General features: G+C 32.7%; 13 protein-coding genes, 1 long non-coding RNA gene and 1 other non-coding gene across 33 annotated transcripts; 8 read left to right on the forward strand and 7 right to left on the reverse strand.

The window, feature by feature from the left end:
• Positions 1–4,815: 4,815 nt before the first annotated feature.
• Positions 4,816–15,535, forward strand: LOC131847868 (vacuolar protein sorting-associated protein 16 homolog). The gene is made up of 15 exons (XM_059197557.1): positions 4,816–5,069; positions 5,670–5,859; positions 6,878–7,024; positions 7,429–7,555; positions 7,869–8,002; positions 8,387–8,562; positions 8,923–9,169; positions 9,503–9,759; positions 10,352–10,490; positions 10,742–10,876; positions 11,381–11,542; positions 12,005–12,224; positions 12,469–12,646; positions 12,976–13,176; positions 13,505–15,535. Exons 1-15 carry the CDS (start codon positions 5,020–5,022, stop codon positions 13,647–13,649), a joined length of 2,508 nt encoding a protein of 835 aa, XP_059053540.1. The 5' UTR covers positions 4,816–5,019; the 3' UTR covers positions 13,650–15,535.
• Positions 11,190–11,308, forward strand: LOC131847987 (5S ribosomal RNA). The gene has a single exon (XR_009357742.1). It is a non-coding gene; the product is annotated as a 5S ribosomal RNA (ribosomal RNA).
• Positions 15,536–19,010: 3,475 nt separating the features above from the next.
• Positions 19,011–22,890, reverse strand: LOC131847869 (juxtaposed with another zinc finger protein 1). The gene is made up of 5 exons (XM_059197558.1): positions 22,755–22,890; positions 22,269–22,457; positions 21,826–21,934; positions 21,262–21,408; positions 19,011–19,929 (listed from the first exon to the last, which is right to left on the reverse strand). The coding sequence occupies exons 1-5, from the start codon at positions 22,852–22,854 to the stop codon at positions 19,479–19,481; spliced, it is 996 nt and encodes a 331-aa protein (XP_059053541.1). The 5' UTR covers positions 22,855–22,890; the 3' UTR covers positions 19,011–19,478.
• A 209-nt stretch (positions 22,891–23,099) lies between these two features.
• On the forward strand, positions 23,100–25,967 carry LOC131847843 (ATP synthase lipid-binding protein, mitochondrial). 3 transcript variants are annotated; one of them, XM_059197511.1, is made up of 4 exons: positions 23,100–23,210; positions 23,686–23,765; positions 24,222–24,408; positions 25,339–25,967. In XM_059197511.1, exons 2-4 carry the CDS (start codon positions 23,718–23,720, stop codon positions 25,500–25,502), a joined length of 399 nt encoding a protein of 132 aa, XP_059053494.1. In that variant the 5' UTR covers positions 23,100–23,210; positions 23,686–23,717; the 3' UTR covers positions 25,503–25,967. The 3 variants fall into 3 exon arrangements, with proteins under 3 accessions (XP_059053494.1, XP_059053495.1, XP_059053496.1); XM_059197512.1 differs by lacking the exon at positions 23,100–23,210 and adding an exon at positions 23,217–23,315; XM_059197513.1 differs by lacking the exon at positions 23,100–23,210 and adding an exon at positions 23,422–23,446.
• A 1,936-nt stretch (positions 25,968–27,903) lies between these two features.
• On the reverse strand, positions 27,904–42,571 carry LOC131847874 (double-strand-break repair protein rad21 homolog). 4 transcript variants are annotated; one of them, XM_059197562.1, is made up of 21 exons: positions 42,488–42,571; positions 41,912–42,212; positions 41,687–41,802; positions 41,363–41,546; positions 40,526–40,721; positions 40,057–40,184; positions 39,349–39,455; positions 38,740–38,842; positions 38,124–38,298; positions 37,288–37,508; positions 36,591–36,698; positions 36,017–36,107; positions 35,015–35,074; positions 33,421–33,543; positions 32,898–33,011; positions 32,440–32,571; positions 31,682–31,864; positions 30,796–30,935; positions 30,266–30,358; positions 29,791–29,955; positions 27,904–29,299 (listed from the first exon to the last, which is right to left on the reverse strand). In XM_059197562.1, the coding sequence occupies exons 2-21, from the start codon at positions 42,167–42,169 to the stop codon at positions 29,174–29,176; spliced, it is 2,823 nt and encodes a 940-aa protein (XP_059053545.1). In that variant the 5' UTR covers positions 42,170–42,212; positions 42,488–42,571; the 3' UTR covers positions 27,904–29,173. The 4 variants fall into 4 exon arrangements, with proteins under 4 accessions (XP_059053545.1, XP_059053546.1, XP_059053547.1 ...); XM_059197563.1 differs by lacking the exon at positions 42,488–42,571 and adding an exon at positions 42,337–42,481; XM_059197564.1 differs by lacking the exon at positions 42,488–42,571 and adding an exon at positions 42,298–42,314.
• A 406-nt stretch (positions 42,572–42,977) lies between these two features.
• On the forward strand, positions 42,978–44,939 carry LOC131847824 (large ribosomal subunit protein eL15). The gene is made up of 5 exons (XM_059197483.1): positions 42,978–43,068; positions 43,286–43,478; positions 43,566–43,702; positions 44,340–44,450; positions 44,644–44,939. The coding sequence occupies exons 2-5, from the start codon at positions 43,307–43,309 to the stop codon at positions 44,836–44,838; spliced, it is 615 nt and encodes a 204-aa protein (XP_059053466.1). The 5' UTR covers positions 42,978–43,068; positions 43,286–43,306; the 3' UTR covers positions 44,839–44,939.
• Positions 44,940–48,778: 3,839 nt separating this feature from the next.
• LOC131847823 (transmembrane and ubiquitin-like domain-containing protein 1) lies at positions 48,779–55,236 on the reverse strand. Of its 5 annotated transcripts, none has more exons than XM_059197481.1 (9): positions 55,141–55,236; positions 54,492–54,680; positions 53,445–53,507; positions 52,909–53,055; positions 52,081–52,242; positions 51,382–51,640; positions 50,528–50,684; positions 50,256–50,401; positions 48,779–49,434 (listed from the first exon to the last, which is right to left on the reverse strand). In XM_059197481.1, exons 2-9 carry the CDS (start codon positions 54,664–54,666, stop codon positions 49,251–49,253), a joined length of 1,293 nt encoding a protein of 430 aa, XP_059053464.1. In that variant the 5' UTR covers positions 54,667–54,680; positions 55,141–55,236; the 3' UTR covers positions 48,779–49,250. The 5 variants fall into 5 exon arrangements, with proteins under 5 accessions (XP_059053464.1, XP_059053462.1, XP_059053465.1 ...); XM_059197479.1 differs by having other exon boundaries at positions 54,987–55,236; XM_059197482.1 differs by having other exon boundaries at positions 52,081–52,239; positions 54,979–55,236.
• A 2,433-nt stretch (positions 55,237–57,669) lies between these two features.
• On the forward strand, positions 57,670–69,370 carry LOC131847890 (uncharacterized). Of its 2 annotated transcripts, none has more exons than XM_059197582.1 (6): positions 57,670–58,193; positions 64,997–65,075; positions 66,421–66,690; positions 66,814–66,934; positions 67,299–67,954; positions 68,142–69,370. In XM_059197582.1, exons 3-6 carry the CDS (start codon positions 66,511–66,513, stop codon positions 68,748–68,750), a joined length of 1,566 nt encoding a protein of 521 aa, XP_059053565.1. In that variant the 5' UTR covers positions 57,670–58,193; positions 64,997–65,075; positions 66,421–66,510; the 3' UTR covers positions 68,751–69,370. The 2 variants fall into 2 exon arrangements, with proteins under 2 accessions (XP_059053565.1, XP_059053564.1); XM_059197581.1 differs by lacking the exon at positions 57,670–58,193 and adding an exon at positions 62,533–62,736.
• Positions 69,371–75,471: 6,101 nt separating this feature from the next.
• On the reverse strand, positions 75,472–79,075 carry LOC131847875 (uncharacterized). Its single transcript, XR_009357737.1, has 3 exons — positions 78,591–79,075; positions 77,709–77,873; positions 75,472–75,857 (listed from the first exon to the last, which is right to left on the reverse strand). It is a non-coding gene; the product is annotated as an uncharacterized LOC131847875 (long non-coding RNA).
• Positions 79,076–82,419: 3,344 nt separating this feature from the next.
• LOC131847923 (eukaryotic translation initiation factor 4B) lies at positions 82,420–93,586 on the reverse strand. The gene is made up of 15 exons (XM_059197642.1): positions 93,510–93,586; positions 92,937–93,047; positions 91,944–92,137; positions 91,107–91,214; positions 90,101–90,189; positions 89,478–89,614; positions 87,742–87,859; positions 87,139–87,228; positions 86,399–86,466; positions 85,625–85,814; positions 84,812–84,896; positions 84,575–84,614; positions 83,835–84,331; positions 82,510–83,109; positions 82,420–82,473 (listed from the first exon to the last, which is right to left on the reverse strand). The coding sequence occupies exons 1-14, from the start codon at positions 93,520–93,522 to the stop codon at positions 83,047–83,049; spliced, it is 1,803 nt and encodes a 600-aa protein (XP_059053625.1). The 5' UTR covers positions 93,523–93,586; the 3' UTR covers positions 82,420–82,473; positions 82,510–83,046.
• Positions 93,587–95,918: 2,332 nt separating this feature from the next.
• On the forward strand, positions 95,919–143,066 carry LOC131847921 (tyrosine-protein kinase Fer). Of its 4 annotated transcripts, XM_059197636.1 has the most exons (14): positions 95,919–96,508; positions 99,113–99,303; positions 129,898–129,994; positions 130,943–131,144; positions 132,009–132,146; positions 133,017–133,274; positions 135,214–135,424; positions 136,032–136,214; positions 137,713–137,913; positions 139,157–139,333; positions 139,802–140,015; positions 140,515–140,790; positions 142,004–142,126; positions 142,420–143,066. In XM_059197636.1, exons 1-14 carry the CDS (start codon positions 96,313–96,315, stop codon positions 142,554–142,556), a joined length of 2,604 nt encoding a protein of 867 aa, XP_059053619.1. In that variant the 5' UTR covers positions 95,919–96,312; the 3' UTR covers positions 142,557–143,066. The 4 variants fall into 4 exon arrangements, with proteins under 4 accessions (XP_059053619.1, XP_059053620.1, XP_059053621.1 ...); XM_059197637.1 differs by lacking the exon at positions 136,032–136,214 and having other exon boundaries at positions 95,924–96,508; XM_059197638.1 differs by lacking the exons at positions 95,919–96,508; positions 99,113–99,303; positions 129,898–129,994; ... (3 more) ...; positions 135,214–135,424; positions 136,032–136,214 and adding an exon at positions 136,227–136,373.
• LOC131847922 (uncharacterized) lies at positions 109,432–111,020 on the forward strand. The gene is made up of 2 exons (XM_059197641.1): positions 109,432–109,688; positions 110,130–111,020. Exons 1-2 carry the CDS (start codon positions 109,505–109,507, stop codon positions 110,660–110,662), a joined length of 717 nt encoding a protein of 238 aa, XP_059053624.1. The 5' UTR covers positions 109,432–109,504; the 3' UTR covers positions 110,663–111,020.
• A 1,935-nt stretch (positions 143,067–145,001) lies between the features above and the next one.
• LOC131847889 (translation initiation factor eIF-2B subunit alpha) lies at positions 145,002–148,520 on the reverse strand. Its single transcript, XM_059197580.1, has 7 exons — positions 148,409–148,520; positions 148,193–148,294; positions 147,210–147,349; positions 146,955–147,071; positions 146,382–146,494; positions 145,713–145,857; positions 145,002–145,319 (listed from the first exon to the last, which is right to left on the reverse strand). Exons 1-7 carry the CDS (start codon positions 148,419–148,421, stop codon positions 145,038–145,040), a joined length of 912 nt encoding a protein of 303 aa, XP_059053563.1. The 5' UTR covers positions 148,422–148,520; the 3' UTR covers positions 145,002–145,037.
• A 2,101-nt stretch (positions 148,521–150,621) lies between these two features.
• LOC131847936 (NADP-dependent malic enzyme-like) lies at positions 150,622–196,895 on the forward strand. Of its 2 annotated transcripts, none has more exons than XM_059197664.1 (12): positions 150,622–150,794; positions 168,298–168,511; positions 187,898–188,056; positions 189,396–189,577; positions 191,136–191,296; positions 192,207–192,411; positions 193,218–193,344; positions 193,897–194,122; positions 194,447–194,589; positions 195,084–195,257; positions 195,711–195,834; positions 196,580–196,895. In XM_059197664.1, the coding sequence occupies exons 1-12, from the start codon at positions 150,748–150,750 to the stop codon at positions 196,714–196,716; spliced, it is 1,899 nt and encodes a 632-aa protein (XP_059053647.1). In that variant the 5' UTR covers positions 150,622–150,747; the 3' UTR covers positions 196,717–196,895. The 2 variants fall into 2 exon arrangements, with proteins under 2 accessions (XP_059053647.1, XP_059053646.1); XM_059197663.1 differs by lacking the exon at positions 150,622–150,794 and adding an exon at positions 160,603–160,688.
• A 2,748-nt stretch (positions 196,896–199,643) lies between these two features.
• Positions 199,644–232,328, reverse strand: LOC131847850 (dual specificity protein kinase CLK2). Of its 5 annotated transcripts, XM_059197525.1 has the most exons (13): positions 232,248–232,328; positions 229,904–231,035; positions 220,383–220,509; positions 209,737–209,818; positions 209,210–209,276; positions 208,196–208,309; positions 207,752–207,842; positions 206,915–207,094; positions 205,569–205,698; positions 204,199–204,343; positions 203,739–203,844; positions 203,145–203,292; positions 199,644–199,918 (listed from the first exon to the last, which is right to left on the reverse strand). In XM_059197525.1, exons 2-13 carry the CDS (start codon positions 230,938–230,940, stop codon positions 199,812–199,814), a joined length of 2,334 nt encoding a protein of 777 aa, XP_059053508.1. In that variant the 5' UTR covers positions 230,941–231,035; positions 232,248–232,328; the 3' UTR covers positions 199,644–199,811. The 5 variants fall into 5 exon arrangements, with proteins under 5 accessions (XP_059053508.1, XP_059053504.1, XP_059053507.1 ...); XM_059197523.1 differs by lacking the exons at positions 220,383–220,509; positions 229,904–231,035; positions 232,248–232,328 and adding exons at positions 202,826–202,856; positions 218,027–220,224 and having other exon boundaries at positions 199,825–199,918; XM_059197521.1 differs by lacking the exons at positions 220,383–220,509; positions 229,904–231,035; positions 232,248–232,328 and adding an exon at positions 218,027–220,224.
• Positions 232,329–232,864: the final 536 nt, after the last annotated feature.

Here is a 232,864-nt window from a genome sequence, read left to right on the forward strand (position 1 = left end):
TCTAACATCGTATTTTGACCAATTTGTATAAGTAAATCTCGTACAAACATGTACGACATTAATGAATTTTGCTTGCCGCCTAACTCGTTACAAGGTTTAAAGCATTAATCAATCTGATGTAAGTTGTTATTATATGACAAAAGAATACAATGTTTTTGACTTCAATAGTACCTAATCTAAAACTTGAACACTTGTTTATCTATGTTACATTTACGTTACCAGGCAAATGCTGTTTAGTTGCTCCTGAATTGGTCAGGTCTATCATCGGCTTATTGTGAGTATGCTTCTACTTAACAAATGGTACCAGTACGCAAAACAAATTGATGAGGTCACAAATTTTACAATTCTTAAATAATCTGCGCTTTTGCTCCCTGCAAACTAAACGTCCCTTTAATACTATAAATTTACTAACGTTACAAATATTACCTATTAGGGGCCAGCCTTCTCGAGGGATAAAAGTGCTGTGTTATAATTGTTATATTCAGCACTCAATTAGATGAAATTAAAGCATGAAAAACAAGAGAAATCCATTACAACAATATTGCCTATTCTATCATTATTAAGATAAACACAGAATAGAAACAAAAATATCAAACAGTGAGTCAGTAACTTATACATAATCATAAAATTTAATCTAAAGGTGTTCTTCATCATTTTAAAATTTCTGATTCTCGTTATACTTAAATGAGAAAGAACTATGTAGACCTTCCAAAATCATGGTCACCGAAATTTATACGACTATTTTTAATACTCTTATTCTAAATTCTGTTGTCTCCTTTTCATCTATAATATTCTATACAAAATAGTAGTCACATTTTACAAAGCATTAATTGCCTATGACATACTTGATTTAAATATATGCGAAGATCTCGTTATAAAAATTACGATAGCTACTACATATGTCGTCTGAAAAGTTAGAACTTATTAACAAGCTGCGGAAAGTTCCAAAGAATCCATATCCTCGACCCTTTACGGATTACTTCCACGCAAAACTCTCAAAAGGCTCCTATAATTTCGTTTTATATCCGTACCACTTATTTTCTTTTTGAGAATGATTCATTTCTTGTCTTGTTAGAATAAATCTACTTGTAGGGATTGATCTACTCTAGTCGCTACGACTGATTTATTTTCTTTCTTAATTGTATGCTTGATATATCTGTGACAACCTGTATATAAAGATATAATATATGCCAATATCGAGCTAATATCTAGAGATTCATTATTGTCTCTTTTTTGGTACTTTGTTGATTTATTCCCATCATTCAAAGGAAATTTTAACCTTTTATAATATAATAGGTCACTAGCCTACCCGTACAAATACGCCTTTGTCATTATTATTCCAACAACAATTTTTCATTGCAGCTCCGCTCCTATTAGTCATAGCGTGATATTATACACCTACAGTATCATCTATACAATAATAAACAATTTTAGAAATTAGAAGCGTAGTACCGATATTTACCCCAAACTTCCAAACTACAAACTTTACCTCTTCATAACATTAGCATACATCGTCAAAAGAGCAGCAGTATTTATTAACCATTCTTTTTGGCTCTGCATTCTGAATATAATGGTAGAATACAAAAATAGTACTTAGAAGTTCTTAAAATTAAATTTATTTAAATAATGACAATAATACTAAGAGATATCTAAAAAAAATTTCACCGCAACAAATCTGTTAAATTTTCTATGTATAGTAGATAATTATTTCTCATATTAAAATAAAATTTCGTCAACAATTAATTAGCATAGCTAATAATAACTATATAATGTTATATGACCTTATAAAAAAGACTGTTGTAAAAGATAACGAACATTGGGTACTTCCTACTTTAGAAAAGTAAATAAGTAGCTAGGCTGTCAACGACTTCGAACTTTTTATTTTTTAAAACTAATTTCAGAATTTGCTATCTGGGGCACAGGTAAAAGCGAAGAGTCAGTAGACATATTTATATATATATATTCTGCTTTAGTTGGCTCGTCAATCAAAGTAACTTCAAAGCGTCTGCTTACATAGGAGTTAGAAAGTTCGCTCCCATATTGTTGGGTGATTCTCGTGAGCAACGGTATCCGTGTAACATGATGGATTCGTTGCCACAAGTGCCTCTGACACCTTTTTTATTTAATATAATAATAGTCTCGCAGTAGCTGTGGTATATAATTCTTTCTTAGAATACTGTCATGAGAGATTGCCAAGTCAACTGCATATTCAGTTTCTCTTTCACTCGATTTGAAGGTTATGTTAGCCCGAATAGGTATAGGTAATATATACCTACCTACTCGGACTTGTTGACATTCACCTAAACTGGTGGTTGAGAATTATTATTATTAAGTTAGTATTTGGAATTACCGAAAGACAATAATTCAAAGGGTAAGATTCTAAATAATTTTCGATTGTTAGCTTTATATGCAGATAGATACAGTGGTGTACAGTGACTCCCAATTAAATGAAGCGACGACACGATGTCAATAGTCATATCGCAGAGATTCAATGTATAGGTACATACCTTATGTATTCAACGTATACGTCGCGTCGACGTCACGTACGACGTATAAAAAATATTACCAACGTTTAAGTTATTGTCTACAAAATAAACTACCTTGATACGTGATAATTTTAAAAATAAATTGTTAATAAAAAAGACAGAGCGGCGTAGGCTAGTGATACGCTACTTCGACTTACACTGGAACGTTGTATTACTTTTGTTGATAATAAAATATTCTATATCTTTTATATTTCTGACTGACTCTACGGTGATGGAAACACCGTGAACAACAAAACTAATAGGAGAGACGGCTACAGATTCTGGCCTCTGCCACGTTGGATTCAAATACACCAAACTATGTTATTCTATATTTAAGTTAAGACATATTATTACATTAGACATATAAGTATTGCGTTGCACTGATAACGATAGTCGATAATTCTTCTAACTACCCTATCTGTGATAACAGTCATGACAGTTTATTATTATTATAAAGTAATGACGTGCAAATTCCTTTTAAACATCTACAGGTATTTACTTATGTACCTACTACAGACACCATTGCTGTTCTATTTCTATTTTTCATTTCATTTAGAATCATGTTTTTGCTTTTTCATCCATCTCTGTTAGTTTCACAATCCACTCGGTATTCAATCTTTAACTCAATTAGTATTTCAGTGATTTAATGTAACATTCATGTTGAGTTACCACCGAGGTAAACCGCCATTTGCCATGATGGGCTAACTGACCTGACTTCATACTCATTTTATCATCCTCCACTGGTGCTCCGCCAGCGTAAACCGTTAACGCAGATAAGTGCATCATTCCATTATCATCCATAAGAAAAAAATTACCTACTTATATACTACATACACAATTGGTTTTCATTCCTATTATTCATCACTCCTTAACTCATTCATTTCATTTAAAATCATGTCTTACTCTTCTATTCATCTATTAGTTTTACAGTCCTTTCGGTGTTCAATATTTTATTCGTATTCAATGTCAGGTACTTAAAGTCTCTATAACACAATAAAACTGTTTAATTGATCTTGGTTCTAACATAGAAGGACACTTGTTTACTATGGTCATTGAATATTTACACTACGAGCATAAGCAATTAATGGAAATAATATGGCTACGCTTTCGTGGTTTACAATCTCTCTTGCGTGCCTCTTTGATAGCATACCTTAAACAGAGACAATATAAGGTAGTATAGATGCAAATTCCCTACACTACTTATTATTCTGCAGACAGGAGACAGTTGTGAGAAAATTGTATACTGTATGTACCCATAGCTACGTCTATAATTATTTAGACGAGAAGTGATGCATATTTTTTAGTAAGATAATATTAATCTTTATTTTACTAAAATAAAGAACAAGCTGACGACCCGCCTGATAAAAATAATGCTTTTAGAAGACGGTTGGTGCTGGCTGCTGTTACGTTATATTACACTAGATGACAAATATATCTAAATAACTTTTTACTGGAACATAATAGTTAAAGTACCTATTATGTTCATCACTTGAAAAAACCACAGGAGTAATGTATGTCAATACATCATCTCTGAGGTTTTTTCAAAACATTATTACATGTCCATACTAAATATTAATTAAAAAATATGTCTTCTGTTTCTTGTCTTCATTTATTAAATAAACAACTGAACGCATTGTAAGAAATAGATTTTTATTAAATAAACCTTTAAATATACCTTCTATGCCAAAAAAAGCATACGTGGTCCCTAATAACAGCTACCTACTCATCAATAAATTGTTATTGTAAGAGGTTATAAATGTTCTATTAATATATTGTTCCAAAAATGTATAATTATTTAAGTTTGTGTCCCGAAGAAAAAACTACAATATAAGGACCAGTCTTATCAGTGATTGCACCAAGTTTGATTGCTTCTGATTAGAAGAGCAAGTACTTGCTTACGTTGAATAAATGAAAAAAATATGTTATTATTTATTTATAATCGATATATTATTGTTATTATTTTCGTTAACTAATATTTTTTTCCTAATTATTCTATTATGTTATTACATATATATATATATATATATATATATATATATATATATATATTACTCCTTCGAAGCTGAATATATTATTATATTCAGCTTCGAAGGACTAAAAATGTTTTATTTAAGATGTTTACAGCGTTGTAACTAAACGTAAATTATGTCAGTCAACGTCAAACACATTGTTTGACAAACAAAATGTTTGACAGATCGAATGGTTTGACATACGTATTGACAGTATCTTATTATCAACAACGATTTTTTATGTATTGTTTTGCATATGTGTGTTTATTGTTTTCTTTGTAATTTTTCCAAAAAAATCTTATATTATTATTATCTATTTAAAATACAACTATTTAATATAGAAATGTTTCTGCTGTGACAAGAATTTTATGTTAGAATGAAATCACATAATTTAAATGTTATTGAATTCTGAAATATTTTGAGGATAATAGATACAAATTTATGAAAATATCGTCCATTTAGCTGTACATTAATATATCATCAATATGTCGGCGTTAGTAACGGCAGATTGGTTTCAACTAGATTCCTACTACAGGTAATTATTTTAATTAATTAGCATTACATGTACTTTCTAAGAATTATGTTTAAGGTTACAACATACTATTCCTGTCCACAGAGTTAGAAAACTAGTTGTACTTACTTCTCTATTTTTACTAATATAAACTAGTTATATAAAATTTAAATTGATTTAAAAACAATTAATTTTATAGAAGTAGTTGAATAAGTGAGGCACATTTCTAATTTATTTCTTTTGCCAGACTGCAGTCTTACAAACTGTTAAAGAATGAAATTATGGGTTATGCATGCATGACTTGTAAGTCCACTGGATTGTCAATGCATACTCCTTCCACAGACATCTATTACAATGTCCATGGTACTTTTCATATATAAACACAACAGTTGTCACTTATCATTCATATTAATAATAATTAGGTAGACTATACAACTACAAGTGACAATAATTTGAAATTGTATATTATATTCTGTAGCTTGAAACAATAACTCTGGCCTTCTGGTCTTGTAAATCATAGTATACCGAATGTGATAGAAATTTATTAAATTCTTAAATATAATTAATTATTTAATATAAGTAACATTTAAAATTTTCACATTTTCAATATCTCTTGTTTCACAGGAAATTTGACCTGTACAATATGGTGTGGGCCATGGATGAAGGCCTGGAGAATATGCTTGTGTGCGGGGCACCATATGGTGGTCCAATTGCTATGGTACGGGATCGCAAGCAGTTTGTCCGTATTGTGACAACATCAAAACCAGTGATAACAATTTACAACTGTGTTGGCAATATTATATCTAAGATTTTGGTAGGTATTTGTAATGTTTCCCATGAAAATTACCAATTTTGACTCAGATATAAGATGAATATAAGTTTCCATCAGGGTAAATAAATACATATTGTTATATATTCCAATTATTACACATAACTTTTGCTTCATTCACTTTCCTAACTATAACAATATCAAGAGACTAACAATAGGAGATGCTAGGAGTCAAGAATGCAAGAAAAGAGCAACATTAGTGTTGTGCATTACACATATTTAAAAAAAAGAAAGGTTATAAGTTTAGTGTATTTGTATTTGTGTGTCTGACTAAGGCATTAGTTCCTAAATGAATGGACTGAGTATAATGCAGTAGTTTTTTAAATGAGATGGCCACAATTTATTTTAGAGTTTCATATACATATACTTCATTTTTTTTTATTGTATAATTATGTTTATGTTGTTCTATTACTTTCTATAGAAAAATATTTTATGTCTTATATTGATTTAATTTTTTTCTCTAATATTTATTTTTTACATCCAACTAAACTTGCTGCATCTATTCTAATGGATCATAATGAAATAATGCATTCTCTTATGCTAATGATTTACATTGAAATTTTAAATAGAATGAGGTCAGGTCAATTAGCCCATCATGACTGATGATTCACTAGGAGTTTATCATGATGATTTCCAAGGGGAAGCACATAGAAGTCAACCTAACACTATGTTAGCGGCGGGAAGACGATTGTTAGTAATGTGGACTGATGATCTCATTTGCTAGCAATGTACCATGTCAGCTTGACCGCCATGTGGTTCCCCTGGAAACCATTGTGATACATTTCCGGTGAATTTATCACAATGGGCTAACTGACCTGACTTCATGTTCATCCTATCATCCTCCACTGGTGCCTCGCCAGCGTAAACTGTTAGCGCAGGTGGGTGCATCATTCCATTAGCATCCACTGAAAAAACACTATGTTAGCAATGGGATAATGTGTCGCATTACATTCACAAGAGTAATAATAATGTAATAATAACTATGATTTCAATAATTTTTCAGTGGAATAGTGGAGTTTTAGTACACATGGGGTGGTCTGATAGTGAACAGCTATTGTGCGTACAGGAAAGTGGAGATGTCCTCATTTATGATATGTTTGGGGCTTACCAGAAATCTTTCAATCTGGGACAAGATGTCAGAGATACAAAGGTATTTTTATGAAATTTTCTATTTATTATATCAAAAATATTTATTTTATACTGGACTAACTTTCTTAAATGCACACTAAAATGTTAGTCATTCATTACTTTATAGATGTGCTGTCCCTTGACAATATGATAACTATATGTTCTGCATATATTTCATGAAGCTTTATCTCATGTGCTACAACATTGTGAAAATTTGTTTCCATATTATTATTCCATATTAGACTAGTGGCTTGGCCAGCAGCGAAAGTTGGTTATTTAGCCGACTCTAGAAATTTAATTCGAAATTTAAATTTAAAACTACTTGACTACTCTACTCAAATTTAAATTCTTTGTCAATCATATAATTATGAATAGAATACAAGTACTATTTATAGGGCGTTAAAAATATATCACGATTAATTTCAGGTTGCTAAAGCTCAACTATTTTCTAACCCACATGGCATAGGGTTAGCTGTTATCACAACTACAAACAGTATGTTTGTTGTCAGCAATGTGAATGAACCTAAAGTGCGAAGTGTTCCAGATATACCAAGTAGGTACCATGTCTGTACTTCGGAAATAAAGAATTTGATTTATATTTTTTTAATCTGAGCAATTATTTTAGTAGAAACATTTTTATGCACTTTGAAGAAAAAAAACATTTTGACAGCCATGCAAATCCTTGAAATCTTTGTGTTATAAAATGTAACTAATAATAACTAAACTAACTAAAGTAGTTGATGTATAATACATTGCAATGTCTAATGATATATTTTTTTTAATTATAAATATAGATTGATCGTTCAACAATGATAACAAAAATATTCTTTATGAATATTGTTTCTTCTAAAAGTATTTTTTTTCAGGAGCTAATGAACCAATTATATCTTGGTGCGTTCTAAGCTCTTGGTTGAGATCACCGGCTGTCCTTGCTTTCCTTGTGTGCAGGGACAGAGAAATATTCAAATGTCAACTTGGAGAAACCAGAGCTGTGCTTATGGTATTACATTCTTTAATATGCAATCCACACAATGGCTGACAATTTTCCATAATTTGTGTCTGATACAGATATCAGAGACAAATTATGGAAAATTATCAGCCCTATTTAATACAATGTGGTGAATAGTTATATATTAATATGGTTATTTCCATTGCATGAATAAAACAAATTGCTATCACATTGTCCAACTATAGTGAAATAGCACGATTATGAATAGTTTTTATTTTAATTAAATATAGGTATTAAACTTACAGCATTAAAATATAGGAATAAGTCACTTTATATTTCTGTGTTGTATTCACCTCCATTTTTTAACAATTAATCTAATAAACCCATCTGGCATTATAGGATGTTTGCTTCATTACAATATTGCAATTTTTACAGCGTCCAGAAATATCAAATGCATACACACAGATACTGTCCATAGTACCATCGCAGAACGGTCGGCATGTGGCTCTCTTCACAGATTCAGGCTTCCTTTGGATCGGCTCCTCTGACTTCAGAACGAAATACTGCGAGATTGATACTGAATATATCAAACAACCCAAGGAATTAGTTTGGTATGATTTTTTCTATATTTCTTATTTTGATACATCTCACTAAAGGCACTAAGGCATAATATCTTAATCAGAATTCACTTGCCACTTACCACCTGATAGGCCATCAGCTTAAAAACCCATTTAAGAACAAAATCTGACGCTGGCGGGGCAGCAGTGGAGGATAATAATATGAAAATAAGGTCAGATCAGTTACCCCATCGTGACAAATTCATTATGGTTTCCAGAGGGAAACATGACATGGTACATTGGTACCAATGGAGTTATCAGTTCCAATTACTAACAATCCCCTTTTCCCCTGTACCAGTATATTAAGTTCGCAGTACATTAGCATATGTGAACTAATTTCATTAATATTAATAGGTGCGGTTCCCAAGCCCTTGTAGCGCATTGGGATGACACCATGTGCATATACGGTTTCAACGGTAACTTTGTAACGTACCCTTACGACGGTCCATTCCACATTATACTGGAAATGGACTGCGTGAGGGTGATCTCCGAGATGACGCACGAGCTCATACAAAAAGTACCAGTAGAAGTCGAGAAGATATTTAGCATTAATAGCACCGCACCAGGATCGTACTTGGTCGAAGCGTCCAAACAGTTTCAGGTAATTCTAAATTACTATTTATCGACAGTCGACACTAATATTATAAAGATTGTAATATATCTCCACTTACTCCCAAACCAAGCAGAATTTGTATTATGGGTACTAGAGTCAGGTCAGGCAGTTAGCCCATCATGGCAAATTCATCAGGAATTTAACACGATGGTTTCCAGGAGGAACAGTGAGAAGGTCAACCTGACCTGGTTCTTAATCCACATTACTAGCAATCCCTGTCCCCCCCATAGGCTACGGTTACCACTTACCATTTAGTGATCCATTAACTATACAAATAACAAGATAAATAAGTATCTAATAATTTTAATATGAACATTCTAGAAACGCAGTCACAGAGCTGATGAATACATCCGACTGGTGAAGTCCGATCTCCCTAATGCAGTACAGAATTGCATCGACGCAGCGGCGTACGAGTTCAATCCAGACATACAAAAGATGCTCATCAGAGCGGCCCAGTTTGGAAAAGGTTTTATTGTGGACCCAGTGCTGACAGATCATTATGTAAAGACCTGCAGATGGTTAAGGGTGTTGAATGCCGTCAGGGACATGAAGGTGGCCATCCCACTGACTTATAGACAGTATCCTTTGACAATACATATAATAATAATATGCTCTTCTTCTAATCTACTGCAGTATACTACTTCTCATCATTCTTATTTAAGTCTGCCGCCAATCTTTGGATTGCACTTTATGTTGGTCTCGAAAAATGTTAAACCAAAATTCTCTATGAAAAATCCTTGCGTTTCTAAGCGTTCACTTAGTACTATTTACATAATTATTTATTTTACATCCATATATTAGTGTATATATACATTTTTGGATAAGATATTGCAAAAAAATATTATTACAAACAATTGCTGTGAGACGCTATTTATTAATTAATTTATATTATTTTGTTTAATCCCGTTAGCTTGTTTGGGACTGGACGATCAGACAATCTTGTCGCCGAATAGTCAATACTGAACATTTCAGGATATCAAAAATTTGTCAAATATATAAAGCGGTTGACCTGACCGTGGTGAAGTATTTAAGGTAAGGATTATTTCGTTAAAGGCTCAGGCGTCGCTGTAGTCAATAGGACATATGCCTCATATACTACTAACAATGTATGATGTCAGATGTGAGATATAAAAAGGTTTTGTAAATGATTTTCTGAGCTAATGGTATCAGAGCCGAACACCTGCGGGAGCGCGTGCTATTGGACCGCCTCATCTGGCGACGTCTACATTGCCTCGCCGGACACGTCGCTTCCTACCTGCAGCTACACGACGGGCGGACTAGGGTGCTATCTCACTGGGCCTGTTATAAGGTAAACCTACAAGATTACTAATAAAATGGAAAACCTATATATAATCATACTTTTTTTTTAATCTGCCGCTCATTCGGAAAGCTGTCTCATCACAAGAATAACATTTTGGTGTGAGTGTTGGATATTTAAACTAGAACATCTAAGTGTATTTACTACCTACACGAACAACGCGAACCAGGTTTGTCCTTAGATTCTCTTGTGTACCCAACAGAAACCTTGAGGCGTTAAACTTTTTTTTTCGACAATTTCAGGTGACGCAGCCTCATACGGACAACGAGAGTGCAGCGCGCGAAATTGGTGACAAACTGCGTAATGTACCCGGTATATCCTACTCCACCATCGCAATGAAGGCCGCGGAGAAGGGACGGAAATCTCTAGCAATTAAAGTAAATATTGATAGCATAATAAGAAACAATATAACATTCGTCACAAGGAAAAAAAAATTAAAATCCTGAAAAATAGGACTCTTAAAAAAAGTACCTACCCATAGATTTTGTGACGTAATATTCCATTTTTAATATACGAAATTTAATTATGTCTGAAATCTGCTAGAATACCCTGAAACTATTTGGTATATTTTAGTTTCAAGTATCAATTTCCTGTTTCTTTATATATACTTTATGTTCTAATATTATATTAACAGTGACCTGTCGTATAGCTTATAAGTTAAATAAGATGAACGTTTTTAGATTTTACTTCGCCAACGTCCATACCACGTTGAAAACACCGGTTCTCGTCCGATCACCGAAGTTAAGCAACATCGGGCGCGGTCAGTACTTGGATGGGTGACCGCCTGGGAACACCGCGTGCCGTTGGCTTTTTGCCCGCCAATCTTTTATTTTGCTAGTGATTATAATATTGTATTATATTTTAATTATATTTATTTTCAGATTCTGGAATATGAAACATACAGCAAACTTCAAGTGCCACTCCTACTGACATTAGGTGAAGGACCGCGGGCTCTGCAGAAAGCTACAGCCAGCGGAGATACGGACTTAATATATATTGTTTTACTGCATCTAAAAGAAAAAATGGAGAAGCATGAATTCGAGGTTAGAATTTTTGTAATCTCTAATTATGTACTTTGTAAATTGCCAGTATAAATTCTGGTAAATTATAATTTGAAAATGAATAATTAAGTTAAACCCATGTGTGATGTAACATTAGTTAAAAGTTATATTCTCCTGATTTCAAAAATTAGCATGATGAAACATCTATACTTTGCATAATGAATAAATAAATAAATAATAAGCCTGGACAATTCACACAGCGCCATCTAGTCCCACGGTAAGCAGAACTTGTGTTATGGGTACTGAACCATTAATACAAATATTTGCACCGTGCGACCATCGAACCTTAAACCGCTAGACTACCGAGGCCGTCTATAATAATAATATGTAGTCTTATAGAATTTCTTCGCCAATTAAACTCATAAAACTTATAGAAAATCAAATTCAATATAATTATATTATTCAATGTGCAGTGTATTGAGGTAATAATACTTTTTTTCGTAGTTGACAATCCGCAACTTCCCTCTGGCGCATGCGCTATACATTAAATACTGTGCGAGTCACAACCGTGAGGCTTTACGCAAGGTTTACGTACAAGAGGATGATTTCGCCGGCCAAGCCGCCACTCACATTCGCGACGCAGTCGAACAAACCAACCCGGGCAGCGCGGAGGCCTCACTTATATCCGCGAGAGAGTGTTACAAAAAGGGCAAGAATGATTTAGGTACGTTTTCGTTTTTCATTTATTATACACTAGCCATTCGCCCAGGCTTCTCACGGGTGTACATGTATTATATATATAAACCGTCCTCTTGAATCACTCTATCTATTTAAAAAACGCTTCAAAATCCGTTGCCTAGTTTTTTTTATATTTAATAGATCTTATTACGAATCCATTGAATCAGTAATAAAATTTGGTGAATAATCGAATCAGCCTTTATAGTTCAAAAGGTATATTGGCATTACAGGTGCATCGATATGTGAGGATGCTCGTAAACTTTGCAAGCAGCAATCTAGTCTTCAAGAGACCTACGGCACGAGCTTTGTTGGGCTATCGGTACATGATACTGTCAAGAAATTGCTTGAACAGGGTGAAGTGAAGCTAGCTGATAAACTACGCTCTGAATATAAAATGCCGGACAAGAGGTGATGATTATTTTAGTTAATATTTAATCTTTGTTTATTGCAAAAACGAAAAATTCAATTTTTGTATTGTGAAAATGCTAGACCGATTTTAAACATTTACGTTATTAGTGAGTAAACTTAGTCCGTATTCTAAGCATGCATGCGACACGATAGGTTTAGTATTTAATTAATATAAACAAACTATGTAAAAAATCAATTCAGATTTATTATTATTTTTTCCAAGAGATGATGGTAGGATCGCCCTCAGTAAATAAATCTATACAACTTTCACTTTGAATGTTTGTAAATTTCTAGAGGACATAATATTAAAGAATTTATCTATATGACAGATACTGGTGGCTGAGAATACTCACATTGGCAGAACTGAATGACTGGGATGAATTGGAACGATTTTCGAAATCAAAGAAGTCCCCAATCGGCTACGAACCTTTCGTCGATGCCTGTCTCAAGTACATGAAGAATGATGAAGCACTAAAGTATTTGCCGAAATGCCGAGATGATATCAAAGTGAAATACTATGTGAAAGCAGAGTAAGTTGATTTTATAAAAAATGCATTAATTTTTGTTTATAGCTGTATTAATATCATGTCTTGATTTCTTTTGGAATCTTAAGCAAGAAAACATTTACATTAAATTCGGTATGAAATGTGTGGCAAAATCTTACTAATGTTATAAATGTGGAGTATGTGAGTGTGGGATGTTTGTTACTCTTTCACGCAGAAACGACTGAATGGATTTTAATCAAAATTTGCAATAATATAGCTCATACATCAGAACAACACATAGGCTATAAATTCCTCGCGGATGAAACCGCAAGTACTGCTAGTAACAAAAATAAATTACTAATTATAATTTCAGGTTCTATGAAGAAGCAGCGCAAGTAGCCTTCGAACAAAAGGACAGAAGCGCCTTAATCTTCGTTCAGAGCAAATGTCCATTACGAGAATCGATTAGACACGAAAAGATATCGAGTTTATTAGAACAATTAGCGACTAGAAAGTAATGATTCATATAATTACGTATAATGAACCTTATAATCGTTTATTAATGCAAGAAACGTAAGCATATAACATGTATTCATGAGAGTGCTGTTGTATATAATGTATATTATATCTCTTATAATGGTTAAGTTGAGATTCGAGTCTAATACCAAGCTTTATTGTGATTATGTAATAAATTTGGTTGTTAAGATACCCAAAGATACAGCACTTATATGCCTAAAGGTAACTTTAGTTAGCTCCTCACAAATTATACCGCTTGTTAATAACAAGCGGTATAATTCTTGAACTTCACGGGTCAAAATCTACCACCACCACCAGATTTCACTACGTGATAAAATACCAGATACCTGTTTATATTTTTCAGCTATAAAATTTCAATTGTAAGAAATAGGCTGTACTTTAAATTTTGTATATTTATTTATAATTTTTATTGAGGGTTTTGGGCTATTGTCAGGTGTTCAAGACCTGTAACAATGCATTGTGCTCACCCTTTTTCCAAATTTGCTACCTAAACCTGTCAGGGACAAGAAGGATATTTTTAGGAATTATGGTGATCTTGTATAACTTTATTTATACTTTATAAATTATTCATTGATTTGACAAACTTATTAGAAATTCGCAATTCATTTATATAGACTACAATAATGGAATATTTAACATATGTAACTTATATACCTATCTAGTTATAAAGACAATATATTTATATTATGAGAAATAAAATACAAAACTTGCTGTTGTATTATATTTTATTATTGACACAGAAATTGATTACATGATATCGACATTTAAAGAATTCGAATACATTATTGTTCAAATATAATTATCGTAGATTATGTATGTCATATTGCCTTTATTCTTGAAAGATTCATATGTCGAAAAATTGTGTATACCTAAGTAGCATTTAGTGCTTATGTCAAGTTACAATTGTATTTTCATATAAAAAGTAACTATTCGAATTCTTTACTGAAGAGTATACATACTTTTAAGTTAACAATAATAAAATAAAAATTCTGCGTTTATTACATACAAAAAATTTTGAAATGTGAAAAACAAATTTAATATTTTAGCAATTTAGAGATTTAAGAAAGTCAATTACACTTAAAACTCAATTGCGGCAGGATTTCACAATTATAATCTGTTAAAAAAAAAAGAGAGAATGAAAAGTTAAAGAAATCTGAATTAATATAAACTAATGTCGACCTATTTCTTTAAATACATCGGGCAAGATGAAATAATAGGATTCTTTTTCTTTTGTGGTGTTCCTATTTCAAATAAATTAAACATTTACACTGGTGGAATATATCCCACAATTCAGACTTTAAATATTTTTATTATTAACAACCCAAATGGTTCGTCGAGATGTTCTCACAATGGATCGCTATTAACAATGAGATGAAAATAAAATAAGACCGTATAACATAGCCAAGTATACAGGCCTTGCAATACCAACTCTACATTTTAATCACAACCAATTCAAACAAGTTCAATACAAAAATAAATCAATTTTAAAATTTGTTGTTTAAGTAACTTGCAAATTTGACAAGTGCTCGACACATTATTAGATCAGAATTACAACCCTTATCCGTTGACATAAGAGTTAGTTTTATTGATTCGTGACAATCGTTTATAACTGTTTTAATACATTCATATCAGCTTAATATGCTGATTTACAAGAAACAACGTTTGAACGTTTGTTAATATAGTAATCTTAAAATGACTATATTATTATTCATCACATATAATGCTGCATTACATTGTATTACAAAAAGGAGAGGATTTTTTTGAGTAATGGGATTTACTGGGCCCAGTGCTAACATTTGTATCGTGACGACCTCTACGTGGTTAATTCTTTGTGAAGCCAGTATTGGCTAACAGGTTCTCCATCATCCCCTGCCCCACCATTGCATACAATTAGCGCAGGCGGGTGTACCATTCCATATTAATTCATTTAAAACAAAAAATGTTATTACATACGCACATCCTAAGACAATTTTAACTTCCCTATTCTAAATCCGTCTTATTGCTTGATTTATATTGGTCATTGAGCGAGTATTTATACCTCAGTTCAGTCAAGTGCCATTGCTCAGTCTTTTATTGTATATTTTGACGAGAATCAAGTCAACAATGAAGTGAATTAAATAAATAAAGCACTATTGACTGAAAGAATAGCAAACGCTATCGTTGATAAAAAAATATATAATATATTCTATTCAGAATACGGTACTCTCCACTGTAATGAAAACGCTCTTAGCTGAAATGATTAACATAAATCAAGCAAATCATCCTATCACCATCAAATATCAACTTCGATTAAAAGTTCTCCAAACATTTTATATCATCCTACACAACATTGAAAATTGGTCAGTTACATTAATTGACTATAACCACAAATTTCAAATGAATAATGAGTTAATATTACAATCACAAAATACTATAATTGTCACCCATAAAATTAAGAAAAATCATTATCACGGGATTTCTTTTAATTTACAATGAAACATACATAGAAGCATTTGTGACAAGTATTTTACATTACAAAGAAAGTTTACCACAAACCCGATAACCTGATCATCAATATTTTTCAATTGATTTTATGTGTTGACAAAACAAAGTGTTAGTTTGAATACACTCATGAACATTTATTAAATACAGAATATTTTAAATTTATTTTTGAAGAAAAAGAAGTAGTTTAAACAAATGTCCAGCCATTTTCTACATTACACGTAGAATTAAAGTTAAGCAACAACATTTATGAGCACACAGTGTCTTTATAAATTAAATAAATTAAAATAACAACATTTCATATTTCCAACTATCAGTCTTAATAAAACAATGACTACTTGACATATCCAAAATGAAATACTACGAAATAAATACAAAACCAGCTGCTCAATCAAGAACAATAACAAATTATAATAAACCCAAATAATTCTACTCTTTATGGCATTTACATATAAAAACATATTCGTTTAATTTATAAATGGATGATACATTAATTTCAATTATGTGCCATAAAAAGATAGAACTCATATAAAAACAAAAAAAAACAATCAACAAAATCATAACTTTTAATAAAAAAAAATTACGCATATTATTAAATTCAAAATAACATGCTTATCTTGTACAAGATATATACTAACACAACACAATGTGAAACTGCTCTTTAACCGAAATTATTCACACGTGCCCCAGAATTTTTGTGGCGTCTGGGATTATAGAATAAATAGAGTTTATGTTCGGTTACATTTCGTTCATAGCGCAGTTTTTTACGCACATATATGCCTGCACAGCCAACATAATTTAAATTGCGGCACAGATATTTCAAATCTATGGCATTAAACATTTTCCCCAAGAACAAACTTATACCGCATTAATTACTTATAAATAATCTCTTTTACAGAGGTAGCATTTTAGTACAACACCCAAAGTAGGGTACTGTTTTGTACTGTACATACTCTGGTAGCTGAAAATGTAAACTATTATATAGTACAAAATATATTAGCGATAATATAAATACCTGGCAAACCATTATGCGAGTTGAGCGAAAATTACACCTATAACATTCATCTCAAGACCCATGAGGTATGAGTAGTATAATAACCAATGGTAGGAATACAACTAAGCACCCACCAAAGTAATCTGTACTTTCCTGAACTGTTACACATTATAATCATATTCAAGCATTAGATTACTAAGCAGCTAAAACAATATTGTAATGAAAAAATATGTGAAGAAACTATAACTCCTAGTAGAGACAGAGAGCCTCTTAAATTGCATCCAATACAAACTGATATACTTTCGTTCGTATAGTATTTACCAAAACATTTTCATAGAGATGATCAGAATTATTATTAGCATCTATAACATTTTTTTCGCAAGATTGTATCGCTAACTCTTAAAATGTGCCCATGTCCGTTTTATATAACTAATTATACAATTTTAGAAGGTATAAACCAGTCATTATCACATGTAATGTCATTTCTCTTTGGTAGACGTTATACATACATTTTAATCCAAATATCACACTTTACCCGTTAAGCACCTTATCCGTTTATCAACTATAATTTCTCCTTTGGAACCGATATTCTACACACTAGTTTACTTATATTGCCTCACGCACATTCTTAGCTCAAAATTCCTTGTTTGCTTAGCAACCTCATCACATTTTTTTCTTCAATTATTTTCCGTAATTTTAAAATAGACAATGAAATAAAAATGACGTCTGATATATTCCATTCAAAGGAGATACACTTAATAAATAAGTGTATTGTGAAAGTGACACAAATATATATTACATTCATTAGAATACGATTTTCTAATAATAATAAAAAGCTCATTCGTATTAGAATTCTAAGATTCATTATTATTCAAGTTCCATTAGCGTTTTGATGTATATTATATATATAGAGAGAGATACAGTAAAATGAAATTATATTTTAAATAATGATAACTCTTTTATCACTGTTTATCCAATGGTATAGAGTAAATGGTATTGTTCTATTATCATTGAAGTTACTTGGTGAGTATTATTTATACATACAAGACAAACGGGAGCTCAGATCTGTGATCCTATATAATTAGTAAACATCAAATACGCTTTCTCGAAGTCACACCGGTTCTAGTATTATTTCTATAATTGTTTAGAAACAAACAGATACATGTAGTGATGCCGGGAACTGTATGAATCGAATATTTAACGTATTAAATATATGTTCAAAGAATCGATAGATCAGTTTGACTAAAATCTTAGACGAGAAATTTTAAAACAAAGGCACCCTTACATAATGTGCACTCAGTACAATGTGCAAATATAGTTCACATTAAAACCACACATCAAGTCTTACAACTACATTACATTAAACAAGTGTACGCTTACAAGCTTTTTTTTTTACTTTTTCTACATATTATATCACATTTATGAGTACGATATACCTAGTTTTAAAACATACTTACAGCAAATGCAATTTTTTTTTTATTTTTTTTTATCGTATTAATTATAAAAATCTAACATCTTTTAGACGTTCAATTAGAATAAATAATTTTGACATGTGAAGCTACTGCGTGACATATAAATTAAGTACACACACATTGAATTAATGGCACAAAGAGATAAATGATTACATTATCATTATACATATATGCTAATACCCTATACAATGGGTATAATCAACAGACTTCAATACCTATTTCAATATTTATATAGGTCAAAATCTTTGATGAAAATCACAACACAATGTCGTGACGTGGAAATAGGGAAGACGTTAATTGTATTACATAAAATTCAGACTTAGCGCAGCACAAAACAAGTTATGTCTTTTGGTGTAGATATATTGTAAACAATAAATCAAGTTAACAAAAAAAAAAAAAAAAGAAAACTCAAAAATTGACCAACACTGACTGATTCGAAAAAAAATATGGAGCCTTGAAAACGAATAAAATTGCACCATTTATACATAATAGCCTTTTTCTGAACATCCATTTTTAAATAAAAAAACATTCATAAATACAAATTAGTATAAAAATCTTCAAAATAAAATAACAACAATCAAACAAAAATTTCCAACACATCGATCCTCGTTAGATGAAGGTGCGATATACAATATCTTGTGCATCTAAAATATTAATCATTATTACGAATACACTCACGCAAGCAGTGGACACCTTCATATAATGAGTAGTAACAAAACATGACTAATAAATACAATGAAATAAATTAAAACCGCTTTTTTACATAGGAACTGCAATATAACTACACTAATGAGTTTAAATTCGTTACGTAAGTGCTCAGCCCCTGCAGTGCCAGTTACTTTTTATGGCGATCACGAAGAAAATTAATCAGACATATCATCGCCTTTATTAGGCGTAGGCGGCTTAGAAGGTCGTGCTTTTTGAAGATTTACCTTTGGCGAGCCGGGCTTCTTATTGTCGACTTGGCTGGATCCGGGTGCTGGATTTGACGTGGAGGGTCCCGGCTGACGGGCCTGGACTATGTTGAGGCTAGCGAGACTGTGCTTCGGAATAGTGAAGGACGGCAGGTGTTTAGTCCTGATGGAGTCGTATATGCGAACCAGTTTCTTTCCATCGAGCGTCCCAAGGCTGCCTAGAGTGGCGAAGGAGTGAGCGGGCGACGCTGTGACCACGATACCAGCCACTTGCGGCTGCGGCTGCGGCGGCGGCGGCGGAGGACTGCCCTGCGTCATATGATACGATATCGAATGTCCCCTAAGGCCTTGAGATGTTTTGTAACTTTTGCCGCATTGACATTTGTAAGCCTTTTTGATCCTGAAATATAAAAAAAAACATAAGTGCACCAACTAACACATTATTAATTTAATATTAGTTTGGAAATCCAAGAAATTAGATATGCCAGAATTTACTTTTAAAATTATTTATATCATTTTACTGCCACGTACAGAATACAGAATCAGCCAAGTAAAATGAATAGGACCCGACTTATGCTCTGCTTTTACAAGAACAACAAGTTATATTATTTTACATATTGCGTGAATAAACTCCCATACTGCATAACATAACAAAGCAGAGGGACGACGACAAATTAATACCACATCTATTCATATCGAATACAAAGACCCCACCGAAGCTATCTGTATATTTAATCTCAAAACATATTGAACAGATTTCATACAGTCATTTCTGAAGAAGAATTATAATCAATTAAGCCGTGCATGGCTGTATGCATGTGCAGCCAGGGGCTCAGAATAGGTCAGCAGTCTAAAATATTATTTAACTAACAAACTATTCCCGCGATCTTACCCCGATTATTTTTTTTATTAAAAACGGCTACACTCTGTAGCAACCTATATTTGTATGTTATTTTTTTTGTCGACCGTCGAATATGAACTTTCTTACGGATATTAAGTATCGTATTTACTAATTAGAATTTATTGTTAGGTTTGGTTAGGTATCTTATAGGTCAAGGCCAGGGTGGGGCAAGCGTTCTACCCTGCCCCACCGTGGTAGGTGAGGCCGCTCGTATATTATATTATATAACATAGCTACGCAGCACACTATATTTTCCAAATATCTACTAATATTATATATTATACAGTACACTATTATGGTTAGTATGAACTAAGTACAACGACTGATAAATATTTCAAACGCCGACATGGCGGCGATACCCATTTTTTCCAGAAATATTCTTGCGCTGTCAATCGTTTCTTGGGTCCAGTAATAAACTTTTTATTGTACTGGTCAGCATTCTGTAGCATTGGAAATTTTCTAAATGGGAAAATGTAATTACTGCTATAAATTTCAAAAGTAGTTTAGGTAGTTATGTCATTATTTTTATTTATTTACTTTATTTCATTTAGGCGTTGAAAGTTACATTAAACGAGTCCTTTTCTTTTTAAATTTTACGAACCCAAATGACTATTTTTTATTTTTATAAACTGGCTAAGACACAAATGTCTGTAACCATATAAAGCTCACAGGTACACTTCCCCACCCCGACCCTTACAAGTACATTAGAAGATTTTGGATGGGGTCACCACCTGATATATCAAGCTGTGCATTTTTAAGTATTTTACAATCAAAGAATAAAAATAATGTCCATCCCTAATCCATCTACATAAAATACTATAAAATACTCACTTGCCATCTTTCTTATGCCCATTCTTTGAGTGGTATTTAATACCATTCACATTTTTATATCTCTTGTTGCAGCCCGGTACTGGGCACGCAAATGGCTTTTCCTGAGCGGCAGGACCCAATGCCCCAGACGAAGCGTTCGCGTTCATTCTATAAAATTAATAAATAATAATAAACTATTCGAAAATAATCCTCACACAATTAAATGTAGCCAGTGTGTCATTGTGTTTGTCCAAGATAAATTCCAAAAATCATTAACCGATTTTTATAAAATTTGGCTAAGTGTACAGGTATGTAACTTGTCTTTATTGAATTTATTTATCGAAATAATGACATCTCAATCAATGCGACAGCGACAGATGGAGTTGGTCTACACTAATATTTTTCAAATTCTTTTAGTGTTGAATATTTTATTGAATATTTTAGTGTTGACCATTTATCAAAGAAGAATATATAGGCTACATAACTGCACTCTACGAATAGTAGACAGAAATGTAATTAAAAATTATGCCAAAAACTGGGCAAAGTTTTAACTTGTAATTTTAGCAAGTATAGTAATACACATACTTGATACCATATCTAAGAATGTAATCAGAGCTGTATTCTTCAACCGTAGTCCACGAGTCATTGCTATCCTCCGACTCTGAAATCATCTCATCTTCATCTATCTCGCTGCCTGAAATAATTATTAAAACAAATAAATTAATTAAGTAGATAAAAATGTTATAGCAGTGCCTACAAAGATGAATATTATTCATATAAACTGTACTTTTAGTAACACTCAGCTAATGTCTCTGTAATTTTGTATTAACCTTCGTTGTGTGTCAGTGCCCATTGATCTTGGACGGCCTCTGTGTTCTAACAGTAAGAGAGCCGAACTCACATAAACTAGGACAGCCCTAAGAAGATTTATATAAGGAGTATTTCTCCTTGCTCTGCCTATTAAAACATGTATTTTTCATAACATGAAAAACGATACGATAAAATATGATTGAATTCTAAAAAAATACCTGTGGGAGTGCTGCTACGAACCGATGGTGTGGTCGGTGCTGAAGGATGTCGTCGGCGAACATCCGACGCAGGAGGCATATTATTAATCTCTCTTTTAGAGCTATGCGTGTAAAATCGTAAAACATAACTCAAAGGAACACATGCTGGCTGCGACGCTTCTTTTTGTTCTATTACTTCTGGATCATAATCTACAAATTATGAAATTATTTTCCAAAATCAGCTGTTTCAGCATTATTTGTTCAATTAAAGATTTGTGTACTCAATCAGATTTTATTATAGATATTAATATTCAATTAAATGTGCTAAAAAATATTTCCATACGTATAATTTCCCGCAAAATTAATCAAATTTTGAACAAAAATATACTTCAATGTTGACAACATTTACACACTGATAAGAGGTACTAAATGGGAGGTTCCTAGATTATATTACAAATGCAAAATAACCATAACAGACTAATATTGAATACTATATTTAATATTTACCAATATGAACGTCTTCGATATGCTCAATTAACTGCGGTAATCTCGGAAATATTATGCCACAGGCATTAAATTTACAGATGTTTATCATGAAGACGGCCATGTCGTCTAAAGGTAGTGCACTAGTCAATCACAAGACTGTACTCCATACTACAAAAGACAGGTATCAATGTATAGTTTAAAAGGTTTTATTTAGTAATATGAAATAAAATTTCTGTCTTTAAATAGTTAGAGAATTTTCCCATAATTTGTTTCTCTAAAATTTAAGAGGTAACATTTTACAATTAAAAAGTATTTATTACATCTGTCATCCGCGCAGTCTAATCGATAGTTGGCTACACCGAACGGAACTCTCCGTGATATCAACCAATAGAAATTTCTTATTTGTGTTCTGTTTCACTTCACTACTCTGAAATTGAACATTCCAAAGGCCGGTCTCCTCCCTCTCGGTGTTCTTTGGTAAGTGCGGCATAAATTCGATTATAAAACTAATCGTGAAAAAGTGTTAAAATTACAAACCATCGCGGAATCTAAAGTGATTTAATCGTTATAAAATATTTTCTAGTGAGTGATAGTGTAATTATTTATTTGTGAATACATAAATTGTCATAGAGGGAAATAGTTCAATCTTCAGTCAGTTCAATCATCTGCCGAATCGGCCATTTTCCGTCGTCGCTTATTTATATTGTTACGTGGTAATATAGTCTTAAATCAAGGCCTAATTGATATACAGGGAGACTTTCTATCCTCTACAACAGTTTTTAGTCTTTTATCGACTAATCTCAGTCATTGTTACGTAGTCCAAAAATTACGTAACGATCTGCAGTTCGTCGGTCAAACTGTCAAGTCCTCGGTTATCAATACCCAGTATTAGTTGAGCGACGATCCTGTGTGCACTAACTGATTTACTGACCTGTGATACGGTTTCTTTCAGTTGTCGCTCGCCGCACCCAAACTAACACAAAAATGCTGTCTGCCGCCAGATTGATCGTCGCCCCTGCAGCCAGGTCTGCTGTAAGTATTCTACGAAATATTTCTTGGTTTCTTATTTAAAATTTTCAGTACAAAACCCTAGGTACCAGAGAAATAGTATGGCCCTTTTAGGGCATATTTGCTGTCAGTGACATTTTAAGTATTAGTCTGACCTTGTTTATTCTGTACAATAGGTTTCATACCGGCTTATATTTAAAATTAATTAATTACATAGGCAGTGAAGACCAGAATTCTAGTAAAACATTTTTCCCAACCTTCAACTTACATATTATATAATAACCTAATCATGTACTAATGATAATCATTATAGATTACTATATAGTAACAGATTATAGGATAATCAATTGTACTGATTTACACTTAGTTTCGGATATAAAATTACAATACTTATATAATTATTGATTTTTCACTTTAACCTACATAGTGAATACCTACATAGCTAGGTACTTGTAAATTATATATTGCTTTGATTTGCAGGTTCTGAGCAACACTGCTCTATTGAGGCCACTTGCTGCAGTCCCCTCACAGACACAGATTGTGCCAGTGGCACCTGCCCAGTTATCAGCGGTGCGCACCTTCCAGACCACATCGGTCACAAAGGACATTGACTCTGCTGCCAAATTCATTGGTGCTGGTGCAGCGACAGTAGGAGTAGCTGGCTCTGGTAAGCATTTTGTGTTATTTTTTTAACATTGTGTTAATGTCTTGTCCACTAACTATATTTTATATGCACATTCTTAAGTTTTAACATGACACTAAACTGCTTTGTAAATTAATCTGAGATTTACAGTCATGTTATGTAGAATAATACTTTTTTTTTATAACATAATTCTATACAGCAATAAATCAATGTTATGCAATCAGATGATATTGATAGCACTGCAGTAAGGATTTCTCATCACTTCTATACATTACAATGCAGTTCAGTGATATAGAGATACAGAAAGTTATTATATATATTCAAAATTTATTAAATGTTAAAAATTCACAAAGTTTAAATGTTAATATAAGCTAGTTGTAATATATATTCTTCTCTTCTGTATCTCAAAGCCATTTCCAAAGGAAACTTCACGTTTTGTGTGCTGCTGAGACTGCTTTCTAACAAATGCTTGTGTCACCTACAGGTATTGGTATTGGTGTGGTGTTTGGATGTTTGATCATTGGCTATGCACGCAACCCTTCACTAAAACAACAGATCTTCTCATATGCCATCTTGGGATTTGCACTATCTGAAGCCATGGGCCTGTTCTGTCTAATGATTGCATTTCTAATGTTATTTGCTTTTTAAACAATCCTTTTATACTGAGATTTTATGTACAGTGTATATTACTTTTTGTGGATGCCTCATCTTTTTTTTTATGTTGCATGTTTTAATTTGCAATGATATTTACTTCTAACATTTTTACTCCATCAAGATCATAACTAGGTGAGCTAGCTTTTTATGTAATTTTCGTAGTTAGAGATAAATATTTTATTTTGTTGCCATCCTAACCTGCACATTATCTTAATACTATAATTACTTGTAATTACATAATGACATTATAATAAATTTTATATTTGTTATTTGTATTAAAATATTCAATTCCTATTACAGGTGCTGGTATTGGAACGGTGTTCGGTTCCCTGATCATCGGTTATGCCAGGAACCCCTCCCTCAAGCAGCAGCTGTTCTCATACGCCATCTTAGGTTTCGCCTTGTCTGAGGCTATGGGTCTCTTCTGTCTTATGATGTCCTTCTTGCTCTTGTTTGCTTTCTAAGCTATTTACTTATAAGAACACTACTGCCATCCCACATAACGAGGTTTCAGTGTATACTATCTGGAGTGGACGGCCATGGAATCGAATGTGTGGAAACCTCACCCTCATAGTGATGCAAGGACTGATGTGTAAAATGTGTTACACTTTACCAGTGCGTCATCTGGAATGCAATTTATTTAATTATGTAGTATAAACGATATCTGAAAATAAAATGTTGTACGTAAACATTAAACAAAAGCTACAGTTATTTCTATTCCTAATTATTGTAGACTGTTACTATGAATCATGTTATCATAGTCACACAAAATATTAAGAGTCGGTGATGATATCTTAAAGCCAGTGACCAGTTGTATTTGCGTGTGTATTGTCACCGACTTTTATATGGTGTATGCGTTTACCTGTTTGAGAATGTCGGCACATGTAATGTACATTTTTAGGGCGATTAAATGATACAAACCAATTTCAGTGAGCATTTATTGTATCACCCAATATTATCTCATGACCAGCAGTAAATTTTAAAGACACCCTAAAGAACAACCCAATTTATATTAATAAATTCTTTTCCTTATCACATTTTATTGAAAATGGCTGTATACATTTTATAATTTGTATGTATGATCTCTAAGAGACTAGATCTAGGAGGGAGGATTGTATTTAAAATTCCTAATACAAAGATACATTTATGTAGGTATTGAGCTATAGGGTGAGCCATATGCAGCGTGCTTCTAACACTGGAATAAAAACATTACAAGTAGTAGAGACATTTCTAAACAACAATAAGTGACTTGCAAATAATATAAAACTTAACCTTACATACATAGGTAAACCGTTAGTCGTAATGATACTATACACGCCATAACAAATGCACTGCAGTTCACTGAACTAAAAACGGATCAATAGTCGAATGTGCACCATTCGACTATTGATATAGAATGCTATACTTTATGAGTATGTGGTTTAATGTCCAGGACTAGAGATAAAATGGATTTGGATGATTATTAGACCAATTTTTTTCCGTTTAGTATCAAGCATTTAATTATTTTGAATCTCGTACGCAAAGTAGTATAACATCAAAGTCCTCGATCTATAAGCGCAACTCAATCGGGAATGATTCTTATCGTACAGTATATTTTTTAACGTTGCTTTGATTGATAACGAGACAGATTCATTAGTTTACTTCGGTTTAACCTTGTAGCGTGTCGACAGCATTAACCGCGGAGGTTTTTGAGACTAGTGGCAAATGAATTGACAGATCATCTGCTGATAAGTAGCAACCATAGTATACCTACAAGAACAGTTTCACGGACATCGCGTCATTACATGCCCTTAGTACCAGTAATGTATTTGCATTCCCTAGAGTTAAAAAACTGCATTTCCTATAGTTACAATGCCATACCTCGAAGATGAATTAATACAAAGTCTACTCTGGAAAACTGAAATCAAGTCCACTGTAGAACATAACTTATGTCCTCTTGAACTCTTCGAGCTAATTGGAAAAGTACAGCCCTCAAAAAAATCTGTTTACCCATAATTTGCTGATTAGGTTTCCATAATTGTGTAATTGGTTACACAACTTATCTAACCGAAGGGAAAAAGGTCGTAGTCCATCCTGTGAACGCAATTTATACGACTTTACACGCTGTCTTCATTCACAGTAACATTATTTTATTGCATGCATCACAACAGAAGTATCAAACTAAGTTCTATTTAAAGAATTAAAGTGGGTCGTCCTCTTTCCGTGCGTTCTTGTGATAGAAGGACACTACTAAGTCCCTGAAATCTCCAGGCCATAGTTTTGAATTTGAAAGAAATATGTCTATAGATTCTATTGTAATATTATAAATGCGAAAGTTTGTGAGTAGGTATAGATGTTACGCAAAAACTACTTAACGGATTTTGATGAAATTTTACAGTAATAGAACTACACAGAATAACATATAGGCTATAAATTTCACGCAGGTAGAAACCGCGAGCATATCTAGTTATGAATAATTGTAATATAATTAATCGAAGTTCACGAAAACAGAATAGTAAACAAACTTAGTTTAGCACTTAGTGGACGGCGAGTTTGTAATTAAAACAAATTATATTATCAACAAATTTATTGCAAATGTTTTTAATGAAAGCATCTAAGAGAATACCTCAGTTAAAAATAAACATAAATTCTTCTTTATCTGGAGGTAAACTCTTAAATTTTGTTTGACAAAATATTTATGGTGTTAATTTACCAAAAAAATCCAGGCATTCTTAATGCATTGTTTATCGTTTTTAAAAGATTCGACTTCAATATAGATCAAAATGAATAAATTCCAATAATCCATCGGTTTGTACTCACTTTGCAAATTAAATAGCTCACCATCAAGTTCTCAAAGAAATGTAAAAATTAGAACCATTTACTCGCTTCAATGCGCCATGTATAAAAATCTAGTAAATATTTTTGCTGTTTTTATAATTTTGAATTTCTTATTTGGTGTCTAATTATCACTAAGTTTTCACAGAAATGGAAATACGAATACAATATGTCTTCAATATTATATTCAGCTATTCACATTTGAGTGTGATAATAAAAATACATTGTATATTTCTCATTACCATGATTGGATATTTTTACAAACAAAAAAGTTTTAAACATTATCTCTATTTGTGAGTGTATTTGCACTTTGTTAACAATAGTTTCTTAATTCTACATAAGTGCCATAAAGCACCAATTAAAATTGACGAAACACATGACGTTGGTCCTGCTAACGGCATACTTCCTGTATCAGTTAGCAGGGCTTGTTTTCACATAACTATAGTATTTTGTTTGTTGTTAATAAATGTTCATCTCAATTACTTGTTACATGTCAATAATTTTGTGTAATGTCATAATTTATAAACATTAAAATAAATGTACCAAGGCACGATAAAATAAGATTGAATGTCTACACTTCCTTGAGAAGAAATACACTTTATAAATATGTATAAGTCATAACATAATTTTATTCTACACATCATGAGTACCAAAAAACATGCTTACATAATTCTGTTTCAAAAGTAGGTCAACAATATAGTAATACTTATTTCACTCTATTACTGAAAACTTTAAAACAATGAAAAACTTATGATAACATCTTTACAATAATAATATTTACTCTATCTTGAAATATGGGATCTTTAAACCATGCTCTATTGACTTTGAGGTGTAGTAGGGCACAATAAATATGGTACATAACATGGAAAACTGTGCATATTTAATCTTACTTAGCCTACAGCAAACGAAAATAAGGCATTTCCCCACTATTCACATCAATAGAACATAACATCTGAATCACAACTGCACATTCACTCTTGATTCGAGTACAATAAAACGGGGCGAAACTATTACAGTACAATACAATCTGTTTTATGAGATCAACACTCGTAACATTATTTGGTCCAAAATTTAAAAGTAAGAATTAATGTTTCAATGAACTCGAGTCAAAAGGACGACTTACACATTATTTTTGGCTCATCCTAGTTCCGTAAGTCCATAACATTACAACTAGACACCACATACTCACATAAACTAATATTGATATTTCTCTCTGTTTGCACTTTGTGAGCATGGCGATCTCACTATCGCTAAGCTCACAAGGCACTAGTTATATTATATTACAAATAATATAAATAACTTTCTGTCCTTACACACCTACTTAAATAGCTTCAGTTTCAAACTGGTTGCCCTTGGTAATTATAATAGGTCCATAAGTTTCATGCTGTTCGAGTTTCAACACTTGATGTTTTTTGAGCACAAGTAAACTGTAGAACTTTTGTGCAACCTGAAAATAAAAGAGAATTATAGTAACAGACACACAATAGGCAGAAGTTATCTTCTATAATGTATAAAAAAGAAGAAATCTAGTAACCAATGAAACTGGTAACAATCTGACAGTCTATCTAAAAATGTACCATAACATCAAAGTCAAACTACTAATACAGACAAAATTTTATGAAATGTTAAATATGAATTACAAAATATGCAATAAAATTATCAAAATCATTTCAGCATCACAGATCGTTTTTTCAAATTTGCGGCCAAAAGAGTAACACTTATGTGTGTGTTAATAATTAATTAATAGTCAAACATATATATAAATCTTTTCAAAGGATCCCCTGAATTGTAAAAAACGCCTAAAAATATATAAACATCAATTGTTTGTAATTTTTGTCTTTCTGGCTCCAAATTTAATAACGACCCACACGCGCAAAAATTATACGGCGAATTAATAATTAATATATGTGAAAAAAGACAATATTCTTGAATATTAACCTGCTTCCTATTATTGTGCCTGGGCGCTAAATCTGCGAAGGAGAGCTGCATGTCGACAGCTAGTTTAGGTCGCATCACGGCGAAGAGTTGTGCCGCGCGTCTGTTCAGTACTCGCTCCTCGAACTGCTCGTCTGTTTCGCCCGCCTCACGCTCGCCCTCATCCGCCTGAAGAGCGAATATTGTTAAGATCGATCGTATGTAGTCAACTATGATCCCGATCGGTAGGATATATTCTTAACATACATTTTCTACGAGCTCATAGACATGTGACACAATGCACTGTATATGTATTTAGGGTTTATAGAGTTACTTATTGAAAATGGTTATAGAACGCCAACTTTGTGGCGTATGTAAAGGAATCACATGTAAACAGAAGTACATACTTATCATGTATATTGTTCACCTTAACTGAATTCCATTGTAAATAAACAAACAAAATTAAAGTAATCATTATAATGAAATAGTTGCTACTTACATTCTCTGGTGTAAGTGGAAGGTCGTAATCGTGAGGTGGACTGTGATGACCTTGTTGATCGTCGTAACCTAAATTTGTCATTTGCATTCCAGTCTGAAAATATAATAATTGCGGCTCGTTACATTTTTTAATCTCATACCAATGTTAATGGATTTTTCTAGAAAAGTCCTAAGTTTATGTACACAGAACTTTTCCTGAATAATAAAACCTATCTTAATTATATTGATGTATAAGTTAGGGTTTTATATTTCAAGGTTTACAATTATTTTGTAAGTTATTCAAATAAATTAGTGTAAGGGACACAGAGGAGTATATTACGATGCAATGTTCATCTATTATTATTTCCTAATTATGTAATATATTTTCACTGACAGCGCTTGAGAACTGACTCATTGGACCAGCCTCATGAACTGAAACCATTTAAAAATAGCCAATAGGTTGGACTATTGTTTAAAAACAGATTGTCAATTAGCAAGATTAAAAGAAAAAAAAACGTAATATTGACCAGAAATATAATTGTGTGATAATACCTGATAGTCGGCGTGCTCGTCGAGAGGTATGAGGGGCTCCATGGGCACCTGCGAGCGCTGTAGTTGCTCGCCAGCGCCCAGTTGGGGCATCATCGGCAACTGCTCCATACTGTGCTGCAGCAACGCCCCATGCTGTACACCTATTGAATAATATTTTTTATATAATTGGAGTAACAAACAAACTACGTCCCACCTGATAAGCGGTAACCGTTTCCTATATACATAAATAGTATTATCCTCGGTTACGATTGAACTTATAAAAAAGGTAAACAAATACATATTTTATCGTTAAAAATATCACTGGAAAATATGGAAATATTAACACATTTATCCAACTGTTGAGGGTTTTTTATCACCACTATTAGTAAGAGTATATATTTGTTTTCAATTTGTAAATATCTTACTAATATTACAAACGTGAAAATTTGTGGTTATGAATGGAGGGATGGAAGTTTTTTACCCTATCACGTAAAAACTACAAAACGGATTCTTATGAAACTATAGTAATATAGATTATAATCAAAATAACACATAGGCTATAAATTCCACGCGTGTGAGACCGCGGACACTAGTTATTTGTAATACAACAAGATATCCTTTGAAAATTGTGAGAAAAATAGATGAAAACAATTATTTTTTAAATCCACTTGTCTATGATCGCGTATGGATGTAACGGTAAAAAAATATTTATGCATTCAAATTTGCCTAATTTGACGGTACTAGGCTATTTGAAATCTCACAATATAACTTTGAAAGGATGAGATTTCGTGTAGATGAAAACACAGGATAACAGTAAGTATGATATAAATTCGTCTAACCATTTAATATTACTACTAAAAGAACAGCGTGTCTCTTGTATTAGGCGCATCAAATAAAATGTACAAACCCGATGGAGTCATATCACCATGCTGCAATCCACCTGGAGTCATTCCACCATGGTGTAGACCCGCCGGGGTCATACCGCCGTGCTGTAGGCCCACCGGGGTCATACCTCCGTGTTGTAGACCCGCAGGCGTCATACCTCCGTGTTGTAGACCACCTGGCGTCATACCACCATGGTCCAGACCACCTGCAAATATGATTTCAAATGTAATTTTTGAGCATGTACAATATTTTATTTGTTTCACAAAGATGGAAGTGTGTAGGGGCATTTATATCGAAGCTGAGATTATTAATTAATAATGGAACACCAAGCACAAAGGTCCACTGCAAAGTAATTTACTTTGCAGGGGACCTAATTTAACAATCGTAATTGTTTTTACTAAGATCCAGGCAGCCATTTAGCCGTGAACATACAATAAATAGACAGACATGCCTTTGCTATTATAATAGTATAGTTATATACTTCGCTTACTTTCATACTAGGTGACGCTGTGCGTATTGTCTTGGGTTTATTAATTACAACTTGAAACTTTCTTACGTGATGTGAAGGTCTTATCCGATTTTTGTAACGGACATCAGATGGTGTAAATTCGCTATTCATTGTTCGAGATAAAAGTAGACTGCATTCTATCCATCCAATGTCAAATTTCGTAATGATGAAGTTAATACGTGAAAGCAAGAAATTATTCGCATTTATGGTATGTCAAGTATGATTATTTTTATAACACTTCTTTGTTTATATAGAAAGATATTAAAACTTACCTGGTGTCATACCACCATGATGCAGGGCGCCGGGTGTGAGACCGCCATGTTGTAGGCCGCCCGGCGTCATGCTGTCCAGACCTAACGCGGGCGTCATGCCACCCATGCCGGTTAAGTCGCCAGGGGTCATACCTGTCACATATAGTAGTTACAATTTATATTGGGTTAAGTAACGAGATGTTTGACGATTTCATGTTTAAATAGTCACTACAGTCATATAAAAAAATTTTTCAATAATTGGTAAAATGGCAAGGGTTCCATTTCCTTTAAATTTCACTACCATATCACAAATACATATTTGATATTTATATATATATATATATATATCGGACATACAAATGCAAGATTAGGCAATAAAAAAAACTAACTTCAGCCTAAAAACCTAATGATTAGACCCTATCCAAATATATACAGAATCACATGAACAGCACTAATAGTCAGTTGATAACAATATTTACCTCCGTGGTGTAATCCGGCTGGCGTCATACCGCTACCTGCCAACCCTAAATCTATTGGTTGACCATCGCCATGTTGGAGGCCAGCTGGAGTCATTCCTCCATGACTCAACCCACCTGAAAACATGCACAATAAGATTTATCATACTACGAAATTCATTCATTCAATTTTACGTTGGCGATACTTTCAATAAGGTCTTGACAAAAATCTTAAACGAATATCTTATACAAACTAACACGACAAATATGAGAGGAACAGCAATGAGAATTGTTGCAAAACCGTTTAATGCAATAATTGATATACATACGAAGCTGCTTAGGTCAGCTAATTTTCAAATACAAGAGGTGTGATTTGTTGAATACTATTATTTTCTAAGATTTTAAGTCAGTTTAATATTTTATATATCATCCATTACAAAAAATCCAATGTTTCTGAAATAGATTAGAATAAGCCGATGCAGTACCTAGCCACACAATGGGTATTATTATTTTTTTCAATTTAAAACACTATAAATATTGTACATACCTGGCGTCATAGCACCATGTTGCAGGCCTCCAGGTGTGAGCCCTCCTTGAAGTAAACTACCAGGAGTTAACGATCCCAGAACACCGGGCGTCAGTGGTGGACCCAGCGAGCTTAACATACCACCTGCAAAATGTTTCATACTTTAAATATGTATCATGGAAAATTATAACTAAAAAAATATTTTATGCTACACAAAAGATTAAATTTTAAATACAAATTAGATCAAAGATCTTAAACTAATATAACATCAATTTTGAAAATGGAAGTAAACAAGAATTCCCTTTTCAGATTGAGGTTCGAAATGGAAACCTAAGAAGGAACTTTAGAAGAATTTTACTGGATTATTAGATCTTATTGTATGTCTTTATTAAGATTATTATGTCTTTATTATTTTTTTAGTCTTATGAATAATCATGCATTTTTAATAATAAGCACAAGAGTGGTATAGAGAGGATAGATTCCATCAGTCGTGATTGAAAATTAGTTAATATACCAAATATAAATCACCCAGTGTGTGAAGAAACATTACATGCGGCGCATAATAAAGCTAAATTTACATATTTTTTTATTTTATGGTAATATTTTTAGCATCATGCCGATGTAGTGTGTAATATGTACATGTGCAGTTTGTGATAACCATAAAATGGAGACTATTTAAGTTTTAGATGCTATAAATTCCTTACGTAGGTATATTAAATTTACTTTCGAAACATAAAGCAACTTTATTTCAAGTAAATAGCAACCATTGGTAAACCTTGTAAAATAGAAATTTAATTTCTTTGTTTTTCGAATGGTCTAACGTGGATTGAACACAAAATAGTGATTACAAAATGAGATTAAGTTCCGAAAATAAATCTCAAAAGCTGCCTTTGCACGTACGCTCTTTCACGCAATAATGTGTATATAAATGGAGACATATAGAACGAGATAGACTACGCATGCCACGAGCATGCGTAATCCTGCGATCCTTTATCGTGAATGCTCTGGCTCCTTTTAGTAATAATTATCATTGCAAAATGGAGATCTGAATATGGGCCGTTCAAGTATTACGTAAGCACTATAGGGGGGCGGGGGGTCTTTTCTTTGCTTATTTTGGATGACATGGGGGTGGGGGAGTCTGTATGATGATTACGTCATCGGTCGTAATTTAATTTTTTACACGAATGGCAACCCTCACATTGTCTTTGCTAAAAAAAACAATACATTAATTTAGAAATGTTTACGTAAGCATGGGGGGAGGGGTAAGAGCTTTGCTTACTTTTGCTGACAACGGGGGATGGGGGGTAAATAATTGTGATAAATCTGCTTACGTAATACTTGAACAGCCCCATACAGACCAAAGACATAATTATAGAAGTAAATCTTAAACGTATCTGAAAAATAAAAAATAAATACATAACAACAACAAATACATAGATACTATCACGTGCGAAAGAGTGATCACAAAAAATTGTAAAATGCAATCCCTTACAATTGCGCACGCTGTCTTTCCCGCATTAAATAGCGCGCGCTCCTGATAGCGCGTGAAAGAACGTGTCATATAAAGTCAGCTAATGTGTAGCAATAAAAGAGAAAATTGAAAGTGAATGATTACTTAGTATCGAGGGATGTGATGCAGGATCTGCGGCGGCCGCCTCCGCTTCTCGCTCCGCTTCTACACGTCACCATTGTCGGGTTAGTTAGTGCATTCATTACGTTATGTGTACAACGTACTATGCGATCGAAATATGAACGTACATACATATGTCACTTCATTATTTAATATTTAAAAACTTGGTTAAAAAATATTTTTATTGATTCTAGTATTTAACAGCTTTAACTAGCAAAGTTTTAACTGTAAAATATAGTATAGAATTTTATTGAAACAAGTCAATTATTCTGAATACTTTACTTTATTTCATATTTTGATCGCATTGTACACCAAGTAATAAAGGTCATAGTGAAAAATTGGTTAATGTGATAATTTGTTATAAAAGCATAGTAGTAGGAAACAGTCTTTAGTAAATAGTTAATATAGTTCATTCCAGGAGACAATAATTTTGTATTTATTGTAGGTAAGAGAAAAGAAAGTGTCAATTGTCCTTGATTATAAATTTACAATGCTCAAACTTATTAAAATATGCTAGTATTTTTGACTATATTTGATGGTGGACTCGTGGTAGATTGTTTGGTGGGTATTCTCTATTTTATGTATTTACAAAATAAACGTATTTTATGTGGGCTATTATTAGTATTGCATAGCTATTTATATATTATAATAAAACTTAATTTGTGTAGATGTATCGAATCAGTGACTCACAGTCGCTTAACTATGCTTATTATTTATATATTATTTATGCTTATATACATGATCGTACATATGAAAATCACTCCATACTTTGTGCTGGTTCCTTTAAATAATTATTTTTTCAAATACATTGGGAAACAGAAGTTAAGGTAGTCAAGAAGTGTTAACCGAGTTGATATATAATTATAAAGATGTTTAAAGGCTATTCACAGCATCATTTTAGTTGTGGTATTATATATCTATAATAATTGTATAAATTTTTAATTTTAATTATCAAATTAGGGGTACCTAAATTAATTATACACTCACCAACTGAGGGTTCATACTCCTGAGGTATTGGTGTAGGTGGTTCCATTTCTGGAACTGATGCTGGCGCTGGTGTTTCTGGTGGTAGAATTGTCTGTAGGCAAATTAGGGACATTTAGTCAAAAGGACTTTTATAAGTAATCATTGACAAAAAGTAAAACGGCGGAAAGCCAACAGTGGGCATCACAATTTTATAGTTGAGTTTATTTAAAATCAAGTTAGTTGAAAAACGTCATATAATATACGTACGTATTTAACACACTCGTGTCTATTACGCCCTCGCCATCGGTTCGGGCGGCCGCTTCGTATGTTATAACTATCATAACGGACTTATAACCTTATTTACCATAATAGAATTATTTGATTTCTCGACACGTAACTATAAGAAATATCCTTTCTGGTGTATTATTTTAAGCTTTTAAATTTAATTCAAAAGTTTCAGCAAATATTTACAAACAAAACTTTCAGAAGATCAGATCAATATGATATATGATGAGTGAGAGTGAGAGAAATAGGGTAAGCAGTGAAAGTGACTACAGAAAGGATATATTGATTCTCAATAGAGAATATTACACACCTCGTCATGTCGCCGTTTCCGCGTCTGCCGACGAGCCACCTCTGGTTCAGGGGAGCGAGCTTCCGTTTCTTCAGCTTCGGTTCGGAGCGTCATGTTTCGCTGGTACTTCTGCAATCGAACATATATATGCTCACTCACCACACTATATACATTTATAAACGAGATGTAAACCTCGGGATTATTTTGATAAATTATAGCGGAAAATATTTATCTAATCATTTAGAGTATGATACTTTTTGTAGAAAATTTCAAGAAATACCTTTACAAACTTTTACAACTACTGAAATGTGCTGCCCATTACAGGCGGAACTAGAAACGTTACTCATTCTTAAGTAATTAAAACTCTAATTAAAGTAATGCGGAGTTATGTTAAAATTTAGCGAATATTATAAATTAAATAATTTATGGAGACTTAAAAAACTCACTCCCATTACAAAAATCTGTATCTACAAAACACACACAAACCCTTGAGAGCGTCTGTCTAGTAGATTACTACCGTGACTATTTTTATTCGACTCTTCAATAATAAATCAAATTAATCTAAGAGATGGCGGTAGATTCACCCTATGTCATGTTGGATATAGCAAAGTAAATGTGTGCATGCTATCGCGTTTACCATGTCAATAACAACTGTTACTAATAATGCAACAGTCTACCGTATCTGAAATAATAGTCTAAAATGCATTTTGTTAGTTACCTTAAACAGAACCCGGGACGGTATTGGCCTGGCTGGTAATGTGAACAGTTTCTCCACTCCGCCCGTCTCTTTCCAATGCATCAGTCGCCGCGTAGGCGGCGCTAAATCTAGTGTAGTCACGATATCCGATGTGTTACTTAATTGATTCTTCATTTCTTCTCCAGATATGTTCTTCACTTCGTCAACTATGAGTTTACGTTTACGTTTCGCCTTTGTTATACCTGAACAATAATTGATTGTTGTAAGTACACATTTTTAAACGACTACTATTACAAAGAAGTATATGATTTGTATAGCTGATATAAGAATGAAGAAAATTTAATATACTTTGCAAAGATAAGAAAAAAAGGTAGCAGAGTTTTTTCTACACCAAGTATAAAATATTGTGATATTTTTTTATATATAAAGTTATTTTTTCTTAAACATTATTTTATATTTGTATATTATCTGTTTTAAATTTAATTTTTTTAAATTTTAATTCGTGTGGGGCCAACTGAAAATCAGTGCTGGAAATATGTTTACGATAAGGCACTATAAGAGATTGCTTTGAGCAATAAGGGCACTTTTTATTAGTATATATTTCTATATTAAGTCATTTTTTTTTGTAAATATTGTTTTTTTTATGCACAATTATTATTATTACTATGTTTCCAGCGTATTCTGGGTAAACATGAAAATATATGGCACCTCAAGATTAGAAAAGCCAGCACCGCGTAACGGGAAGAGGCGAGGTTGAAGAAAAAGATGTTTTTGGTCATGATTATTGTGTCGACAATTCTATTCTAGAATAAAAAGGAATGAACGCAGAAAATAGTGAATACGACGACGATGAATACCCTTGAGCACGGTGGCGTCAACCGGCGCGAGTGCGAAGGACTCCTCCTCGTTCTGCAGCAGCGTGGTGTTGTCCAGAGGCGCGTGGTCTATTTCCGCTTCCGGCGGCGCGGTCTCCGTCGCCGCAGTCGCAGCTTCCGCCGCGGACACGCCCTCTTCCGGTGTGGGGTCCACATCCTTTACACGTCAACACTCTCATTGCAACGATTCTTAATAATGGGATGGATTGGTTAAGAGTATATAGTCAGCAATATTATATCCTCTTTTTTTTCTAACTATTCTAAGGCTGTATCTGGCAGTTACAGTTTTTTTTCTACAGACATAATGACAGCTAAGTTTCTTATTTTATTGCCTCATAACCGTTTACAATTCAAATTCTTGATCAAGGATCACTTCAATTTTATGAATAAAAGAAATTTTAATTTAATAACAGCATCCTTTTAAGAAAAGCATTACCAGTGCCATACCTATATAATCTATGAAAAAGTAGAACCTTTGGGCACAGGCTTTATACTTTATTAATTAACAGTAGTACGATGTCGAACCTGAGAGTATCGTTAGGTCCTTCTAGCTTGCTTGAGAACAATATCCGATTTATATAAATAATAGTAATGTTACCATAGGCCTGACTGAGGGTGGTCGCGGCAGTGCCGGCGGCGGCATCAGGTCGGCTGCTTCTTCCGCGTGAGCCGCCGTCTCGTGCGGTGGGGACCCACCCCAGCTGTATACAATTAAAATATATTTACTACTATATATAGTTGATTTAATAGTTAGGATGTCTCAACTGTAGCTGTCACGCCGCTAAAAATACCATGAGAATAATGAAAGCAGTGAATGCCTGAATTTCCATATAACTTAAATTCATCTGTTATATTATAATTATTTTAATTATCTGTGTGAATACAAACTGACAAAAGAAATTTTGCAAAAATACTTTTAAAAAATTAATGCTGAGATAAATACCTAAGAGTTTTGATACCTTTCCGTACCAGGACACGATCCAGGTAGATTGGCACCCACGGCTTGGCCACAAGCAAAGGTAAGAAGTTTGTAAATACGGGATGGATGTTTATTATTCTTTCATGCAAAAACTACTGAGCAGATTTTGATGAAACTTTACAATAATATAGCTTTTACATCAGAATAGCATATAGGCTATAAATTTCACGCGGGTGAAACCGCAGGAACAGTTAGTAAACAACATAGTGTGTATGGCCATAACCGTACCTGTGCTGCGGCGAGTGTCCGGCGTCGTAGTGGTCGCCCATGTCGTCGTCCGAGTCGGGCGCGTCCGCCGCCGCCACCGCAGCCTCGCCCGCCGCCTCGATCTCCGCCTGCAAAAACATACAACCTTCTATATAATACTGTCCTATTCGAACGGGGATCGAAAGTATCTTACTTTCGAAACTAAACTTCGAAACGAAAGTAAAGTCGAATCCGTCAAGTGGGCCTTTAGCCATTCCATAAGTCCTTCTGCGGGTTTCGAGTGCCATCTGCACTCGTCCGGGGAAGCTGTAAAGGTATCGACAGCATTACAGTCCAAAAAAAAAGAAACCTAAAGCAACATTATGTCAGGTAAATTGCATTCGTAACTACATTCCCTTGTCAAATAGAAATTTCATTTAATTCTTTTTTCTATGGACTACGTAAATTAAACACAAAATAGTGGTCACAACTGGTGTTTAAGTACCGAAATAAAACTTCAAAAGCTGCCTTTGCACACGTAAGTTCTTAGACGCGGTAATCGGCTTTCACGTGGGAAAGAATGTATATGTTAAATGTAGACAAGGAGAGCGAGAAAAACCGCGCGCGCGCATCAGTTTGCGCATTCCCGCCTTCTTCAATCGTGAATGCTTTAGCAGCTTCTAATAATGAATTAATATTGCAAAATGGAAGTGTTCTGATAATGTTCTATATTGTGTATACTGTGTTTACCTGCAGCGACTGTGGCTGAGCTGAAGTAGCTAGGCCGGGCAGGCCAGCCAGCGATGAACCCGCGCCACCTGGACCTCCGCTAGCCGTAACCTCGCCGAAGAGGTCTCCCTCGAAAAGCCCACCAGCATCTATATAACAATATGGACAGATACATAAATATGTGATGAAATATAATCCTTGTAAAAATTATTGCTTATAGGATGCGCAGAAATACTAGAATATGTATTAGATCTATAAGACATATTTAAATTCAGTAAAATAAATAAATCCTCAATATTTCTATCTATATACATAATTTATTGTTTTATGACATGCTTACGGAAGTTAAATAAAAATCTAATTAATGTTTTGATCACTCAATCCCAGTACAAATAATCTAACTTTAAATATTTGTATTCTTGTATACTTGTTGACCATTTTGAACTATGTTAATAATATTATGAAAATCTATTTCTTATCCAGCACTTACGTCCAAAATCTCCCACATCACCAATGGTTCCCCCAAATCCATCATCCATGGGTCCATGTGGCGCTGCTTCCATCCTACGTTCATGAGCTGGAGTAGCCAATGAGGGCACTCCATTTGCACTTGTACTTGGCACACCTGGTTCTTTACCAGCCAATTGCATGGACAGGGATGAGCCATCAGCAAATAAAATGTTACTCTAAAATCAAATTTACTGACCATTGAATCCACATTCAAAGAATATTTTTATTATGAACATCTGATGTAAAATGCTGGACAAATTGTTAACAATGAACTACCAAAAACGAGAAAGTTAATAAAATAAATTTTAAATTTATTTCTAAATGAGATTTATTGGAATTTAAGTCACTTGGTTATTATGAATACTGTAATAGACATGGTATATCTTCATATGGGTGTTCTAATGGGTACAAGTAAGATTTTAACCTTTCTGTTTTATAATAACAAAATGGAATACATTATTACAAAATTAAAAGAAATTGACATAAACAATTGATCAATTACTAGCTGACATGACATACCCTGTCCTGTCTTAACTATAAATATTGACTTTGAGCACCATACACAGGCAAACAAACATAAGAAAATTAAACTATCATATTGAGATTTATGTTCCAAGCAACCTTCATTTATTTTTACTAAACTTCTCTAAAAAAAGAATTTGCAAAATCGGTCCAGTTGAGGGATTAATTTTTTTATATACATATATATAGAATTATTTGTCAATTAAATTGTGTCTAAATATTACATTGTTTTTCTCTTTGTATATTAGTCTTTTTACACCTACTTGTGTTTTCTAAAAGATAAATATTGATTTACCTGTTCCAAACCTCCTTCAGTACCAATGGCTTCTCTCATAATATCAGGGTTATCAGTATCAAATCCCATATCACCAAACCCATCATCATGGGTGACCAGATTCAATGAGCCATAATCCTCTCGCATAGTAATCTCCTCAGCCCTTGACTGATTCAGGGAAAATTGAGCTTCAATATCCACTTCACTGTAATTATCATATAAAAAACAAATTAAAATGTCTATATATCAATATGATATTGACATCAAATCACAATTGAGTATTGTGATTCATGCCATTTGTTTAATTAATTACATTTACAAAAAGTATTTAGAAAAATAACTTACTTCAATTCGGGCATAGCTGTATCAAAGTCATGAAAAACCTCTGGAAGAGTGATAGCATTCATGGCTGCTTCTCTATGCTCTTCTGGCAGATCCACCATGCCCGGTCGGAACGCCAACTAAAATACAAAAATGTAATTGAAATACCAAAATACATTGCACCATGTACTTAATGTAAATAATGTAATATTCACATTTCAATGAGTAAATACAAGACAATATTGTTACCTTGATTTTGACAAATGCTTCATTGCAATCTTGTAAGAGATACTTGGCTTTTCTAGAGTAGATCCTGACAACACCCAGTAGCAGATGGCCAGAGGTCCGAAGAGCCATTTTCACTTTTGGCTTCAGGATACCATCAACAGACTTCTCTATATTGGTTTCAAACACATGTGCCTTCGTTAACTTCTTATCCCAATGTGCCGCCAACCAAATCTTGGCCAAGGGGCCTTTCTTGGCCAGCACAAAATGTGCGTAAAACATGTTAATCTACTAAAACCTGACCTGCAGTTACATCAATCTGGTTCTGAAAAAAAGAGTACAATATGTCTACATCACAACATTTTGTTCTCGTATGGAAAGTAAAATAAGTTCATCTTCAAAATTATTACAGAAAACCACGAAAGCATACAACAGAAATTGTTTATTACGGTTATAAACTGTAACGACTGAGCGTAGTTTGGCGCCCAATCTGTAAAAACTAAGTTAACCAAGTTGTAGGTCTATATCATATCTATAATTTAGAGCCATTTGATGGGCTTTCTAACAGGATATATTTTTACTATATTTGTTAAACTTTACCAATTCACTATATCAAAAACTATAAATTACACCTTTCACAAACAACGTAAACATGACAACAGTTACGCTTTCAAGATGGCGGCGCTGTGGTTTACTTTTTTTTTTATTTTCATAATCAGTATACTAAAACCAAAGCAAACATTACATAAAGCCAAAAAATGCACGATATACCAAGAGGTACATTTTAGAATTAAAATCTATCATTACTTCAACTTCATTTTTCACAAAGCTATGACATGATTCTTATGCAAAATGTAAATCTAGCCTAATGTAAAAAAATAATAATATATAAAGTTGTTATAAAGTAAAATTAAGATTATAGACATAAATATTATGTATTCACATATCTTATATATTTTAAAGCATAGCACCTTTCTAATTCCTAAATAAATAATTTACATGCTGGATCGCTAAGAAGAAGAAGAAATCTATGTTCTTGTTCTAGGCTCGCTCGCTTCTCTAATCATGCAGTCAGTCAGTCAGTCGGTCTGTCAAGTTAGAAACATTATTCACGGAGTCTGACAGACATACTAACAATTATAAGAGTTCTTTTTCTTTTCCGGTTAACCTGTGAGCTACACGTATGTTGAATTTGTATCTTTAATTTTATCGATAATCGTTGAAAATATTAAGTAATGTTACATTTAATTTGTTAAAATATTAGTTAAAGTTTATTCTTTAAGTGTTATTTTTATATTTCAGAATTTCTATAATGTTTTGTGTATTGGGTCAAACGCATTATTTGTGGCCAGACCGATGATGTGACTTCTGATCAATTTCCATTGATTTTGTTACTAGGTCTGCCACAGGCTCTGCAAGATGGGCGCTTACAGATATATACAGGAATTGTACAGAAAAAAATTGAGCGATGTTATGCGTTTTTTGTTGCGTGTCAGAGTATGGCAGTACCGCCAGTTAACCCGCATGCATCGTGCTCCTAGGCCCACTAGGCCTGATAAAGCGAGACGACTGGGATACCGTGCTAAACAAGGTAGTCAATTAAGAATTCTGTTTAAGAAATATATTAGCACATAATTGGTAACCAAAACTAAATTACTGAAACACGTGTTACTTTCAGGATATGTTATCTTCAGAATCCGCGTACGCCGTGGCGGCCGCAAGCGCCCAGTCGCAAAGGGTGCCACTTACGGCAAGCCAAAAAGTCATGGTGTTAATCAGCTGAAACCCACTCGTAATTTGCAGTCTATTGCCGAAGTTAGTATATGAATATTTAAACTGTTTTGGAACACCTAAATAAGCCAAATCATAAACTGTTCTTTATATACATAGAAGATATATATTTATTACATTAAAAGTAGTATCTTAAGTAAGAATTTTGAAATTACAATGCCGGTTGGTATGGTAATTTCAAAATTTTGATTGTATAAAATAATAATATAAAACAGCTTGGTAAGACACAAATATCTGTAATGTTATATCTTAAATTTAGTTAACTATGTTACATTCTTTAATATTGACTAATTTTTAACAGTATTTTATAATTGATTTTCATATATTGTAAACCTCATGTGGTATTTTTTGTAATTGTTGCCTTTCAACAATTACAAAAATAGCATGTGAGATTTTTTAAATACAAAATCTATGTGAGTGTAGTTGTTACAATATGAAGAAAGTACAGCTTACTATTAATTCACAAAGCAGGACATATATTTTTACACAACCAATAAAATGAAACAAGTTAAATAGTAACATAGCTTATTTTTTATCAAATTATATGTTCTATGTAGTAAATATTACTGTAATATGCTAAGAAATTTATTTTGTTAATTGAGTGAGAAACTCAATATATATTTTATGTTTGTTGTTTATTAACAACATTTAACCTACACAGGAACGTGTTGGTCGTCGTTGCGGTGGTCTACGTGTCCTTAACTCATACTGGGTTGCACAGGACTCTTCATACAAATACTTTGAAGTCATATTGGTTGACCCCTCACATAAGGTAAGAAATGAGAATATCTAAAGAAATATATTATTTATAAACTTATAACATGATGAACTATTTATGTCATGCACCAATCTGAAAGGTTTTTGCTGAATACTCACCTACCATTTTAACTGATCACCTAATTTTTTTTAAATATTGTATATTTTAATATGTATAGTATGCTATAAGATATATTTCTGTTTATTAGGCTATAAGACGTGACCCCAAGATCAACTGGATAGTGAATGCTGTCCACAAACATCGTGAGATGCGTGGTCTCACATCGGCCGGCCGCAGCTCCCGTGGTTTGGGCAAAGGACATCGTTTCTCACAGACCAAGGGCGGTTCTCGCCGCGCTGCTTGGATTCGTCGCAACACACTTCAACTCCGTCGCAAGCGATAAATATAGACGTCTGGATGTCATTGACTTTCTGTTTGTTTTTATATATTTATATTATCAGATAGAAAGCCAGTGGTTTTCAATAAAAATTACTCTAAAATGAACTATATTTCTTTCCCTTCACATTTTTTGAGTACATTATTCTGGTAAGTTGAAATGACAGTATCAATTTAAAATATTTCCTTTTGTGTTTTGAAAGTGTACTATAGATCTTTTAATGTTATAGGTATGCAACTCTTGTAATCCTGTTATCTGCAAAAAGGTAAATATAAAACAGTTCTTTAACCTAATACTAGGGATGAATTGAGAGTTTGTTATATGTAAACATATGATAGTTTGACTTATTTTTGAATGAATTTGGTCTTATATCTTTTATTACAAATATAGCTATACAAACTTTATTGCATATCAATACAAGTTTTAAATAAATTAAAGGACAAGTGACATAATACCTATCACTCAATCAGAAAGCTGCCTCATCAGAAAAACAGTGAGCAAAACAATTTTAGAAGTATAGTGCTAGACAACAGTAAACTTATAATGATGATATAATGCTTTATGATATGCGCAACCATGATTACCACGCATTTAAAACTTCCTTGGATGGCTGAAAACAATTTTTAAAAAGTTAAGTGTTACATGTTTTCTAATTCTTAACTAATTTATTTTCTTTTTAATTGGTTTGTAGGTGACATGCAAACAATGGCTGAAGCAGTTACAAATAGGTAAGTTGATTTTATTAAATTCATCAATAACCAAATTCATTTTTTACTTGTTAAGTTTGTTGGTGAATTAACGAGATAACGAATTTGGTAGATTGAAGTCTCGTCTAGGTGAGGTTACTGTTGTTTTAATTTTCAGTATACCTCAATCCGGCGATATACACTATTTAATAATTTATAATTAAATATTTGAACGTTCACGATGAATAGTGCAACATAATGTTTATCACCGGGGTATATTTAAAGCAAGTTCATATAATTAATTTATTTTTGTATCGTGGCAAGCTTCTTTTATATCGAAAATATATATTTTATCTCAAAAAATAATCAAAGTAGTGGGTAAAAAATAGTCAGTGATATATAAAACAGTCGAAATTATAAATGACGTACTAACATAACATTTTCTTTTACAGGTACTGATTCTACATATTGGTTTTTCATGTATAAGAGCATTGTATACATATTTTATTTAATAAATTATATATTTTTACTTTGTATTATTATTATAAATCCAAATGTAACCCTATTTGACAGAGTTAAACTGGAATAGATTCTCAAATTAAATAAATAACACTGGACAACTAACACAGCGCCATCACTAGATGGCACGATAAGCAGAGCCTTGTATTGTATACTAGACAACTGATACACATTTTTTTTTTGTAACTCCATACAATAGACGTATACATAGAAAATACCGACACCGATACAATCTTACTCATGAATACAAAGGTTTGCACCGTGCGAGGGATCGAACCCGCTACCATCGGAAATAAAGCGATGTGCTAAACCGCTCGACCACCGAGGCCGAGGCAAATTGATTGCATATATTTGTGGCACCCCAAATCTCCGTTTATTAAAAAGCTTTATATCAGTAAATTGACTTGCCATCTTAGTACGACCTTAAAACTTGAGAACAAAGTACATTATTAGTATAAATTTTATATACCATGATGCCTACTCAATTGAGATTCGCGAAAGACAGGCATTGTCACGCGGGTTATCAAGTAAAGGCACTAAGAAAAATCATACTGAATATTCATATTTTATTTTGATAATTTTATACTAAACCTTAAAAAGTAAATAACAATAAAATGAACGAGTAAAACAATTAGGTACATAAAATAATGTGTACAATTTTGATATTAATATATGTAAGTACTCGAATTCAATGAAACGATGGTGTACACTGCATAAATAAATTTCAATATAATTGAGTATATTAAAGAGCAACAAAAGTGTTAAGATGGAGTACATATCTGCATGACCTTAAATAAAACGTATAAATGCGTCAGTTGGGAAATTGTAGTTTGTATATATAGTAAATAGGTCTAAAATATCGACCATGAAATTGCTTTTTATTATGTTAAATTTCGATTTATTCATTAGGGGCCAAGAGATCTAAATGTGATAAAAAATAAAGTAAAATATATTTTTTATTTCTTCATTATGAACTCTGGGTATAATGGCATAATTCTATACTGATTTACGATATTTAAATTGTGCTCCGTTTTGACACTCGTTGATCTGATAAAATAAATATATTAAACAAATAAATTACAATTACTACTTACATCTATATAAATACAAAACATTACACCTATAATATTTACATTATTTTTTTTAGAGAATCATCATCACACATCAGGTCTTTCACCGTTTTTGGGATCGGCACATTCACTTCAGTGAATATTGATTATTTTACTGATATAAACTGTTTTTGTATGTCATGAGGTTAGAGAATATAATTTCCAGTTTCACACTGTATAATTATTGAGGTAACTTTAAAAACTACATTATTACAGCTGTAAAAAAGTAATAAATTACATTTCAAATATGACAGTCCCTATTCTGTAATACCGTTCTTAACATTAATGATTAGTGGCATTCAGTGCTGCCCGATTAGAGGTTTCTCCAAATTTGAGTGGTATGTGTGGGTGGAATTTAGATGAATCTGCTTTTGACAGGTTAATGTAAATAATAACAATAAGAACTGTTACAGAACTAGAGGCCTAAAATAAGTCGTCAGGATACAGGGGTATTTTGGACAAAATATCAGATATCTGGCAACACTGACAGCATTGGATTTGTCTTATATGTACTGTGAAATGTTATCTAGAGTTACAATTAGTGGAGATGAGTGAATCACATAAATTCCAATGGGCCACATCCACATTCCACAGGGCTAATGTATTCTATGTTATTAAGTTTTAAACTGATAGTATTGTACTGCAAATCGAAGCCCAACAATCAACAATACTTCTGTATACACACTGATGGACAAATGTACAATTTTATTAAATACAAAAAATATAATGTAGTTGACGGCTATTAATAACTTTTGTATTATCATTATAATATACAATGTAATAATTTAGACACTAAAAAGCTCTAGCACCGTTACTAAGTTTCAAGACTAAAGGGTTTCAACCAGGAGGGTGACTTGACGCAACCAATCGGAATTGTTCGACATAATGCCGGATACGGCTTACTTTTTACCGTCGCACCGCTAGCTATCGAGAGGGAATTCATCCCCACACGCTAGAACCTAAGTCTCGGACAGTGCGGTTTCAAACGAACTTCCTCCTGCGGATACTTAGATTGTGGAATGAAATACCTGCCGAGGTTTTCTCACGAGACTAATGCATGTGGTTTTTCAAGAAGGGTATATTAAGGTTTCTTATAGGTCGCCAACTAGCACGTAACACCTCTGGTGTTTCAGGCATCCATAGACTATGTTAACCTTTTACCATTAGATGGGCTGTATGCTTGATTGCCACCATAGTAGTATAAATAAAAATCTCGTCAAATACAAAACATATAGTTACTTTACTGCAACTCGATGTCATAAAAAATAAATATGAAAAAAAGACCAGTTGCCTTTTTAAATGTTTAAAAATAGGATCAGTACTTCTGTCAATAGCGTTACAAATTCGACTTCCAAGTTAGTACATAGGTAATAAGAACCAACTTCACAAGTAGCTGATAATTTTTTGAAGTGTTACGTTCACAAATGTTTCATTATTCACTAGCTGACCCCCGCAAATTCGTCTGCATCACACTAGTTATTATATTTCGCCATATGTACAAAATATCTTTTAAATTAATAGCCTATATCTTATTCTGATATATCAGCTAAATATCAGCTATATTACTGTAAAGTTTCATTCAAATTCGTTCCGTAGTTTTTGCGTGAATGAGTAATAAACATCCATACATACCCACAAACTGTTTCGTTTATAGTATTAGTAGGATTTATGGAGAGTATAATATATTTTTACTATCAATAATTAATAATCGGTAGTACTGGTCTATTTTAACATAGGCTACATTATATAGGTTACTATATTTTAATGTTTGTGTATAGAGTGGGTATTACATTTTTAAATATTATGGATTAATGCTAAATTAATTTATCCATTTTTGAAGCTATTGATATTTTATGCTTATAAATAGTTACAATAATGCAGTGAGGTCTCTCGTTTCTATCTGTATTTATCAATTCTAAATGCATATGTAATCCAATACCCCTGATAATATGATACCCTTCTAAAATATGTAACTAAGACTTTGTCTACAAACTGCCAAGTCAAAATAGACATTGTCATCACTGTAATCGATAGCAATATGCGATACAATTAAGGAAAGTACGATACATTTCATTCACAAATGAGAGAGCGAGATGTAAACCGTTCAATTGTTGGGCACTGGTTGCGCTGGTTGAGCTGGTTGCACTGGTTGCGTGGGTTGCGCGGGCCGTCGATCAAAGTGGAATGTGTCAGAGAGATAGAGGCCGAAGATTGCGACGCTGTAGAATACGGTGAGGCCGAATAACGCCACGCTGGCGCTTGCAGTGAACATGTTGGAGTACTCGCATCTGTATGGTCACAATAACTTTTTAATTATGAAACTGGGATGGCAAACAATTTTTTTATTATGATAATGGAATAATAGGATGTTGCACACGCCTACACTGACGGTTGACGCTGGCGGGGCACCAGTGGAAAAGTATAAGATGAGCATGAGATCAGTTCAGTTAGCCCAACGTGACAAATTCACCTAGAATTTATCACGATGATTTCCAGGGGTATCGCATTGAGGTCAATCTACATGGTACATTGCTTGCAATAAGAACATCAGTCCACATTACTAACAATCCCCTTTCCCCTCAATGGCAAACTATTTGTCTCACATCACATGTATCACAGATATCACTTTGCCATTCCATTCCCCTAGTTTTCCCATATGTGGCCATTGCCTAAGACTAAGGCCTTATACTTCCATATCTTGTAATTTCACTGCTATATGCACCTTTTCACCGAAACATCTTAAATCAAGCTGCCTGGTTGCTGAAGCAGGTGTAACAGATTATACCTACGCAGTTCATTTTGTGCATAATCTAGATTAGTAAAAAAATATTGAACTGTAGCAAGCATTATTATTATGTCGATTTTGTTTTTTGTTGTAGACTCTCATAACACCTTGATGACTTTTAGATTGAGAAACAATGACCAAAGTGATAATAGACTAAATTAATAAAAAAATATGTCCTATTGTGAATATGTTGATTATGTTCCTGAATGAGAAGAATAAAAAATATATGACTATTCAGTGCTTAAATTAAGTTTATTTGTATTAATTAAAATCTCTAAGATATTTAAAATATTTTGGTAATTTATACAATATAAACATAAATACCTGAAAAACCAGACGACTGTTAAGGCGACGGAAACAAGTGTCATAAGAATATTCTCCAAGTCCCACGGACGCTCGGCTTGCACTCCCTCCCTTATCAGTTCATGCATGGCGTTCACTGTCGTTTCCTCGGGGATGCCGTTGCGTTGCTGTACATGTATAGTACTTATGTTATAATATCTATATTTGTTAAGTCTTTCTCTGATAAACTAAACTGATTTACGAGTATTGGAAAATTGTCCTGAGATATGAGATATAATTGTTCCAATTTTTACCTGATTGTTAGCTCGTTTGGGATGAACCAGGCAATGTACGACAGCACGATCGTGGAGGCCGCAGGCGCGTAGGGTTGCCGCGTCGTCCACTAACACTCGTCCGTTGAATATCAAACGAACTCGACTCTCTGCCGACAGTTCTGTTGCAAAATGACGCCTGTAAAATGAAAATATTACATGTGATTTTTTTATTGAGGCACGTGCTCTAGAGTTCTAGATCTGTTGCACTGCAACCTACATAAATCTATTGTGCTCAGCCTTTTTGAAATTTCGCTACCTAGATCAATTAGAGACAAGAATTCAAGGATTTTCTTAGGAGCGATAGTTTTTAACTCCTCAGGGTAGAATGTCTACTTTGCAAAGGAGATATTTCGTTTGTATCAATAACCTAACATTTTTTTATACTACAACGTTGGTAAATGAACATGCGGCCCATCTGATGGTGACCGATTACCTTAGACTATGGGCGCCTGAAACACCTGTCATGGTTTGACCTAGCTATCATGTGCGCATTGCAGACCCTTAAAAAACTTGAAATATCTTCTTGAAAAATCCCATGCTGTCTCTAGAAATTCCAATTTCGGCATTCAAAATTTAAACATAATCTAAGTGTATAATATACATGCTAGTAAAATATAAATATTATATGTGCATAATACAATTTGTTATATTTTTTTTATCCTATCTAATGTTATAAATTCGAAACTTTCAAATTACAGACCTTGGTCCTAAGAAATGGCATTCCAGAGAAGTACCATAATTGTCACATGACTACGATTTCCGTGGTTTAATTAGGCTGTGAAGTGTTTACCTACAACATGCATAACAGAGGATCCCAGATTATGTACACATACCTTTTAAAATCCTTCAGCAGTTCATCTAGATTTCCTTCAACTTCCTTTAATGTGTCATTTAAGTACTTTAACTTAATAAGTATTTTTTTTCTATTAGTGATTTCAGTAGATACTGCGCCAGACGTACTCCCATTATCTATATTTGTATTACTATTCTCAGTGGACTCGGTTGGTTCTGATGCGGCTGACGCCGCACCGCCACAGTTATTGTTTTCTTGTATCACAGATCTTGCGTTAGAAGGTGATGTAGCATTAGATTCTGCAAAACATATTAAAATATTATTATTATTGGTTAATAAATTCACTTCAAGAATCAACGAGTTGAAACGTTGAACGTTTGAAAATTAAAGAATGTTTAAAACATAAAATTTTAAAGTATTTTCTTATTTACGAATTTTGTTTCACCCTAAATATATCAACACACAGCATTATCTAGTCCCAAGTTAAGCAGAGATTGTGATATATGTACTAGACAATAATCAGGTATTTGTCTAGTACCCATAACGCAACTACTATTGTACTGGACATGGTTGATCTGACTGTAATATATTTTGTCAGCTAGGAGTGGTGTCAATGAAGAATCCATTACTAACATTTCATCCCTTTGATGCTTAAATTGTCTATGTTAAGCGAATGTTAGTAGACCATCTAAAGATACTAACACTACATGTTTGGAGAAGTATACACAAAATACTTTACCACTAGGTCTATTGAAGAAATCTGTGTCGGCAGTTTCGTCTGCCTCCATTGCACTGACGATGCTATCCATTTCCCTAATTTGTGCGTTGCTGTCGGGCTCGTCTTGTGTATCACTCTCATCACTGGTCGTGTCTGTTACACTATGGGCGGCGCTGATTGCTGCTAAATGTAGAAATATGTTATTTACGTAAACTTACTAGACTTACAACAAACATCTCAAAATTTCATTAGAATATGTAGCGTAAGTCGATATCAAGCTACAACCGGGTAACAGGCTAAGTAATAAAACAGAAAAGTAAAAAAATCTATCAGTCAATATAAAAATCAGATATAGTACATTTAAAATCATTAGGAGTTTCCAAATATATTGCCTACATAAATTGACAAGGAAATACATTTTTAATGTTTGTAGTAGTTTGTACTATTACCGTAGTACAGAAAACTTCGTAATTTTCGAGATCGTTTAATAATATATCTGTGTCATATACTAAAATTATAAGAGAGAAAGATTTTTTTTATAAGAAACGTAGATTCCACATGACTGATATTTTGAGAAGTATTTTCACTGTTTCAAAATTTACTTAGATTGGTTACATATTAGTCGTCATGGCTTCTCATGGGTATTTAAAAAATTTACATAAAACTTTGACGAATACTTATACTTAAAAAAATATTTTGTAGTTTTTGACATTGTTATGAACATACAAACAGACTCAGTGAAGGATTTTATCTTATAATGGGTATAGATATAGAAATTGTCAGTCATGTTCACCCACGCGTAATAGGAGTGGGCTACTAGATAAATAGAAGTAAGTACTGTATACTTACAATCAATCCTCCTATAAAAATGCAGGCGATTATTGTCCAACATAGCCATGTCGGCGTCTACGATACTATCCATTTCTTGTAATGGAATGACACGGGAATTATCTCTATGATTATTTTCCTCATTGTTTTCAGATGAATTAGATGAAGCTGAATAGAAACCAATTACAAATAAGCATTTGTGACTCTAACCTCGTTATTCATTCAAATTAAAAGCTACAAATCTATTTTAACGATGACTGTGTTTTGGTCATTTTCTGATAAGTAGAGTCTTGTTCCGGTTTTAAAAAATAAGATGTCTGACCAATAATAATAATATAACCTGTAATTTCACAGCTACATTTCAAATTAATCCTTTAAGCTATAAACAGTATTCAAAGTCAACTATTACTACCACTATACTGCAGGAAGAGGATATTTAGAAAGACAACTTTGTACTAAGTCCATTTTTGTCACAAAATTTGTTGATACATAACCATTTCAAATAATACTACTAACATGACATTCATAACTACATATTAAGACAATATGACACTCACCAACTTGCTCTGCAGATGTTGCTTGACTAGAACTACTTGTTTGTGTATGTGATACATTTGTTCCTGAAAAGAATATTATTATTAAAAATATTTAGAAACATCTCTACATAAAAAAAAAGGCAAATGAATAAACTTATATATTCTTCTGTAATTCATAAATGCAATATGTTCTCTATGCAAAGTTTCTCTGTCATGTAACTTGCTATTAAAACAACAAAACATTATTTATTTTAATTATATCTGCTATATGATGTGATGGATATAGTGATACAGATTAAAAATTAATTAGTAGTTAACTCTAATGTAGTAACTCTTACAGAGTTAGCTCATTTATATAATATAATAATTATGAATACAAATTTGCTTGTTACCCCTTTATGCTATAAGAGATCAGAGAGCAAACTTTAATTTAGCTCCACAAACACTAAGAAATTCAACACTTATCTATAGTATATATTACATTCTTATCAATTACAACATGTAGCAAAGTATTACAATTTATATTACAGTTTTTATATAATATACAGTACTGAATAATTTTCAAAAACATTCCAAATACAGAAGAATATCATTTAGACCAGTGTTTCCCAGCCTTTTATGCCATGTCTCACATTAGCCTTTCTAAAATTCTTATGCCCCATGCTGCTTTAGGGCACCTTACGTTAGGAAACACTGATATAGACTGTATTTTGTATGTCCGTATCCCCATAATCATACAGACTTAGATTTTTTTTGTTATTAGAATGACAAACAAACTTATGGTGCACTTACTTGTAAGTGGTAACTGTTGCATAAATACATAAACAACAGGTGACACCCATGGTGCTACTCAACTAAGATATCAAGCCTTTTATCTATAAAAATTTCAGTTTCCTTCAACCAAAACATAGCTTATTGATAGCTAGGTTAGACAGAGGTACACATGTACCCTTTTACACTGTGTATATATGGTGTTGATAGTATAATAAATATAAAAAGGGAGCACCATTTTAAATTGTGTAAAATAAAAAACAAATATTAGACAAAAATGAAAAGCAGTATCTTTACTTGTCCTGATGCTGACTGTCACAGGATGATGTGCTCGGGAGCGCATCACAAGAACAGTATGGTAGCGGTCTGGGTGTGCATTAGTTGACCACCATGCTAATACACCCACAATGATTACGAGCACAACCACAACAAACTGCACCACCTCATCGCCCACACCTTCTATCAGCGTCATCGTGCGTCACAAACCTATTAACATATACAACACGAGTCAATAAAATGTGTAGTATTCTACAAACATAGCATTAAGGACAATAGTACTGTAATAAAGTATGTAAATTGCTTATTGTTTTTTAGATTTAACAAAGGATAAAGTATTCAGTTTGTCCTTCGTTAATAAAATAATTGCATTTATCACCTGAAATAATAAGCGTAACTAAAGTCTAATAATAATAACTAGACATCTAAAATGAATTCTGATAGTCTGATATCCTACGATTTCAAGGTCGCATAGTAAATATATAAGTCAATACCAATTAAAATGCACCTTATCACCTTATCCAAGTGTAAAAAAACAGAACGACGAGCAATAACAATTCACAAAAAATACACTCGCATATCACCCAATTGTTAAAGGATTTGAATTGATTTAGACGAATTCTTGATTACACGAATGATATGTACATGATCAGTAGTACAAAATAAACACCTTTTCACAACAATAAAAACACTTTTTTGGCTTGAAACAAATTATAAGTTGTATTGAATAATAAAATGTCGAAAATTAAAAACAGCTTATAGAGATTTTATAATGTAAATGCAAAAGAAAATTAAAAGGCAGAAATGACATATGGATGACAGATTTGACAATCAAAATATAGTCCACAGATACAAAATATAAAAACAGAATAATAATTGCTGTTGCCTAATTTTAAACCTTACACATTCGAATCCTTTTAATTTTGTAAAAAAAGAATTTAGTAAGTAAAATAAAATAATGTAATGTAAAATACATTACATTTTTTATTTTACTAAAAACTTTATATATATATATATATATACATATACTAGCTGTCCCGGCAAACGTTGTTTTGCCATATAAATTAATAACGCTATAAAAAAATAGGGGTTGATGATAGAAAGGTGAAAATTTAGGATTGTATGTATTTTTGTATGTTGTATCATAAAAAAATAGAAACTAAAAATTTTGTCTAAAAAAAAAAAAATTAGGGTTGGACTACCCTTACATTTAGGGGGATGAAAAATAGATGTTGGCCGATTCTCAGACCTACTCAATACGCTCACAAAATTTCATGAGAATTGGTCAAGTCGTTTCGGAGGAGTATGGGAACGAAAACTGTGTCACGAGGATTTTATATATAAGATATAGATAAAGACTACGAAAACAAAGAAATATGACACAAGAATGATTCCAAATGAAGGTAAATAAAGTACCTACTACATCATTTGATTCTTCCTTATCCCATTTATTTGGGGTCGGCGTAATATGTTTATTTCCTCCATTCATCCTTGTTCGCAATCATCTCGTTATTTACTCCCTTTCTTACCATATCAGCTTTTACGCAGTCCAACCATCTTTTTCGGCCTTGCTCTACCCTTATAAATAAGCATCCACATACATATGTAACATCTTTATTAAAATATTATACTCATTCCTGCACGTTACATGCCCATACCACGATAAACGATTACTCTTCAACTTCTCCAATTCCAATCTAAGACGATCTGGATGAGCTTGAGGTCAGGTCCATTAGCATCGTCTCGAAGAATTTATCACGATGGTTTCCAGGGGAACCGTATTGAGGACAATCAGACATGGATACATATTTATATACATTGTTGATATATGATACATTGTTAGCAATAAGATAACAATCCACATTACTAACAATTCCCTTTCCTCCCGATGGTAAACTATTAGCCTCACGTTCACATCACACGCATCACAGATATCACATCATTTGATGCCCGTAGTTAACCCGTATGTCGGGGGGAAGGGGATTGTTAGTAATGTGGATTGATAACCCCATTGTTAGCAATGTATTGTTCGACCTCCACGTGGTTCCCCATGGAAACCATCGTGTTTAATTCCTGGTGAATTAGTCACGATGGGCTAACTGACCTGACCTCATGCTCATCTTATCATCCTCCACTGGTGCCCCGCCAGCGTAAACCGTTAGCGCAGGCGGGTGCACCATTCCACTATCATATCACAAAAAAAAAAAAAAAACCCGTATGTCGCCATTGTTATACTTACGTATCTTGTAATTTCACTGCTATATGTCACCCTTTAAACAAAACAGAAATTAAGCTGCCTATGCCTGGTAGGTTCTACTACAGAACAAAAATTATTATTGTTATAATATTTTTTCACATACCTATATATACCTACTAGTATAGGTAGCGATCAGTTACATTTTTGTTGTATGTTAAGATAATATAAATAAAAATCACCCAGATGCATATTTATGAAGAAAAACTTTTTTATTGAGCGCAAATCGAATCATATTCTAACATAATTTCATTAAGATCGTGAAAATTTTAATGTTGAACATAAATTGTTGTAACTTAGAGTTACAAACTTTGATATGGATGGACTATAATTGTAAATACTATATATATATTTATTTATAATAGGTATAAATATATATTTTTGCCGACTATAGATCTCATCTCGCTTCATGACTGCGATTATTGCATCATCCGAAAACGTCAATTTCAAAATGTTTCCCAAAAAAATTAAATTAACTATAGCCTATCCTTACCTACGAAAATATTATAAAGTATTAAATACTAAGATGAATAAATAAAAACGACAATATAAATTACTGTTATAGAGAATAAAATTGTTAAATTGTTTGGTATGACGTCAACAACATCTTAACAAGAAAGAGGTTTCGTTTTACCCAGAATATTACCACATGGACTGAAATTTTCAGATTATTATTCTTAACAAATGTAATATAATATTAATATAGCTTAACACTTGTTTACGATAATCCAATACAAGTTTATATTTAAAGAAAATGTGTTTTATACATTCAAATTTAATTTAAATTAAAATATTATAATATAACAAGTTTTATAAGCGTGAAACGGAACACGTGACGTCATAGAAATAAAAAAGATATTATAGATTCTGCCAATAGGAACGCCGGAAATTCTTAAGTGACCTTCATACGTAATCCCCATCATTCATTCATTCAATTCACTTTTTATCAGTTCCTCCAGAAAATTAGTCGTGTCTATTGTGTTGAAATTTAAAAAATTTTGTGTTACAAGTTCAAGAAAATAATTATCATTCATTGGTGAAAATTTAGTCCAGATAGTGTGACGTATTGATTAATTTAAAATAATAAATTCGGTACCTCTCTTACTTAAATTTAAATACTATTGTAATACACTATATACTTATAATTAAGTATATTAAGTTAATTCAGTGGCAGGATTGTTGACTATCTACATTCTGTTTATTACTTGGTCTTATTAGTTAAGACCTTTTTGGTGTTTCATTGCATTACAAAGTAAATTACCCGACGAACAAGAGAAGAGAGAAAGAGTAGTGCCTATCATGAGCTACGCGTGCACCAAAAAATCAAACAATCTGTCTTACTCGGATTATAACATCTCTATTTGTAATTTGGCGCATGATCACGTAGTTTTGCATCGCCATAATTATTGTATGCGAAAGGACAAGATTAAGATGTGTAACATGGTTACTTTTAGAAGACAAGTCAAGATGTAAGTATAACATTTATTTATTTAATTAGTACACTTAATTGAAAATGTACTTAATGACTATTAATTAATTCCAACTAAGTACATATTACACATAAATGGTTATTTCAATATTACAGACAATCTATTTATATGTATAGATGGTAAGGTGACAAAGAACTTTATGATTTTTATTACTTAAAAAAAACTACCTTGAGTGAAACTTTTGGATACAGGGTCAATATAATAATCATAATTAGTATTTTCTCTTATGTAATAACATAATTAGTATTTTCAAGTGCTTGTTTTGTCCTGTATGTAACTATGTTTGTAAATTGCCAGTTTTGATGATTTGTGCGCCTATTACTTGTGCCTAGCAATATGCACACATGCAGATTAGATAATATTATTACAAACAGGTACAAACATCAACTTTATACATTTGCTGGAAGATTTTATTATTCATTTTATTTATTTCATTTCTTTGTAACAATTATATGATATCAATTGGTAACAATCAGACAGACATACATATTTCGCATTTATAATACAGTAACGCCTATATCCGGGACTTCGTCTGCATAAATTTTGGTCTCCTATTTTAACCCCTTCGCATTATTTCTACCGTGATCGTGATACATTCTACTTCTTCTACACAAATGTTGATCCCCTATTTCACCTCCTTCGCATTATTTCGTGATACATTCTATCTTTTACTCCAAATTTTAATTAAAATTCATTCAGCCGTTTTGTATTAAAGAAGTAATAGACAGCCACTATTTTGGATATATAAGATTAGTATATACTACCTACATTAAAAAGTGTCCATTTGTGAATGTTGTTAGTTGATGTGGCAACTTTGAATACTACTACTTGATCATTGGACGTAAGGTCCGAAATGGCAGAGTAAAAGTCTGACATATTCTAAAACTTCGAGAATGTAATATCCTCCTATCCTGTTTACACATGTTTGTTTGCGTATCTTTTCTGTTTATTCTAATAATCCTTTACATTGAGAATTGTATTATCCACAAACTGTCCTCCATGTTTTTACTATCGTAGATACGCCATAATTAATTAATTAGATTAGAATAACTGTTCTAAATAAATTCTAACTAAATTCTACTATTTTAAATGTTAATGTCAAAGTTCCCTTTTACGACGGATTTTTACATACTGTCTGTAATTGATTCTACAAAGTTGTTAGATGTTACAACTATGAATAAATATTTATGCTCCATTTTTATTATTCATTTTACCATATGAATGTAGATTTAATTAAAGATCAGTAAATTTATTATAAAATTGAAGGTCACGAATTCAACTACTGGTAATCAGTTTTTTGTCCCAAAAGATAAACAAAGTGTTAATTATTTGTAATTTATCGAATTGAAAACTCGAAAATTAGTACCCTATGTAACAATTCGATATCTCATGACATTATTGTAGCACTGTTAGCGGTAATTCCTTTATTGTATTAGAGATTTCATACGAACATGTCTCAATCATGTGCTTTGCAAAATAAAACATGCTATGGTTTAAAGCGAGTAAATCTATCAAATAAAAAGTTGTCTATCTTTATGGGAAATACATATAAAGTGTGAAACAGTGAAAATGTTTTCACAATTTGGTTTATCAGATTCCGTAGCTTTTATGCATACCAGCCACTTTCAAAGACTTAACCACATCCTTTATGCTTGTAGTAGCGTATTCACTTATCGTCGACTTTCGTAATGTTTCATCAGCCTTTCATTGGAAATTCTTTCCACGTGGCCAAACTTTATATAACATATTTAAAATATTCAGATTTGAGTCAAAAGAGGCTATTTCTCTAAGAATATTTTACCTGAAATCTAAAGAATAAGTAAGTGTTTTAAAATATTGGTCCGTAAAAACCAAGAATCAGATATCGTTTGTGGAGAAAAATATTGTGTAATAATTGATTACTTGTCCAAGGATATGAAAGTTATATAAAATATACCATATTACAGAAAATTACTTCCTTTTATATCTATAAAGGACCTATCAATGTAGTAATATATATATAATAAATATCTGCGATATGAATTTTTATCATACTCACAATGATATGGCAGATTATCGAATGATGGCGTCATGTCGCAGTGTATAGGGGCTCGGAGCGGGTGACTAGTGACGTGTCATTATTATCTTTGCTACTTTGCACAGTTCGATGTGTTTGCCCTATTACAACTGACACTACAGCGATGAAAACATCATTTTAATGTAATATTTGAAACGTATGCAATTTATGCAACCTTAAAAACAACTCTAAGAGAAGCGATCTTATTTACACATTTTCCTTTAAGAGTTGTGAATACAATAATTAAAATATTACGGAATAATTTCCATGTACACGCTTTGCAGGGTAATGTCGAAGAATACATGCTTAATTAATCAGTCTTTACATAATATGAAAATTACATATTCATGAAAAAAATATATTCATAATTTTAAACTGTTAAATGAATGTATCTATCTATATATTCGAAAATTGAATTAATTTCGAATACAATTTATTCAAGGAAGTCTTCGTTTTGATGCGTTTATTTCGTCACCACTACTCAGTTAGTTCCTGAAGACGTTCCTTTCTTTAATGTTGCCTTAATGGCATTCGATCAAAAGCATTTTAATAGTTGATCGAACGCAAAGAAGAATGAACATTAGCACATTCATTGAAAAGGATATAAATAGATGTCTCATCTGCATTTATCTCTAGCTCTACATGAGCCATTAAAGCAATAACTAACTCGCTAAATAATATATCGATTCCAACAACAGCGTATGAATCTACGTCGAAAGCTTAGAGGATTGATTTATTAATAAAATTGGAAGTTACCAATAGTTTTTAAAAATCAAGGCTAATAATCTTAAAGTGACGTTTTAATAATTCTATTCTGTAAACGTGTTCAAAATAGCTATGCCTCTTACAGATTCTAAAAAAAAACTTCTTTTCAAATTATCAAATATATATAAAAAAATAAAAGATATCTCAGGAGCGGTTGTAGTAAGAACCTCATCAGCACTACGAACATCACAAAATACAATTGTGAAACCCCGTCATGACAATTTAAGTAGCACATCTGATCCTTTATATTTAAAAAACAGACTGTAAAGCAAGTTGTTTAATAGCACAAATATACAAGAGAGAGCAATTAATAACTGGTTTAATTAAATTTGTATAAAGTTACTTCGGTAAAATGCCTCGACTTATATGTAAGAAAAAAACTGTTTATTTTCAGCATCATATATAAAGCCTAGTATTATTTGACTTGAAATTAGCTAACTTGATGTTATTCAATCTAATTTCATAACCTAAGAAGTTGATATTTAGGTAACTGCTTAAATTAAGTCTTAAATACATAAATTTATTAAATGGAACTGTTTTTATAACTGAATATGTTGCTATACTGTAAATATAATATTATTTATTTGTATACTGTAATTTTAAACAAATTAATTAAATATATTATACTATTAAGGTTATCGAACTCTGTGAATAATAGTTCAATGTCAGTTATTCACTGTGGTGAATGAATCATCGAGTAGGTAAGTATATACCTAAATCACATTTACGACGAAAAGAAATTGGTACCTACCTACACAAACCGTATGCTTTGAACAAGTCTGAACATGTTTAGACATCTCCGTACACGTATGGAAATAAGTAGAGTAGGTATACATATGCCTAACCTACATTGTTTGCTCGCTATTTAACGTTATTAATAGATGAGTATCATTATTTACTAGCGTAGGTAACCCGTTGTTGCGAATAGCAGATACATGTATACCGTCTATTTTGTCTTTCGAAGTTAGGTGAGCCAGGCAGTTACTACATTTCAAAAGTACTTACACAGAGACCTAAGAGTATATACTTATTAATTGCTTTAGGGAGAAATAATAGATATTGTTCTTAGCATTATATTGGCAGTTCTAGCCATATGGAAATACAGGAGAGAAAGTAATATGTAATCAACAGTGACCTACAGTATGAATCATCAACAAGGAGGAAAACAAGATTCTTGTTCGCTTGAGTACCTACCTAGCGTGAATCCCCCGACCACAAATATGTTAATATTCCTTATGTCCATTCGCTCGGTCTTGAATTTACAGTACCAGACGAGGTATATCTATGTACATAACATTATAATACGTAGGAATAACATCCGATGGAACAACACCTACGGTCTCGTGACTATCGGAACGAAACACAGCCTATTGGCGCCCAAAGTTGACGTCATATTCAACAGCCAATAGCGATGAAGTGAATATATTTTTAGAACGTAAATGTTGAAAGGTGGGGGAATGAGGAAAACGCAAGGGCCACTTCTCCACGAAATTGCACAATATTTTCTGAGTTGGTACAGTTCGCGCGCGTGCCGCGTTTAAATAATTTTCTAGACTTTTCACGTCTCAAGCTATTGAACGTTGACTTCAGCGAATTACAAGAGCGACCGCATACCTATAGTTTTATTTTTTTATTTTTTCTGGATAAAGTGGTCACGGATCAGTCAACAACTGGGCTGTTACAATATTTGTTCGTAACAAGGTGAGATTTAATAATAATATATATTTATGTATTCAAAAAGAAAGATTGACAATGAAATTTATCTTCCTGTGTGCTGGAAAGCAGGATAGCTTTATGCGCACACAGGGCCTTATACATATATTATAAGTAAGAAATATAAGTACATAGGCAAATCCACTTAAGTATTTTGAAGTGTTAAATATACTTATATTATTTAATTTAGTATGAAATTTTTCTAAGGGTTACCCCTTTTATTGTTGTATTACTAGTTTCAAGAGGGTTTAGTACATCAACGCATGCTGTTTGTCTAACACGTTGGCATAAGTCTCTTTTCTGTAATATTGGGTATATTATTACGCAATTTCATATTAAAGGATATTCTTTATTATCACTATGTGAAAGTCGGCTTCAGTATACGTCTGTTATAATTCTTATAAATGAATTAATGACGCATTTCAATGCGAAGTTATTTATCATTTGCGTATTTCCCATTTTTTTGTAGGTACCAGAAATAATGATTTACTAAATACTCATATCATATACGTATAAGGGTCGGACTATGTACTATTTACTACCTACCTACGTATGGTACGCAGGTACCTATTACGTTTTTGTAACATTTACGTCCTAATAGGATATAATTAAATTATAACAATTGATACACTATCCTGGGCATACTATGAACTATAGTGTCTTCGCCCTAATGTACTATTTCATAATCAGTGCGTAGCGTAGTGCGTGCATAAATTCAATAGGTGTGCCCGCCACTTCTTACGCGTGGAATAGTGACCTTGTCCAATTAAGGAAAAAAATCTAACCCAAAAAGTTTAGTCGTCTAGCTCTCTTCCACACAGCCTTGCTTTAAGAGTCGTTGAAAGGGCAGATCGTTTTAACAAACCTTTTTTCGCTATTACTGTACGCTTTAAACAGTAACGTATGTACTTTCTCAGGGTCTATAGTATCTGTGTACCAAATTTCATTGAAATTGGTTCAGTTATTTTGAAAGCGAGACAGACAGATAGACAGATGGAGTTACTTTCGATTTTATAATATGTATTAGTAATGATTAAATATTTGTAAGTACCTACCACACTAAGATGCATACGAAATAAAGAAAAGTCAATTTAATTTCAATATGACGTCATATCTCATTGATTCTTGTCTTTTTTTGATGGATGGCTATTTGTATTGATTTTCAATTATGATATGATCATGACTCATAGGTCCTACGACGGACGAAAATCAATATGAGTGACGTGCCACGAAGTAGCATTTGGTCCAAAATACTATCTAGTAATCTTTAATCTATTTAAATACCAATATGATAAAAAAATTAAAACGAAATCGTCTTTACTAATTTCTGTTTCCGGTACAGATTGAAAACCCTAATAATATACTTATTAATAATTAATGCAACAATTACTTATTTTCAAGATTATACCTATAGTATTATAGCTACATATAAAATATTTATGTCCCGAGATATTTTATTTGTAATTTATAATGACGTGATATTATGTGAAGCACATATTACTCATTGAACAATGATGTAATGGTAGTATAGAGGTTACTGACACGATTTTTTTATTTTATTTTGAGTATAACTAATGCTAATACATATGAATATAAAGCGTCATATCATACCTATATTGCACAATAATATTTTTTATCACAACAATAATCGGTAAGGAAGATTATAATTTATAACAATTCGAGTAGGTTCATAATCTACCTTTGTGTTTGCCGACCGTTGGGATTTCCCCTTGCACTTAAACACACTGTGTATTACCAGTAGTGACGTCATTTCATACATCGGCTGAATATTTCTAGATTATTCTAACGTAGGTACATTTGTTATTTTAGTGAATGATCCCTTTATTTTTTTTTTATAAAAAAAAAATCCGCAAACCGTCCGCGTGGAATTTAAGAAAAAAGTTAATTAAGTTTACTTTATTTTTTATGAAATAAAAGTAGTCTAAGTTACTACTTATTACATCAGCTAGCTGCCAATAAAAGTCCTGTCAAAATCGGTCGAGCCATTTCAGAGATGGCTAATCTCTGAAATAAAATGGAACAGACAGACAGACGGACGAAATTTATTTATATTCGTATGCATGTAGTAAAAAACGGTTATTTCAATATTACAAACAGACATTACAATTTTATTTATATGTATAGATGAAAAGATATAGATCTATGTGAAATTCAAAATGTACATACAATGATTATTTAATACCAGTTACTAGGCTTTCTTACTTACCTGCCTATTCTTTTGTTTCAGGCCTACAACAGGGACAATTTTTTGGCTTGGCGCTTAAAGAGTTAAGATTTCAAAAGGAGCTCGCGAAGAGTTCGAAAAAGTAAGTAACCGCGTTCACTCATTTTCTTTTCGAAATAGCTTTCTGTTCACAGGACTGCAAGTGAGAAGATGAACGAGAATTATACGAAGATTTTAATGGAATAACTTAGTACTTAGCCGTTATTCTCTATATCAAAATAGTTTTCAGGCACAATCTTTATGTGTTCTATTGAAAGAACTTTGCTAACTGCTGAATGAAATTAAAAATCAGTAATAGGTACTCATTTTTAAACAGTCAGTTGAAATGAGTATTAACACCTAATGAACTCCAGATAAGGGTCGAATCGATTTTGCCCGTATACCAGTGATTGCCAAATTTAACGAAATTGACTTATAAAAATTAGAAATTACGTTTATACTATAGTAATAATTTTAATTAAAGTATTAAGTACTCAATAAATAAGTTATACTTAGTTAATTTACATTTTTGCAAATAAAGTGGCTTACAATTTAAGTAATATAACATTTAAAGGATTAATTTGTGTAATTATTATTATTAAATAAATTCAAGTTTATCACTTGTAAAGTTGACGGTGGTATAAACTTATAACTGACTTGCTATGCTAAATTTAACATAATTTTAGTTATGGAATCATTTGCAACAGGAGCATTAAATATACATGTTTTAAATAAGAATACTAATAATAAAATTAAATACTAACATTGTACATTTTAAAATAAGCAGAATTTCTTTATGATACTAGGAACTTACACTACAAAGGTGCTACAATCTTCAACGTGGTGACAAAAAAGCAATAATAAAAAATATGGAACCATATTGAGATCTAAAGAAGTTCATAAAGAGCAATTATATGTTGTATTTTCTTCTCTTTATTTGACATATTTATTATTATATGTATGCCATTCATTCATTCTATCACATAATATGTACTATTACATGTATCTAAATCAAACGTCAGCCATATAAATGGCAATGAGCACATATCCGAGCCAGATTGAAGTCGCTGTGGTCGAAAACGGTCGACACGACACAGAAATGTGCATATGAATTTTATAATGATTTGTGTTTATAAAATAATTCAGAATGGAAGAAAATGTAATAACAATATCATCAAAATATCATACTAAATATATATTATATTTATCACTACTTGCACCACGACATTTCTATTCCGCATTTCTGATATATATATTATTTAAAACATCGCTATCATCCACCATACGGGAAATATATAGAAAGGGAATTATTTTCCTTTCTATATATATTCCCATTCCTTTATTCAATGTATGCCTAGCAATGTCCTTGTCCACAATTTCGATCAATCCTTTGCTCTCGCCTCATATAATCTGCACAATATGTTACGTCGTATCATTTCTTTTTGTAGTTCTATACAAAATGGTTGCTCAAAAGATCACCTGTCCGAGTCGGAGCGACGATATCGGAAATCAAAACAACAATACAAACACCAAAAGATATGGTTTTTTCGCAAACGAGTCACAAGACTCCAAGTGTTTTGAAAGTAGTAGAAATAGATCGTTTAAAAGCAAACAAAGGTGCAGCTCAGCACGTGAACGGCTTGACGGGAACAACTGCCGAAGCAAATCCAGGAGGAGCAACGCCGTCATCGCCTGTGACTATAACCACCTTTTCAGAGGTAAGAGAAGATGCCGCTGCTGTGAGTAATAAATATAATTCAGTATTATTAATATTAAGCTTACTTTTAGTTTATCGGATTTAAATAGAAACTAAGATTAATATAAATTAACTCTATTTTCAGGAGTATTTGAAACCGGAGCCGTTATTCGAGAGCACAATGTTTCGGGAATCGGACTACGAGTTCTTCCAAGATCTGGCCTCGTCCTTCGATCCCGTCAAGGACGAACTAGCACAGACCACTGGTAAGATAAAATTTAAATATACGCCTATTTGTAATTGTAAAGCTAATGATAAGATAAACTCCGTAGATAGGTACATGATTTTCTTTACGTATTCCGCAAATTTAGAGTGAATGTATGTAGATAAAGAAATAGATAAATTTAAAAATGATAACATCTTATTCAAAAATTCAAACATGTTAAGACTTGTTCATTAATTTTAACTGATATGAAATACTTAGAATTTTCGCGCTTCATATAAATATGATTTATCAACACTACAAACAGAAACACGACAGACGATATTGGCAGTAGACGCTGTCGAAACTTTAATTACGATAAGTAGTGTTTCTTTCGAAATTATTTTTAAAATATCATCTCTTTACAGATAAGTCAACAAGAAAAACTGACACAAGGGCAAACACATTTGACACAATGAACACGCCATTCTCTCCCCAAAGTTGGGATGTTAATTCCCCTCTTGCTCAGGCAAGTTTCTACTGCAGTACTCCAAAAGAGTCACCTTCACCAAAAGCAGTAGATTCGTTTACTTTTGACGATGCCTTATTCGATTACAATAATGAAAATAAAATGCAATTTTCTGAGCAATTTTTAGATATAAGTAGCTTGCCAGTAGTAATAGGGGAAGAAACATCGGAGAAAATGGGAGAAAAAAGTTGGCCAGAGGTGGCATCTACTCATGACTGGCCCACTCCATACAATACACATTACAATAAATACACAAACACACAAAGTATGCCCTTTATCCATCAAGAAGACTCCCTCAACCAAGAAGATTTAAAATATATGGCGGTTATACCAAGAGAAGTAGAAAGAAATGATGTGGTCGTATCAGAATATTTGCTAAATGACGACCAGGGAAAAGGAGGGGTTTTAGAAGAAACGGGATCGAGAAATCTCCCTTTAGGCTTGTCTGTTGACATACCAACAGCGCTCACATCTACCGGACCTAATATCAGTACACCAGATGTTCTAAACTACGTGCAACAGTTGGAAGAGGAAAGTTGCCCACTAACAGAAACGGTGAGTACCTTCAATTTATATTTTTCAGTTCAATAATGATATATATTCAGATAGATCAAGTACTGCGTCTATAAAGATAATTATTTTCCAATTTGGTGTTCCTATAAAAACCTAAAGCTTTTTTACTTACATAAAAAAATTTCAAGTTTATAAAATAGTAATGTTAAATTTTAATATGTTGTTACAGAAATCACCCATGAAATGGTTTCTTGAAGAAGAAAGTGTTGTCTTTACTGACCCAGTCATAACCAGTACCAAGAGTTCTTCAGTTCCAGCGGATTACATGCCTATTACACCTAAGGATGAATCCCAAATTGATTCAGAGGAAGAACCTATTTCCACTTCAAATAGAAAGCGGCGGCATGACAGCGAAGATTCTGATGAAACATATATGCCTCACACAGAACATACTACTAGGAAGTACAAGAAAAGAAAATCAAATATTCCTATAAAAGATATGATTCTAGCCCTGGAAGGCTCGCAACACTTGACAAAACCACGAAAAAGAGGGCGTCCACCGAAAAGGAGAGAAAGCACTGTTTCTTCTGTTTGTAGTGTAGATGACAATACATCAACAATTTCTACACACGAAACAAAATACAGAGAATTAAGAGATAAAAATAATGAAGCATCTAAAAGATCTAGAATGAACAGAAAACTCAAGGAGCTGCAAATGGAACAGTTAGCAGATGACTTGGAAGAGAAAAATAAAAAGTTATCTGTAAAGGTTAAAGTTTTAGAAGAAATGACCGTTAAATTAAAGAATGCGTTAATGACAGCCATGACGCAAAAATGAAGATGAAATTTTATTTTTCATGGGTTTTATGATTTGTATATACGCATAGCGTACTTCATTACAGAGAAAATGTTGGGAGACATTAATAATGCTATGATGATAAAGATGCATGTGAAGTGGTATTATTTCTCAGTTTACAAAAGTTATCTTGGACTTGACAAAAGTGTAGGTGTTAACCTATATAATTTTACCTAGATGTGACTTTCAATGTAGATTAAGATTTAACTATGTTAAATTTAGGTACTTTAATTAAATCACAGTACAGTGCCAGTAAATGATTTGTATTTTAATATATTTTTTCAACTGTTTATTAATTATTAATCTCGATGCTATCATCTTTAATGATATAGTGACAATTAAATATAAAGTTAATATACTTATTGTAATCAATTTACATGGCTTGGGCAATAGTTGTTAAAATTTTATATTAAGTTTAAATATTGGCTCACAAGCCCTGTTTGTATCTAATTTGTAAAACACTATTGTGAAAAAAATGAAAAAATAATTACCTATTTTTAAGTAATTACACACATTTTGTTAATTTTATGAATGGCCAAAGAGCCTCTTTCTATTCTGATTATACATAGTTACAATAAATGATTTCTTTAATTTAAAAGCAATACTTTTGTTTAATTTCAATAATATATTACTAGAATTTAATATTCTCTGTACTACCCTTTATTTAATATACTATATTATGGAATCAGCACCAAAAAATTACTCATTCCGATTTCCATTTGATTCACTTCATATATATCATTAGTTAAATAGAAAAATTGCACTATTCAAAATCTACATTTTTTAGAAGACAAGCATTTAAAGTTTTTAAATTTATTTAAATTATTATTATTTCCTTGAAGGAAATAATAATAAGTTTTAACAAAAATTTACACAAGTATTATAATAACTTTTAAAGTATTTAGATAATGGCTAAGATGGCGTGGTGTGGTTAATTTAATTACTTATATAAAAGGAGGCAATTTTAGCTTCTAATTTTGAAAAATGTCATTTTTCTATTTAATCAACTATATATAGGCTACATGTATGAGTCTAGTAAAGAACTAGAAATTTAGGGTTATTAAACAATCATCATACATGAGTGAAATGGGAAAATATCATCTATTAGAGATAAATAAAATTATACACTTTCAATTTTATCATACAAGCTGATAGCACACTTTATAATAAATGTTGTATCCTTAAAATGTAAAATTATGTAAAATTGAAAATTAATTATATTGCCTCTCCTCTCCCTTCAATTAGAAGACATACAAAAACACATGCTTGTTTTGCACTTGAAATAGGTGATTCTGTATCACTAGCAAAAAGTTGTTTAAACTATATTTTAATAGTTGTTGTGTATATTAATACTGACAAATATAGACAACTTTATATAATTAAAAAACAAAGATCTTCAGTTAGAGGTTATTGAACAGTATTTATATTTAAAAAAAAGTGCAAAAAATAGAAAAATTCTTATCAAGAGCATTATATAAACAGCTGGTACTATTTTAATTACTTACCTAGACAGTAATTATTTTATTGTCTGGATTTCATAAAGCTGTCATAAATACATTGCCATAAGCATAAGCATCTTTAATAAGACTCGGCTGAAGTGCTAATAAAGGATACAAAATGTCAAGGTCAGCTTCATTATGAATTTACTGTTTTCTCTGTCCCAAGTTATTATAGTTTATGATAGTTGGTGGTGTCGGTATAAATACATTAAAGTTATTGGAGTTAAATTCTAGGTATTTGAACTTTATATGTATTTTGTATTGTGTGATGTATCCTAAAATTGCCAGTTACTAACTGACAATTTGCTGTCTGCAGAACTCTGCAGATCAGTGATTCATGATCAAAAACATGGCACGACATTATATTCAAATTAAGTAAGTACACTGTGATTATAACATGAATCACAAAATTTGAAATAATCACACTATGCAAATTTGGTATCAATTAATAAAGATCAAAGAAAAAAAGTCCATCTGGTTAAAAATTAATTAATTAATTAAGTTATTGAAATTTAACGTATAGCCACAGATAACATAATATTACATACAGATACCCCATCCCATACAAGAAAATGGTTCCTTCCTAACTCGGGCTATTCTTCGGGCTATTTTATTTCGCCACCGTAGCCGCTAGATGTCGCTAGATCTGAAGCAGTTCGGATTACTAGTGGGTGCTTAGTAACAAAGCATGAAAATAGATGGCAGTGAATTCAGTCTACATGACATCTGTTTTGCAAAGATATGTATATAATAGATATGTAGGTAACTGTATCGTGTACCTCATTAGGGACGATTCAAGATTCAATGTAAATGTGTAGGTATAATATCGTTAGCCGACACTCTGCAGATATGGCTTATGTGCCAATGTATATACCTATTGTGTTATGGTTTATTTTACATTCCATGCCTATTTTTTTTGATATGTTGTAACGCGTCTGCGCTATACGTATAGCCTGATTTTGATACGTTTATACTCGTACGTATCAAAATCGGGCTACCTATACGATTTTTTATTTCAATCGTTATATGTATGAGACTGATTTTAGCTACAATTAATTTACTGGTATATACCTCATGTATTCTACGATGTACCCCTCTTTTACCTAATGAGAATTCCGCTATATCTTATATATAAATTTTGTATCACAGTGTTAGTTGCCATATTTCTCCCACATTTTGATGAAATTTGATATGTATACTTCCCAGGTCTGAGGTAGGGTTGTTATCTATTTTTTATACCCCTAAGTCATAGGGGTGGCCTACCCGAAAAAATATTTTTTTGTATTATGGACAATTTTTTATTTATTTATAATGTTACATTGAAAATACATACACGCCTAAATTTTCACCCGTCTTTCACCAACCCCTATTTTTAATAGCGATATTCTTACAAATATTATAAATGCTAAAGTAACTCAGTCTGTCTGTTTGTCTCGCTTTCACGCCAAAACTACTGAACTGATTTAATTGAAATTTGGTAGACAGATAATGTAGACCCTGAGAAAGGCTACTTTTTAATGCGAAAAAGTATTGAAAGGGGAAATGAAAGGCTATATGAGGATATCGTAATTTTTAAAGTCAGATCTTGTAAGATTAAGTGAACAGGGTCGGTCTAGGTTTTTCATTATTAGAAATGTGTAACGGGGTAACACGTTATTTAGTGCGAAATTGTGTATATTACAATAAAATTTAACGAGAAAATATTATAATGATATCACTGGGACACTCATTGCCTTACTACTATATCGTCCGTTAGTCGCGAACTTTCTGGAAACACGAGAGGCGCTATCCTATTGGTCGGTCGGCGCGGTTACCGCGCGTAGATGAGTAGATGAAGTACTTAGACGAGTCTCACGGCGCCGCAGCATAAGTACTTACTATACATACGTAGTATACATATGGGTATTACAGATGTTTTTATTACTAGTAATATTACTCTGTTATCTAAGCAAGTAATGTGTGCTTATTTTGAACTTGATAACATTCTGAATTACTCGTATATCTTTCAATATCTTTAGCGGTATAAACCAGGTTATGTACTACTACTAGTATTGTTAGTGAGGGATAAAGTTGATGAACAAAAGTAAAACAATATTCGTATTAAAAATATATTCATCTAATATTTTTGGCATTATTTTTAAGTTTCTTCCAAATATAAGGGGTCTGACATGGGGTGTTATGTACCTACATTAAAAAATACTTTTTGAAATGTATGAAAGAAACGTATTGTATGAAATTTTTTAAATGTGTGAAATGTCTGCACCTACATTAAAAGATAATTTTTGAAATGTATGAAAGAAATGTATTGTATGAAATTTTTGAAATGTATGAAATGTAAGGACCTACATTAAAAGATAATTTTTGACATGTATGAAATGTATGAAAGAAATGTATGTACCTACATAAAAAGTTCATTTTTGAAATGTATGAAATGTATGAAAGAAATGTATGTACCTACATTAAAATATAATTTTTGAAATGTATGAGATGTATGAAAACAATGTATGTACCTACATAAAAAGTTCATTTTTGAAATGTATGAAATGTATGAAAGAAATGTATGTACCTACATTAAAAGATAATTTTTGACATGTATGAAATGTATGAAAGAAATGTATGTACCTACATTAAAAGATAATTTTTGACATGTATGAAATGTATGAAAGAAATGTATGTACCTACATTAAAATATAATTTTTGAAATGTATGAAAGTAATGTATGTACCTACATTAAAATATAATTTTTGAAATGTATGAGATGTATGAAAGAAATGTATGTACCTACATAAAAAGTTCATTTTTGAAATGTATGAAATATATGAAAGAAATGTATGTACATTAAAATATAATTTTTGAAATGTATGAGATGTATGAAAACAATGTATGTACCTACATAAAAAGTTCATTTTTGAAATGTATGAAATGTATGAAAGAAATGTATGTACATTAAAATATAATTTTTGAAATGTATGAGATGTATGAAAACAATGTATGTACCTACATAAAAAGTTCATTTTTGAAATGTATGAAATGTATGAAATAAATGTATGTACCTACATTAAAAGATATTTTTGACATGTATGAAATGTATGAAAGAAATGTATGTACCTACATTAAAAGATAATTTTTGACATGTATGAAATGTATGAAAGAAATGTTTGTACCTACATTAAAATATAATTTTTGAAATGTATGCACCGTACAATAACAATACACGTTAAACATCATACCACAGAGTCATACGCAAGTTAAAAACAAACTGCTATGATATTAATGAGAAAGGAAAATAAACTTTATGGTATTCGAGTTAGGGTCGATGTCTCTCTTTTTTTTTAAAACTATTTTAATCTTACCAGTTGCCAGTATTCGAAGACAGCTACGATTCGTACTCGATATTTTAAATTATTATGTAATCGATTTTTCAGTACAAATGTAAATAACCAACGACACTAATAATGTACTACTATATTCCGTTCTTTGAAACGGAATACTGCTATACTTAATACAAAATAATGAAAATTTACTGTTCACAACGACTCATTAAAAGCATCATCGAATAATGCGCTGTAATAAAATCCTGTTATCGATTATTAAAAAAAATCGATAATACATGTATTTATTTTTAATATGACAACACTTCATACATAAGTATTATTGGGGGACTTTTTGGCGGGAAGTCAAATTGAGCGGGTGTTTTAAATTTTCTCCTTTTTGATTTTTTTATTTTAATTGTAATTTTATTGTAAATATTGTATATCTTATTGTAAATACCTAAATAATAAATCAAGCAAAGAAAATGAGTGATAGTAGCGACGGGGGAAACCCCGTCGACCGTGGAAAAAGTCAACGCGGCAAAAAACGGAAGATGTCGCCGAATCATTTAATTATATCCGAGGACTATAAAATGTATACAAAACCCAATTACAAAAGACAGTTTCCTGAAAATCATAGTGTAGATTGTGTTGTCTATGTAGAATCTACAGAAAATGAAAAAAGTAGGGAATAAAAACCCCATTACTTTAACAAAGTTATTCACCGAAAATGTGAAAGGCATTGCAGGTGTACACAGAGTAAACGCCTATAAAATAGGTGTGACCTTTCGAAAGCCCGCACCAGCCAATAATTTTTTAAAAATGGACAATTTTTTAAACAAGTATAAATTCAAGGCTTTTGTACCAGCATATATCACAGAAAAAACTGGTATCATAAGATACGTACCGACAGACATGTCCAACGAAGATATTTATAAAAGTATTAGTTGTGATACCGAAGTGATATCCATCAAACGTTTTATGAAAAAAGTAGAGGGAAAACTATCTCCATTGGGCACTGTAGCCGTCACATTTGCAGCTACCACTTTACCACAATATGCCTACATACAATTATTTAGATATCCTGTACACACTTATATTCCACCATTAGTCCAATGTTACAAATGTCTGAAGTTTAACCATTCAGCTAAAGTATGCCGTAGCTCACAGATGTGCTCATCATGTGCTGGTCAACACTCATACAAAGAATGTGATGTAGAAGAAATCGTTTGTATCAATTAGTAGGTAACCACTTAGCAATTTCGAGAGATTGTCCCATTAAAAAGAAGAAAATTGAAGAAAAAAGAAGTAAATATGTCAATCACTCCTATGCCGCTGTTGTGAGTATGCCCTCAAGTAGTACAACCCCAAAAGTATATCCCACTTTAGAGAAATCTTCAAATGTATATAATTCACAATTTAAAAAAAATGTAAATAATAATAATACTGCATTCAATGCAGATCAAATTGTAAATAATGAAATTATAATTAATGCATTAGTTAAATCTCTTGTTGCTCTCGGTAACAACAAAGAGAAAATGTCAATAACTAATAAGACAATAAAAGAAATATTGTTGTCAAATTTAATTTAATGAATACATACTTAAATATAGCCCAGTTTAATATACAAAGCTTACAGAGTAAAAAAGCTCTGTTGCAAAAATACATGAATGAACAAAATATTGATATCTGTCTCATTAATGAGACATGGCTTAAAAGTAACAGTAAAATTCCTAAATTTACATCCTATAATTTCATATTCAAAAACTCAGTAAATACACACAATGGAGTGGGTATTTTAATAAAAGAAAATTTTCAATATAATATCATAACTACTACTTTTTATGAATCAGTTCAGAATATATGTATTGCAATAGAAACATCTATAGGCAAATTAAACATACTATGTGTGTATTGTCCTCCTAATGGAAGATTTGATACCAACAAACTGAAAAAAGTTCTACTTAGTGCTCCTAAGCCATGTCTCATTATGGGTGATTTTAATGCACATCATATTTTGTTTGGTTGTCATACAAACAATAGTAGAGGTAATAACATATACAATCTCATAGATGAACTTGACTTATGTGTGTTAAATGATGGTAGTCCAACCACCATTCAATCACCAAACAGGCAGGCATCAGCAATAGATATAACATTAGTTAGTCCCCGAATAGCTCCTCTCTGTGAGTGGAAAGTCCATGATGACCCGATGGGCAGCTATCACTATCCAACTCAGGTAAGTGTAAATGTGAGGCCATCAGTGTATGAGGTCCGACCTGTAGAAGAAAAATTTTTATATAATAAAGCAGACTGGTCGAAATATTTTTCTTTATCAGAAAGTATTTTTTCCCACTTAAATGTACATAATAATGTAAATAATGACACACCATTACAATTTTATAATAATTTTGTTAATATTTTATATGACATCAGAGACAAGACAGTACCAAAATCAAAGTTTAAACAAACTATACACACTTTAAGAAAACCAGTGCCTTGGTGGAACAAAACATGTGATGATGCTGTTCAACAGTCTAAGAGAGCCATTTTACAATATAGAGTTACCCCAACAATTGTTAACTTCATAAATTATAAAAAAGTTGATGCTAAAAAAAAAAGAATTCTAAAGGAACAAAGCATAGATTCCTGGCAAGAGTTGTGTAGTAGCTTCAATAGAATGACACCTATTTCAAAAATATGGAGTTCCATTAAAAAGTTTAAAAGGATAGGTACATCTTCCAACAAAAATTTTAATGATGACTGGGTACAAAGTTTCTTAGATATGTTGACAGCTCCATCACAATGCAATGATGCAAATTTAGTTGATATATTGAATCAATCTGATAAAAATGACAGTGACTCCTTTCTCAACAGACCCTTTACACTGGCCGAGCTTCATATTTCGCTTAAGAGTAGGAAAGATACAACACCAGGTTTGGACAATATTACATATAAATTAATAAAACAGCTACATCCAAATGCAATTAAAATACTATTAGATATATACAATAAACTTTGGGAGAATTTAATAATACCGGAATCCTGGAAAACCCAGTGTGTTATTCCAATTTTGAAACCAAATAAGGATATTAACTGTGCATCATCATATAGGCCCATTTCCTTGTCATCGTGTCTAGGCAAACTATTTGAAAACATGTTAAAATTACGTTTGGACTACTTTACTGAAACACAGAATAAGTTGCCAGATATTCAGTTTGGATTCAGAAAAGGCAAAAGTTGTTCTGAAAGCTTTGTAACTCTTATATCCCTATTAAAAAAAGCAAAATTAAGTCATTCCAATGTTGTGTGTGTATTTTTAGATGTTAAAGGTGCTTTCGATAATGTAAATATAGAATCCTTAATTCATGTGCTACATAATTTAAATTTCCCCTGCAAAATATTAAACTGGATTTTTAATTTTTTAAAAAACAGAACTGTTTATGTTAAGTATAATAATATCCTACATGGACCTAAATATGTTAACAGGGGAACAATGCAGGGAGCAACCCTGTCCCCTCTATTGTATGGCTTGTATACATCTGAAATCCTCAATTATGTGGATACTACAAAAGTTAACATACTACAGTTTGCAGATGATTTGCTTTTATACACTGAGAGTCAAAGTTTGCCTTTGGCTATAAATAATATAAATACTGCACTAAATCAATTACAAAAGTATTATTCAAATATTCTAAAACTAGAAATCAGTTCAGAAAAAAGCTCTGTGTTAGTATTTAGTAGAGATACATTCACACAAACTAATCTTAAAATTATGTATAATAACAAAATAATACCCATTGTCCATCAACACAAATTTTTAGGTATAGTTTTGGACAATAAATTAAAATTTGATAAACATATAGATTACATTTGTCAAAATGCAATGAGGAGCATAAATATTTTGAGATGTTTAGCAGGAACTTACTGGGGCTCTGATCCCAAAACACTCAATATACTGTATAAAAGCATAGTCAGAAGTCATTTTGATTATAGTAGTTTAGCCTATATGACTGCTAGTACCACGTTGTTGAGGAAATTAGATGTTATACAAAATATAGGGTTGAGAATCATTAGTGGAGCTATGCGTTCCACACCTATAAATAGTATGGAAGTTGAAAATTGTATACCTCCATTGTCTCTAAGACGTTTGCAACTGGCAGAAAGATTTTGTATAAAGGAATTATCTTCCAGTAATAGTATTGTGCTTAAAAATATTTTATATCCTGCACAGCTTTCTCAGTTAGTTGTAGGTTCCCCCATATCAGCATCTGTTATTATTTCAGGATCATTACCTGAAATTTCAATAATAATGACACATGTTAAAAATGCTACAGGTGGAATATATATAAATGACAAATGGCCAGTATACAAATGTCCATATGATTCACTAATCTGTTTCCTTGACACTACATTTCATTTAGATTTAATATATAACAAATATGACTTTGCAGAATTTTTAAATAAGAAATCAGAATTTTATGTTATTTATACCGATGGTTCTAAAAATTTAAATGATGTTAAAGCAGCTTATTATGATCCACAAAAGAAATATACTAAATGTATTAAACTCAAAAGTAATTGCAGCATCTTTACAGCCGAAAGTTATGCTATATTAAGTGCTTTGTTATATGTTAATAACCTTGTAAATAATGTAAATATACTAATAGTTACTGATTCGACGAGTGTATTGGAGACTTTATCCAGTGGCAATTGTACATATAAACAAAATTATATTATATATGAAATAAAAAATAGGTTAATAACTTTAAGTAAAAATAAGAATGTAGAATTTGTATGGGTACCCTCACACAGTGGCATACCTGGAAATGAGGTCGTAGACTTGGCAACTCGTCAACAATATGATGAAGATCAGACAGACATTTTGAAAGTGCCATTTACCGACTACTACCAATATTTTAAAAGTAACTTACGAAGAGTGTGGAAAGAGTACTGGAACATAAGCACAAAAAATAAAGGAAAATGGTATGCAGAATTATAGCCAGACTTACCAGTGACACCTTGGTACAGCAAATTCAAATATTACAATAGAAAATTTATCACTATCATCAATCGTCTACGTTTCGGCCATTGTTTAGTTCCATCCCATCTCAACAGAATTAAAATCACAAATGACAACAGATGCAACCACTGTTTCAAGATAAATGCTGACATAAACCATATTATATTTGAATGCCAAGTTTTCAACATACAACGGTTGATTCTTGTCAGTGACATTAGTGACATCGCAAAGGAACACTCACAAAGTATTCCCCGCCGCGTTCAAGATTTGCTATCTCACTTTGCATATTTTATTCCAATATATAACTACATTGTACATACTGTGGAAAAAATTTAATATTAATGAATTATTACTAAAATTGTACTGTCTAAGCTTATATAATAGTTTATTTCTTATGTTTTGTATTAAATTCATTATAAAAATGTATTCGACTGAAGGACTTGTATCCATGGTCATGAATAAAGCATTATTAAAAAAAAAAAAATTAAAAAGTATTATTGGAAATAGTATTACTTGCTTGTTCGGCTATTTTTAATTTACTTAAAAATTTTTTATATGTTTAATTTACAATAATAATATATTAAGTGCTTATTATTGGAAAATATAAAAAAGACATTTAATTAGGCCGATACAAATGACAACAATGCCATCTATGAAAGCATTTTGAAAACATTGAGCCCCGTATTAGCACTGATTAAAGTGTAATTAAGTACTGGAAAATAACAATGAGTAAATATATGAAAATTACTTTTCTAAACGCATTATTTCATTTTAACATGTATATATATTTTTTAAAAATGGATTAAACTATTTTGAAAACACAGTTTTGTTTTTTAAAACGTTTGCAAAACTATGAAGAATTCCATCGATACCAATCACGCCATCTATATGCAACTTTTAGCAATAATAATGGCTATTTCCTCATTGAGTGCCACTGGTATAGCTATATTTTTTGTTTTATTCATCCTCATATGAAAGGCAAAGAATCTAAGCCCATACAGCCATTGTCTTTCAAATCATTATTGTATTTTATTTTTAGTGCTTCAATGAAGTTTATTTGAATAAATGATTTTCTTTTCTAATCTTCGTTCACATTATCGTTACCCGTTGTTACGATATAGTGTATGTAATAAAATATTATATTTTTATTTTTCTAGTCGGTATTTTAAGTTGGATACAAATTTGGCATTATCGCTGCACGGTCTAAAGATCTTCTCCAGTTCCATCACTGAAAAGGAGGTGGATGAATATGGAAACAAAATATCTGGAATGCTTGTTTATTTAGATTCTTAAATAGGGTTGGGCCACTATCGGAAATTAATATCTATTATCCATTTCTACAGGTTACTTAGAAATAATGTTTTAACGTTTATTTAAAACGCATTAACTCAAAATTAATTAAGTATAGGTATTAATAGATAATAATAATAATCTCAGGACAATTCACACAGCGCCATCCAGACCCAAGTTAAGTTAGCTAAAGCTTGTGTTATGGGTACTAGATAACTGATACAAATACATAGATTTTTTTTTTCGTAAATACATACATATAAATAGATAACACCCAGATCGATACAAACAATCATACTCATGACTACAAATGTTTGTGCCGTGAACTGCCGTGCGAGGAATCGAACCCGCGACCATCGGACGTAAAGCGGTGTGCTAGACCGCTAGACCACCGAGATCGTCAAGTAATAGATGTAGAATTGTTGTATCAAAATAGTTTTAATTTCATTTAAACAAAGGCTGCCTTTTATATAAAACGAATAATCTTCATATTGTGTCGCATTTCATAAAACATATACCCACTTAATAAATATGTTTGTTAAACTTCGTATAAAACTGTAAAATAAATCGAAACAACAAAACGGTATCATTTTGACATTTATATCTGTCAATGTAGTCTCCGAGATTAAATACTTACTAAAAACTATAAAATAAAAATTGTACTGTAAAATAATTCATCATATTCATGAGCATCATGAGTATGATTGTTTATATTGGTCTGGGTGTTCTTTGTGTGTATATAAAAAGAAAATGTATATGTTTATCAGTGCTCTAGTAGTATCCATAACACAACCTCTGCTTAGTTTGAGACTAGCGTGGCGTTGTATGTTTGTCCTGAGATATTATTACGGTGGACGCCCGGTTATCCGACAAACGTTTTATAGGGCAGTGTCGGACCATAGAATTTGTCGGATTATAGAGTGCTGCCTAAGGGTATAGTCCGGAATTTTTTACAATAGAGTATCTTGTAATCCGATTCAAATTACAGATCCAGTGATAAGATTCTGTTATATATGTATGTACCATATATGCACTTTGAAGTATAAATTATACTTCATTATGTAGGTATGTCAACTACTAAAAGACTCGTTACTATTTAGGCGGTCTAAAATATCACATTTTTCTTTAATTGTCAGTGTTTTGTGCTTTCGCTTCTGAGCTGATATGTATACGTGTGAATAAACAATAAACAATGAAGACATGCTAAACTATACCGCTATCTTCATCACATGTAAGTAATCAAATTCAAACTAAGTAATCATAATCAAAACAATACCCTACGGGTCGAGTACAATAGTGGTGATGCGTACAAGTTCAAACTTGTTCAAGCATGTATTAGCGAAGATTGTCAAAAAAATATTCAATAATAAATAATAAACCAAGTCGGATTACAAGGGGGACCGGATTACCGCGGGTCCACTGTATTATATATACCATGAACAGATTTCACAGTATATTAGGCCCCAGAATTTAGTGTAAAGACATGAAAAGGTGAATTACATAAGCGATATGTAATTCAATTCAGATCATGGGATGGAGTGTATGACTTTGGCACACTAGTTTGAAGACAATCCAACTGTAGATTTTCCACTCAATTAACAATTGTAATAATTGACAGGAATTAATCCAGTCAATTAATTATGATGGTATAATTAAAACAAAGACTGTAAAAAGAGTTGTTTATTTATATTCAAAATGGGAACATTATTGTATCAACACAGAATTTTGATACAAAAATTTAACATGTTTGTCATTTTGATTTCAATCCAACAGTTAAAATAATGGTGTTTAGGTACTTTTAATTTTCATAAGAACTAAGTTTTAAATACAATTAAGGCAGACTCACTATAGCAATAATGCATACTTGCAAAATAAATGTGGCGCCTTACATCTTACCAATGATACATATGTTTCAGTGTAAAGATTAAATAATACAATTAACATTTCTAATAATAAATCTACATGAACTAAATATTTAAAATAGAAATTCTAAAATAAAGAAATAAGATTCGTATGGTAGTAAAGAATAATAGAATTATGAAATATTCACAAAATATTGGGCACCTGTACCAAAAAACAAACTGATTACTTTCAGCATTTGACGTACACAGTTTTTGTTTTGTTATTGTCCATACAACACTAGTATGTAACAAACTATAGAAAAATTTACACCAATCAGTACAATATGGTCACAAGTTATGAGCCCCAGCCTTTACTATAACTCCTTGTATGTTATGAAAAAAAAATTTTAAAGGTTTCACCACATTGTCAGCAGGTTAGTAGTTGAGCCTATGTAAACGTTTTGAAAACCAAAACACTGTTCTGGAATTGCACAATCTTCCCCTAATCATGTGGCAAAGCCCTATACAAAGGACAGTATTTATAAAAGTGAGATAGATAATATTTGTTTTAGGCAAACTCCATAAGAAGATAATTTATTTATTATCAGTACATATTAACACTATTATCACACATGAGTTAAAAAAATAGTTAAAATTTAAGGTTTAGCATTATTGTAATAAACAAATTATACTATATATATTAATCCAAATATTTTTCCATTCGGATAAAGTAAGAGTCGACTCTTACTTTATCCGAACGGAAAAATATTTGGAGACAAGACAAACATCTGGAGCTTACAGGAATAACCAGTTTGCATACGCGATAATGCGACTATATTTAAACTGTTATAATAAAAAAAGAGAGGATAATAACGATTCAATTATATATTTACTATGACAACAAATTCTCAGTACTATTTAAACTATGAATTAGTCTTCCACTGAGTAAATACATAAAAATAATATTCTGATGAAAAATTGAGCCTATTTATTACGACTAATGATTTTTCGAACGGTAAGTCATCTGTATATAAGCACTGCTAATCTATAATGTTGTTTAAAACAGTCCATATTTCTCTAAATGAAGCTACAATAAAGGCTGGGGCTAGCTTCGAAGCAGTGTGAGCATACAGAGACCGTAATATACACTTATATCCACACCACACTAATGACTAATTGAGTTCTATAACATAGCACAATTTAAGATCGTCACAGTGCTTTATCGAGTCTCGCTACACTTCTGACACTTGATACTCGTTAATTTACACTTTATACACGAGTCACGGTAATAGCGCACACAAAAGTTCGTACGTGTTAATCAGAGGCGCCATCGTCGGCGTCTTCAAGGCAGCTAAATTTATTTGAAGCTACGAAGTTCTGCAAAAACAAAGTAAATATAGGAAATTACAGTAGTTGTAGTATTGTTATAGTTGTTCCAAGCTCACTATTTTGTCATTAAATTGTCATGAAACTTACTATTATAAATATTTAGACTAGCTATTACCCGCGATAAGATCAGCTTAGATGTTAAAAAAATTGTTTTAAACTAAAATTAGCCTACGTTACTCTTTTTAACATTAGGTATTTTCGAGTGAAAGTTCCGTCAAAATAGGTTATGCCGTTTCAGAGATTAGTAAGATCAAACGTACAACTTTTTATTAAATGGTGAAGGGGCAAAACAAAGGTAGATTGATTGTACAAGTCTCCGTTTCACCTATTTCAGCTGCCCAATAGCTAGCTTTGTAAACAATTGTATCTTTTAATTTACCGCTCATTGGAAAAACTGTCTCATCACAAAGAGGAACGAGCGAGAAACTCGTGTGTTGCTCTTTTGAATATATGTTCTTTTTATATAAACAATTACAGTATAGATATACAAGTAAGAGGTACCTATACGAAAAGCAATTATTTATTAAACGTACAGAATAAGATACATGACATTTTAGTGCTCTAGAATGGCAACAAATGAGTTCTATTACGCATGTGACTTGATGACGATTACCGCTTACCATCAGGTGGGCCGTCAGTTTGTTTTCATACATAAAAAAATTAATGACACATTTTATAAATTACATACTACATTAAACGTAATGGAAACATACCGGTTTCTCCTGTTCTTTCAACTTAGGCAAGGGTTTTTCTTCTCTGTCGTCCCGATCCCGCGAGCGACTCTGTCTCGAACGCTCTCTCCCATTGCGCTCTTCTCGTGGCTTCTGGTCCCGTTCGCGGTTCTCCCGTTCCCATGACTGGGTGCGCCTATCGCCTGACGCATCTCTGGCATCCTTTTCAGGGGATTCGCGCCTCTCGCGGGAGTCCCTTCTATCATTTGAGCCCGGTCTGTCACGAGAGTCACGTCTGCCCCGAGAGTGTTGCCTGTCCCGCGAATCTCGCCTATCTCCTGAATTGTCACGCCTTTCATCCCTGTAATCACGTCTGTCCCGGTCGTCCCTGTTATCGCGCCGATCCCTATCATCCCTGTCGCGTCGGTCTCTATCATCTTTATAGTCGCGCCTGTCGTCTTTATCGCGATGATCTTTGTTCTCCTTTGAATAGTCGCGTCGGTCTCTGTTGTAGCTGCGAGAATCTTTACCGCGGTCATCTAAACAAGTCATACAAATCTAATTAATTAAATGCTTGTAATATATAATACTTGTATGTTAATATTAAAAGAATTTCCATGATTCTCATTTGTTTATTATATATAAATATTGTTCTGATTGGACACTTAGCAGGACTGCAATTTTATTAAAAATAAAATAATCTTAATCATAATAAAAAACTAACTATCTAGTGACATCGTCTTACTTTCAAGTAAAGCATTATGAAAAAAAAAATTAATTACCCCTTCTCGCTCCACCTCGTCGATCACCAGAGTCGTCATTCTGTGAAATAAGCCTTAATATAATATTTTTCTATTGTAATTTTTAGTCTAAACTAATATTATAAGGTTAGATTCTTTGTAACAGATAAAATTAAATAATACTGAAGATATTTTTAAAGTAATGTACATGTAAGTGTATATGTAATATTATCTTGTACATAAATATTTATAGTTTTTTAAAATAATAATTACACTTACCCTACGAACCCAACGATCTTTGTCTTCCGCGGCTCGTCTAGATTCCTCTTCCTGCTTAAGAAGACGTTCTTCTATTTCCCTCTCCCTAAAATCGTAATGAAAATATATTCTATAAGTGGGATAAATTAACATTAACATTACTAATAAATGTATATAACTTAATAGTAAAAAATGTTGGTATATAGCGACCGTAACGCACATGTTAAAATATGTTACGGTGTCTTGTTAACCCTCTTGATATAGCACATCAGAGATTACTCTATAACAATCAAGATATAATATCTTGGCTGTTATTGTATGTGCCATGATCATAACTTGTTATAACACTCTATGCAGTGAATTAATTAAATTATAATTACGGTTTAGGGTCGGCAATGCGCACGACACTTTTGTTTCAGGCATGTACAGGCTACGGTAATACCGTTTACCATCAGAAATCGCGACCATTATGGTATAAAACATATGCAATTAACCCAAAATCTGTTCATTTTACTTATTTGTTTCTTTACACACTCATATAGTTAAAATGGTTTATAACATATAAATAGTACTATGGGGAAGGGCAGTAATGTTTTAAGATCCAATTTCTAGCAATGTGTTACATTATTCTCTTAGACTCAAGTCCATGAGGTTTGTAATTGACATTATGTACTGTAATTGAAATTACGGTGTTTGTATAGTTTTTAGTAACACAATTGGGGCTATAGCCCCCGCACTACATCTCGTTTGCTATGCAACTGAGATATAGTTATATATTATATATATATTAAAGATCCGATAGTAAGTGATGAGCAGATGAGCTTGTAGACATACTTTGCAGCTGTGTCTACAGGCTTGGCAGCGCCGAAGACTTTCTCAGCAGGCACAGGCTTAGCGAGGCTTTTCTCCGCCGGTTTGTCCTCAACCGGAGCTCCATCAGCCGGCTTTGTGGGCGCCTCTACCTCGCGCGGGACGGTACGCGGAAGCAGATTCAGCTTAGGTCGCTCGCGTGGTTTCGCTGCTTCTACAATAATTAGCAGAAACATTTTTCATAACTGAAGATAATTCACACAATTTGGCCTCAAACTAGGCACAGCTTGTATTATGGGTACTAAAACAACTGATAGATATACTTAAATAAACTTTCTTTGTAAATACATACATAATAAACATAGAAAATACTTAGACCAAAACCAGACAAATAATTATGTCAAATGGTCGTATGGGATTAGTATAATGGATTCCATTACGACCATCGTAACAACAGTTCGTGGGTACGATTGTCTGATGATACAAACATTTGACATAATTATTGCCATTAGTATACCTGTCGTAATTGACCTCCAATCATAGAAGATTAAAATGAAAGGTTCTTTAGTTTCTATTTATTGTGTCCATTCATTCAACCATATAATAATTAGCTTGAGCTAAAATTTAATAAAATGGTATTGAATACTGCATGTATGTTATATATGGATCTTTTTTCAGTATACACACAAGTTAATATGGAGGATCTAGTCCATGTATGTATTTTTGTATGATTGAGCGGAGTGAATATGCGTAGAGTTATGTAAGATAATTTATTAGTATAATAAAAATATTCCATACCTTCTCTTGGTTGTGGATCACGGTCACGATCGCCGAAACCCCTTCCACCGAATCCTCTGCCCTCTCGACTGTTATAAAGAACATTAACATATCAATAACATTAGGAAAACTTGTGTTGTAAGGATACAATAGCATATTGACTTATGTAATGAGATGTATGCATGTTGTAAGAGGTTTTTTCCATAAGAACTTCTTTATGGATAAGCAATTAGTGGTGTTTAGTACAGCATATACTGTAGAGAGTGTAGACAATAAAATGGAAAGTTCATTTATTATCTCATTATCAAAACACTAAGAAAATAATGGTTGTATGTTATTGATAAGTTATTTTGAATTATATTTGTGATGTAGAAAATATATATTGGAAATATACTGTGCATTTTTGCAATTATTTTTTTTGCAAATTATTATATTTAGAGGTTTTTCTCATGTAGTTGGACTGGTAGTCATGAACGTAAAGAGAACCCTTTGTATAATATTTCATGTTCAAAAAAGTTTTCTATTAAGGTCTCCATATCAAAGCTGTAATAACATATGTAGACTTGTCGATTACAATCCCATTACATAACAGCACGGCACCGCCCATTTACGGTCATTTATATGAAAATATATAAAAAAGTCTATGCTAAATTTCACTTGTGCGTCCTGCGTCTACATATGTACAAGCTTAGGGTTAAGTAGATGAGATGGTAATTTAATAGTGACTGATTTTAGTGATATTAAAATTATTATGGACTTACCTGAATCCATCTCGCTCAGCAGTTCGGAATCCATCGCGACCACCGTAGCCGCTGCGTTCCCCGTCACGGCCAAATCCTCGATCCCTACCACTGTAGACAACATTTACAATTTAATGAAAATCCAAAACCACCACGCTTGTCCTTTAGGTCACTAGTACTACAAATTAAATCGAATGGATTTCTTGACTATAAATTGACACCAAAACCATTATCAATTTATATTTTTAACCGACTCTTTGATGATGAAAACAGCGATTATAAACCAAGAGACTTTGTAGAGCTTGTATATTGGATTTAAATATACCGTGCGAAATGTGTCCAGTCACGTGTTCACTAAGACGTGAACAGTTGAGAATTCCTTGGACATAGATAACTGATAGCTGTAGGTACTTTTTTTTTAAGAAACAATAATACAAATAAATATATGTACACTTATAATCTACAGGGATTGAACCGGCAATTACAGAATTCAAATTTATAATATTCTTGCAAAGGTAAGTACAAAGTAACAGACATTACAAAAAATATTTTACTTGTCCGGATATTTATATGCTGCAAGAATAGAACCGACAATGCGATGGTATTATATAACGCAATACTCACCGGTCTTCTCCAAAGCGATCGCGACCGAAGGAGTCCCGGCCGCCGTAAGGCGTCCGAGCCGGTTCCGGCGCCGGACGGTCACCATCACGCCATCCACCAGGTCGGTTGTCTGCACTCGCTACAATTTTTCAAACAATAAAATAATTGTGATCATAGTTTTTTGGAATAATTTTCTAGTTTCTATTTATCTGTACACTCCAAACTAAATATAATGTTTATTACAAGTGGGTTTACTTTTTTTTTATACTTTGACAGGATAATTACAACTTAATTAATCATGATGAATTTGGCATTTTGCGTATATATCGAATTAGCATAGCATTAATGTAGCAATTAGGATGAAATAAGACATATACTACTGCTAGGGCAGACACAGAAAGAATAAATTGTATTATATTTATGCACAAATTGTATTATAATTATGGATCGAACATAAAACACTTTCAAGTTTATTTCATATTTAAATAATAAGAAAAATAAAAACTGTGACTCTCAAAAGTGATTTTTTTTATATTTTAGGGTGCCAGTGATGATTAAAACAAGCGGTGCTTAGCTTGAGACTAGATGGCACAGTGTGAAATGTCTAGGGCTATTATTAAAAATAAATACACTTAGTCACTCAGAGAATGAATGTGATAGAGGGAGCAAACCATAGATTAGTCTGAATTGAGTTACGGCGTCCGCCGTATCACACATTGTACTGAAACAGCTGGTCACAGGGGGACTTTCAAAGGTACTAGCACTTGAATCTCATCCCATGGAGTCCTCGACTAAGCCACTAGCCCTGCTTTTCTGGTGCCCCTGCCATCGCTATCAGCAATGCCTCCTACTAGAAGGTAATTTTGTGACAAGTGACCTTTACTCAGACCTTCCCGAGATGTGATGAGTAACCGAGATACCAAATTTAGTACAAATGAATTAAAATATTTAAATAACAAAAAATATAAATAATATTATACTCGGACATCCTACATCCATTTGAGATATAAGTAATATTAAAAAGGTCAATTGACTGATTTATTACCAATTAACAATAGCATGATAAAATCGTATCTCTATGTACTCTGTATGTGCATCCCAAATGTGATATTACAGTTTGCTCCGTAACACAAACACCTATCATCATTGTGACATATGATATATGTACTTATTTATCAGTAGAAAGTATTATGAGTTTCACATAAAACAAATTACAACAATTTTAATAGGGCTGAAAATTTTAGACTGTTGTAGTTTACATAGGAAAATTTTTTGGAAAATCATTTGGATCTAAACTGTTACTGAAATAGAAGCCGAAATCCGATTTTGGCCAGAACGCCTAGTTTCAGACAAACACTATGTTTTAGTATAATATTCAAAATCAAACGAACGAATTTTAACCACGAAATAAAGATATTTGGTCCTGAGATGCATGTTGAGATGTAAAGGGTAGCTGCAGTGAACAGCATCACAATAGTTATATATAATAAAATATATGTACAATATGTAGTTTTTAAATAAAAGTAATGACAAGTTTAATGTTAAAATTTTAAATAATAGGTTTAATTTCTTTTTGCCACCATACAATAAACAAATTCGATTTTTTTAAATTTCCTTAGTATACTCAAAATACATCATGACGTTTCTATAATCATATTATAAAAAAATCGTCCAGTCTCTACTGTTACTGTCCTGTACATACTTTTGTGTGGAAAAAGAAAAAAATCATTAATTCAAATTTGAAAAAGAAAACTTACAGTCCCGGTCTCGGTCGCGCAGGGTGTCGCGGTCGCGCATGGTGTCGCGGGCGTCGTTGCGGCCCCGCGCCGGCGTCTCGGGCACCGCCCGCGGGCCCGAACGCCAATCGCCCATAGTGCGCTCCGGATCATACTCTCTGAGGGATATCACCGATGCTTTCAACAGACTTCATAAAATAATCTAGCAGCAATGGACTGAACTAAATTTAATCACACATGAAAACAGAACATACTCCTTCAATGACTTGAGCAATGCTTTCAACTGACTCTAAATAATCGATCTCTCAATAATTATGACCGTAGTGAATTTCACATATAATTTAATTCATATTATTTTTGTTTATGTCTGGGAATTTAATGAACGCGAATTTATATCATAGGTGATATTACATTTTATTAATGCAGTATAAGACAATATTATCATTATTATTATTATTTTTTAAACTTATGTAAACTTTGCACTATTTATTTTATGTGTATGTACGGGAATATAAAGAACTTACTATGTTCTCATAAATCGCTTTTGAATGACGTGGACTAATTCAATTACTTGAAGTTTATACAGATCTAATATTCTGGCAAGGGTAAGTACAAAGTAGTAGACATTACAAAAAATATTTTACCTGTCCCTATCGGATCTTCCCCCTCGACCCATGCGGCGGTCGTTGTCCTGCGTTGCCACGTCTATTCTTATCCGTCTGCCCCCTATTGTCTACAGAACAAAAGGAACTTGTATAAAAATATAAGTGATGCTTTGTAATAATTTTGGACCCTAATATTTAAGGAGAACTAAGAATGAATAATATGTAAGTTTTAGAATATGCATAAGGTGCAAATACAAAAAGAGTTTATAATTCTTTCGGCCATGTTTTGCAACTCCGCATAAATTTGTTTAACCTACAATTTATCAATATAATCAGTGTAAATTATAAGTATTCCTAACGTAAAAATACCATTTAATTTGACTGGATATTAATGTGCTATTTTTAAATATGGTCAATACTACAAACATACAGTAATTTTCCTCAAGGCAAATATTTGATCTACATACTGTTACGGATATTGGTTTATGGTCAATGCTCAGTATAAATAACACAATGTGTAGTCAGCTCAATTATTAAATCATAAAATTGTTACTTTTGTTCATCTTGCAATCAGTTAAAAACTACGGCTATGAAGATTGTGAATCTCAATAGAATTATTTCGTCTTAAGTTAGTAGTACTGATTAGATATCAGTTCTAATATCATTATACATTACAAAAATATATAATGAATGTTCAACAAACCCTAGGTTTATTTAACTAACAGCTAGTTCTATCATAAATCTATGACAGTATTTTAGTCTTTATTATTAAGAGATATTAAAAATTTACGTAATACTCTTCATGTTCATAATTTTGACCATTTTACTAATAAACAGAGTTATGTCAGATACTAACAATAACAAAGCTATCATTCTTAACAAACAAACAGATGCTGTCCTGTTTTCATACCATGTACAAAGATAAGTTTGTTTATTAAAATAATTTGACCAACTTGTATATAGCAATAAAATATATTGTTTCGTCATAGTGGTGATAATTTGATTACCTAAATTAGGTACATGATGAAGTTTATATAATACTTACTAGATCAGGCAGATTCATAGCATTGATAAGACTTTCTCTATCTTCAAAATCTACATATCCGTATCCTTTTAGGCGGTCCCCTTCTCTTGGCAATCTCAAGTTGATAATCTACAAACAAAAATAGTAATCATACTTTAATAGACATCATGGCCAATTTTATTGTTCTTGTTACAGTTTTTCTAAACAAATTAACCTTTGGACTCAATATCATAACTAATATTGAAAGTCACCATTAGTATACATTAATTGCTTTGTGTTTTCCAACTATCTTAACTATACAAAATATTTCTTAGAGTGATATGTTATCTGAATATGTACATAGATTAGTTGTACAGGTTAATTATAATGATGGTTTGTATTAGACACCAGGAGATATCATCAAATGATGACAGTCATGTAAATATTACAGTAACAATTATTATTTATTTACTCTAAATAATGATAAGGACAATAGAAGGACACTCCTTTGAATATGTATGCTAAAATAAACTGTTATTGTTCTGGTTTATTTATGTTTTAAAACACAGTGGCTCTGTCTTTTATATCTTGGAAATTGTGCTAGTGGCCAATAGATGTACACAATTTACAGTCTCTGAATAATGAGGTAGCTTTAATAAGCCTGCAAAGATACCAGACATATACAACATTTTAACAAAAGTTTTGTTGGTTATAATATTCCTGGGTGTACAGTCAGGATAGGACATGCTCAAAGCTAAAATGTGTTGATAAAAGTATCTGTAAATGTAGAAACTGAAACATTTACAGAGTTTAGTAGAAAGTGTACTCTGTAATAAATGGAATTTGTAAAAGTAAAAATAGTATAAGCAAAAAATTCACCTTAAGCTCTCCAAACAGCTCAGTGATGGCTGTCTCGTCAACATCATAAGGCAGGTTAGAGATGTGTGCAATGAAGGGCGGGCGGCGCGGTATGGACTCGTCGTCCACGGCCAGACCGCCGCGAGCCGCGCGGGACGCCGACGGCAGCACCACCGGCGGCCGCTGCCGCGACGAGAACCCATAGCTCTCTGTCGCTGTTCAAAATATACTTAATATTCTGCTGATATATTCACACCTTTCAGACATATGCTAATACTATAACATATTTGTATGATTAACAGTTATAAGAGATATGTGAATGTTGAATAATTACTAAATGAAATTGAACAGATATCTCTCTTAATTAAAGGACAATAAGATATTATTTGCTATACATAGTTATATTGTAAAATAGACAAATCAATATTTAGAAATTGAAGCCATATTAAGTTGCAATAAATTAATGGTTTAAGAAAATATTTACTGTAACGAATAATAATTGTATATTTACAAATGATTTCAAAATATTGCATGAAGGATACAGATATACATTTATTAAGCTTATAATGAAATAATAAAATAAAACATTGACTATAAAGACCCTCAGATATAATAGGGAGCTGGTCAATGAAAGACTAGTCTGAATTGAGTTGTGACCAAAGTCATCTCGTAGATTGTGCTAAAACTGCTGGTCACAGGAGTTTCCAACAATGTAATGCCTACACCTCATCCATGACCCACCGGTACTGGATTCCCAGGTTGAACATTACATTGTAGTTTCTGGTTCCCCCGCCCACCCTGTGAGGGTAGCATCCGGCTAGAATGTTTTGAAACACATGAGACCTTTACTCAGACCTTCCCGGGGCGGAAAGAGTGACAAACACTCGGCTAGTGCGCCCCAAGTACGAGATTAACATTGACCTGCCATTACCCTCACCTTCATCACTGGGTCTAAAGAAACCTTAATACAGATTTGATACAAAAATGTTTTTTTAATTGTTTATAGTCACTTACGTTCTTCATCTGCGGCGTCCGCCCAGTTGTTTATCGTGGGAATTGTTGTTGGTTCCGCTATAATGTCTGTGATGCTGGCTTTGATCCATTTTGACTTTTTTGATTTCTTGCCTGTAAGAGGGATGAGTAAATATGGATCAATATACGTTAAGTTTTAAATAATAATAACGTGGTGATGACGCATTTCAAGTGAACGACCTACACTGATTTTGGAAAGTGGTTATTCATGGACTCAATGAAAGAACAAATTACATTAGTGAACATCTGTTCAAGTAAATGTTTTTTAACATTCATGTCAGCATTAGAATTCAAATATATAGCTTTAAAATTGTGTACGAGTGAAAATAAAGAGTTGAAAAAGTTAAGAAATGTGGCCACGCGGTAAATCCAAACGTCCGCAAAGGTGAAACGATGACACGTTAGCAATATTAGATAATATTGCAGTGCTTTAAAAGCAACAGTTTAGTATGAATTAGATTCATGGCAATAAATTAAACTAAGAAAAATGAAAATAAACGATATAATATAGGGAAAATTGGGATTTTTTCACGTGACAAAATTAATAAAACTAACCTGCAGCGGCCATATTACAAGGCTGGGGCAAGTGTTGCCACTGACTGCTATTTGATTACCCCTCCAGTATCGACAATTACCCGTCAATACATTAATACCATACTCAATAATTTGAGTGCTATCTATTACGTAATACCGAGGTTATTGCTAATGCCGGCTTTAATCTTAATTACGGCATTTTATTATTTTTTCCGGTAAAGTACCGTATTATTACTAAATGTATTTTAAAAAATCAATATAAGCATTGAAGATAAAAATCAATAAGCAAACATTTATTAATGTTATTCTTAAATATTTAAAAAGTTTCACAAATTATTTTTTTTTCCTGATTAAATGACACTGAATAAATGAGGTTGAAAGAAAAGGACAAATAAATAAACAACTAAAGTAAGTTTATTAGAAACTTGACGTATTACAATAATTTAAAAAATGGATCACTTATTAAAAATTCCTTTCCTTGAAATATGTATTATTTTTTTTTACTGATGATGAAATAATAATGTTTTAAGTAAGTTTAAAGATGTCAGATATTATATATTATAAATATAATCATCTTAATACAATTATTTCATCAATAGACCTCATTGACAGTAAAGTGGATGAACAATATTTTTGATAATGTATTAAAAACATACAAACAGTTATTACATTTACATTACAGTAAATTATTAATATGTCAAAATTTACGAATATTATACTTCTATCTTTATTTTATATAAACAAACACTGTTGCAATTCATTTTTTAAATATGGCAACCTTGTGAAAGGGACACATAGATAAAATTGTAACTCTCTTTCCAAATGTTGAAATTACAAATATGGATGGATTCCATAGATGGTGAATATTTTATTGTTCAATAAAAATTAATACAATTCATGCATATTTTGGTCTCGATGTTTACGAGGAGGATAATGCACATTTTATAGACATAAACTTAACAAAATATATGCAAAAATAAAATTAACTTTACAATGTAACTAATAGACACCAAAATATTGAGAGTGACGTACTTCGTTTTGAATCAAACAAACGGTTTACTGAATTGTTACTCCTTGATGATAATAGCGTAGTTTCGGATTCAAAGCAAATTCTAATTGTCAATTTTGCATGAACTATATAGTTTATACTACTATAAAGCTTCATATACGAACCTTATAGATAAATAGATATACTATATTATATTGTTATTCACAGAAAGCGATATGATTAGCATGTATCAACTGCGACCAAAGATTAAAATAAATATACCAAAAACTGCGACTGTAAAAACGGTGTAATTATAATGGCCAAATTGTGACTTTTATTGTACATATTAAAGATATTTTGTTCAAATGTCACTTGCATCAGTGACAATGGCAAAGTATAACTTTATCTGCAACTATCTACTTTACTAATATATCCAGGCAGGGACTGAGTCTACTAAGGCCTAGGCAACCTAGATACGCACATAGGGTCCGTAATTTTTTAAATTACCAAACACAAAATATGTATAATGCACAGTTATGCATGACTGAAAAATAAATCCGGAATTAAAATATGGCCACTTTTGCCTTAGTCCGTCGCTGCATATGTCTATGTTGATCATTAATTCACACAATAAATTGGTTTTAGATGAAATCACGAATTTTATGCAGAGTTTAATTTCTTTGTAGGTATGTATTTAAACAAAGTAAGGAATGAAAATACATTGGCGGAAGATAGCTTTTAATATGTATGAAACAAGAAGTCATAAACGATAGTATCTACAAAGACGTAAGGGAACTGCTTTGTTTAGAATACAGGATGCTTTTTGTCTGAACAGATACGATGGAAGTATTGAAATGCCTTCCCGATTCTTAGCTTATCAGTATTAAGTGCAGTGCTCCAGTGTAACATGCACTAGTTTGAATTCTATGGAAACTATTTTCAAAATTCGATTTTAGAGGTAGACAAATTTGATAAAGAAAAAAAGGATAATTATTGTCTATGTGACATAAATCTGTTTATTAAGTAAAAAAATAAAATTATCAGAAATAAAAAAAAGAACAAGTCTATAAAATTACAAAATTGATTTAGGTACATATCCATAATGTACTTCACAAACTTCCCTGTTTTGTAATGTACTTAGGTAACCAACAATAGGCTTATAAGCAACATTTATCAGTAAAGTTAGGAATACTTGTTGTCGTACATGTCAGTGTCTGGTACGGAGCTTTTGCAGATTTATACCTTCACTTTCCTTATTTTTATATTCTTTAATTGCTAGATAGTCTCATTAACCTACCCTTTGAATTTCCAATTTGAACTTGATCATTCTACTGAGTAATTATTATACCTACTCTAATATAAGTTTTTATTTTAGTTAAGTTAACTGGTTATATTCTGAAATTTATATGTACGAAGCCTATACGAGTGTTATAGAGAATAGCTGGCAGGCAGAGCTGGTTAAACATCAAACGAACACGGTAGATGGCATTCAGGTCGCGTACCGTAACCGTACGGACGTCTGCACCGTTGTCTCGGGCGTGCTTGTATAGTTCGAACAAAGTTTTCTATCGAAATAGTTTTTTGTGACGCACCTTTTTACTGAGCGTTTACGTGCCCGTCTATATTCGCGGTTAGCCCTAAAAAAATAAAAGTTTAGTATTCGAACGAGTAGAAGTGGAGCTCCTTTCCATTGTGATCGTTGAGCTGTAGTTGCCAATAAATTGAATTTTATTGCTTGGTGACGTAAAGCACGGTGGTGGTGATAACGGAAAGTGATGTGAATTGTGTTGTGTTTACATTGCGATGCATGTGTAGTGTGGAAACGGGTTGTTTATTATGGGGTATGCATCGAGTGGCGCGGGGCGCGCAGCGCATGAAGCGCTACTGGCTCGCCAAGATGCTGAGCTGCGGCTCATGGAGGCAATGAAAAGGAGTCTCCAAGCTAAGATGAAGAGCGACAGGGAGTACGCTCTCGCTCTGTCAGCGGCTGCTGCACAGGGCCAGAAGATGGACAAATGTGAAGAACTAAATGGTAAGATTACATTAACATGAAAAAAATCCTTATTTCTAGAACACTGGATTGGTGCTACGGGATGGTGAGGAGGGCGATGGACAGGAGATTTGGGCTTGGTGCTGTCATTTTGTACACTCATTTAGAGATGTATGTATGTATGATGGGTAATATCAAAAGGGAGGTATTTATCAGACGACGAAAACGGAATATATGGGCTATTTACTCTCGTATGTATAATAGGCACCCACTAATATCGGAATAACTAATTTACGAAGAGAAACTAATGTAAATCCGTATATTTTGTAGGTAGGTCCTACCGTTGTGTACAACAGAACTATTTAAATTGATAGGTATTGATAATCTTTTATTTTTTGCTTCATTATGTCGTCATTATGCCTATTTCTCGTATTTAAATGTCAAACATGTCTTCAACTAGTCCGCTCCCCGCTCCATTCCATCGCCAGTCACCTAAAAAGCAAACCTGTAATATAAAGGCGGGTAAGTTTACAAAGTTTAGGCGCTAGGTATCTTTCTGAACGTTACGAATCGATATCAAAATTAAACAGACAATATGGGTACATATATTTACTTATATGTTATAGATAACATGACATAAAATAAAACAAATGAGGAAATATTTCTGTGTCAACAATATTGTGAACGTCATGCCTATCGATTTACCCTGCCTTAAAATTCTGTCGACGTTCGAATTTGGCTGAAAATATGTAATGCTTTGCGTATAATTTTAAAATGACCAAGTTTTTTTTTATTTAATTAGATAGCCATTATTACAATATACTTAAATTCTCGTCCTAATTCGTTAAAAGCTGTGCAGTCGTAAAAAGGTATAATACAGATAAAAATACAGCCTTCGCAATTATAGTCGTAGTGTAGGTCTACGATTAGTATGAATGTTTCAGTCATAGAAAGCATCGATTATAAACTAGATATTACTCGTATCTATCTATTTAAGATATGTTAAATTTGATAAAATGAGATGTGACTAACAATGATCGAAACAGAAAATTTTTAACTTGACCTATACATTCTGTATAGGTCAAGTTAAAAATTTTCTGTTTCTACAGATTATGTAAAAAGTCGTCTGCGTGGGTACTTCCGTCTCAACAATTTTTTTTATACCATGAAGATGGCATACATTCCTGATGTAAATGATTGTATCATCACGTTTGCTTTGTAAGATTTCGATTGAGGCGTGAGGTGTGACAGTAAAGTTACAGGATATTTTAGTCTTCCGGAATAGCGACCCATGAGCGATATCACGGGCGTCACATGATAACGTAATGTCCGTAGTGCTGTTCATTTATGTGGGTGACGATTCCCACTTACCATCACGTGACCCAGCTTGTTTGCTATTCCAATTAGATAAAAAGACACTTTAATATCTACATATGTTTATGTATTATACTACTAGCTGATCCCGCGACTTACTACTACTACTACTACTTACTACTTACGTATATATTTTTTTGTTGTAAACCTTACTATTGTAATAAAAAAACAAAATTGTGGTTATTTCTTACGGTCCTTTCGTTGTTTGAATTGAATACAATGATTCTTTCATATTAGGCTTTATTATTATACAATAATGTATTACAAACTTTTTTAAAAGAAACCTACCACAGAACTAGTGAATAGCGCACCCATATCAGTGAAACTATTTTTAAGATTAGCGTGCACAAATGCACAGACAAACAAACAAAATTCTAACAAATTATAAAATAAATAAACATGTGCTGTGTTAATTTCAAATATTAAAATACAAACCATGCTAAAAAAATAAATAGAAGCACTAGTTTTTTTGAAGAACAAATTGCAAATAGGTACTAATTTGTTTATTCTAATAAAATTGATTGCACAACGGCTGTTTGTAGCTATTATTTACCTATGTGATATTATGCATATAATTGGTTAAGAATCGCTCGTTATTTTTCCATATAATATGTAATATTTATTTTGTTTGAGACTTGTTTGTAAACTCGCCTATTTCTGTCATGCAGTTTGCTTTGTAAGCTATTTTAATTGAATTAAATTAGGGCGTGGAAACTTGAGACCATAGTCCTGATAATGATGATGATGAATGGCATCACATGCGTCATATATATATCGTGATGTGTGTCTGTATCTTTTATTTAAGTATTATTTAATTAAATTATTTAATTAATTATGATTCCCACCTTCCAAGTATTTATTTAAGTACATTGTTGTGATGTTTAAAGATAACTACTTTATAAGTTTTACTAATTTCATATTATATATTCATAAATATTCATACTAATTTCACCCCATTCGAAGTATAAATATTTGCGGGGCAGATTGCTGATTATTTTTCACGTTTGATGACGGAGCCGTGCTCACGCCTGCGCTGTAAGGTACTGGCAGGGCATCAGTTATAAATGATATAATGAACATGAAGTCAGTTGAACCATCGTGACGAATCCACTAAAAATTTAACACGATTTTTTTCTAGAGGAGATTGCGTGAATCTTGCCCTGACATGGTACATTGCTAGTAATGTATACACCATACCCTAATGCTTACAATCCCCTTTCCCCCCGGGTTCATTAGAACATAGCAAACTTATTTTTTCTTTTTTTTGTTCAGGATCAGTTATAGCTTCGGCGTGGCGCACAATGACCGAAGAGTGGGAAAACACCAGTCGGTTGATCAAGGCTAACGCAGAAACCCTGGACTCGCGCGCACTAGATCGCCTCACCGCATTAATGACAGAGCGACGGAAATCGCGAAAAACTTATCAAGAAGACCACACCAAAATCTCTTCACAGTTTACTCAGGTAAAACATAAGCTAGTGGCTGAGCTACTGATTATGTCATCTCATATTTATTAATCGCAATATAATTATTTTTGTTAAATACATAGTTCAATTGGAAGCCTATTTTAGTTCGTCTACGATGTTTACTAATTGGCGGTTACGACTTTTTCGATGTTGGACAACCTAAGATTTTGTTAGACCGTTAAAATTATTAAATTATAAAAAATGATGTAGTTCCGAAGATATATCTGTATACATATAGATACTGTAGACTAGCTAAGTTTATGTAGGTATGTGTAAACATTGTAACATTTTTGACAAAATTTACTTAATTTATTGTCAGAAGTTTTCCTACTTGGTTGGTTGATCTTCTATAATTTATTTCTAAAGCAAACTAAGAAGAGAACTTGATTATATGTAGGTATGTATCACGTAAAATGTTTAACATAAAAAAAACAATATGTTGCTACTTTGCGTGGTACCGTCGTTTATGCCACAAAACAAACTCATCTGTGTCGTCAAATACCTATATGCATATAAATTATGACTATATTTATAACCACACTTACTTAAAGGACTATATTATTTACCTACAGTAACAATATCACCATTGCCACCGTATTGGTATCACCATGTCGGATCACGTCCCGGTCTCGATAACGGTAATGAGTGAGTCATTACATAGTAAAACATATAGATCTTTAGAATGCATACAATTCATTTCAAAGATAGATAGGACACGTCGCACCTTATATTTCTTGTATTTTACAACAATGTAATCTTTTATTTTAATCTGAACATGTAATATTCTCTTATCTGTGATTTAAACTTATGAAAAATAGATTTTAACATTTGTATTAAATATATTGTTATAATAATAATAATAACTCTGGACAATTCACACAGTGCGATCTAGTCCCAAGCTAAGCAGAGCTTGTATTATGGGCACTAGACTATTTAAATAATTTTTGTTATTAAAAATATTCACTTAACATATATATTTATATATATATATATCGACCAAAACAAACAGTCATACTAAAAAATGCAAATGTTTGTACTATGCGAGATATCAAACAGGCAACAGTCGGAAGTAAAAAGGTCTGCTAAACCCCTTGATCACCGAGGACGAAAACAAAAATCTTATCCGTATAATATTAAAATAAGAAAGTATTCCCAAAAATTTATTAAAAATAATGGATTATTCAGCATAAATATGCTGAATGTACAAGTAAAAATAATGACGTATAAATACTGTTTTGTTAAATTGTCTCCAACAACAACAGTAACAACCATATCTATTTTATGTGGTCCCATTCCACAAATGGCTGTTGGTCAGTCACGTCATAGTAAAGGTCACGTTCACGTCACTAACAGGTTTTTTTAATACATTCATGTTTGTTGTTACTGATAAAAAATATATCTTATTTTGGAGCATGCATTTCTATTGCTTGTTTACGTTATTTCTCGAAAGCATTGTATAGACTGTAATGGAGATTGGAGTTTCACTAGAGATTTACTGCGATCCAAAATCAACGTAATGTGGTGTTAAATTTGCATTTTATTTACAAAAGTTTTGAATCGAAAGTCACAATTTTCACATACGATAAGCAGAATATATACAACATTTATTTCTGGTACATATAAGCCATATAACGATCATAGATTATCATCACCGGCTCCCTAATAATCAATCAAATAAGCATTTGCATTAATGTAAATCGTGACTGCATAAACAAGGTTTAATTGTTTGTACAAACTGCTGTTGAACCTAAAACCTGTATAACTGCATACTGCAGTACGATTTCCACTAGGTACGAATAGTGCGTTCGTAAAATTGGGCCAATTGCCAATTTTTTCCCGGAGATGTAAATAAAACAAGCAATATTGGCGCCGTTTAGCACACAAATAAACATATGTACGCATCTGTTAGAATTTCATCTGCGGATTAAATTTAGGTTCATGCTCTAGTATTTCTTATGATAATTTACATTATGTCCGTTAGTAGTATGTTTTCTGACATCCTCGTCTTGTTACGGGTGAACAAAGCTTTGATAAGTAATGAGTAATATTTTTAAAAGTTTGGCGGTTTCGTAGAGAGCTCGGCTTGAACGGCAGGAAGGACATTTGTATGCGAGGGAATGCACTTCGTCTAATGAATGGATGACATTAGACTCCACACTAACGACCTCCCGGAATGCGTGGGCTTATCCTAGTTGAATTACAATAGGCATGGATGGTTCATTGTCTACATAAATAATTTCAACATGACATACCAAAAGACAAAGCATTGAAAAGTTCGTTTAGACCAGACATTAATACTTATATACAGCTTGTGTAAACATGTCTAGTTTTTTTAAAAAGCTATCATTTTCGATGTACCCTAATCGGTTTGATAACTGCAACTTTACCGTAGTATCCATAAAGGGAAACCAATCGTTCAGATTGATCGGTAAACAAAGAACGACCTAAGATTACAGTCTACCGTTTGAAGTGTCTACCATTTAGGTAAGCTCTCGCTCTGTTGTAACAGTAGTTCTGTAGTATAGAAAAGGATGTAATATATAATTTCGTGATTTCTAACCGAGTCGCGTAAAGTGATGTTCTGCATTGGGATTGGTTGTAAGGCACCTGTCACCGTTCATTGGCCCTGGCAGCGAATGCGCCGCGACGCGTGCAACGGTGTAACCACAACTTTTAATTTATTATTTATAAAATATTTAAATAGGTATTCCCTTCTTTTGTACCCCTTTGTTTATTTTGGACGTGGTCCTTTGCATTTAAACATTGACAAACGCCAATTTATTTTCTACAACAAATAATAGTTATTTATTGTACAAGTGTTTTAAATCTATTTTCTTTAAAATGCGTATATACGAGTGTATGTGTAAAATTTATAAAAATATGTATAAAAATTACTTTTTATACTTTTTACAGAGCCTATGTTGTTAACGAAATGTAAGGTATATAAAATAAACATATTTTATATTTATAGGTATCACTAATAATAACACTATTTAGTCTCAATTGAATTTTTATTCTTGATCAGCAACGTCGAAACAAGTCTTAAATAAAATATTCAGTAAATAATGTGCATATGTTGTAGATAATTTCGTAATACCCAAGTAACCTACTGCGAAATCCGGAAAAACCTATTGGTTGTGTGCGTGAGTTACATCTCATTGACGTCGACGTACACTAGATAGGTATGTCCCAGATACGAAGCCAGAGGCGGATCAGAATTAGTTTGCGTTTGTTACCATCATAAAAACTGTACCGACCATTACAAACATACATACTCATGAGTACACATATTACTGCGGCCAGACGTAGAACTATCCTAGGGAGCAGAACCCACTTCTTTTCACACCCCGTTCTGAGCACAATAATGCCTTGAGTACATTATTCTAGTCCAAAGATTTAGTGCAGTATTGTACTGGATGAAATTGGCAATAATATTCTAGTGATTTAGAAGCCTTTGAAGGGTAAACAGTTTAGAGACAGCATTTTTAAAAATATGTTCAGTTAACATTGGATTGGCTGTGTGCACGTAGCTTTTTATATGTTTGTTTTTATTGTCTTTTATCAATATAAAAATATGTTATTTTTTTCCCAAAAGCTACCGCCTTTCTATATTTTTATGTATTAGCTTAATAATACAGTTTTTCCTCTAACAGCCTATTTACAAGATTTTAGGTGCTCTGATGATCTGGATTCTAAAATAGACCGCCAATCCAGGGTACGGACTCCGTAACTGTGGATAATATGAATGGTCATTTGTTTATATTACTGTGTGGACATTGTCTGTGATATCCTCAAGGTTTATTTTTGAACGCAGACATCAAAAATATCCTGGTGACTCAATTGTTACCAGGATACTGAAATACAAAATAAACGATGTAATATGAAGGATAATGCTTGTAACCCGCATTTGTTGAGAGAGGAAATTATCAGTCACGGAAATTACCAAAACTAAACCAGGTACCTAAAGATGGTATTCCATCATATGAAATATAATGTTACTAACAGTTTTAATGGTTATATTGAAGTGACAATAGATTGTTAATGGGATTAAGACGTAACAACTAACTAATAGATAAAAATAATAGTTTGGTTTATTATACAGCTGGATTGCGGAATTCTCGTAAAATAAAATAGGTACTTGAGTTTGTGCCAATGCTAATGTAACATGTCCACCGGGTCTCCTCGCAAGATTTTTTTGAACTAGGTCGACATTGTAAGAAAATATTGGAGTGAACTAGATTGATGAAATAAATTGACTCTGTTAGGCTCTAGTATCATGTAATTGTTCTCTTTAACTATGGTATTTTCCCTGGTAGATGATTTAGTCGAAAATTTTAATTGATACATGAATGTCTATGTGTCTTTTTATGTCTATGTCTTATTATTATGTTGTATACATATGCATCAAAATAATAATAATTTTAGACGGCCTCGGTGGTCTAGCGGTCTAGCACACCCTCTTACGTCTCATGGGCGCAGATACGAATACTCCCACGGTACAAATACTTATTTGTATTTATGAGTTTGTTTGTTTGGTTTGGGTGTTTTCTATGTATTTAGAAATTAATTTTATATTTATGTATTTTTATCAGTTGTTTAGGTACTCATAGCACAAGCTTGCTTAGTTAAGACTAAATGTCGGTCTGTGGTTGTTGTGCTGGTTACTATTATATTCATCTATATTGTTGACGGCTACATTATTTTCTAGTTTAAAAACTCAGCAATATATACAATAAAGAGACGGGGCGGGTATGATGATAATGAAGTAGTTTCAAGCTTTCGATTTTACATCTTCGGTTTGTCTGTGACATAGTTAGGATTGCAGACATGCAGAGTCATTGGAAAGAGCTGAACTGAATACAAGAACAGGCAGCGTTAATTATATATACTTTTTATGGATTTCTAAAGGAAAAATAACTTATGCAAGTGAAGACTGAATGTGGGTCCGTGACTGGAAGTAAGTGAAGATGTTATCCATACTAATGTTATGAATGCGAAAGTGTGTCTTTCTGTCTATCTGCGTGGCTCTTTGTTACTTTTTGACAACAATATATTTGAACGGATCTTAATGTAATTTGATACTATGATTGTGTGACGAGAACGTATATAGGTCTTTAGATCCTATCCTATCATTGTCTCAAAAAACAATCTAGAAGTATGAAACGTCACGGATAACAGCTAGTATCTTCTAAATGGCTTCTTTGTATAAAGGAGAAAGAGGAATATATGTGGACGAGTACTTATAAAGTTTCCTTCTAAATCATTATATAATATTCCATATAATATAATAATTGATCAATTGTGATATAATCGAATATTTTAAAATAAAAGAGAGAGTCGTTATAATATCGTTATTTATCTCTGGTGATGGACTACAAACTATTTATTCGTATAATCGAACATTTGCCCATGCCATGTTAATTCAAATATTTTCATCCAAATAAGACCATGTATATCAATTGTTGCATTCCCCACAATGTCGGGAGTTACCTATGCCTCCAATTACCCCATTTTATATTACAGTCGTGAGTATGTATTTTTATAAACGCGAAACTTTGTGAGTATGGATGTTTGTTACTCTTTCACGGAAAAACTACTTATCGGATTTTAATGAAACTTTATATTAATATAGCTTATACATCAGAATAACATATAGGCTATAAATTTCACGCAGATAAAGCCGCGGGCACAGCTAGTGTAAAATAAAAACGCAGAGAAGTCTCGTGAAAAGTGGAACAGTGAATAACCGATATGTGACCGGTTTGATTTCAATAGCAGTGAATACGATGTCCTATTGTTACATAAGAATCAAATGTTCATCATTAGTGGGCCGTCTGTGGGGAGAAAGTGAAATCAGCCGGCAATGAGTGAAAGTATACCCTGACAGTTATCTAATTTCGATGGCGCGCCAACAGGTCCGAGGTTATGATGGTCAAGAAGTCTGTTTTACATTGAATTAATTTATTAAAGTACAGTTCCCATCATTACAATAGAGAATTGGCTCCCGTTTAGTAAGTCTATATAAGTGGGATAGTTTTTTTTTTTTGAATGAATTCATGAACTACATGAGGTACAGAGGTGTATCTATTATAATTTGTAGCCTGTATATAGAAGATTACGCTTGTATTATCAGTCAATCTAAAAAAAGATACTACATTAGCTCTTACTCCCGACTCGTATGTTTTTTCAAATTTTAAAATGATAACCTCAGGTAATTAGTGTGATATCAGACAATGACATGCAAATATTGTTTAGTAACTTACTATTTGCACTTCAAAGACAAAGGACAAAGTGATCTGAGAATTGTATGTATACAGACCTACTCGTGTTCTTGGAATTTTCTTCCTGCCGGTGGATAATGATATCAATGTTTTGTTCGAAGTTATTATTCCAATATTCAGTAAACGAATGACGGGAAACATGCTTTATTCATCATACATAATAATTATGATTAATAATTTAATACTCACATACACCAGGTACATTATCACCTAGGTACACTTTGTAAAAAGTCGTCACTCAACCTTAATTTAATATTAGACTGACGTACCCAACTTCAGTCTGACATTTAAAAAGTTAATTGAAAATGGCATACGATCTTTGTCTTCGCTTCTTTTCCAATTACATAAAAAAAGCTAGTACCACGCCCTGGCTTCGCTCAATTGCACAGCTTCGAAATAATGCATTTGGATTTTTTCTGCAACCATTGTTTGTTTTTGTTGGAAGTAAATCTGTATATTTAATTTAGGAAATTCAATAATACTCTTCAAATCTGCCAACACATGTCTAGAATTTAGTTTTAGTTAAGAAATTTATTTGGCGAATATCCCAGATAAAAAACTAGCGATTACCTATTCAACTTCTCATCTAACTTTGGCATCAGTGAAACTAAAAATTTGGCCAGAATTCATTAATCACACTTTAGTAATTCAGTTTTAGGTATTCTACCTTTTATGCTAAATTTATTTGTTTTTGAGTATTTATTTCCATAATCACTAGTGACGGTGTTTTCGAGAATACTCATTTATATGTATGTTCATAACAATAACCAGGTATGGACTAGGGCCTAGGCAACCTAGGCACGTGGTTAGGTAAACGCAAAGTGTGTATTATGACTGAAAAATAGGTCCGGAATAACAATGTTTGCCTAGGGCCCCGCTTTAGCCTCAGTCCGCCACTAACAATAATATACCGATTACCAAACAATTAGTGATCATTCGCACTATACCATTATTTTTCACAATTACCAATGCATCTCTAAGTGATTGCGGGACAATAGCGCAGTGATTGATAATCATTATTGCTAATTTATATGCATAGCGTGCGGTACTGCTTCAACAATTATTATTTTATACATTTTTTCATATATTATACCTACATGCAAACACGCTACTTATTACAGATTAATTAATTTATCACTGCCTCAATTTAAATAAAATCAGTATATGATGTGCTACCAAATTATCTGTATTACCTGCTATTGTTAGATATGATTACGATAATAAAGGATCATAATGTCTTGTCTTTATAAAGGATATTTTTTAATGAAAAACATAAGGGATACGAATTTCCATCAGTATCATCCAAGCCCTTAATTTAGTAACAACTTGTATTAAAAATACATTTTATATGTTATTAGTATACTTAATTATTTATACATTATTAATTTTTAATGTTACTAAGGGATCATTGGTAATTCTATTCACCTATCTTTTATTGCCGATATTGATCGTGCTAGCTTATAAGAATAATTTATTATTTGCCATACTAAATACTAGCATTACGTTACACCAGGTGAATATTGTAAATTGGTATTCACTGGCAACATCGTATAAAACGTTGAATGAATGCTCTGGCAGGTTTACATAACGGAACCACTGATTTGCAGGGTCTGCTCTCTACTTCCCCTGCCAATTTGCAATTCTTATGATTTTGTTTTGCCTGCCTCGTCGATATCTCGTAAATTGTCCGCCTTTGTTGACGAAGCCGCCGCTTAATTTGATTGGGTCTGTAGGTACAATATAATGGATGTAAGAAGGGCTGTCAGTCAAGCATAAGCTATTGTTTATACTGCCTACAATTAGTTCTTACTGAACAGCTTTTGTGAGTTTCTACAACTGCGGAGCATCTGTATACAATATGTACACTAATATAAATGATATTATCACTACCTACAACTAGTTCATGCGGCGTTATCCGTACTGTATCAATTCTGGTATAAAGTATTCTATATATTCATCTATAATATTGTGTATGTATAAAATATCATACGAATTAATTAGGTAGTTTTTAAGTGAACGAGTAGCGGATTTCTATCTATCTTCATTGCTTTCTTTTAGGCGCAGTATATAATATCTTAAGATGTATTTCAAAGCCTACACAAATACTAATGACGTCGGCAATGTGTCAAAAGGTGTCTTGTGTTGACGTACAATTTAATATTATCGTATTGTATACAAAGTAGATAAGAATTATTTAAATTATTGCTAGCTTTATATAACTATTCTAATTTGGAATAAAAATAAAACAGAAACTGATTTCTTGATCAAAAATTAATTATCTCTAAGTGACAACAGTCCTTCTCAATACGGATCTGGTTACGATATGGATGACCTCCGGTCTATTGTGATTGTGATGGGCAACCCTAAAACAGGGCTTGTTCGTTCACACTCGAGACGCTCGCAATGAACCAGTGCGGCGGCGCCTGACCTGTTATTTGCGTCCAGCATCCCACTATTGGTAACTTTAGACGCCTCTTTTATCTCGCATGAAATTACCCTTTGCCGCCGCCTTTGGTTCCTTTTATCTGGTTGCCTACCGTCCACCTATAGTTAATTTAAAAGCGTTTTGTTAAACATTGCATGTTATAACGAGGTAGTGGTCCACGCTAGATAATAATTTAGCAAATAACGTTTAATTATTTCTTGGTATTACTAGTAAACGTCTTTAGAAAACCCTTTTGTATTATGAATGCCAAATATTAGGTATATTTTCAATTTGGAATATTCTGTTCTTTTTATAATTAAATATATTAAATTTACAGAAAAATCGATAATGACAGTGAATAGTAACTTTAAATAGCATATCCTTAGCTCTTAGGTAGGCCGGTAGTTTTAGTGCAATTCCAATTACATAAAAAATAATAGTAATATGGGTATAATTTAAAAAAAAATATATAATAGTTGCTAGCGTGCGAATCTCAGGCAAGTTGCTAGTCTTGTATATTTTGAAAAGCTAATACATTTCTACGTTGGATTGCCATACAGCAGTGTCACTGTAACTGATGTTATAATCTGTTCTAATTAGCTGATATAACGAAGTTCGGTGGAACTGGCGTCAGTCCGAGGCGACTTCTTGGAAATTAATGTCGCTCTGCTCCAAATAGTTCGTTGCACTACGTCCACAAACAGCACCGTCTCTGTCTGTAGGCACATGTTATTATTATCTTCAATGTAGAAACAAATAAACTTAAATATTTTCACCAAAATTTGAACTTGTCAAGTATTGCGTCCAAACATCGGAATTTGACATTCCTCTATCTCTCCCATCTGGGATTACAGGAGATAGTTAGGGAGAATATTATTTATATGTTGATATAAATAATATGAATGTTATTCCACTATTAATCATATGTCCTTTTCTATCATGTTCTTATGTAGTTTTTATTGTAATTGTTACACGTACCTTCTATAATTAGTCACTTATATTTATAGATATTATTAATTTTATTTTATACATTACATTAAATAAATTAAGTTTAATTTTGTACTTGCCAAGGCACAACAATCTATGCAGAGCTTGTGTTCTGGTTATTATATAACTGATACAAATACGTAGTAAATGCATTCAATGCATGCATACTGAACACATACTTATCGATTACTATTTCCTAGAAGGTGTTCGTTTATTTTTACTAATGCATTATTACAAATACGAGGTGTAGCATAGAATAATGCACACGAGTCCGTGACATAACTTACTATGTTTGGGGGATTATAAGTATTGGTTGAGCGTACAAAAAGACCCACTAAATAACTGAGGTTTACTGAGGACATTGACAGACCATACCGCACAAAGTCGTATTATCAATGCAGCAATATGGCGGACTTCAGTCCGCGTCATAGCCACACACAGCGCAGTCGCCGAGTACTTTTAGTCCGCGTTGAGCGCTCGATAGTGACGAACATACTTGCATACTATGACTTTTGAAATAGATGTCAACGTGCTAATAAATGAGGTTAGAAAGAGAAAGCCAATCTATGATACTTTTAGAAAAGAATATCATGATCGAATACTGAAAAAGAAATTGTGGGACGAAGTATGCCAAGTGGTTTATTCGTCCGATTGGGATTCACTGTCGGCTCAGGACAAAATTAAATATGGTGAGTTTTGATTTATCATTTAATTTCCTTATGTATGTATAGGCATGTTTATGTTATACTGTCTAAAAATATCAGTAGGAAAATAATAAGCAATATAAACTAGTGTTTCAATACGACCTCAGTTCGGTCCACGAGCGTGAATGAATGACGAGAACGTGACAAGAAGCGAGTGATGCGACGAGCGGAAGCGGGGAGCTTACATTGCACGCGTCTCATTAAATAAAAACAATTTATAATATTATTTCTCATAATTATTCAAGGTTGGGAATATTATTTTACACACATATTTTAATGTAAAAAGGTTTTAAGCAAGTTCTTTTTATCATTCAGGTACTTTTGAAAGTTACCAACCACAAATTGCAAGCTCTACTCAAATACTCCTCGTGATATGAAAATAACTTAGAAAGTATTCAATTGTCTCAAAGATTTCCTTTTTTTTAGGAAAAGAAGTACAAAAGAGGTGGGCCTCTCTCAGGCATTGTTTTAGAAGGGAAATTACTGCTCAGAAAAATGCCCCTTCCGGAAAATCAGGACCAAAGAAAAGAAAATATTTGTACTTTAATTCTCTTTTATTCTTGTTGCCGTTCTCAGAAAGAGTCAAGCCGGAAAAATATGAATCTGATGAAACTGATGAGGAGGCCTTAGAAAATATAGCTGATGTGAGCAAAAAAAAGTTAACTGCAGCCGAACCGAGCTCCTCAAAACAAAAACAAATAAGTAGTCTAACTAACGACACAGAAGCAGTCACTTTACTTAAAGAGGGAAGTCAAACGGTTCAGAATTTAAAAATGTACGATCACGAGCAAGATGGTGACGAATCATTTTTTCGTTCTCTTGTCCCGTCTATGAGAGAACTTACAGAAGATCAGAAATTATTATTGAGAATGGAAATACTAAAATTGATTTTAAATTTTAAGCAATCACTGAATAACAGCTCGAGCACATCTGATGATAATGATAAATCTAATACATGAATGTTGTATAAAGCTGTACCAACAGATATCCTTTACTCAAAATGGCATTTTATATTTATTTTGGTAATCAGCGATAACAAATCGTCTGAAACTATTAAGTGCACTCCTTATTTCGCAATTTCTCATAATAGAGCATCTAAATTGTTGCTGTAGAAACCCTCAGAAAATGATATCGTTAAATATTATGCATCTTACCAATTATTGTTAATTGCAATGATAACAAGAAATATTTACAGATTAAAAAAGCATTTTATTTACTTAGTTCTAGTTGTAGCGATCTTATTTTTTCTGAGCAAATGAATCTTAATAGAAGAATCTTGAATGACTCACCTAATTATACTGCACTTTATCCATACATAAAATAAGAAACTTATTTCTCAATCTTATGTATAGGTATGTACGTATGTACTAAGCTATTTTTTATATAGTATATATTTCATTAGTTGTGAAAAAAAGGCTCGGTAAAATACACTGCAAATAAAATGATCCTAAAAGACATTCATGAAGAAATACATTCTATCACTTGTGACTGGTTTTGTTGTGACATAGAAATATAATTCATATCTATAATATGACCAGTACAATACTGTTAGTATTGCATCGTTTGTTATAACTTATGCAATGAGATTTTATCGAAAATTTGTCTAAAGATTGATGGATCTGTTGAATGCTGTATCAGCATATTTGATCTGACATTACAAGTTGTAGTTAATTATATTAGTAGACAAATTGTGTAATTAGACGCTTGTGTTTGCTATGGCATTGGTCGGATCATATTCTAGTCGCGAGGCTATTGTTATTCTAGGCTAGGGTTTCACCATCTATTAAAATAAACCAGACAGAATTTAAGAAAGACTTTGACCTAACCTACCTCTTGTTTATTCCAGGATAAATTAAGAAACTTAACCAAAAGACCTAAATAATATTCCACTTCACATCTTGATAATTATGCTGGTTGTCCCTTTGCTACTAATAAAAAAAACTATATTACATTTGATTAGCAGGTTTTCGCAAGATATAATATTCAGTTAAATATAAAGTATTCAAGTTACCTTATTTAATACATAAAAAAATTAGGAAATAAGTTTATCCTTTAATTATATAAATTATATAATAAAAGGGGCCTAACAATTTAGAAATATACAGCAGTAGTGGATAAGTTTTATTATGTCATTCTAATATTAATTTGTATTCGTTGATGTGATCAAAGCATGGTTTGTTCAAATTCAGTTTAATAATTTATGAAATGACGCTATTTGAAATCGCAGATTACTTTATGATATAATGAATTGTTGTAATACACTTTACGAGTGATATAATAAAATAATAACAAAGTTGTGAATTTTAACGAGGATTCTTAAATAATATAATGTAATTGTAAAGTGGGTCAATGATGCCGTGGGAATTTGTAATAAGTAGACACTCGTGGCAGAGATATAAAAAGGTGCGTTTCAAAGGCTTTTATTACATTTCCTGGATAGATTTTAGTTTTGTGCATTGCAACCGACTCCAAAAAATAGAAATTTGTAATTTGATTGTTTGAATTCATGTTAACAATGTTTACTTTTGTGTAATATCATCGTAATAAGTTTAGTGCTGACAAAATCGCTTTTATTGTAAAATTAATAAAAAGAAAGTATTGTATAAAAAAACAGTTGTAATTCAACTGAGAACTTCCTCATTTTGGTCTATTAGTGCATGTTTTCTTAATAGAAGTGAATTTATTGTCATAAATTTCTTTTCATAAATATATGAACATCGAGTCAACCAGTTATATTATATTTATTTTACCGATTGTTCTATACAAATATTCTTATAGGTTGCTTATTTTATTAGTGATCATGCAAGCTTACTGCATGCCAGAAGAGACTCAATTTAAATGTCAAGTAAGAGGTCAATTGTCAATTTCCTCTAAGATTGCCATTGTCTAATTGCTTAGTTGAGAGAACCATTTAAACATGATTAATCGGGGCAGGGCGTCACGTTTAACACTCCATCCAATTCGGCAACGATTCGTTTATTGTTTACGCCGACAGTATAATCACAGGTATAAGATAAACTGGATGTAAAAACAGGTTTCCAGTTCGCAGTGATACTAATAATTCATCAATAGTATGTTCGTTATTTTTCTTTAGCTCTTTTACGTGTTGTTCACGTGTTTTACGTGATTTCCCGTAAAATTATCTTTTTGTTAATGTCTTTATTACCTTAAGGATACAATGTATCGTAAAAATATATAAATGCTAAACTTACCGTTGTTTTTAAGCACAAAATAGCATTGTCAGCATAGCAGAGAGGTTAATTGTTTAGGGTCTGATATTTAAAGATTTTCCTATAAAACTTAAATTGCTTTAACCTAATTTGTGAGAACAGATAGATGGGTATTTGTTACTCTTTTACAAAAAAACTACTAGACTGCTTCCAATGATATTCTAGAGGAATATAAAGAATATCTTAATTCACAATAATAGTTCCGCGTTTTAGAGCTGGTTATAAGTAGTGATATCGCTTTAAAAATGTTATGATATTTTTTACGAAATCTAATTAGGTATTCATAGGTAGATAAAGATGGTAGACAATCTTGCACCGTGTAACGACCAACACTTCGTTCAGGTACAAAACTCAATAAAAAAAATAGAACTGACAGCTAGAGTCCAACGTAATATATTAATGAAAAGATGGGATACAAAAAACTTGGGGATTTAAATTTTAAATGGCGGCGCGTTCAAGCAACTGTTACTGGAGTTTATTTTGTTTGAGTGCTCGGAAAAGAAAACAAAAGTTGAGGCGTTCTTTTCTCCTATTTGCCTCTGACCTCGGTTCTTATTGACAATGCCTGCCAGAATGAAATATGGCGCGCCGTTAACGAAAGAGAGATTAGGCGGTCGATATACTTCACGTCTATTGTAGAGCATCTCGTTTCGGCGGTGCGGCACTGTTTGTGTCTGTTTGCCGTTCAAAACGTGTTGGTTTTTGATCACCTGCTATGACGACGGTTGATCGTTTTCTCGGAATAACCTTATGTTGTTATATTAAATAATAGTTTCTAATCTCTAAAAATAAATTATTTACGTAAGCATATTTACTTTATAGTCGTGCTTGGTTCAACGTTTCTCATCGAATATAAATACCGGTCGACTCGTTAATTCGCAGTCAAATCAGTTGACGTAATAATTACTATATTTTTTGCTGTATTACCGATCTACTTTTTAGGGCAAAATGTAGAAAGTGGCTTTGTAAAATGGACGAAACCGTTTTAATGCATTAACATGCCTGTTCAAATTGAGAGTAATGCAGTTATTGCCCGAGATATAACTGTATCATTAGCCGCATAGCACGCGTGAGGTGGCGAACTGGCGATGCTGAGCGCGGAGGGGAGGTTGGGAGGTCTGGAGAGACGGTAATGGAGCGGCGCGTGTGGCGGAGGGCAGACACAATAGCCGCCGCCGCCGCCGTCGACGCGCCGAGCCTTCTCAGAACCGGTCCAGAGGGCAGCGCTCTGCCGAATTTCGCGCCGACCACCCATCGCCCCGCACCATCCCGGCCGATACTTATCGCGCCTGTATTTATGACTAAAAACGCTATTACACTCCTTAGGCGAGGAGTCGCAATATACCACTCGCTTGCAATTGCTTCCTTTATTGAATATTTTATATTTTCTAATATAGAGGTATAATGTTGCATTTAGTAGATGCCTACATTTAAAGAAATGTTTACTGAATCCTATATGTTTAAAGAATACAGTAACATTAGGTACGTAATTTTCTATTGGATAAGGAGGAGCATATACTGAAATTAATTGTGTCTATTTATGTCTTAATTGAACCATTAGCTTAGGAATTTGTATACTTTGTTTACTTGATTTATCTATAGCTACCATTTACTATTGTCGTCTCTTAGAATAAAACTGAGTTATGTGCGCAGTGCGCATGAGATTGATAAATTATTGTTCGAGTATTTTAGTCTATGACGCGGTAGACCGATAAATTAAAACAAGTGAGTGTCATTAGGCTGATCATAAACGAACTTGTCTGTAGCCTTGTCGCAACCACATTATAAAAAGATGACGCACCTACCAAAATATATTGGCAGAGAACGTTACATCGAATGCTGTCTATGTAAATATAAATATCAACGTCTTTAAATTTTATTGACATAATGTTATGTCATGATTAATTAGGAACCTACGCTTATAGTAGACTTTTCCCAAAATGCACGATATTTGGTTAATAACCGTTTTTGACAGAGTTATGTTAATTAAGTTAAATGTGAAATCTTGATTCAGTAAGTTCATTCTTGACTGTGATTATTGTGTGCGCGGCTCATTGAGTAAACTTGTGAAGCGCAGCCAAGTTTGCGCGAGCGCTGTTCCCTTTGCTTAGGACCTCGGGCAGTGTATGGGTGAATACGATATTTCTTTGTGTGTGTAGTCCACTTGTTTGTTGTGTAAGTTTAGAAGCTTGTCGTGTTATCTTCGACGCCGCGACACCGCCTGCGTCTGTCCTCGAACGTCGTCTTTAGCAGCTTTTTATTGTATAACAATATTGTTGGTACCGATCAATATGTATGAATTTTTGTCTCTTCTGGGATGAATTATCCTATGGAAGTTTCCTAAATTGTGAGTATATTTAATAAAGGTGCTCGCTTCCTTTTTTGTTTTATGCATTCAGTTTATGTAGATTCATTTCTTGTAGCACACTTGTAGTAAATATAGATGGCCTTATTAGCTTATTAATACCCAGCGTAAATTAGTAGAACAATGGAAACCTCTTTTATGTTTGAATTTCATAGTCAGTACTTGTTTCTAATTTCGAGTAATTTTAAAACAATATCTGTTTATAGTATATTTTGTATTGGTTATGGTGTTTCTTTATTTTGTATAGGTTTTTAGTTATTTCTCGTTATTGATATGTGTAAGTGAATAACGTAGTAAACTGACGAATATTGTTTCTAATATTTATGTTGTATGTATGTATACTATAATTATTGTTGTGAAGAATATTCGATAAAATTTGCTACTTATTTAAAATTCAATATACCTTCAATAATCTTAAGGGATAGCCAACTTTCAGAACAATATTTCGTTAAGGTTGTCTTTACGAAACTATACTAAAGTATTACGAATGCAAATATATTTTTATTATTGCCTGGATGCATGTTAATAAATACGATTTTTATTAAATGCACCGTTGGTACATCAACAACATACCTTTTTTTTTTTTTTGATAACGTAACCTAAACATAATTCTTATTACCAAATAAGTTTTTTGGTTATGTGATGTCTGTAAAATACATACACACATAAAGTGTACTGCATATCCACCCATAAAAATTATAAGTGCAACAAGTTGATATATTCCTCCTTCCAATCTTCATCAAAACGTTTTGATATTATTAACCAGTCACCAAAGACCTGTCGGTAGATCCAAATATCTTTAGTCATACGATTATGAACGTCATTTTCAATGGTTCTACTCAAGTTGGTAGTAGATAACATACGTGTACGATAGTTTGCTTAGCTGTACAAATAGCCCGTTTGGTAGCGACACAAGGGTTTCGAAGAACTTTCTCGTTAATAGTACGTCTACAAAATAATGTTTGTTTTGGCGATATGAAGTTTGATAATATTGTTTATTTAAAATATAATGAACAAGTTTTATAAATATCTCGTAGGTCTTGAATCCTAAACATTGGTTTACGATTGTCAGTTATTATAGGTATATGTTTTTTTTCTTCAGAGCGAGCCAAGTAACTAAATAATAACAGGAAAATATTTATTAATCCTTTTTACTCGTAACGATCATTACAACATTATTTACCATATAGTTGCGTTTTTATATTTCACAGTTTAGTATTCCTTGTTAGGTTCTAGAGTTTGACGAGGTCGAAAACTGTAGGTTAGGCAGTATGTTACAATATAACATAATTAATAAAAAAAATGGTACATTGTGCGCGGGATACTTCATTTAAAATCTGTGTAAATTGCGAATGATAATGTTATTTTGAAAAAATATTCATAGAATGTGGTATGAAAATATTTCTTCAATCTCATTACACATTACATTTATGATTACATTTCCTCCAATTTACATAGTATTTTTTTAAATTAGATATTATTCTACTATGATGTATAAGCTATATTATTGTAAAGTTTCGTCAAAATCTGTTCAGTAGTTTCTGCGTGAAAGAGTAACAAACTTCCATCCATACTCACAAACATTCGTGTTTATAATATTAGTAATAGATATTTAGGTAAAAAATATAAAAGTCGTCTATCCGTTGTCTAATTGGTACTAGCACAAACTACTTAGCTTGGTATCAGATGGCTCAGTGTGAATAGTCCTGGTGTATTATTATCATGCATATTAAAAAAACCAACGTACTAACTTACTTGTTATTTGTCTACGATATGAATGTATAACTACACATTATGTTAAAAATTATAAACAAAATTACAAGGACGATGACATGATGCGTGCCGGCACGTCTAATATTTACTTATACTATATTCTATATTCAAGTAAAACTACCTAATGTTACTAACATTAGGTAGTTTTACTTGAATTATTTTTGTAGTGTTTATAGTGAAGCGAATGATATACCTATCTGAAAATGACATACCTATTGTATGATTAGGTACATTGGAACACAAAAGTAAAATATTACAATATTTTATATGCATGTAATCACTATTGTCCACATATTAAACATTTATATCCTGTTTATTTAGTAATAACAGTTTTCCTTTTCAATTCTATTTATTCATTGTTGTTGTACCTATCTTAGATCGAGTTGTACACTCATTTAATTTATTGTCTATGTTTTGGCTGTGGTTTAACAATTAAATATATAGGAATTTTAGTATATAATGAAAAAATATTACACAGTAATTTAAATAATTCGTTAATAAAAAAAAAATTAATATTATTAAAAAAAATCTTGTCTCGTCTTTTTTGCTATATATTCTTACACTAAAAATTATTATTGTTATAAATACATAGAAGTTATTAATGTTGTTTTCATTTGCAAATTGGATTACAGCAAATGTGTAAACCTTACTCTGCTTTACATAGTGTGTAAGGTATGTGTTTATATTGAATGTATGTATAAGTAAATATTAGACGTGCCGGCACGCATCATGTCATCGTCCTTGTAATTTTGTTTATAATTTTTAACATAATGTGTAGTTATACATTCATATCGTAGACAAATAACAAGTAAGTTAGTACGTTGGTTTTTTTAATATGCATGATAATAATACACCAGGACTATTCACACTGAGCCATCTGATACCAAGCTAAGTAGTTTGTGCTAGTACCAATTAGACAACGGATAGACGACTTTTATATTTTTTACCTAAATATCTATTACTAATATTATAAACACGAAAGTTTGTGAGTATGGATGGAAGTTTGTTACTCTTTCACGCAGAAACTACTGAACAGATTTTGACGAAACTTTACAATAATATAGCTTATACATCATAGTAGAATTATAGCTAATTTAAAAAAATACTATGTAAATTGGAGGAAATGTAATCATAAATGTAATGTGTAATGCGGACGAAGTTGCGCGGGTCAGCTAGTAGTGCTAGTACATAATATATCTAGGTATATACATAATATACATAGAAAAAACCCAAACCCGTACAAACTATCATGCTTATGATATGAACTGTTTACGCCGTGCGAGGAAGCAAACCCGCGACCATTGGAAGTAAAACGGTGTGCTAAACCGATAGACCGCGAAGCCTGTCATGATAATGGAATGGATCACCAGCCTGTACTAATGCTATGTATATGCAGACGTGGTAAAGGAGAATGAGTTCCATTATTAACAATACCCTGGCCCTAAGTAGGAAACGTATTAGTTGGTAGCTCCTAGGATTTTCATAACGCTACATACATATGGTATGCTATATATGCTGTATATGGCAGAGCAGTATTTTTACGAAGTTATATCAGTGGCGACACCACAAACGCATTATCTTGTTTGCATATTCACGGCGGAAATATAATTTCAGTTTAGTATTATTTTTATCTGACAAATATAACTATTTGTTTTTAGATAAAATTCTACGTAAATTGTTCTCTATAACTGTAATCAAAACATAAATGAAATGCTAAATTTATTTCTTTCAAAAACATGTATACAAAAGAGCAGTACGCACGTTTCTTGCTTGATCTTCTTGTATTGAGTCTGCGTTCTGAATGAGTGGTAGAAACAAAAAATATGACTATTTTGAAGTGCTTGTTTTGCGTTTATTTGAATAAAGATTATTTCAATATAAATTAGACCAACTTCTAGCTAATATTGTATAACAGCATAATGTATTTTCTTAACTGCAAAATTAGAAATGGGTCAATCATTGTGTTTGTGAAGGCTGGCATAGTTTTTTAAATAGCAGCTCCACATTCCGCCTTTGTTGGCACGCTCAAGTTGTTTGTTTTGGTTTTAAAACACCAAAGCAAACAATCAATAACATTGTTTAGATTATACCTAACGATTTGTTGACACAGACTATCTGTACTACACATCTACTATAGATGTAAAGTACTTATCACTTCTACGTGTGTATCAGGATTATCTAGCTTTAAGTAGTTGATAGATTTTTTTAAACTAAAATGGCAATCGTTATATATACTTGAACAGCACCACGGACATAATGACATGTGACCTCTATGGTAGCCTGCGTTGTACAGACACCGCCTCAGGACAAGATAAAGCCTCCTGTACATTCACTCAGTATCTTATATCCTTCTAAGCTTAACATATTACAAAGCGAGCTCCTTAGCGAGAAACATACCTAGGTGACGCAGAAATACCCACGGAGACAAATTTGTCAAAAACTTTTCGATGTTTCATTTTCATATTAAAATATTCAAATAATATGTGTTGCGGGTAGCTATATGTATTTTTTTAAATATTTGTTACACAATCTGACCGGATCTGACCTTACATTAACACCACATAGATAATTTTTGAGCCTATCTCTCATTGCTGTAATGGTGGAATACAACTATAATTCCATACATGTGACTCTGAAATTTTCTTCAAGTAGAAACGGAAACTTGAATGCGTAAACACGCATCATGTTTGACGCAAGTCTATTATGTTTATTTTACTAAATGTTCGATTGATTCATTCATAATAAATTTAACCACGTTTGTTTAGAGGAAAAATCTCATGTTAGCTGTAGCGTAGGTAGATTTCCTATTTATTGATATATTAAAAAAAACGAGAAAAGAAAGACGTGTTGTGTGAAATGGAATAATACAATAAAAATGAGATTTCCTTTAGCGGATGGTATTAGAATACTTGGCTATTCATTTCATACCGTCTTAAGAGAAAGATAGTGCATCGCCGACTCTAATTGGCGCAACAGTTCAAAGTCGTGGGAAGCTGCTTGAGGCTACAGGGGTGTTGGAGCATTTAAATAAACTCTTGTTACTATGAACGCGTATTTATTAATGTCTTCATTGATGATTCTTTAGCCTTGTTTTTCTTAGAGTATACGTCATTTCAGCCGAACTGTATTCATTTATTACAAACCTCGCTGTATTTACATGACTCAATCAAATGCAGTTGTTTATTCATAAGAAGTGTACCTACTTATACATGCGGTTGGTTCTGTAAAATCTATGTGTTGAATGAACTATGTATAGATAGATGTGTATATTTACAAGAGAATAGTAAAACCTACCGACCTACTTAAATCTTTAATATTTGTTAAAAAAAACTAGGTGCTTAATCCATATACTTATATTACAGATACGAAAGTATGTCTGTCTAGTATAATACTACCTATTGCTAATTTTTAAAAGGTAACCTTTCCATCATAGAGTCTATATTTACGCCAAATTTCGTTAAAATTTGTTCTTCTGTTAAGGCAACAAAAACTTGCTTGTTCATTAAAATCCGTTTAGTAGTTTAAAAGATCTAAGCGAACAGACAGCGGAAGCTTCATTTTATACCATGTAAAGATGTATGAACTTTCTATGACAAAATAAAACATCCCCATATTATGTACCTATTTTGCTTACATTTATCAAAGAATGAATCATTATTTTTTCGACTAGATAAGACATTTGTTGTTTCAACATTCTGATTTACACTATTGCACCTCATTTGGCGATTATGTACGTTATCAACGTAAGTAAATAAGAACAATTCGTGCTTTTTTTCTTGGTTTCGACTACGTCAATCCTCGTCTTAATTTAATGCATACAACTGAGCAAACATAATTACAATAGTAACGTATTGACTGACAAACATCTGGCAGGTTACAAATACTTGCACTACTTTTGGAATCACTATACGCAACTATTTTACGTGTAATTTTTTTTTGTAATGGTTTTTGTTGTTTTTTAAACTTATCCTTTGAGAGTGTCCATTGCCCATACTATATGATATCGCGAGTCTAATTACTGGATTAAATAAAAAAAATAGTCAATACGTTTAATTTATGGATATCATTTAATAACTAGAATTATTATTGTTGAATTGTATTGTATAATATCAATTAAATCGTCAAAAAACGTTTTTTTGCAACCTTTTTTATATTATAACGGCGTAGCATCATTTTACATCTGTAAATTTTACTTAAGTGAAACTTACGTAATTATCTTACGATAAGTATGCATGCAAAAACTATGATAAATTATAAGTTTGTATATAACTTATGATAAGTTAAAAAAATAATGTAATTTTTTATTTTTATATACGTATACGGTATAAGTTATCATAATCTATGTACAAACGTATTCGTCTTTCGTTACTTAACATTAACGTTTATCGTTACTTGATTATTTCTGTGAGAAAAACCTACAGTAAAAATTACTTAAACAACTATATTTAATAGTGGCCTAAGATTAATCTACAATATATCTATTGTACTTAAGTTCTCTAAAAGTAAGGTTGGGTTAATATCATCGGTAAAGTAGTACCGGCTTGGAGAGGTAATGTGGACAGCAATCACTGCAGATTGTGTGGAGTGCAGACCGCCTTAGAGAAAGCCGGCCCAGCTAGCCCATGGCCACACCTTGCAACTGGCTTTTCTGTTCGTTTACAGATTTATGACCTTCATTTCTAGCGGGCGAAATGCTTTTTAGTACCAGCTGAAACATATCCATACGGATTTTTATTAATGGATTCCATGATATACCTGAAGATGATAAGATGAATATCAGGTCAGGTAATTAGCCCATAGTGACAAATTCACCGCGAATTTACCATGATTGTTTCCGGGGGGAGGTCCACCTGATATGGTAATTTGGGGCCAACAGTTTCCATTCCTATTAAGATTAAGATTACCATTGTGAAAGTGTCTGTCTATTTTTCTGGTTATTAACTTTTTGCAATTAAATGCCTGAACCCAAGTCAATGAAATTTGACTTGAGGTGGATTGTGTCAGGAGGCCATCGGTCAGAGAGGCGGTCAAAGTTGTTAACAAATTAATTTTCATTCAACCTTACCCTGTGACTGTTTATATATATATTCTATCTTTTCTATAAACAATACATAAAGCAAATTGCGTCAGTTTGTTTCTTGCTTCTTCGCTTGCTTCTAAACGACGCTACTGAGTTTTCACTATCATTTCATTTCTTCCAGAATGTTTAATAAAAGGTAAAAAATAGACGAACACACATTTGCATTTATGGTTTAATATTTTTCTTATCACTCGGGGGAAAGTAAGATTTATTTAATTCTAAATCTTTACCTTCGGTTCGGTCATTCAAACTCATATTCATTGATAAGTCAGTCACTCACATCCCTAGTTGAACAATGCATTTATGTATTGAATAACATTACGTATGATATAATAAAGTGTTCTATAATACACATATAAAATATAGTAACGTATGGCAGGTAGTAACTATGGAGGTTTCACGTGCGTAGAATGCAAAGTAGGCAGTGTAACGTCATCCGCTCCAGGCTGTTCCCTTCATTTGCTATGTGCAGGAAAACATGTTATGCTGCATTCGAAATTGCCCTACAGAAAGCTCCCATAGTGAGTCATAGTCGGCCAATTATAATGTTACTTGTGCGACGTGTTTCCAACTGTATTATCGACATTCCACTATATAGAGTCATTTTGTTTCCAGACCAAGAAAAAGTGAAGAGGGAGCACTAAAAGAGTAAAGTCATTTATATTATGTTAAGTTGAGTACACATAACACGTGACTATCTGTGACGAACAAATATTTAATGAGGAGACAAGTTAAAAATGTATTATTTATACAATAATAATTACAATAATAATATAATCTATTTTAATACAGCTATAAAAGGAAGGGTAATTTTTAATAAATCAATAAACTCTTCTAACAATATATCAATAACTAGCTGTTACCTGCGACTGCTCTACTTTTTTGAGGTAAAAAATTGGCATATACCTACTTGTCCTCGTGATACAATTTATCTTCATGCCAAATATCTGTATTATCCGTTAATTTAGTCGTGAACACGTAATAATCTGAACACACACTTTTGTATTTATAATATTAGCATAGATTTGTGCATTTTGTTTCGTTGCTTAAATTAAGTAAGCTACTAAGCGCAAAAGTGTACGTAAATGAGTAGGTGTAGTAGTGTAGTAGAGAGTATTTATATTTATTTGTTTAGAGTCTCTATTTGCGGTTTCACTTTTATTGTGCACAGTGTCCTCTCTAGACTTTTATGGCCTGACTTTTGCTTTTTGTGTAAATGTTTTTCCTGTACTTAATTTAATTCCTTAAACAGTTACATATATTTGTTATGAAACACGGTATAATTATATTAATATGCTGTATAATACGAATAGCATCGCTAAAATAACATCAATTATTTACCGCATCTGAAAGTAAAATTTCCACATAACCTATTTCTTCTATATATAGTTTCTTAAATACATGTACGAAAAACAAATAATTCGCAATATTTTGATTTATTCTTTAATCGGCATTGTTGATTTTTAAATTAGTGAGAAAGCAATGTTTCGTCAAATGTTAGAGGTTGTGTAATTGTTTCACATTGTTGGACATTGTTTTACTATACAATGTCCTTAAAAATGTTAATTATCTCCCCCACAAATGTTTAAATATTTATGATATTTTTATTATATTGTGCTGGAATCGAACTCGGGATCATAGAAACATATGAAGCGTTAAACAGCTGGACCACGATGTTGTTATGATCGTTCATAAACATCAATCACACGTACATAACCAACGGATGTCCTTTCTCATTAGATAGTCAATAATATAATACCACTTACGCCCTTCACTTAGAGCCTATACATATGACAAAATGTCATTACATTAAAAATTTGTTGTAAAGAGCATTGAATGCTTGTTTTTTCCGAGAAGTAAGCTTTCTCCAAGTAGCGGCAGTGTTCAAAGTACCTATGTATACATACTAGGTTAGTTAATGTCATTTCGACTTAGTATGTCGGTCAGGTTAACAACCTTCTGTCTGTCACAGTGATGTTTGCTATCATAAACGTATGTTTTGTTACAAAAGGATATCCGAGTATTGTGGCCTCATAGTTTACTACCATAACTTTACATTACATTATCATTATATTCATTATATTTTGTGCTTACTTACAAAACCTTGATATTTAAAAAAAAGGTTAAACCAATGAGGTCCACATCTCAATGGCTAGAACTCTATATATAAGCATGAAGCGGGTAAAAGAACCTTTTTTTAATTGTGAATTATTCGGTGATTAAAATGGTGATTGTAAACAAAATTAATTCCTCGTCTTTTACTATTTTATATTGAATATTATTTATTAACATTCTCAACATAATGTGGACATGTTAAATATTATGATTTGCACCATACATTATCCAATATTTAAAATATTTTCATTACTACAACGTCCACAGTTGATAGTCTCTGATCTTCAATAATATCACTAACTAACACTTTATTGTGCTTAGAAAAACAACTACAAACTTTACATAAATGTGTTAACAAAAGGCGGACTTATCGCTCAAAGCAATCTCCTACAGACAATCGGGTACATAACGTGACAAAACACACATATCAACACACCTGACACATACAGACCTCTATGTGGCATTGGTTGTGAAATATATATATATATAATTTATAAATATGAACGATTCTGACTTCATAGATTTATATTATTTGTTTAATTCCGCTACCATTAGCATGTGTAAGACCACAAATATTCAGTGCGTAAACCTGATCACAGTTACTGGAAGCGTTGCTATCTTAGATATTACGCCTTAAACACAAATCATAGTTTATAAGCCGGTATCCCCTATATTCTACTAAGAGGATCTTCTCTTCAGGTCCCTACAAACAAGTAGACAAAACGAATCCCAATGCTTCTAATTCTATTGCAGTCACTTTTCATCAAGAATATCTAAGAGAAATGCAGTCGTTAATCTCTTTACCATTATACGATTCACACGGTATTTAATTTAACTTCAGAGACAATAAACAATGTCTAGCGATGCATAATGACGATATTATGTTTTACCATAGCTTTGCTATGCATTTAATTGCAAATGAATATGGGTAAATGATGTGCTTCGGAATTTCCAAAACTTAATAATAAACATAATAAATAATATAGCTTCTATTTACATAATGATATTACAGACATGAGGATGTTTGTTATATTTTATTACAACTGCTACCATGAAGTAAATTTCAATAGTTCCTTGTTCTCACAGTGTATGGATCAATGGGTTTTGCTGACTACTTATAGCTGACAGTTATTTATCAGAAGGTGACGAATTCTCTTTACATAAAACCATGTCAAATATAAGTTTCTCAATATATTTTGTTGAAACAAATTAGAACCCAGTTGCACACTGATTATATTTAATTTGCTTCAATTGCAATGTGGACAGATAGATAATGTAATATATGTAATAATGATAACACAGATGACAAGTTGTTACACATGGTAATTATTCCACTTAAGGGCTTTTCATAAATTATATGTCACACAATGTCAGTAAATTTTAATAGTTTAAATTTCGTGTTTTAATACTAAAATTGAAATGTGGTATCATAAAATCTATGTCTTCCTAAATTTCATATTCATTGTTTATAGAATTTCTACCCCATGTCCTTAAAAATATATATTTTTTGCCAATTTATTATGTAAATATTTGAAGTAATAGACTATTAATAGTAATATCGATTTCATCTAAGTCGTTTTATCCAGATAACAAGTAATTAATTCTATGTTCAAAGTGTCAAAGTCCTACGTCGAGGTTGTTGACATAAGTATTTCAAGATTTCAATGTTAAGACACAACTAGATATTAAAATGTTTTAATAGAATTAATAACAATTTTTTAATTTTATATTTTTCTATATATTGTTTGATTTAAGTGACATAACATTATTGAAAGTGGACGAAATCGCTGTCGAATTTAGTAATTGGTCTGAACGATCACACTGAATGTTGTGGAATGTCACCTGGGAGCACTAAGGCCTAATTCTGTAAATACTTTTACATTGATTTATTACTATTAAAAAGTTAAAAATATCGAAAATTATTGTACTGCAATATTAACAGAATATTATCGAAAATATCAGAATAATCAACCATCTGTTCAATCTTGAGGAAAATCTCAAATATTCCTAAGCTAACAAAAGGAGTCAACTCCTATAGATAAGTTATCGTATTATTAATATTAATTAAGCTGCTTATATAACTTGAATTGCTCAAAAGTGGTAACGGCGACGAATAACAGTTAAGCAGTGGACCTTTTGCAGATCACAATACTAGTAACCCAATTGTAATTATGGATATATGTTTAAGTCCATATTTGTTTTTGAAGACCTCGTCAATTTATACAGTGTCTTCAGTTGATATTATATGTTTTTGTTATGAAGCGTGAAGTCATCCAATGCTTTATGTGCCAATTAAATGCTTGCTTACTAGTCAAGGAAGATCAGCATCTATTTTAGAACGTGTATTTGTAACAAATACCTCATGCTAATAATCTGAGGCAAATAAACATTTGTTGTCAAAAGTAATCCATTTTTTTATGGATGTTAGTAAGGTTAGTTAGCCTATCTTGGGAAATTTGTAGCAAATCACGATGGTTTCGAAAGGGAATGACATGGAGGTCAACCTGGCGATGTACATTGCTAGCGATGGGATTCCCAACAATCCCCTTCTCCATAGTAAGCCATATTGTTAATGTAAAACTATTTATGTTAGAGTCGGTGATTAGATCCACTATCTTAACTATATCTTAGAATAGTAATGCATGAATTGTGTCACGGGTATTACATGATAAAATTTTTGTACTCTTAGTGCTGTAGTCTCCAATAGGATAACCATAGCCTGCTGACCGCTTATCATCAGGTGTACCATTATCTTGTTTGTCGTTCCAGTTGCATTTTGTAGTTAAAAAAGTAAATAGAGATACAATAACGAGTATGTATGATATAATATCGACATCGTGATATTATTACTCTAGCGTGTAATTTGTGATTAGAATATTCGATCACCTTCGATTAGCTAAAACGATTTTATTGTGGTTAATATATTTTCATTTGGTGATTGCCAATTCTGTATATGAAGCATGACGTCGATGTTTGTGTGTATGGCTCTATCGGTCACGAAAAGAACCTACGAACAATAACTAGTTTTATAGGTAATTATTATTTTATTTCTTTACCTTAATACTGTATACACTACGTCTATCTATTCTATCTATTAATGTCTTTACAAATAATAGATAGCTTCAGATTTTGTTTTTAATATTATCAAAGTTCTATAGGCAGTGTGACAACTGTAATTTATTACCTACCTAAATATTATTTGAGTTTTAGTATATCATCTGCATTATAATGTCTTTACAAATAAAACCTAAAATAATATGCTACTTATATTTTATGTACTTTTAGTATTTTGTCATTTCTATAACTGTCTTTTTATGATTCGTGATTTGGTCTTATTATGATAATGGATGTCGACTAATACGATCATATCGTGGTGATAAGTATAATTTTAAAGAGATACCTCATGTCGCGACTGTCTCTCTTGTAATATAAACTATGCCCAACAAAACGGTACCTATTTGAACACAGGGCAAACAACACAAAAACAAATGAGTTTTATTTTTTACATTTAACGCCAGTTCTCAGAATTACCGTTACTATTCGTAATGCTTTGTCAACTTTCGTTCCTACTTATGTTACAGACAATGTTACTTTCCGCTTTTGTTCCCGACACGGACGCATATTGCAGGCGGTAATGCCAGATGAAGGGTTTTCCCCATTTTTGGGGTTTTTTGTCGAGAGCGAAAATTTCGGGTAATAAATGTTCAGGGGAACTAATTCGGGAGAAGTGGAGATTTGGGATAATTAACGGGGTAATAAAATTAACCAGAATTTCAAGGAGAATTTCACGTAAAACTTGAAGGGAAAGCAAGACGATTTTCTGGTAACACTGATTGCAGTTTGTTCAACGTGTAGGTAATTGCCAGAGTTAACCGCAGCCTCCGACTTACCTGACAGGTTTTTAGACAACCTACACAATACTATTGCAAATTCATTGCATCGAAACTTTCTCTTCTTCGCAATGAGAAGCAATTATTAATAAAAACTTTAGTTTAAAATAAAAGACCCGATTTCACTTTTTTAAATAAATAAATATTGAAACGGTACGAGTATGTTGATTTTACGTAGATACACATATGCCGTTATTTTAAGTAAATGTAGTTAGATTCTATTAGATCTATTAGATAAAATCCATCCTACACCTACAAACAACGTTTCTTACACAGAGGGTTGTTGCGCTAACGGGGATTGCATTCAGTATTCCTTAAATAGAGTCACAATGACTCAGAAAAAGGTATTGTAGTATAGTAACGTTATAAGTTAAACATAATATTTTTATCTTTGTTCCTTGGAAAACAATTACAGTTTTGTTCACTTTCCTAACTCGTCACCGAACAATAAAATAGGCAAATTGTTTTTTTATTTGGTGGGAACTCACGGACTTAATATTAGGGGTCAGTAGCTAATAACAATCTGTAATGACATTAAGAATGATGATTCACGTAATGATGATTGCATTGTATATGTATACGTATAAGTAGGTAGATGGTTATTTTAGTTTAGTTTTTAAATAATTCCAGAGTACGCATGGCTTATAAAAAAACATTTATTTCAATATTAATTATAGGTAAACAGACAGAAAGAGTGCGAGGATTTTATTTTTCTCATAGGAAATCTCTGATATCAGGATATTCGATATATCACTATATGATATATATGTATATAACTTACAATGTTAGAGCATCTGACTTCAGCTTCGGATTTGCCCATTCAAATATTTAAATAATATTCAAAATGAAAAATAATTTTCAAAGTCACTCGGCTTTGGAATACATAGACGGTCAGTAGGACAAGTCGTTTTTATTAATGTCTATAGAAGTCATTCTTATACGTCGAAGATTGATTATTATGTTAAATGAGTACACATATATTTGACACCTTATGACCTTATATTAACTGCTAACCATTACGAATAATTTCAAATATTTCCGGTGGCACTCGAGCGCTCTGTCGACGCATGTAGTTATGGGTACCTACATATGTATAATAGTGATTGCTTTAGTGCCCATTTAGATGCTTCGGCTACATTACTTTACGATGTGTAAGTTATATTGCTAAGTGGTTAAATATCTTGAGAATTATTTATTTTTTAAACTTTTAAAATTCTAGGTTTACGCGCGGTTCAGTTGATGTCATAGTCACAAATGAAAAGCATTTCTTAACTTCTACGCGGATGACGTCAAGCAGCCTAGTTAAGGATACGATTTAGTATACGTGGCACTTCTAATGAATTTGTTATAATTTTTATAACGAAATACAGAGGGAGACTGTACTATACTTTGTAATCGAGTTCTTAGAGCCTTCGGAATAGCAATTTTCCACGACATAATAACTGAACGGATGTTATCGAAAGACGTGAAGATAAATTCGATTCATGACGATGGGCCATCTTTGCTAACAGACTGATACTCTTTCGAATTAAGAGTATGATTTATTATTTAAGAATGTTACCTGTGACACAGTTCTTCAGATACCTAGTACAGGCATCAGTTCTCCACACATTTGTGCTCTATTAATAAATGTACATGCTCAAATGGCCCCGTAACACTGTCAATATTATAATTACTAAAAAGCTATGACATTGTAAGAAATGGCGCTTGCTGATTAATACATTTTTATTTTTGTCCACAGCTCTCCGAGGAGGTTCAGAGGAAACAGAGCGAATACCAGAAGTGTTTAGAATCCTACAAACAAATGAGGACGAAGTTTGAGGAGAACTACTTAAAATGTAAGCTATCAATTCAATGTAATGTATCAATTATTTTATTTAATTATGGTAAATTAAGTTTAATTATATGTACATTTTATTTGCTCATTTTTTTCCGTTTGTTGTTTATATTGTTTTTTTCTTTCTTTCTTTCTATCAATTATTTATATAACATGCAATGGCAAATAACCTGATTGAAAATGGTAAACTTCTCCATGTTCACGTTCCATTTACTGGAACTATTTTGGTATAAACTTCCAATATTTCATGATATTTTGAAGTGAACATGCAAATCGGATTTAGCCATCACGGGGCCTGCATCAAATTCTTCCAAGAGATATACCGATATCCAAACCATGGGCTGTTTGGATTTGGTTATTAACTATGAATTTGTAAAAACAAACAACAATTACAAATGACATATGTTTTACAAGAGTTAGATTATGTACAATAGAACCAATTTATATAAAAAAATATGTGTTATCATTTCTTTGTTGCATTATGTTCAGACAGTTTGAAGTGCGGGTCCCGTAGTATTTGCTACTCTTAATTTAATTATTTTAATAAATTAATCCGTTACTGTAATTAGTAATGTTATAACATTTAACAGAACGTTACGTAAATGTTTTACGAATTGTTCGATCACGACCAGTCACATAAGATCTACTTGGTGACAGAAACAATTGGGACAAGATATAACTTATGTAGACGACTGTAAACAAAGTGTTTGGAGAGTTATATTATATATAAGACCTCCTAGTCATTTTGCCATGATTGTATGGGTTTATTGCTCATTGTGTCATATGGAATGCTGCAGTCACTGTGGTCTGAGCAGTTTAGAAGCGCTGTGCATCCTCGCTCACAGGAGTCATAAAGATACAAGTACTTATTGGCGTACCTACTTCTAAAGAAGAAGACATTAATATAATTTTGTTTAAAATTCTAATATCCAAATTAATTTTATTCCAGGTCCTACAGGTCGTGGAGGTCGTAAGTTAGACGAGACTCGGGATAAATATGGTAAAGCATGTAGAAGACTGCATAGAGCACACAACGAATACGTCCTGTTGCTGGCAGAGGCTACAGAATGCGAGCGAGCATTAAGAACGGCCGCATTGCCGTCACTATTAGATCAACAACGAAGGCAGGGTGAAGCTACGGCGTCTTCTTGGTATGTGATTTTTCAGATCAAGCAAGCTTTCAGTATATTTCCATACTGTCTGATTAGTTATTTTAAACTGTAGCCAAAAGAAAGATAATACAGTTTCTTGACGTCATTGGTTCTCTTTAGTTATAAAAATAATATACTCTATCCCGGTCTAATTCTATAGTATCTCGGCATTGTATCAATTCTTATCGTTGCGTTGAACTTATTTTGTGGATATTCGAATCCATTTCCTACCTACGCACACTGGAGTATTGTAATGTTTCTTTCTTATTCATAAAATGGTTTATCGTATATTTTTAACTATTGTATTGTATTGTTGATGTAATTCGAATTGCAAACAAGGTGACTGCCCAACTGATGATGGTAAGTGGTAACCGTCATCTATATAGATGAACAGCAAATACGGACATCCCGTTATCATGTGACACCCGTGATATCACTCATGCGTTACCATTGCAGAGGACAAAGATGTCATGCATCTTATACTGTAATTTCTCTGTCTAATCTGCCTTTTGCAATCGAAATAGCTCAAAAAGCAAGCTGAGAGAAGAGGGTGACGTATACACGCAGACGGCTTTTTAATTCTACAGTATATCTCATACTACAAATTCTTTCAAAATAGTAATTTCATCGATTTGTCGATAGTTTTTATTTTTGTGAGTAAGGAGAATATCACGGTATGTCTTTCCTGGAAAATTTCTAAAAACCAAGTCTCTGTATTAGGATTTTGATCATATAAAAAATACTATAATAATACCTAATATATATATATTTATATATATTATTAATATATTTCATAAAAATACTCACTGTATTTTATATATATAGATACTGTATTTAAACTACAACCAAACATATTGTTCACAGGAAAAGCATTCTCTTGGAAGTGGTGCAGCGGTCAGACTTTAGTACAGATAAGTTCAGGGAAATACAAAGCAAAATAGAATCAACTATACAAAACCTGAGACCTCAGGATGAATATAAAGAATTTATAGAGAAATATAAGTAAGTTTGTAAATTTACATTATTGATCAATAATATATTATGTAATGTAAGAAAATGAAGTAAAAAGTTTCTTTTGTAAGTTTTGAATATTTTTTATAGGTTTAATATTTTCATTAACAATTATAATTTGAAATGAATTTACGATAATATAGTTAAGCATTCCTTTCTGCTTCAGGTTAGAATTAGAAAATATGAGTGGGTGATAACTATCTAACATCTAACTACAAATCACACAATATTATCTTTTCATTGATTACTAGTAAGCTTAGAATAGTCGTGAGTAGCTAATGCGTTATAATCAGATGATAACCTTGGTATTGAAACTGGGATATTGTGTGAACGAACATCTGGGCCACCAGAATACATAGTCACGATTTATTATAAATTTAGAAAATATCGGGCACTATATACTACGGTATTTATAAATGATTTACGTGTAGAAATGTGCTGAATCAGTACGCTTTGCAGTTGCAAGTTGATAGCACGGCAACGATCATATTTTCTTGTCATAGCTGAAAAATCGACTTTTTTGTCTAACGATTTCTAATGTACGATACTCTTAAATGTACTGTATTTTTGAAGTCGTTACATTATCCACTATTTTTGCAAATTGAGATCTGATTTTGATGATTCATGTAGCAAGATGAGCCCACGTGTTGGTATGTGCCAAAGTTCGCCTATATACATGAATAGCATAATAATTTCATCTCATTATATTACTCGCCTTCATGCATTGCACTGCAATTTCACTGCATTATCTTGAATTGACACATAACTTAGAAAACAAACTGTTTGGTCTAAAACAAACTATTTTGAAATACACAGTTGAGGTCGAGGTAGAACTAATTTGAAAATATTTTCTGTTTCTAGGTCACCACCGTCAACACCAATAGTATTTACATTTGACGAAAGTCTAGTCGAAGATACAAGCGGTAAACTTCAACCGAACCAGCTGACGGTAGACAATCTCACGGTGGAATGGCTCAAAGAGAAATTAACAGAACTGGAGGGGATACTGCAGGACAATAGGGAAAAGCAGACCGCATTGCAGGGGCCAGAGATTATAGGCAATGGTGTCTGCAAGAATAATAATACCGGACTTACTAATGGTGTCAATGGAATTGACAGGTGAATTTTATGTATCTTACGTAATACGCAAATATATAACCTATTAGTCCAATAAAAGGGCTCTTTATAAGAGAAGGATTTAGGCATGTACCATAAGTTTTTATGAATCATTCTGGTCACCTAACGTGGATTGGCTTGGTATTGGAATTTGTATCGATTTTCCCTTTTCTAGAACAGAAATGACCTTAGCAATGTAAATAGAAACCAATATATACAAACAATCCTGTAAAATCAACGTTTGCATCACCAAAAGCATCATTATTGGCGTGTTGCTGTGGCTTTTAATGGGAAAATTTTGAGTCATATTTACTTGCCCAGTAATTTTGTTATAGTTCTTACACTTTAAATTAAGATATAGCTATCTGCTATAGTCGGGTGTAGGTTTAAATGTGATGTACATGTAATAATAAAGTAGTGGAATATTTCGGGTGCAATGTGTATAGAGTTTACGCTGGGAAACAACAGTAGAGGAGATAGGAGGATAGTATTTACATGAAGTAACATCTCTTTAGCGAAGTTCGTGGTTATGATAGATTTCAGAAGTAACCGGATTGAGTGCGCCTTGTCTAATCGCGACCCCAGTGTTAAATATTTAAAATGGCTTATACAAATTGTACTATTTTATTGAACTATTCCATTTTAATACTAGAAGTGGATTAATATTTAAGTTAAGCCAGGTTACAAAAATTCATAGAAGTATAAAGAGAATGAGGTCGTAACTTTTGACATATATAATTTATTACTCGGTAGTCGGTGACGAGAATTTTACCTTAAGCATATTCATAAAGTAAAAAACATTTTTGTAAACGATAACTTTAAATGGGGCATAAATGAGCAGCTCGTCATTTTACAATTTTCCTCGTCTATTCGTCATATAAAAAAATAATAGGATTAACACGCGTCGTTTATATTGTAAACAAATTGACGTATAATTTTACACTTAGTCGACTCTTTCGTAACAGCTTGTTTCGTAACATCTAACATACTCCTTCCAAAGATTACTCTACAGACTATGTATTGAGCCAATTCCTTGATTGATTTTATATAAATTTAAATACTCGACGAGTGCATGACGCCCAAAAGTCACCGACGGTTTAATTTTTGGTTTGATATTGTTGTTGGGTTCACCTGAGAGTCAGCAAACAACGCGTGGGTAGAATTGAACTTACGACGAATTCAATTATGGTCGACATAGCAAAAACAGTTTTTATATCAATTTATACTTCTTACATCCTCTCCGGTTGTAGCCTGTGGTCGAGACCGTATGTTTTCTTTCTGATAAATACTTTAAATATACGTAATTAAAAATATTATTATATAATGTAGTAATTTACTCAATTAGGGTGATACAGTATCACCCTACTTCGACAGTTTTACTTGTTTTTTAATTTAATATGTAACGGCTATCCTCAACTCCTGACGCACTGCATCTTACATCACTCGCCTACGTCATTACTTCGTTTCGCTAAGTGTTTTTGCAGACTTTTCCATTTTGATCTTAATTATAATAATCATCCTCAAGAATTAGCCTCAAACGGAACAATGCTTTTTTCTACTTTCACTGGTTTAACAAGCAAACTTTTCCGCTTCATAGATGATGTTATGTATGTTCGTTCGTTCGTTACAGGAGATGTCAATCAAACAAATGTGCTGAGCTATGACTGCTTTATTTCTCATCACATTCTAATTAAGTACCTCCCATATTATAATAATCTCAGTACCCACAGATGAGGTCATTCTTACTAATATTTTAAATCTGCAAGTATATCTGCCTGATTGTTACCTTTTCACGGCTAACCAGCTGAAAGGATGTTAATAAAATTTGATATGAAGATCGCTTATATCAGGAAGATGGACATAGGTCATCTGTTATCTAAAAAAAGCAGACAAATCGCGGGTAACAGTTAGTTGACTATATATTTGTGTGTTTCCTCTTTAGGCATTCACCACCACCGCTCCCTGTAACAACTTTGGAACCCATAAAGTTGTTGGAACTCCGAGTAGCAGAGCGGAAATGTGCGAAACAAGCCGAGATGATACGGTCCGCATTAGCTGAGCTGGGTTGTGAAGAAGCACCCAGTGGTTGTCCGGACTTATCTGCGGAGACTGTAGGAGTTGATAGTCTCGACGGCAGCTCACCCGATCATCAGGTAATGACGATTTGTTATGTCTATTTATGCAATGGTTGAGGGTTTACGTGGTGTACTAAGGATATTTCAGTAAATTGATAAATCAATCGATAAACAGCATGCGGGAATTCTGCCCATTCAAGGTTGTAGGTAATGAAATTACTAGTTATCCAGTACACGGGGATTTTATGTGACACATTCTTTTTCAGTATTCTTTGAGATTTCTTTTAAAAACAAGTCATTACGCAGCAAGTTTCCATTCCCTATTTGTGTTCAATTAATTGTACCTTTATATTATGACAGAATTGTATGTTTAAAGTTTCAGACTCAAGATACTAGACTAGACTACTCAGAGTAAAGAATGTATACAACTCCATATTTGATGGTAACTTGTCGAACAGATCAATTCGACAAGTTTGATAAATTTTATATCATAATCATTATGACCTTGCATACATCCTATAGCTTGTTTGGGGTATACTCAGTTGGATTTCTTTTTCTCACATGCTTTCCTTTATTTGTATTTTCTGTAAATATTGTAGTACATAACGCGTGCATAAAATAGTGATATTTAGGTACATCTTACTGTGTAGATAGGAATTGTGTAAAAACGTAAATTAATTATCAGGACCGTGCCTCAATCGGATCTAGAGCGTCAGTGGACGCTTTGCGATTGCATCTACACTCAATTATTCCACCGAAGCCGTTCTTCAGATTGTTCACACGGCCATTCCGGCGTAAATCCGTACCCTCGAGTCCTGCGCTGCCTCCAAAAACCTATCGCAGCAGCAGCATGGGTCCCTCAGACACGGTAACAGTGCTCGCTCTTCGCAAAGGACGAATGACGCTCCTCAAGCGACGTTTGCGCAAGCGTGTCGATGTTTATGTCAATTGCCGTGTACAAAACAAGAGTGTTTTCCGAAAAAGAAGAAAAAACCGCAATGTAGTCAATAATTGTTCTAACAGTGTGGTGAGTGCCGCTAACTACAGTCGTTACGTCACGCATGGCATGGAATTCACGAGGTGCATGAAGCTTTTATCTCCTATAGCGTGGCACTGAAAAAAATACAGCACAATTTCGACGTGTTAGCGCTAAATTTAGCGTCACCGTCCATCGCACGAACTTCGTTTCAGATCAAGCTTTCGAATAAAATTAAAATAGCACCGGCTTCCTTTAAAACTCAGTTTCAAAATCAAGGTGAGGTCGCTTGTGACGTTCCAGAATATTTGTCAGGTCGCGCGTCGCTCGTAGATATGTGTTTCAGTCGAGAGTTTTACGTCACCATCATCCTGTTTCTCTCGTGTATATTTTACTTGAACATGATAAAAAGATAATAAAGTGATCTTTAGTGCGGATATTATAGTAATTTGCTAAGATATGGATCCGTTCTCTATGTACATAACACATTCGGAGTTGCCGCCGCCTGTTGTCGTCCCCAGACGGAAGAAGCGACTGAAGCAACTACAACTTGATCTAGAAAATGAATACGTATGTTTTTAATTGTGTGCGTGTGTGTTGATATTTAATTGTGTCGTTCGATATATTGTTTGTAATGATAATCTAGTTTGTGGTATAAAAGTTATGTTTAATTGTTTCTTTTTCTCGTTCATAATTTCTTTATTTACTTCTGTTTATGATTACTTAAAGTTTAATTACCTATGCAGTATCTGTATGCTGTATACATTGTTTCGTGTTTGTTTGCATGTATCACGTATGTTAGTTACTAAGATAATATTTATATTAATGTTTTTTTATTATACGCTGTATTATATGTAAGCACATAAATTCTGTCAACTGAGTAGATTATAATCTACAAAAAAGAAGGGTAGGTATAACGTGAAAATACGCTACTCCTAATACAATATAATAAAATATTTAACTTATCTTATTGTTAGTGTGACTAACAGTACGTGGTATGCCTACATGATTAATTGTAAAAGGTATACCAAGCCATAATCTAGGTTTAATAAACACACTCATGATACTGACTTACTTGATTGTTTCTTGTAAGTCAGTGGATTGCTGAACAAAAGTACGTTTCTTACTAAATTAATCACGGGACCGCTCAGTTTTATGAATTATTAAAATTATTTCTCTTGATATCTCTCTTGGTAAGTTTGTATATATTACAAACTTACAACAATACATTTGTCCCCCGAATTCAGTAAATTCTAAGTGATTACGAGTTGGATCAGATTTTGTATTCTATCAAGAAATCATTTTTTAATAGCTTTAGGTACTTTATGACAAGGAAATAATAAATTATTCCTATAATATTTATAATACTGACCATGTATTTTCCTTGTAGGTGAGTGTGAGCGAGACAGAGCGGTCTTTAGTAGAACAAGAGTGGTTTCACGGAGTGTTACCGAGGGAAGAGGTGGTACGGCTTCTACGGGCTGATGGCGACTACTTGGTCAGAGAGACGACGAGGAACCATGCACGGCAACTAGTGCTGTCCGTGTGTTGGGGTCAACATAAACATTTCATCGTGCAAACTACACCTGAGGTTAGTACACCGGAATTTACATTATAAAAGTGGTCACACTTTTATTCTATAATAATGTAAATTGGACTCCGTTTTCCGCAATCAGCCTCTCACCTGGGCCGTTATACGTGTACTTTTATTGTATAATAATAATAAAACCCAGGAAAATTCATACAGCGCCATCACATACCAAGCTTAGCAGAACTCGTTATGGGTACTGAACAACTGATATAAATATCTTTTTTTAAATACAAATACATACATACCTAATATACATAGAAAACACCCCCATCAATACAAACACTGTTAAAACACTGTTGTTTTACCATTCTACTGTTTATAGAATAGTAAAAGTAGAACTAGAACTTGTCCGTCATAATTATAATAAAATACATACATTTTTTTTGTCATTAATGGAGGCATAAAAAATATTGGTAGAAAAAATAATGTACAGAATAATTTACTTAAAAGAAACGGCAGGTCCCGGTGGATGCAGTTCTTTGACTTGAGATAACGCATCCCCGCAGCTGCATCATATTAAGGAATTTAATTTTTTTATTGTATAAATAACTATAAACAGTATGACTCCCACAGTTCTACCTATACACGAGGCGTCATAGAAGGAAAACGTCTGCGAACTAGCATCTTAAAAATAGGACTGTCATATATTTTTAGTTCATTAGAAAATAGATTTGTAAGAAATACGAATATAAGATATACCATTTATATTTCATACATAAATCCGTATAATTATTCATTTGAGCTTTCTTCCACGTTCAAACTTGTCATCTGGTTATAGGCAGTGTAAGGAAGCAGGTACATCATATATAATTTCAGTATAGCGGTTTTATAGCTATTAATATCCATACTTACTCATGTTATAAATTCGAAAGTATGGCTTACTATCTGTATGTTCGTTATTTTTTCACAACTAAACCGCTGAACGAATCTAAATGAAATTTGGTGTAAAAGATAGAAAACGTATGAAGTCGCGGGTAATAGCTAGTATAACATAAATTAAAATTTCTTTATAATAAAATTAATAATTGTGCGTGAATGCCAACAGTAGCCAACCTTAGCAGTATTTATTTATTTAACTTCAATGCACATAATACATATGGTACTTAGTACATTTGACGAACTTAACACTCTGCGGCATTGTCTACCATATTCATCCGCTATTATACTTCTATAACTGCCAATGCCCAATGTAATGCTTATTGCTTTCCATTTCTTTTTTTCTATATCAATCGTTTCTTTATAGGGTCACTATAGGTTCGAGGGCGCCGCGTTCCCATCAGTTGCCGAGTTGATAGCATGGCAGCGAACTAGTGGGGTGCCGGTTACAGCCCGTTCAGGGGCATTGCTCCGGAGAGCCGTGCCCAGGGAGAACTGGGAATTGAACAACGATGACGTTCAACTGTTGGATAAGATTGGACGGGTAATTGTTTTCTATACGTAGCAAAAGAATTCTCATTCCGGTGAAAAAAAATTAATACTTTATGAATTTGTGTACACTTGTAATATTTCTGTCAACACTTGAGACCCTTCCATTAGTTTACGTCTCCACTAACATAGATTTAAGTTCAGCGTAAAAGTTAGTCCATACTACGACACCGCGTCGAAACTACGCGTTACTGCAACAATAAGCCACGTGTGCTACATGTGCCTACTACCAAATAAACTTACTAATGTACAACAATTCGTACAATCATTTCACCGGTATACTAACTACCTAGATACTATAATATAACAATAAATTATGTAGCCACGCCTCATCACATCATAATAACGCTACAGTGGTGAGGATAACTATCGCGCTACAAGTTTTTTGGAACCAATTCATCTAACACATATTTGTTATGTTTAATTTCTTAAAATGTAAATTTGTCATACTTTAATGTTGCAGGGTAATTTCGGTGATGTGTATAAAGCACGATTGAAGACGACAAGTCAAGAAGTAGCTGTAAAAACATGTCGCATGGCACTGCCAGAAGAGCAGAAACGTACTTTTTTGCAAGAAGGTCGAATTCTGAAGCAGTATCAACATCCTAACATTGTACGGCTCATCGGAATCGCGGTACAGAAGCAGCCTATTATGATTGTTATGGAACTTGTGTCGGGTAAGCTATGTTATATCTATGTATTGACAATTAAAATAATAAACGGAAAACAGAGCAAAAAACTATTTGTAAGATAGATAAATTTCCCATATACTTAGATTATAATGAAACATGTAGTGTTATTTCTCATTCCGGCATTTCACTTCAGGCAATTTTTTCATATTTGGTTATAGATATTTGAGTCACTTATTGCATTATTGTATAATTGTTACCTACCTATACGATGTTGCTGTAATTATTTTTTTATATTTCTACAATACGATTATATAGCCTTAGAATGAGAAAAGTAAAAAAAAAAAAATTGTGCCTAAACTTGTAACTTGTATTTCTGTCAACACTCGGCACCCTTCCATTTGTTTACGTCTCCATACGGTGATAACAATCCCGATGCACTTTTAACCAGATTGAATTTCGCTACAACATTGTCAATATTAAAATAATTAATAATTTCTACAATTAAAAATCCTTTGTATGATTGTACTGACTGGTTTTCCCACAGGTGGTTCACTCCTCACGTTTCTAAGAACACGTACATCGTCAATGAGCTCGCGATCTCTTCTCGCAATGTGTCGGGATGCGGCTGCGGGGATGCGTTATCTCGAGTCAAAGAACTGCATCCACCGGGACCTAGCTGCCAGGAACTGTCTCGTGGGTGAAGAGAATATAGTCAAGATATCAGATTTCGGGATGTCAAGGGAAGAAGAAGAATATATTGTATCGGGGGGCATGAAGCAGATTCCTATTAAGTGGACAGCACCAGAGGCTTTGAATTTTGGTGAGTATTTTATTTTTACGTAAAATCTTTATTGTATAAGACGGCCACGGTGGTCTAGCGGTTTAGCACACTGCTTTATTTACTTTCGATTCATTAGGTTCGATTCCTCGCATAGTGCAAACATTTGTATTGGGTATGATTGTTTCGGTCTGGGTGTTATGTATGTTTTATTTATAAAAAAATGCAGAATTTCTACCCATAACACAAGTTCTATATAACTTGGGACTAGATGACCCTGGGTGAATTCTCCAGGTTTATTATTATCATAATTTAAAAAAGGAGACTATTAAAACTAAATTACTACTAAATTATTATTTATACTAATATATAAGTACTAATTATATTAATATTGGACTAAACTGATGGAATTTTAAATCTACCCATCGATTTTTTTCACAACGCACTAATATTTTCTATAGATGATATGTATGTATTTACGAAAAAAAAATTATATGTATTTATCAGCTGCTATAACACAAGCTTTAGGTAGCTTAGCTTCGGACTAGATGGCGCTGTGTGAATTATCCTGAGGTATAACCTCAGGACAATTCACACAGCGCCTATATATATCTATGTATAGATGTATAGACAATAATAATTATTGTCTATACATCTATACATATAAATAAAATTGAAGTGTCTATTTGTAACATTGAAATAACCGTTTTTTACTACATGCATATGAATATAAATACGGTACATACACCAAAAACATTTTTTACAATTTTTCTCTGTCTGTCTGTTTGTTCTGGCTAATCACTGAAATGGCTGCACCGATTTTGACGGGACTTTTTTGGCAAGTAGCTGATATAATAAGGAGTAACTTAGGCTACTTTTATTTTAGAAAAATAAAGTTAAATTCCACGCGGACGAAGTCGCGGGAACAGCTAGTTATTATATAAATGTGATGGTAACTAAATATGATTATGTAGTTTAGTTACCATCAGATTTAAGTAGAGTAATTAGATACATACTAGCTAATTAATTATTAATCGAGATTCAATTAATAAACATTACGTTATTTGACTGCCTACGAACAGAAATTAATTGGTAGCATTTATGTTTAAGTAGTTTTATGCTTAATGATTGACTCATTCAAAACAATCAAAGTCATGTGTTTTATTAATTAGTGTTATAACGGGCCCACTCATAATATTGTGTATATTAAAAAAATATTTATGACTGATTATACCATTGATTTACCTGTTTTCAGGTAAATACACTTCGCTATGTGACGTGTGGAGCTACGGAGTGTTGATGTGGGAGATATTCTCCAAGGGTGATACCCCGTATGCCGGCATGACAAACTCGCGCGCTAGAGAGAAAATAGATACAGGTAAGATAAAAAATTATCTCGTCATTTTTGTATTATTAGTAGTTAAAAACCGCATGCCTACCGGTGGGTCTGCGGTGGGTCCACAACGAAAATAAATTTACACGCAGAGATTAAGTTAAACAATACCAATCCACGTTAAACTATGAAAAACCATTTTGAACGATTTGAAAATCGATCTACATCGGTCTCGCAAAAGCGCTGTTGTATGAAAAGTATGAAGGATTAAAGATAATTTGTTAATATTGACACATTTGTCGTCATTGTAATACAATTCGTTTTTGTTATATTGCCAGGTTACCGTATGCCCGCGCCCGAATCATGTGCTGAAGATGTGTACGCATTAATGCTACGGTGCTGGGAGTACGAGCCCGAGAAACGGCCGCATTTCCACCAAATATATACAATTATAGACAACATATACAATAGATAACAGATTACTGGAATTGGTGCAAAAGTCACGACGGAAAGTAAATTATGAGGCATTCGTTATTCCTTCCACAAAGATTGATCTGATTTGACATCCTGAGCCTTGTAATCCCGAATTATCAATATAATGTATGTATGTAGCCATAACTGTCTATAAATCCTGCTGTATATAGATAGATATATCATATCATAGATATATTAGTATTTATAAAAGTCATAATTCTTTAGTATCATATTAAAATTATGCAAAATTTGTTCACAACAACGAAATCATTTATTACTGTCATTGTAGATACCACAACGATCCTACCCAATCATTCGTTAATTATTTGAAATTATTGGCTATTTAGTTCTCGTATTGTTACGTTTTGCACTGTGGGTGTTATTAACGTTAAATGAAAAGCCAAGTTAACCTAGTAACCTACCTATGTGAAGGGCCTATATATAACTCAATACGGCCCTGAGTGTGATATTGCTAATTTAGATTCAAACCTGAGACCAAATAACTCAAAATAAATTAGTGTACTAAATTTAATTCTAATCCTTACTCTCGTAATAGACTGATGATTTCTATTTTCGTCTTCCTATCTAATATTAATGTAACAATTTATATATTATAGACTATTCGACCTCACTGAATTATTCGATATCATACCCTTTATTTTATATTAGCAACACTATTTATGTAGAGATTTGGTTAAAGGTTTATTTTATGAACTGAATACACTGACCTATATGCGTTCACAAAGTCTACCGTTAATCGTTATCATAAAGAAGAATGATAACGATTAACGGTAGACTTTGTAAATCCTCTGCGTGGGATACCTCTGTCTCACCTATTTCAGCCGTCAAGTAGATTGCTTTGAGATATCTTTCGGTTGAAGGATGGGAACAATTAAAAGAAATGATGGGATATCATGATGGGATGGGAGGCAGGACATCTTATATCATCTACTATGGAATGGCAACAATTAAGTGGTGCCACGGGTGTCACATAACGACGTAATGTCCGAGGTGCTATTTATATATAAACGGTTACTAACTACTTACCAACAGGTAGACCACTAGCTTGTTTGTCATACCAATTACATAAAAATCGTGATACGTAGGTAAGCCACTCGTTTCATAAGTATTATTGGAATGCCTCACGTTGTTGTAGTGTTGATCTCTTTCGAATGGTACTTTTTAGCCGTAGATATGTGATTAGTTTATTCCGCTCTCATTGTATAACGAGGGAGTTAGTATCTTATATGATAGCTATAGTACAATTAGGTATAGTATAGTCTGCTGTCGATTTCATTTAACTGAATTAAGTATTGTAATTATTTTGTATTGTTTATTTAAGAACATATTATGATTTATGTATACTTTATTTACATTACTAGTGGATATATGTGAGATTTTATTTCTAATGTACTAAACAGAATAAGACATTTATAGTAATTGATACATAAATTTTATCATATACTTGTTATAAAATATCTATTTTAATGTTTGTGTTTAAATGTCCCTTTGTATTTCACTGTTCTGACTACAATAGTTGAATGTATTAATTAAAACGTTTGTGATAATATTAATTGTGCTTCCATGAACAGACCAACTGTGCTTCCATAGAATTAATAATGTTGTCTTTATTATTCTTGCCCGTAACCGAGCATGATATTGGAATGTGAGTTATATTAATTAATGTAACAAACACAAAGTGAGATGTGAATACTAAAGTTGATTCAGTGTTTATTAGATTATGTAATGTAATTTGAAATATTATGAATGTAAATATTTTTCTTAAACATATTAAAGTGCCAGATCATTTTGAATTATTAAATTTATGTGTATTAATTCTGTCTTATAAAATTATCCTTACCAAACGTTTTTTTTTTCTGGAGCTAGAATATCGGCAGTAGCTCTGGGATGCAGATGTTTTGTGTTTCTAATGGGAAGCCACTCTACATGACAGCATCACAGAACATTCGCTTATAGTCCTGGGACTGATCGCAAATGTACTCAGAAAAAAAAAACCAAACATTTTAAGGATTAAACGGATAAATAGGAACCGATGTCGTTTAAATCCTACACCATTATTGAATAATTCATTTATTTCATAATGAACATTCCTGGCGCTTTATACATATTTTATTTGTTTTTATCGTTTGATTATTATCAATAGAGGTGTCTACAAATATATTCGCCCACGCAGTAGCCGGCTGTAGTGAAATAATGAAATATCCCTAGCTCATAAAAGTGATGGTAAGGGGTAGTGTGGTCCAGATACGAGTATCGGCATCCAACATCCAGTAAAATGGTGGTATGTTTCACCTTGTTATTTGATATATCTCAAACTTCATTTAAAAGTTTCGATATTATAAGAAGAGGAACGAATAGGAAGAAAAATACACAATTCGATGACACGGTACAGGTAATAATTCTAGAATGTGTGTATATAAAAATAGTGTAACAGAATTATATATACAGTTTATTATATTAATTATAAATACAAATTAATAAGTTCATCACTAACTGCCGAGGGTGTGAGTATACCCAAATCGGTGAACAGCAGCGTGATGTAAGCCGGTGGCGTATAATCAACAAGTGGGTGTTCTTGTGAAAGGTTTTTACGAGCATTTATAACACTTGATAAATACTTAAACTCGATGGGCAAGTCCTGTTGATTCAGTGGGTATATCCTTGAAAATTTGAAGCTTTCCGCAAGAACATATACTGGTTTCTTTAATTCAAGCGCCGCCATTGCAAGTCCGTAAGTGCCAATCTGTAAGTTGCAGAAAATATTCAGTTATTATTTTGTACTTTAACTTGTAACTTTATAGGACAATTTTAAAAAAGTCGTCGAAATGGTTAGTCTTTAATATAAAAAAATATAACTTTAATGTAATACAAGGATTTGGGAAAGGGATTGTTAGTAATGTGAATTAATTACTCCATCGCTAGCAATATACCAAGTCAACTTCCACATGGTTTCCTTTTGGAAATTGGAATTTGCTACGATGGGCTAACTGACCCATCATCAGCTCATCTTATCATCTTCCACAGGTACCCTGCCAGCGGAAACCGTTAGCACTGGCGGTGCACCATTCCGTATTAATCCATTAAAAAAAATGTATTTAGAAAATCAGAAACTGTAAAACAAACAGTTTAGAGTCACCTTGTTAATAATTCCTCCACTCTCTGTGACACCCTCTGCTCCAACCATCACTATGTCCACTTGTTCCATAATATACCCCACTGAAGAGTCTAGGATCAGGGTCGCATCTACACCAGCTGATACCAGTTGCTTATGCATTACCTCTCTGAAACAGAGACCTAAAATGAACTAAAATGGACATGTTGATCACAAATATATAAGACTTAACAACTGTTTGCGTAGTTATTTTCCTTTTTGCAACATTTTACATAACGACTCCGCACTATTGGTAGTAGCATAAAGTTATATAGTTTATAGTCTTCCTCAATGAATGAGAGAAACACGAGTGAGATTTGACTGGGTAGGAAGAGAAACACGAGCAGTAGAAGTGAGTGTTGACGTATATCGGCAAGAGGCTCTTTAAGCCTACACTATGTCACAAATTCCTAGAACTGCTTGAAGTCTCTGTCTCTGGAACATGGATGTATATTCTCTGGATGGAGCCGGTTTTCGCATGGTGTATCCATGAAATGCTAAGAAGTTCATCACTCTCAATATTGCTTTGAGATCCATATATTTATTTGCGATATATATATTTATTGGAGTACAAATATAGATTATAAAATACTAGGTCTTAATACTATAACTCTTGTTACAAAATTATATTAATAGTATAGTAAAGTGACCTACCCACTATTCTCTGGACAGGCCATTGTAACAAATACTTGAAACCTTTTATTAGCCTTTGCTGCTTCCAACATTGCTTGTAAAACTACTCTGGACCGAGAATGAGTTAATATTTTCTACAAAAACAATATTTTAAAAGGTTATTACATTATCATACATGGAATAGATTATACATAGAATATCAACAATTTTAGGACATAATGAAAATCCTTGTTAAAATGGTTATAATGCTACTGTCTGCTTTATTCACTATTACGAACACAAGTCAAGAAAATTAAATATTATTCAAATAACTGAATTTCAAAGTACCAAGGGTTGAAATTGAACATTTTTACCATGCAAAGGCAAAAATGTGAATTTACTAAAACATACTGATATTTATAATCTATTTATTTTGGATTACATAGATTTTTGTAGGCAAAATTTTTGTTCTATAGTTTCATCATATCAGCAGGTAAATTGTGGAATAATATCTCAAATATTTGATATATACGTATAACACCACTAAAGGTGGACAAGCCAAAAGATATATTTTGGTGAAGATAAGAGTTAATATATACAAAATGTTATACATACACTTCCATCACTAATAAATGGCAATGCTTGTTGGGCGACCTTTCCTCTAGCTTCTAATAGTTGGTCTAAGAAAATGCGACCTCGCTGTAACATTATTTGTTCACATTCTTCAAAGGACTGAAAATCATAAATTAATATTTTAAGTAGTACCATATAATATATACACAATGTCTCATAGTGTTCACTTTACATAAATAGAGAATTTTTAACATGATTCTTCTACCATTACACATTAAAACAGTTGAAACCACTCACTTTGACATCAAGTTTGGCAAATGTGATGAACCTCATGAACAGCTCACAGCCTGAGGAGATGGCAGTGACAGGCTGATCACAATGTCGCATCGCTTCCACCGCCAGTTGTAGGTTCTTATCAAGTTCTCTCACTGTGGTTACTAAAATTAAACATTTTTAAACATAACATTATTACGAAATTTGAGTAAATAAAAAAACTTTATTATTTGGCATGTGTTCTTAATTTTGTACTATTACATATTTGGCAAGAATTAGAGTTTGGGGATACAATAAAATGAGGTAAATTAATGAGTTTTCTTTGACATATTGTTCTCAAGATTTTCTTGTGATTTTTTTGTGATACTGACTTTGTGGATAATAGTAAAAAGTTTAGAAGTGTTGTACTTAATAAATTATTGATGACTTACTGAAGTCATCAATAATATATTAAGTCTAACCATTAAACACACCACTTTTGTTTTATTTTCTTTATTGGGGGTTTGGGTTATTCTCAAGTGCTTGGACCTGTTGTACTGCAACCTACATAGGTTTATTGAGCTCACCCTTTTTCAGTGTTCGCTATCTAGCCCGGTCAGGGACAAGAATTGAAGGATATTCTTAGGAATGGTTTTTATCTCCTCAGAATAGAGTTAGGAGCACACAGCTTTACTACTCATGGTTGTGGGATCGCTTTCTTGCATGATACAAATATATGTATATGTATTCAGGAGCATGTATTTTACTGAGTATACTATGTATATATTTATAAAAAAAATATTTAACTATGTATATCAGTTATCTAGTACCCATAACAAGCTCTGCTTGGTGTGGGACTAGATGGAGCTGTGTGAAGTGTCTTGAGTCATTATAATTATTGTTTTTACTGTTTATAAAAGCAGAACTTTTTTGATCAGGTGAACGATTATGGTCAGACAACCTGAAAGAGTTTTATAGTTATATCAGTGATCATTCGATACACAATTGGACTTTGGTTGAATGCTCACCTTTATAATTTTCTATTACAGTTAAAAGTGTTTTAATAGCAGCCACTCCTGCTGATACATCTTCCTCTTCTTTTAATATTTTCAGAAAAATATCTGTTACTTCTAAAACAGAATTGATATAAATTAAATGGGACAGACGATCGAGTAGAATGATGCAATATAATTGCATATAAAAAAAATATATACAATGTATAATTGTATATATTTTTTATTTACCTTCTTTATTCATAGTTCTAATTTATAAAGTAATTCTAGTATACGTTTATGTACAAAAACACGAAAATATGTTTACGTATTAGACATAACCTCAAATGAAAATGTTTTTATTGTTCTGTCAAAATTGGTAATTTTTTTTTTCCATATTCGTCCATCTCCTTTTCAGTGATGGAACAGGCAAAGATCCTTAGACCGTACAGCCTAGTCTACGTTTATACTTCTTCATATTTGAACAAGTGATGAGGCCAAAGGCCAATTCTTATGTACGTTTATTCATTATGTTTTCATTCGTGTTCAAAATTTAAGTCTTATCTATAGTCCATATCCTTGTATCAATTATTTAAAGTTTTATCGATATAGAGGTAATGTATAAATATATAGGTATATATGTTTCAAAATTAGTTAGCATGTCTTGGATGTCGCGCGGGATTTTTTCCGGTTTCTTGTAAATGTTCAGTAAATTATCAATAAAGACCAAGCGTTGAATATTATAAGCGGTACATTCGAAAAATACGTGATAGGGTCTGACTGCTGTTATTTCACTCTTGACATGCACTTGAATCAATTATTTTCATTCGGCACAAATGATTATTGAATCTAGCGTGACCAAATCGAAGTCGTATAAGGAGTGTGTAAAATTTCCGGTTTTTATAAACTCTAGATTTAGTGAACCTGGTTCACTAAATAGGGTGAGGAATTAATATTTTTGTTAATGGAGTAAAACCAATTACCCTTGGTCTTTAGCGAAAGTTGCCACTGTTCAACCCATTTTTGACGAAAACTCTTGTAAACTATAGAAAGAATGTCGGAATAAGGTATGGCAACATCCTTGACAACGCCAATGTTATTCATTCTTGGTGATAGTTCTTGCCAGGAAATCTGCGTTTTCATTGCCGAAAACACCAATATGTGATGGTGTCCATAATAAAATAATATCATAACACTCCAATGAGAGCTCATATAATATTTGCTTAATACTATCTATGATATAATTGGTTTTATAATGTAGTTTGTTACTTTGAAGAGCAGTTAAAACACTCATACTGTCTGTGACAATTAACCATTTTTTGCAATTGTCAATGTCAATTTAAGAATAATAACTGTCAGTAAACTTCAACTTAATGTATGAGAGAGACAAAGAGCTTTAGCGCATACTGCCCAAGCCCATCATAAAGTCTCGCGGATACGGGTTCGATCCCACACAGAAGAAACACATTTTTTATGCAGGATTAAACTCGGGGACACCCTTGAAAGGCGAATCATTGTGTTTGACCACTCTTAGAAAACATTCCATTTTTTACATTTCCTCCTGAACTTTGCAGAGCTATCATATTTCTGCAAGGTATCCACTTTCACATACCTATATCACATCAATACACACACATTAGAGAGGAAACGATTATTAGTAACGAAGACAGGGTATTGGTATGATATACAAGTCAGGTTGACCTTTACGCCGTCCTCCCTGGAAACAATTTTGGTTAATATGTACCTGGTGAATTCATTACAATATGCTAACTGACCTGACTTTATACTCACTCTATCACCCTCCACTGGTGCCTCGCGAGCTCAAGCATGGGCACTCTTCCATCATCTACCACTAAAGTAGTGTTTGTACTAATCTAGGAGATTTAGCTGTGCGCCAAATTTCATTCTAATCTGTCAGTAGTATTTGAGCAAAAGTACAAAGTAAAAAAGTACTGATGGATACAAAGTAGGTACACCAACTTTCGTCAGTAGTATAGTATACGAGTATTACGATTATTATGAGTCCATACTCATACGTATATATGTACCTATTATTCCTTCTTCTATACATATTGAGGGTGGTAGGTAGATTGAAATACATAAGTTTTTTTAGAAAACTTTAGTGTGGAATAGGATGGAATAGAACAATATCTTATTTAATTTGTTCTACATATATTATGACAAATTATATTTTGAATAGCAAGTAGTATCATTTGCAAACAATAGGTATTAACTATATTAATATTTAAATGAACGTTTAGTTAATGTACCTATAGATCGTCCATTTTGTATAAAAATAAAGTTATACGTATAAATAATTGAAGTTACAGTAGTAGTAAATTAAACATTATCCAGGCATAAACTGATCTAGGCATAAACCAGGGAAGTGACGCAAAAAAGACGTGCCAGCGAGGGAAAGTCATGGCCAGCCAGCGGAGTCGACTCACCTGTATTGTAGGGCAAAGTCTCAACGGTAGTCGAATGGCTAACACGCGTCTGTTGTTGGTATTAACAACACGATTGTTTGTATGCGGGTACTCGGAAACTGCCGAAGAAAGTGTATCGAACAACCTAAGTGACCGTCACATAACATGGGAAACAGCGCATCTGTTAAATTGAACGATAAACGGCGGTGGCAGTAAGTCCTCTTTTATTATAGATGTTTATTTCGGCTAATGATTGTTCCAAAAAATAAATAGAAAGAAGTCAGGGTAACTTCAGGAACTATCTGCTGGTTCTAATATTTGCATGGGAGTTACATTGTATTTTTTGATATTGTTTCTTTGGAGTACCGATACCATTACAGAATTATGTTAAATAGAAAACATATGTTTGTATAAAATAATTCGTACAAAAATAGATTATCCATCATTATAGACATCTATTTTATATATATAGTTTGAATAACGTATTACCGGGTAAAAATATCAATATATTGTGTAAGAATATACTTACATAATTCCCTTACTACTTTTTATACATTCTTATTATTGATCGTTGATATTGTGTATAGTGTTTAAGTAAATGATCACTTCATATTAATATGAAGTGATCATTTACTTAAAAAGTACCTACGTATAGCTATTGCCGATAGTTTTACAGTATTTTGTTAGTACATATACGTAGGTACATTTATTATGTAGGTAGTTATATTATATGGGTAGTTTGTATTATGTACGTAGGTAAACTTGTTTGTTTATTTATAAATCTCTTTATCGCATCTCTTATAATATTATAAACAATAACACAATAGTTTTAAAAGTTCACGATATTTTTTTATAAAAATGAAGATAATAACTGTGTGGGACTGTGTATAGGGCGCTGGGGTCGGTGCAGCCAACGATGGTGGTAATTAAAGGTGCAATATGTAAAAGGATAGTATATTATAAAAATATATGTCGTAACAAACTATATGAAAGCAAGAGCAATACAAGGAATCGTAAAAAGGAATATATAACAAAACCATAGCAACCGATATAAATATAAATTCCTAAAAGTAAGGAATAATCGTACCAGCCAGCGGCCCAAATGTAAGGAGTCCTGTACAATAACCATCTACCTACCTTATCATCCATTAAATAAGCATACTTTTTATATTTCCAAAATTGGTAAACATTATTCTGACTTAATTATTATAATATTTGTAAACATAAAACATTGACTTTGAATGTTCGGAGATATTATTATTACCTATTAATGTTTGTATCTAATTACGATGTCATTCATTTGATGGTGATACCTCAATTAAATAATAGATCATTAATGTATAAAAAAGAAAGTACCTACATAGAATATATTAACCTACGAATTAGTTTTGATAATGATATAAACATCATATGATGGTATACTGATTACCTCGTCTTTGTGTGTTAAGCTAGTTATTCTTTATGACTGGGCGTTAGACTGATTATTTTTATTGTAAGTTTTCTATTGAACCAACATGCAAGATGCAATAGTACTCTAGTTTTCATTTATGGTGTTGCATATGCGATGGATTTATGTCACAGTATATTTTACAGTGTTAGTGACTCTGTTTATGTTTATTTCAATGTTTAACATTGGTAACAATCAGTTTTAAATATACATTAAATGTATTAAAATTAATCTAAAAAAAATCCAATTCAGTGAAATATTTATGACCAGTGCTCCAATTTAAACAAAATCCAAATCCGAAATAACTGTATCATTTGTGAATATTTTGAAACTGATGTACCTATAACAACATTATCTATGTAATCATATAATGCAACACATGAATGCACCAAGCAATATGTTCACACTATATATCTACCTAAGAAAGTAAAAACAAGCTAGTTAGAGCAAGACTTAGTAAAATAGATATGTAAATAATGGACTTTAGCTGTCGTAGTAACGATTATAATATTTGGAGATTATATTTTGTACCAAAACATAAATATATCAAGGTGCAAAGTGCAGAAATAATAAGGGTGACAGGAAGTTATCAGCGAGTAGATACTAGATATATAGGAGATCCCGTTTTGTTTTGTTTACATAAACTTTAACCAGAGACAGCATAGGACTAAGTTCATATGATAAATCTATACTAATACTAGGTGACCCGGCAAATGTAGTTTTATCATGTAAATTAAAATAAGTACTAATATCGCTATAAAAATAGGGTTGATAGCAGAAAGGTGAAAGTTTATGGTTGCATGCATATAATAAAAAAAATTGTCTAAAAATAAAAATAATAATTTGAGCTAGTGCTTATAATAGTTCATGCTCCTCATAGCCACCCTATGAGGGGCATAAGAGTGGTTTCCGTCCTATTTTCAGATCTATTAGAATACACACAAATTGTCTTAAGAATCTGTTTCGGAGGAGTTTTGTTTGAACAGTGTCATGAAATTTTAATTATTATTAAGGAGGGATTGATTGTTTGTTTGGAATAAGTAGTCTCCAAAATTACAGGACCGATTTGCAAATATATTTTATAAATATAATCCTTTATTATTCCTAATGGATACAGGGAAAGAATATTTTCAAAAACGTTAGGATACGAAAATTTCGTAATGTAACGCAAACGTCTGAAAAAATATCTTATTTCGCGTACGGTGCGGAATTTATTGACGATAGGGCAAAGTGATATACAATATTATTATAGAAGACATCAATATCTACGAAAAAGTTCCCGATAACATATGTTAACAAACTATTACAGTTGTCATAATAACAATAACATATAAGAATGTTAAAATGTGCAATAGTAATGCCTGTAAAATAAGGCCACATTATTCGTACCTCCGCATTTTTTTTTAATACTCCAATACAAACTCTTAGAGTATATGTATGTATATAATCCACGGGAATAATATGCAAATATGTATACTTTTAATAATAGTTTAAATTACCGTGAAGACAATTATATTATATTTATATTTAATTTCGTTTATCGTTTTTATATGCTCCGATGCGTCAATTCGCACCGTTTAGTGTAAAGTATATATGACCATTGTTTTAAATGATTTAGTGATAACAATCAAGATTAAAGTATATGTAGTCCAAGTGTACATGACTGATGTATTCTCTTAGTCTTCGACATCTTATCGATGAAATAGAAAGAATTAATAATTATTAATATAGCCATAGACAAGTTGATTGTAACTGGAGCGAGATTCCTATACCATTTTTATATTAGAAATTAAATATTTTATAAGAAAACCAATAAATAATTATAGGCATTTTTTTCCAACTACTCTAATGCTGTTGGCCTTATATGCCATTACAGCTTCACCGGACGATAGGGGGCGAGTGCAGACGACAAACTTGCGGAACTTATGGAACGGCTAAAGGCCAACTAATCCCTGACGGATACGACTTTAGTCTGAAGACATCGTTAGGGGGTTGAACCTTGGCTCAGGCCGTTATAATTTTGATCCCTGATTGAATTGAGCGGGGGATCGATCGGAGGGGTCTATATGTATCTATTAGTCAGAAAGAAGCTAACAATAAAAGTAAGAAATGACGTACAAAATAATATTTATAATAAGAATGAAAGGCAATCTGCCATCAACATCGATATTTATTTCTCGGTACCACCTTGTTGAAAAGGTTTCATTCTTACAGGCAAAATTGTTGACCTTAGTAATTAAAATACACCAGCGGATATATTTTTTCCATAATATATCTTGACTTAATAGACCGAGATTTCCTTGGCACAGTCTAATTTAATTCATTAATTCGCGAGGAGGTCAGCAGCAGTGTCTCAATGTAAGAATATATTTTTTTACCTGTCTCGGTCTGGTTACATTTTGTTTATTTACCCATGAAGCTATTAACATAGTCAAGTTGCATGAATGAGTGTGTAGTGCTTATTATGTATGAATTGATCTTGTGTTACGCAACTAGTACGCAGTATATGAACCCACCCCCATACCATCATCACAGTATTTAATTTACCAACATGTAACATTATATAAATATATTTAGTGCTTGTACTTGCGTGGGGAATATATAACGTTAATTAAATGAAAAAAACGTCATAAGATAGAAAGTTATGGCTGATATACCGATTAAAATACAATATATAAAAACCACAGACTATATTGGGCAGTACAGTAAATATGTGTTGTTAATAAATAATTCTAATTAGGGTCGAGATACGTAGATACGGCATTAATAATAGATAAAGTAAAATAATTATGTTCCTATGGAAGAAAAAACAGTATTTATTACGATTACTTATTCGAAAGAAGACAATGAACGTATTTTGTAAATTATACTATTTTCTTTTACATAAACCCTATAGTTCTTAACATACTTTAAACTAACTTCAAATAATAAGAATAGAATAGAATTTTTAAATTCAACCGTAATAGACTACTACTTAGGTACATAAATATTTTTATGATTTGAATGTTTTATGAATCAAGAGTTTAAAAATTAGAAACAGAATAACCAGTATCATAGTAAATCTGTCAACATCATGTAGGTATACTTAAAAAAATGTTGAAACTCTTTTTTATTGAGTGATTACAAAAACTCGACCAGATAAATATCGCTTTAAGCAAGATCAATTAACAGAGTAGGTACTGTAGTTAAATTAATGATCTGAATTTGTCATCGTTAGTAGCATTTGTGTGAAGTGAACTGTGACTACCTAGAACTTCCTTGTTTTGTAGTTATGATGTAGTCCATAATGTTGCCAGTCATTAACTTCGAGAATTCCGTTCGGAATCTGTAGGTCCATTATGTGTCTGCTTTTGTGGTTTAGTATAACTTTCGAACCATTCAGTTGATTGTACAAACTACAAAGGATTAACGAGCGTTTCACTCCTGTTGCTAACGATTAATTTATCCATTTGTCGATACTGACCTAGTTTTTGAAACAAACAAGTAAACTTACTTTAAAATTTATATAAATGTTAGGTTATTAGTTGCCATATATTTATATGCCATGCCATATATCTAATTTTCACCAGTCTATCGAGCGATATTAATTTTAATATCGCTCGATAGACTGGTGAAAATTAGAGTTGTATTTATTTTTTAATGCAAAATCATGAAATTTTATCCAATAAATACAAAATATATTTTTGGGATGCACTCTTATCACTTAGAGGTATGAAAAATAAATTACGTCCTATACTCAGACCTAATGAATATACATACAAAATTACATTAGGTTCGGTCAAGCCACTTCGGACTTTTGGGGTTTTATTACAATCGCTGTCTCACGAGGATTTTATGTATTAGAAAAGATAATTAATTTGTTAAATGGATGTTCGCGGATAATTTAAGAACAGTACATAATGCTTTGATTCTTTCTTGTGTTTATAATAAATTATGGATAACTATTTGTGAGAAGGGTGGGCAGGGTGAGAACACCATATGAATGAAGGCACGTCAGCTAGTTTATAAATTGTTGCAGCTATACATATATTATTTTCACTGTTATACGCCTAGATGTATGTTATATATATTATTATTTTCTATATACATAGATGTTTATGTTTATATAAATGAAGATATCCGCAGAATACCAGCGTTGTGGCACCTTGTTACGTAGCGGAGACCTATTCGATACCACAATTAATGTGGTAAAAATAATGAATAATTGTATTTAAAAATGCTTTTTATGTGTAGTAATGTTATTTATGCATGTAAGTAATTGCAGATAAACAGCGGAGGTGTATGAAAGGCTTGACATTTCGTCACGTAGTGTATGCAACTGTAACAATATGTCGCTGCTAGTTTCTACACGTTGAAATAGTCGCTCATAATCATAGTAATATAATGGGCATTAGTTATTGTGTCTAATGCAACTTTTTGTGTGACTTGCGAAACGGATTGAGGATAATAATGACGCACGTTTAATAATATTACGTAATTTATTTCTGCTGAATCTTGTTTTCGTGGGAGCCTTTGTGTTTATAAAATTATATGCTATTATATGTTTATCCGCGATTTAGGCCACATGACTGGGATATGTCAATATATAGGCTTCCTAGATTGCCTCGTGTTTAGCGAAATCAGGGCCGATTTTTTATCACGGGCCACACTAAGGCGTTGAGTCGATTTTCTTCTCCACCACTATACTATCAGGACAATACACACAGCGCCACCTAGACACAAGTCAAGCTAGCTAAAGCTTGTGTTATGGGTAGGGAAATACAAATACATAGATTTTTTTTCTCGTAAATATATGTTATACATAGAAAACGGAATCATACTCATGAATATAAAAGTTTGTGCCGTGCGAGGAATCGATCCCGCGATCATCGGAAGTAAGGCGGTGTACTAAATCACTAGACCACGGAGGCCGTCAAAACCATTGCTCCGATATTGCTCCCGATTTTAGTATACGACACTAGGGCGTATGACAGTTTTCTCTATTATTTATTTAAATTTTCAAGTTTATTTCAATAGGACATATCCAATAGATTGTATACTTGATGAACTTACAATACTATACAATAATAATTATTTTAATAGATTACTAATATATCCTTGCCTTTGGTATTGGCATATACTGAACACGTGCCTGTCATCTCGTGATCTCATTGAACTGGATACAATACAGGTGAATTTTAAAAATATATTACAACGGAATATTAAAAAGTGTGGACTTTGGTTGTGTTGTCTGTAACCAACACTAGTATAACTTCCAATCTTTAACCTTTTTAATTATAAACATACAACTACGCATTGATAATATTTGCAACCAGTGAAAACAATCGAAGTATGTAGGTATTCATAAAAATATATAGTTAGGTACAAATATTGATCTATAAAAAATAAAAGAATTTTATATAATCGTAAGCATATCAACCAATTTTTATTACGATGGTGGCATATAAGAATACAGCCCATCTGATGATAAATGGTTACCATACCTATCTGATGGTAAACAATAATCGTCGTCTCTATATATGAACAGCACCACGGAAATCATGTTATCATGTAATAATTAGGTATGCGTTGTCCTTCCAGAGGACTTAGATGCCATGTTTCTTATCCTGTAATTTGAGTAGTGTGATGCATTATCCAACAGTTTGTCGTCATTTTGACCGTAAACCGTAAAGTTTAGATTGGTAGCAAAATATCTTTTAATGACTTCAAAAAACTCCAATCATATTCATTTGATAATAATGATCATGATTATTAATTAATTATATAATCTATTGTTAATATCTTTTAAGTTGGGAATTATCTGCGACAAATTATATTGCCTTTGTAAATATTATTAACATGTTTCTTTCAACGAGTTAGATGCTGGCCATTGGAAACTGCTAACCACAGCTTATAAACATAGTATTATAGTATTATATATACATATAATAGTATTATACATAATAAGTATCTCTAGAGCAACTAAAGAGTAGAGTAGTAGAATGGCGCAACAATAGTGGCATCAGAGCTGGCAAAATACCATAAGTCCCGGAGACTTCAAAAGATTCTGATTCGAGAAGAATACTATATAACATTATACGATTAACCACTTTAAAAATAGAACGTAATTTTTTTAAGACTTTGCTACTATTCGCGAAGACTAAGGCGTCATGATTGCAAACAAGTTTTATTTGGGTTTCCCAAAAGGAATAAAAAAAATAGAATAACATAACGACAACACGGTTAGTCATTCAATACGGGAAGTAGATATAATTTTGCGGGTCATATGTAATGAGATAATGACCTTTATTGGTAATCACACTATTACGTGTGGTGAGACGAAGCGGTAGGTATTCGTGAGTACGCCGTGCGTTTCCGTGCCCTTGTCGTGATCTTGAATATAGATCGTGCGAGCTGACAGAGTGAACTGCAAGTGTCACGCGGTGCTGTGATTTAATCTTTAATGAAATGATATGAGGCACAGAAAGTAAGCAGACATTATGAAGGTCAGAAATATATACAATATGCATACAAGTGAATAGGTTTGGTATTATTACATTCTTTGCACAATGGACGCCGTTTCCTGTTAGTTTTGGATGTGAAAGATTTTTTCAAAAATTGTAACTGAATTATTATAAATTTTATATTAGAAAAGACACCCGTGATTCTAGAGCTAACACATAGATATACCACTTATAGATTCGTAAAAAAAGTAATAATATCACAGTGAAAATTTTGATAAGCTCTCCTGTAAAATTTACCGTTTTGCGTCATGGCCCTTTGGCATTTAATCAGCGATATATTTATTACATGTGTACATATTTGCTAATTAATAAAATTATTACGTATTTAATTTATATATGAATGTAAAAACTGTATGTATGTATATATTTTTTAAACTACGATGGTGGCAAACAAGCATACGGATACGTAGCATATGGATATTGGTGAAGACATCGCTTATTTTACTTATAAAAAACACAATCCAAAGATAACTGAATATTTACAGATCAATGATTATACAATTTTTACGTTAGCAAGGCCATCTCAAAGACAGCGGATGTCTTCGGTAATTACTAGAAATTGTTTTAACATTGACTAATTGTGTATATATTAAGTAGCACTCAGATTTCAATAAATTTGGAAATTTATTTTATGCACAGGTGAAGTAAAAACGTAGAGCTTTTTTGTTGAAAACGGTTAATAATGACAAAAAATGGTATTCAATTATCGAAATATATATATATATATAAAGTACAATTACAGTTGTTCTAGTTACTGGGTTCGCATCATCCTGAACAGCGGGTCATTTAATTTTGGCCTATCGGGTTAAAAATTACCAGGGTAGTTACCAGTCGTCTGCTGAAAAAGAAATGTCAGGACCTCAAAATCGGGTTACATTCGTATAGATCCTTATGTGTGGTAAAGATACATATAGTACACTCTCTGTCTGTTGTTGTTATTGTTCAAGATTAGATCGTAAGTTATACACGATATATAGACATTGTATATTCTACAGTTTTGACACGTGATTTTCATGCGAGTGCCATGTTGTTAAAGGTTTTGATAACTGCGCCTAATACGTGTAATATACTATTTAGTAGGAATAGCCAGGAATACTATTGTATAAAACAGTATTGTCACAATATTATTTAAAACTAGTGACCCGTACCGGCTTCGCATAGGTAGAATTGTTATAATCTTTTTTATTCTTTCATCACAAAAGCGTAACACGGAGAGAACTGTTCGGTTGTCTGTTTTAAGATGAAATTTTCACAGACTATATTGTTATATTCAGGCTATACGATAGATGGCATTTAAATAAACATACGAATGAAGTCACAGTGAAAATAAAATACTGCTCTGTTTATTTACTGGTAATTTTCTGTATAATAGGTACTAAATTATTTTTAAAATAAATTAAGTAATTTTAAATTAATGAATGTTATTTATTTTCTCAAATAATGATTTTATATATATTAATTTTGTATGAACCTGGATCATATTGCTGCTTGTAAACTTTTATTGAATTCGGATGTGAGTAAGTAAATATAAGAGTCGAGTAACACTCTGAAGATAGCTGTGAATTAAGATCTGTTATAATATTACAATCGATGTTTGGGATCGCTAAAACCCCCGACGTTCCAGCACTGCTATGGTGAGGAGTACCTACCTATTCCAGTCCCATGTCCCTTTTTCCGCGTGCTACCTATTAATATAATTAACTGATAAGGGATGTATCTTACTTATTTATTATGATACACTTTATTCCCGGATGGACAACATTTTCAGTTACTCATTGTGTAAATTTTATAACATCGGATTTTTTCTTCAGTACCTAAATATAAATTACAGTTGTCAATTAAACATCGACAGAGTTAAATTGATCTGAATATAAATAAAATTTCCTATAAAATATTATTTTTAAAATATCAAGCAACACCGTGCCTAGTTACGACAGAAGAATAAAATAACAAAGTAAAACCGATATATATATTATTGTATATTATTTAAAACTATTTTGAATAATATTCTCGTCATCTGTGATATAAGTATCGAACTATTACGATCTCTTTTAATTATTAAAAAATTAAATGGATATCCTGACACGCAAAGTCAAATCCAACGGACAGTTGGATACACGTCAAGTGAATGGGGCTGGTGTATTTTACAAAAACAAGTAAGTTTATCCATTCTTTTTATCTTTATGTATATTTCCCTAAATTTGATATTGGCTAAATGAGAAGGCAAAGCCAAATATCAAGGAGAAAAAAACAAGTAAGTTTATAAAATTATAACATAAAATCGAATCATTGCAATTAAACGGATTCCTAAGCGGACTCGCCTTTTTCAAACGAATTATTATATTCTTATTCATTACACTGATTAATTTTTATATGGTGGTCTTGCCGTTTAGACACCGCCTCACTTCCAATAGTCACTTGAGTATGATTCTGTGTATTAGTCTGGCTGTTTTATATGTATATATTTACAAATAAATGTATCTATGTATTTATATCACTTGTCTAGTACGGATAAGACAAGCTTGACTTAACTTAGGACTAGATGGTGCTGTGTCAATTGTTCTGGGTTGTTGTTATTATTAATATTATTATTAGTCCTTACGTAACTTTTGTACATTTGTGAAATTCATATCTGATTTTTTTCTTAATGTATAGATGTCTTTTTTTTAGTTGTGACCCAGGCTGTTAAGCCTCCCATATTGAGAAGAAGGTTTCTTTGGTAAATGAATTTGTATTTTATTCATAAATTTTAAAAAAGCAAAAGGCCTTATATGTAGAGACTCCAAAATTAGCTAATATTTGATTTAGACAAGAAGCTAACATTTTAATTTTTTTACATGTAAATACATCTTGTAGTATTAAATATGGTACCTAATTATGTACAATTAGGAAATAATATTTTTCTATACATGTAGTTGATAATTATTAGGAGATACCTGTAGCGTACCTTACCTGTAACAATGATAGATAAATTTTAGCTATACTTAAAAGAATAAAGATTAGTAGTTCAAGTAGATTGCGAATGATTTTGAATACTACTATTACTACTACTTACGAATAAGTATTGGTTATTTTTACAAATCAACGCTCAATTTTTATTTATTCAAGCTAACTATTGTAGTTAATTTCTAACGATTAGGAAAGGAAAGAGATGTGTTTGAACACTCGTAGATTTAAACAATAATCTTCCAGCAATAAATCGATTCTTGGAAGCGGTAATAGCTTACATCTTTTTTTAATGTAACATGAACGGTAAATCTGATGGTAAGTGGTAATCTTTGCTTACGTACATGTATAACATGTTATTATGTTACTCTTGTGGTACTTACGCGATACAAATCCCGACAACAAAAATATCATGGCTCCGTACGAGATTTTGGTTGAAGGGCATAGAAATTTTGTAATTTCAATGTCCTTCAACCAAAACCCATCTTACAAATAAAACGCGCATAAATAAGCGAGATAGAGATCCACTCGGACGACTTTATATATGTTAGACCTACAATGAAAGTCACTGGCAATTTTTATATGTTCTTTTATCCATATTTAAAATATCATGTTCTTTATGTACATTTTGTTTTATAATGTTTTATAATGCTTCTGTCACTGCGCTCTGCTATAATATATCTCGATTAAACCTACCCATTGTATCTATGTTGGGGTACAACATATGTTTTATACATGTTTTTTATAATAACTACATATATAGTTTTACATATATGACATAAGTCAATATAATTTTTGTGACTATACCGATGCCATTTTCTTTGCTCGTCTCGTCTTCAATATCCTTCATTCACAATATACTTGGTATAGTACATATAAAACATACCATCCGCGTCGTTTTTCTCTAAATCACTCAACGGATTTTGAAATGGGCTCATAAAAAAGATTATTAAATACATATGAGTGATGGTTATATCTAAGTAATTTCGCAACAGGTTGCTACTATAATTATATCAGGCGTAAGCTTCTTTTGCATAATGAAGTCAAATGGTAGAGTTTTATGAGCAGTATCAAATTAGAGTTGATTCCCTTTGTTCGACATGAGAAGCCTTATCTTATTAGGTTCTTATAGAAAATGTCTGGATTTATTGTGTACTATTTATTTAATTTAATTATATATTTTATTTTACACCCGGTACAACTAATATAAAAGGCGGTCTTATTACTAAACAATCTCTTCCAGGACAACCTTTGGGTAGTATCTTTGTCCACAAACATAAATTGTTACATCCGCTTTAGACCAATTACTATTTATTAATCCTATATATATATTTCTTCGATATACAGCATAACTTAAGAAATAAAAAAAAACAAATATAATTCAAAATAGTTTATCTACAGCTACAGATGTTTGTGCAATAAGTCAAATATAAATTCAAAATATAATTAGCGTCAAAATTAAATTCGTCTAAGTTTGTAAGATTCGCAAAAATAACATTGCAAACGCGGGTACCTAATGATCAAAGATGCACGCCGCATTTCTTTAGTCATTTTAAAATTACTTTCGACGGTCGAGATGACGCAATTCCAACTCATATTGCGAAGCTTGTGCTCTAACTTGTCTCATAACGGCTCAGTTGGAATAAAACATAAGTTATGACGAATATATTAATGTTTGAGTTCTGACAATAAGAAGAGCGCATTTCTTTTAGATAACGTACGTAACTTTTCTATTTACAACTGTAATATTTTATTACACCCAATATAATAATGTAGTCACTGTCTCTTGTCATTACAACTTGCATTTTGATATTTACTGTTGTCTATTCATTTAGAAAGAAATTCGAATTTATAAAGTATATATTAATATTATAACTTTAAATTTTAATTCAAAACTGGGCATTAAAATTAGAAATAAATATTATATTTGTTATGTAAATGGAATATTACATATTTTCAATTACATTTGAATAGTTTGGGTACAAATAACACAATTTATACAGGGTTTACCTATGCTTCTGTACTGTTTACAGATCTATAAAGAATGGCAATATTCTTTATGACTTTTATCTAAGTGGTGAATATAATAATAAATATAAATATTTTGAATTTAGAATCGATGTCATTAATATTACGATTAGTACTACCACAGATAAGAGAATATTACAAAGTACTACCTAAGTCCCTATTGTCCCTCAATAACTTTGTAGTTCTGTGTCGAGGGCATGTCGAGGCTATTGACCATCCATCATCGACCGACCAGAATCCTACTGACATACAATGTGACGTCGCAATTATTGTATTAAGAATATAGGTATATTTGTATATTAAAGATAGTAATATAAAATTACTATTGATAGTATCTGATTTAAATAAGCAATGTAGTGTAAATTGTTGTAAGTACTTAGTAGTAGTATATTTACGCTTAGTAATTTTTAATTATAAAAATATCCTAAACAATTCACAAAGAGCTATCCTTCCTTAGAGGAGATCAGTGAGAGTTCTTCATAAATACAATAGAGAATGTCCAGATCAATACAAACAAATATAATCTTACTTACAAATGTTTGTAGTGTATCGGGATTTAATCCATGATTATGGGTAGTAACGCCAAGTCGTAAACCGCATGGGGCCCCCTGTTAATAACTTTCTATGAAATTAAATAAAATCCTTATATTATAAAACATATTCGTCAACGTTTTTGCTATTCTATACCCATAACAAAATCTACTATTCACAGCACAACTTATGCTCAGTTTTGGGATGAGATAATACTGTGCGAGTTGTCTATGGTTGTTTATTATAATGTTGGTAACATACACATTACGTATAAAAGATTTTTTTTCAGATAGTGGAGCCTATGAGCTGCTCATGTAAGCAGAATGGCAGAGACTGTCCCGCTATACTGCGGCATAGGTAGGCGGTAGAGCTAGCAAAAAGGAAAGTAGGAGAGTACTATAGATACTAACATATTGCATTAGTGCACCTCATTCATGTTATCTTAAATCATACCCAATCAGGTATAATATACAGTTATATACCTATCTCTGCAAAACATTGCTGTCATGTAGATTGATTTGACTACCATCTATTTTCATGTTTACTAATATACTATTAATTGGAACTGCCTCAGATCTAGCGCTGGCAAATAAAATTGCCCCAAGAATAGCCCGAACTATTTTCATTTATGAGATGGGGTATCTGTATATAATATGATTTTATCTGTGGTTATATTTATTTAATTAATAATTTTATTTAGTTCGAAATGTGGTTTATACCATGGTATTTGATGGATTATGATGACAATATTCTGTACCAGAACATGACATGCAAAATTAAAGTCGAGGCTCAAATGTGTATGTACACTTTATATTTTTTAGCATCGCCAAATAACGTCTATGATATTAATTATTTATTAGTCTCATAGTATATATAATTAAATTAAATTTCAAAGTATCAAACGTCATGTAAAGATGAAAGGATTATAACAATTTTTTACTATTAGCTTAAAGAATGTTCCATTCTTTACTAATATAAGAAATCAAATCGTTCATTTGTAGATTAAAAGATTGTCTTAGGTAGTATTGTTCCTATTAAACTAGTAACGGATAGCACGTACGCGATTACATATCTAATCGAAATCCTTTTCGATCAAGTGAAGGTATTAGAATATACAGAGTTACTCTTTCTCGTAATACATTCTTCTCTTAAAGAAAGTGGCAAAATGTTTATTCTTTATATCAAGGTATAGGGATAAAGATAACTTTACGACAAGAATCCCAGTTAAGGTAGTTAAAGACAAGACCAATACATAAATACGATATTATATACATATGTAGGAGATACAATTATATAAAGCGAAAGTTTGTGAGTATGGATAGATGTTTGTTAATCATTAACGCAAAAACTACTGAACGTATTTTGATGAAACTACAGTCTGATATATATATGTAAGAATATAGATATTCTGATTTATAAGCTATATGCATAGCTAGTAAATAATGTAAAAAAAACTTCATCATCAGTAGAGTCGTAGATCAAATCCTCTCATGAACAGACTTACGGCCACCATGTGATACTTGATCTAGTTAGTTGAAATAATTGTAGACAAATAGCAATATCCTATTTTTCCACTATGTAATATGTACAATATGTTTTTTTTAAAGTGGAGTTGTAGATTACGCGAACATTTTCTTAGAGATTTTGATTATATATCGGACTTCCGTGACGTTTTCTTATCTTTACAAAGTCATGTTTATATCTTTCTATTAAATTATTATTTCATATTGATTTACGTCATCGTAAGGTACAGATAATAAAGCCTGTGTGAGTGACTTCCCCGTGATAAGATCAATATCTGTGTCAATGCTCATATCTGTCTATATATACATTACATTATGTATGTATGGATATGAAATTCATGAATATTAACACTATGTCAATCAAACATTTTCCCGCCAAATCCAAATTTTCCGCCCCTTATCACTGTAAGTAGTAAGGCGCACACGCGCTCCCACGTTTTATTATAAAAACTAGCTGTTACGTGCGACTTCGTCTGCGTTTCCGACGTTTTTCGTAAAATAAGTAGTCTATCTCCTTCTTCACGGTTCAGTGGTTTTGATGTGTTTTCCTAACATTTCCCTTCACTGTTCTGCTCCTATTGATCGTAGCGTGATGAAAAGTATACTATAACCTGCCCAGGAGTATGAAACATAATTGTACCAAGTTTCGTTATCCGAGTAGTTTTTGTTTCTATAATGAACAGACAGACAGATAAAAATTTTACTGATTGCATTTTTGGCATCAGTATCGATCACTAATAACCTCCTGATAGTTATTTTGGAAATGTATTTCAAGTACACAATTGACCTCTCTACAGATTTATTATAAGTATAGAAGATTATAAAAATGTATAATGAGTTTACTTCTTTCCGGATAATAATATCTTTAGTATTAAATAAAAAAAAAAAACCTTAAAAGAGATGTACTATCTATACTAATATTACATAAATATCTGTCTGTTACTTCTTCATTACTAATCGCCTAAAAGAGTTTTAGCAGGATGAGATGACATTGTATCATGAGTAGTTGTATGCTAAGTTTTATATAAAAAAGGCATCATCTACCATCTAACATCCGTATTCTAGCAGCTAAACTAGAAACCAATGGAGTTGAATAGATATAACGAAGTTATTGAAATACACCGGATATTATTTATGCAGGGGACAAATTTGAATCGGGAATAGATGTCATATATTATGTACTACCTCTGGTTAACCGTAACAACCCTAACAGAGAGAATAAATCTCTTTAATATTTGAGACGTCTCTAAAATTTACGTAGAATTAGAAGTGTAATTAGCCTGCTTACAATACTGCCCAATATTTATTGATGTATATATATATTATTTGGAATACGCCGTCAACAAGTTAATTTCGATTGTTAGAATAAATAAGAACTTTTTTTTAGTTGTGATTGTAAAAATAGATTTTATAACACTTAAATGCCACATTTAATTAAGAATTTACTATTAAAGTACAGTTCCGGATTTATTTTACAGATTTTTCGCCTTCAGTTGTATGTTCGCCGCTTGAAAAGCGTTTATATTTCACTAGCTACCCGCCCTGGTTTCACACGGGTGAAGATATATTATAGATATAAACCTCCCTCGTGAATCACTTTATCTGTTGCTATAACTGCATTAAAATCCTTTGCATAGTTTAAATAATTTAAGCGAACATATATCAGATGCGAATTCATTTTATCCTATGTGAAGATATAACCCCCAGTATAGTGTAGAATCGTAATTTATATCATGTAGAGTATTATTATATCATTTATGTATCCATTTTTAGGTATATATATAAGGTATACCTATAATGTTGTACATTATATTATGTTGACAAATTAATTTGACTTTCATCAATACTGAACTATATATATAATAGTATTTTAATTCTTTATGAAATAATACGTTCTAAATAGGGGTGGGTGGCCTGTGGAGACCGCTACGTTCAGTGGACCCGGAAGGTAATATAGAATTAGGAAATAATGATCAAAATGAAATCATATGCTCTTTATAATGTATACGTTGTTAGTTCATTTATAATGGATGGAAATTTTAATGATAGAATATATTATTTATCGAGAGTTTATTCAACTTAGTTGACGAATAGTCTATGAATAATTATGAAAAGATTATTAAAGGCTTTAAACAGTTGTTTTAAAATTAAATTAGATATTTTGACGGTCTAGCGGTTTAGCACACCGCTTCATTCCGATAATCGCGGGTTCAATTCCTCGCCCGGTGCAAGCCTTTTGTATTCATGGGTGTGGTTGTTTGTACCGAAGTTTTTTATATATTATGAATGTACTTCTTCTCTACTTACAAAAAATGTAAATATTTATAACAGGTCTAGTACCCATAACACAAGTACAAGTGCTTACCGAGGGACTAGACTAGACAGTATTAATTGTTTGGGAATAATGATTTCTTTAAATTATATAGTATATTAAAAAATAAGTAAAATTATTTTTTGAAATCTGGTTTATGGTATTTATTAATCCGATGATTCGAGAAAACAAGGATACGGTTCACTTGGTAGCGAGAAACAACCATTAGAAATATTTATTTGTTCAACTACTTACCTATGTACTATAAATATAGATTGATCAATAATGAAAAGGAAATTGTCGTAATTGTTTCCCACGTTGTCACTGATAGGACCGGGTCAAGGACCTAGCGCCATCTACTATCGGGTGGCCGCAACCACAAAATGGTTCGTATCGATATCGCTGAAAATTTTCCTGCTTTCCCAGGAGCGAAACCGCGATGAGTCCAGCACCCCCCGCGCACCGAGACAAAAGTAGCGCTCCGTTCGCCGCCGCCAAGCAGTCGCAAGCGGCCAGCGGAGCGAATTGTACGTACAACGTTATGGAGCGTGATCGCATCGGACTATGGGGCTCCGGGGACGGACAGTCAAACAGCCGGCTTTCGGGCCTCGACCGGCTCAAGCATCCCGGACTCAACAAGGTACGTAATATTCAGTTATGAATGACAGATCGATGCCGTACGTAATACGGTTAGGTCATGGTTGTACGGCCGCGACCGAGCGGAACTGCTCGTCTTGAAGCAAATCGTCACATGGCTGGCTTTGATCCGTTTAGAATGGTTACCGGTTTAATAGCGGCATATATCCCTATGTAACTAACTATTGTATTATAATTGAAACGTTTGTTTTGAATACCCGGCGTCAAAGTTCACGTGTGTGGATTTCATTGCAATGTCAACAAACTTGTTTGAGTTTTACGTAGAACAATTGAATGGTAGTCCAATTGTTTTGTTAGTATAATTATAATTCAGCCACATTACACTTAGCATTAGGTTTATTGAATAAAGAAAGCAAATTAAAAAAGCAACTATTTATATTTACGTTAAAACCTTGTCCCTGAGATCATAATTTCGACTTATTTCACACACTATATTTTTTTTAGGTACCTATATCTTCCTTTGAAGATAGTATTCTTTATATATTTATCTAACTAATTAAACATATCTAATCTAACTTTTATCTTTAAATACTTTTAGTTTTATTAAAGATTCCATAACATTTAGTCATATTTAAAAAAATGACTGGTAATTATTACAGAAAAGGTACTCTTGACTTTTCTAAGCAATTCCACGGTTACATTTTGCAAAGTCTGCTGTTAAAACATTACTATATCAGCTGACAAATAAAGTCATGTAATTTACCATTCAGGGTTTTAAAATAAATATTTTAAAAAGTCCATCATTAGTTTAATAATATTTATTATACATAATAAAACGTGCCGGCTTGTCGGCGTGTTAATATTTACTAATCAATCACGCATAAACAGATTTTAGATGAAATTTGTAAAATATAATATTTTATTAATACATAGGATAATTTTAACCTACGTATATATTATATCTATTTTTTATTATACACAAATCGTATTAAAAATACAAGGATAATATTTCTTGTAATATTTGTTAACAACCATCCTTTGCAAATATTTGGAAGTAGTAAATATTAGGGATCATATAATATTTAACCATATTCCAGTGTATAACCTGGAATATGTTAATTATTATTTATTTCGGAATATTACGAATTCAGGACAAATGCTAGTCTAACTCATTTAATGTCGTTGAACAATTTGTTAGTTGCGTAACTCGATTTAACGCTCCAGTTTTATAAGGTAATAAGTTCTTAACAGGTCTAACGGAAGGGGTAGCGACAATGGGGGCACGGTACTTATCCTATTATTATATTTGTGTATACCCTTACATTCATAAAACCTTACACCCTTTAAAATTGTTTAGTTCACTCATTTGCAAATGTCATAAAACAAACTATATACGAAAACCGTTATGTCTGTTGTGTCAGATATAATCTACAGAGATCGATATTATCATTATATTGTTTAAAATGTCCTACCTATAAGTATTATGTCAGACTTTTTGTTATGAAATCGAATTGAGATGTTATGAAGTCGAAATCTTAATATTTATTCACAACTTTGATATGATAAAACCATTATTATTTTGTCGTCATATTAGAATTATATTTTGTAAATTCCATTCATTAGAAAGGAGGAGTGGAATAAGTCTTATTATATATTTTTTATCCTGTGAATTGGTCTGCCAAATGATTTGACCGGCCGCTGCTCTATGTGTGAGTGGTATTTTTCCTCTTCTGTTGCGATTACATTGACTGAGGTCATTTCCTGATTATCGGCATCGGTACCGTAGAGATCTACCTATATCTTTTCAATATACAACAGAATTTATTTATTTTTATACACTATGAAAAAAAAACATAATTAAACATAACATTTTTTTTATATGAAGTAACAGTTTTGTTTTGGTTGTTGATGTACGATGTAATACGGTGCTAAATGCATGGAAAATATTACGTTATCAGTATTAAGTACGGTCTGCAAAATCTTATTGCGTTGTAATAGGATATGTTTTCATTGTCTCTACCTATTATATCACCTATCCTCATAGTAGAAAATAAGAGAAATTAGTACTATGTTATGTGTACTTATAAAATGCATTTGCGTACTATTCGGCGCGACCGTTAAGGTTCTCGTCGATAATGAATGTAAGCAAGATCTTGTCTGATGATAAAATATAATTTTTAAATTCCTAGTCTTCGTCTTCGTATACGTCGTATCAGTCTATAGTCAACTGTTCTGTCTGTTCTAATTATGTCTTATAAGCTTACTGCTAACAATTATCAGTAAATGAAGGATTTTTTTAAATATACTAAGGTTTTAAATATACAAACATTCAGTATTTGATGCTAAACAAATTATTATACATTCAGAGATTGCGTTAATTGTTTTACACGTTGTGTAGGTAATTCTTGGGATTCTATGAATTCTTAATAAGTACCTTGAGAACTTGAGTAGGGTTATCTGCATGAGTTTTCATTCATTAATAATTATGGTTTAAGATGCTGGAAATTCATTACACGAAACTAGTTTAAACATGCCGTGAATAGTCGAGAAATTTACGAGTTCGCAGGAATTGTGCTCCCATCAGCATCATGAATGTGACGTTAGTTTATTGTTTACGAAATGTATTGTACGTGTTGCTGTGGTCTGTATCAAAGTTCGGAGAATAAGAGCGAGAGGGAGAAAGAGGTAAGTTTTGCTTATTCTAACCTTCCTGCAGACTCTACCACCTTATTTACGTCTGGGGTTTTTGTTTCTATTTTCTGTATTACGTATTATTTTGGTATCATATCTTTAATGATATTACATTAGCCTTCAAATATCAAAGTTCTGAGAATAAGAGTGAGAGAGAGAGATAGGGGAAAGCCTGTCTTATTCTACCCTTCCTGCAGACTCTACCATCTTATTTACGTCTGGGTTTTTTTGTTCCTACTTTCTTTATTACATGTTATTTTGGTATCATGTCTTTAATGATATTACATTAGCTTTCAAATATTAAAGTTCTGAGAATAAGAGCGAGAGAGAGATAGAGGAAAGCCTGTCTTATTCCAACCTTCCTGTAGATTCTACCATCTTACTTACGTATTGGATTTTTTGTTTCTACTTCCTGTACTATGGGTTATTTTGGTATCACATCTTTAATTATTTTACATTAGCCTTCAAAATTGGTCATTTATTGAGGTGTGTCTTGTTTCGTCATACAAACAGGTTTTGCGGTTTAGAGTATTGCGTGGGTTCACTATGACGCGTGGTATTTCTCAGTGTGATGTTTTAATGTTTCCCTAATATCAATAGAGTTGATTATTGAATTATTAATATCTTATCCACAATAAACGCGAAAATGTACTGTTTCCTTTTTCGTTCCTTTCTTCCTCGCAGTCTGGTATGATATTTATCATAACATTCTACTTTTTTGAAATTGCTAAGATATTCATACTCATATGAGGGGTAAATGTCTGTAATCTAAAAGCGTGTTAATGTGTATTCTTCTTCTTAGTCTTTTATTGTTAAGTTTTAAGAATATTATTAGATAATTTTCGTGTAACTTTTCCCCTGTTCGTATATCTTTGTATAGTTTCCGTACATTACGAATATGAAGGAAGACGGTAAAGATTGTGAGATGAGATACAATACGGTAAAACCCTTAATTTTATCACGGGGTCTGATGTTCTATGATTTAATCATCGATAAACCGGTGACGTGTTTGAATCAAGGTAAATTGAAAATCATTGCTCGAAATCTTTTTCAAACACCAGTCAGTATTTACATACAATATTTTTATATAATATCGTATGATGTTCTTAAGCATTTTATTGACGATGTGTTAAATATATATATAATGTGTGTTGTTCATTATTATGAATCTGTTTACCATTCTATTCTAGCCACCTAACTTTTGTCTTTTCTCCTCTACCCAAAGCCTGTCTGGAATAAATTGCATAAGCAATATCGTCTTTTGTACACTATTTCTCTGTAAATTTTGAGTCCTGTAATTTATCTAGTACGATAAATAAATATTAGTTGTCCAGAATAGCAACGTATGAGTGGTGTCACGGGCGTCACACTTCGACCTTGTTCTTCATGTAAATATATGGACGACGGTTGTCCTTACCATCAGGTAGGCTGTCAGCTGATTTGCCATTACTATCACATAAAAAAAAATACCGTGTCTCCGTATATCTCACTTACGACTGTCAATGTCAATTGTAGGTCAACCTTTTAGGTATATAGGTAGTTAATACGTTTTTATTATCTATGCAAGTAGGTTTTAATAGGCATAATCTGTTTTTATTACTTGCCCTAATTTATTATGGATAGAAATAATAACATTTATTTATAATTATACTAAATACAATTTTAAAGTAAATGAATGGCAAATATGTATATACAAGAACAGTACCACCACCAGCCGACACACGTCATACTTTGATAATATTCTGTCTTTGAATTTAGCCATTGTTACATTTTGGCTCTTAGTTATAATGTTTTATGACTGTTAGAATATGATGACGTATTACTAAATATACATACTGTTACGTTCTTGACACTCATCATACGTTGCCATTTTTTTCTTAGTTTTCACAACATAGAAACAAATGTATATATTGCTGTGTCACGGTAAAAATAGGTATGACGGTAGTGCGAGATGAGTCACACTACTACCATTGGTATAATACCCGGTAAACGGCATATTCCACTGTTACAAAACACTATTAGTACTACGGTCACAGGAGATTTTCGTCACACATTTGAATGCATTTCCGTCGACAAAAATAGAAATCTTTATATATATGTAACGGTGACTATAACATCCGTAATTTTAGTATGTTATTAAATTTGGCAGGATCAGTGTAATTTACAATTATATCTGTGAAAGTGTGTTTGACTTTCTGTTTGTTATCTTTAAACGGCTGAACGGTTCTTAATCGTTATATATGATAGTCCTTAAGGTGTATATAATATGGACCAACATTTTTATATAAATAACTAGATACCCGTACATGTATTATATAGATAATTTTTACTCTTGAATCACTCTTAACTATTGTTAAAAACATCATTAAAATCAGTTGCGTAGTTTAAAAAGATCTAAGCGAACAGGCAACGAAAGCGACTTCATTATATATTATGTAAAGATATAAAAATGCCTGAAAAATGAAATGAAAATAAAATTCCGAGGATAGATTAACTTAGGATGGACATAGGCTATCTTTTATCTAAAAAAGCAGATAAAGTGGGGAACAGGTAGTAATTCTATCACATAATATATAATTACGAGTAGGTACGTGTTTTATCCTGCAATTGATATACGAATAGATACTTACGTCATTGATCGCACCACAGTATCGTATGATTTTGCTGTTATAATATAATAAGCAAGCAAAATCTAAGTGTTTTTGGAGTTTTTATATCAGTAAACGTTACATCGTGACCATGCACGCCCATTGGTTAATTCGTGTATGATCATAATATTACGGTATTTTACAACCATCCAATCTCTTTATTATTGTATATATTTTTCTGACTGTACTCCGTATCTCTTACAGGGTAGGTTCCTTACATACGATTCTTGTCTCATTAACTTAAAAAAAATGGTATTTTTTCTTATATAATATAAGTCTTGGTTGCTGTTGTATAAATCTGGAAATGATTTTAATACATGTATTTTTACTATAATTTGGATATAGGGAAGAAATAAGACATGAACAAACTATCTACGATCAATGTTTAATTTAATATACTGCAGTATGTAACTATTTAAATGTTTAAAGTGCATTTAAATATAGATAAAGCAAGAGATGTAATATAGAGATAGAAGCAGCTGGCATTTCAGTTTCTCTGTCTACATCATAAATTATATGGCATAAAACTAATCTACGTCTCTACCAATAAATAATCACTAAAGTTCTCGGTTTTGAGCGAATCCCCAATTGTATACTAAGTTTGGTGACAGATTGGATAGTCTAGTAATTATCATGGTATTCAGCTTTGGATATAGATATATATATAAGTATTTATAAGAACTTTATTGATTAGCTTTCAATATTACTTGACATCTACCAAGCACCTATCAATTTACTCTCTAAGTGACAAAATTAGTTAGATATTTAATTTAATTTAATTAATTATAGATTGACAGTCTCGGTGGTCTAGCGGTTTAAAACACCGCTTTCCTTCCAAATCCAATGGTTGCAAGTACGATTCCTTGCATGATACATGATTCAGTTATATTCATGAGTATGCTTTTTGCATTGGTATGAATGTTTTTTATACCTAACACAATTATGTTATTAAAGAAAATGTATGTCTAAGTATTTCTATCAGTTGTTTAGTACCATATAGAAATGTAGGAATATAGCATTATAATTAAAAATAAGTATACGAACTCTCCTTTATTCTGGGCTATTTTTTATTATTACTTATTAAAAAAAAAAGCCCATTCTGGTTTATTTTTTAAGAAAGCAGAGACAGAGAGATGCATAAGCATACAATATAGATATTTTAGTGAAGTATAATAATACATTTTAGATTTATTAAATACAGTAATGTATATTGTATTACATTTATACATATAACAGTATTGATTTACGATCGACACGTGATAGATGTTCTATAAACTACCATTGTAAAATATTCCAAAGGAAGTGTCCTCGTTGTTCATTAGCATTCAATCGATACTGTTTATGCTGAAAATATAATTGTGGTTCATGAAATAATAATAATAATAATAAGAACAACCCAGGATTACTGTAACGCATTACTGCTCTGTTTTGTTGTTTAAATGAAGAAAACACATAGATTAAGATAGTTAAATATATGATTGCAATACAGTTGCGAACTAGTCAGACAATCAGTGAAATATATTAAATAACATAACATATAGAATGTATAGTACTAAAAATATAAATTTTAAATTAATAAAAATATCGAAAGATTACCGGCGGTCGGTCGCCATAGTGTATTTTAGTCCCAAGCTAAGCATAGCTTGTGTTATAGATACTAGATAACTGATAGATATAATTAAATAAATTTTTTTGTAAATGCATACACAATATACGTACATAGAAAACATCCAGATAAATACAAACAGTTACACTTATGAATACAATTATACCGTGCAAGAAATGGAACTCGGGACCATCGGAGGTAAGGCGGTGTGCTAAACCGCTAGATCACCGAGGCCGTCAAATTGTGGTTAAAGTGCAGTAGGTATGTTAGTTATGTGAAATCTTAATTTTAAGTGGTAGAGCTCGTTGTATGATCACGCGTGGTTGTGCAGCACGAATAGGCCATTTCGAACCGCGAAATACCACACCTGTTTACAGTATCGGCGTAAGTGTTATTGAGTTTCCTATGGTGAATTGAGGTCTCGAACGCCCATCCTCCTCTTTCCTATCCCTTATCTAATTCCTTCCTCTACTCATCGCTTCTTAACAAGCCAGCAATTCCCCTGGTGCTCATGCGCGGCGGTAATAATTTACCATGAGGTATGCCGCAAACTCTGTTTCCCCTTATACTATAAAAGATATCGAAAGACTAAAATTACGTAATGGTTTTATTGGAGTAATGAGCATGTGATATTTATATACAATTTTATTATGTGCATATATACCTTCGTACTGCGTTATGCCATAATGAATATTCAGCGACTTTTGATTATAGTGATAATGAATATGTGGAATGGCGTATGCTAAACTACTCAAATGACAATGGAGTAAGAGTGGAACAAGGTTTAAGAGTGGAGGATGATGTCGTGAGATTGAGTTTAGGCTAATTAGTCCTTCGTGGCGAATTTACCAGGAGCTAACTTCGCTATTTCGAACTTGGACCGCATGGAGGTCGTAGGTTATTAGCAGTGGGGTCTTTAGTTCTAACAGAACAATGCGGTATTGTTAACTGTCGACGTAGTGGTGGACGCAACAATTAACATGCTCACATTTCGTTTGGTATATTTGAATCCAATATGGCAGGGATCCAGCATACCGGTCGTCTGTCTCTCGGCTTAATTTGTTCTTATTGTTTTCAGTATCGGTGTTAACTAATACTGCAGATTCAGTAACAAATTGTCAATTTTTATTGGCCAGATTAAATCTCACGAACTTTCGACCTAATTCATAAAATGTTTAGTCACTTGTTCACATCGTTATCTGAGGCCAGTAGTGGAAAAGGAAGCAGCTGTTTTAATTAATGGCTGATAAGATAATCAGTCGCAAAACCATGTCCCCTAATAAGAGTCTTACCACATAATTATTGTAATTCTATACCTGTAGATACTCCAGTATTAATTTATTTATATTATACAATTGCTACGGAAAATCACTACGTAGTTATCTCTTGTGTAGTTTTTATATATATCATTATCATAATTCTATGTCGAGTCACTAACTTGTCTGAGATCTTATATATAAAAATAGTGACTTTGAAATAAACATAGATTTTACAATTGTTTTTTCAGTTGATGTAATTTTTAGTCAAAATCAGTAGTTAAAAAATTTTCTGTATAATAGTTTTTATAGTTTTATCAGTGTTTAACTTTCATTCAATTCTCTTTGCTGACCCGGTAAGGGATCTGGTCTGAAGATATAACTAAATTATGGAATTGAGAAATATTTTTTATATTACAGTGGTGGAAAATAAGCATACAGCCCATCTATTATTTAACCATAATATTATTTAACCAAAATTTTATTCGGTATTTTTTTAATTCGAAAATGGATTCGAATGAAATTTGGTACATAGAATTTTGAGCAATGCCGCGTGTTAACACCAATATAACATCATACTATCGTGACTTATAACTATTTATTGCAAATAATCATATTACATAAACTCTGTAATGATCTATTGTTGAATACAACTTGTATTTATTCCAATACTTATATAGTTTATTGGAATTAAAATATCTATCAGTACTCGAGACGTTTTTATTGAATGTCAATTATATAAACATTACTACTTCCTTATACCTTCCTTATATAATTGTTTAATACCAAAGTCAATCTGCACAGTTTGTTTATAGAATTGTGTAACTAATTTGCAATAAAAAATATTGTTATTGATCAAAATCTTATTTTGTTATACAATAATATCGTTAATTTATTCGATTAATGTTCTGGACATAACAATGATAAAATCTTCATGGCAGTGCCAGTATTTTAAGAAGTTTAACAACTTCGGATTTATATGATACTAGATGGCGTTGGTATAAGTTTATTCATTTTCTAGATGTCGATATTAAGATGTCCGCGGGAATTGATATAAACATTTTGTTTTTTTTTTGTTGTATTTAATACATATAGAATAACCACAGTGGAATGATTTCTCTAGTTCAATTTACTAACTTAATCATAGTACCCCTGTGAATAATACCCATAAAAACATCGTTTCTTATTTCTTTTGTAGATAAAATTATTTTTTACCGTTATATGGATTGTCATAAAAAGCAAGCAATCACACTGTACTTATATATACATACATATATAAAATAATGGTTTCATTATATATTTTTGTCTTCAACTATACTAATAAAAAATAGGGAAAGCTAAAAAACAAGGGAAAATATTTTTGCCCTTGTATATTGCCCTTCAAATGTCAGTGAACTATAGCTATTTAATATGTCTCTCCGTATAATAAAAAGGGATAAGTAATCCTCACGTCTTGTCAAGAGAGGCGTTTGAAGTGAAAGCAGTCGGGTGTACTGGCGTCCGAATGTTTTCATTTCTTTCTATTTACCATGCTCTCGTCAAATTCTCGAATCGGGGCAAAAGATATTACGAATTACACAGATTCAAACCATTCATGACATATTCAATAAAATGAGTTGTTATTTTCTCGATGAAAAAACTAAAAATGTGTTGTGTGTTGTTTTGTTAGTAACTTGATCTCATTTTTAAATTTATTTTATGCAATTGTAATGACAAATAATAATATGTTCTACTACTTGAGAGGTTTTTTAAATACTTATCTCTTATTGTGGTAAAGATTTCGGGCAATCCTTTTGTAGTGGATCTATGGAGTTTACTAGACATGTATATGTAACAAAGACCTAGAAAAGAATTTAGCCTACAAAAAAAATGTGTATGTAAATTTCTATAAAACAAGCGATACTATATTATTAAAGTAAATACAACAAAATAGGTTTTTAGCATTACTTCGGCAAATCCTGGATAATCCATAACGTTGATAAGTTTTATGAAAATAGAAAATTGTAATCCCTACGAAATGTAATTAGGATGTTCGTTAAATATTGCCATAGGGATGGATTAGCGTTGCCATGACGACCTGATAAAGTCGTCGCTGTATGAGTTAACACTCCGCGTACCCTTATTAGTTCGATTCTATTTGTGTTTTGGTTTACATGTGTCTTTATTGATGTTTTAATAATAAACAGAGTAATGAACGATCTAAGTGATATAGTACAGTTTTTTATACTACCAATGTGCTAGAATTACTGTTGAAAGTATAAAGCTGGCCGTAATAGAATAAACCTTTTGTACATTTTTATAGAACGTCACTTTTATATCTCAGGAACTTTCTAATGTCAACGTATTAACCATAATAATTTTAATATATTTTAATATTGAATTTACTGCTAAATTCTGTTATTTCCAAAAGTTATATACATGCAAATACTGACCCTGTAACATAGAGTTTGGGCCATGTAAGCAACATGTTTAGAATTTTTTTTTATAAAACTTGAATTAATATGTCTTTTACTTTTGATTTAATTTGTATATTTATCTATATTTAGGCATTGGTTCTAATGGCAGAAGAGTATAATATTAGCAACATATGTTATTTTTATACTCAATTATATATTTCATGTAAATATAAAATACATATATTTTGCATAATTTAAAGGTTATATAATGAAAATACTTTTATTAATTACATATGTTCATATATTAATAATATTAGGAGATAGACAGATAGTATTGATTGCAAACTTGCCATGTTAACCTCTGATAAGGTTAAATACTATTGTGTGATAATGTTTTATAGAAGTTAGCATTTATACCTTGATCTAAATACACTTATACTAGACATTGATTCTAGGTTGGAGATTGGTATGATATCCTTGCATTGTACACATATTATTACTTATTATATTCTATTAAATACACATTATCTTAAAATACCCATAGAATACATGCGGATGTAAACAATTAGAATTTAGACTTGTATTTATTCTGAATTAGAAAAAGTCAGGTGTGCCTTTGGTATTTTCCGATAATAATGTTACAATAATGTTACTTTAAATAATTTATTACCGGAACTGTATACAGTATAATAGATCTTAGATATAAGTGATAGGTATATCCTTATACTGAATATCTAAAGTTAGAAAGAATATTGAAGCGCAAAATTAAATTGAAATCAAATTAAACTTTACCATGAATTGTATATAAACTTATTACTTAAAGCAAAATATAAATGTCTTAATTAATTATGTATCTTTTTCTTGGTTCTATGAATTTGAATGAGTTCATATTGGAGATTATGTTCGGTACTTAGATAAAGTCTACTCTATGTAAATTACTGATGTTTGTCGGTGAATTGTAAAATTCAAACGTAAATAGGTAACAATAATTGTGAAATTATTAAATGTATAATAAAACATTTATCATGATTTGAATATTTATAAATAACATGCGGAATATATTTACATTACACTTGTAGGTTCTGATAAATGTCTATTACTTACTAACAGAAGTAAGAGATGACTTTAAAAGTACCCTTGACTTTGCCTCTAATGAAAAGCAATCTTGACCTTCTATTATTAAAAGAAAGATCAATAGGTATATATGTAGGTCAATGTTAAATAAATGTGAGAGATAAATGTAAAAGCAATCAAACTGTATTTTGTTTTAATTACTGAAACGTGCGCGCCGACAACACTATGAATTATGCTCTCTGCAAAAAAGTAATTCAATTTAAATATTATATATACAAGTATTCTATCTTATATTATTGTTGTAAATAAATAACACTGACTTTATAAAACTAGGTATTGAAGTAAAATATGTATAGGTCTTTAAATGTAAATAGAGCACCATTTCTATCTTTTTTTATTACGATGTAGAAATATTTTAGTCAGTTTTCTTTTTTGTCCATTTAGATACATACTTTTATACTGTATATATATTCTTTATCTTTTACTGGTTATAAAATTAAGGAAAATAATAATAATATCTTAGGATAATTCATACAACGTCATGCAGTCCCAAGCTAAGCTGAGTTTGTTTTATGGGCACTAGAGAACTCATAAGGAATCGATCCCGCGACAATCGGAAATAAGGCTGTATACTAAACTACCAATACAATTATTTTTTGGCTTCTGTTTTTTTTTATTGTCTCCTATAACGACTAATAACTTGTTAAGTGCTTTCAGCTCAGAAATCTGTTGACTTTCTCAGAATAAGACATCGTTAGGGATGTGACACAGTGGTATGACAATATTATGGTAATTACTAACTTGTGGTAATAAAATGCATCGCAGTACTGTATTAGTAGTATTAGTTCTGTATTACTCGTATGTAGGTTCGAAATAATATATGTATATATAATGTCGTACTATAGGTAATTGTTGAATGTGTAAAATACAGGCAAAGTTACAAATAAACACAAATCCGTTGTTTGATTAGGCTTGTAAAGCTACCTCGTTTGCTTTTGTTAAATATTTGCTTACCGACATAACGTACGTAAATGAACAACGTAAGGTTTAGTAATTTATTGTTACACGTCATTATTTAGTGGAAGAGAGAAAGTAAACATGTTGCTTAATTTATTTGCAAAAAATAGAGTGTATCGCAGTTCATTTACTGTAAAATAGTTAACGATGTTAATATACGATGTTAAATAAATATTACGAGGGATTCATCTCTTCTTGTTTCCTTCTTTTTGTAATTTATTTTACCAATGTATATACATAGTTATGTATATACATGTCTATACATTCTGTTATAGACATAGTTACGTAATATGAATAGTTAAAGTGGTAACTATTATACATACGAGTAGTTAGAATCTATATATTTTTTTTATAAATTTATAATTTTGTATTTAATAACATTTTAAGGTTATATTTTATCCAAACATTATTTCTCTCTGCATTACTTGAGATAGAGATTTTAATTTATTTTTGTTTAATTTAATAGTAGTATTTACAGACAGGCAGTTTACTTATAGGCAGCAATTTACTTATAAATACATATAAATCACATTTGAAATAACCTTTCGGTTACTAAGTTAATAACACAAGGAAGGCCAATTTATTTAGCCGCCAAAGTTCTCACGACCGTTCCCTCGGAAATCTGTAATAATATATAATAACATGTGGAAGGTAAATGTGACTCAATGAAGCTGAAATAATAATACCATATCCAATAATAAGAAAAGAGTAAGAGTAAATTAGGAACAGTAACAAATTCATTTGTTACTTTACTCATTCTTAAGAATTAGCTGTGTAGGATTTTAATGTCATTTTACAGTTTAAAAGTAGTTTAGCTAACATTACTATAGTAGGTAAATAATAAAGTACATATTAGCTAAATTTGAAAGTTAGTAGGTAGGTAGGTAAGATATACTAATTTATTTGTCATTTATCGTTCAGATCACAAGATATACACAGCTTAACTGGTGGATTACTTGGTTTCTGCTTCGTATAGAGTAAATCAAGAAAATCCTTTAATTCTATTTATTTTCTTAATTTAATAGTCACATAAATATATGTATTTTCTTTTCTTTTGCAAAAGTTGGGACATTTGTTAATACTTATCTATTAATAATAATAATAATAACTTATCTATAGTAGTCATAGAATATTAGTAATACATTTAAATATATATTATATGGTATATATAGCAAATGACGAAAATGTTCTCCTACATTCTAATTGTATTGATTAATTTTTATTTATCATGTTAATACAATCATTATGTATAAAGTTAAATATATTAGTCATATTCGCTATATAATGACCTTATCATTATATGTATATATACCTACTGTTTTTGTTGACATTGATTGTTATTTTGTCTGATCCATAGAAGTTTGGCCGCAGGTAGATTATAATTTATTATAGTACAGTCGCCTCGGGCTACGCGGTCAGATTGAAGGTTCGAAGGTTGAGATGATTAATGTAATTAGGTCATTTTGAGATTAAATCGACAGCCGTCATCAGTTACAGCCCTGATTATATCATAAATATAGAAATAACCCTGTAAATATCGCATTATGTCATCTACTCACAAACTAAGCAGAACAAGTTCTGACGAGATAGTCTTATATATTAGACAACTCATAAATACCCTTAAATATTATTTGACATATACGGAATATACTCACTATATATTCACATGTTAATTAGAACAATCTACGTGGCTTCATAACTATTATAACTATCTATCCATTATGAAGTTAAAAATTAACGAAAGACAAAAATTACTTTTTTTTATTAGTCTTTTGCTATATATGAATATTATTCTGGTTTATTGTGCGATAATAAAAAATCAAGAGAGCTAATGACTCTACGATACAGTCATGTTTAGTGAAGGATCAATAGAAGTAGTGTAGGCAGTAGTTTACAAAGATATGTATAGCTTATAAAATAGAACAAAGTGAAATCGATTATGCCACTTATCGTAATGAAGTTATATGAGGTGAATGCAAGTATATGGCAGATATAGGAGTCATTAATTTTAATATTTACTGCATACTACATATTACTTTGTCTTTATAGGCTTTTACGGCTTTTATGACATGTCATGATCTAAGGTATAAACCTTACATTGGATATCAAGGTAGACTGTGCCGTGACAATATATAGGTATATGTATGTATCTAGTATGTGCTATAACTCTTAGACAATACTTTAGCGCAATTCTAACTATGTATATGTATTATATTGGTTGTGACAATCTTTGCATTAAAAAGCAGTATGGCCGTCGTCCGTCGTCCAATAATATTTCTACTAAGATATTTGTCTTTATTGATTATCTCTAACACAACCTGTCTATAGAGTGCGTTAAAATTGAAGATAAAAAATTATCTTGTATTTTTTTCATTATATACCTGAGATGTTATTTTTCATTTAGACTAATAATAACTTTTCTTTATATTGAAACCATATCGATGGCATAGTATATATACTACCTAATCGATAGAACAATTTTCTATGGACTCACTATAATCGTAAGTGTAAAGATTGTCTGCATAAAAATTAATTTGATTATTGCAGTTTCTGAATATTTTAAAGTTGTAACTGTGAAAGAGATAACAATAACAGCTAATGTCACGCCTCGATATAACTGTTTTTAATTATATTATAACTACAGTATTGCGACGTTGCATCATTAATAAAAGACGTCCATATCGATCTCATGACAACGGCTTTAGTTCGGTTCTATCCTGGCACAAGCACGCCAGTCTAGGATAAAGCGACATCATTCACTTTAAAATTGCAACGAAAATTTTTTGTAGGATTCTTGAGCAAATGAGTGATTAAATGAGGGTTTAAATATCTCGTAAAAGTCTTAATGTGTAGAACCGATCATAAAGTCGAGGCCTTAAAGAATCCTCGATGAACAATACATACGTTCAGAGGAGATAATAAAAGTGCGAAAGTATAAGTAAAAAGTGCAGAGAAATAATGATCACAAAATGTATTCTTAATTATGAGTACGTATGGTACTACCGAATGAAAAACATTGTTCAATTCACCTTTTATTTGGTATATTAAACAACTATTCATTGGATGTAATGTTATTTCTATTGTAATAAATGGCATAATTGAGAGGAAAAAGCACAGATTGAAAATAGATAGTACCTAATCTTGCATCAATATTAGAAATTGTATCGTTGTATTAGTATTGTACTGTACAATAAGTTTCAAAATTAATGTTTATTAAAATATTACAGTAATTTCAAATAATATAAACATTTCTTAATTGTTGTTTTAAACAGGACGTTGTTTTAATGTTTCTGAATGCTGAAATCTCATTAATGAAATTAATTTAATCGAGTGTATTTAATGGTGTTGAGGGGATTGTAAGATGGAGAGGGATTGGTGGCAACTAACGCCTCGCAGGGAGCTGTACGCCATCCCGGAATGTTTAGCTGCCGGAGATTCACGGGTTTGTTTCATTATTCATTATAGTCTTTGTTTATCTCTCTCATTCATGTAGGTCTATTACAGACTCTCATGATAATCTACCGTCATTTCGGAGTACTTTTGAGCTAAGAATAACTTAGAAGTAACTCAACTCCGCTCTTATTCTTTCATGTTTTTTTTTATGGACAATAATGGAATGGTGTACCTACCAGCCTGCGCTAGCGGTTTACGCTGGCACATCTGTTAATTCGAAGCCTCGTATACAGGCTGAACTTCTATTAGTATTATTTATCGACCAGTTTTAAGTGTACGGAAGCAACATTAATCGAAACGGACGTAGTGCATAATTGCCAATTTCGACTCGTGTTTTCAAATCTGAAACTTCTTAAATTCTTATATGATTCTAATCGGTTAAATGCGGAATGTCTAACACTTCTTGTGTTTTACTTTCCAATTTTCCACGACATGAATAAAATGTTTTTTTAATAATTTGAATTGACGAAACGATTCAAGCGGCTTTTAGATACTTTGAATACAAATGTAAATTTACCTATACAGTCGAAGGAGAATTAAGTACTTAGAAAGGGTGCCATGAAAGATTTGTAATGAAAGAGCACCATCCTTACGGCTTAAAAGGATTATACTGCTCTTTCTTAGATTTTTGAATACGAGTTATTTTACATGAGAGACTATTTATTAGGTACTTTTGGTTTAATAATATAACATTATAAACAGGAAACTACTTCTGGTTCACATTTAAACAGAAGAATATATACTTTATTAATATTGTAGATATTTCCTATTAAAAATAATGGTTTTAGTTTGTAGACGTTATCTAAATCTATTACGACGGTGAACAATGAATAACTGTGCATTTATATCGAAATATGTTTCTAAATTTAGCAGAATTTATGAAAGAATCTTTTATTTGTATATATAACGTTGGAATTCACTTAGTTACTACGACGATAAGAGCGGTTTATGTCTTAAATATGTATAGATATGTCGATACTCTAGGCAACGTGGTTTTCGGTAATCTTTTTGATCGCGACAATTATTCTTAAAATTTTATCGCCGTCGGCGGTTGTGGTACTAAAACGTCGGGTTTCGCAGATATGCATAAAATATTCGTTTTGATTCTGTTCACGCTCTTTTTCTCTCGCTCTCTGTAGAAGAAGCAGTGTAGACATTGATACATCTGCAGCTCTTGCTATATTTTATCGTGTTACCTTTTTTGACATCCAAATTAAAATATTTTGAACACAACATCTAAGAGGACATTGTTCAATTAATTTTGTTCAAAGTTCTATTCTTGGTTATTTATATTTTCAATATTATGTTCAAGTTTTATATTTAAATAGCAAAGATGATTGTTGTCTTAACTTTTTCTCAGGTTAATGTTTGATGTTTGTTAGACACCTACATAAGTATAAAAGTAAATATGAGTTCTAAAAAAAGAAATTCAGTTGAGTTTCTTGTCAGTTCATCTCAATTGAATCTATATAGGTACTGAACGGGACTGTAGGGAAAAAATATTAATATAAAAAACTTGATAAAAAGCCCCTATATAAATATATAAAAAAACCTAAATGATTTTTGATTTGATTGAGTAGGCACGTAATTGATATATGTGAACTGATATAATTTATTTTTAAAATATGTTTGTTTTATAAATATAGAAATAAGTGACGCCAGGCCATTTTACCATTTCTATAGAACCATACCACAGGTGTTACTGTAAAAATATTAACTACATACTCAGTCTATAGCAATAATAATTTTTAATTATGTAAAAACGAGTTTGTCTTAAATACCTACTTGTGCAAAAATATATTAATATTCAGTGCGTTAACCGAAAATTGTCTTTAGCACGTTGTTATTAGAACTGTAATAACAAATATATTTCGTACGGCGGTGTGAAGGCCACGCTACCGTAGCATGATGACCTTGTTCGATCACGTACCAGCTGATTATCTGCCGCACTTGCAAATCATTTTCGCGGCTGACACCTCGTTGTGGTGTGATTCGTTATTAATTATATCAGCCGCCTGCCTTGTAAGCAGTGTTTCGGTTGTGATTAGGCAGTGAAATTATTGGACAAGACATCATGACGTCTTAGTACTCTGGCCTGGCAACGCGTTATATGCGTGATGTCCGTAGTACTGTAAATCTGCATAGTGTATCTGGATCGTCAGTTTGTAGCATTTAATTCCATTTATGTATTGCTAATTAATACGACACGATGGTGGCATGTCATATAATTTATCATCAACATAATCATAGATATAAATATGATATTATTTTTTTAATATTAATTTATTTTCGCCAAAATTTTTAAGAAATACAAATTATCTACCTGCTTACGTAAAACGATAGTAATTAAACTTAATTTAAAAGTATTTTAGTGAGAGTTGCAATAAGAGGAAATAATTCTATAATCCCTAAGAAAAAAGATCGCATTATTCTTTTTGTATACACACAGGACAATCACAAAAAAAGGTTAATACATAGATGAAATGTATAAAGGCAAGCTTATAATATATAAAACAATATATAAATATAATATATAATAACAAGAGATTTCATCCAGTAAACCACGATTACAACAATGCAGGACAATAGATATTATGGAACAGTTATACGTTTATTTACGTTGTAGTGGATACGTGTTTTATACACACAAAGGACACATTGAGATATTGATATACTTACATAATAATAAATTATACTTATGCATAATTATTCTGATTCTGATTAGTTTGATCTAATAGATCTATATTATAAGATCAGAATAAATAGACAAAGATAAATTGTACATAAATTTCATAAATGTAAGAGTGAAGTATAAATAATTCGTCTATTCTGAAATTATTGTTAGTAGCATAAAAATTTAGAAATTTTCTACATTACATGTATACATAAGGTTATGTTATAATAAATAACATTACATACTACTTCCATGTTGTAGTGTTAATTTATTGAGGAAGTTAATTGGTACGGCCGCCGCTACTTGCTATTATACCTACCTACCTACCTATGTATAATATACCATGCATATTTATTTTAACATATCCAAGAAATAGAGTAACTATTTAATTCCTCTATATTTTAGTTGAGTTCTATATACTATATACATATATTATAAATTATAAATTACACCAAATAAAAAAAAACTGTAATAAAATAATAGTTGTGAACTGGGTTACGTCAGCTTACAAACAAAAAAAAAACGCAACAATATATTAATTCCTTTAGGAGCTAAGATGCCACAGACATTCACAGATACAGCCGAAAATGCTAATTGTGATTAAATTTCAACAGGGCATGGCCTTCACAATCGAGGAGCGCCAAGTGCTGGGGATACACGGCCTGCTGCCCGCCAGGGTCAAGAGTCAAGAAGAGCAGGTGCAACTGTGCAAACTGTCCATCGATAGATACGAGGACCCCCTTAACAAATATATCTATCTTATGGGACTATTGGTAAGTTAACATTATCTTGTTATGTTTTTCTTTCTTACATTTTCTCTATTTCTCTTCATTTATTACGCTGTTTTAAGCGGTAGTTTAAAAAAATAATTATATTAGAATATGTCTATATCTAATTGAACAAGATTGCTATTGTGTTTAAAATTGAATACTTTAAATTTAAAATTGGTGTATAGGTTATTGTTTTTATGAATATAGGTATGTATGGTTATGCGAAAAGAAAGTTTACACGCTTGTTTGTATGATTTGTAGAAATACGATATTAGACAAGTGTTTGATTTGTCTGATATGAAACAAGTTGAACAAAGGATAGTATTTGAACGTGATCATGATAACGTTATAAAGTTTAAAATACCTATTTACACTTGTCATTTCATTTCACATTGATCTTTCTTATGATGACGGTAGTTTTTCGAATATCTAATATTATAAATTAAAAACAGTGTAGGTATATCTGTCCGTTTGTTTGCTACGTTACTCACAACTACACGACTGAACGGATCATAATGAAAATTAATCTGAGCGTAGTCTTTTATCTCAAAAAGAAACCAGACGATATTACAGCCAGTAATGAAAGTTTTAATTAATGGTCATCCATTAAAATATATTTTTTTTCTTTTATATATTATGGTGGCAAACAAATATAGGTTACATACTCGTAGCTACATATACTAATAATATTTCTTTTATATATCTATTTAGACACATTGTCATGATACGGGCACTAGTACGCCCATATCGTGACAATGTGTCTGTTGTATACATTGTGTTATATATACCTATTGTTGTTTGTTTGTGTAACTTACAAATTAAAGTTAAAGTATATAAAAGGTAAGCAGTGTCGGCATAGCATGGTCTCATTCGCATGTCAGTGAGAGGGTGCCGTGAAGCATGAATCCCGTTGTTTTATTCACAAGGCCGAATTTACTGCAACTCCACAGATCCATGCATAGTGCGAGTTCCTGTTTTAAGTATAGTTACAGGACGTTAAGAAACGTTCATTATTTTTGTTGTCACGTTTGGGTTTTTGTTAACAAACCATAATAACTAACATTATTACAAATAAAAAACACTAAACTAAAATTAAATAATTATTGACTGTTAGGGATCTATTGATTTGATGGTTTTTATCAGCTCACACATACACTACTACTAGATGAAATACACATCTTGGGTTCGAGTTGTATAATGGGGTTATACATGTCCTCTAGTTGAAGCCGCATCTAGACATTAAAACGAGAAACGTGAAAGACGAGATCGGCTTATATCCTATGAAAAATGTTGTGTCTTAAATAAGAATGATATATCTAAATATGATAACTGTTCCATATAGGATCGCAACGAGCATCTCTTCTATCGTTTTGTGGGCGAGAATGTGTCCGAGATGATGCCGATAGTGTACACCCCGACTGTGGGCCTCGCCTGCCAGAAGTTCGGTCTCGTGTACCGCCGCCCTCGTGGACTCTTCATTACCATACATGACAAGGGACACGTTTACGACATATTGAAAAATTGGTGAGTCTATTTTTATTTATTCTGTATTGCTCAGATAATACATTAATAATATAATTTAGAGACAATGTGAGTAAAGGTGTATTCCTAGAAGAGATAGAGATCAATTCAAAACAGTGGCATAGGTGGTTTTGATGAAGATTTTTTATGTATTTATGAAGTCTTAGTGACAGAAAGAAAGAAAGAAAGAAAGAAAGAAAGAAAGAAAGAAAGAAAGAAAGAAAAATATTTTATTCAGTGCAATGTAAAAATACAATATAAACAACAAACGAAAAAAAGAACAAATTAAATGTACATATAATTAAACTTAATTTACCATAATTAAAAAATAAACATAAAATAAACATTTTTTACATCCAATAATGCACTGAAATGGCTCCACTCAGCTTTAATGTATGTCCTAGGTGACAGTATTTAGAGATACTTTATTGAAATAATGTGCTGAAATCCAATCTATATGCTTGTAATGGGAAGCAATGAATAAATTCTACTACGAAATAATTGTTCATGGTTCAATACAATTTCAGCGACGATCTTTCTATTTTTGTTACTCTTCAGATATGACAGCATTTTAAGACAAAGTATTTTGAAAATAATAATATAGGGTGAATTTCAATTTTTGTCTATTAATGAATTTGACGATGAATTAGGAGATTGACTTTATAATGCAATGAAGTATGGTTTGTCTATAGGCCATCTATCTAAACTCGAGACAATAAGTTACTTACATTATTGAAATCTTATCGAACTAGCATCAATATATGGATACCATTCTGACTACTGACCTATTGGTTTGTTTAATGAATTGAATAATGAACCAAAGATATCTACATGCATTGTTAGATATGGGTCATACCGGTTATTACCACCACTCCGTATACAATCGGTAATGCAGCTATTACTCATGCATGGTATCATATGTTTTGCATGTCACGCTAATATAATTGGTTGATGTTGTGTTAAATTGATTAGTATTTTTACTATAGTTTCTACAAATGTTATATCTATCTATATTAAGGACATTGTTGCAATTGTTTTTAGTGTATTGTTTATAACCAAAGACCAAAGGTACAGACAGAAAATTATGAAACTCCTTCTTCTTCTTCTGGCTGCCAGGCCTTCTCCTATCGCAGGTTAGCGATCTTTATTTTGTCCATGCGGCTCTAAATAGGGACCTGGTGCTCATCTTAAAAGTCTAATCTTTATTTTGCTGAAAATAAAGCACATTTCATAATACTTGTTGATAGTAGTTTTATATTCATTTTCAGCTGTTTTTCCTTATTCTATGTAATTTAGGGAAGACTTAACATGTTTTCTCTACCCTTCATCTCTGCTTGCAGACAACTCGCAATTTTTTTAAAAACTTATCTATTGTGGGTTATTATATTATTTTTGTTTATGAACAAAAAATAAAATTATTTACTTTATAATATAAGCTGTGTAATCCTTGGATTCGTTATAATTAACTCATATTCATATGTATTTAAATACTAACAACATTGTACTGTTTGTATCCCAAATAAATAATTTTTGTATAATATCAATTATTTATATTGACTAGGCCCGAGACGGATGTGCGAGCAATCGTGGTGACCGACGGCGAACGCATCTTGGGTCTGGGTGATCTCGGTGCCTGCGGTATGGGCATCCCGGTCGGAAAGCTGGCTCTCTACACCGCACTTGCCGGCATCAAGCCGCATCAATGTCTACCTATTACTCTCGGTTCGTACACTCCATTTAATTTATTTTTTGTATACATATAAAATGGCAAATAAACCACATGATGATAAACGGTAACCGTCACACCTATACACATGAATAGTACTTACGTTGTTATGTGAACCCGTGATATGCATTGCCACGACAAAGAAATAAGATGCTATGCCTCTTAAATTCACTGCCTTGTATTTACAATTATGTAACTTTAATGGTACAAACATCTGACTTCGATCTTGTGCCATTTTCTTCCAGTCAACCACGGGTGGTGCCGGAAAAATCTTTGCGAGTGCTAATGTAATATAATTTTTAATGTTTGTATGGGATTTGAACGTTCATATCTTTTCTAGTCACAAAAAATATGGTTAAAAATAATACGTCAAAAAAACTGTAATCAGTTTTGATTACTATGAAGTTTATTATGAAATGTTTATATCGTACCACACAAATCTGCTAGTATAGTAGTAGTCCTACAGCAGTTAATGTATCTAAATATTTGTCTTCACTAGTCATATATTTATTTTACCAACATAGTAGATACTTATTTGATGTAATGACGTGATAACGGCCAGTGGTACAGTACTGTACATTTGTTTGTTTTTAATTTTTATAGTAAAATCTCAAATTACAGGCTACCGAATAAGTGTTTATCATTTGATACTGTCTATTTCTTTTTACCAATTAAAGAAATGTGGAAATAGTAGGATATGGAGACATGATATCTTAGTGGGAATGCATATACCATGGCTGGCAAATATAATTGATCTTTGACAATAGTGGTACTGTCCATGTAATGATTTTGTCAATTTTATTAATCTTTGGCTTAATTTTCATTACTATTATTCCTTGTATTAATTTTTCTAATAGCCTTTCTGTTACTTTCTATTATTATTAATTTTATATTTTCTCTGGATAGATGTGGGCACCAACACGCAATCTATGCTGGACGATCCCCTGTACATCGGGCTTCGTCAGAGGCGGGTCCGTGGAGCAGAGTATGACGAGTTCATAGAAGAGTTTATGCAGGCCGTCGTTCGCCGCTTCGGACAGAACTGCCTCATCCAGTTTGAGGACTTTGGCAATGCGAATGCCTTCAGGCTGCTGGAGAGATATCGTGGAAAGTATGTACCTATGCCAAGTTAACAATCCTAAATAAATAAAACTCAATTGTATCTACTATGGTCAAAGGCGAATGAGCTATAAAGTTTGTGATTCATGATTGATTAGAGGTAAACCGACTCGACAGCCGGACCGTTCAGGTGCCAAATCGTATACCTACTTATTATACGCTTTTTGAAGAGTTGCTTGACAGCTGTCACTATGGTAACCAATACTGCCGCCTCCCACACATGGCATTTGGAAATGCTAAAGGTAGTAAGCGGTCAGGAACATAATTATTTCAAGGACATACGGTTTCGATTATAACTTAAGCTAATATTTCTTAGTTTCATAATGATTTATTAGATAAGAGTCTTTGAAGAACAAGTTTAGAATGCTTAGATTCTTCTGATTTCAATATACCTATCTCCTCCCGACCTGTAATCCTACATGGGGTAGTCAAAGTTACTATAACTTTGTCTGCGGAAGTTTTCTTGAATGCAACATATGAGAAAATTAACTTCGTCGACTATAAAATGGAATCTAAGGCTACCGTCATTTTTTAGATCAACTTTGTTTGTTAATAGTGTTTTCCATCACCATGGAATTAGAAATTTTAATAGACACAGTGTTCAGTATGCGACAAAAATGCCCCATACTAAAAACCTTCAATCTTAACAAACCTTCGTAGTCTACATTTAAGTCTGGGTGGTAAGTCATTTGACCATAGTTACTTCACCATTCCGTAAATCCTTATAACCACAGGTTACGGTATACATATCTATAATATTGTATCACGTAAGGGATAACAGTGAAGATTTGTTTAAAGGTATTGTACATTCAATGATGACATCCAAGGGACAGCGTCCGTAGCAGTAGCTGGTCTACTGGCCAGCCTGAGGGTTACGGGCAAGAAGTTGGCTGAAAACACCATCGTATTCCAAGGCGCTGGCGAGGTGAATATACTTAATATTTACATGTTCTTTTGAGATGTGGTATTTTAAATCTTGCTGTATGGACATATTAGCTATTTTTACAAAAGGTGATCATTAACTTAGTCGAGTATTAAATCAGAATAGAATATTTCTACAAGGCAGTCTAGAAGTAGATATATGTAATATATGACGGCCTTGGTAGTCTAGCGCTTTAGCACCCCGCATCACTTTCGATGATCGTGGGTTCAATTCCTCGCACATTATGATCGGTTGTATTTATCTGAATGTTGTCTATATGTATTTCTATCAGTTATTTAGTACCCATAACATAAGCTCTGCTTTGCTTGAGACTATATGCTGTTGTAAATTGTCGAAGGTTATTGTTATTATCATTATAAAGTAAAGATATTGAAGTGATGTTGTAGAATTAAATCTTTTTGGAAACACAATATATTTAAACTACCTATATTAAATTATTTTGGTACAATTCCCCAAAATTATTAATGGAATGCCAATGAATCTGAGTGAATTCTGAGGATTCTCATTTATTTTAGATTAACTTGAACGTTTCAGGCATCGCTGGGTATCGCGGAATTGTGCGTAATGGCAATGAAGGCCGAGGGCTCGTCGGAGGCAGACGCCAGGTCCCGAATATGGATGGTAGATTCGAAAGGACTTATCGTAAAGAACAGGCCCGAAGGTGGTCTCAATGAACACAAGGAGAAATTCGCTAAAGACTGTCCTCCGGTCCGCACTCTTGAAGAAGTCGTCGATCAGGCTAAACCTTCTGTACTTATCGGTGAGTTAATTTTTGTAACTTTAGCTTGATTGATATTTTGAAACCCTCGGGAAGAGGATATATTTAAACGTAGAATATAAGGGTTGGAGGAAGGTCAAGGGATTGTTGGTTTTTGGTCGACTGATAACCTTTAATTTTTTACATCATATTATTAAAGTTCAGTAGTTATGTAGTTATTTTTATGTAACAGAATTGGTAAATATACTGACGTAGTTATTTGTATTTGATTGCTAGTATCCATAGTACAACCTTATTGTAGTTCTGGACTAGACGTTACTGTGTTTAATAAAGTATGTATACAAACCAATCGTTGGTTTATTACAGGTGCGGCTGCGATCGGTGGCGCATTCACAGCGAGCATTCTACGCAAGATGGGCGACTACAATGAGCGTCCCGTCATATTCGCTCTTTCCAATCCCACCAGCAAAGCAGAGTGTACCGCTGAGGAGGCATACAGCAACACAGACGTACGTTCAACTGAATGAACTTAATACCATAGACTAAATGACATGTGTTCTGTGTGATTTCATTTTCATACCAATTAAGATAGAATCTCACAAAAGATCTATTGAGTTGTCGTCAATCATTTCATTTTTTTCATAATGGTTAATGTTTCATATCAACTCGTTTTAGTTGGAGTTAAATACTCTTATGCGCATAATATGAACCAAAAAGTGATTCCAAAAATTCTTTTGTTACTATCGATATACTTAAATTCATATTCTGTTTATAATATCTTGGGACTATGAGTATCTACCCGGCTCCAACTTGTAAAACGTTAATTTCATTATCATTGTCTTAGATTATTTCATTATCATTAGATACAACATCTGGATATTGAAAATAACTATTATCATACTACATCGCCATTCCTGGGGACCAGTATGTTATGCTTCCTTACAAAATAATTTCAGTTATCTTTAATTAAACATGAAATTTACATAATTACATTGTCTTACAGGACCGCGCTATTTTCGCATCTGGCTCTCCGTTCCCAGAATATCGCACCAAAGATGGACGGATCCTGCGGCCGGGACAAGGCAACAATGCTTACATCTTCCCAGGGTTGGCCCTCGGCATCATTTGCGCCGGCATTGTCGACATTTCCGATGACTTTATGCTGTTAGCTGCACAGGTCGGTTTCTCGATTACAGAGCTAGTTATTGTAGCTATATTTCTTTATTTATTTATATGCACAAGTATTATTACAGATATAGACACAATACAGTGTATATAATATTACAACACCTGTTCGGTAACATAGCATGTAAAATACTAATAAACCCATACCCTCTACAACTTGATTGAGTTATATTTAAGTATATATGTTACAAGTACAATTAAATAAATAGGTGATAATTAAGTATGCAGTAAGTAATCTGTACAAGTAATCTTGGAGTCACGACAGTCGATCAAAAAGCGCAGTAACTCTAAATAAAGTTATTTTTCAAAGAATTTCCATACTATAATGTGAGAAATAGATAAATTATGGCATAAGGACATTTACTATTATTGTCATAAATCAGAGTAAGTCGCGGTAAGAGCTAGTTATGTCATATATTTATATTTGTTTATTCCCTTTTGGCAGGCGCTTGCTGATATAGTGTCACAGGAGAATTTGGATCACGGCAGTCTCTACCCACCACTCGAAGATATCCAAGAGTGCTCGGTCAAGATTGCCAAGAAACTAGTCGAGCACGCCTACCAAACTGGTAATTATTTAATAATAATATTAATCTTTATTTATCTTGAATAATGAACTGTTACAATTGCTGTTTATAATAAAATTAAGATTAATCGAGACCAATGATCTATCACTAAGAGAGGGCAATGAGTCCATCCTCTCTGCTATTCGTTTATAGCCTTTATCGGTTACAATAATTAACTTTGGGCACTGGAACTATTATTGGTGATTATTATTACGATTGCTATTGGTTCCTTGCCTATTTTATTGTTATAATACTGACGAATAAAGAAATTCGTCTTCAATTCAATTCAGAAATATAAAATGTGACTGGAATGGCAAACAAGCTGTCGAACACCGTTGCCCATATTCATAAACAGCCCAAAATGGACGTCTGAAATTGACGACGCACGTGGCATCTTTAATACTTTGCCACTTCTTAGCAACCAACTTGAAAGAACTTCACCTTTTCGAAGTCTTCAAAAATCTATATAAATAAAAATCGATGTGTCTGTAATTTGAAATAAACAGCTTTTGACAAAATGCATATGACAGTATATATAGCACTTAATTTTTTTTGTCTAATTGTTATTGCTAATCTCTGCAATGGCTGGACCGTTTTTAATTGGACTTTCGCCCGCAAATAGCTAATATTATAAGGAGTAACTTACTCTACTTTTAGAAAATTATTTATTTTTATATAAACAAATCCATTCGGATTATATCAAGTTATTAATATAATGAATAATCTGATGATGTTTCCATACCCGCAGACAAAGCATCCGTGCAGCCACAGCCTCTCGAGACAGAGAAGTTCATCCGCGCCCAGATGTACGACGTGCGGTATTCACCTGCCGTGCCTCCCGTCTACTCATGGCCTGATAATTCACCACAAGTCGACCGAGTCTAGCGGCCGCTAACCCCTCACGTCACTCTCGCGAATAATTACAAACAAAACGCACTAAATAATACATATTAATTTCAACATTTACATAATAAATGAAGACTGCAAATCCGCACTGAAGTCTGTAATTATATACTACGTAAATACAATTTCAGATTTTGGAGTGTTTAGAAATTGATTTGGTTATAGTACTGTGATTTTACAATTTCACTTGGACTTATAATTTGAGTTTAACAAAACAGTTTTATTTTTATTTTAAAGTAGGCTCTTTGAAGATAATTAATTACGTCTGTCTTTAGTCTAAAAGTAGGAGACTTCAGACATAACTATGTTTATGTTTTATATCCTTTTTGCAAATTCCTATCCCACAATATCTTAAAGTTAATGATGTGCTATAACTTAACTTTATCCGTATTGTTATTTAGTGTGTTTTGTATGTGCATTGGCTGCCACTATTATTATGATAGCATTTTGCGCATATACCTAAATGATGAACACGCATTTCTTCATGGAAATCAACGAGGCAAAATTTTTGATTATGGTTAGATATCTATCTGCATAGTGGCTTGGTTACATCAAGTTTTCCAGATTTTTCTGGCAATATCAGACTGGTGGGCAAGGTTTTTAATAAGGTTTCGGAGATGGTGTCATCAAGAATGATGATGTTATCACAATAGTTTTTGTAAGTATGTGTGTTCATCTTTAGAATGTGTAAATATAATTATGTAATCAAATTATCGACAAAGTATTTAGATGTACGCAGAATTTCTGAGGCGAACAAATTTCTAATATTATTTTGCGTCATTATTTTTTTATTTAATATTATGCTTATATGACATCTGATACACATATTAAGTGTTTAGTTCCTAGATAATTATAAAAGCCAAGAAGTCATGAAACCTTTATTTATTACATTAAATATTATGGAAACTATTTGTACTTATATCTTTTTAAATAATTATGTCTATGACATTTGAAGAAACCGATTTGGTATTTAAATTCGTTGCTTTCAATACATATAAGGTATCCATTTTGTTTCTGGCTTTAATACATTTGTGACGAAAGAAACTAATAGATGATTTTTACTTTAATTTTGGAAAGGAATTTTAATTTATAATGAATGATTTTTATTATTATAATAATTATAAAAGACAAAAATGTGATGATATGTTTATTATATTTTAGTGTTACTAACGAACTTTGCAATAAATTAATACAATACAATAATTATGCTTAAATATGAAAATATAGAATGTGTTCATTGTCAAGATTTATGTGTACACAATGTGCGTGCAATGTATTGTCTATGTATATATTAATTATTGTATAATTATTTGTCTCTCCATTTTCTCTCCATAATCTCACTTGACTTATTCGTAAAAACTGGAACTTCTAAAACATTTGTAACATATTTTAATTAGTGTTTTGTTATTTCTTTTAATTAGAAAACAGTTGAAACAGTTTTTTTATAAATAAGGTTAGTCTCCTAATAAATTATCCTATTAATATGGTATTGCCTTGATGTGGGTTCTAATAATGGCTTACTTCAAGGGAAATTTTATGAATGTCTAAATATTACCAATGTGTACGGAAAAATATGTATTCTCTTGTAATTTGGAGGTGCTTGCGGTGTTTTAATAACTTATACTCGTTATTGTATTGCTTCCTGTGAGGAATTCTTATAAATACCACTGAAATGTCGGAATACCTTGTATATTTTCTAATTTTTATCAGATTCATATGTATTCCGTATGTTATCTGCACCACTTGTTAACTATAAAATATAATAATGACATTAGTTATTTACAATTGACAATATTAGATATTGATAAATATGTGGGAGTAAATAACTTCACAATAAAGAGCCTAGACAAGTGGCAAATTAGTGTATGGATAAGAAATCAATATTTACGGCATACACGAGATAGAATGAGACAGCAATATCTAGTGTTTTCGTCTTATGCGTGATTTCTTTGTTACCGTTATTTTCTCTTGACATTTGTTTTGATTCTAAGATAGTAACGACAGTAGCAAAGAATTTTATCTTATACGGTAATATTTATATGGAAAATCTGAATGGTGAAGTATTAATTTATAATAAACAATGTTATTTTTGCATAGTCAATCATTCCAAATAGAAGGAACACGTTGATGAACCTATGTATACATACTATATGAACATTAATGTGAGTACATTCGAAATATTTTATATCTACCCAAATTAAGAAATCAGTCAAAAAGTAAAGATTATCTTGTTTTTCAACTATATACAATCCGAGTGTAGAATTCGAATGTATTACCTTTTTATTATTGAAAATCTTTTGTTGATCTTTGTTAATGATTTCTAAATTCATCCACATATAAAAATGGATGCTAATTAGTATCAAATTGCTGTATATTAAGTTAAATAATATATTAAAATGCATAAGATGTGGTATTTATATGTAAATTTGAAATAAAATTGAAGTTATAATAAGTGTTTTAAAAAAATCCCTACTACTAACTCAAGATGTTTCATTAACTTATCAATCGTCAAATAAAATCAAAATATCTTTATTCATGTAGGTCTATCAGACTTATGATCGATCGTTGAGAAATAACATCTGTAAATATCTGCTTTAATAAAGTATAGATCAAATCAAATCGTTCATTCATGTAGGGCATTTTAGACTCTGATGAATGTTAAACTTTTTGTAGCAATATTTATCCCTACCGTCCAGTTCAGTATACAGATTCAATTGACAATGACTGGTAAGAAATACAACCGGTTTTTTTAAAGCCAGTTTATTTAGATTTATTACTTATGTGTAACATTACATTGAATGAACGACTACTGCCATGCACATTTGTCTTCTAAAACTTGTATTTTGAATTATTCAGATGGGACCGTTGTGTTAGAGGATATAGGTATATTTTCACCAATAAAAATACAATTTAAGACCGATACAGTCTTTATTTCAATAATTATTTATAAATACAAATTGAGAAGTACCGATTCACAACAAAATATTACCTAGATTACAATGTTCGACAAAAATAATTATCACTTATCACTTTATTGGGACTGTACAAGTTAGCAGGCGGGCGGGCGGCGGGCGGAGTCACCTGCTGAGCGAGTGCGATCGCTCGTGCGACCGATCGTGCGACCGGTCGGCCGACCGCTCGCGCGAGCCCGAGCTCTCGCCGCCGCAGCGCGCGCGGTCACTGCCTGCAAACCGACCAACCGATACCTTGTCAACAGTCACCTTCATATCTACCCGCCGCCAGACATCTTACAATACAACAACAAACGCCTAAAAAACGTCAAGTATTTAAATTTACAAACATGTCCCGTGCCTTGTCGGTGTTTGATGGAATCTCATGTTTAAAGTTTAAATGTACACTTGTGTAAAGCTGAGCACTAAGTGTGCACATGTTTGCCGACCGGTCGGCTGATTGCTCGCAGGCGCCCGAACTCACGCCGTCTTAGCGAGCCATGTCAACCTTAAACCTAGACTAGCTAGCGGAGGATTTATATGAAGATTACGATACAACAACAACAACTAACACATACAAAATCGTCAAATATTTGAATATGTGCATAGTATGCAATAAACCTGGCATATTTGTGCATTTAAACATGATATGCAATCAAACACCGACATTATACGGGAAACATTTAATAGTAACGTACGCACGTACATGTTTGCAAATCATTTGTGGTGAAATATGTTTACACATTTTTGAAGACTTCATTCATCTTCAAATATGTGTAAAAACATTTGAAGTTATGTCTGGCACCGGGTTTGGCGGAAATCTGAAGCGTAGGTTCCAAAAATAAATTTACATAATTTTTATAAACATTTACAGATCTTGTAACGTCGCATAATAATGTTCCATTTATTACGATGTTTTTACATAAAATATATGTACTTCGTTAGTCATATAATTTTTTACGATTTACTGAAAGTAAATCGTAACATAATCAAAACATAAAATTGACCTTCATGAAGCTGACTGTTCTAATATCACATAAATGCCACTACATTTGCCGCCCGCAACACTCGCCGGCCCACGAAGGAACCTTGTTTAATTATTATCAAGTTCATTTAATAGACCTATTTGATATTGTGATAACAACGATAACGTAACGATCTATCAAGTACAGTAGTTTATAATTCATCTTGTCTTTATATTCTTATCTTAAAGTAAATATATAGATACATCTATTTACATTTAATACACAAAATAGGTTAATGTTATTTGTGTAAATAATCATGATGAACAAAACAATTATTTTTGATAAAAATAAACTTCATATATCAAAACAAGTATGAGATCACCATGACCATAATCGGTTTACAATATCCGAAGATGTTGCGTAAAAAATAAAGTCATTTTTATAAGTTGGTAAAAATAAACTTAATAAGCAGTTCGTTACAACACTATAAAAAATAACAAGTAAGAAAATTAATACCATACAAGATTATACTAGAGTGACTGTGACTCCCTAACATCAGTCGATATAATATTTCAACGAACTCATTCAGCTCACTAGGCTTTCCAGTTATGTAGCCACAGCAGACATTGTCCGGAATAAAGGGACGGAAACAGAACGTGGATTAACTACCAGGCATAACCCTTTCTGAACAAGGTTTTACAGCGGATGATCGGCTACAACTAGTCACAAGTATATAAATTACTCATATCCAGATCACATTCATATAAAGTGACGTACGTACGACGTATAACTTGCATTCGCATACTATTAAAAAATTGAATATATTTATGACATTATATTGTGCAAGACTGCCAAAACAGTGTTTCCTTTTTGATTTCCCTATTACAAAAATGCATTTCTATACAAGGATTGCGTCACTTTATTTGAACGCAATATCAAATAATACAAGTAACACAACTACGTATATTTATACAATAAAAAAAAAAAATTACGGCGATTTCAATCTTTTATGGGCGTCGAATGAATACGGCTCGTTCTAATCGATAATTCCGAACTTAATTCCGGTTTTATTATTTAAAACAGAATAATTTAAACATTTTCAAAGGTCAACACTTTTATTAAACTATATATTGATATATAATATAATCTTATAATATAACTTTTTTAACATTTATACTAAATTACTATTAATTTTATTAGTTGGTATTTAATATTAGGATGAATTTCAATTAATAAATTTTATAGGTTCTGACTTTTAATTAATTAATAATAATACTACTTTGAACTAATCCGTTTATTCCAATTGTTAGGTTAATAGTAAATTGTGCGGGAGTTAATATTTCTTTATAAAATTTACACATAAATACGGTTTTATTTATGATGCAACATTATATATTATAAATTAGAAGTATTATTTTTCCATATAATTCCTACATCATTGAGCAGGAAACATATGAGTGTGAGTTAGTGGCTGTATGTAGTTAGTATGCACACAGACGCACACGATAAAAAGATCAGATTTATAACGTTATTACAACGAATTCTAAATTATTATAATATTTTTATTATGCTATGGTATCAATGCATCATATACTTAATAATAATATGTTCTATGAGTTCTATTCTCCCAAATATTTAAGTACATATTTTTTATTAAAACGGTATTCAACATATTTATTATTAACAATTTTAAAAAAATCATTGTATAAGACTGATTTGTTTTTTCTATCGAGAGATATATATAAACAATCACTAGGATTCTCGAACCGTACCTATTACTAAAATTTTATTCGATCACGATACGATAGTTTTACACGAAGTGACATTCTGTGTTACGGTGACAGCCATAATAACGTGATAATCGTTGTAAATAGTAAATACCAAATGAGACCAATTAATATTTTGTTACATATAATATATTAACATCGATAACAACGTTGTTTGGACGAAATTGGACGTCAATAAAATTCATAGTATTTACAGATAATACAAGTCAAAAACGTACATAAATATTGTTATAAACATTTAAACACTTCGTATATAAGCGAAACCAATCAACCACTAACACATAAACAACACATATTAAAAGAAAAATAATATCATGTCGCAATATGAGTTTGGATAAAAAAAAAAAGCTTTAATAAAAGCGTCTAACAGTGTAATAAAAGGCCTGACCTAAGGAATGATGGCCTTGAAAACTGGTGCCCTATAACAAAAGAAATCTGTGATTTAACTAGTACATTACTTTAATTTTAAGAGATACAATTTAAATTTAGTATCACTAGATAGGAATATATATACAATATATTTACTATCTATTCTTAGTTTGGCTAAGTTCCACTTTTGTTCAACATCTTAGGATTGATCAAATGGACGCTTCGTCATATGAACAACGCTATACAGTGAATGTAATAAAATCCGAAGCGATTCTACCCATCTTTGTGCTATCATTATATGTTATATAGATATTCTAGTAGGATTTGGCACTACCAACCGAGCCTCTGGTGTGTGGGTAGTTTGCTGAAGAAGGGATGTTTAAGCGCGTCCCTTAACGTGATTCGCTGCGAGGGTTCGTACTCCAACATCCTCGCAATCAGGTCGAAGAGTTGCCGGTGCTCTTCACTGTTATTCTGTAGGTACCTCTGTTAAAAGAAAAAAAAAACGATTTTATTTGACAATCATGCAAGCGATCAGGCGGAAAGTGAGCTCAAAAACATTAATGACACTAGGGATCTAATCTAGGGAAACAGAATAATAACAATAATATATTTTATTTTACTACAAATTTAGGTCTAATTAATATATAAGACGTTTACAATTTCTCGTTGAAAAGCACCATTCTAAAGTCGTGCATAAAAAATATTATTAATGACAAAAGTCAGGTCACTGCTATAGCCCAATGTTTTGAATATGCATTCGAGCATGCATGTGACATACAAACCACTTTGTTAATTCCTATAATATATAATTACGCCGAAAGGAAGCTTCTACTTGTTAATGTTAAAAGAGAAATGACTATAATTTTACGTCGTCCACTCACTTTCTAACAGTAAAACTAGGCCTCATCGCAATCTAATAAAGTACTTACCAGTAGCGGTTTGCAGTTTTCTCTGACGTATCTGCCGGCCGATGATTTCTCATCCCAGTCTAATTTGCCATGGTAAAAGTATTTCGTCCGTGTTTTGCGTGCCATTCTATTAACAAACATTACATTTCGTAAGTTTTATGTATAAAATAAGACTATATTTTGCCAAAATTAAATTAATAGCCATGTGCAATGTATTTTATAGAAATAAAGTTCAATAACTATACATCTCACGATTTAATTTTATTTTTCATCTTCATGACTCACTTTAAAACTACAAATTTAGACCATAAGACGCCAAAATTGCATACAGAATAATTAAACAAGAGGCAGACACATGATTATATATAAGTTTCAAATATCAATTGTTATCTATATTATTTTCAAATATTACACGATAAAATTAAGCTTAATTTTTATATGTTTAATTCTGCAGCATATGCTTCGTTAACAGGAAACGTACCTGTAAGGTATAGGTCCTAATATCCTCTCCATCATGGCGAGGTGTTCTCTATTGTCATGCGTTTGGAACAGTGTGATGCCTAGATGTAATTCAAACATGATGCAACCGATGGACCACACGTCGCACGGTTGTGACCAGCCCAGCTCTGAAATTAACATAATTAACATTTATTAGAAAAACAAAATACGAACTAACTGAAGTGGGAATTATCAATATATATGTATGTAATTGTTACTTCTTACTGATGTCGGATTTCATTTTATTATATGAGTGTAATAAACACAACAGGAAAATATAACTCATGATGCATTTAATTTAGGTTACAGACATCCGGTTCGGGCGGATACAGTAATAAACAAGTTTATAATAGTACTTTCCCAAAAGTGATTCATATAATATATACTAAATATTCAAGGAAGGAAGATAAACCATTATCTGTATCCCTAATTGAGTTATTAGTGTTATTATATTAATTATTACAATACCAGTTACTTTACCTATTTATACATTTTTTTTCTATTTCAAGACATTATTTTGTCTACAATAAACAAAACTCATGTAAACATGTATCCATTACGAATTGGTGTACAGATATTGATTTTATTGTATCAGTATAGTTACACAGGAACTTGGACCTGTTAGGAATAACTGTGGATGTCACTGTGATGCCTATGGTGTTATTTACATTATATATATGGTGTTATTACTTCTTTTCATACCGCCAACGTTTGTCATTCCAAGTCACAGTAAAAGTATACTATCACAACTGTTAAGGGGTCTTAACTGTATACTTTTACTGTCTACTGTTCACTATCAGTTTAACAAGTCCCCTGACTACCCAGTCAGGGGACTTGTTAAACTGATAGTGAAACCAACTTTGATTTGCCCGCATTTAGCTCAATATATTTGATCCAACGAGACAAGCAATAAATATGGTCTATACAACCAATCCTTCGACGTACTTATTAACCCAATATCCCTGAGTCTACATCTGACTTGTCCACATTTCTATATATTTGAATCGAGTGAGACAGGTAACAAATACTTTTTTTTTATTGAGAGTTTTGAGTTGTTAGGTACTAAGACAATAGAGCTATGATATCACAATAGATCTATTATACTCGCCCTATATCAAAGTTCGCTACCTATACCCGTCAGGGACAAGAATTGAAGGACATTCTTAGGAGCAATGATTTTTATGTCCCCAGGACAGAGTATATAATTTCTAAAGGAGATATTTTGTTTTTTGCATGAATGGGCACCAAGCACCAAGAAAACGCTACTAGACATATTATGTGTTGTAGCGTTTTCAGCATGACAAAATCTGCAGATTGTTGTTAAGCAAAGCAAATACAATATACTCAACATACCCAATATGACCTCTGGCGCTCTATAGTGGCGCGTGGAGACGATGGTGCTGTGGTGTTCGTGGTCGAAGGTGGCGCTGCCGAAGTCTATCAGTCGCACGTCGCTGCGCTTCACCCGTAGTAGGTCATGGGTCTGCAAAAGGACGTACATATAACCAATAAAATATATGCTTGAATAAATATAGTAGGTGTACTTTTAAGTCCAAACTTAATATCCTTTATAATCCTATATAATTCTATTATATAATTCTAAGATTCAATTCTAATTATGAAACTGTAAAATTGATTATAAAGCCAATAAGTTCCCTCAATGAATTTTTAAACTGTTGCCAGTGTATTCTAGAGCACAAAAAATATGTTACATCTTGCAGATTTTTGTACTACAATGTCGAATGATCGGAATTGATTCAAGAGCTGTTTACATGAACTACAATGATTACACAATAGTAATGTATTTTATCAATAGAAATAAAATTATTGTTAACAACGTAATGGTTAGCAAACATCGTTTACTTGATACGATCATTTATATAAAATACATGGGATTTTCCTCCAATTGTATTGCTGTACTAATTATGTACTTATGATAAAAGCACATTGTTTCTACTGTTTATATGTAACTCTTAGTATGTATTATATAATAACGAAGGAACTAATTTATTAAGGACAATATATTAATAACTACAGCTACTAACTAATTTACATGTCCATAGTATTTGAATATTATTACATAATTAACATTAAGTATAAAAATAGTTTCATGATACAATTTTGTTGACCTAATATTATCAAAGGTCTATTAATAAGTATTATCTATATGTCTTTATCTTTTTTATATCCACCTAGCTGACCTGACCACGTGTTTGTGGCTCAATAGTACCAATATTCAGGTCGCTTAAACCTATTATATCTCTTAAGTTCGACCAAATTACACACAGTGGGGCAAAGTTCGTAGAAATTGGTTTAAGTACTTTCAGAGTTTATCGTAACTGAACATAGCAATGATAATCACAACGTTAAAAAAGAATATTTCCAATAATGCTGTTTAGATGGCTTACTCATTTGGCATAATTATTTTATATCCGTCTCACATTGTATGCAATGGAGGAATATGTTGTATACAATACACCCATCAGATTGACTCCACGCACGCGATGATGTCCCATGAGAGGCCTGGACATCATCGCGGTTGAGTCATGGTCAACTGATCACGATACTCCAATTGACCCTTTCGTCTCATCCTTCAGAGATCATGATGATGATGATGATGGTAGTGTCTACGTGATCACTATTTTGTCATCACTCAAAAAAACTCATTCGGAAAATGAATTAGTGCAAAATCAATTTACCTTCTTAGAACTACTGTATACACTGACTGCTTCATAGTCGCTATCTACGAACAAAATGTTCTCCGGCTTGAGATCTGTGTGTGTGAGCTTATTCTCGTGTAGGAATAGTACGCTGTAGATCAGCTGGTACGAGATGTGCCGCACCTGCTCCAGGGGATACGGCTGGTAGTTATTATCTTTCTGTAAAGTCAAACACATATAATTACATAATGTAAATAATTTAACTATATCAGAGTGGTGCTTACATAGATAGTTATGTTTTTAACTATTTGGGTGTCAATTTTTAGATCTAAATTGAATTTAAATAATTAAGTTGTATTAAACATTATATTTCCGATAGAATTTATCGTGGAAGGGGTTTTCTGTGTCAACCTGTACGCTACGTGCTATGATCATTGTCTCATCATAGCACGTAGCTTAGTACGAATTCGTCTAGTTTTTGCAATAAAGACTAACAAATATCCATCTTAACAAACGATCGCGTTCATTTTTGTTTGGAACAAGTTGACATATCATCATCATCATCATCATCGCAGCCCGGAAGAGGTCCTCTGCTGGATAAAGGCCTCCCCCAATCAGTAAGTCGACATATACCAGTTGAAAAACAATTTCATTTGTGTGAAAACGGAAATATTTTAAGATATAATTATTACGTTATTAGAACGACTTGTTTTTGCATTACATTCCTGGCATAACATCGACGATATTTATTCAGCAAATCTATTTTAGTGTATCAAAAGTTAAATTAGAGCTGCCAATTAATATCTATACATACGTATTATGATTGGCTAGTGGAGAATATTATGCAGTGAAAATTTGTATTTAAACTCTACTCACCAGGAAGTCGAATACACTTTGTCCGAGCATCTCAAACGCGATGCACATGTGGCCGTGGTATTCGAACCAGTCCAGCATCTTAACACATAAACTGGAAAGGAAATAACGTCATCGTTAATAAAATTTATTTCACACCGCCCACGTTCATATTTACTCGCAGACAATATCAATATAATTAGACATAATATCGTGAAAATCAAGGGCGTGGGTATGTGCGCGGGAAAAAAGTATCTATTTAGAAATATAGGAGCAAGTGGCAGACGGTATTTTTGTGTTTTGAGTTGACATCGCACGCGCTGGCGGCGGGCCAGCCGGCCGCGTCGCCTCGCTGGAGCCGCAAGGTCATCAGTTGCCACACGAACCGCGCGTTCCGTTACCCGCTCGCCGATCAAAACTAGACCTGCCTTGCAAACCAATATACAATAAATACAACAGGATACTCACTTTTTACAATCTGGGTCTACTTCTGCTAATTTTTCTAAAACGTTTATCTCTAATTTTGCAGCCTCTCTGTACTTCTCAACGTTCTTGATTATCTTCAGAGCCATTCTGTGTTCCCTGAAAAAACATTATTACATTTTGTTATAATATTTTACTAGCACAATATAAAATTCGGTGTTTGCTGGCAATAAGTATTGAAAGGCGACGCGCTAATATAAACAAACTAAAATAGCGACGAAGAATCAAAGTAAAGCACGCAATGCCAAACAATGTGTGTCATCATCCGCTTGCAGAGATGTGAATGACACTGGATTGTCTGATTGATATGGGTGATTAGTGTAGAATATGTCACTGAAATCTGTTTATTATGCTCATTAACAGCGGAAATCCATAAACTATTTTTACTTCATCTTTTTATAGTACTGGCAGTGGCAAAAATAATGACGGTCCGCCAGATGGAAAGTAATAACCGTTGCCTATAGACCTAAATAACATTATACACCTAGAATTTTGTTATCCATGGTATTCTTTATCCGTCACTTCTCTTGGACACTAGAATGTTAATTTATGTAAACGGGGTATGCCAAGAGAACTAGTGACAGGCAACCTAAGAAATGACTGAGCAAGTCGGCTGAGTCAAACTTACTTTGGCAAATGACGGATATTTTAAGACGCTAAATTAAGAGCACCCAAAATTGAAGAATTTGTATGAAGAGTATTATTTTTCACTCAATACTAGTCAATATAAAATATTTTTTTAAGTACTGATTTACCGAGAAAAAATAAGATATTTATTCATACATATTTTTTCTGACTTCTTCCAATTACTTCTCAGTCATAAGTTTTAACATTCTATCTTTGTTTTTATAATGCAATTAATATCTTTTATTATTCTGTATGTCAGTATACATATATAATTATAAAGTCATTTTAATGCATGTACATTATCAAATACATAAATGTGAATAAATCATAAAGATTAAAAATATTAGATGCAGAGAATAATAATATACTCACATTTCTAAATCCTTCACCTCGACCACCTTGCCGAAGGTGCCCTCACCGAGCGTGTCGATGATTTTGTCTGTAATAAAATCAAGTAAACTTATTAGTTTAGGGGTATAGAAAATAAGTCATGATGGAATTTGGTATTGGTTTTGGTATTGGATATAATAATAAATAAATTTATATAAAATTAATCACTTTCAATTGGAATCATCTTTAGTGATACCAATGACAGTAGCTCCAACATGACTTTGAGGAAATACATATTAAAACTTGTTGCCGTATTCATTATTAGAATTATAAAAACAAAAAGTAATAATGAGAAAATTTAAATCTTCTCACAGATCACTGACAATCACGAATCTCGATTGTGGGGCTAGTGTAGGAAAATTCCTCACTATTGCAAAATGCTGGGTCGGATTTTATGAAATGTGTATCTGTTTACAAAAATATTTGAATGACGTGTGTTTAAGTGTGTAGAGTTGAGTAATGTGTGTATTTGTATACATATGTTCGTAAGTTATGGTGTGGACACGAACATCTCGCTCCCATGACATATCCGGGCCAGTACACCAGGTGTCCGTCCTTGTCGTCCTTGACGGAGGAGCGTGCTCGGGAGCTCTGCAAGCGCCGGCGCCGCAGTCGCAGGGTCCAGTCCAGCAGCAGTCCAGAGCAGCACACGCGCCACACGCCGGCATCACGTCACACGCACCAGCGCACCACGCCACATGCCACGAGGAGCGCCACGCGATCGCCACGACCCGAGTAGTGTTGTACCCAACAATCAAACAATGGAACGGTTGCCCGTCAGACAAGCGACAATTGGTATGGTGTGTCGTACATGCTGTTAGAGGGCAGACGAGTGGACGCTACGGAGGCGCCGGGCGGGCGCCCGAGACCAGCTCGGCCACCCGCCGATCTGGTGCGCCGCGCGCGGGACCGGACGGGGAAAGGGAAGATCTGGACTTACCGGAAAGGACGGGAACCGATGCACCTCACACACACTCTCACTTGTAAAAATCACCTTACACAATGGATATTGAGGATATAGTGTCCACCCGAATATACTAGTCTAGAAAAATTATTTTTCATAAAATATCTGTTACTAACAGTGGAACCGGTAGAATTATCATAATTCCGTTTAAGCTTTGCCTTTGAAAAGATTTTTATACTTAGAAAGGACATATTAACTTGAAACACACGCACAAAATACGTTAATACGTGCAATATCATTTTTTTATCATTATAATATTTACTTCACAGGTCAAAACATTTGTTAGTTGCCTTATTTATTAGTAAGGTAAGGTGTTAGTTAACGTTGTAACTTTGTCACTTTTTTCAAAACTACCTTCTGATGCAGTAACTTTTCATTGATTCCAAACTACCTAATTTGTTTTTGTAAATAATCTACGTATACTTATTACTGGCATGCAACCTTTAATTAGTTTCAATGTTACTAGTTAAAATGTAGGAGCTTTCTAAGATCAATTATTATATGTATGCGTTATACATTTTAAGTAGGGTAATATGTTTATTTTGCGGCTATGCATTTGTCGATACGAATATACATAATTGTACAAGCCTATTTAGAGATTGAAAAACAACGGACCAGGTGTATGTTAGCGGCACACAGAGGCGCAGGCGATTAGCGTTGTGCTTACAGGCGGCGTGACCGCGCGCCGCATCAAATGCCGTGGCCGCTGAGGACGGTGTCGGCTGCGCAGCTCGGGCGGTAGCATTACCACGTCTCCAACACTTATGGGCTCCGGTTTTTTAGGTATGATTACGTCGGCCGGCACTTCCTTAGTATCTCTATCTGTGATTCGGCCGTATACCTCATCCAGGTGCGCATATTTCATTATTAAGCTCTGAATTTCCTTACGCCTAGTTTCCCGTTCGGTCAGTACTCGATCTCCGACTGGAGTTTTGTCATCGTCCTCTTCGTCACTGGACGGAAAGTATATTTGTTTTTGTCTGCCTATTTCTCTAATTGGTGAAGAGGCTGGTGTTTTTGTTGTCTTTGATTTCGAGTTCGTTTCGTTAATATCTACTGTTATTGGCGATATTAAATCGCGAGCTCCTGGATGGATATCAATGTCTATAGGTCGCAATGTCAGTTTACCTTTTCTATCTTTAGTTTCACTTTTTTCAGCTCTAAGAGATCGTCTTTGATGTCTTCTATAAATACTGTCTCTGTCTTTTCCATAGTGAGGACGATCTTTGAGTGGTATATCATAACCATTCTTTAGTTCTTCTTTATCTTTTTGTTTCGTATTTGAAGATAAACGACGATCTGTGGTATTTCTGTAAGGCGTTTTGTCTCTAGTTTTTTCACGCGAGTAATTATTTCGTTTAAATGAATTTTCACCAAACACTGCCGTTGTCAAACTTCTCATTAACCCTCTAGGAACTGATGGCTCCGGCTCTAAAGTTTTATCTCTGTCCTCTTTGTCTTTTCGGGCCCTTTCCTTTTTCTGTATAGCAATTCTATCCAATACTGAGGAATATTTATCTTCCAAACGACTACGTGTACTACCTAATAATATATTGTCAATATTGTGGTTGGCATCTTTGAGAGGGTATCGTTTAGTGAAGGGCGAAGATTTACTATCTTTTATATGAGCCCTAAGGAATGAGTCACTGCGGCTAAGAGTACTGATACCTGAGGTTGCAGAATGTAAAGGTGACATTTCGATCCGAGATTTAGATCCACTTAGGTAACTCGAATAAGTTCGGTCGTCTAATTTTCTCGGCGCCGGAGTGGCTCCGGATGTTAGAGATGCGTAAGGCGAAATATGTCTACTGTTCTCATAACGTCGTATACTCGCAAGTGCAGGATTTTTATTCGTCAGTAACTTCTCATCGTATCGAGTTCTGGCCGTACTTAGCTTTGCATCAGCTATTGCATCAGATTTCTCAGACGGTCCACGACGGGTTAGCCTATTCATAATGCTGGAATAACCATCAGACAATAATTGAGTTACACTAGTGGTGGAAGCACGACTGTAGCGATTTCGTCGAGGGGTGGTCGTGCCATTAGCACTGACTGTAGCCATATTGTACAACTTTAACAGATTCCAATTCACACACACTAGCCAGGATATATCACGTAGTAATCGAGAAACGTCATAATTTCACACTAGAGGAAGACAGACTAAACATTACTTTTCTTTGTTTAACCGGCGAATGTCGCGGCACCGAACATTAGACTGGGTCTATCTAGAGATTGGGAGCGTACCTAAGCGCGAACGAATTTCAGAAAGATCACTAGCGCAGTCGAGTGCGGCCGCCGGTGCCAAGTAATGGTCGTGGACTAAAAATATCGGCAACCCGTGGGAGCGCCCTCCCGCGCACTTGCGAGGTGTTCGCCACGCGAGAGTTTCTTCGCATTACAACATTTATAATTAATATCCACAACTTTCCTTTACGTGGTGTCCTTTGGTATAACTGCTCTTCAATACATGTAATTATTTGCATTCTGTATGGAAATAATGAATAAATCCGATTCACGTCAACCGTAATTCAGCCACCTACGTATGAACATGGCAAATATTTTCTATACGCCATCACAGTATGTATCTTCGTGTGAAAACTAATTTAGCCGATAATAAGTATACTGTTTTATTAGTGGGCCGCCTTCATTGCTCCTAATTGATTCTATTATACACCTGCATTTGTGAAGCATATGTACGCCTTTCTCTAAACAGTGAGCACCAGAGCCAAGACAGTTTTGTCAATAAGCTGCAAGTAATTGGGTCAGTGGAGCGCGTGCGACTGAGCACTGAACAATGACGCCTGCGCACACGGTAGCCGCTGAATGTCTCGGCACAAGAAGTCATTCCATACAGAATACATAAGCATTACTCCATAGGTCAGATGTTCTCTCGTATCTATCTTGTTTATAGATAATTACGTTTCAAGAGTTCTGAATCATTTTAGTTATGGTTGAATCGAACGGATGGAGCCGCTTTGATACGTTGAGTGTCACGAACCCTATACATGTCTCACGGTTATCACATTGTAAACTAATCATAACACATCTATTTGTCGTTCGTCTGTTGTTAGAATAATCTATATACTGAAATCTGACCTCAAAATGTCTTAATGTCTGTATCGCGTTCAAAGATATAAATCTATTAAAGTGTAAATGAATTCAGTAGCATTATTAAAAAATAATACAAGAATTTACAGTATTGTTGCACACAGTATGAACAAACAAGTCGACGCCATTGCATTATTGGAAATTCTACAAAAATCACAACAAGCATTCCTAAACTGCGCGACCTCGTTGATGAAGTTTTCTGCACTATTTTTTTTCTATTTCTATTTCAAAGGTCGATTATAATAGCAATATCTTCACGTTATTTTAAATGCTTCAAATTATGATAAGTATTCTAACACTAGAATATTAAAAACTACATACGAATTGATGAAACTTTTATTGCATTAAATAGGTGTGTTTAAACAGATGTTACGAATGTACGTACTACATACCACAGACCAGCATAAACCCCATTCATCGAGTATTTTCGGATAATTAAAATCAATAAATTGTTTCAACATGACCGATATATTATAGGTTTTCATTTTGATTGCAATGTGATATTAAAATAAAGCCGAAAATTTACAAAATCACTTTAAACACAATCCACAAAATACATTAAGGGCTTGCTCAAAGCAACTAGCCAGCTGTTTAGTACGATTATGGGGATGCAGTGCAGGTAAGAACGGGTCTTGTCGTTTATTGGTCCGTGTATTTTTTAGACAGGGGTAGGGCTTGTTTCGCATAGTATTGTTGAGATACAAAGAATTCCTTCATGTTGGGCTACAAGGTATTAGTTTGTCAACGTTGCTTATCATAAATGTATATTTGAACTATATAATTTTTTAACATAGATTTATCTAGCGGCCTGTACCAAACTTTATTCCGGTCGAAAAATATACATAATGTACGGATATAAGCAATGTGCGTCTGGAATAATGTGCCATGGAAATTATAAAAGATTTTTCTACAAGGTCCTGCATATTATCTCTACACACACACAATACTGATCCCTATTCATAATATTAATAGATAGCTTATTTTTTTAATATTGCATAATGAGACTGACCTTTCCTGCAAGTCGACTACACGCACTGTCCACATCAAAAAGGATCTCCGCGAATACGGAGAGTAATTTTGCAACATCGTGCCACTTGCACCTGTGCTCCTTGAGAAACCGCTTGTACAGATCATAAAAGGAGGTAAGCCGGAGGGGCATCCGTATTCGATCACGTTTAATTGATAATTCTGCCATTATCTTTACTCACAGCACAAACATAGCACTAACTTTACAAACTAAACAACTATAAGAACGTAGTTGGGGCGTGTGAGTCCGCGGCCGGTTGCCTGATAACTCCGGCTCTACAGCTGTAATATGCAATAGCGCCACGCTATTCAACTCAAGCACGCCTCCTCTTTACTAGTAGATCGTCACAACAAAACATCTAGATTACAGAAACACGCGATACAATGGCAAATAAAAACAATATTATATGTATTAGATAACTGTTTGCATCGGCCAATGTCTAAGACAGGACTGAGACGATATTGGACGAATCATTTCAATTAAACATGGCAAGCATTTATGGAACCGATTATTAGTAACGAGAGCTCGGTTTGAACAGGATTTATCCGCGTTGCAAATTTTTGTATCATTATTCCTATACTTAAAAGAACAAAGGCAACAAATATTAGGCATCATGAATGATACACCATTAACATTGTAGACGCGAAAGTGAGCGTCTCTGTTGATTTGTTATAATTTAACGCTAAGCGGCAGAAATGATTTTAAAGAAAATTAAGATGAGGATAGATTGTAATATGTCTTTAAATTAAAAAAAAAAAAGACACCAAACGAAGACGTTGAGTGGAAGTGTGGGGTGAAAGGGCTAAACATTTAAATGTTATTTCATTTGTACCTACAAACAATCCTGCATGAGTGTTTCAATATTTTGAAGGCAAAAAATCACAAACAACCCTTGTTATGAAATGAATGCAATAACACATTATGATGAGGAATAAACCTAATACAGGGAGCGCGCCTATCTCGGGATATTAAACTGACTAAGGCATCAAAAAGCAGGCCAGAAGCGATCGAATGAGGAACAAATTGAAATCATCAATGACTTATATGCGATTGTTTTCGCCCATATGTCTTTTATTAAATATATTGCATTATCCAACATTTAATCCATTGACATATAGTTTATTTACAATTCTATACTTTTATTTGTATCTACGTCGCAGTTTGAATTGATCTTAGACATGAAAATTATTTGATATATTTTCATTTTGATTCCGTTTCATTCGCGTGCAAAAGTTACACTGCAGATTTGAACTCAAAAACGTGACGTGAAATACATTTTATGATTAGACGAGTTAGGACACGAAGATATTAATTTACGAATATTGTTTCATTATTATATTGCAGTTATCTAATTTCTGCACGTCGTCAGTATAAGTATGGTTTATTTGGTGATGCTTAGGAACGTTACAAAATAAGTCAAATTAAGGTGACGTACATGGAGCTTCAATGTAAATGTTAAACACCCGTACTTAGATAATTACCGTAACGCTGCGGAATATGTTTGGCGCAACATGACCACATGAACGGTATCGGCAAGGTCGACCGGAAGGAACTGGGCATTACCAAATAGATAGGTAGGTTCGAAACAGCGGCGTACCACATTTATCAGACGATATCTTGACCGACGGCGGCCGCGCCACATTAATGATACGCGATAGGGAATGTACTCATTGCTGTTGTGAACTTGACCCTAGGCTATACAACATCTACTATTAGCTTATCGTTAAGAATAAATTTGTTGCGAGCCACTCGGTTACATAGTGATAGTATTAGTCAAAAACTCGTGATGGACCCATGTCAAGATAAAATAATTAGGTAAATATAAGGAAAGTTTTATGATAACTTCTAACTGACATGGCATGCTTACTCGAGGATTTAATTTTAGTTTGTGTGGAAATAATAGATGCATATGAAGTAATTAAGTTTTTAGGTATATGTATACTACTACCTATAATCCAAGTCCATATTATTTAGACCAAAAATTTATCTACTTATTTAAGAGTATTCATAACAAAGTTTAAGAAATGAAAGCAATGTTCTTTCAGTTGATAATATAGTAATAACATACCTGGATATAGTACTGTTGTACGCTCTATCCTGTCTAGTAGGTATCTACTATTGTCTATATAATTAATACAAATACTAAATTTTTACTGAATGTACGGGAACGTCAACCACAAAAACTATAAAAAAAATGTTCGCAGGACATAGAACCTGGGACCAACTGAAGGCAAATCAATATATCAACCGCTTAACAAAGATAATCAAAATATTATGTGAATAATGTAGGTAAAATAAATAGACATAGGATGACGCTGAACGTCCATGTTCTCATGCTAGGGGTTTGATTCACAGCTCGTGCCGATTCAAGCCGGATATAGCAGGTTTCAATTTGTGCATTTCATGCTACAATTCAAAACAATTGAAGCGCACGCCTCTTCATAACAGTCTATTAGGCAAATGTGTTTGCGACAGAACGTTGTGTTATTACAACTCACAGTTATGTACTTTTTCACTTGAAATCAACCAATTTGTAACATTACTAGATTTTCAACGTAAGTACAAATAATAATAAGTTATGACGTGGTGTTATTATTTCGGTCTTCAAATAGACATTATTAAATTGCATATAAAATGAAATATCATTGACAAAGAACAACATTCATCATTGTATTGTATTGCTTTGTTCCATTATTAACTAACAACAACATTAACAACAAACAAAGATAAAAACAAGAATTTTATTTCTGAAATTACTATCGAGCCTGGTTTTACAAATTTATTGCTACCGAAATTAGTAAATTACAATTAATAATTTTTTTACACATATATGTTTATTTGGCACAGTTTAGGAATTCACTGTGACAGGTTTTCACAGTTTTTAAAGTCTGTTTACTATGGGCACATACATGGTTTTATTAGGTGGGAGGCGAATGAATCGGGAGGGGCTGTTATCATAACAGAGCGGGCATGTAGAATTCGCCTAGGTGAAGGTGATCGTCGCGATACTATTTCCGTACGCATACGTCGTTCATGTTTTTAACTGAAGAATGTCATGTACCGCCATCTAGAGTATGCGATCAAAATCGCATAGCTTGCGCCAGCTGCTCATCGCCTCATACTATTTTCGTCCGCCATGCAAATATTGTTTACAACAGATATAAAAAATCATTGTTTTATATTTATGAATTGAAATAGATTTATAGATAGTTAGAAAATAGAACTGCAAATCTTGCTACGTAAATATAAAATCACACACAGGCTGTTCTCATTATATATAAATTTTGATACTTAGGTAAGTATGTACGTGTATTGAAGATTTTGGGATATTAGAAATAGTTAGGGGACAACTTGCACAACTAAAGAAGCTGTAGTAATGTATTGATGCAGTTATTGTCAAAGCAAAAGAATGACAAGTTTGATTAGTCAAATTACCACTATATGAAATATAGTAAAGGTGACCTTGACAATATTCTATTTATAATGATTAAAATTGACCTCAGCTATGGCATAAAAAAGGCTAAGAAGATGGCGATGATTAGCTCCTTGACCTGATAATATACGCTAAAATAGCCGCGTATTGCCCTCAATACGTGTTAGCAACGCATTGCGCAGTTACTTTTAATAATAACATTCACAGATTTCATTTTAGTTGGATTAAAGATGTAATTAAAAATGCTAAATGAATTTATTGTCTGACCTCAACTTCTTTCGGTTGCTTTTCAGGTTTGAGTTGCGCAGGAGGAGGTCGTGGTGGTACAAAAGAACAAGATGGCTGAGGTTCTGTAGCTGTAGGCTGATTTGTTCTTGGCGGTGGAATCGGTGGGGCCTGGCAGAATTTTGTACTCTTTTCCGTCTCTTTTGGATGATCTTCTGTATTTTGAATAAATATTTGTGGCGTCGTTGATAAATGGTTACTCGTTGATCTCGGAGGCAACCAGGATGGCGGTACTTCAGGAGGTTCAGGACGATGCGCTAATGCTATTTTATGTTCAGTGTCATTACTCACAACACTTTGATAATTTTCATTATTTTCACTTATTTGTGATGGTGGAGTTTTAGTTTTATATTCGGTAGAATTATTTTCTATATTTGTAATTATTTTCGGTGGTTGTGACTCCGGTTTGTTGTTTAAATTTACATTATGTGGCAAACTATTAGGTATTGGAGGTAGTTTAATAGGTAGTGGATCTTGAAGTGGAATGGATGGTAATTGACTTAAAGGTACTTTCGCTAAAGAAGTGCTTGAAATCCCGTCGTTATACTGTAATTTTGTTTTATTTTTCACTATTTCGCATCGTGCTTTATCACTTTCTGGGGGATCTGCCAATACAGGTGAAATGTCATCTCTACTTTGAGAAAAGTCAGTGCTGTCACAACAAGAAAATTCATCTAGGCTTTGCACTAAATCTAAGGCAGAAGCTTCATGATAGTCTGTAGAACAAGGTGAAGTATCATCACTAGTGTCATCGGCACCTATATGAGGTCTCTTAGGTGAACTTTTACTGCTGGGCACAAATGCTAAACTTGATGTAATATCGTTAGATATATCCGCATTTAATGATTCATCACTTTGATTAGATAATTCTCTATTAGCAGAAAAGTCAATTACACTATTTTTTTCATCGTCACTAACTAAATTACTTGTACCTACTTCGACCGCTGATGTTAAACATACTTCTGGATGTTTACTAGTATTATCATTTTCTTCTTTCGCATTTGTAACATCAGTAACAAGCGTGGCAGTTTCTTCAGGTTGACAGTTGTTATCTGCGAATGTTTCGATTTTAGCTTGTTCTATCATCGGTAAATTCATATATTGAGGTATGGCATACTCTAAATCAGTCAAAGGTATATAATTAATACCATCTTGGTCACCCATAGAAGTATTAAAGTGTGGCACAAAATACTCAAAATCGGATGGTTCAGTTCCATAATTTGACCATGGATCATGAGGAGGTAATAAGGGCACTCCATCATAGTACAGTTCAGTATTGTAATCACTACCTACAAGTAATTCTGGCTTATAATCCCAAGCTGGTACGAATGAATCTTCAAACGCTAAATAATTTTCAGGTAAAACCACAGTGTGTTGATTTATATGTGTTGGATCTAAAGCGAAAGAACCGTCATAAAATGGATTATTGAGCACAAGCGGAGCAGGATGTAGAGGTCCACATTCCATTGTTACTTCAGCTTCTAGAAATAGTCCATACTTAGATAAATCTGGTTCAGATCGTCCATGTCTGTAAGCATTATTGTGATTTTCATTTTGTTTACAGATATCTGATATATCAAAACTGCGAGTTCTACGCAAATAATAGTTATCGAATGCAAAGTCATTGGCACTGCATTTTGGCTCAAGCACATCATTTACTTGATTGTCAAACACAGTTTCATAAGTAGGCACACCGATGTTGTTTATTTCATGTAAAGCATCTGCATCATTTGTTGGAGCGACGGAGGTGTCAGTAGCAATGTCGAGGTTGCTAACGTCACGAACATCGTCATTAGGTAATAAAACCACATGTGGTAGAATTGGTGGAGGGCCACAGAAGAGCAAGTTTTTAGGGGGTGGTCGTTGAGGCGGCTGGGCAGCCATGTCTTGTGCATTGGCCGCCCGTGGCCCTACGCGGCGGTCTCGTATTTCGATACAGCGATGGAGACGCGCCGGGCGGCCGGCTGAGCTTTGCGACTGACTGAAGGCGGACCGAGTGACGAAGGCGAACACAAATAGAACGGGCGCAAGCGCGAGGAGGTCGCCGTCTCTCGCGCACATCTTCACGGGCGAAGGCGCACGCGCACGCGCACTTTCAAGCCAAACCCGCCCGGTGTGTTATCCTAAACAAGCACGCTGACGTTTAACGCTTTATTCTAGTTCCTCACTATACTACCAAGATACGCCTATGTACCTATGATTTTAAATGAATAAAGACAGGTTTTCGGGTGGACATTTCATTGTTGTGAAAAGTGAGTGTTGGGTTTGATATTCATTCTACATATACCCTTTCGTACATCCGCTTAGTAAAAAATAATAAAGAAACTGTGTAACTGACCTGTTCAGGTGGTGAACGTGGTGATGACTCGTCACGATGATGTCTCCTCCGCCTGTGCGATGTAGGTGAACGCCGGTGATGCGATCGTTTGGAACGTTCATTTCTCCGCCTCCACGAATGCTCCGAGCTGTGAAATCATCGATCGGTAGGCTGTAGGGTTAGTGTATAGGAGGAGTACAAGAGTTTTGTGCAAGAAATGTTTAAGGTGAGATTTGAGTGTTCGCTGAGAGTTTTGCAAGTTTTACTAACGTTGGCGACCGGTCTGCATAACTGGAATACGGATCTACTAGCTGAACAAGGTGGTCTGATGGTGGCAGGCAGCACGCGGTAAGAAGTGCCTGCAACGCTGGCCATCGCCTTTGCCCCGTCCTTGTGTTTTTGATTATGACTCTTTCCCATAAACACCATTAACATAACCTTATGTTATTTTTGTGTATGAATATATAATTAAAAACTATACCTTAATTTTATTAAGATAGTAGAGGGTTATCCTACTGATTAATAACAGAGGTTTGGCTCTCAGTCATCCAATCATCTTTAATGGGATGAATTTGAAATAAATCGCCAATATGTGAAATATAACATGCATAACTTGTTATTGTCATATATATGTACAGCACATTGGTTTAAAGATCTATATTCTGATGTTTTGGTTGTGTGAATTATAAGAGAGTTACCTTACATACACATACTTCACAAATTCGCGTTGTATAAAGCCTTGGAATACAACTAATAAAAATACAGTAGAGTAACTCGGTACTGGTTTAGCAGTTTAATGAAACTAGTACCAAGTTATACTCAAGCTTCTATATTATAATGTGACTATTGCTTGAATTCACAATACGAATATTTGTGAACGAAATTACTGTAGTGAAGGTTACACCTAATGACGTGTCATCATGAATAACATTGTCAATGAGCAACTATAATAATGAGATATGTAATTAATTATTAAAAAGTGTCGATTAAATGAATAGAGGCATATACGGGGAAACAATATGGTGGGCTATATCGTGGTCACTATTGGGCTAGGTGCCGGTTTATTAACACGTAAATTAATTGGCAAGGACCGGCACGGGCTGCGGTCACAGAGGTACTGCCAGCGCACGAGATAGTTACTAAAGTAAAGAGCACAATCAATTCACGTTTCATAATCATAGCCGTTATAGTTATAGACCAACATTCAAACAATCGAATACTCGACGTAACATGGCGCAATGTCATCTTTGTGGGAAATTACTACCGATTGTAATATAAAATACAGAAAATATATTACATCGTTTACATATAGATAAAGTTAACTGTAGTAAAGTAAATTTATAGAGTTAACTGTAGTTAACTCTATAAATGACATTCAATATAAAGTTTTTCGAGGACGGCTTACCAGCAAACTCTAGAATTTTGAATTCTAGTACCAGTTGTACTAATTTTTGATAAACTTCGACACCTATATTCCTTTATGTGAGGTGTCATAATAACGTGTGTTATCGACTATCAATGCAACACTTTTCCTAGCAATTATTAATGAAACACTTGTACATTGCAAGAGTAACGAGCTAACAAGAAATAACTGACACCAGTTGTATGTAACATAGATCGCAGTCAAGTCTAATAGGATTAAATTCTATCTAATTGGTTTACTCGGCCATATTCAGTTGCTTATTTATAATGGAAAGAATAAAACATCTAGTCGATTTATAAAATTTGAGGGAAAACTCAAGTTTTTCCGTTACTCATGATTGTCGGAGAAGCCAGATGGCTTTATGTATGAATGTGAGTCACTGAGTCATATTGTTACATTTTGAGTAAATGAGTGCCATCTAGCGGCGAGTAGTAGCAACAAGTAGAACACGTTTTTACTTAAAATACCAGTGTAATTATGAATAATAATACTGTTCGTAGTTATCAATTATATTTGTATATATTGATATACACTTCAGTATTTTTTTTTTTAATAATCTATTACTAATATGAATTAATTGTATACATATATACGCATTGAGTAGAGAGACAAATTTGTATTTAAATAATATAAGATGGCATATGATGATAGTTTTATCAGTACATTCCATGTCATATATGACAAATACTTGTATTTCGTGCAAGACATAATCAAGAAGTTTCTAAATAGATGTCACTATTAAAAGTATCTAGAATCAGTACATATATTGGACAGGAAATTTATGATTTAACATCTACTGTATAAAGTAATTATAATAATAATCTATAATTGTAATATAAGAGGATTATTTAATGGAATGCTGTCTCAATAAATAAATATAATAAGAAATTGTTTAACATTCTGCTCACTTCTAACTTTTATTATTCGATGATTCAATGACCTCGGTGGTATGGTGTAAACCACCATTTTACACACCGTTTTACCGTTCGACTCCTCGCACGGTGCAAACATTTATATTTATAAGTATGGTATGTTCTACATATATTATGTATGTTTTTAAAAAAATATCTATATATTTGTATGAGTTGTATAATACCCATAATACAAGATTTATAAGTATACATAAATTAACCGATAAAACAAAATTATACTGGAAGTAAAATTAAGTTATCTGAACTGTTAAGTGGTCTAATCCTAAAATGGTATATACAATATCTAATAAGCGTTGCTGAGGACGTTTGCGCGGGCGTCCATAATATATCACAACAATCCTTAGCTAATGTCACATTGTTTAACGCCACAAGAGGTTGAACTTGAACACACAAGTCTCTAGGTTGCGAATCATACATACATGGATACAATCCTACATGATCTGCGTATATGTAATGTAGTTTTGATATACATTTAATGTATTATTTACGAAACCTATTTTACATTAAATACTATAAACTTTGTATACTACACTTACTACCCCTAGACTTTAATTATATAATTTGGTATAAATCAATGAATGTCCCGGGTCACAAAATATATATAATTAAGGGACCGTTCCGGCTTCGCATCTTGGGATGACAGATAGTATTTATTGTAATAGTGAAAGAAATTTGAAATCAGTTCAGCTTGGCTTTATTCGTTCCATACATACAAAAATACAAATATTTCCTCTTTATAATATAAGAATAATAAATACATTATATTGTTTATAATATGATTATAATAATTGATGCGTCAATACAAAGATTATCGATTACACATTTCCATCTACTACACATCGCACGTCTGACACACGACGCGACGAATAACAAACATAGAAACATTCACTTTCGACGGACGACATCACATTATCGGTCCCTAGTATGTTACGTATTCCCAAAACCGGCTACTAAAGAAAATTTCTAAAACTAGCGCGACCGGTACCGCACGTCATCGTCATGTCATCGATTTTTTATTTACTCGTTAATTATATTTGCAAGAGTTCGTTTTTCTTATTAGCATCGTCCGTGTGTAAGTTGTGATTCGGTGAAATTCCACAATTTGCTTTCGCTTCCTCTTAGCCGACTGCGGCAGTCGAAGGAGTATTTAATTGTGGCGACTTAAGGTGGTCGTAGAAGGTGAAAGCGAACATAGACGCATTCGAGACTCGCTTGTTTATGCCATAGCGGCGTACACTTTCGGTTTTGTGTGGAAGATTGTAAACTCTTGTGATAGATAACGACACATGTCAATATTAGTAGACAACGCCTGGGTTAGACTATTTGTGGGTTATGATGGGAAAAGGAGTAAGTTTGTAACAGAAAATTCACAGCTACTAAAAAAAATGCACGCCTCTAATGAAGGAAGTAAACTAATATTACAGTAGATACAATTCCTCTGTCTTCATAATTCATTGGCATAATGAATGGAAAATAAGAGATTAAACTAATAGAAATATTTATGGGTAAAATATTAAAAAAATACTTGCATACGAAAAGAAACCTTAAACCTTGCATAAGTTAAACATTCCTAATAAGTATGTAAGTGCTATACCTTATAAGTTTACAAGCAGCAATAGCTATGTAAATTGCAGTTTTCACACAACCTTTGAAGGAAATTGTGCAAATACGAACAGAGAACGTGATAAAGGAAAACATTTATTGTAATGCGGTCAACGTTCAAGTAATAACAAACGGTATTCAGATAACGGTTCTTTATATTTAGAAACACCGAACACGTGTCATGGATTGAATCATCTTTTCACTGTTGTCTGATACTATACAACCTTTCTTGGTGATTTATGTAGTTCGCGTTTTACTTTCGTTACCCTAAATCTTAATGTTTACTTTGTGAGGTTAAATGGAACAAATTATATTAATATATAAGGTTAAAGAATTTGTCTCTTTGTGTTTAGTAATCAGAAATCAATGGTCGGAAATTAAAAATCCTATTTAATATAGTATCACGCTATAACCAATTCGAAACCAAAAAGAAATGCTAAGCGAAAACCAAATGATGACGATAGCTGGTACGAAGTGTTGAAATCGAAGAGGTTAAAACTGCGGTGGAAGCTAGATTCAGTATATCTATGAGATGAAAATCAGACTGAACTAGGCTCTCAGACTTGACCCTCAGAGAATAATTAGATACAGTAGTAACCTAAGTAGATACCTATTAAGAAAAAAACTGCACAAACGATAAAGCATGCAAAGGTCAGCAAGGCAGCGAAGCAAGCAAAATCGCGGCGAGAGTGGAACGCCTCTGGCACAATGACCATAATCGATCAACTGGCCGGTGCACACTGCTGGCTCGATTACGAAATCGAAAGCCTCAGTCTGCGACGTGACACGAGCTGTACCCGGTCAAGGATTCAGCGCTACACTGTAACCTAGGTGCTTTATGTTCAAGTACTAACTAAAAAATTTAGGATGAAAACACCGGTGCTCATGTGAAAATTTATATAAAAAAAAAGACGTGACTAACACTACATAAGTACTATGACACACAATTACGTATAGGAACGATCCCTCAAAGACAGCATTGCCCCATATCGGTGACAGGGAAAAATATTTCCGAGTTACTTTGGAGATTATATAAAAGAGTAGAGTAGAGTAGGTAATAGATTTTACAAAAAGTAAAAATTTATAAAAAATTCAAGAATTACAATGCGAACTTAGCTTTTTAACGCATTAATACTAAATAAAGGGATTACATTGACAAGAAATAATAATAGTGATTTGTTGAAACGATTTTCAAAATTTGGTACCTATCTAAAAAAGATGCAGTGTTTCAGTATGTATATCTGTGGAGAAGCACAACGAAGTGATACCATCATAAAAGCTCAGCCAAGAGTAAACGACTGAAGAAAAAGGAGAATCTGTGGAAGATGACCCGTGGAACCATAAGAATAATTGAAAAATTATGATCGTCTATTATTCAACTCGGCTCAATTGTTTAGGTGGCTCTAGCTCGAAATAGTCATTAGATAAATGTTAGATCGAATTTAAAATAAAATTCGAACAATCCGGTTACGCTGGTACTCTAAACCCTATAATTTGGGCACAACAAAGAGTGTACGGTACGATGGGCCGCCTGTCCTGGCGGAGAGACAAGGCCGCGCCGGATGAGCGATTACTGTGAACCGTGTCAACACTGCAGCCACAACTATGGCCCGCCCGCGCCGTGCCGTCAGGTCAATGACAACTATGGTTCTAACAAAAAATAAGACCGACTATGCCTTATTCGTTCAAGCCGTAGCAAAAACAGCGAGAAAACAACTATTAGAAGATATACCAGACTCTATAGTAGACAGGAAAGCCTACTTAAGAAACCCAATTTGATTAGTTAGAATGTTATAATTCAATATTTAGTTACTAAAAGGCAAATGACCTGGAAGCGGGGTCATAAGGTGGAACATTAAACACCACACAAAAATATACGATGCTCGTCAGATCGGGTAACCAAACATTAACCTTAATTATAATAACGCCAGAAAATATGTTGATCCATTACTTATATAATCATAGTATGGAATAAAATCTATATTTTTATAGCCACTGAAGTAATTTTGGAAATGTAGGTTACCTTTGATTTTTATTAACGTATATAACCTATTATTAACCAGTTATCGCTCAAGTGGATGGAATTAAAAATAATATTTAAATTAAATATATTTTCTAATACAATATGTACGACTTTATTTTAGGGGACAGAATAAACCATTTTACGTATATTGAAGATGCATTAGTTCCTGTGCATTTTAAGAATATGAAACACGCAGCGATAAGTTATAAATTATCACAGTTATTAGATTTAATATTTTCGACAGTAAGAGTTACAGGAACAATTCGTGCCGTTATAAAAGGAAACTTAGGTAGATCTATTGTATTTTAAGACTTGCAAAACTTGAATGCGATAGCGGGGATGATATTTTGCATGTTGCGTTCACATAATGGGGACGGTGTGCGTTAACTTATAGTATAAAACATCACGCAATGGAAGTTAAGCGATTAATGAAAATTATGATTATATCCAACATATATTTTTCAGCTTAAACGTGGGAAGAATTGACTACATAATACCTTCGTTAAGTTTATAGATTGCTACGATGCAATCGCCCGCCACCGCTGAACTGGTTATTGACCAATAAGGAAACAAATTACACGAAATGAACATTTAATGACCAGCAAAGCTGAATGTATATATTACAGTCGTTTATTTCTGATTCTATAGTGTCCTTATAAGTGAATATTATGATTTGGTTGGTGGATATATTTTCGCGGTTATACCATCCACAAATATATTTATTTCTGTACTAGTAAACCGCGACTGTGCGTGTAATGGTCGCATATTTTTCATTTTTTGTTTGATTGGTTATTCTACTTGTTTGATCAATAAACGCTTATACAAGTTGCTTGTAATGTAAATAAAAGATGTAATACGACTGTATATATTCAGTGAAAGTTAATTCGAGTGGTGTACAAGCTCTCGACATTTATAAGATGTACGTGAAGTGTCTGCTAATGTCTCTATTAGTATTAGCATTATCACTTGCGGGTTACGTATCTTTTTGTAACGGGAGGGTTACCTCTACTGCAGTTGTCAACGAATACATTATTCAATCAATGAAAATAAAAGTTGCGTTTACATTCATATTATACACGAAAGAATATGAACTTACAACGGATTTTTGTGTCGTCATTTTTCTTGCTGTTTGCTCTAATTAGCATTTCAGTTTTTCAGGGCACCGATTTTTCGGTTTCGTGAGAAGCAATTACTATTCAGCAATGTAATTTCAGTTACGATTTTAGTTTCGACTAATTTACTAACGATGTCGAAACTGGCAATTTTGCGCGGATAGTGGTAATACAGTAAGTTCGGGCGGATCACAACTTTTTTTTACGAAAATACTTTCTGAGTCGCATTTGGTTCCTGTGTACAAAGTCACTACCGTAGGTAACGTTTTCTGATCAATGTATTCAATACACCTCATTGTTGTTTTTATAATATTTCTGATAAGTACTCTAATTCCTATTGTTAACTAATGGATTCAGACGGATGGAATTATTAATAATCTACTACGATAACGCAACACAGATTTATCAACATATTGAACACATTCTTGGTTACTCGTCTGTATAGTTTAAAACTATTTTAAACAAATTTACCTAAACAAAACTGTGCTGTGTTAATAAAAAATGTAATCTCTTTAGTTAAGTTAGTAATGTTATTATAGTGTATGTACCGTATTTATATTCATATGCATGTAGTAAAAAACGGTTATTTCAATACTAAAACGGACACTCAAATTTTATTTAATATGTATACATGTATAGATTACAATTTCTATATGTTAGTAATAGTTTCCGATTCAAGAGGCCATAATTTATTGGAATTAATGAAAATGACTTCAGGAGTGGGCGACATATCCCCGATTTCCCTAAATTTGTCTGCCTGTCCCTTTCCACCAAATGGACTATTGTTATCCGTCATTACCAGTTGTGTGTATATAAATACATATATTATCATATATTCGGTATACTAAATGTATGGATATTGTTTCAATGTATAATTAATATGAAAGACTTCTTTTAGTAGTTCCAGAACTCACGTTTTCAACAAAATAAAGATTCCAAAGGGAAGAAAAGAACAATAACCGAATTTCATTACGTCATAACGCCTACTAAGTTGACAAATCCTTTGCGAGCATACAAACCAGGACAGGACCTTGAAACATTCACTGAACGTTATCGAGACGAATCTGAGCAACGGCGGCTGTGCTGGTCGCCCACGAGTGTGCAGCACATTCGTTTATGTTGTGAATGCGACATGTTATAACATAAACATAATAATATACACTGTGTACTATGACATTACCGAGTCAATACCCCCTGCGTTGAATTTTAATCACTGGTATTTTTATACAATGTAATGTTTTAGAATAGAATTGTCCTTAACAGTATATTTATAAACTGATAACTCTTAAGAATTTGATGCAAGAGAAAAATAATGAAGCATATAGCCAGAGTTAAAAATAGAAATAGCTTCAAAATAGAATAGCAAAATTTTTAGTATATCTAGTTTAGCTATTAAATTTGTTACAGATCTATTGTTAGACAAAAATAATAAGTAGCCTATTGGCTAAAATACATTCTATATTGGACACAGTATGAACGAATAATTACATACTTAACATGATCGCAATATACGGCCTGAAAAGAATATTTATGCCTTTATGCAACTGCACATAGAGGACGCAGTCAGACAAGTTAGTTATGATGTAAGTTTTTCTATGATACTTAGGTTAAAAATATTCTGGTATCAGTTTGAATATACATTTTAAGTAAATAGTGGTAATGAGCAACGAGGTTGAGCAAGCAGCAGCTGCGGGATGGAATAAAGCGCAGTGATGGTGAGTCATGGCGGTTATTGTGCAACGCTTTGTACAACTAGTCCCCTAAACCTAGCAGCTACTGTCGCTATCAACAATTTGCTGTCACATGTTTCAGTCAACAACCAAATATATGATCTTAATGTAAGTACCAAACAATTGCAGAATATTTGTTAATTATGTACACTAATATATTTTTGATTAGATTTTGAGTATGTTTCATAACATTAATTATTTATTGTTTTTTTTTGTAGACTGTAATGTGATTATTTTAAAATTTAGTAACTTCTAATAAATGACTAAGATAAATTAATCCACACTGCAAATTACTTAAAAACAATATGTAATTAAGTAAATATATTAAGTATGTGTTTTTTTAAATTAACTAATGTAAAATACCTGAAGCAAAAAAATACAGACCATCCAATTCACTCTAACCAATGATTGTAAATAATATAAAATGTAAAAGCCCGCTTACAGTGCACTCGGGACCGGACCAGTAGCAAGTCGATGCACTCGGAATACCAAGTGTTCAGTAGCTTTTTTCTATTTATACGCACACATTCAAAAGGAAAGTGCTCGAATGTAGACCTTATAATTAAAGTCTTGCAAACAATAATACGTTACTCTCAGCGATTAAATTGCACTCACTCACATATTTGGGACCCATTGGAACGATTGCATGTATTGGTGGTAAAGGACATGGATTTGGTTAGTATATGGCCGATCATTTTTTTTTAAATCTGGGGTACATACGATACGCTCCACTCGTGTTCGCGCATACTCTTCTGGAAAGCGGCAGACTTTGGTGTCCAGGAATCGACGCCGAGATAGAGCGCCGGCAATTCTGCTACCTTCACTTCGAGACGTTCGGCGAGTCTCTGTTCTACGACGGACTTGGGACCGCTCGTCAGCGGTCGTTGTTGCTCCTTTGCGTTCCGGCGTTCCAATCCTACATAGCCATTTAATTTTTCTCCGTTGCAAGACGTCACGGTTTTCGGGCTATCTGTGCTAAGCAATTTGCTCTTAACGGTGTCCGTCTTACCGTAACTTTTATACTGCACTGATTCTATGCCGTTCGCTGTTCGCGAATACTTCAAAGAATCATACGTGTCGCCATTCAGGCTGCTATATTCAACATTATTGAGATTGATGTCTCTGTCGACGCGCTTGCTCGTGCCATCGTACCCGTTCCGTTTTGTATAACGTTCTTCACGGTTTTGTTTAAGAAAGTTATTTTCAAAACTAGTTTTACATTTAGGAACATTGTTTAAGTAGTCGTTATAGCTTATATCTTTATTGTGTAACCCTTTATCACAGCCCTTTTTCAGTGTTTCCTGTATATCTATTCCATTCCCATTAACACGACTATAACTAAAGCTTGCAGGCTGACCAATGTCTACTCTACCATCAGCAGAGCTTATCCGTTCTACATCCTTACTTTCCAGTTCGTGTTTAACCAGAGCAACACGTGAAACATCACCGTTCATGCCATTTTTTTGTGATTTGGGCGTGAAATCGGCTGCAGTTATTCCAGTCCTGTTTTGTTCATTAGGAACGGTCCATGTGTCGTGTTTTTTCTTTTCACTGCTCTTGGAAGACCACGCCTTGGCGAGTGCTGCTTTCAGCGCTTCTCTTCTCTCATGCACGCTAACCCTAGGGTACTCGTGAATAGGAACAATAGCAGGCGCGTACAAAGTCGATCGCGGTGTGGCTCTAGTTATGCGAAAACTTCTGAACTCCCTGTTGAACTCCGAATTCAGAGAATAAGCCGGTATTCTCGAAGTCACCATTTTGAGATCAAATTTTTCACTTATAGTTGTAATATTACTTTGTCACAATCAAACTTATATTAGCACTGGTCACACTGATCACATATCGACTCTACCTGTAATTAATCCAGTTTAAATGTGTTGAACTAATTTATTCCATAAATATTAAATCATGGGAAATAGGAAATCTACGTAGCAATTTTTCGAGGGACATAAATGCGCCTATGAGCCGCGACCTTCGCGGTGGGCGATGGCGTGGTGGGACAACGCACTGGTCAACGAACCGCCCCGTCCACTGTCCACCCAGACTGTCAGCTTGCATAATGCACTAGCAAACAAACTGCTGTTCCACCATATCTCTTATGCAGTTACGGCACCGATCACGGTATATGTTCGTATATAACGTAATGCGATACAACTGTCACGCTTACGATATTTTAATATTTATGAACATTAGTCAGTGATAGATGAATCTATTAAGTTGTAGATAGCGATAAGACGTCACTCAAGCGTATTTTGTAGAGCATTTACGCCGTATAAGTGCAACAAGTGTCGCCTTGATGTTATCCCTAATATGGTTTGTTGAGCTGCTGCCATATGGCATATGCTCCGCGCCATACATCCTCAACATCAGCTGCATCGCTACAAATGTACACGTTATAATATAATACAAAGCTAGCTTTTCTGGGGTATCGCGTTAAGGCATTAACGCCACATTAGTGTCATTGTATTGATAGATTAGTTTACATTATGAAATTATTGGGAACAGCAGTCTAGTCTACACTGTTCTACATTTACATGCATGACAATTGATACAAATATACGTTGAGAAAAAAATATAAAATGAATGAAAACATATGATTTTATCCAGTATGAGTTTATGACTATTTAGTCAAATTCATACGAATCATTAATGTCTATGATCGAATTCACTGCATAAGATAACATAAGCCCGTATTGGTCATTAACTCATATCATTGTTTTGTTATTGCAATCGCTAGTAGAATTAGAAATAAGAAATTGTCGTGACTGTAGATTTTCTCGTGATTTTAGTTCAACACATTTTCCGGTCTGATTAGATTTATTGCAACACTTTCCACAGAGAAAATTGACAACCATATCACTCGACTACGAACTCCGTTTGACACATGCACTCATGCGGCGGTTGCTCTCCACAAAGCCATATATACATTTCCAACCCACAGTAAGGAAATAATAAGTTGGACTGTCATAATGTGCTCTGTACAAATGATATGTATTCCATGAGAGAGCAGCCACCGGAAGAGAGTGTATGAACGGAGTAGCGGTTCGCGACGTTCGTTGCATACCTTCTCGTAGCGCGCGCGAGAACTGCGTGCGGTGTGCGTGCACCGCTGCCACTATACTGACTAACTGAACCAAGGGAGGCAACCAACGCGCGGGCCGCTGCTAAGACCCCACCGCTGCCGTTCTCCTGCGGTTCACCACTTGTAACTTTAACACGAGAGCATTACGGCCGGAATCGCAGGAGCACTGACCTTCTCTACAAAGAGAGTCGTCTACATACGAGCACTGAGCCTGTTTGTGTGGCCCGGTTGCATAGGCCCAAGTGCACCACTCGTTCGGGTTAAATATAAGACAGACGACGGACATAGACAATAGATAATACAGCGTTATATTTAAAACCCCGATTATTGGAACATGACGAAACTGGTACGAAACGTTTATATAGTACATGATACAATAATTTGTGGCACACAGTTTCCTGTAAAATTTCATGTTTGCATTTTGTTATGTAGTTGTAACAATTTGTGGTAAATATACAACAGATAAATAATTTCTTTATTATTAATCATTTAGACACTATTATTAGAAGGATTTGTAGAACGTCAGACACTGGGAAATATTCCAAATTATCCTTTGTTATTGATTGCCTACATAAGTCCTATTATTATTATAGATATCT

This window comes from Achroia grisella, unplaced genomic scaffold (assembly GCF_030625045.1).
Source record: "Achroia grisella isolate CSIRO2021 unplaced genomic scaffold, CSIRO_AGI_Agris_v1 utg544, whole genome shotgun sequence".
Lineage (NCBI taxonomy): Eukaryota > Metazoa > Arthropoda > Insecta > Lepidoptera > Pyralidae > Achroia > Achroia grisella.

Bases quoted from the DNA above. Each gene is read 5' to 3' on its own strand.
- LOC131847921 (XM_059197636.1), top strand. From the start codon at position 96,313: ATGGGGTATGCATCGAGTGGCGCGGGGCGCGCAGCGCATGAAGCGCTA. The intron at 135,425-136,031 runs GTAATGACGATT...ATTAATTATCAG, and splicing joins GCAGCTCACCCGATCATCAG to GACCGTGCCTCAATCGGATC. The intron at 140,016-140,514 runs GTAAGCTATGTT...GTTTTCCCACAG, and splicing joins TGTTATGGAACTTGTGTCGG to GTGGTTCACTCCTCACGTTT.
- LOC131847889 (XM_059197580.1), bottom strand. The intron at 147,350-148,192 runs GTGAGCATTCAA...GTTTAATTTTAG, and splicing joins TGTAATAGAAAATTATAAAG to TAACCACAGTGAGAGAACTT. The intron at 147,072-147,209 runs GTGAGTGGTTTC...TATGATTTTCAG, and splicing joins TTGCCAAACTTGATGTCAAA to TCCTTTGAAGAATGTGAACA.
- LOC131847936 (XM_059197663.1), top strand. From the start codon at position 160,603: ATGGATATCCTGACACGCAAAGTCAAATCCAACGGACAGTTGGATACA. The intron at 188,057-189,395 runs GTAAGTTAACAT...TGTTCCATATAG, and splicing joins TCTATCTTATGGGACTATTG to GATCGCAACGAGCATCTCTT. The intron at 191,297-192,206 runs GTTCGTACACTC...TTCTCTGGATAG, and splicing joins ATGTCTACCTATTACTCTCG to ATGTGGGCACCAACACGCAA.
- LOC131847850 (XM_059197521.1), bottom strand. From the start codon at position 220,105: ATGTGCGCGAGAGACGGCGACCTCCTCGCGCTTGCGCCCGTTCTATTT. The intron at 208,310-209,209 runs GTGAGTATATTA...ATGTTTTTTCAG, and splicing joins GAGGTGAAGGATTTAGAAAT to GGAACACAGAATGGCTCTGA. The intron at 207,095-207,751 runs GTGAGTAGAGTT...TTGACTTTACAG, and splicing joins AAAGTGTATTCGACTTCCTG to AAAGATAATAACTACCAGCC.
- LOC131847869 (XM_059197558.1), bottom strand. From the start codon at position 22,854: ATGGCCGTCTTCATGATAAACATCTGTAAATTTAATGCCTGTGGCATA. The intron at 21,935-22,268 runs GTATTTTTTTAG...TAATTATTTCAG, and splicing joins TCGTAGCAGCACTCCCACAG to GCAGCGAGATAGATGAAGAT. The intron at 21,409-21,825 runs GTATGTGTATTA...TTAATTTTATAG, and splicing joins ATTCTTAGATATGGTATCAA to AATGAACGCGAACGCTTCGT.
- LOC131847868 (XM_059197557.1), top strand. From the start codon at position 5,020: ATGTCGGCGTTAGTAACGGCAGATTGGTTTCAACTAGATTCCTACTAC. The intron at 7,556-7,868 runs GTAGGTACCATG...ATTTTTTTTCAG, and splicing joins AAGTGTTCCAGATATACCAA to GAGCTAATGAACCAATTATA. The intron at 9,170-9,502 runs GTAATTCTAAAT...TGAACATTCTAG, and splicing joins AAGCGTCCAAACAGTTTCAG to AAACGCAGTCACAGAGCTGA.
- LOC131847843 (XM_059197511.1), top strand. From the start codon at position 23,718: ATGCTGTCTGCCGCCAGATTGATCGTCGCCCCTGCAGCCAGGTCTGCT. The intron at 23,766-24,221 runs GTAAGTATTCTA...TTTGATTTGCAG, and splicing joins CCCCTGCAGCCAGGTCTGCT to GTTCTGAGCAACACTGCTCT. The intron at 24,409-25,338 runs GTAAGCATTTTG...TTCCTATTACAG, and splicing joins AGTAGGAGTAGCTGGCTCTG to GTGCTGGTATTGGAACGGTG.
- LOC131847823 (XM_059197481.1), bottom strand. From the start codon at position 54,666: ATGACGCTGATAGAAGGTGTGGGCGATGAGGTGGTGCAGTTTGTTGTG. The intron at 53,508-54,491 runs GTAAAGATACTG...TATTCTTTTCAG, and splicing joins GACAGTCAGCATCAGGACAA to GAACAAATGTATCACATACA. The intron at 49,435-50,255 runs GTATTTATGTTT...GTGACCATACAG, and splicing joins ACAGTCGTCTGGTTTTTCAG to ATGCGAGTACTCCAACATGT.
- LOC131847923 (XM_059197642.1), bottom strand. The intron at 90,190-91,106 runs GTAAGTATTATA...TTTGTTCTGTAG, and splicing joins CTATGAATCTGCCTGATCTA to ACAATAGGGGGCAGACGGAT. The intron at 89,615-90,100 runs GTAAAATATTTT...GATATCCCTCAG, and splicing joins GGAAGATCCGATAGGGACAG to AGAGTATGATCCGGAGCGCA.
- LOC131847874 (XM_059197562.1), bottom strand. From the start codon at position 42,169: ATGTTTTACGCACATTTTGTGCTGGCCAAGAAAGGCCCCTTGGCCAAG. The intron at 39,456-40,056 runs GTAAACACAGTA...ATGTTTTTGCAG, and splicing joins CTCAGCCACAGTCGCTGCAG to GCGGAGATCGAGGCGGCGGG. The intron at 35,075-36,016 runs GTGAGTGTATAA...GGTGACGTGTAG, and splicing joins GGAGTATGAACCCTCAGTTG to AAGCGGAGCGAGAAGCGGAG.
- LOC131847922 (XM_059197641.1), top strand. From the start codon at position 109,505: ATGACTTTTGAAATAGATGTCAACGTGCTAATAAATGAGGTTAGAAAG. The intron at 109,689-110,129 runs GTGAGTTTTGAT...CCTTTTTTTTAG, and splicing joins TCAGGACAAAATTAAATATG to GAAAAGAAGTACAAAAGAGG.
- LOC131847824 (XM_059197483.1), top strand. From the start codon at position 43,307: ATGGGCGCTTACAGATATATACAGGAATTGTACAGAAAAAAATTGAGC. The intron at 43,703-44,339 runs GTTAGTATATGA...TAACCTACACAG, and splicing joins ATTTGCAGTCTATTGCCGAA to GAACGTGTTGGTCGTCGTTG. The intron at 44,451-44,643 runs GTAAGAAATGAG...TCTGTTTATTAG, and splicing joins TGGTTGACCCCTCACATAAG to GCTATAAGACGTGACCCCAA.
- LOC131847890 (XM_059197582.1), top strand. From the start codon at position 66,511: ATGGTTTTTTCGCAAACGAGTCACAAGACTCCAAGTGTTTTGAAAGTA. The intron at 66,691-66,813 runs GTAAGAGAAGAT...CTCTATTTTCAG, and splicing joins CTATAACCACCTTTTCAGAG to GAGTATTTGAAACCGGAGCC. The intron at 67,955-68,141 runs GTGAGTACCTTC...ATGTTGTTACAG, and splicing joins GTTGCCCACTAACAGAAACG to AAATCACCCATGAAATGGTT.